This window comes from Typopeltis vanoorti, chromosome 21 (genome assembly GCF_054136105.1).
Source record: "Typopeltis vanoorti isolate ZY-2024b chromosome 21, IOZ_Tvanoo_1.0, whole genome shotgun sequence".
NCBI classification, from domain to species: Eukaryota; Metazoa; Arthropoda; class Arachnida; order Uropygi; family Thelyphonidae; genus Typopeltis; species Typopeltis vanoorti.
In genome coordinates this window covers 57,796,638-58,079,205 of record NC_143569.1, presented here as the reverse complement: position 1 = coordinate 58,079,205, position 282,568 = coordinate 57,796,638, and the positions used below count along the sequence as shown (strand labels likewise).

Genomic DNA, 282,568 nt, shown 5'->3' with positions numbered 1-282,568 from the left:
AGCCTCTTACCACATCAAAACAATTCCCCAGAATAATGCTGTGTTGCACTTATTGAGGTTTATGTAATATCCCAAGTACTGCAAGAAAAATTTGTTTTGAAGCTGCTCCAGTATTGTTGTAAAACAAAGTTGCCTTGTCTTGTATGTTGCATACAGACATTGAAAAATTAATGCCTGAAACTTAACCTTACGTGAAACTAAGTTTCAAAGGCATCATTTTTAATACTTAAGTGAAAATTTTAAAGTTAATAAATTTATTTCATGTGAGTTTAAGTTTCTGTCTTCAGCTTTTCAAAGTATGACACTTTATGTACCTATATTGAAGCGTCATATATAGGCAAATGTCGTACATTGGACATACAAGGAAATAAGGCAATCTCTTCAGAGAGAACTCAACTTATCTCAAAAACCCTACACAGTTTTAGATTGAAAATTAATTGTTTGTCAATAGGTTCAAGTAATTGAACCTATTGACAAACAAAGCACTCACAACTGACTCTGGCAACCAGTTCTGCTCATTCACCACTCTCCAAGACTAGATTATAAAGAGGAGATCGGATTATATTCTGTAAGTAATTTTGAGAGCTGACTAGTGCAGTGAGTTCTGACTAAGTGTCCAATTATTACCATCTTGTAGAATTAGTCATCAACCTAGATACTGAACAAACAAGAACGGGATGGCAGTTTGGACCTTAGTCAGCCAAACTGTATTTTGTTTTAGCTTAACCCAGAAACAAATATAATGGCACATCACATTTGAGGTTGATTGCATATTGCCCAATTAAACAATACTCTTTCCCCCTCCCACACACACACAGTTTTCATCACAGAAGTAGGATAAACAGTGGAAATTCACCCAGACTCCACAAAATTCAAGGTACCACCATCATCATAAGAAACATGAGCGCAAAAAAAAGTCAGAACAGAGCAATCATAAATAACATATTGACATAATTGGTGTTACTAGAGACAAAAAAAAATAATAAAACAAGTGGGATACTTCTAAAAAATAACTCATCATCATCAAAATCATCATCAAAAATTCCTGCCATGTACCCTCAAGGGGTGTACAGGATATGACAGTACTACAGGAAAAAATTACATCATTACTAAATTCCTATCTACAATTTTCCTCCAAATCAGTCTGTTACTTGTCAAGACTCCAACATTATCAGATCTTATATTTCTGCCGTCTAAGGCACTTTGTACCGTATCAATCCACCTATATCTTGGTCTTCCTCTGGGTCGTTTTCCTGCCAACCTGGCAGAGAACACTTGTTTTGCTAATCTTTCCTCTCCCATTCTATTTAAGTGACCATACCATCTGAGATTAGCTCTGCTAACGCATTCCTGGATGCTGACAATGTCAAGTTCTTTCCTGATATCCTCATTTTTAATATGATATTGCCATTGATGCCATCTGTTCATGCCTCTAATCTTTCTCAGAACTCTCATATCTGCGGTCTCTAGTCTTTGGTCAAGTGTTTTACTTCTGATCCAGCTCTCAGATCCATAAGTTAAAATTGGTTTGAACACAGTCTTGTATACAGCTAATTTAGTGTTCCGACTAATTTCTTTCTTATTCCATATGAATTTATTCAATTGACTTCCCACCATACCAGCTTTGCTGATTCTGTTGTCTATTTCTATATTTAGTTTACCATCTTCAGTAAAAATTGTGCCTAAGTAGCTGAAATGTTTTACTTGTTCCACAGGTTCCCCGTTCACAACACAGTTGACATTTTCAACGATTCTACCCATTTTCATTGTCTTTCTCTTTTTATTGCTGACCTTCATACCATATCTATTACAACAGCTATTCAATTTAGTCAGAGAATCTTGCAGACTTGTAGCGGATTTATTTAGAAGTATAACATCATCCGCATGAAGCAAAGAGCTGACATTAACATCTCCAATTTTGATATTAGGTTTAATACCACATTCCTTCATAATGTGATCCATATAGATAATGAATAACAGAGGGGATAATGTACAACCTTGTCTCACACCAGATTTAACATTAAACCATCTTCCTGTACTTCCTTCAATTCTAACTGCTGACTCACAACTCAAATAAAGACTAAGTATTGCTTGATATAATGTCCCATTGACACCATATAACTGCAGCGTATTGAATAGCTTCTCTCTTTGCACCTTGTCATATGCCTTTTCCAAATCAACAAAACTTAAATACAGATCTTTGTTATATTCCCATGCTTTCTCGACTATTTGTCGTAAAGTGAAGATCTGATCCTGACAGCCTCTATTTGGCCTGAATCCAGCTTGTTCTTCACCAGGCTTTTCTTCTCAACCGTTTCTCAAGTATACTTGCATAGATCTTGCCAGGAACACTCAGTAAGGAAATACCTCTGTAATTCTCACATTCAGTTTTATTTCCCTTTTTATATATGGGTACTATGAGAGCTCTACTCCAATCATCGGGAATTCGTCCCTCTGTCCAGGCTTTCTGAACTATACAGTGCAGCCACTGTGAGACTCTTATACCACCATACTTCAGCATTTCTGGTCGAATATCTTCTACTCCTGCTGCCTTTCCACATTTCAAGCCTTTGATGGCTTTTTCTACTTCAAGTATGGATATGTATTCCTGACTGCATGCCTGGTCAGTGTTTTTTATCACTGTGCTGTCATCACTGCTTGTTTCATTTAGCAGTTTTTCAAAGTAATTACTCCATACTTCAAGGATATCTTTTTCTCCTGTTTTCATTTCACCTTTATCATCTCTAATTCCTTTTACAGCACTCTTTCCTCCATTCTTAAGCTTCTTCAACAACCTCCAGAATATTTTGCCACCTTCTTGATATTTATTTTCTATATTCTTGCCAAAGTCCTCCCATGACTTTTGTTTAGCTAGTTTTACACACTGTTTAGCTTTCTTACATTTGTCACTGTATTCTGTAAGAGTAAAAGCTGACTTATTTGCCAGGAACTTTTGATATGCTTTCTTCTTTTCCTTCACTGCCTCTTTAACTTCCTGTGTCCACCAGGGAGTTCTGATTTTTTTATCCTTGCACACAACCTCACCACATGCCTCTCTGGCAGAATCAATCAATGTTTCCTTCAGAGTTTGCCACTGAATCTCCAATGTTTGATTCCTGTTCTCAAACTCTTTCATTTTCTTTTCAATAATATTTCTGTATTTTAGTCTACAGTACACATCTGAGAGCTGCTCAACTTTTATTCGCTTTAAAACTTTCTTACATGTTATTCTTTTCAATATGAAATTCAATTTTATCTTGCTCAAGACTAAATAGTGATCACTTCCAATTTCAAATCCTCTGTACACTCTGGTGTCCTGCACCAGGGAGAAAACATCACTATCAACAATAACATAGTCAATGAGACTTTTCTTATTCCTAGCCTCTTCTCTCCATGTGAATTTGTGCACATTTTTATGTTGGAACATGGTGTTAGTAATAACCAGTCCATGTCCTGAGCAGAAATCCAACAGATATTTGCCATTATTATTAGCTTTGCTCTTTTCTCCAAATTTTCCCAAAATATTTTTGTGTGTCTCACAATCATTTCCTCCTCTACTATTTAGATCCCCACCAAGGACCAACTTTTCCTTTTTCATTGTGTCAGTTGCTTTTTCTAAAGCCTCAAAAAATTCCTCCACTTCTACCTTAGTAGAACCTTCTGTGGGACCATAGGCACAAATAAGTCTCATTGTCCAGTTCCCCATTCTCATATTTGCCCACATTACTCTACTTGAGACTGACTGCCATTCAAGAAGATTAGCCTCGTATTTAGTGTTGAATACTATGGCTACTCCTTCTTATCCTTGATTGTCATTGTGTGAATATAACATTTTGTATTTATTGTTCAGAAAGATCTCACCAGTTTTTGTCTTTTTTGTTTCAGTCACCCCTATTATGTTGATCTGGTACTTATCTAATTCTTCAGCTAGCTCAATTTCTTTGCCATTCAGGCTTCTTATGTTGATAGTACCGATCTTTAACTCTGGTGATGTTGAGTTGGGGTTTGTTTTCAGATTTGTTCCAGTAGCTGACTTTTCGCTGTTCGCCCTGGTTCCCTGGTGAAAACAACGGGGGTCTTGTTTAACTGGGCGACGCCCCAGCCGGCATGAAATTTTGTCATGTTGTACCATCATTTTTTATTTTGGTTTAACCAATAAGAATAAAATTTGGTCGGCTAAATCCCAAATTGCCAGCCCATCCTCGTTCGTTCAGTATCAAAGTAGATACCCAACAGGGTGCACCATGAGAAGATGAGGATTGGACATTAGGTCAGAAGCCCTGGTCGGTTCTCCGCATTCCTTTAAAGGCTATGTGGAGGTCTCCTCTCAGTTTGTTATACGAATGTTTGCAAGAATATTTTTATTGAATGGAAACCTCTGTGGAGTTCAAAGACTCATTGCAGACCGAAACTATCCATACAATATCTCACATATCCCCCCTTGAACCTATTGACAAACAAAGCACTCGCAACCAGTTCTGCTCATTCACCACTCCTCCAAGCAAAAAAAAATTCAGTCCTCACAGGCCTTACTAACTACACTCTTACTCAATTTGAAGGGATGACCTCTTATTCTGTCCCCTCCACCCAAACATTTGTGCAGTTTTTCATTATAAAAATTAAACAACTGCAGAAATTTTCATACATTGTTTTATTCATTAAAATAAGCACCTTCCCAATCTACAACTCTTTCCCAACAAGATATAAGTTTGTAAATTCCGCTTTTATAAAACGTTTTTTCTTTAGAAGTAATAAACCTAGCATTCTTTTGCTTCAATCTCTGTTTTATTACAGAATTGTCTATTTCACATGTGAATTGTCTAGCGCCAGAAAATTGTGATAATTGCTTGGAGAAATGATAGGAGAATATTGGAGGATGAGGGAGTATCTCCCATCCTAAAGCACAAATCTTCTCACAGGTAAGTTTTGCATTGTCCTGTAAGAATAGCACTTTTTTTCGATTAACTAATCCTGGCTGTTTATAAAGTAACATATCCTGCACATACTTGAGTTGCATCAAGTAGATCTCAGCTATAATTGTTTTGCCTGCAGTGAAAAACTCGCAGTGGACAGTACTGGCTCCAATCCACCACACACAAAGCATAGTCTTTTAGGGATGAAGCAGTGCCTTTGAAGTGTGCAGTACTGGATCATTTGGTGATAACGAATGATAAGTTTGCTTCCTTTTAGGAGACAAGACTTGTTTTTCATCACAAGTGAGCAAGTAATCCAAAAACGGTTCGTTTTTTATGACGTGAAAGAAGTGAAGAACAAATAAATAGTCTTTGAAGTTTATTGTCTTCTGATAGTACATGTGGGACCCATTTGCATAGCTTCCATGATTTTCCAGTGCTGCAAGTGTAAATGAATTGTTTTACCACTCACATTAAACATTTATAAAAGTTCTTGACATGTCTTGAATTATTTTCAACAGCAGTATGTAATTTTTCATTATCAATAATGGAGGGTCTTCCTGAGTATGGTGCATCTTCAAGTGATTTGTCACCAGAAACGAACTTTTTAAACCATTTGTGCACAGTACATTCTGCTACTGCATCTATTCCAAATGCTACACATATCTAATAGGCTGCTTCTGAAGCCTTCAAACTGATTTTAATTCGTAAAGCAAACAAGCCTGAATTACACCAGGTTCAACTGACATATTAAAAGAGTTCAAAGTCACAGAATGAGAGTATACACACCAAGTTAGAGTATACTCACTGATTGACTGCCGTACATCTGTAACTTATGATACACAAAAAATTGCTCTCTGCAAACCACTACAAAATAAAACAAGGTCATTGCAGCGAACTTTTTTGGTTACCTGCTATTTTCTCTGCATCAGTCCTATAAAATAGTAACTTAAATGTTTCTATTGTATCCACTATTTTCCAAACATCAACCAACTTAGGGAGCAGACCACTCACCATCTTGGTTACTTGCTTTTGGATCCTCTCCACCAAATATTTCATCATCCCCAAGCAACCCAGGTAACCAGACCTAGCAAAGTAATCTAGGTGTGGATGTATGAAGGCCATATAATTCGCAAGGAATGATAACTTCCTTAACTCTGCTGCTAGCGTGTTACTCAATAACCAAGTAATCCTGTATGATACCCCTGGTCTCTTTAGCAGTATGCCAGCTGAACTTCAACTCTATCATCATCCGAAATCCCTAGCTTCATCACTCCTAGAGTTCAGTTTTATTCCATCAGTGTGGCACACAGCCTGTAAACTTTTTATTTCAAAATGCATAACTTTACACTTTTCCTCATTAAACTGTTACTTTGCCCATGCTTTCAGCCTATTTGAATCCCTGCAAGCTTTCTAAATTGTTTTGATTAACTGCTATGCTATCCAGTTTTGCATAATCAGCAAACATTGGAATATTTCCCTTCAAATCATCTCCTATATCATTTACTTACAAATTAAATAATAATAGTCCAAGCACTGTCCTAGCAGCACAGTGCTTTTGCAAACTCCAGCAATATCATCATGTAACCATTCCGTTTGTCCAATTCAAAATGTTGCACTGTTATAAAACATTAGTAAATTACTAAAGCAAGGCTTAATCCCTTCACAAAACCATGCTTCCCTCTCCCATAGAACATCATATTCTTATCTACCCATTCCTGAATTCTGTCCTTGATCAACTTTTCCAATACATTTACTGACAATCCTATTGTATCAGTTGGTCTACTATTGGCTACTTGCTGTATTTGTATTGAGATTTCTCAATATCCTTCCAGTTCATCAATCTCTGTTCTCACATCAGCGCCTATCATTACAGCATTATCCTTACTCATATGAAAAACCTGTTTCTGTCATATCACTATCCTCAGTATTTATTAAAAAGTTATTCTTCCATAATCATACTTCCTTTTATTTGCCGCATGTTGAATGAACTCTGGAATTTCCTTGGCCTTCTTGGCTAATTTCTTGGAAAGGAGGGCTACATAATCTAATGTAGCCCTCCTTTCCCTGCTTTTCACCTTTCTTGCCTATACCCTGTACTGCTTGTGAGTTTGCTGATCACTTTTCTCCTTATATATCCTCCATAACATTTCCTTTTTTTTTTTTTTTTTCTCCCAGCTCTGGTTAACAATGCTAGTATACAGTCTAGTATTGTTTCTTTCAGATATTCCATGCAGTTAACATTCTTCCCTTGCAGATTCTTATTCCATGGTACTGCTTTGAGCTATCTTCTGAGCTTGTCATAATCAGCTGCCTCTTAGCTCCAGATATACCCTTCTTAACTGAATTCCATGTTTTTTTCAGCCCCCACAAATCAAGACGTCATGATCACCTTCCTCAATTGGAGGCAATAAGGCCACCTTGGTTATGGATAGATCTTCTCATCCTGTGATTATCTTTTAGTAGATGCAAAAATTCCATTTCCATGCTGCCATGTGATCTTTCCTCCTACTGATTTCCTACTCTTTTTGGATGCAGTCATACTGTTTTTAGAGGGAGGACAGAGAAGATAGCACCATACATACTAAGGCAAGTGATATGAAGTCATTAGCCTCTATGCACAAGTAGTTCAGACATAAATATATTTCACCTTTTTTCCGCTTCGAGTTCAAAACTTTGTTTTGCTTACTTGGAAAAAGGATTGAAACGAGTATAAAATTTCGTGGTATCTTTAACGTATAATAAACCCAAGGAAAAAAAACTTTCTACACACACACACACACTCGGATCTCTTTTTATGTGGATTTGAAGTTATGCGGTGCATAACTTCAAAACTTATGTATAGTGCGCCCACAGATACGAGACCTTTCGACACTTCTGCACATATCAACAGAAGGAGAATCCATTCCGATAATAGGGTATCCAGCGTTTCTCAAACTTTTCCTGCAATGGAACACTTCACAAATACTGAAAGTTTCATGGAACACCTTGGTTATTTTGTAATGTATTAATTAATAATTAACTGTTAATTTAACTGATCTTTATTAATAATTGATCATTAATTAATAATTAAACATAAACATCATTAAATTAATTTGTGCTGATTTTCATTGACATATCCCATTCTGATCACCAAAAATTTAGAATATTATAAGTACTTACGAATGAATGCTGACTTTTTCACCTGTGTGCTGATAGTTTTTCCCCTCCTTTTGTACATCTTGGAGATTGCTTTGTGGGCTGGAGGTGGATGAATCACTAGCTGTTGCTTCACAAACACCTTCAATAAGAGATTTCTTAACACCAAAATTAAACAAAGTCCCTTGTCTCTTATTCATATTAAAAGTTAAATCTGTAGGCCTATTACTTTTAAAAAATCACGGCACACTACAGTTTCGAAACAAGCGCCTAAACCCTACGATACGAACTTGTGAAGAAAGTATTCAGTATTACTAGATCTGAGAACCGGATATAAACTACCTTGATCTTCAATTTCAGTGGAAAAATTTTCTTTATGCTTCCTTGCTGATTGGTCACTGACATTTGCAACACAGATGTAATTTCATTCAGTTTTGAGAACAGAGGATATGGTGCAGATTGTTGTAATTGGCTTGCAGGCAATTTTTATGACTTGTCATAAACAGTGGTATTCCCTTTCCCGAATGTTGAAAGGTTTCAATGTGTGAAAATTAATGATAATTCATGAGTACTTCAACGTTTAAAAATACACGGCTTGGTCACTAACATTTGCTACACTTTTTGTTCTGGGTCTGAGCTTTTTGACATATTCACTAATGTTATTCTCAGAATATTTCCACTATAACATATTTATTCATGAAAAATGCTTAGAAAACTAAAATGACAAATTCCAGGAGAACTCGCGGAACACAGTTTGGGAAACCCTGGAGTAATCGATCTGTATTGTGGGATGAGTTGTTTATTATTAACTGATGGTGGAAAATTAATTAACTTCTCTTTTATGATCATTGTAGTTTTTAAAGTGGTAACTGGTTTACTTGTATAACAGTTGGAAAATTTTACCTATAAAGCACATGATTTCATGTGTTGTTGATCAATTCGTTCATCGCTGTTGTACATAATGAACAGCATGTTGCAGCACATTCTGGCGTAATGTGATAACGTGTAAGCAGTGAGTGTTCTTGAAGTTTAATTTTGCATGTAAGTATTTGTCTTTTTATTATCGAAAGTCTAAATTTTGCTAATTGTTATTTTAAAGATTTAATTTGGCCCAATGGAGAAAAAAAAGCACCAAAGAAAAGCAATTTCTTTGGAAATGAAAATTGCAATTTTAGATCGCTTAGCAAAAGGATAGGGATCTACGGCGATTGGTGAACATTTTAATTTAGGCGAATCTACTATAAGAGCAATTAAAAAGAATGAAGTCGCAATAAGAAAATTGTCATTTCTGGCACAAAACTAAGTGCCAAGTTATCATCGTACTCAAGAGATGCTTTATTAGAAAACACGGAACGAGCACTCGTAATTTGGATTGATGAATTAACTCAAAGAATTCCTATAAGCGGTTATTTAATTAAACAAAAAGCTTTTCAGTTTTATGAACAGATGAAGCAATTGGAACCGTCTACTTCTGCTTCCCAGGCTAATAAAGAATTTTTGGCTTGCAAAGGATCGTTAACTGGGTTTTTAAAAAGGAATGCACTTTATAATGTGAAGATTACAGGCGAGGCTGAAGAAGCAGCCAAAAATTTTCAAGAGAAGTTAGCCAAAATTATTGAAGATGGTGGATATTGGCTTGATCAAGTGTTTAACGCAGATGAAACAGGATTGTTGTGGAAGGAAATGCCTAGTCGAACTTGCACCACAAAGTCTGAGAAAAAAAGCAAGCGGGTTTAAAATATCAGTGCAATCATTTCAAAATGAGTAGTGCCAATGAATAAGAAAAGGAAGGCTGAAGAAGTAGAAATTGTTGAATCTACTTGCGATACTGTAAAACAGAAAACTAGCACCGAAAATATACTTGGTGAAGAGGATCACGAAACCAAGACCGAAGATCCACTTGGTCAAAAGGAAGCAGATTCTGATAATGATTGGCCCGAGTGTTGGATACTTTTGCAGAAAAATGACTTCTGCGAGAAAAACGAGTGGCTGTATGTCGAGAATAAAATGTTGGTTTGTAAAGTGTGATGTCGGAAGCTTGTTGTCGATAAACACATGGGAACGAAAATTTCAGCGGAGTGGGCAAATGATAAAATTGGTCATTTTGGAGAATCTCATAAACAACAGTTAATGTCATTAAGAAAAAAGATTTACGATTATAAGGAGAGTGCAGTACACAAAGTGAGACGACGGTGTATCGGAGGATATGTTAAAAGTGTGGAAGTCACTATAATAACATCTTCGTGGTGAGTACTGGCATCTTTTTTTCCAGAAAAAAAAAAAAGCACTGTGTATGACAGAGACTGATGTAGTAACAGAGGTTGATGTGTTGGAGGTTCTTAGGATATTGTAGAATCTGAATGTAAATACATGTGGGATTAGATGGGATATTAGCTAACCTTTTGCAAGAATGTGCAAATGTACTGATAATGCGTCTGACTAGGCGGTTTAATTTAAGTTTCAGTTCTAGTAGAGTTCCAAGGGAGTGAAAAAGAGGACAAAATAATTCCCTTGTATAAGGGAGTCTAAGACTGCAGTTGCAAATTATAGCCCAATCAGTATTTGAGGTGTGCTGGTAAAAGTACTGGAAAAATTTGTCAAAAAGAACAATTGGTGGATAAGAGTATGAATCCGTATGAGAGGGCAACATTACTTTGTGAAAGGTCGGTCATGGCTTAGTAATTTACTAACTTGTTATAAGAGAATTACAGATTGAGTTGGATAAACGAAATGGCTACACAATGATTCTGCTGGATTTTGCAGAGACATTTGACAGAATATCGCACGGAATTCTGTTATGCAAATCAGAAAAAATGCAATTGGCCGAATTGCTGAGTCGAGATTTGGATACACAATTTTTTTCTTATTCTTCTTAAAATCTCTCACAATGTTCGAACGATGAGATGGTCCATTATTGTGCAAAAGTGACCAGCTGCCTGCATCATGATATTCATAAGTTAGATATGACACTGGATAAGAGGGTGACTGCTGGACAAATATCCAAAAGTGATATATGAAGGAGAAGAACCGATGAGAAAACAGGTGATTGGTGGTACAGTGCTAGGAGCATTACTATTTAATTTGTGCATAAATGATATCGGAAATAACTGGAAGGAAATATACAGTTGTCTGCTGATGCAGAATTATGTATAATAATAGTTAATCAAGGTGATGTGGAGAGCTTCCATGGCGATTTAAATAGGCGGTCCGTTTGGACAAAAAATAATATGAGCCAGTTTAATGTTGAGAAATATAAAGTTATACGTTTGGGGATAAATGCGAGGGTTGTTTGAAAAGTTTGGTGAATTTTCAATAGACGGCGACACAATTCGTTCATTCATACCAGTGTCGGCATATATCATCTTTTTCATGACTCCTGGCAAAATTTTAGTCTCGTGCGACGCGTAGTTCTCGTTTGGCAAACATTTAAAATGGCCGTTTCCGTATTTTTCATAAAAATAAAAGCGACGAGTGCAGTGATAAAACACTTTTATATGAAAAAGTGGACGGCCGAGTTAGATGCAGTAATGGGGGCCTCTGCACCAGCATTAGACTATTTATTTTTGGATAAATGAGTTTAAACGTGGTCGTAAGTCCATCGAAAATGAAGGGCGCTCCGGATACCCAACAGGTCACTATGAAGAGATACATATCTTGTATATATATAATACAGGTGTATAATATCCTGCTCAACAAATTCCACATGAAAAAAAGCTGTGTGCACGATTGTTGGCTGTCGATCAAAAACGCATGTGAAAAGGCATTTCAAGGCAGTGTTTAGCGATGTTTAATCGCAATTCGCGGGATTTTTTGCGTCGATTCATGACTAGAAACTTAGATCCACCACTACACACCTGAATCGAAGCAGCAGTCAAAAGTGAAAAATGCCGGTGAGCGAGCATCGAAAAAAGCGAAGACCGTTTTCTCACCTGGGAAGGTGATAGTCACTATTTTTTGCGATTCCCAAGGAATTATGGTAGATTGTTTGGAAAAGGAACAGGAGTCTATTATACGTCATTGTTGGACTGTTTAAAAGAAGAATTGAAGAAAAAAAAAGGGCCAAGATTGGTGTACAAAAAAGCTCTTTCATCAAGACAATGCACCATCGCAATGGAAAAGCTGCACGAATTGAGGTTCGAATTGGTTTCACATACACTGTATTCTCTCAACTTCGCCCTGTGTGACTTCATTTTGTTCCCAAACTTAAAAATTTGGCTCAGTGGGAAAAAAATTTTCTTCGAACGAGGATGTCATCAAGGCTATCAATGACTATTTTGCACAATTTGATGAATCCTACTTTTTAGATGGGATGAAAAAATTGGAAACTCGCTGAATCAAATGTGTAGCCCTCGATGGAGACTGTTGAGAAATAAAGATGATATTTTTTTCCAAACAAAAATGTGTTTAACTTAATTTTTTACCAAACTTTTCAAACAACCCGCGTAGATTACAAAATGTATATCAGATTGATGGCACTGTACTCTGGAAAATGGATGAAGCTAGAGATTTAAGGATGGCGCTAGACAGAAAGTTTAGAGAATATATTGCTAAGGTAGCTCATAAGATTACTTGCCTAGTGAAGAACACCGAACAAGTTGAGATTCTTCTTAATTGGGCCTTGATATGTCCACAATCTGGATTACTGTGCTCAGGTTTAGTCTCCTGGGTTCCTTGGGGATGAGGAAGCAGTGAAGATTCAGATGCAAGCGACCAAGATGGTGAGTGGTATGGTGGATGCTCCATATGAGGATAAATTGAGGGTATGTGGATTGCAGAAGTTGATTGATAGGAGAACTGAAGAAAAATATGATTGAATAATTTAAGTTAAGGGGTTTTATAGGATTGATAAAATATAGGAGGCATGTTTCAACACTGAGTTAGAGAGGTCAGAAGTAGAGGTCATCTTTGGAAGTTGAATAAATGTGTGAGAGGAATGAGTTGCCAGAGTCAGTTGTGAGTGCTTCTTTGTGAATGGGTTCAAAAACAGGTATAATAGAATGTGGATACTTTGGGTCTCCCTCGATGAGTCTTCAGACTCCAATAAGGCTCTTCTGCAATAATAATACACAATATCTAAGATAGTAAGGTAGCTCATAAGATTACTTGGCTAGTGAAGAACACACAAACTAGTAGAGATAAGGAAGTTGTTCTTCCTCTTTATATAAGCTTTGATATGTTCATGTCTGAATTACTGTACTCAGGTCTGGTGTCCTGGATTTCTTGAGGAGAAGTGGTTGAGGTTTGAGCAGTGGAGGACTTTGGCACTTTCAGAAACAAAAAGTTCTAATTTGAAGGATGATTTAGCATTACCTAGAGGAACTTGTGGGTAGTATTAGTAATTCCATATTAAAGACCAGATATGTGCTTTTTTTATTGAATATGGAGGCTGGTGCAGAAATGCATTTAGAGTTGCATCAGCCTGTTTGACATTAAAGCAATGCACATGCGGTTACATGGAATTGAAGAGACACCAGGTCAGCAATGGTTGTGCTTTATCATTTGGAGACAGCGATGCTGTAGTTGATAAATATTATTTGCTATTGTTATGAGAAACATCAGAAGTATTTCGATATAACAGTTGGAGATTTTGTAGGGTTATTTCTTCTGGAAACAGGAGCACAATTAGTGACGATTTTCTCAATAACAGACTGTGGTAGCCCTTTGGAAGTGTCATTTGCATCCATAGCTCTAAACCATCCCTGAAGAAACAACGTTCTAAATTTGATTCTAGTTGTCGACCAGAGAAACTTTTTCTGAAATGTTTTGACCAGTTTCCGAGTTGGGCGAATTTTTTTCTCCTGGAGACTTGGTCTTTTCATCCAGTAAACTCAAGAATTAGGATTAGAGAGCAGGGCTGTCCCTCCTCTCGTGATCCCTATTTTGTCATACTCATCTCTCCAGATACTAATTAAAATCACTAATACTTGGAGCAACTATTCTAGTGGACTAGCTGATCACTAGTCTTCAAATGTTAGGGTTTAAATGGTTATGCCTAAATAAAATACTTTTTACCTGAATAGTTTTTGGGTTGTAAACGTTGTGCGATATGATCTGATTAATGGTCGAAATTGCTTGTGAAACAATTTGGATGAAGGATAGACAACATGGCTCTTGACAAATGGCATTTAATAATACCAAATGTCTGTAATTCGTGTTTATTTATATATTTATCAATGGTCTTGGTCTGTGAGATACAGTAGGAAGTGTATCTCTAAGAGAAGAATCATCTAAGAGCTGAATTGCTTTCTTCTGGAACATAAAGAATTTTTAGGGAAGTTTTAGCAGTACTACCCCGAAACATGTATATATATATAAACATGTATGTGTATATATATATATATATATATAGCCTGTGTAGCTCAGTGGATGTGGCGTTTGCTAACCACCGCGCTTGGCCGCTCGAAGGAAGACTTGGTTTCGAGTCTAGTCGGCGACTAGAGGAAATTTTTCTAAGCCTTTTTTCGACCGGTTCCCGAGTTAGTCGATCTCTGGTACGGGCAAGCAGGTTTTTCCTCCCGGAAACTCGGGTTTTTCGTCCTGTAAACTCAAGAAAATCGACCGTAGAACCCACATTATTTCAGACATTAAATATCTTGTGTTAGGGTTAGGGACCACGAGATGGCGGCACATTTGAGCCGTCTCTCTTCACTGAGTACCGCTTAATTAGTGATAGCCTTGGGCCATCTATCTCTGACTGGTACCAGTGGAGATTGAACTGCCCACTCAGTCTCCAAAAGTTAGATAGGGCTAAATGGCCTCGCCTACTCCCCGTATACGGGGAATAAAAAGGCGTTAGCTGATTTTCTTTTTGATATATATTGCATCTCGGGTTCCTAAATTATAAAAATTATGCCTTTTTTTTTTCTTGATTCTACACGAGTAAACAACAAATTGAACAATATACTCACTATCTTTAAAGCATTATTTGTAAAGAATTAAGGGGACTGTTCGGGTAGTCAAAAATTGTTCTACTTTTCTCGTATACGTTTGATAGACACAATTCTGTGCGTAATGTAAACCGCAACAAATAAAAGCTTACTGGGGAAGGTATTGATGTGATATGTTTATACCATAGGAAACTGGAAGTAAACGTTAGTAGAAGCAGAGAGAGTCTGATTTACTCTGGTGATTTGCATATTGTTGAGGGCAATGGTAGATGAGCTGGGATCTGTTTTGCGATAGAAAATGCAGGACTGTATTTTGGCATTGAACGTGACAAGATTGTCCTCTCCTCATTGTAGGATAATATGATTAGATATACTTTACTTAATCATCCTTATGCCGTATATTATAGTCAGGTATGCCAGTGCCATGTGGTTTGTGAAATGAGTAACATGAATGATGAATAATATCGTTTGCATAGCTGTAAATAAGATTAGGGGTGATTGTCATGTACATAAGAAAAAGAGTAGGTGATGGGACAGAGCTCGACGTACTCCTGCATTGTTGGTGAAGCTCTAAAAGAGGGATCCATCTACCATGACAAAGAGGACCAGAGAGAAGGCTGGCTATCCAATTGCAGAGGGTGGCAGGGAGATTAATGGATGACAATTTGATTAGCAGGCCATAGTGGGTTGGAAGTTCTGGAAATGTGAAGAGCGACAACACAAGTTTCTACGAACTTTTCCATGACACTTTTTCCTTGTTGGGTGATGTAAGTTAAGAGATCAGCTATGAATTTTGCATGGTGGAATTCATACTTTTATTCGGTGGGCTTCTGAATAGTGGAGAAGTTGACTATGAATGATTTTATTATTTTGCAGAATACTAGCTGCTATATATAAAAATGTAGAGGCAATGCTGGATATATATTAGTTCTGGTGTACATTGTTTGAGAACATTGGGCGTTGATAGATGATGAATATATCCACTCAGAATGGCCGTTTGCGATAAACTGAAGTGGATAAGGACACCAAGAAATTATATAGATACATTTGATTCTATTTCTAAGGGAAATGTAATTCTGTAATGTTGTTTATTTATTATTCACAGTAACACATCTAATTCTTGGCGTGAGTTATTCCAGGTTACAAAAATGTCGTCCATGTAATGATACCAGAGCAAAACTTTGGTTTGAAAAGTGGAGATTTTTTCTTCGAGAGCGAAACTTTGAAGCCCATCGCATTTAATTTTATTTATCTGTTCTGTAAAACATTCCATTCCTGCTGAAATATCGGTAGTTCACGACAAACTCAGAGAGGTCCTCAATGGTTAACAAAAATTAGAAGATAAAAGTTCCACGGTGCTATGTAGGAAAAAAGTTTGTAAAACGAAAGTGAAATAAATTAGAAGAGACAAGTTTCAATTTCATAATTTTTGAGTCACATCAAGTGTATGATATTATTTATAGAAGAGAAAAATAGCCAGTAAAAGGAGTGAGGGCATTTCATATAAAGTTTCAAATTGTTGCAAACAGGACTTCCTATAGATCAATGATTGGTCATAGAGGATATACAGGCTTGTGACGTTTAGAGAAACCATAAATCCTGAGTGGTCTTACATGACAGGTTTTAAGACTTTGGACAGTATACGTATTGAGGAAAATGACATTATCTAATAAACAATTACTTAAAGCTTGCTACTGGATGGATCACTGCCAGATATTTCAGTTTCTCTCAACGGTAAAATTATATTGGTATTTCGATCTCGTAAGGAGATATCTGTTTTCTTACGATATATTCAGAGCAGTCTTTACGCTTTTGTAATGTTAAAGTTTTTTTTCTTGTTACTTAGACTACGAAGATCTCTTAATTCTAAGAAAAACAGATATTGTGAGAGAGCACTTTTAAACTATAAATAGTTTTGACGATCTCGAAGTGTCAATTATAATAATTCAACTCAATTATTATGAGGGAGTTTGCTTGAACTAGGGAACTGTTTCAATTCCATGTGCATAATTGGGTGAGATATGGATCGGAAACAGTCATTGTTAAATGCTTCGGTCAATTGCTCACACAGCAAGTTCTGTTTGGTCTTACGAGCCTTCTCAGACGAAGGCAATGTGCATAATTCGGTGAGATATGGATCGGGAACAGTAATTGTTAAATGCTTCGGTCAATTGCTGCACACAGCAAGTTCTGTTTGGTCGTACAAGCCTTCTCAGAAGAAGGCAATATCGTTCCTAGACAATTATCATTATCATCAGTTTAACGCCTAACGCGCTTTGTGCCATGGCTCACTGTCTTTGAGGAAGAAGCCATATGACAAAGGGCAAACTGCAGCAATGAATGGTGAACAGGATCAGAGACGAAATTAAGATAAGCTGTGGCATTAGGCGGTGTTAGGCGATCTAATGTGTGCCAAGAAAATATTCCCCACACCATTACACCCACCACCTGCCTTAGCTGTTGCTAATTGGTAGGAAGGGTCAATGGACTCATGTTGTTGCCACCAAATTCTGGTTTTCTGCCATTAGCATCATACAATACAAACTGGGACGCGTCAGACCAGATGATATTTTCCATTTGTGACATCGTATCCCATATTTCCCAGTGTAAGTTTCCACCAAGTAGGCATTTTCTCTTCGGTGTTTCTTATAGCCTATGCGTTTCTTCGACCGTAAATTCAGATCTCGTGAGGGGTTAAACATACAAACTAAAAGACATATTTATCTCTGCAAAAGAGCGATTAACAATGAGACTGGTTGAAAGGAGGAATACTGAAAAGTTCCTTTAGCCAGCGACTGGAAGAATCTCTCTTCAAATGGTCAACTGTGTGTTAAATGTCACCATTATCATCATCAATTACCTGGCATATAACCTGAAGAAATGTTCAGGTTACGTTGACAGAACAACGTGATTAAATTTACATTATTATTAATCTCCTATCAATAATTTTCACCCAAATCAGTCTCTTACTTCTGAGCAGTACAAAATTCTCATATCTAACATATCGTACTTCTAAGCTACTTCTGACTAAATCAATTCACTTATACCTAGGTTTTCCTCTCGGTATCTTTCCTGCCACCTTGCCATCAAACACCTGTTTTGCTAACTTTTCCTCAGCCATTCTGTTTAAGTGACCATACCACTTTAAATTAGCTCTGCTGACACATCGTCGCATGCTCATAATATCAAGGTCTTGTCTTCATTTTAATATGATTTGGCCATTGACGCCATCGGTTAAATCCTCTAATTTTTCCCAAAACACTCATATCTGTGGGCTCTAGTCTATGATCAAGTGCTTTATTTCTAACCAACTCTGAAATGCATAACTTAAAACAGGTTCGAACACGGTCTTTGGTGTTTTGGCTAATTTCTCTCTTATTCCATGTAAATTTATTCAGCTGGCTACTAAACATACCAGTTTTGCTTATTCGATTCTCTCCTTACAGATTTAACCTGCCATCTTTACTTAAAACGTTGCCTAAATATCTCATATATTTTAATTGTTCTATAGGATCTTTATTCAGAATGTATCCGAAGTTTTCCGTGCCCCTGTCTATATTCATAGTTTTGGCCTTTTTATTGCTTATTTTCATTCCAAATTTGTTACAGCTGTTATTCGATTTAGTTTGAGAATCCTGGACACTTGCAATAGATGTGTTTAGGAGTATAACATTATCTGCAAACCACAAAGAACTAAACTTGACATATCTGATTGAAATATCAGGCTTAATCCACTTTCTTTCATAATGTGATCCATATATAGATGAAGAATAACAGTGGAATTATGGGTATCCTTATCCCCTTGATTTTACATCAAACCATCATCCTGTTTTTCCGGCAATTTTAACTGCTGGCTGACATCCTAAATATAGATTAAGTAAGTATTGCCCTGTATAATAAGTAAGTATTATAGTAAAATAGTAAAATAAAAAGTAAGCATTGCCCTGCACTTTTTCGTTTATCTTTTCCAGATCTATAAAACGTAAGTAGGGATCCTTGTCATATCCCACGACTACTCAACTATTTTTCTTAAAGTGAAAGTCGCATCTTGACAACATCTATTTGACTTGAACTCGACTTGCTCCTGTCCAAGTTTCACTTCCACAATCTTTGTCAACTTATTTTTCAATATCTTGCCTAAATCTTACCTGGAACACATTCCTCTGTAACTCTAATATTCAGTTTTATTTCATTTTTCATAAGTGGCACTATAAGAGCTCTACTCCAATTATCGGGAATTCACCTTCTGACCAGGTCCTCTGAACTATGCACTGTACCCATTGCAAAACTCATACCTCCATACTTAATCAGTTCTGGTCGAAAATAATCTACTCCAACTACCTTTCCACATTTCAAGTTTGTGATATGTAATCATCTTTGCATTTCTCTAGAACTTAAAATTTTTTATTACGGCTTCTATTTCTATTACGAGTCATTGCTTGCTCGTTTAACAGTCTTTCAAAGTAATTACTCCAGACATCTGGAATATCCTTATCTTAGCTTTTATGCCATCTTTCTCATCTTTGATTCCTTTTATCGTATTCTTTCATTCGTTTCTAAGATTCTTCGAAAGCTTCCACAATATTTTGCCCCTGTTCCAGATATTTATTTTCCATACCCTTACTAGTCTTCCCATGACTTTGGTTTAGTTTCTTTCACCCATAGCTTAGCTCGCTTACATTCTTTCTGAATTCTTTTAGTGCATCTGCAGATCTATTTTCTAGGAACTTTTGGTATGCTTTCTTCTTTTCCATGAGTTCTCGTTCAGCTTCTTGTGTCCACATTGGTGTTCTTATTTTTTTTTCCTTCCCGACAACTTCACCATGCCCCCCTAGCTGATTCAATCAATGTCTTCTACAAAATTTGCCACTGAGACCCCAAGGTGTGGTTCTGGTTTTCAGTTTGTTTGCTTTTTCAGTTTTTCTTCAGTAATGTTTGTATAGTTGAGACTACAATTTACCTTAAAAACGGCTCTACTTCAATTCTCTTTAAAACTTTTTACATACTGTTCTTTTTGTGATATCCATTTTTATCCTGCTTAGTAATAAGTAATGATCACTTCCAATTTCAAACCCTCTGTATGCTCTTGTATTCTAAACCAGAATGATGATATCAATATCAACAATGACATAGGCAGATTATTTATTTCTTGTGCCTTCTCTCCGTTAGCTTGTGCACATCTTTATGATGGAACATGGTGTTTGCAATGACTAGTCCGTATCCTGAGTAGAAGTCCATTAAATACTTCCCATTATTACTGGCTGTGCCTTTTTCTCCAAATTATCCCAAAACGTTTCTATATGCCTGGTAAGATTCATTTCCTATTCTGCTGTTCAGATCTCCAATAAGGACCACATTTTCCATTTTCTTTATATCAGCTGTCAGTTCTAATGACAAAAAAGTTCCTCTACTTTTTCATTAGAAGAAATTTCTGTGGACCCATAAGCACAAATAAGTTTCGTTGTCCATTTTTCTATTTTGAAGTCTGCTCACATAACTCTATTTGAAACTGTTTTCCATTCAAGAAGTTTATCTTCGCGTTTGGTGTTGAATGCTGTCGGTACTACTTTCTTTTCTTGATCATGATTGCCTGTAAATAAAATCCTATACCTATTCTTCAGTCAGATATCATCTCTTTTTTGTTCTTTTCTCTCTCAGTAATGCTGAATATATGCATACTTTTCCAATTCTTCTGCAAGTTCGATTTTCTTTCTATTAATACTTCCAATATATTAGTGTTAAAAATATTGTGGAATACTGATTATCAAGACAGACTGAGAATTTGTAGGCTGCAGACAGGAAAAAGAGGGGGGGGGGTGATATGATTAAGACTTACAAACTTCTGAAAGAGTCATACACGATTTTAGTTGATGTAATTTTTCATTTTATGGAAAGTGGGGAAAGATTGCTCTTTCATAGGGCAGTGCGTGATTGGAATGGATTGCCATTGGGTGTTGTGTCTGCAATCAGTATGAATGAATTCAAGAGTAAATATGATAGCTGGCTTTCTTAATAATAATAATAATCATGATTGTTCCTATCTTCAGTTCTTCTTCTTCTTCCAGATGTTGGGATGGAGTTTTTTTTCCAGTAAATGACTTTTCATTGTTCGCCCGGTTCGGTTCCCTGCTGAAAACAGCAGGAGCCTTCTTTAACTGGGCGATGTCCCAGCGAACATGAAATCTCATCATGAATAAACCATAAATGCTTACCATCGTTGGAATTTGTGGTTTAAACCAACAGAGAGGACAATTTGGTGGACTAAGTCCCAACTGTCAGCCCATCCTGGTTCGTTCAGTACCAGTAGATAACTATTAATGGGGTTACAACAATAAGGTAAGGATTGGACATTAGATCAGAAGCCCCATTCGCTTCTCCTGATTTCCGAGAAGTTATGTGGAGATTTCCTCCTAGTTATTTGGCTTTGTCCCTTAAGCAATCTCTACATTAAAAGCATATAAGCAATTCAGATTATGATAATTTCAAGATTTGTTTTCAGTTTCCCAAACATCAAAACTTGCTTCGCATGTTGAAAATTTTTACATTTGTCTGAAGAATGATATTCATTTTTTTTTCGTCTGTTTGTGTCTTTGTTTCACTCTATTTGTTTTATTCTGCTTGTACAGTATTTTGGCATCGTTTCTTTCCCTAATGTCAGACCAGAAGAATAAACATAATTACAGTTCGATTCTTATTGCCGACTGCAGATAATTTTTCCCGGCTTTTTTTTTCGGATAATCCTGATTTGCTTGATCTTTAGATCAGGCAAGTAGGTTTTTCCCCATGTGTTTTTAATCACCCAATATATTTGGATTTGCAAACGAAGCAATTTAGGTACGGAGAACCCCATAAGAGTAAATCCCTTTGCATTGATTCCGACAAGAATAGCAAATCTAGGGTTTAGAATCTCAAATAGGCAACAGTCCTTTGCAGTATTATTTTCGCCGGTGTCTCTGGAAACCCATTCATAGCTATGAACACAGCTTTCGGTGATAGCTAAGGGTGAAGTCAACCATCAGTAAAGAGGTACATTAGCCATTTGGAGTCTTGTCCACTTTTAATGGATAAAATACCATTTAAAACTTGCTCTACGATTAGCTGTCGATAAAGGGACACAGATTAAAGGACACGGCCTTCGGGTGTATAGGCCTACTTGTCGAAGACTTTTTGCGGCAATTTTTCGAGATATCCGCGTACCTGTATTTGAATGGAGCAGATTTGCAAGCTGATCTGCCGTGATATGTTGATTACATATTGCTATTATATCAAAAATTTCATGCTCTGTGATATAGCAAGGGTGACCCCATAGCAAACGTCTGGAACATATTCCATTGGTTTTGAAATGCTCTCCAGAGCCTGGATACAACGCGATGTGAGATTCCAAACTCTGCTAATATCATAATTCTGCGGCTTTCTTCCACGTTTCCAATAATTTTTCTCTGCGTGAAATCATCTAGTAGATGTCTTTACTTGACACATTACAAGATATCCAAGTTTGCAACTTTATTCCTTCACGAGAAGAGCTTCCTTGAAACACAATTCGCTTAGTACAGCCTTTTGTCTTTTATCCTGTTGAGTGCTAGCCCGTGAGCCGTTTGCCCATGATTCGAAAATTTGAGTATATACCCACTTTATGAAATCGTCAGTTATACAAAATTATCACAAGCTTATTCTTCTGAATTTGCAGTTGTAATCTTGGGAAATAGTCTTCGTCCTTAGGCTTTAGACACCAGTGTATTAACACATACAATCCTTCGACATAATATTCCCATTCGAAAATGTCTCAGTACCGATGTAGTTTCCCTAGTTTTAATGAAATTTAAATATCGAATTTCTAGTCTAATAAATTTATAACCAAAGTTCCAAAAAAAAAAAAAATAAATAAATAATCTGATAACGTCCTCACTCCTTTATTGATTTATTAGTGAGTTTAGTTTAGCCATAACTGACTTTTAAGGATCCATGGCGTTAATTTCTATCTTTGGCCATAGGTGATAGCCAGCCAAAAACTATTAATGATTCAAAAGCAACCAGTATAACAGCAGTTTTCTTATCCATAACGCTATCCATACTATATATATTACTCTCTGAAATAGTGTGAATTCCATGGTTAATTTTTCACAAGTTACAGGATTAAAAAACAGACTTTTCAAAAGAGAGCGGTCCTTTCTTTTTCCACATATTTCCAAGGGTTTGGAAGTATTCTCTTTAAAGCAATAAAATATTACGGTAATAAAAAAATTATATATATATTTTTTGTTTCATTACAATTATGGCTCCTGCAAGTTCATGTTCTAATATGCTCATTTACATATCGCATACATGCTGATTACTCTAATCTCCCAGCGCATTATGTATATAATGGCATGTGTTCTTTTCCTGGAATGCTGGTTTGGAATGCCAAAAACTCAGCGATTGTGAGAAAACACCTTGTTACCAATGTTAGAGACATTGTATAACTTACTTTTACTTAAAATCATCTGACTAAGAAACTGCCATTCTGAACGGATGATTTATTTATTTTTTATAAATTAGGTTTGTTTTAGATTTGCTGGCGGGGGCAAACGGGTTTTTCCTCCCGGAAACTCGGGTTTTTCATCCTGTAAACTCAAGAAAATCGACCGTAGTACCCACATTATGTCAGACAGTAACTTATCTTGTTAGAGTTAGGTACCAAGAGATGGCAGCACTTGTTTGCCAGCCTCTTCATCGGTGGCTGCTATAATGAGTGATAGACATGGGCCAGATATCTCTGATTGGCTACCGGTGGAGATTGAACTGCCCACTCAGTCTCCAAAAGGTAGATAGGGTTAAAAGGTCTTGCCTACTCCCTATAAGGGAATAAAAGGCGTTAGCTGATTTATTTATTTTTTATTTATTTTACTTTTTCAATTTAGAACGATCTTGTGCATCTCACTCCACAACAAATATTCATAACATCTTGTTATCTTCTCCATCATATAGAAAACTAACTCATATGGCAAATACATTGATTGTAACTCACACAATCTCCTTTGTTAGAAATAAGGTGTAGTCAAATCTCTAGTCAACAGAGCTCATAAAATATGTTCAATAGATTATCTTCTAAACAAATAACTGTCTGTTATCAGAGCTTCCTTTAACTCTCATAAAACAAAACAGATCAATAAAATAATCAATAATTATAATCTTCATTTTAACCTACCTCAAAAAGAAGTTGACAGAATTTGTCTTAAATATGTTAAAGGGCTTTCAGAAAAATAACAAGACGTGTTCGCAAGAATGACCAACCAGTTTCTTTCGGTCCAGTTTTCGTAAACCGAATACCTTCCTTATGTCTACAAAAGTAACACAGCCTCCTCCCCTTTTTTATCCTGAGATTACATAATCCCCTGCTCTTGTGGAATTTGTGTTATGGAAGACTGAACAAACAGAAAGTAGTTCTGTTCAAATTCATCTTGAAGAACATCAAGAATATATATCCTGTTTAGCAAGTCTTATCTACAAAAAAACAGAATTCGATATTAGAAACAGAATAACAAAGTTCTACACAAAGCTATTTTCTTCTGGAAAAACTGTACAAAGAAATCAGTGAAGCATCCATTCACAATACAGTACCTTAACAAAAACGATTGCCTTCAACTATCTCAATTTTGGAGAGTAAACCTACCTAATAACCAGCGCTTCCATAGCGCAATTGGAAGAACAACTGTACGTTCTGCCCTTCGGTTGGAAAAGGCCTAAGTTCGATTCTCGTCGTGACGGGAGATTTTTATATGCACTTTTCAATCGAAGGTGAGTAAGCTGATCTCATACGGAGGTAGCAGGGTTTTCTCTCAGAAACTCAGGTTTTTAATCCCACATACAGACAACCCTTCAGAAGACACGCACTTTACAGACAAAAAATACTAGTTGTGGTGGTAGGCAGTAGATAGCGTTGATGTAGATGGTTGGTTATACATTGGATGATTGTAGTGATGAAGGTGGATAGTTGTACAGTGATGTCCTCCTGCAATGAGGTCTACGACTCCTTGGAGTTATCACGAATAATAATAATAAAATCAGCTAATGCCTTTTTATTCCCGTATAGGGAGTAGGCGAGGCTGTTTAGCACTATCTAACTTTTAGAGACTGAGTGAACAGTTCAGTCTCCACTCGCAGCTAATCAGAGATAGCTGGCCCAAGGCTATCACTAATTAAGAAGCATGCAGTGAAGAAAGACGGCTCAACAAGTGTCGCCATCTTGTGGTCCCTAACCCTAACACAATATATTTAATGTCTGAAATAATCGTTCTTGAATGTTCTGAAATAATCGGTGTCGTTTTCTTGAGTTTACGGGACGAAAAACCGGAGTTTTCTGGAGAAAAATCCCACTTGCCTGTGTCCAGAGATCGACTAACTCGTGAACTGGTCGAAAAAAGGCTTAGAAAAATTTCCTCTAGTCGACGACTAGATTCGAAACAAAGTCTTCCTTCGTGCGGTCAAGCGCCGTGGTGTGCAAACGCCGCATCCACTGAGCTACACAGGCTCTTATTAATAATAATAATAAAATCAGCTAACGCCTTTTTATTCCCATATACGGGGAGTAGGCGAGGCCATTTAGCCCTATCTAACTTTTGCAGATTGAGTAGGCAGTTCAATCTCCACTGGTACCAATCAGAGATAGATGGCCTAAGGCTATCACTAATTAAACAGTACACAGTGAAGAGAGACGGTTGAAATGTGTCGCCATCTCGTGGTCCCTAACCCTAACACAATATATTTAATGTCTGAAATAATGTGGGTTCTACGGTCGATTTTCTTGAGTTTACGGGACGAAAAACCCGAGTTTCCCGGAGGAAAAACCTGCTTGCCCTTGCCAGAGATCGACTAGACTCGAAACGTCTTCCGTCGTGCGACCAAGCGCAGTGGTGTGCAAACGCCACATCCACTGAGCTACACAGGCTGGAGACGACGACGACTACTACTACTACTACTACTAATAATAATAATAATAATCCTGGCTATTCACATGCTTCTTAAATTGTTATTAACTAGAGGAAATTTTTCTAAGCCTTTTTTTGATCGGTTCCCGAGTCAGTCGATCTCTGGTACGGGAAAGTGGATTTTTCGTCCCATACACGCAAGAAAATCGACCGTAGAACCCACACTATTTTCAAAAAAAATAAATAAAAATAAATAAATAAATAAGCTAACTCTTTTTTGTTCCTGTATAGAAAGTAGGCGAGACCGTTTTTAAGACGTATCTAACTTTTGGAGAGTGAGTGGGCAGTTCAATCTCCACTGGTAGGCAATCAGAGATAGCTGACCCAAGGCTATCACTAATTAATCCGCACGCAGTGACGAAGGCGGCTAGTAAGTGCTGCCATCTGGTGGTCCCTAACCCTAACACAATATATTTAATGTCTGAAAATTGTGTGGGTTCGACGGACGATTTTCTTGAGTTTACGGGACGGAAAACACGAGGTTCTGGGAGGTAAAACCCAATGGCTCCTGCCAGAGATCGAGTAACTCTGGAACCGGTCGAGAAAAGGCTTAGAAAAAGTTCCTCTAGTCGGCGACTAGATTCGAACGCCTTTCGTCGTGCGGTCAAGTGCTGTAGAATGCAAACGCCACTACTACTGAGCTACGCAGGCTCTTAAACTATTTTCAGATATTAAAAATATTGTGTTAGTATTGGGGACCACGAGCTGGCGCCACTTGTTGAGCCGCATCTTTACTGCTTGCCATATAATTAGTGATAGCCTTGGGCTAGCTATCTCTGATGACTGCCACTGAAGATTGAACTGCCCACTCAGTTTCCAAAAGTTAGACAGGGCTAAACGGCCTCGCCTACTCCCTACACGAGAACAAAAAGGCGTTACCTGATTTAAATTTTTCTTATCTTATCATTTTTTAAAGACGTAATGTCAGAGCGCTCCTGATATATTGTGATTTTTGTTGATTTAAGTGTTTTCTTAGATTTAATTGTGTATTTTTAGTATATTATTGTAATTTATTAGTGGAGTTATTCTGCTATAGCATTTTTATAACATAATTTCAGAAATATTATTAATTTTACTACTCATAAATCGCGCCAAATACTCGTCGTAACAAGTCTAAAGGTAAGATTTTTTTTAATATTGGGCACATACACAGGAGATTGATTGCTCAATCTTTAGTATATTAGTAACGTCAGGTAATAAGGTTGCTGCTATTGAGGATTCCTGCTAAACAAAAGTATTGCTGCAGTGATGATGATAATTTATCTGAGGATACGGTGACATTAGAAATAGCTCGATTAAAAGAAATTATTAGAAAATCGATCAGGAATTGAAAAAGGTGGAAAACGTTTGACTGTACTTAGACAGGATAAGGAAAAGGATCAGAACAAGAACATACAAGAAAATATTGAACTTGGTAATCAAAATATTAATAACAACAAAGTAAGTCAGTTAAGATCTAAAAAAAAGAGAGATAATATGGTATGGTGATTCAATTTTAAAAGTTGCGCTTTCCGAGAAAGTCATCACTTATAGTTTCCCGGGAGCGAAAATTAAAAATATGACAAATGTAACTGAAAAAAAAAAAAAGGGGGTTTTCTGGTTGGTACTAATAATTTAAATAGTGACAAATATAGCATGAGGGAAGATATGAAAGGTGTGTTGGAAGAAGCGAGAAAGAAATGTGAGAGAGAGTAAAAATTATAGGATTACTACCCAGGTATATACTGAGTTAAGGAGGAGGGCGATGATAGCAAATGTTTCACATGCAGTCTGTGTAGAAGATGTGGATGGAAATATTTAGATGTGTGGGGTCTGTTTGATGGCGGAAAAGACTTGGATAAGAATGATTATTATTATTATTATTATTCGTGACACCTCCAAGCAGTCCGAAGTCTCATCGCGGAAGGACACCCACTGTACAACTTTTCATCTCCACTACTACTACGCAGAACCTCTACTACCAATCAACCATCTACTGCCCAAAACTGCCACCACCACAGCTAGTATTTTTTGAATGTAACTTGTGAGTGTTCTGAACGGCCGATTTGTCTGTATGCGGGAGAAAAACCCTGCTTCCTCCTTATGAGATCGGCTAACTCACCTTCGATTAAAAAAGTCCATATAAAGATTCCTCCAGTCATGACGAGAATCGAACACAGGCCTTTTCTAATCGAAGGGCACAACACCGTCGTTCTTCCAATTGCGCTATGGAGGCACTTAAATGATGCAATTGAATTCATTTCGCATCAGAAGCCTGGAGAAAATACTTCTTGGTATTAATCCTAATGCAGAGAGTCAGGGAAACTAGATCACCAAGGGAGGAATTGGAAAAATGTGTGTGAAAGTTCAGCTAACGTGATAAGGTTATGAACGGCTTCGAATATGGTTATGTGTGTGGCAAAGGAGTGTAAAAATATGCTTTGGGTTCGGACGTTTTAAGTATCTCTGGGGAGGAAAAAGAGAAAATTCTACAATACCAAATAGATTGCACATCTTATTCTATGCATAGGCTTCGTGGTAATTTATTATGTCTATACTCAAATGCCAGGAGCATTAGAAACAAATGGGTTGAGTTCATTGCTTTATTGAATACGATGTGGCATAAAATTGTTGGCATTAGAAACCTGGGTATCAGAACGGATAATGGGTATACTATTTTTAGGAATGGCAGAAGAGGAGGAGGAGTGCTACTAATGATATCAAATGACTTAAGTCCATTTAGGGTAGAAACACAAGAAACCAATGTCCCATGTAGCGGTGAGTTTGAATCTATCTGGTGTGAAATGGACTTAACAGAATAAAATATATGGTGGGATGTTATTGCAGACCTGGGGGTTAAGTTGCAGGGGACGAAGAAATGCATCGCCAGTTGATCCTTATGAGCACCAAGCGAATGATCATTGTGGTTGACTGTAATTTTCCAATCGTTGATTGGGTACATGATATGATATGATATATGAAAGCTGTTCTAACATCCAGAGACATTAATATCGACACAAGAACAAGATTATTAAAATTCTATATCTGCAGAGGAAAAAGAAGCAGAGGAAAAAATTGGAAGCTTTCAAAATGTGGACCATCAGAAGAACGTTGAAAAGTCATGGACAGAGAAAATAAAAAACGAAGATGTTTTGAAGAAAGAAAAAAATGAAAAGAACATTAATGAAAATAATTAAAGAATGAAAACATAAATATTTTGGACACCAAACTAGAAAAGAAGGCATTCAGAAATTAATATTACAAGGGAAACTGGATTGAAAAAGAGGGAGAGGTAGACCCAGGAGAATGTGGTTGGAAGAGATATTATGGACTGGACTGGCTTAAAATATCATAAATATTCCAGAGCAGCAAAAGAAAGAAAAATGTTCCGTGGCATGGTTGCCAACCTCCTTCTAGGGGATGACACTTGAAGAAGAAGAAGAATATTGGGTAGAAGAGAAATCTTATGATAAGATAGAAGAGGAATTTATTGAATTGTTGAGAGACAACTTTCTCAAACAGCATGTGAAAGAAGGAACTCGTGGTCAAAGAGTGTTGGATTTGCTCATAGCGTCACAAGTGGTCTCTGTCAAGAACATGGGTATTTTACCACCAATTAGTGACAGTGATCATGCTATACTTTCTTTGGAAGTATCTAATTGTATTGAAGCTCCGATTAAAACAGGCTACATGCTGAACTAGAAAACTGGAAATTACGATAAACCTAGATGAATACTATCTTTGGTCCCATGGTATCAGTTACTGAATGGGAAAAATGTCAGCAATGCATAAGAATCTTTGAAAAAAGGCTTAACTGAGGTGGTGTCTGAATGCATCCCTAGTTTTCGAAGAATAAATAGACTGGGAGTTAAATGGATGTGCAACCTTGTTAAGCAAGAGAACTACAAGAAGATGATGATGTGGAAAGTATATTGTGAGAATAAAATTGAGGGGAGTTATAAAGTATATAAAGCTCAGGCCAGAAAAGTAACAAGTATTGTGAGGAAAGCTAAAACGGAGTATGAAAAGAAATTCGCGATGGCAATTTCTCTACACGTTAAAGGCAATCCATGCAAGTTAAAGGCAATCCAAAAGAATTTTATCGTTATGCCACAAGCAAAAGAAAAAATGAATGTGGAAGAATAACTTTATTTAATGCAGATGGTACTCGAGTGTTAGAAGCTAATGAGATTGTTCATTTAATGCGTGCTCACTTTGCTAAGATATATCAACCACGTATATGTAGCATGGCGCACGGTGCTACGTTGGATGGACTTAGTGGTTTGTGAAACTGAGGAGGTTGAAGAGTTGTTGCATAACCTGGATAAGAATTCGTCAATAGTGACAGATGGAATATCAACCCCGTTTGCTATAAGAATGTTCACACAAATTGGCTAGGCCTTTCATATATTTGTATAACTTGAGTCTCAGCTCAGGAATGATACCACAGGAATTGAAGGAATGTATGATAGTTCCATTTCATAAGGGTGGTGGTGGAAATACTGATGTGTCTAACTATTGAACTATCAGTATCTGGTGTGGTAGTGAATATTTTAGAGAAGTTGTTAAGAACTTGCATACAGAATGGGTAGACAAACATGCTATACTCTGCAAGGAACAGCACAGGTTTACTAAAGGAAGGTCATGTTTTAGCAATTTGGTCATATTTTATAACAATGTTATGGCCCAGTTGGATAAAGGGAATGGATTCACTATGATAATGTTGGATTTTTCTAAGGCATTTGATAGGATACCACACGAAAGGCGTTTGCATAAACTGGAGAATAAAGGATTAAAATATTATCTCTTGAGTTGGGTCAAGGGATGGTTGAGAGAGAGATATCAAAAAGTGATATACAATGGGTGTGAATCTGACAGTTTTAAGGTGACCAGTGGTGTACCTCAGGGTTCAGTCATTGGGCCATTATTGCTCAATCTATACATTAACGACAGGTAGGGCCTACCATCAGATGTACAATTATTTGCCGTAGGCAGGACAATAAGGGATGCTACTGATATTCAGCAATTACAAAATTATTTGAATAGTCTGGAAATTTGGTCAAACGAAAATGGCTACCAGTTTAATGTCAGTAAGTGTAAAGTTATTACATATACTTTGGCGTGATTAGAGTTCCAGTGGCATATTTTATTAGTGGGGTTATGCTATAAGAAACTGAAGAGAAAAGGGATCTTGATGTATTGGTGGACAAGAATTTAAAGTTCAAAGGTCACATAGCAAAAGTTGCAAATACAACTCGGAGGATAACTGCGATGTTGAAGCGAACCTTGACATGTAAGGCTAAGGAAGTAATTTTGCCTCTTTATAAGGCTTTGATAAGACCACACCCAGATTATTCTGTGCAGATTTGGTCTCCTGGATTCCAAGGGGATAAAGATGTGGAAAAGTGCAAAGATGAGTTACAAGGAATATATCTGGATTATGGGATTTAGATTATGAGGACAGATTGTAAGTATGTGGATTGCAGACTGGTTAACAGGAGAAAGAGGGGTGATATGATAAGTCAATAAACTTTTGAATGGGTGTTATAAGATTTCAATGAAATTTTTTGTTATATGGAAGGTGGGGAGAGAACAAGGAAGCATCCATGGAAGTTAACTTTGTTCACAGTCAAGAAAGGGGTAAGAGCTAAGTTTTTCTCCCAGAGAGCAGTGAGTTAGTGGATTAATTTTCCATTAGGAGTAGTGAGTGCATCTTCTTCAAGTGTCATCCCCTAGAAGGCGGTTGGCAAACATGTCACGGAACCGTTTTTCTTTCTTTTGCTGCTCTGAAACATTTATGGTAATTCAAGCTAGTCCAGTCCTTAATGTCTTCAAACCACATTCTCCTGGGTCTACCTCTCCCTCTTTTTCCATCCAATTTCCCTTCTAATATTAATTTCTGAATGCCTTCTTGTCTAGTTAGATGTCCAAAATATTTATGTTTTCATTCTTTAATTATTTTCATTGATGTTATTTTCATTTTTGCTCTCTTTCAAACATCTTCGTTTTTCATTTTCTCTGTCCATGGTATTTTCAACATTTTTCTGATGGTCCACATTTCGAAAGCTTCTAATTTTTTCTCTGCTTCTTTATTTAGAGTCCAAGTTTCACTGTTGTAGAGAAGGCTTGACCAGGTATAGCATTTTCTTAATCTTTTTCTTGTGTCTATATTAATGTCTCTGGATGTTAGAACAATTTCATATCAGTAAAGGCTTTTCTTGCTATGTCTATTCTTCTTTTTGTTTCTTTGAGGGAATTTCCTCTGTCTGTAAACATTTGTCCCAAATATATAAAAGACTGAATCTGTTCAATTTTCTTTTTGTTAACAGTTAAGTTCAGTTTCTTATTTATTGGTTCTTTTGATATAATTATGCTTTGTTTTCTTTAGGTTAATAATTAGTCCAATGTCTAAGCTCCTGTTGTAAATTTCTCTGATTAAGTTTAGAAGATCATCTTCAGATTCAGCTATAAGAACTGTGTCATCTGCATACCTGAAGTTTTTGAAGTTCCTACCTCCGACTTTTACATCTTTCAGTTCTGAAATTTTTAAAAACTTGCTCGCAATTTATATTGTACAGTTAGGGTGATAAGACACATCTGCATACCTGAAGTTGTTGAAGTTCCTACCTCCGACTTTTACATCTTTCAGTTCTGAAATTTTTAAAAACTTGCTCGCAATTTATATTGTACAGTTAGGGTGATAAGACACATCCTTGCCTTACTCCTTTTTTGATTTCAAAGTTGCCAGAATATGTATTTTTATATTATATTGAGGCCATTTGATTCCAGTGCATATTTGTAATTATACGTAGATCATTTCCTTTTAACCCATTATTCTGTAGGATATGTATTAATTTCTTGTGGTCTGTGGAATCAAATGCTTTAGTGTAATCAATAAAACAAAGACATATGCTTTTCTGGTTGTCAAGGCTCCTTTCACATAATGTTTTCAAATTGAAGATTCCTTCTCGTGTACCTTTGTCTTTTTGAAAACCTGATTGAGTGTCATCTATTTCTACTGACAAAGTGCCTTTTATTCTTTCTAGGATTATTATAAGTAGTAATTTTGTAACATGGCTTGTTAAACTTATTAGTCTATATTCTGTACATTCAAAAGTTCTTGGAATTTTGGGAATAGTGACAAAGATGGATTTCCTCAGATCATCAGGGATGGATCCTGAATCAGAGATGTTATTAAAAAAAATTTTAGGTCATTAAATGTGTTTTCATTTACTTTCTTTAATAATTCAATAGGGATCTGCTCAGGGCCTGGTGTTTTACCTGTTTTCATTTGACTTAGGGCGTATTCTATTTCTTCATATGCAATTGGTTCACAATCCATATTTTGTATGTCTGGTGTATCTGTGCGATCAGAGTCAAACAGTTCTTTTCCATATTCTTTCCATCTTTTTATGATATCTTGTGTCTCTAGTAGTATTTTTGCATTTTGATCTTTTATACAAGGATTATGGTTGAAATTTTTCTCTTTATTTATCAGGGCCTGGATTGATTTATGCATTTTTTACTATTATGTTTCTTGTCCAGTTCCTCTAATTCTTTACATGAGTGCATCTACTGTGAATAAATTTTAGGAAAGGTATGATAGCTGATTTGGATGATTTATAGCCTCCCTCGATGAGTCCTTGACTCCCTGGAGATGAAGGTATCTTCATGGAGTCGACAGCATATATAATATCACTCACTTTCATTTTAATCGTTGTCCTCTCTTTTTTGTAGTTATCATCCTGTACAGTGTTGAAAAAGACTATGAAACATAGCCAAAAATTCTACAAATAAATAATTTTACGGAAGTGATTGCCGTCATTAATTAGTATTATAATGTTTCCACCGATTTTTAAATCACTATCTTGTATAATATAATATGAATATTAATTTATAGAGAAAATGTTGCCTCCTTTCTAGTACACCATGGCAAATACACTAAACTTCTGCAATGGTGAAATACAGATAGGCCTGCTGATCGATTATATTGATGTCGTAAAGGACATGCCCTTCTGTTTTTTTTTTTAATGAATTGATCCCCTTTTTTTGACTCTCAGAACTTTATGAAACTTTTTTTTCTTAATAAGTAGGTATAAGAAAACCTTCTTACGATAGATACTTTTCAAATGCGAAAAATTTCTAAAAAAAAAATTCAAATCCAATTCTAAGAGGTACGTAAAAAAATCGTGTTGCAACTGTCTTTTCCTGATGAAACCATGGTGTGTCAAGTATCATGTGAAGCCATTTGTTTGTCTGGAAAGAAGTCAACGGACAACCTCATGGGCAAGGCGCATCGCGCTATATAACATGCATTATAATCAGTGATACTATTGTCGTTATCCAGTTATACCATTCCGAGATGAAAAGGTGGGAATCAACCCAAAGTGCTACCTGGAGTGGACCACCACCACCACACTATCATCAAACGTGACCGTTTTGTGCACCGAAGGATAATATGTAAAAACATTCTTTGGCCGATTCGTTGATTGTGGATTTCCGGATATCGATAACACAAATCCATGTAAAAATATTCACAACCAAATCGCACCACATCGGTTTCCATTGTAGGGCGCAAAATGAAACACATCATCATGAAACAATATAACATGAGACACCACATCACCCGAATCAACATGCAGCGTCGTCAGTAGTGCAAAGAGCATGTACATTAGAAGCTTTAAAAGCTATATTATGGAGCGACGAATCACGCTACACCTTCTACCCAGCATATGGACAGGTGTGGCTGTGGTGGATGCTCAGCGCTCATACAGCTCTTAGGGGAGTGTATAACCCCAAATATGAATTTCGAAGGTGGAGGTGGGATGAAATGGTGCTGTTGTTTCCTGGATTTGTCTCGGACTTCTGTTTATGCTGCCACGAACAGTAAACTCTTTGAAACAGAGATATCTGAACTTTCAGGAGAATGCGATTCTTCATAATCAATGGTCATTTCGTAGAAACGTCAATGATTTATTGACGATAGACGGTTAATTTATTCAGGAAGACAATGCTCTGTGTCATAAGGCTGCAACTGTAACTGCATGGGTTCAAGACTTCGTTACATGCCTACAGGAAGAATGGTCAGAAATTCCCATTGATTGCTATCGCACACTTGTGGATGCTATGCCCGTAGGATTGATACATTTATTTCAGCGAAAGGACGTCTTACATCTTATTAAGGTTTGCACCATGGCTGTTTGTCCCTCAAACCATGATATATCCGTTAACTTCTTTCCAATCAGTGTAGTCTTTGGATACTAACGTTGGCTGTATGGCTGCAGGCTGGTAAAGCATATGCTAATATTGGCATTATTGTCGTCTGGTAGAGGAGTAGCTTGTTCCTGGTTTTGTTTGCTGTTTCGGTTATTCATAGGGTTTAGCTTGGCTATTGCATTGGATGCATTCCTGTAAGCGAATTTGGTGTGGTCCGTGAACAATGCTAAAATATTTTGTTCTTGTGTGCCATGGGATCTTGATGTTGAATATCTGTATAAACCTCTTCTGGGGTTGGTTCCCTTTTGGTGATGAGTATGACTGTGCTGTTTGGAGGCGCTACTTTCAGCCTCCATTCTGTGAACCGGTTTTTTAGGACAGAGATGCATTTAGTAAGCCCACAGTAAGTGCTCCTTACTGTGGGCTTAAGATCCCTAAGCTCACACTAAGGGCTCCTTTCCTGGAGCCCTTACTGTGGGCGTAGGGATCTTGATGGATTTGCTGTATTCTTCATGTAGATGGCTAAGATACCCGTAGCTTTTTGTGGGAAATCAGTCATGCAGATGTATAATAAAAGTGAGACTAGCAGGGTGTTTTGGTAAACTCTGGCTCTGATAATTGTTTGTGTTGATCTTATTCCGGTGAGTTTTACTTGAAGTATTCTATCACTTAGGTATGATCCGATTAGTTTTGTCATGTTCTTTCGGATGTTTTCTTTTATGTTGTAGAGTAATCCCTGATGCGAGATTTATCAAATGCTTTTGCGATATCTACGAAAAGTGACTCCTGTGTTTTGATTCCAGTTGCATCCGGTGGTGATGTGTTCGACGAATCTTTGAATCCATTGTGTGATTTCGTCTGAATCCAAATTATGCTTTGGTATGATGATCAGTCTGTCTGTTTCTTCATCTAGTGTGGTTAAGATGTTTCTCTTTGCGATTTTTCCTATTCTGGGGAGGCCTATAGATTCATAACTTTGAGGGAACTGTGGGACTTATCTCGATGTTTGTGTACCTGGAGTGTATCTGCGATATTCCAGTATGAAAGGAAATATTTTGGTCTTCGTATACGTATAACGTTATGATACTGACTAGACGCTTTACTGATCTGATTGGAAATAGCTTGATGATTTTGTTGGTTTAACCCTGGTGCTTTCCTGATGATAAGATGCTTAATGATATTCGCTATCTCTGTTGGGCAGGTGAGGCGGTACAATCGTGGTTTGTGGGTTGGTATACCTTGCCTCTGACTTACTAGTGGAGCTTGTGGATGGAGTCGAGGCTGACGTTTCCGTATACTAGGCTACACTGTTTTTTCTAGATTGTTTGCCAAAGCTTCAGCTTTATCCACATTTGTTCCTGGAGCTCTGTGTAATCGGGGGAAGTTTTTTACGGGCGACTCGTAAGACATTGAGTAGTTTTCATTTTGGTTGATGTTCTGTTGTACGGTGAATTCGGCGATAAAGATGGGCGGCTTTCCCCATAGTAAGGTTGGAAGGGTTGTTTCTGATTTCCTATCTGTAGTAGGACAAGATAATAGACCAGACTTCAAAATAAAAAGCGATATCGTAAAGGAACCTGGAGTGATATCTGTCTTTGACTACATCGACCTTTACAGAGTGAGATGGAGACAACATACGGAAAGAATGAGTGAAGTAAGTCGTCCCAGAGAGCTGTAGATATATCGACCTCAAGAGAGGAGGAATAGAAGACGACGTTTGAAAAGATGGGAACAGACTGTAACATGCGACTAGGTCTATTAAAGGCAAACGAACTTTCCTCAGACCACTGTCCAATCCCACTTCTTACTTTCCATTAATAAATTTCCATGCAGTTACAGCGGCATTTATGCTGCTGTAGACATGAACGTCACCACACTTGACTGGCTTTTAAAGAGACTAATTTCTACCCTATAGGCAATGTCCATGACATCTGGCTTCCCGCAGGGTCTGAATTGCATGTGTTCAGTTGGGTCTATGTCTGTTGTGTTCTTTGAGCTACGATATGTATTGTGTTTCTCTTTTCCTGTTTTTTAATCTGCTGTTCCAGGCTGACTGGCGTTTTTCATTTTGGTCTCCTTCTATGATGATGGAATCTTTAGTGCCTAGTATAGCTTCTATGTCTGCTGCCAGAAGGGTTTGCTCAGTGACTTGTTGGCTGCATATATTTGAAGTTTTTCTGCATTGGTTGTTTGTAATTATAGCTGTGGTTTTCAGGTGTCTTGTTTGGGATTGGGTATTTCGTGGTGCTTCATGTAGCTTTTGATAAAGCAGGAGGTTCCGCCCGCTCATGCGTCCAGTTTGTAGTTTCTATAGTGATAGTGTATCCTGTGTGTTGTGGGTTATTTGCTGGTTAGAGGTACGTCTCGATTATTAAAATTCTTTCAGGATTGTGATGGTTGGCAAAATCCTGTAGCTCTAGGATATTATGGCTATTTCCGTTCCAAGCAGCGATTATTAATGAGTTTGGTGAAGGAGAATTTATATATCATGAAGTGCAGTTAATTAACATGAAGTAGGTTAACTTGACGAGACATTTTGTAGCGTCTAGATTCCGTTTTGTTTGTTGAACTTGGTTAGCATATGTGTTAGTGTGGCTGTTATGATGGGGATTGGGTTGTAGTCAGTGGTGAAATTTTGTCCGTGCCGCGTTGTTTTTTTTTTGGTCTATTTCTGCTTATGTTACATTTTAGTTCAGGGTTTCTTGGTTCTTTGATTGGGTTTAGTTGTCTGGATGGAGAAACCGTTGATATTATGGGTATGCATAGTGGAGAGGGTGTTGGAGTTTGTTAGTAGCATTTCGGTTTTTTGAATGGAGGCTGCATACTTTGTAGTTGGGCGAGTGGAGTGTGTTACAGTTTGTACTGTTGGTGAGTGTGTTTTTTTCTAGGTGATTTTTGGATTGTTTTCTCCGCACTTTACGCATCTATAGTCTGATATTCATAGCATTTTTTTGGTGTCTGTTGCACCGACCTTTTGAAGTCTTTTTTTAGGAGGAAGGGTTTGCGGTGACTATGTGGCCACCAATTGAAGTGATGTCATAAATTTCCCTTTGTTCTTTGCTGATTTTCACTAATACTAGTGACATTGGACGTTTGGTTCTCTCTGCCTGCTACTGAAGTGTAACTACAAGCAGGCGATCCGTTTATTAGAGTGGGTCTGATGATTGATTTGTAAATCCGTAGCTTGTTTTCAGTGATAACTTGGCTTCTCCGGTTGAGAAGAGAGTAGGACTGGACAATTGCGGAATTGGATTTATGCAGGTATATACAATGCGAGGGTTAAAACTGAGGCAGTTGTCTAGTTGTATACATAGATATTTGATTTTGGATTGCCATGGAATAGCTGCATTGAATAGTTTAATTTCTCCGCAGCGAAATGTTTTCCGTCTTGTAAAAAAGTATAGCGAATTACGATATTAAAGCTCTGATGGATATCATTCTACATAGAGAATTTATAGTCTTACAATATAGGGGGCGTTAAATCTTATATAATATAATATAATATAATATAATATAATATAATATAATATAATATAATATAATATAATATAACATAACATAACATAACATAACATAACATAACATAACATAATATAATATAATATAATATAATATAATATAATATAATATAATATAATATAATATAATATAATATAATATAATATAATATAATATTAAAAATTATATATATTATATTAATTAAAAATTATGTATATTATATTAATTAAAAACCTATATATTAAAAAAAAATAATTTTATATTCATTATGATCGTTATTATTATTAGTTTCTGATTTGAATTGGTTGTCTGTAAATTTTCGCATTAGTTTAGTTGTGCGCATGTGCGGCTCTATGAATCGGACACGCGGATCCTGTCTCGCTCTTCTGTAACAACTGTGAATGGGTTTGTTGGTTTAAGGTCTGGTTGGGTTAGGGTGCTGGAAATATATTTGAACGTTTAGTTATTGTTGTTGATTATTTGATAAATGGATTCCTCTAAGAACACTGAAGCTGCACCAGAATCATGGGAACAGTACACTGATGAGAATACAGGAAGTGATAAAAGCGACGATAATTTCTCAAAACCATTTTCTTCTTTGAATATAAATGCTCCGCCATTTGTGCCTTCTTTTGCTACCTTAGCAGCTGCTAAGGCACAAATGGAAGAACCAGGAGAAGAAGGAACAACTGAGGATGCAGATCAAGGTACTGAGTTAATTCATTTGTATAGGTCTTACCTTTACGTCTTGTAGAACGTACTTTTAAATATGCTTTAGAGTTCGAGTGTGTGTTGCTGACCCAACGTGGTATTCGAAATCGACTTCATTTTTCTTGTATTGTTGAATGTTTCTAAAATACACTTAAGTGTTTTATACTTATTCAAGTAATTCGAAGTTTCAGCTGTTATATTTATTATATCGAATTGCTCAATCTGACCAGACAGTTGGACAGCGTATGTCATGTGCATTATTTCGTCATTTTGTTTCAGAAAGTTTCCCAATCATAAGTACTTTTTATGTAATAGCCATGTATGAAGGTAAGTTAATCTGTTATAATTCCTAACGAATGGTTTCCCATTTGCATTCTTGCAAAGAATAGTTTTTTTTTTTTAATAAAGAATTTTTACTGCAAGAGATTTGTGTGGAATGGAAGATTTTATCACGTTTTGAATATGATGACCTCAAAACTATCCTGTGACTTAGTATGAGGAATACTAAGGGGGAAGAATTGAAATCGAGATCAAATAAAATCGAGGCACTGCACTGATAACCTTGCGAATAAAACTTTAATCTCGTTGCAGCATTTTAATCAAATATCATAGTATTTCTACGTTTGTTAATTTACAACATTAAAGTATTAGAATTGCCACAGAATTAACTACATTCGTGCTAAACTATATTCTCTGTGATAAAAAAAAAAAAAAAAATTGATAATTGAGAGGGATTCTTGCCCTAAATGGTATATTGTCGACCATGGGGTTGGAGCATTGAGCATAGCAGCCTAAACCATAAAACCTGTTTTTGCGAAGTTGAAGGATTGAATGTTTTCCCCAAAAATTTGCTCTTTAATTTTGTGAGATAATTTTGAGAAAATTATATTGAAGTTAATATTTTACTTATAAGATTGATATGTTTAAGAAAGAAATACTTTTGTAACATTTCATGCATTTGTTTTATAATGTTTCATTTGTGTAGTTTAGGTCAGGAATTGCACTTAATTCAGTTTTTTTCACATTGGAAGAAATTTTTGTAGTTTTATTACACTGTAAAGTGTACTATCAGCTAACCAACCCTTCCGTTATCTCATAGGAAAATTGATGTGATGACATATCACCAGGAAATTGGCAGTAGTATTGGTATGCCTGTTCAATAAGAGTCTGGCAGCAGCACAAGTTTCAAGGAAGTGGAAGGAGCGTAAAATTGTACCACAGGCATAAAGGTGGTGATAAGGCTGCAGCTTCAAATTGTATGATAATCTGTATATCTGGAGTTCTGGTGAAGATACTGGAGAGATTGGTGAGAAGTAGGATACAGAAGTGGGTTGATAATAGCAGTACTCTCTGTGGTTATCAGCATGGGTTTGTTAAAGGGAGATCATGTTTCACTAACTTACCTATGTGCCATAACAAGATGACAAATATCTTGGACAGGGGAGATGCATATACAGTGTGTACTTGGATTTTGGAAGAATTTTTGATAGACTGCCTCATGACAACCTGGTGAATAAATTGAAACAGGTGTGATTGGATAACAGACTTTTGAGTTGGATCAGTGACTGGCTGTCAGATATGTATCAGAAAGTTGTACATGGGGATGCAGTATCCTGAAACAGGAAGGTCACTAATGGTATTCCACAGGGGTCAGTTTTGGGACCTTTGTTGTTTATTTTATATGTTAATGATATTGAGATGGGTTTAACTAGTGATATGCAGCTGTTTGCAGATGATGCAAAACTGGGGAGAGCAATGCAGAGTCAATGGCTTTAAAAGGATTTGAATAGATTTCATGAATGGGCAGGTAAGTGGAACTGTCAGTTCATTGTTGCAAGTGTAAGGTTTGAGATTTGGTAAGCAACAATGGGATGTGAAGTATACACTTGGTGGGAGAAACTCTAAAGGAGGTAGAGGAGATGAGAGGTCTAGGAATGATAGGGTCATGTTGCACAAGTTGTGAAGGCTTCACATTGGATACTGGCAATGATGCGGAGGACCCTGACATGCAGAAATAGAACAGAGGGCCTTGATCAGGCCTCATGGATTATTGTGCATAGCTTTGATCACCAGGTTTTCATGGTGATGAGGATATGTTGGAAAGGGTCTAGGGAAGATTCACAAAGATAGTGGTCTTTGGAATGTGGAGTATGAGGATAGATTGAGAGAATGTAAATTGCAAAGCCTTGTGAAGGGGAGGGGGGAGATATGATTGAGACATATAAGCTAGTCAGATTATTATCAGGTTGACATGGAAGAGATTTTTCATAGAATGGGAGAGTGGGTAGAACAAGAGACCATTGCTGGAAACTGTATAAGGAGGGTGTGAGGAGTAGATTCTTTGCAAGGAGAGTGGTTAGTGAGTGGAATGTATTGCCTGAGTGTGTTGTGAATGTAGATGCATTCAATCAGTTTAAAGCACGGTTGGATAAGCATTGTGTGCAGTAGTGTGTACCTCCTATGATGAGTTTCTGACTTCATGGCAGTCAGATGTTAATAATTTCCTGTGTCAGATAATGAGGAATTTACAAAATGCTAAATTTAGAAATATTGTGCTGCTCTACTTTGTACTTTTCTGAATTTATTTTCATACTTTAACACATTAAAGTATAACCAATCTCTCTTATGGAATAAGACAGAAATTTGCCAACACACTAAATTAGCTGGATACAAGACAGTGTTTAAACCACTTTTAACTTATGGATCTGAGAGCTGGGTTAAAAGTAAAACACTTGACCAAAGACTTGCAGGCATGAGCAGATGGCATCAATGGCAATATCATATTAAAAATGAGGATATTAGGAAAGAACTTGATATTATCAGCATCCAGGAATGCATTAGCAGAGCTAATCTCAGGTGGTACGGTCACTTAAACAGAATGGGAGAAGGAAGATTAGCCAAACAAGTGTTCTCTGCCAGGTTGGTAGGAAAAAGACCCAGAGGAAGACCAAGATATAGGTGGATTGATACAGTAAAAAGTGCCATAGAAGATAGAAATATAAGACCTGATAATATTGGAGTCTTGACATTTAACAGACTGATTTGGAGGAAAATTGTAGATAGGAAGTTAGTAATGATGTAAATTTTTCATGTAGCACTATCATATCCTGTACACTCCCTGAGGGTATATATATATCAGGAATTTGATGATGAAGTATAATCACTTTCAGCTTGTATGACTTGTAATGGTGCTGAATAGGCATTTTGATTAAGTTTTTAAGATATCAGCAATGTGTATATAGCTGCTAGGAATGCAGTAACTTCATAAAACTTTCTCATTTATTTTCGGTCTTTGTTGTTGCAATCAAGATATGAATTGTCTGCAATGGGGAATGTGTATTTCATTTTTAAAAAAAAGTTGATGTCACACATGCAGCATTACTGTTATCTATTTTGATACTTGTTTCTTGGAGTATCTGAATGCATTCTGATCATAATGATTTTATGTAATGAAACATGTTCATTTCATAGTTGCCACTTATTGCATGTTTGATTCATCATTGCATAAAGATATTTATTACATCAAAGGTCCTTTTACAGTACAAAATAGTATGTTATAGTAATCATGACTGAGGATTGCAATGGTGCTGTCATTGCTGGACATAGAAAAGGACCTTCTGGGTACCCTTTTTCTGGTAGTCTATAGATACTGAATGTATGGACTCAGAGGATCTATCCATCACCTACATCATTTGAGCAAGTAGAGAAGAGTAGCTAATTTTTGATAAATCTTGATGTGGATTTGAATATGAGTTTTTTTAAGCCATGCCACATGTTTCCAGAGATGCTCTTTGCATTTGGATGTAAAAGATGGTAATAAATTTTTTGTGATATGGATTCTTGGAGGAAGGGGAGAATAATATACTGTATTGGGAGGAAAGCACAAAAAACAAACCAAAAAAAAAAATTATAGAGATGAGGTGTTACATCTTTACAACATTCCTTTAAGTAAGTACAACTACCTGATGCTACCAAAAATCTGGAAGGCCATTAGCCTAACAATCGATAGATTTTACTATTGTGCATATAAAAGTTAGGATTATAAGGTTATGCTATTTCAAATTGTCTTTTTTTTTGCCTTCCTTCCTTGTGCTTGCATTCACACACATGCATATTCTTATCTTTCTGCCCCTGAAGATGCCTTTGTTAGTAAATCAAGTGAAATATTCACTTAAATAAAATTTAGTTAATCATTATCCTTTGATTCTTCTGTTGAAACAAAAGTGAGTTATTTGTTGTTGCTGTATGCATATGTGCAACTGTTTCTATCTGTTGCAACTTGTACTGCATGGTGATGTAAATATTTCTGACACGAATAAAACTGTTGGACCCTTTCGAACAGTTTTTGATGTAAAGTTCAGCAGTGTGTGTGTGTGTGTATATATATATATATATATATATATATATAAAAATAGATAAGCCGAAATTTGAAACATTTTTATGTCACGTTTTTTGTCTTACTGGCTTACCTGCCTGGAACTCGGGGTGGAGGGACATAGGCGCCAGGGGGTGGAGCCTCCCTAGTATATATATATATATATATATATATATATATATAAGCAAAATTTAATTACAATTAAGAAAACTCGAATGGTGTGTCAATATAACCTCTCAAAATTGAGAAAGTTTCAGCCAATCACTTTTGTTTAGGTTTGGGTTGTGAATGTGTGCTTCACAGCTTTCTTTGTAGTATCTTTCCAGAAGAAAGTACCTTTTGTGTAACATTTTGGTTTTGTTCTACTGAATTCTGTGTTTTGTAGATTAAGCATGGCTTGCTAAACTGGATTTGTTGGGTTCTTTAACAATCTTAAAGAACCCAATTTGAGACAAATTAGGGTACTGTACTCCAGACTTTATCAAAATAAGCAAAATTTAATTACAATTAAGGAACACAAATGGTGTGTATTAGTTAATATAACCTCTCAAAATTGAGAAAATTTTAGACAATCACTTTTGTTTTGGTTTGGGTTGTGAATGTCAAGGAGTGAAGAGTACTGTCATTGGCAAAGCTGTGAATAAGATTTGAAATCAGAAATGGAGGTTGTAAATGTAGCGGAGCAAGAGCGTAGATGAGAGTACAGAACTCTGAAGCACTCCAACATTGATAGGAGAAATCTGATGAGAGGAAGCCATCCACCATGATACACAGTGAATGACCAGTGTAGAATCTGGCAATCCAATCACAGTGTAGAAGGGAGACCATAAGATGGCAGTTTGTTCAGGAGACCTCAGTGCCAGACAATCATATGCCTTAGAAATATTGTGGATGATAACATGATTTTCTCCGAATCTTTCCATGGCCTTGAGTGCAAAGGCAGGTGAGATTAGCTGGGAGGTCGGCTGTAGAACAAGAATGGCAGAATCCATATTGGTTGTTAATAAACTGATGATTTCCCAGAAGAAGCTCTGGTTGTGATAACTTTCTCCATCACTTCTTAAAGTACCGAGGTGAGAGCAATGGAATGATATAGATGGCTGACTTTTGTCTCCCTTTTTTGGGTATAGGCTGGATGTGAGCTTGTTTCCATGCTGTTGGGTAGATGCCAGTAGAATGAATACTGTATTAGTTTATAGCATAGGTTTCCAAAGTGGGTGGTACCGCTCCCCAGTGGGCGCTGAAGCCTTCTAGGGGGGGGGCTATAGTGGGATCAGAAGCATTTGGGTGCGGTCTATGGGTCGGTGGCTCTTTATAGAAGAGATTAATAATATATATTTAAAAAGTAATTATTTTCGTGATTTTGCGATTAGATAATCATTTAAAATTAAAATTGCATTTTAATTCATCTTATGCCCGTCTTACACGATCAATTTTTTTTATCAATTTTCTATTTCAATTATTTAATCATTTGAAAATTTACCATGTCAGGTAGAAATAGATGTCAATTTTCTATGTCAATGAGAAAATAGAGCATGTATATATGTGTGTATAATAGGTTATGTTTACAGTAGCAAATATATTCGTTATATTTAATTTCAAAATATATATAAAATATATAAAACCACTTTTCTAATTGATTTGTACAAAAATAAATTTAATTTAATAAATTAAATTTTATATAATTTAATATTACGAGTAAAAATAATAATGGCAAGAAAGAAATAAAATCATAAATTTTAGTTAGCCTAGTTAGTACTAACTTATATTGCTAACTAGAGGGAAAAAACAAAGCAAATATTATTCGAAACTTATACTGTTTTCTGTGGTTATGTTTTGTAGGTTTGTTGTTTATACCTTGTGTAATTATTTTATTTATTAATTATTATTTATAATTATTCAGACAATGTCGTGGTCGGATGAACAAAATGCACTTGCGTGCAAAATAAAAAATTGAACTTGTCATACAGGATATTTTAACTTCTATTTTTTATATACTTAAAAAATGTATTCATTTTTTGCTATTGTAAAAATTGATCGTGCCATACAGGCTTTAGTCTATCCACGCAGCAGACGAGTCTTAACTAGTAGTATGTCGGTCAACTATTGCGTAGGTAATTCACTCAATTCAGCATGTTTTGACAAGAATATGGGTGCTTGCAGTGACTTGTTCAAAGCAGGAGTACGATGGTATCGCAAACAAGTCAATGTATGCAAGTCGAAAGTGTGATGGATAAGTGGAGTCATACAAAGTGTAAATTAAATCTTTTATTTTCTGAATATTTTTGCAAATTTTATTACTTCATTATGTCTGAAATAAGAAGAAATGTCGACAGTACAATATTGAGTATTTGAAATATCGTTTTATTCAATCTCAAATATTTGAAATATGATTTTATTTAAACTGTTATAATAAGGGGGGGGGGCATTACAAAATTTATGTCTTTCAAAGTGGGTGGTGGCCTGAAAACATTTGGCAACCTTTGGTTTATAGAGATGATGCACGATGGGCATCAATTTTGGAGCATGACCAGAGGAATACCATCAGGATCAGGAGCTTACACTTGGATAAAAGATTAAATAAGAACATCATTTCTTGGCAACTTTAATTTACTTTGACCATATACTACCTCATTCCTGAAAACCTGTGGACCAGAGTGCTATTGCTGCCTTCATTACATTTCTTTAAGAAGTAATTTTGCTTAGATTATTTTTTTTTTTACTGAGGGTGAGAAAATCGAAAATCCTCAGAATTCTGGAAGAAATATCTTCTATGGTACAAATAGTGATGCAGTATGGAGTGAGGTGAGAGAAAGTGTATAGATGTTGTTTGGAATAAGTTGCCGAAAATGCACATTCATATATTCACTGGATCCAACAAACAAAAGCTTTACAAGAGATTGGTGACAAGATAGTGTTGTGAGGTAAACAGTTGTAGCTTGACATTGAAGAAGTAGAGCAGCTAGTAGAAGAGCTCTGAAATGAAGATGTGTAGAGCTAGAAGCACAAAAGGTTGCAGATGACAAAACAGGAGAGAAAAAAAAAAGCAGAAGAAATCTCCCCCCAAAAAAACTTTATGGCCGTGAAAAAATTGGCAGAGACACCTCTATTAATAAGGCAATTCATGATGCAAGCTGCAATTGCTTGCTACAGAGAAATTTGAGAGAAAAGAAAAGACGAACTGTGCACTTTAAGTTGGATGTAATGTACATATTTTTAAAGAAGCTCATCCTTGCTACCACCTTACCAACTGAAGTCTCATGGCCCTGATCATATTCCTTCAATTGTACTAACAGCTTGTGCCTCAGAACTCGCAACCATCATGTATCATTTCTTCAAGCTATCATTTAACTTACTGCTAAGAACAAACTTTTATCCATCCTGTTCCCAAAAAGAGGGATAAAAGTCAACCATCAAACTATTGCATTATTACTTTGACCTCAGTATTTTCTAAAATAATGGAAAAGATCATCAACAGCCAATTTCTCTACTACTACTACTACTACTTAGAGATGCACCAATTACTTAGTAATCGCCAATATGGATTCTGCCATTCTCATTTTACAGTTGATCTCCTAGTCAATCATGGAAAAGTTCAGAAAATTTAGAAGTGGGCTTCATATTTTCAAGGCATTTGAGTCTTGCATCATGATCTTTCTGCCAAGGAATCCTTTTAGGTCAGGGGTCTTCAATGCATGGCCTGCAGGCCACTTGTGGTTTTCAGAACTCTTTGCCCTGTCCTGCTGGCCATTTTGAAAAAATAACTACTTAACATTAAAACGCGATTAAATAAAAAATAATTTCAATGAAGCCTGCGAGCCACTAAGCTATGCTGCGGTATTTAGAATTGCAAGATGCTTTACAGATTCAAACGAACGCTGCGCATTTGATACTTTACATAAAATTCTTTAAAATAAATATTAAATAGACATGCTTCTTCCATCTACCAGTGTCAAGCGGTACTAGTACTAACGTCACAGGTAGATGGCTGAAGCAGTAGTTCGTTCAAGTGTGCTGTCTAGTGCCTTCCAGATACATCTCGAAGGTTCTTGATACTTCATTATTTTCGTATAAATACAAGAGGATCTCATCCACAGTCAGTCATGAACAGTGTGATATTCATGTATAAGCTCACGCAGGTTTGTCGTATTGGCCATAGCCTATTATGGTTTTACATTGCCAGATTTTTTTTCATTAGTGTGAGATTTATTCAGTGGATAATAACCATTACACTGCCATTTTGGATCATTTTTTGGGTTCACCTTCCATCACTATGGCATCTACGAGTAAAAAGCGTAAATCAAGTGATTCTTTTTGGGATTTTAATGAAAAGTGGACCAATTTGTACTTTTTTGTGCTGAATAATGATAAGCTAGTGTGTTTAATTTGTCATGAGTCAGTGTCAGTATTAAAAGAATACAATATAAAACAACACTATGAGACAAATCATGCATCCAATTTCCATCACTGTGTGAACAAAGTGAACAGTCTCCAAATTGATTTAAAATGCCAGCAGGGTACGTTTAAAAGGTAGAGGGAAGAGAGCAAAGTGTGCATCAAAGTAAGTTATGTAATAGGTGAAAAAATTGCTAAAAATCAAAAGCCTTCTTGGACAGTGGGTTTGTGAAAGAGTGTCTCATCACTTCTGGGGATGTTCTGTGCCCAAGTTTAAAAAACTGAGTTTGTCTGGGGTAACTGTAGCACAACGTGTCGAAGAACTTGCCAATGACATTGAAGGAACTTTTAAAAAACAGTTGTCCAAATTTACGTGATATTCACTTGCTTTAGATGAGAGCACACATGTGAAGGATATAGCACAACTAGCTATATTTGTCTATGGTGTTGATCAACAATTCAATGTGACAGAAGAACTGCTACTGCTCCTACCTATGAAGGGAATGACGAAAGGCACTGATATTCTTGAAGCCGCCAAGAAAACGCTCCAGCATTTCGACCTCAGCTTAACCAACCTCGAGAGTGTGGTAATTGATGGTGCCTCTGCTATGGTGGGAAAGAATGAAGGGTTTGTTGTGCTGCTACGGAAAGAACCGAAACTAGAAGGAAAAGATTTCGTTCATTACCATTGTTTAATCCACCAAGAGAATTTGTGCATGAAAACTATTGGATTTGAGAATGTCAAAGTTATTGTGACTGTCATCAACATTATTAGGGCAAGAGGATTGAATCATTGTCAATTCCAAGAGTTTTTGACCCAAGAGTGCGAAGCGGATCATAGCGATGTGATTTATTATAGTGATGTGTGTTGGTTGAGCAGAGGGAAGGTTCTTAAAAGAGTCTTTGATTTAAGGAGCGAAATACAGCAGTTCATGCAAACCAAGTGGGAATCTGATTGTGGAATTTAATGATCCGAAGTGGATGACAGACTTTGCCTTTGTGACCTACATCTCTTTGCATATTAATGATCTCAATATGCGGCTACAATCCAAAGATCAACTGGTGCACACTCTGTTTGATCACATCAAAGGTTTTGTGGCCAAGCTTAAGGCATAAGGCATCCGGTAATGTGCCGACATGTTTCATTAAGAACCTTATCAATAATTTTCACGTGATGATCTTTCCCAAACAGGACTAGCATATGCGGCTGTCAAAAAGCAGAGTGCCAGTGCAGAGGTGTGCAGCACTTGTGGATTTGCAACCCACTGAGATGATGTTAATTGGCGCAGAATATTTACATGTTTGAGTTTTAGCTGCTGTCTTCTCTATGTGTCACTTATAATTTCGGTTCCTATCTAGTGTAACACCTAGGTAAGTTGAATTTGGATAATTGACCAGTTTAACACCATTCTATTCTATATTCAACTCTCTCCTCACCTCCCTATTATCGAGATGGAAAAGACACATTTGGGTTTTACTGGGATTTGGTTTTAGTTGATTTTCCTTATTGTAAACTGTAAGGGTTTCTAGCTCTTGTGTGAGCTGCTTCTCAATGTCATCAAAGGATTTTGCTTGATAAGCTATTGCCCGGTCATCTGCATATAAGAAGGTTCTTGACTGTGGGTTTATAGGTTGGTCATTAATATATATATATATATATATATATTGAAGAGAAGGGGAGATAGCACACTTCCCTGAGGTAGACCATTTTTCTGGATATGCCATCTGCTCTTTTTTCCTTGAAAATCAACAAAAAATCTCCTGCTGAACAGCAGCAACCTAAATATCTCCATTAATCAATAGCTGTTTGTCGGGCTGTAAATTTCGACTATAAGTTTCTAAGATTTAGTGTGTCGTATGCTGCTGTTCTTTGTATCCTCAGCAGGTTTACCCGGTTTTGGGTAAACCTGCTGAGGATACAAAGAAGAGCAGCATACGGGATAGGTATTACTTTCATTTACCTCCATATGCTGGGTATTTTAGCAAATTTCCAACAAAAGTTGAAAAATTCTAACAACCACTCTGTTGCCTTTTCTCCCAGATTCCTTAGTATCTCATTTCTGATATCATCTATACTGGCAGCTTTTCCTGATTTTAAGGCTTAGGGTATTTTCTAGTTCCTTTTTAGTAAATGGTGCTTCGAAGAGATTGTTTTCTGAATCCTTAACTTTTTTAATATAATCTTTAGGTATTTTTCCTTCGGTACTTGGTTTGCCATTCAGAGATAGCTGAGCTGCAATTTGGTTTGCATTTATATTAACTTTTGTTGCTCCTATTGTGGGGTCACCAGATAATTTTTTGAGTAAAAGCCAGGCTTTCCTGCTACTGTGTTTCATATCTAAGCTTTTAATTTTTTCTGCCCATTGTTGACTTCTTTTTTCAGACAGTGCTACTATAAGTTCCTCTCCTGCATCAATTGTTTCTGATGAAATGGATCTTTATCATATAGGTCATAATATCTTTCATATATTTCCATGTTGTGCTCTAAAACCTGAAATGTAACTTGTTCTACAACCTCTTGGGATGTGCCTTGTAGCAGATTGTCTAATAGCTTTGATGACCTTTCCATAATTTTCTGGTCTGGGTGAAATGTTGTTCAGGTTTATGTCTAATTCTCTTGAGAACTGTTCTCAGTTAGCTTTTTTAAAATTAAAGCATCTTCTAAGTGGAATCTCTTTAAGTTGGACTGGTGGGAAAACTTGCAGCATTATTGGTCTATGTTGTGAACTTGGGATTGGTGCAAGTACCTGTTTAGTGCACAGATTAGCTATTCTATTACTAACAAATCCAAGGTCTGGGTTATAACCTCTTTTCCATTTTCCACTGTTAAATGATGATGGCTGTTTAGGATTGTGTATAAGATTCATTTGATTACTTTCAGCCCACTGTTCAACTAACTCTCCATTCTCATTTGTTTCACTATAACCCTACTGTGAGCTACGACTGTTAAAGTCGCCTGTAATAATAGTAGATTTCCTTTGTATCACATACTGGGACATTTCAAAAGCAAAGGTTATACTAGGTGGTTTATATACTGAGAAAACACTGATGTTATCTAGATCTATTCCAAGTATTTCTATGTTATTTTGGTTTGTGATTAGGCATCCTGTAATCTGGAGCTCCTGCCGAGTGAAGATAGCACTTCCATACTTTTCATGTGGTATTTCTTTTATGAGCTTCAATTCCAGCAATTTTAGGTCTGACTTGTTGAGGTACTTTGTGTGTCTCCTGTAGACATAAAATATACATTTTTGTTCTTTACACATTTTTGCAATAAGATCTTTTACAGAGGAGAGGCCCTCTGTATTGTGTGAGATGATTGTCAGGGTTGGTTCCCATAAGGGCCATTGAGTTTTAGTCATTGTAGTCATTTTAGTCTCCAGAATGAAGCATGCAAAGTCCAAGACAAGAACTCAGATTATGGACCAACATCTCCAGAATACTCTGCGCATTGCGACTTTCAACATTGATGTCAACATCGACAAGCTGGTCAAGGAAAAACATTGCCAAGTTGCCCATTGACATTGTTAAAAATGAATGTTTTCTTCATTAAATTATCTTTTTTCAAGTATTGATTGTATTTACTTAACATGAACCTGACTCCTACCTACACTTTTAAAGCTGAGTTTATTTTTATTGGATTTTGTGTAAAGTATCAAATGCACAGCATTCCTTGTGAATCTGGAAAGCATTTTACAATTCTAAATACTGCAGTATAGCTTAGTGACCCGTGGGCCTCATTGAAATTTTTAATGCGGCCCGCACTGTCTGAAAGGTTGAAAACCCCTGTTTTAGGTATTCCTCCTTCCCTTTGTGAATGGATTGCCAGCTTCCTCTCTGTTCATTCATTGTAGATCATGGTGAATGGCTCTTTCATCAGATTTCTTAATTAATGCTGGGGTCAGCACCTTTCCAAAAATTTTTTTTTTTGAATAAAGTGTGAATAAAACGAACAGGAAATGAAAAACAAATGAAAACTGCTTTCCAGTATAATGTTACCTATGGATTAGTCCTACTTATATAAAGTTTCAAAATAATATAAAGTTAAGAGATTTATTCAAATATTCTTTACATTAATTTTGCATTAATAAATAAATTAATTTTGAAGATTCATTGAAAATAGATAAGAGAATTTTACAAGAATGTTTCGCATTGGACTCGAGAGCTCGCCGATTATTTTGTGTCACTGATGCTGCCCTAACAGCCAGCTAATATAACAGGCTCGAATGTCGAGAAGAATGTGTTATCAGTAGTAAGCCGACTTTTAGGACCGGACCACATGCATCCGATCCAATTAAAATTAGGATACGGCCCTTACACAGAACTCAACAATTAATCATAAGTTGATTTATGATACATCAAAAAATAAAGAACTATTTTAGGTATATTTTCGTAAATTTTAATCAAAATGATATAATCAGGTCCAGGATACAATTTCAGAATTTATTTGTTCGTTTCCGGGAAGAACTGAAGGAGCCCAACGGAAGATAATGTACATTCATAATTATATGTACCATTCATTGTTCTTTTAAACTCTTATCTCATATTTTTTGACATCTTTTAGGCGTCTTTTCTTCTGCGGTGCCTGTGTATATTGCATACTTCGCACACACCACCAGCCGGGCCTGGCTGGTATATCCCTCAGCTCAGTACTGTCACCTACACTCTTCTTCCTGCATACCAGTGATCCCCCCCCTCTCTCTCTCTCTCTCTCTCTCTCTCTCTCTCTCATCCTGTCCTATTCTTCACTCTTCTCTTCGTTTTCAAAACCTTGTATTGTTTGGGTAATTCATGCTTCAAGATTTTTCTTAAACCAAACCCTAAACACTAATCTTGCCATTCTCAATTGGGTAAGGACAACCTTGTGAATTTTAATGTTACCAAAATGCAATTCTGTCTCATTTCCAGAAAGAAAGATATAAATACTATGTCTCTGTTTCTCTTACTTTTGATAATAGTTTTCTTACCAACCAAGACCAGCTTTCTTGTCTTGGGTTAACTCACATACAGGGCTGAATTTATGTATAATCTAGACAAACTACAGCTTAGGCCTCACATTGCAAGGGACCTCTACCTCAGTGTGTGTGTATAATTAAACATTTACTGAGTGGAAGACCTTTTAAAAACTGTAGCATAGGGGCCACAACAACCGTAAATCTAACTCTGCTGACATCGAATCTATTCTGGTATATCTAATCAGGTTCATAGCCTCCTCACTCTCCAAAACAAAGCTTGGTATTCTTTTTCATTCCAAAGTATCTTTCCTCAACTCCTGACACTTCATAATGCTCAAATTCACCTGACTCTTCTTGCATTTGGAGGTACACCCGAGGTCTCCCCTAGGATACTTGATTGTATTCAGAAGTGAGCAATTCACTTTAATTTATAACCCCCCCCCCCTTCACTAACTCCCTCCAATCACTTTCTCATACAAGATCTGTAGCTGCATTGTCTCTTCTGTAGGTATTTCTATGAGTACTGAACTGGCTGCTACCATTCTGCCACTTTCCTCTAATCATATATGAATACTAGCAGCTGCTCAACACCATCCATATGCAGTTCAGCTCCAAACTCATTGATTCAACTTCTCATCATCTGCTTTCGTACCCTGCACATCTCTGTGGTACAGTTTTCCACATATTGTTTTTCCCAATGATTACAACCTTCAGGTAGTCAAAAAAACACATCAACAAAGCTCTTTTCTTTCTTCTGACCTCTGCCTGCACACGGCAGTGTCATTTCATGTCAGGTCTTGGGACCTCTCTTGTGTGAGGCTGATATACAAAGAACACTTTGTTGAAGTTCCTGAATTTGAAGAATTTGTTGTTAATGATGTAATCTCTCCTCCGATGAATCATCCAATTAATAAAGCTTCAGCTTTGAAGAATTACCTGTTCTAATAATTTCTAGCCGATTATTTTACTGATAAGTGCAGAGAAGCATTGTACGCTTATTTCATTATTTATTACAGTACAGTACTGTATATAATAATTTAGTTATAATTTGTAAATTGTATTTCACTATAAATGAGTAAAATTAGTTAAAAAATATAACAAAAACAGACATATTTTAACATTCAGTCATGTTGATTGCGAGCACGCAATCAACATGACTGAATCAGCATTTCTGATTTAGAACCTTTTCATCTTATCACTGGATCTTTGGAATGGAACTCCATAAGTCGAGGACTATTTTCTATATACAAATACATGATGTATCACCATATTATTAAATATTCTGGATCAGAGATACTTGTTGAAAGTTTTACTTCTGGATTCTAATATAATTCTCAGTAAATTATCTTGTTTTAATCCTTTACTTGAAGTATATACAAAGTTTGTACATGAAATATCTTGATGACTAGCCTACTTGATTATGAAAGCGTTTTGAACTTCACATCATAAAATATATTTTATGATGTGAAATTTATTCAGTATACTAGTATACTGAATAAATACTAGTACACATAGTATACTGAGCAAGTATAACATAACATATTTACTTGAATATAACTTGCTCTCACGTATATCTCACATGAGAGATATACGTGAGAGCGTGTATCTCTCATGTGATACACTTGATTTTACTTTACAAAATATGAAATTAAAATTTGCCTTGCATGAAAAAAGTTTAAACAGCGATGCACAATCGTGCTCGCAATTACTGCAGATGGAAGAAAGTTGTTTCCTTACGTAATACTCAAAAGGAAAACAATGCCGAAAGAGAAATTTCCCTCCGGAATTCATGTAAGAGTTCAAGTAAAAGGGTGGATGAATACTACAATGGTTCAAGATTTATTAGAACAGTTTGAAACCACTCTTGAGACCCGAAGTAGTGATAGTGAATAGTAGATTCTTGGTAAGTCATACCCATTTTCAGTTATTTTTAAATCATAGTGATCTTATAATTCCGAAATGATAAAAGGACAAGCAATAATGAAACTGTTCGTTTTAATTTAATTACAGAAGCATTGTTGCTAAAGATTCAAAAATATTGCATGATGGTGAGCTGCTGTTCGTGTAAATTACGTTGATAATTAAAATTTAAATGCATTCATTTTATAAATAATGCGAGCAATTATAAATTATAATGAATAGTGAGGATTAATTATAAATGTCAATTTAGTTTTATCCTGAAAAACTTTAGTTTCTGAAAATCCCTGCATATATTTAGCACCACAATTTTGGGGATAAAAGTGCGAGTTACATTCGTGTTAATACAGTACATTGCATGCGTGTGCGCGCACACAGAGAGAGAGAGAGACAGAAAAGGTTCAACTGTTTCTGATCCAAAGTATTTTAATAATATGGTAAGAAATTGCATGTAAAAAATGACTGTTGCATTGATTTAAGGTCTGGGTAGTGACCCTTTCCATAATACATAGTAATATACACGTTCAAAAGGAAGAGTATTTGCATTATGGAACACTGAGGCAATTGATGCGAAGATACTAGTATATAAGTAGACTAGTGATGAAGATACTTCACATGGAACCTTCATTTGCTTACTCTTGGAAAAGGATTAAAACAAAATATAATGTCTTATAAATTATGATATAGTTCTCAGTATCTCTATTGGCCTAACTGTAATTGGCATTCCCTTTGCATTTCTGAAGATAATGCTGATTAGCTGTAACTATTTGCAAAATCTAGACATTGGATTTTGACAGTATATTGATCTTTATACTTTGTCTAAACTTTCACTTTATCGGATGGACTTTTTCTCACTGATCTCAAATCTTAGGTATGCTTATAGCATGCCATGTGCCATCCTTTATATGACAAATTGTGGTGCTTTTCAAACATTGCTCTTGAAGTTCATCTTAGCCTCATTACTATTCACTCTACTGAACTCTTTCATGCAGACAGGTTTTTCTTCCTGTTTCTAGAGATATTTCTGTGGTCACTGTTAATCAGAATTAGCACCAGTAATTCCCTTTATTTCCTTTAAGTTTGTTTAATATTTAAATTTAAATTGCTTCAACATTTTCTTCAAGTTCATAATGATCTGTTACTTATCATTTTGCTATATCCTCTTTCATACATTTTAAAAGTTTTATTTTTCATTATTTCTCCAACCTGAATGAGTGATCTTTCTCATGTACTTCATACAGTGTTGACAGAGACATTTTTTCTTAAATTTCTGGTATTAGTGTATTATGGATGGGCATGATAAAAAAAAAAAAAAACTTTGAACATTCAAAAGATTGTTGAACATGCATAAAATAGGGTACATTAAGTTGAACAATCTTTCATGTATTGGGTTGTAAAAAAAAAAAAAAAACTTGCTATAAATTCTGATTTCCCATTTGATGGGAGATGAGGACATTCTAAGCACTGTGCAACCAAAATGCAATACTGTATTGTTGCTCAAAAAAAAAAAAAAAAAAAAAAAAGCTCCCTCTAATCTACAGAGATTACATTTCTGTGTGCTGGCTGACATTTTTATTATTATTATTACATGACATCTCCAGGGAGTTCAAAGACTCATCGAGGGAGGGCACCAACTATCCACCGAATGCCATCTACTGCCGACCACCACCACTAAAACATCCATGCCCTTTCCTAGAACAAAACATTGTCTGTCTTTCCCATTCTGTCTTCACTATGGTTATTAAAGTTATAATTACAATACAGAATGTACTAGTGCATCATTTCTCAACATGGGACTCCAGTATTCAGTATACCTAATTGATGCAAACTTTTGTATGCCTACAGTATTTTTTTATTTGTCATAAATGTACTGCTAATTTCATTTCTTGGTAACTTGCAAAATGATAATGACAGCCTTTCAGATACTTCTGAATGACATATACAAGTTTAGTTTTTAAGAGCTGAACTGTATAAAATTCATTGTCTTGAACACATTCAATGTTAATCACATTAATTGGAATGGATGTATATTTTGGTGTGCAGATATGGAGTTGAGGATTGTCATGCAATAAAACTACTTCTGGCTGCTATCTATTCAATAGTACAACCAACTGTTGTGTAGTCCCCACTGTTTGTTGAATTTTGGTTTAAATTCATTCATACAGCATCTCACTATAACTTTCATTGTTTACCACCATCATACCTCTTTTCTGATAATGTTCAAGGAGTAGTAGTCTGAAAAAAGTGTCAGTATAATTTTTCCTACTGAAGGTAGTAATTTGAACTTTTCTTTCTTTTATAGTGGCAGATTTCTTTTCTTGATAAAAATACACACACTCACAACCATGGGAAGATGTCATCTTCCTCATAGTATTGATTTGAAAAAACATTGGTCGTCATGTGGACTGCGACAAGATAAGTTAATTTTATATTTATTGTGCGATGGTATTGTCTAATTTTTAGATTGAGTGTTACTGTGATGGTTGAGTGTGGAACATAGTGCTTGGTTAAATTCTTAGGCTGTATTACTTTGAATTCGTTGTTTCTTGTTAGTGATGTGGTACAAAATGGTGGTGAAAGTAAATCGTTGCGTAGGTTGGCATAAAAGACAGTGAATTGCGTGGATTTTTCAAGAATGGTATGGTGCTGTGAATATAATATGTATGCACGAGAAGATGTTGCAAATGTTTGTGGAGACGATGAATAAGAGAAAGGAGTGACTGTGGGTATGCTGGAAGTATGATATTCTGATGGACCACAAGGCTTGTTTAAATTAGAGTAGGGAACATGGCATTGCAACTGAAATGGTTGTTTTGGAGGAAGATTGTGCAAATGCTAAGAAAGCATGTGAAACTGATAGTGAAGAAAAAGTGCGACTGACGATAAAGTGTGCAAAAAGTACATTAAAAAACAGAGTGCAGTAGAGTTAATGGTAAGATGGGGGGGGAGGTTGATGGCAAACAAATTTGCGTGACTAACAATAAGATAGCAAGAACTGATGAAAGCTGAGTTGGTGAAGATGAGGTAAGAGATGAAACAGATGCAGAGTGAAATGAAGAGAATTGTAGATATGTATGTAAGAGTGAAGAAGACTGAAATGAAAAAGGTAACAAAAGACTCGCTAGTGGGATTGTATGGGAATTCGATTATTAGAGCTGTGGTGAATGAGAAGATGCACAAGGTTTGTTTTCTGAGAAGTAAAATGAATAGAGTGATTGAAGCATTTGATATGAAGAGTAAGTAATTGCAGGAAGCAGTAAAAGTTGTGATAGTAGGAACGAATGACTTGACTGGAGAATGCAAGACTGGATATCAGGAGGTTATTGAGAGGAATAAAAAGACAATAGTATGATAGGAAAGGTAGTATGTTGCCCATGTATGACAGTGTATGAGATGCAAGGATTATGAATGATAAGCAGAAATGTGTGAAGAGAAAGAAGTGTAGTTTGTTAATCTGTGGAATGAGTTTGAAGGACAAATTGAACTGTATACGGATGGACTGTATTTGAATGGTTTTGGTATGAGTCATTTGGAGAGAGTAATGAGGGCAGAGAATGGATCCAAGAAAGTAAGAAGTTATGTGGAAGAGCAGAAGATTAAGGAAGGAAGGTGGGATTAAAGTGGTGCATATGTGAATGGAGAACTGGATAACACGAGTATACAGAATGAGCAAAACAAACGGGGGGGGGGGGACTCGGGTGGATAGAGGAAACAGCATGAGAAAAGTCAGTGCTCAAAGTGGAAGTGTTAGTAGACAAGACAGGAATGGCATGGCTGGGATGTAAGGGAAGCAGTTTGGTTTGAAGAGCATACTGGAATGGGTAATGAGAAAGTGGAATGGCTTGAAGAAGGCATGGAGAACTTGCATCTAATAACTGAAACTTCTTATATCAGAAATGAGCAATTATGTTTGTATACGAATACTATGAAGTATCAGAAACAAGAGAAATGAAATCATTGCATTGATTGAGTTCATTCACCCCAAAATTGCTGGAATAAGTAAGACATGGTTGAATGAGGATGACATCCTGACAAGAATAGAGATGGAAGAATATGATGGTTTTTTTTTGTGAAGATAGAGTAAAAAGAGAGATGGAGTGCTATTGATGATAGAAAAGTAGTTATGTCCATACAAATTAGAGATGCAAGTGAGAAATAGTGATGGTTTTGAGGCAGAGGGTGAGATAGATTTGAATGGAATGAAATACTTAGTTTGGATGTTATTATAGACCTAGTAATGTGGAGTGTAGTGACCAGGAAATGTATAAGGAAATTAGCCAAATAGGAAAATGATCATTATGGGTGACTTTAATTAATTATGGATGATGAGATAAGAACCAGAAGTAAAGAAAATGAATTTCTCGAGTTTTTGAGGAACTACTACCTCAGACAGTATGTAGCAGAGGGCATGCAAAGTCTTGGATTTGATCATCTCATGAGAGTATGTCATTATAAATGAGATGTCAAATCTCCTTCCAGTTGGTCAGAAGCCATGAAGTGAATACCTAGGTGGTGGTCAGCCATGTGAGGACTTCTGTGAGAGGAAAGGGTATATGTGGAACTACAAGGTTGGTGATTTTGAGAAGCTCAGGAGACAGATTGCAGCTGTAACATGGAATGAGAAGTTCAGTGAAAAGGAAGTCAATGTTGCTTGGGTTCTAAAAATGTCTAAATGTATTCCCAAGGTCAAGAGGTTAAATAAGGTAGGTGTGAAATGGATGAATGCAGAGATTAAGCATGAAGTAAATTAAAGATGCCAAGAAATTATATCCTTGGTTTCATCCTTTTTTCCAAGTGTAAGCAAACAAAGTTTGCGTGTGAAGCATCTTCACGACTGGGCTACTTGTATATAGATGACTTCACATCAGTTGCCTTAGTATCCCATAATGTAAGGCACATAGCCTTACAGACATGTATAATGCTATGCATCATGGGAAAATCTCTAATCCACAGTATTTTAGTAATAAGGTGTGACACCTTTTGACTACTTGTCACATATGACTTCTGCATTACTTCAATCTTGGTATTTCTTCTGAGCCTAGCTCTAACTGATGAGACTTCAATTAAGGTTGAAACTAGTCTGGGTAGTGGCCCTCCCTATAATGTAAGGCATATATCCTTATGGACATGTATAATGCTATGCATTATGGGAAGGGCCACTACCTAGACTGGTTTCAACCTTTATTGATGTCTCATCAGTGAGACTTCAGTGTGTGAGGCGCCACATATCAATGATGGCATGCACAAATCCAATGGAAACACTGCCAGTACTTGTTCCAAATTCATCTCAGGCTGGCAATGCTTGCAGGTTACTCTCTCAAGGTCCATCCACAATTTTGAAGTCTGATTCAGAATGGGACTTCCAGACTGCCAATCAGATGGTGATATGTGGTCGGGCACATTTTCCTCCAACCAATGTTGTGTTATCTTCGCCTTCTGTGTAGGGCTGAGTCCTGTTGGAAGCTCCACTGCCTACTGTGAAACAAGGTATTGTTCGGGGATCACCAGATGTTCCAGCATGCTGCCTTGATACTCTTTGGTGAAAGTTTTGACCCCCCCCTTCCTTGCAGAAATGCAACTTGGATACACCCCCCCCCACACACACACACCAAACTACCATTGACACAGGGTGATGACTTCTCTGAATCTTGGGTGCTATTGCACATGCTGTGCGACCATCCAGGGCATATATCCAATTGTTTTCGCAGTTAAACGACCTTCAATGGTGAAAATCTTCTCATCTGTGATGAGGATATCTATGCCTGTTGTTTGCGTACCACAAAGTGTCTATGACGAAGAAGTGCCTTTGATTTCATCACCCTCTGCTGCATAATTTGTGGTTTTAGGAAACTTTTCAGTAGAATGATGATAGGCTGTCACTCCCAGTTCATTGGTTAGTGCACATGGCATCAGTCTCTGTGAAATGTTCATCTCTCTCTCTCTTTCTTTCTTTATGCATGAGAATGCAAGGTGATGTCAAACATTGAATTATATGCCAATATGTATGCCATTTGTTGTGGTTAAAATGCTAGAGAGTTTAGTGAGAACCAGGTATTATATGGTGCAGTTATTACAAACAAAACTAGGAATTACATTCAAGGGAACAGTTAGTGCACATGCTTACATTGGAATCCGTCTATGTGTACAGTAGCTTGCATGCTTGAGGACTTTAAAAAAAAATTGCTGTAATTAAAATTAAATTAAAATATGTCTGATAAATTTATTTATGCAATTGAGGATAATTTCCCAGAGTTTTGGGATATCGAGCAATCATTACTGTTCAGATTGGGTCTGTGACGTAAGTAGTGTTGCCAAATGAAAATTACTAAAAACAGCTAAATCTTAAAAAAAAAAGAAAAAAGAAAGAGCTAAAAATGAGTTAAAAATAAAAATTTGAAGCTAAAATTTTAAAAGTTGTAACTGATACTTTTAAGTTACTTATTTTATTCAAGTTGAAGTGATGCTTGCATATAAGTGGCTAAATTCATCTTCCATGTTGGTCTTCATGCTTAATTCACGTACTTTTTCACTTAGATTTTCAGCTTTATTATATGTGGCCATCATTCCAATATTACTCAGCGTAGATGCTGGTAAATGATAGTCTGTACAGCACTTGTTGTTATGCCTAAGGCTATACCTGACTGACAAAATAGCTGTCAGCATTGACAATTCCATTTTGTTTCTTAATTTAGTTTTAACTACATTCATTGAACTAAAAATTCGTTCAAATTCCACATTAGAATTTGGCAGTATTAATAAATTTATTGCACACTGAGCAATTTTTTTAATTGGATTCATTACAGATGCATCTTTATATTCTCTTACTTCAGTCCAGAATAGCTCAGTGTTTTCTATATTTGTCAATTTATTTAAGTGGATAGTATTGTACTTGTATTCAGCAGCAGCAACATCTTTTTCTGTTTTCAGCATTATTTCTAAGATGGGGGAACAGGTTCTTTTATATGTTTTAGGGTATTGTCAACAGAAAAAGAAGATATCATTCTTAAAATATTCAAGTTTTCAGGCAATCTTTGCTTAAGCTGTTTGCAGAGACTAAGAAGAAAATGTCTTGCTCTACTTCTAAGATTTTGCTCATCATTTTTCATTATTTTCTTTTGTATCATCAAATGTGAAATTTTTCTTTCAAATCTGTAACCAAGATTTGGATTGGGATTCAAATAGTCATCAATCTCTGACTCTAGAGGGTCGACTGTGGATGATGGCAGCACTAACATATTAGCAATAGTGCAAATCAAACGAGAACAGTCTTCAAATAATCTCATCTTATCTGCACTGTTAGATTTGAAAATTTTGTTAATTTACTGAACTTCAACTAGAACAGGATACAAAAATAAAAGATACAACAGATTCCTTTCATCTTTGTACATCTTCCACAAAATTTGAGCTTTGTAACATTTCTCAGTCACCCTCACGACTTTGGGGTGAGTTTTTAATTCCAACCACTGGCTGAGAATTCTGTCTACTGCAGGCTCAACGGAGAGCCACCTTGTTGCACAATTGCTTACAATTTTCAGAGGAGCATCATTTTCGTTGATAGTTTGATACAGCTCTTCATATGCTGCTTGTCTTGAAGAAGAATGTGAAACCACTTATACGTCTCGGGCAACTAAAAATACTAATTTTCTTGGGAGAGATTCTGCACAAGTGTGAGACATTGCCAGTTTAATGACTGGTATACACATCTAATTAAAATTAAGGAGTGAATATATGCCTTCAGTTGTTCATAAACGCCATTATTGACACCAACCATAACACTGGCGTTGTCTGTACTGATTGTAACGAGATTTTAATATCTAGTTTCTTGGTCAAGAGCTCTTTTTTTTTCAGTGCAGCCACAATACCACTAGTGTCACACTTTTCTAGAACCACTGTGCTCAGAAATGTATGCATAATTTTGATGAATTTCTTGCCATAATAAATGATGGCCATTCCTAAACTGTTATTCACAGTGATATCATTCGATTCGTCTATTAGCAAGCTGAAATTTTCATCTCCAATGTCCACAATTAGATCTTCAAAATGCTCACTTAGAATATTCTGTACAATTACAGAGCACTTAGTTCGGTGCATTTTTATCTTTGGCATAATTTGACTGTCTGGGATGATATTTTTGCAAAGATCTACTAGACAATCGCAACTGTTGAATGATGAGTGACAACAAAGAAATAATGCTAACCTACTTTCAAAGTTTGCAGTCTCATCAGATTTTTTCACAAGCATATTTATAATAGGAAAAGCCTTATATGGAACTGCAACAAGATGTTTCTTAGTTTCACTATGCTTTACAAGCTGACAACATTTAGCAGCTATATCACATCTGCAAAACTTACAGTGGCCTTTTGTAGCATCACCTGGAACTTCACACAACCATTTATTAAACATTCCCATTTGCAGCCACTCCCTCAATTTTTGCTTGTAAGCCTTATTTTTCTCTTTGCTCATTTTTGAAGAAGGGTATACAACTCTTTACTGCAACGAATTACGATTAGTCTTTGAAACTACCCACTTGCTATCATTAACTACCAACCAGAACACTGTGCAAAGACTAACTTGTAGCGGTGCTATCAACTTTAAGGCAACATAATGATAACGGAGGAATGATGACCGCTGCGGAGGATGAGATATTTAGTGAGCAGTTTCTAAAGTTATTTCATCCTTGTGAATGTGGCATCATGCAGAACTTGAAAGCAGTGGGAAAGGAGGAGGAGGAACTGTTAGTAAGTGAACAGGAGGTATATGAGGAATTGAATAGACTTAATGTAAATAAGGCTGTGGGACTTGATGCTATTTCACCACGTGTCTTGAGGGAATGTGCCAGAGTTAACAACAGCTTTTGTATATCTTTTCAACATGAGTCTCTCACTGGGTCAAGTTCCAAAAGAGTGGAAAGAGGGTAAAATTGTTCCAATTCATAAGGGAAGTGATAAGAGTAAGGCTTTGAATTATAGATCAGTCTGTGTCTGGAGTTGTGGTCAAGGTATTAGAGAAGTTGGTTAGGTATAAGATTCAGAATTGGGTTGACAACAGAAAAATACTCTTTGGTGGCCAGCATGGATTTACTAAAGGAAGATCATGCTTTAGCAACCTGCTTACTTTTTATAATAAAGTGGCAAATGCGTTGGATAAGGGTGTTGCATATACAGTGGTATATTTAGATTTTGCAAAGGCATTTGATAAATTGCCACATGACAAGCTGGTAATTAAATTGGAACGGATGGGGCTGAACAGTAGATTGGTTCGCTGGATTGGTGATTGGCTGTCTGATAGGTATCAGCGAGTTGTCTATGGAGGAGCGATATCCCAGAAGAGGAAAGTTACTAGTGGTGTACCTCAAGGGTCTGTTTTGGGTCCATTGCTGTTTAATTTGTATGTAAATGATATCTGGAGAGGTCTGAATGGTGATGTGCAGTTGTTTGCAGATGATGCAAAGTTGGGGAGGGCTATCAGGAGTAGTGTGGATGCTGTAACTTTGCAAGAGGACTTGAATACACAGGCTGAATGGGTAAATAAGTGGGGATGTCATTTCAATGTTTCAAAGTGTAAGGTTTTGAAATTTGGGAAGCAGAGATGGGATATAAAGTACACAATCGGTGCAAATATCTTGGAAGAGGTAGAGGAAGTGAGAGATCTGGGAGTGATCGTAGACAATGACCTAAAATTTTGGGGACATGTTACTAAAATAGTGAAGACAGCACAGTGGATAATGGGAATGATGCAGAGGACATTGACTTGTAGAAGTAAGGATGTTATGGTTCCTTTGTATAAGGCTTTGATCAGACCACATATGGATTACTGTGCACAGATCTGGTCACCTGGTTTATAAAAAGATGAAATTGCATTGGAAAAAGTTCAGAGGCGATTGACTAAGGTGGTTTCTGGTCTCTGGAATGTAGAGTATGAAGACAGATTGACAAAATGCAATTTGCAGAAATTGGTGGATAGAAGGAGGAGGGGGGGGATATGATTGAGACATAAGCTGTTAAGAGGTTATTACCAGATTAATGTCGGGGAGGTTTTGTACAGAATGGGTGAGGATAGCAGGACACCAAAAGGTCATTCCTGGAAGCTGTATATAAGGAGGGAGTGAGGACCAGGTTTTTTGCATGGAGAGTGGTGAGTGATTGGAATGCTTTGCCCGAGAGTATGGTGTATGCAGAGACAGTGAATATATTTAAGGCACAGTATGATAAACTGTGTGTATAACAGTGGACCTCCAATGATGAGTCTTTGACTCTGTGGAGGTTTTTATAATAATAATAATGGCAGACTGTTAGACCACATGACTTAATGACGTCATCATGCATTTGAAACGTGTATGATGCTCACACCAAATGTACAATACAATCTTTATCAAATGGGAACATCTGAAAAACTTTCAAAACAATTTCTTTAACAGTCAGTTATAAAAACAACTAAAAAGAGCTGAAACTAGTTCTGAAGGAGCTAGGTGCTAGATTAAAATTTTTGGACCTAGGGAAGAAAAAATAAGAGCTAGATCTAGCTCCAAAAGAGCTAAATTGGCAACACTGGATGTAAGGCTTCAGCACTTTCTTTATATAAATGCACATATAAGCATTGTACGAGAAGCGGCTAAAGAATTGTCAGTGCCTTTGACCATTTTGCTTAATTTGAGTCTCGGGTCTGGGTTAGCCCCAAGGCGGTGGAAAGAGGGGAAAATAGTTCCACTGCATAAAGCAGGTTCCAAGACTGCTGTTGAAAATTACTGGCTGATCAGCATATCAGGAATTGTTGTCAAGGTCTTGGAGAAAATAGGCAAGAAGAAAATACAAGATTGTATAGATGAAAATGGGATACTGTATGGGGGGGACAGCATGGTTTTGTGAAGGGTAGACCATGCCACAGTAACTTGCTCATGTTTTATAACACGGTGACGGCTGAACTGGATAAGGGTAATGGGTTTACAGTGGTTCTACTGGACCTTGCCAAGGCCTTTGACAGTATACCACATGTTACTCTAATCAGTAAACTGAAGCAGATGGGGATGGATATAGGGTTGGTGAGATGGATAGGAGGGTGGTTAATGGAGAGATATCAGAGAGTGGTTTATTCAGGAGTAGAGTCCAAAAGACGGCCTGTGACTAGTGGTGTGCCACAGGGTTCTGTTCTTGGGCCACTACTGTTTAATTTGTTCATTAACGATATAGGAAAGGATATGAGAGGAACTGTGCATCTGTTTGCGGATGATGCAAAGTTTGGTAGAGCAATAGTGAATGCTCAGGATGTCAAAATTTTGCAGGATGATTTGGATAGTTTGGAGGACTGGGCTAAGGAGAATGGATGTCAACTTAATGTGGAAAAATGTAAGGTTATGCATTTTGGGGTGAAAAGATTAGCAACAATATATCACATTGGTGGAACCATACTCCAGGAGATTGATGAGGCCAGGGATTTGGGAGTGTTGGTGGATAGGGAGTTGAAGTTTAGGGGACACATAGTAAAAGTGGCAAAATCAGCTCATCAAATCACTTGGTTGCTGAAAAACACTTTAGCAAGTAGAGACAAACAGGTTATTGTTCCTCTTTATCGATCCTTGATAAGACCCCTGTGGGGTCTTATCAAGGATCGATAAATGAGATCGATAAATGAAAGGATCGATAAATGAAAAGAAGAAACCCTGGCATCCATATCTCAGCACAGTAGCTTTGATAAGGCTACTGTGCTGAGATATGGACGCCAGGGTTTCTTCTTGATGGGGGAGGAGGTGGAGAGGATCCAGAGACGAGTGACCAAGATAATAGCAGGACTGTGGAATGAACCTTATGAGAACAGGTTGAAGATTTGTGGGCTGCAGAAATTGGTTGATAGGCAGAAAAGGGGTGATATGATTGAGACATTCAAATTACTGAAGGGTTTCTATAAGATTAATTTAGAAGATATTTTTGAGAATAGGACTGGTAGTGGGAGGACTAGGGGCCATCCATGGAAGCTTGGTAAGAGTGTGGTTAGCAAGGGTGTTAGAGCTAGGTTTTTTACTTGTGGAGTGGTAAATGAGCTGAATAAGCTGTCAGAGTCTGTTGTGGGTGCCATGACTGTAAATGAATTCAAGGCGAGGTATGATAGATACTGTGTGAAAGTTGAATAGTTGTTCTTGACATGATGTTGGGTCTCCCTCAATGAATCTAAGGACTTCTTGGAGCTGCCCATAATAATAATAATCTATGTAGCAGCTTGGTGATTTTCTATTGGATCCTATGGTTAGGGTTTTTCAACTCCATGTTGTGTAAGACCAGATTTGTTCAGTTTGATGAGACAGGTGTGGTCTTGATGTTCAGAGATGCATTTACTTATAGATCAGATATTTTCTATGACATAAGGCTTCAGCACTTTCTTTATATATAAATGCTCATGTTTATATAAGGATCTATGTAACAGCTTGTTGATTTTCCATTGGATTCTATGATTAGGGTTTTCAACTCATGTTGTGTGAGGCCAGATTTGTGCGGTTTCATGAGACAGATGTAGTCTTGATGTTCAGAGATGCATTTACTTATAGATCTTTTTGTTTGTCTGTAGTAAGACATCTTAGAAGAAAATGGAACTTCGTATACACCAGGTAGCATCATAGGTGAGAGTTTGTTTATGTAGCAGTTAGTTTGTATTTCTTCATAATTTTTGATAGACGTTCCGAGATGCCTTTGATATATGGTATAGGAGTCCTGCAGGCTTCTTCTTGTCTGGGGTTGATGCGTAGGGAAGTGGCTGATGTTTTTTTGATTTGTTTTTTGATTGTATCCATTTAATAAGGCTGTATCTTGAATAATTTCCAATTCTTGTTTTAAAGATTCTTCAGAGGAACAAAATTTGTGCGCTCTGGATACCAAAGATTTTATGATGCTATGTTTTTGAGAAGAATGGTGAGCCAATGAATTGTTGATGTAGTGACCTGAAAAAGTTGGTTTACAATAGAAGTGGGAAATGGAACCATCTTGTTTTCATTGGATGTGTATATCAAGAAAGGAGATTTCTTGTGTGAAGTTTATGCGAGGATGAAGGTTGTTGATCTTATCTAGAAATGAGTATAGTTCTTGTTCAGAGTGACTCCAGTCTCTTACTCTCCTTACTGGTCATACCACTTTCTATATAAAAAAACTATCCGTTTTAATGCTTCTATTGAGAATTTAACATTTTCCCGATTTCTTTACTATTCATTCTGGATATCTCTCTTGGAAGCAGAACATTTTTAAACAGATGAGGGTAGTATCTCTGTGGGCCCCCCACCCCCCCTCCGCTGTCAAACCTTTTATCTGGTTAAGATATGTGATGGATAGATGCCATGGAAAAATAAACTAATAATAGTTTTGCTTTTCTAGACACCTTGGTAACATGCCTACCCATTCAGGCAGGTGTATTCATAAACCTTATAATCCCCCCCCCCCCACCTCTCAACAATATAGTATCATTAAAATACTAACCAGTAGAGCCTATAACTTTTGTTCCAACAAGTCCTCTCTTCCAGCAGAATGTAATCATATACACCACATCTTCTTATCTAATGGCTACATTTCCCACAGTATCAAAAAAATAATCAATCCTTTCCCCAATCTTCAACCTTCTCTTCAGAAAGATTTTCGTAATGATATCATCATCCCTTACTTCACGAAAAATAGCCAGAGTTTTAAATTTACAATCTATGCACAGCTATCAAACCCTACTGGAAGCATGCTATTCTTATATGTTCTACTAAAGATCAGCTCCCTCCTCTCTGTGCTTGGACAGACAGGAAAATCAGTCAACATCCACATGGGAGAGCATAAAAAAAAATACATCTGTAGTCATGACTGTGGGCAATCAGGTCTTGCAGACCATGCTTTAGATACAGCTCATAGAATCAGTTGGAAAAAGACCACCATTGTTCCATTGCAATAAATTTTGAAGAGAAAGACTATTTTTGCAACTGCTCTCAGAAATCAGCTTAATTTAAATATGGTTGCATTAAACATCCCAAAATATGGGAAAACGTTAATAATTCGAGATCCCAGTTTACACCTTGTGCCTACAGAGGATGCCCCACCTAGTTGGGATGCTTGTAGTTTGTTTTGCATTTGTATATGTTACAAGTCTCATATCTCTGCCAATGTCTCAGTGACTAAGACGAAATATTGGAAGCATTATATTTTTAATCCTTTCTGAGTGCTGTTTAACTTCATTAAGCCTCTAACACGAGATCTAAAATTTAGAGGATGTTGCCAAAATTGTGAGAACAACACAATGAATTTTGGGAATGATGCAGATGACACTGACAGATGCCTTGATTAGGCCACATATGGACTGCTGTGCACAGAATTAGTCACCTAGTTTTGGAAAGGGTCCAGAGGTGATTGACTGAGGTAGTTTCTGGTTTTTGGAAATCATTTCCTTCATGCTTACACAGTGATCAGAATACATCATGTAAATTATGGAAACAATTAAATTATTTATTATTAAATTGCAATTTACAGAGTCTAGTGGATAGGAGGAAGAGGGGTAATATGATAAAGATATACAAGTTGGTAAGCGGTTGTTATAGGATTAACTCTGAAGACGTTTTTCAGAAAATGAGGAGAAAAAAAGGTCATCTCTTGTAACTGTAGAAGGAGGGGTGTAAGCAAGGGAGTGAGAAAGCAGTTTTTTTTTTTTTTTTTTTTTTTTTTTTTTTGTATGGAGAGTTGTGAATGATTGGAATGCATTACCATGCATTTAATTTGAATGTATTTAAGGCATGGCATGATGAGGTGTGTGAGTGAGTGAGTGAGTGCAATAAGTCTTTGACTCCATGGAGGTTCAAATTATTGGTTCAAACATGAACAAATGATTTTACATATGTTTATCTAACAACGGACAAACATCATAAAATTCTTTATTCCAGGGAGCAAACCTTGTACAAGTTTTATAGAACTAAAGTTCTATTGTACAGGACTGCATAAGCAGAACTGTTAACCATTCTGCAGTTGATTTGCCACTGATTGCTTCCTTCCATTGAGTATAAGTGTGTGGGTTCATTCTTCTGGGTGTTTACTCTTGATTGGTCTTCTTCATTAATTTTTATTTGACTGTTTTCGAACATGTGAATTCAACTGTCTTCTCTTTACTGTTTTAAAATTCTCTCACCTGCTGTAAAATTTCTTGGGATTTCTGCATCTCATACACTCGTAGTGCACAAAAATCAACTCACTGTTGATTTTTGTGCACTAAACTGGGTCTTTTTTCTTTTCTTCTTTAATGCATATAGTTAACAGTTGTGCATGTGCCTAATTTAGCAAGATAGCTTATTTGTCAAGTTAGTTACTTTGGGAACAATCATAAAAAATTTATTAATATGAAAGACATTACTTAATCCATCAATGCTATAGCCAGATAGAATAGGAACTAAACAGAAGTTCTTAAAGTTAGCAAGACTACTCCAAAGTTGGCTTTGGAGTAGTCTTGGTTTGCACTGTTTAAAATATATGGCTGTCTCGGTGCCCATATATATTCACCTTTTATTAGTACTAGTCTAACAGCTGTTTTGAATTGTTGGCTCTCATCAGAGACCTTAAGAGAACAAAAATTAACTATTAACAAAGAAATATGAGGGTGGTCTGAAAAGTTCTCGGCCTGACAATGAAAAAACAAATTTATAATTTCAAAATAATTTTTACTTTTTCGACATAATCTCTCTTAAGACTAATACATTTATTCCAGCAATGCTTCAGCACCATTATCCCGACCTTGTAGTGGTTCTCAGTAAGATCTGCAAAATAACTCTCTACAGCTGCAATCACCTCTTGATTCGAAGAAAAATGCTGACCAGTGAGGAAGAGTTTTAGTTTTGGGATGAGATTAGAAGTCAAAGGTAGCCAAATCTGGGAATAGGGTGGATGTTCCAACAATTCATAGCACAGATCCCTTAATTTTCCCATTGCCAAAACACCTTTGTGAACAGGTGCATTGTCCTGATGAAAGATGATTTTTTCTTCTGCAAACCGGGTCTTTTCTCACGAATTTTTTTATATTTGGTCTGGTTAAAACATCGGAATAATATTCCCGAGTTATTGTTTTACCCTTTTCAAGATGATTAATAAACAAACTGCCTTTAGCATCCCAAAACCGATGCCATGACCATTCCTGCTGATGGAACCTACTTTGTCTTTTTTGGCGCTGAACAACCAGCATCTGTCCACTATTTTGACTGCTGTTTGGATTCTGGTGTGTAATGGTTAATCCGAGTCTCATCCATAGTAATAAATCAACACACAAAATCAGTTTTTTTATTGTTAAAATGCTCCAAGATAAAATGTTCAGAGATTTTCATGAGTGTGCTTTTGATCTGCTGTGAGCAAGCGTGGCACCCACTTGCACAAAGTTGCAATTCTTCATGCAAAATATATCCTGTATGTTCTTTTGAAATGCATATAGTCGCAGCAATTTCATGCACTTTGACTCGCCGGCCATCCAATACCATATCTTGCACTTGATCAATGATTTCTGGTGTTGTTACACTTTTTGGGCATCCTTCACATGGATCATCTTCAAGGCTGGTACGGACACGTTTAAACTCGGCAGCCCATTTCTTAATTGTTGAAAACGAAGGAGAAGAGTGCATAAACTTTTATGAACTTCGAAGTTATAAAACAAAGAATTTTATAACTGCAATATACTCAATTTTATCCATTTCAAGGGATACAGATAACACTTTTGCTTCAGACAGCTGTATAAAACAAACTACTTCATAGAATGACTTGCAATTTCACATGGATGCTTTTGACAGGTTGGTGTACCAACTTAGGAAAAAAAAAATCTTGCTGACAGTGTTGCCATCTATGGTCGAGGCTGAAAACTTTTCAGACCACCCTCATATATGTTTACACATGATATGTGCATTCACAGCTATCGATGGAATTTTGGTCGAATAAAACATTAATGGCAATACATTATGTGCTTGAAATTAGCACCTTGTAGAACGAGAGTTGGGACATCTGGACATATCGTGTGTTTTTATCTCTTTAGTTCAGGGTTTCCCAAATTGGGCTTCACGGTGCCCTGAGTCTCCATGAAGGCTCCACAACTGAAATTCAAGGGCTCCATATCAAAAATCGAATTTTTGATATGGAAGATTCTAATCTTCCATAAAATCTTCTAATTTAAGGAGCACTTAATTGTAAAATGGTGAACGTGTATTGATTTCTTCCCTTTTTTTTCTTCGATGTTTATTTTAAAGATTGAGTTGTGAAGGTTCTGCAAAAAAATTTGTTTGCTTTAGTACTCCACTTTATCAAGTAGTTTGGAAATTCCTGCCTTAGTTCATCAAGGTTTGAAGGCTTAGTCATGATCAAACTGCTCACAAATATGTCATAGGCTTGGACCATTTGCTTTACCAACTTCATGTGAATAAAAATAATACTCAACAATAAAAGTCTTTTCTTCCCACGTCAATACCATTACTTCAGCTAAATGTAATGGTGAAGACTACATGTGCTCTTCTATAAATATGCATGCAGTCGAACAGCATATCTCATAGCATGTGTTTGCTTTTAATAAAAGTAAATATATTGACTCCTGGGCAGAGTTCGTGTCTTAATTGCAAACCAAGGCCACTCGTGCTGAAGGTTATATTCTCATAAACTCTGCTAAATTTAGAAACGTTTTAGTTTCTGTTCTATGTGACTACAGTAATGATGAATACATTCATGCCAGAATGTGTTTCTTGCTGGCATACTGCAAAATAAGGGATGACTCTCAGTCTGGCATTAATCTATTAATTACCTTCATTCTAATTGTTCTTGCCAAAATGAAGTATTTAGGTTCTATATACTAATACTAGAAAATTGGGATTATTTTAAACTTATTGTTGCCTAAGTAGGACTTCCTCAAAATACTCTGAAATCCCCAATGTTAACAAATGTAGTGAATTAATTAGTTTATTTTGTCTTATTATACTGTTTAATTTAATACATTAAAAATATCGTGAACAAAATTATCATTTCTTATATCAGGGAATCTCAAAAGATATAATTTACATGATACTTTAAGATCCGTTTATTAATTAAAAATAAATAAATTGAGCTCTATTAAAAACAGATTAGCCTTGCCTTTTTAATCAGCTTAGTATCTACCATGTTCCACAATTTTGTAAATCCTGTACTTTGAACAGACATGCAGATCAGCATAAGCTTAATTACAAGAACACATGAATTTGTTTTCTGTAAATGACCTATTAGATATCCTAACCTATTAGAAACATTCAATAAAGTATTGGGATGAACTAACCAATTTTCCTCATCATCATGCTGCTTTCCCTCCATGCCATTACTGAACCTTTTCCAAAAGATAGATACTGAGACTACATTATGATGGAAATAAAGAGTTTAATAAAAAATAAGCAATTAAAACTTTACGAGTTTTGTAAGTTGTAAGGCTTACATCATTGGGATACTGGTACAGAAAAGTTTTACACAACAAAAGCCTATTAATAATTAATTACATATATTAAATGTTTTGATAACTTCACAACTGTTACATATAATTGATAATCCAGAATACAAACGATAAATTCGTTGCTGTATGCGTGTTGGAACATTGTTAGTTGTTGCTATCATGTCTTGTGGTGTCACACGTATTGTATCCTAATTCCATGGCAGTTAAATTTTTGATGAAGGCAGACCATACTTGATGTAAAAGTAAGCCTTGATTTTTATTCCATTGTATAGAGATTGTAATCATTTGCAAGGCTTCTTTAAATTTTCTTGTAAAATAGTTACAATTAATATATGTCATTTTTGTTTGTTGCCAAAGCACTTGATAGCCTGTAGTATTTGTGTGGAATGCCATGTCTGATTTATGTTCTCTTCTTTTTTTGACATCTTTTGTGTCTTCTGATCTTCCAGTCTGGCCTACGTAACAAATGCCACAAGAGCAATGAATCTTATAAATACCTAGCTTTTTTCATGGGGTGATGTGGAGGTTTTGGTGGATGTAGAAATCTTGAGATTTTTTCTAAAGGTAAAAAGCCACTTTTACATTGTACTCGTGATGCAACACAGCCACTTTGTCTGTGACATTATTGATGTAAGGTAGCATGATTGCATTCTTGAAATCTTTAAGTAAGGGAGTTGCAGGAAATTTATTAAAAATTTTTCTGATGATCTTTGGTTCATAATCATTGAGTGCAAGGTTCTGTTTCAGGTAGTGCAGCTCTTTATTCCTTTTAACATGCTTGATATATTGTATGCCATCTCTTAAAGTTTTAATTATGCCTATCTTTTGTAATGGATGTTGGGGTGAAGCAGCATTTAAAAATCTTCCTGTTGTGGTAGGTTTTCTGTATACAGAAAAAGATACACCCCCCCCCCCTCATTTACTTTGACAAGGATATCAAGGAACAGTAATTTTTTGTACTGTTCTAGTTCAAAATCATGATCATTATCATGATTTTGAACATCCCAATATAAAATTCACTTTTGAATTTTATATTGGGATGTAAGTTGTTCAGATAATCTTGAACAGTGGATGAGTTAATTATTTTCAAAAATTATACTTAAACAAGATTTCAAGAATGCAATCATGCTGCCTTACATCAAGAATGTCACAGACAAAGAGGCTGTGTTGCTCCATGAGTACAATGTAAAAGTGGCTTTTTTTTTTTTTTTTTTTACCTTTAGAAAAAATTTCAACCTAATCTCTCCATGATATAAGGTCCATTTCTTCAAACAACCAAATTGACTTATTAACAGAGGCAAATGCCTCTTCCATCCCCCCCCCCCATAAAACTTTGAGGGATTGACTTCTTCAGATCATGTTCTGTTGTTTTTTATTCTCTCCTGCAACTTTCTAGGTTTATAAGGTTTTAATTTGCAAAATCTTCTCCCACAGCTTTCAACTGCTGTATATCTCCATTGTAAATCAACTCCAACTCTTTAGCAGCTAGCAGCACTTTTGTAAGGCTTTGTATTTGTTGAATCTTGTGAATGTATGAACATATATTTTTAATTGTTTCTTCCAGATACCATTCATACACTGCTGTCATATCACTTTATGCTGCCTCTGCAAGATATGTTCTTTCCGGAGGTCTGAAGGTTGTTCTTACTCACTAGCAGCAGCAGTAACCTAATAAAATGTTTCTTAACTTTTTGAAAGCAGTAATAACACCTTGGTCTCTAGGTTGCATGATAAGGCAGTATTTCAGTAAACATCTTAATGGGACAGTCTTCATAAGTGCAAGTGGTTGTAAGTTGCATATGTAGTAACTTGAGGGCTGACTGTGTGTGCATGTATGGCGATTGTCAATTATCTGACATTCAGATAACTGAATCTTCAGTTATTCTGCCAGTAAATTGATTTCCCTACAGTAATTGGATAATCGGGGCATTATTGGATATACACTGCTTGGAAAGAAGTCAGTATCACCCCCCCCCCCACACAGGGAAGGTGCATCATGCCATGTAATGAGATGAAGCACGTGTTTCAAGCCTGCATAAATTTGAGGACTAGGATGCTTCCAAGTCAGTGTGACTGTGTCCAGGTAAAATGGTTGCGAGAAGGGACTGATGGAGTTTGAAAGAGGTGTTGTGATAGAATGGCATATTGCAGGCCTATCTGTTCAGCAAATTGTTGATCATCCTAGGTCAATAATCAGTGATTCCATACTGAGATGGAAGTGCAGGGAGACAAGTGCTACCTATAGTCGACGACCCACCTCACTCACCAAATGTGATCATAGGGTGCTACAAAAAATAACATGTAAAAACTGCCATTCGTCGGCTAACACATTGAATGCAGAGTTCCAGGCATCAACTGGAACTGACCATTGTCTCTTTCAGCAAGGCTGTGTCATAATGCTCCTGCTGTTACTGTGCAGTTTGTGGATATGAACGTCACCACACTTGAATGGCCTCATAGATCTCAACTCTGTTGATCATCTTTGGGATGAACTGGAGCATCAGGTGAGGTCAAGGGACATCTGTCCCACAACAGTCCAGACCTTGTTACATGCTTACAGGAATAATGGTCCAAAATTTCCATTGATCACTATCGTATGCTTGTGGAAAGTATGCCCTGTAGGATTGGTCATCACAGTGAAAAGAGGACTTACATCTTATTAAGTTGGGTGACATTGCTGTTTGTTCCTCACACTATGGTGTCTATTGACTTTTTCCAAGTAGCATATATCTCATCCTGATCACCACCATTTCCTGTCTCTCTTATATTTCCATCTTGAGCAGGCATAATTTGTTTACCATCATCAACAGGACTCCTTATTCTTGTCCTTAAAAATTTGTCCATTCCTATACCTTTAGTATATTGTCCTTGTCGATATGGAATACCAGCGAAATATTAGCAATTAAGTCAATAAATAGTTATTTTCTTATCAATCTGTGTTTGCATCTATACCATTAAAATCCAATCAACATGTTATATCAGACATTTTTAGGCTGGTTTAACTCAGTTAGTGGCATAAATTCTTTCTCATTATTCTTAACACATGGCATTTGTAAACAGTGGGATATTGTTCCCAGTTATGATGTGGATGTATTATTATTATAAGCATCCAGAGATAAGGTTGATTTCCTGTCATTACTCTTCCTGTGTCGATGACTAAGGCAAATCATATCCTATACTAAGAATAGCTCAATGCATGTTCTGTTGCCATACTCAGAAAGACAAGGAATACTTATGGTCTTTCTGAGAGTTAGTCATCAAATTATTTTCCCATTGCTCTCACTTCCTTTCTCTTTAATAATGGAGATCATCAACAGTTAACTGGAAGGCCACCAGTATACATTCTGCCATTCTCCATCCTTGGGCACATCATGGAAGGGTTTAGACACTCATTTGGCCACTCTGGACATTTTCAGGATAGTCTGCCTCCTATCCTTTTTAATATGGTTGCTAATTTTCTTTCAGATAGGTTGCTTTGTGTCTCTAGGGCTCTGTAGTTTTGTCCATACTCTTCCTTCTATACATACATGATTACTTTCTGTTCCTGAATTCACATTTTACTCTTTTCTGACCATTCTTCATCATTTGAAAAATGCCATGCTCAAATGCTCCACACATGGAGATTGTGCATAACTTGTGTCTTAACCATATATCTCTTTGTCATTTTTCATTGGCTTGAGGATAATCTTATAAACTTCAATACTACTGAAACATGATCATATATTTTTTTTTCTGCAAGAAATATTTAATTTAACCTTCCTTTATTTTAATACCTATATTTCCAACAAGATCAAATTTCTATTCTTAGGCTGACTTACTCCTGTAATCTTTCCAGGAATCCACACAACATATCCTACTTGTCCTCCTCAATCAGAAATGTTTCTCTTTTGCTTACTCTACTGCCACTAACTTCATATAAACATGAAATCTTTCTATTCTTAGAATATTGTTCTCATATAGCTATGTACTTACCGTCTCCCTCCCCTTTAAGACTGTTTAATTGGTGACTTCTCTTACAGTCTTTCTCAACTCACCTTGTCTTAGATGTTCGTTTTATGTTTCATGCTTTTCCTGTAGTATTATCATTGTTGCTATTTTGCTAAACTGGCCATTAATCCTTCTCTAAACTAAAACACAAGCATGTTGTTTATTATTTTAACGGTATAATAGAACACAGAAACTAAGTAAATAATTAATTTATTAACTTGATGCTGATATTTCGCTGGTATTATAACACCAGCATCTTCAGAGCACAAAAACACTGTTTGTCACAATACGCGAGACTAAAAACCACCATGTTGTTTTAGTCTCGCGTATTGTAACAAACAGTGTTTTTGTGCTCTGAAGATGCTGGTTATAATACCAGCGAAATATCAGCATCAAGTTAATAAATTAATTATTTACTTAGTTTCTGTGTTCTATTATACCGTTAAAATAATAAACAACATGTTCGACGAACACATAAGTCTGTCCACACGTAAAACACAAGCAGCTGCTAGACAGCATACACGTGGAGTTGCAGCTTCAAATTTATCAAACTAACTTCCACATTTCATTCCATTGGTTTCTATTCTCTGGACCAGCTTTTATCATATTGTATTTAGAAAGGATTACCTTTCTCCCTCCCCAAGCAAAACATCAGTAGTTTCATTCTTTTTTAACCATTAGTTGGCAAAAAACAATTTCATATGTTTTTTTTTCATAATCCTCCTCTACATGCACACACACAGTATGTTTGGCAATGTACTGTGTGTGTGTGTCTCTATTCATACACAGCAGGGGAGGATTATGAAAAAATATATGATATTGTTTTTGCTAGCTGATTAACTTATTTTATTATATCTCAATTTCAAGTGAATCACTATTATTTTTTAAAAAAATAGATGATAGCCAACTTTTAAGAAACTGATTTTCACTGTGTAATATGAGACTACTCTCCTGCTTTTTTTTCAAAAATCTGAAGTGGCTTTAAAAACTATCTGTTTGGACTTTAAGGAACTGGATTCTCCAATTATCTAATGCTTCCACCAGTACAAGAAATGTCTGCTATCAATTTCCAACCTTTTTTTTTTTTTGAGGTGGGGGGGGGGATTATAATTAAAAAAGAATTACATGCTGAAAATTTTCTGATGCTTCCACCAGTGAAAGTAATGTCTGCTATCAATTTCCAACCTTTTTTTTTAGGGGTGTGTGTGGGGGGGGGGGGTAATAATTAACCAAGAATTACATGCTGAATTAAAATTCAGCATATAATACCTATGAAGGCAAGGATTTTTCAAATTAAGCATGTATTGTTCTCATAAAAGTGCTACCAATATTTGAATAGGAACCTATTTCAGTGTTTCCTAACATAATTTTCAGGGAACAGTTCTAATTTTCAAAGAAATTGGATACTGTTCTAATTTCTTATATATAGCTTAAATTTTAATATTGTCTGTGTTAAAATCAGACAGTAAAATCAATAACTTTATACAAAGAGTAAAATATATTGTAAATTCACAGTATAACAAAAGTAAAAATTATTCATTCAACTAGTTTCCTATGAACTGCAGCATATTTATCAGGAATAAGTTTAATTTTCAATTTGAAAACATTATAGCAGAATGATTTTTACTATATAAACTGACAATGAAATCTTTGTCAAACTGAAAGTGCATATGAGTGAGGATATGAAGGAATTGCTTGAGGTAGCAAAAGAAAAGAGTGAGAGAGTTCAGATGGTGAGTCTGTTTCCACGGCATGACAGTGAAGAGTATAGAAAGAGGGCCATAATTGCTAATGACTTTATGCGTGAATTATGTTTGAGTGGTGTGGAATGAGTTCGATGGGCAAAAGGATTTATATAAAATGGATGGATTACATCTGAATGGATTTGGTGTGCAGAGACTTGAAAAGGTGTTGTCGAATGTGGTGGAAGTGAAGTTACAGAACCAGGGAAACTAGAGTTATTAAGGGGGGGGGGTAGATTTGCAGATTTTAGGGAGACGATTGAGTGTGTGAATGTGTGTAATATGCCCAAGCGAGTAGGAAGGACCACAAATCAGAATGGGATGGTTAGTATAAGGCATCATAATAGGGATGGGACAAATCGGCTTCTTCAATTCATGTATACAAATGCCAGAAGTATTAGGAATAAGAGGGAAGAATTTTTGGCCTTGGTTGGCACTTCCAGACCACAGGTTATTGGCATTAGTGAAACATGCTGACAGAAGATGACATAGCTAGTGGGATTGAATGTGAGGGGTATGGTGTGTTCAGGAGTGACAGGGAGAATAAAATGGGGGAGGGGGAGTGTTATTGATGATAGCTGATGAGCTGCAGCCAAGGAGAATAGAAGTGGAACTGCAGGATAGAGAAAAGAGCACATTTGAGGCTATTTGGTGTGAGATTGAAATTAACAGAACTAAATATACAGTTGGGTGCTGCTATAGACCAGGTGATGGAATTGATGGTGGAGATATATGCATAAGCAAATAGAAGAAATGAGTGGAAGGAGGGTAATTATTATGGGAGATTTCAACTATGGTAACATTGATTGGAAGGAGGAGAGGACATATGGCAGGAAGGAATTGGATATTGTGTGGTTATTAAGGGATAACTATCTGGGACAGCATGTAATGGATAATACTAGGGGTCAGAGAGTGCTTGACCTGGTAATTGCATCTGAGAATTTGACTGTAACGAATATGACCACGTTGCCACCAATTGGTGAGAGTGATCATAGGGTCTTGACTTGGGAGGTGGCTAAAGGTGTGGATTTTACAATTAAGACGGGGTACATGTGGAATTATCGGGCTGGTAAGTATGACAAGCTTAGGAGATTGATTGGTTCAGTGCCATGGCATGTACAACTGCAAGGGCTAGAAGTTGATAGTGCATGGGAGGCAGTAAAGAAGTGTTTGCATGAAGCAATGGCTGACTGTATATCTAGAGTCCGAATAATAAATCAAGTAGGGGTTAAATGGATGAATAACACCATTAAGCTTGAGCTGCAAAAAAAGAAACAACTATGGAGGGAATTTAAGGAGAAAGGTGATCTGCAGGCATATGAATGGTATAAAGCACTGGCCAGAAGGGTAACGAGTGTGGTAAGAAAAGCAAAAAAGGATTATGAAAGAACATTGGCCATGCAGGCTAAATAGAATCCTAAACAGTTTTTTCGATATGTTGCTAGTAAAAGAAAAAATGTACTTGGCAGAATGATTTTAAAGAATGCGATGGTAGGGAGGTAACCGAATCAGCTGATATAGTTGAATTACTGAGCGAGCACTTTGCAAGAATATATCTTCCAGGTGGTGACATTACAGAAATGAATGAACCAATAGATTATACAGGAATTGTGGTGAATGAAGTGGAGATGAGTAGTCTATTGCAAAATCTCAATGTCAATACATCTGTGGGATTGGATGGTATACCAGCTCGTGTCGTACGTGAAGCGGCTAAAGAATTGTCTGTACCTTTGACCATTTTGGTTAATTTGAGTCTCGGGTCTGGGTTAGTCCTGAAGGGGTGGAAAGAGGGGGAAAATAGTTCCACTGCATAAAGGAGGTTCCAAGATTGCTGTTGTAAATTACCGACCGATTAGCATAGCAGGAATCGTTGTCAAGGTCTTGAAGAAATTAGTCAAGAGAAGAATACAGGACTGGATAGATGAAAATGGGATACTGTATGGGGGACAACATGGTTTTGTGAAGGGTAGATCATGCCTCAGTAACTTGCTCACGTTTTATAACACAGCGACGGCTGAACTGGATAAGGGTAATGGGTTTACAGTGATTCTACTGCACCTTGCCAAGGCCATTGACAGTATACCACATGTTACTCTAATCAGTAAACTGAAGCAGATGGGGATGGATATATGGTTGGTGAGATGGATAGGAGGATGGTTGATGGAGAGATACCAGAGAGTGGTTTATTCAGGAGTTGAGTCCAAAAGACGGCTTGTGACTAGTGGTGTGCCGCAGGGTTCTGTTCTTGGACCACTACTTTTCAATTTGTTCATTAACGATATAGGAAAGGATCTGAGAGGAAGTGTTCACTTGTTTGCTGATGATGCAAAGTTGGGTAGAGCAATTGTGAGTGCACAGGATGTCAAAATTTTGCAGGATGATTTGGATAGTTTGGAGGACTGGGCTAAGGAGAATGGATGTCAACTTAATGTGGCAAAGTGTAACATTATGCATTTTGGAGTGAAAAGATTAGCAGCAGTATATCACATTGGTGGAACCATACTCCAGGAGATTGATGAGGCCAGGGATTTGGGAGTGTTGGTGGATAGGGATTTAAAGTTTAGGGGGCACATTGCAAAAGTGACCAAAACAGCTTATCAAATCACTTGGTTGCTGAAAAATACTTTAACATGTAGAAACAAACAAGTTATTGTTCCTCTATATCGAGCCTTGATAAGACCCTATCTAGATTACTGTGCCCAGATATGGAACGCCAGGGTTTCTTCTTGATGGGGAGGAGGTGGAGAGGATCCAGAGACGAGTGACCAAGATGATAACAGGTCTGTGGAATGAACCTTATGAGAACAGGTTGAAGATTTGTGGGTTGCAAAAATTGGTTGATAGGCAGAAAAGGGATGATATGATTGAGACATTCAAATTACTGAAAGGTTTCTATAGGATTAATCCAGAAGATATTTTTGAGAATAGGATTGGTGGTGGGAGGACCAGGGGCCATACATGGAAGCTGGGCAGGAGTGTTAGAACTAGGTTTTTTACTTGGAGAGTGTTGAATGAGTGGAATAAGCTTCCAGAGTCTGTTGTGGGTGCTATGACCGTGAATGAGTTCAAGGCGAATGATAGATACTGTGTGAATGTCGAATAGTCTCGTGACATGATGTTAGGGCCTCCCTTGATGAGTCTAAGGACTCCTTGGAGCTGCCCGAGATGATGATGATAATAATAATAATAATATTGGGTTTGTCACATACGTGCTTTATTATCTGTACCATGTACTATCAGTCATGTATTCAACTGTGACCATAGTTGGTTTAGGATAAGACCATTTTTTGTTGCTCTGTTGAACATGGTATCGTTTGAGAGGCTTCTTTAAACTTGTGAATTTATCAATTCAATATATGGCACTCTTGTTAGTTTCCAAATTACATGATGTTTTTTCTTTGTAATATTGATAATCCAGACTTAATTTGGGCACTATTTTTTCTTCCACGGTGTCCTTAATATATCCGTCTATGTAGCTTTCTCATAAATGTCCCATTTATTCACTGTATCACATATTGCATGTACAGAATATTTTATAAATACTTGGCTTCTTGAGAGGCAAATGTGGTTGTTTGGGTGACCCTAAGCATTATGGAGACATTTTTTTCCATGGATGTAAAAGCATCTTTGAAGTTACTGTTTTAATGCACTGGCTATTTTGTGTGATAAAAGTGACTGAACCTTTTATAGTTTGTTTTCTTGTATGTTTGCAGAAACATTTGATGGTTTGTAGAATGTTATTAATAGTTTTCAGATTGTAGCCATTCTTTACAAGCACTTCTTTTAGATAATTCATTTCTTTTTTTTTAGTTGTCACCCAATATGGGGTGTTAGTGCTGAATTTTTTCCTGTGTGCTGAGGAAGCTAATCTGTTTTAGTGATTTTAATGATACAAATAGGAAAGGAAGTTCTGTTTTCTTCTGTGAATTGGATTTTAGGGTTTAAGTTATTCAGGAAATTGTTGTAATTTTGGTATTTTTTTGAACTCTGGCCACATGAGGAAAATATCATCAACATAACAGTCATATTTTTGGCTTAGTGCAATATTTTTCAAATAGCTATCTTTTCAGAAGACTCGATATACATACTTGCTTGGTGTGGGGTGAAATCAATGTGCCCATGGCTAGATTTTTCTGCTCATAGTATCTTTGAATTGAAAGATTGTTATATAGATTAAATGTCTGAAAATGTTTGATTTCTGGTTGAAATGGTTCTTTTAGTGGCAGTATCTTTGACTTGTTATTGTATGCTTGCTAATGTTACTAATAATATTAGACAATGTCTAAAAAGGTTGATTGTTTCTGGTCAAAATAGTTTTTAGTAACAGAATCTTTTAGTGAAAAGACTTATGTCTAAGCTTGCTAATATATATATATATATATAGGATCCAGCATGTGTTCTTTGTTGTGCTAATGAGATCTAAGAAGTTTTTTCAAACATGAGGGTTAGAACTTTTGGTAGGTAAGCAAAGTTATGTGTTGAAGAATGTCTCATATCCACAATTAGTCTTAATGGAATACTGTCTTTATGGAATTTGAGTTAAATAAATCGGGACAATGGGGGGGGGGGGCATTCATTTTCTTATTTCAAGAAGCCAGATATTTATAAAATATTCTATGCATGTGCTATGTTGGACAAAACAGATTGTTTGGGAGAAATTTGTCCAAAAAAATCAAGGAAATTGTTTCCTTGATTCTTCTTTGGCCGAGTGGTTAGCATAGCTCCAGTCAAAAAGCTGAAGGTTCGAATCCTTCCGTGGGCATGGATGTTTGTTATTGTCTGTGAAAAACTAGTGGTGGTGGTGGACAGTAGATGGCGTTGGTGTAGGTGATGTGGATGATGGGTTGATGAGGTTGAGTGATGGAGACTGAGAGTTGTAGAGGAGGTGCCCTCCCCCGATGAGTTGGACTCCCTGGAGGTGCCAAATAATAATAATTGATAGAGAAAAAAAAGAGCATACATATATCAGACCTAGCTTTATCATCCTACAAAGGAAAAACAAATTGAACTAATAGGAATGCTCAGTGGCCAACACAGTGCATTAAAAATCAAGGCTTTATCCTGAACTTTGTTTAGCCTACATAAAGGACCTAAAATTCATGAAATTTAGTAATGAACAGTTGGGCAGCACAGATCAGCAATGAAGAGAGTGTGTGTGTGTGATACCTCAGTATGATATTCAATTCACTGTCAGTTTAACAATTCCTTTAATGTCAGTTTATGTATTGAAAATTATTCTGCTACTGCATGTTTTCAACTGATGAAGTATGCTATAGCATGTAGGAAACTAGTTGAATGGATGAATGAATGATTTTTTTTACTTTCATAGTTATATTGTGGTTATTCTGGAATCATTATGGAAACTGTTGAGGTTTGATGTTAGTAAAATAAATTTTACTGCTGTCATCAGCGCATGCCGTGGCATTACCTTTGCATGCTGCTGATAATTTTAAAAAGTTATATTAATTGCACCCACTGAATCTTCTCCTTTTTTTTTTTAATCTTTTTGCTTTTTGTTTCATCATTCATATCAAGGATTTTGCCCTAGCATGGCCTGTTCTGGCCTTAAAAGTCATCATTGAATCATTTAAGAGGACGTCCTGGTTTTCTTTTCCCTAATGGCTTGTACTTTAAGGATTGTTTTGGTAATCTTTCTATTTTCATTCTTTGAACGTGTTCCATCCATTTATGTTTATTCTTGGTTTAATTCTTTCATAATTTTTTTGTTTCTTTTGTGATCAAATAGAGTATACTTTGCAGTTTTTCTCATAAACTTCACTTCTGCTGTTATTAATCTTTTATCTTTTTGTTTTATTGTCCAGATTTCACTTCCATGCAATAAGATTGGTAGGGCTAATGTATTGTATACTTTTAGTCTGGTTTGTTTTTGAACTAGGTTTGGTTCAAATATAGAGTTAATTACACCTGTTATTTTTAAATCTTTTGTAATTTTTATGTTTATATCTTTTTCATTTTCATATGTGATCATACATCCTAGGTAGTTAAACGAATTCACCTGTTCTAAGATCTTGTTATCTATTACTATTTAGTTCTTGCTGGATCTTGTCCTTTAAAGGTCATAGTTTTTGATTTTTCTGTTGATATTATTATACTATAATCTTTGGCTACCTCATTTAGGGATAGCCAAAGATTGTCTTTTTGTTTAAAGTAAGATATTAATATCTTAATCACATCTCCAGTATTGTTATAAATACATTACTGAATTGTTGTATTTTCCAGAATTTTTCTTACAGTAAATCATGAGACTGCACTGTTTCTCAGAATCATGTAATTAATTTTGTAAATTTATCAGTCTTTGAGGAGTTTTTAGTAAATGATTTATGCAAATTTTTGTAATTAGAACATTTAAATTATATATCTTAATTATAATTCTTCAGATTTAATTTTTCCATAAGATATCATAAGAATAAGGTTGGTCGATTGGTAGAGCCTCTGCTACTAATGGCTCAGTTAAGTAAGTTTGAGCACGGTTAGTAGTTGGAAGGGGGGCCAATCGTTCGATGCTGTCGGCACACTCTCCCTCGATGAGTCTTTGGACTTCCTGGAGGTGTCAAAATAATAATAATAAAGTAAAGTGTCCCAGTAGGAGAAGAGGCAGTTCTTCCACAGACACTTATAATGGTTTTGTTCAACTTTTTACCAAATTAGGAATAGTGCTATTTTCTTATGTTGCTTAAGAGTTCTGAGAATTTCAGCCTGATTGGATCAATGGATTATAGAGGTGGTTAACTGTTGACACAAACTTAGTAATATATTTGATTTATACATTAAGATGTCCTCTCTCTCTCTAAGAATTTCAAGCTAGTTTTTTTTTTGCTAAATTACTTCTAAAGACATCTGCAGGTCGCTGCTTTCAACTAATTTCAAAGCATTTCAGCATATTGTCAACACTGTTTCTTCAGGCCCACATGAGGACTTCAGCACAGAAAGAGGGTGAATAAAGTAAAATGTCCCAGACACTGATACAGGTCTGGGACATTTTACTTTATTCACCCTCATTTAGTTATTTATTTATTACATCATTTAGTTATTTATTGGCTGTTTTTGTCTCATTTAAGTCATCTTTTATATTAAAAAAAAGTATATATATATATATATATATACCAAGCAATTTTATAGAAATTTATAGGAAGGCTGCTGCTGCTTATCTTCCTTTGTAATTATTGGAATTTTGAATTCTCCTCTAAATTCATGCAGTACCTCTAATAAAGATGCCAGTAAAATAGCTACCTCTAAATTACAACGAACTTCTTGCCTTTTCGATACTTGTTTTGCATTTTTTACATACGAAATTTTTTTTTATGAAATGTAGTACTAGGAATGGATGACCAAGATCAGATGGACAGAAAGCACCTAATAATGAGAGTATTAAACTCACTACACAAAAAGAAAAAAGATATGCTGACCTTGTGATGATTAGTTCCGAAGGTATTTGAACTTTACTGCAAAAGGAATAAGAAAAAAAGTCATGCAGAGGATGATCATGGGTGGAGTGAAATGCAGAATTTAAGTACTAAAAGTGGTTGTCCAGGAGGGAATCAGATAGTGTTCTCTGGATCAGAGAGGGTACCTGATTGTTTCATAAAATAATTTGGCAAAGTAGAGGGGATGGGAAACTCCGTTGCATCTTCTATTAGTGTGAATTGTGTCATGGGGAGTAGCCTCAGTGTATGATAAAATTGAAGCAGTCAGCAACTTATTGAAAAATCTTGATGGAAGAGGTTAAAATCAAGATTTGTGGAATATTAATAAAGGAAGAAAAATTATCAGAAGCTATAGAGTGTTCTGCAGTAATTTTATTTTTAACATTAGCTATATGCTTGATTTAAGAAGTTGACACCAAGAAAGTTATTCAGGATTTTTGAAATATTTAGCTAGACTCTTCAGGAAATTGATACTGCCTGCAGCTGTGTATATGAGGATATTCTTTTTCTTCCTTTTTTTTTTTTTTTTTTTTTCATCCAGTAAACTCTTCAGTGATCAAGTATGGCATACTATTGTTGAATAACTTAACTCCTTATGAGATCTATTGATTAATCCCTAATGTGAAGGTGAATTATTTTGAAGTCTTCTAAGCAAGACTAATTGGTTTTCTGTTTCAGAAAACCATCAGTCTTGATTCAGGATGAAAGGATCATTCTCTTTTACAACTTTTGTAAAGTTTTTATAGATACTGAAATGAAGAGCATCCTCACCCCATATGTTTTGGGTAGGTTACCAGCTTTCAGGATGAAAGTTCTTTTCCTGGGGGGTGGGAACTCTACTAAATTCACTTTCATTTGAAAAGTGCTGCGTAATTCTCATATCATCGGTATGTTTGAACCTGGGCTAATTACCTTATTTTACTCATTGCAACGTTCTTATAGCTGCATTTTGTATTCTATATTACTGTTTAGGCAATTTAATGTAACATATAACTACCGATTCTACTTTAAATGCTTGGTAGTACATAATCAGTATATTGCTTAACAGTTTGAAATGTCAGTTTAATCAGTTCATAAAATTTTTTATCTCTTCATGTGTATTAAACTGTTTCAGATAGAATGATTAAAATGTTTAATATATATACTCTAAAACTAGGATTTTGATTAATTTAGGAATCCAAAAATTTTTATCATTTTTATTTTCAGTTTATATTTATGATAAGATAGTATCTACTAGCCTATTGCTAAATGGAAGCAGGTGAGCCCATTTAGCTCTAACTTTTGAAGATGGGAGGCAGCCATTTTATCCTTGATTGGTAATAGGCATCTTGGAAGGAGAATATAGCAGAGTCATCTGTCCCTGACATTATTGTCTAATAGTGAGAGTTCTACAGTTGATTTTTCTTGTTGTGTGATTAAAAACCTTGCTTGCATCTGTCAGATTGACTAACTCAGGAACCACTGGAAGAAAAGCTTAGAAATGGTTTCTCTACACAGTGAATGGAATCAAACTTATAACGACCTTTATTCAGGCTTAGTGCTATGGATGTAAAAGCCACTTACACAGGGCTATGCAGGCCTCTTTTTTTGTGATATGATAAATTATAAAATTACATTTAAACAAAATTGCATATATTTTATGATTTCATTACTTAAGCTTATATATTTTAGAGAATAATAAATGTAATATGAAATTGTAATTTCTTGTTAATTATATTTATTTATTTATTTAAAAATTTTTTTAGACCTTCCTTCTGATTCTGCAGCTGCAGAAGGAGAACCACCACCTGATAAGACATCTGCAGATGTATCTCCTGGAAGTGATGATTCACCAGCTGGTTTGTATAAAATATTCCAAATGTTGATTACAAAAGAATGTGTGCTCAGTGTGGTAAAGTCATGGTTATTAAACAACAACAAAAAATGTTCAAACATTATTGGAAGCGACGGGAATATTGATAGTTGGAAATCTGATGTTTTTACTCTAGAGACCAAACATAGAACTTTCTCAAGCCACAGACCTCCAATAAGCAGGGTGGTGGTCTCACACCAGGCAGTGAAATTCATCTCCCACCTAAAGACGATTACAAACATCCATCCTACAGCAGGATTTGAACTCACGACCTGGTGGTGTTGGAGAGCTGATACACTAATGTAGGGTATACACTATATATATGAAGGAAATACAAGAAGATAATTTATAAAATCAGTTGTAAGACAAGAATGCACATCATCTCCATTCTTATTGGTTGTTTGCTTTATGCAGATGATGTATTTCCTAAACATCCAGTGCAAATCTTCAGAATTTAATTAAACTGAATAGCAACTATAACAAATTTAGCATGAAATTTGGCAATAAAAAGACAAACTATGATAATAGATAGGAACACACAAAATTTCAACTGCATTCTGAATGAAGAGTCTATAGAACAAGTAAAATATTTCAGCTAGTTAGGCACAGTTTTTAGTGAAGATGGCAGATTAAATCAGGAAATATGCAACAGAATAAGCAAAGCTGGGGAGCTAGTTCAATAATTTATATGGAATAAGAGAGAGATTTGCCAGAACACTAAACTAGTAGTACACAAGACAGTGTTCAAGTTTTTGATGGCTTTTTCTTCCTCAGGTATTGATGTATACTATGTTTGCATTCCTCTTGAAAATTTTTCCCTACAGTTCTGTCACTACTAGTTTCATTTAAGTAATTGTTCCAGACACCTAGGATATCCTTATCTTCAGTTTTCATGTTACCTTTATCATTTTTGATTCCTTTTAGAGTACTCTTTCTAGCTTAAACAAATGAATATGTAGAGTATGGGACAAGAAAAAATGGGATGAGTGCATAAAAAAAAAGATTGATATATGTATATAGTAAAAAGCTTTGGTTCAGAAGAATAGAATAAAATGATTAGAGCCTGATTGTATAACAGCTTAACAGTGTGATTTATAAAGATATCTAATTAATTATGGCCCTTTCCAACAATCTGCCTGAGTTCCAAGTTATTATATCTTGAGGAGCATGATTTTCTATGTAGCAAGACTCCTGACATCAGGAATCCAGTAACTATAATTGTCCTATTGAAATGTGTTCAATACGACAATTATATTATTTTCAGTATGAAATATTTGTACTTTCATTTCATTAAAGTTAATTACTGTGGATAACGTGTAATTTGTTGTTTTTAGTCATGCTACACGTACCTTTAAATATTTATTACTTTCTGTCTTAATCAATAGAATCAACCACTCCAGATCATCTGCTATGAGTTTGTATCATCTACATATCGTAAATTAATTTTCTGCCACCAATCTTAATTCCAGCTGGGTCTTTGTCGAAATCAGCCATTCTCATAATATATTCACTATAAATGTTAAAAAGGTAGGGAAGCAGTATACAACCCTGCTGCACTCCTTTTTCCACTCGAACACCGTGTTTCTTCAAAGCCTGTTTTTACTGAAGTTTCTTGATTGTCATAAGCACTCTTATCAAGAGAATTAGGTATTCCTATTGATCTTATTACAATCCATAGTCTTTTGTGATCCATGCAATCAAAAGCTTCCTTATAATCAATAAAACAGATGAATACTTCTTTCTGAAATTCTCTTGTTCTTTCTGTAATCCATCTCATGTTTGCTATTTGGAGTTCCTCTCTCTCTTTCTCTCTCTCTCTCTCCCCTAAAGCCTGCCTGTTCTTATGGCATTTCTCTCTTCACATTTGGCTTCAACCTTTGTTTGATCACTTTCAGCATTACTTGCATGTGGAATTAAAGCAATGGTTCTGTAATTCTAACAATCTCTGGGTTTTTTTTTTTTAATAATTGGGATGAATACTGATGTTTTCCAATCTTTATGCCAGTATATTTTCTTTCAAACCCTATGTTCTCCCCAGAACCTTTTGATTGGGCAAACCACCTGGCTGGTTTTACTGACTGCCCGGCTAATTAATGTTGTGAATTGACATGGCTAAATAATGAGCAAGAATTGTAAAAATTGAGCGAATTCAAATCGATGTTAAAAATCTACATTTATTTTTCTTAATAATGAGTCAAATATTTAATATTTTATTTTGTAAAAGAAAATAGGCCTGTGCATCAAATACAGTCGTGATCTCGCGGAATTCTTGAAACTCTCAAGGGCTATGATGTCAGTCTCGAGTGATACCAATTCCCATTCCTAGTAATTAATACTTATAAATAGTAAAATGCGACATGATGTGCATTGTGTCTCGGGTATTATTTGTCAGTGCACAATTCAGTGATTTGTTCTGATTAATTTAATAACAATGATATTTTGTATTTATTAAATTATATAATCCCATAATGAGTAAAAAGTCAAGTCAGAAAACCACAGTCTTAAGTTATTTTAGGAAAGATGAAACCAATAAGCATAGTAGTGAAGACACAAAACCAACAACAGAATTGTCGATTTCTGCAGTCTTTCAAATGTGAAACGTGCATCTAAACACCACTTATCGGGTATTAACAGTGAGTGTTTAAAAAATTCCATTGAATTTTTATTAGAAGAAACTGGAATAGGCCAAATTGAAAAATCAATTTCAATTTTGAATAACTTGCAGAGAGATGCTTTTCTGGGAGCTTTAAGATCTATATATTGGTTAGCGAAAGATAAGTTACCACATACTACATTATTTGAAAAATTGCTTGAGCATTGCAAAGCTATGGGCTGTTATCCCATAATGCAAAGCATATCTCCTTGCAAATAAGTATAATGCTATGCATTAAGGGAAGGGGTTGCTGTCCAGAATGGTTTCAACCTTTATTGAGGTCTCATCAGTGGGAGCCAGACCCAGAGCTGATACCAAGGTTGAAGTAATGCAGAAGTCATATTTTTCTATATGAGTTGCCAAAAGGTGTCACACATTATTATAATACTCTGGATTAGAGATAGTTGTTGAAAGTTTTTCCTCTTGGTTATACTATAAATTAAAGATACCAAGAAATTATATACTTGGTTTAATCCTTTATCCAAGTATAAGCAAATAAAATTTGCTCCTGAAGTATTTTCAGGACTGGGGCAACTCATCGTAAAGGTGGTATGACTTCCACAAGGAGATGTGCTTTCCATTATGGGATACTAAGGCAAGTGATGTGAAGTCATATACCACCTTTACCATGAGTTGCCCCAGTTCTGAAAATACTTCAGGCTTAAACTTTATTTGCTTACACTTGGATAAAGGATTAAACCAAGTATATAATTTCTTGGTATTTTTAATTTATCTCCAGGAGCTTTATTGTTTGGCAGTTGTTCCATTGCTGATATTACTTCACTTTTCATTATCAGACATTTTCCTGAATTACTTTTTACAACTTACTTCAACTAGAAGTCTCTAAAATCGAACAAAAAGTTTTTGAATGGCTATAAATTACTCTTATTATTATTTTGATAAATAATCTGGATAAAATATCTTGCACATCTGGATAAAGTGCTGACAAAATAACTGAGTGCTGGCTTAGATGGTATGGACATGTCATGAGACATCCTATAGGTGTAAGGTCAAGGAAATGTGTGCAGAGCTGAGGGGAGGTGGTAGAGCCCATTTAACATAGATGGCTCTTATTTAAAAAATAATAATAATAATAAGCCCAGTTAGAGACATCAACAACCCAGGACAGAATATCCTGGTGATTATATACTAGGAGCACAGACCCCAAGTGAAATGGGATAGTGGCAAAGACAAAAAAGAAGATTTTCTTGACCTCCATGGAGTCACAAGACACACACACAAAATCTATTGTACCACTCCTTAAACTCATCAACCATTTGCACTTTCACTACTCTCTCAGGCAATGCATTTCATACTTACTAGCATTCCCCATGCAAAAAAAAAAAAAAAAATTACTACTTGTACTTTTACTCCCTACATCCCTTTGTAACTTCCAGGGATGGTCCCTTGTTCTGCTATATAAAAATCTCCTCAGTGTTAATCCGATAATAACCCTTCAACAGCATAAATATCTCAGTCATATTCCCCCCCCCCTCATCTTCTATCCACCAAACTCTCCAGTCTTGCATGCCCTCAGTCTCCTCATAATCAACATTGTACAGATCTGATATCATTTTTGTTATCCACCTCTGCACCCTCTCCGAGGTTACTTCATCCCTTCAAATTCTAGTGACTAGATCTGAGCACAGAAATCTAGATGTAGTCTGATCAAAACTTTAGATGATGGACCATCACTCTTTTATCTCTTGTCATTGTCCTCCTCAGTATGGCAGCAGTTCTCTGAGATGTCTTCACAACTTTTGCAGTATGTCCTCTGAACTTCAAATTTCTATCTACAATCACTCCAAAATCCTTCGCTTCCTCCACTTCTTTCAGTATAACTCCACCCATGTGAGTATGAAGCATCCCATCTGTGGATCCCAAATTTCAATACAGAAAACATAAATTTCCAACATATGGAAAAAAGAAAATCCTAGATTAGTTCACATGCTGCTTAGATGTATGCAGTTTCAGTTCTGTATATCAGAGGTGTTTCTGAATGTGTTGCTCATGTTCTAAAAAATATTCATTCGTAAAATTAGTGAAGTATTACCTTTTCCTAAATTACACCACTTTATTTACTTGGAATCTGCCTAGCTTCATGTAGGTGTCATTGTCCTACTCTGGTCACACTGTCCATCAAAGAAGCTTATAGAACACCAGAGTTATAATATAATATTAGGTTTGTTGAACTACCAATCTCTTAATGCTTGTACAATATGGAGTGGATACTAATTTTAGGGTCCTTTGGTCCAGTCAATTCACTATAGCATTAGATACCACAGGAACAGTTTATGCTGTAGTGAATCTTTTAGCATACCATTGTAATTTGTTATAGTAATGTTGACTGTATTAAACTACTATATAGAAGCACACATTCCAGTATGAGTTTATTTTAAAAAAAATTCAGAATCTTTATTACATAGTCCAGATATGAACTGTAATGATACTCTTCTCAAAATCTGGTAAACGTTTATAATAAATGGTATAATACATGTACTATATTGAATAATTTATACAACTTTAAAACCATATAAACTTAATCTATACTTTTTTTTTATCATTAATTGAGAATTTGCCATAAGCAGTCATTTAAGCTTTGAGGGTTTGTACTGGACAATGAATTAAAGCCCTACATTGATGAGTTAATTAGATTTTCACATTGCATAACTGCACTGTTAAAGAGAACACTAACTTGTATGAAAAAAACGAATTCCTCCTCACTAAATTTAAAAGACTTTGATATGATCATATCTGGATTACTGTGTGTGTATATACAGTCACCTGTGCTTGGAGGAGATGGAGAGATATTTGAAAAGATTAAGAGGCAGTTGATCAAAGTGGTGGCCTGTGGAATTGTACGTAAGAGGACAGATGGAGGGAATGTGGATTTCAGGAATATACATGTAAATCTCACTATTTCCTAGAACGGTACGTGCGTACCGTTCTAGGAAATGATAATTATAATGGAAAGACCCTTTTTAACAGAACTGAATTCAAACAGAAATTTTAAAAACAAGTACCATTTGAACGATGTTGAATCAAAATATACTGCTTAAAAATAGAATTGCTTTTGTTTTCTAAACAATGTTCTTTCGAAATTGTGTAAAAAAAAAAAAAAAGCCATGTAAAAAGAAAATTAGCTGTATTTTATATGGATACTATTTATTACAACTGATTCCATACATTATAAAGCTGTAGTCATGTTCAATTATAGCCTAGGAAAAATCTAGTTAGTCAACTTTGCTCTGACCATGGATTTCGCTGTTAAACCCGAGTACTTTTTAGAATTAATCCCTTAACTTTTGATTTACCAGTTAATATGAATGCTAAAAAATATTCCTTCAGCAGTCTTGTAACTTCTTAAGTATTCTGCAATTGAACAGGTTCTTCTTTTAGTAGAAAACTTTCCTTCCACATTCTTCTTTTCTGAGCCTTCTCTTTCCAGGTTGTGTATCTGTCTCCATTCAGCATGCCATCTATCATTGTTTTTCTCACTCTTCCTCTAAGTCTTTTTCCTTCTATTTTACCTTCAATGGCATCTCTGATTATTCCATTTCCTCTCAGGTTATGTCCATTCCAATTTCCCTTTCTTCTTTTTATCCTTTTTAATAGATTCCATTCTTCCTCTACTCTTTTTAAGACCTCTTCATTATTTATTTTATCTGTCCTTTTATTTTTTCCGTCCTTCTCCAAATCCACATCCTGAAGCTTTCCAAAATTTTAATTTCTTTTTTCCTCAATGTCCAGGTTTCAGCTGCACATAAGACAACCCACACATAACATTTTATTAGTCTTTTCTTTAAATTTCTATCCATTTTACTTCTGAATAAATTCCATTTTCTATTAAAGGCATCTCTTGCCATCGCTATTCTTGCTTTTATGTCACTTATACATCTTCCATCACTGCTAATCACACTTCCTAGATATTTAAATGTCCTTACTTGATTCAATTTTTCTCCATTTATTCTTACATCCACAGTTTTCTCTTTCCTTGTTATTTTCATTACTTTTGTTTTGCTTATGTTGATTTTCATTCCATAGTTGATACAGGATTCCAGTAATCTGTTCAGCAGATGTTGTAATTCTTCCTCAGTGTTTGATAATAATGCTTTGTCATCTGCATATCGTATTGCAAATATCTGTCTACCTCCTATCTTTATTCCTTCCTCTGCATTCCCCAATGCTTCTTCTAACATTGCTTCAGAATACACATTGAACAAAATTGGTGACGAAGAACAGCCTTGTCTTTCTCCTCATCCCATGGTACCTGGTTCTGTTGCACCATATATATATCTCTTACCACAGCAATTTGTCCCATATATAGTGAAATAATTAATCTTCTATTTTTCCAATCTATGCCAATCTTTTCCATTATTTCCATCATCTTATCTCATTTTACAAATTCAAAAGCTTTTTCAAAATCTATATAACAGATCTTGTAACTTAAACTAGCTTTAAATAACTTTTCCACCTAGCAAATCACCTCAGGTTTTACCACTTTCCTTAATAATAGCTTTATTTAGATCACTTGTTGTAGTTTCTTGGGCAAACAAATTTGAATTATTCTTATTTATTAACATCCATAAAATATTTTCAAAATCATTTACTATGGCATTTCAAGTAGATTTTAATGCTAGCATTAGAAACAGAACTTGTGTTGAGTGAAACATCTTACTTATTCTCCTCCTCATTTGGATTCATGTATTAAAAACAGTTAACTTAGTCTTTAGAGGGTTTTTGTGGAACAAATGAATAGTTTCTCACATGTTAGCTGTAGTGAATTTTCTTTATTTAGTACTGATGCTGTTAGGCTTTGCTTGGTCCTTCAGAATAGTTAGTGTTCATAGTAGTGTTTGCTATATTGTGAGTAGTTGCCTTGTATTTTCTTCTTCTTTAGCCACTTTCCATCCACTGCTGGATATAGGTCTCACCCTTAACTTTCCAGTTCTTTCTGTTTTTAGCCACTATCCATCATCCCATGTCAAACCTTTGTAGATCATTCCTCCATCTTGTTCTTTGACAATCTTTTCTTCTCTTGGTATCCACTCACTGCTTAATTTTGTCAGTTTGCATCTGGCAATCTAATAATTAGGGCCAACCCATCTCCATTTTCATGCTCTACAACACTTTATAATATCTTCTACTCCAGTCATCTCTCTAATCCTAGTATTTCATATTCTATCCCTAATTCTTCTTGTTTTTTAGTTGTTGCCCATGTCTCACTTCCATAGGTACACTGGAATAACGCATATGTTAAAGAGCTTTCTGTTTAGGCCTATAGCTAAATCTCTTTAACATCTTTGTACAGCCACAATGCTTTTTTTTTTCCTTATGTGATTATTCTACTTATTTCTTTATCTTGTTTTTCCTTAAAATCAACTAATTGACCAAGAATAAATATAGTCTGCCACAATTTAAATACAATTATCTGTTAATTTTAGCTTGATTTCATCTGAATTTGTCATCAGTTTAGTTTTAATTTGCTGATCATTTCTCTAGATTAACTCAGGAAATGTACCTGCTATCCCCAAATATTTATTTTTAGTTAAAATATTTTCACATTTACATTATTGGCCATGAACTAATTTGATACCCAGATTACCTTCAGTGACTTCCTGTCAAAGTTTACATATATTGTATTGCTTTTTTCCAAGCATATTTGTTACCATTTGCAGCTTAATGCTTGACTTTAATTTGTTTTATTTTTAAGAAGTACTTCCAGATAAACCTAATAATAAATTCCTGATATCTATCTGCAGGGGAGCATACAGGATATCATGATAATATTACATAATGAAGTTTATGTTATTAAGAGAGGTCTCCAGGGAAGTCAGGGACTCATCGAGGGAGGCCACATACTACACGCAGCAGCCATCATACTTGTTCTTGAATTCATTCGCACTGCTTAAGACACAACATCCAATGGCAGTCCATTTCAGTCATGCACCACTATGAGGGAAAAATCTAGATCTCTCTCTCTTCTTAGTGGTATTCATTCTTAGCTTCCAAAGATGTCCTCTTGTCTTTTCTTGCCAGCCTGGTTGGCTGAGTGGTTAGAGTATCTATCTGCTCTCCAGCCAAGGGCTGTGGGATGCTTGTGATTGTCTTAAAAAATATGAGTAGTGGTGGTCAGTGGTAGATGGTGTTGGTGTAGATCAATGGTCGATATCGACCCCTGGGGGTCGATAGAAAAATATAAGACATCATCGTATGGGTAATATTTAATTCCCCGTACAATGATGACCTCCGTAACTTGGATTACTTCCATCCTGAATGACAATGCAGTTAAGAGTGAATTGTGGGAACGGTGACATGAATAGGACCTGTAAGATGGAGCAAGGTCATGAAAATAGTTACGGAGGCCAATCATGTAGGCCAAAATGATGTATTTACCAATAAATGGATGTCGGTGGTTTCGGCACGGCAGGAGAGGGATTGCAACACGTGCGTGGTTGCTTATTTACTTATATGTATTCGATCCCATTTCTCATTTTTGCGCATCGCCATACAAGTGAGCGTTAATGTTCGAAAATTCATCAACAAACATATTATAATTCAGTCATTATTCATTCATGAACTAAACTTCTCTATGTTGAAGAGTTGAGCAGGGCTGGTAGTTTTGTACATCCTATATATACCTATAGGAAGATTGTATTATTGTTATTTTGTTATCTAAATTAAATTTTATATTTTATATATATTATTTATCTCTCCTATGAAATATGTAATGTTAAGAATGACTTCAAAAAAAAAAACGTATCCGTTTGACGTTAAGCCATTATAATAATATATACTATATTACACATACAAGAAACACTGTAACTATAAAATAAACAATCTAAAAACTCACATAAGCGTCTTTTCTGCTTGTCCTATTATAATTACATAATAGTAAAATAGAGGGGGTCGATAAAAAGTAAGAAACTCTTGAAGGGGGTGACGGTCAAAGAAGTTTGGCGACCCCTGGTATAGATGATGGAAGTAGTTACAGTTCGTTGTAGTTGGTGGATTGAATGGTGGAGACAGAAAATTGTGGAGTAGGTGCCCTCCGATGAGTCTTTGGACTCCCTGGATGTCGTAATAATAATAATGAAAAATTCCATCAACTGAAATCTTTTATGACCCTTTCAGAAGTCTGTAAGTCTCAATCATGTCACTCCCCCTCTTTCTCCTGTTTATTAGTGTCTGCCATCTACAAATTCTGAATGTGTCTTCATAATCAATATCCACAATCCTGATATAATTTTTAATACTCTCTTCACTGTATCAGAATCACAACAGAAAACCAGGGGACTAGACCCACGCACAATAGTCCAAGTGAGGTCTTATCAAGCCTATGTAAAGAGGCAAAGTGACATCCTTATCTTAAATGTCAAAGTTCGTTTCAGCATTGCTATTATCTTTTCAGTTATATTTGCAATCTTTGCTACATGGCTCCTGACCTTAAACTTTAAGATCCCTAGCCTGATCATTTTCTTCTAGTATAATCCCACCAATATAATACCACATTGTATATCTATATCATTCTCAGACTTAGCTTTCTGTACAACATTTTGAGTCTGTTGTACAGAAAGCCGCTGTTTATAATTTGCATAATGGACATCATTCTTATGCACATGGTATTCCTTCCACATTTTCTTATGCTCTTGCTTCATAAGATTACATATCCATTTAACTCCCACCCTATTTATTCTTCAAACTTCCAGGACACATTTTGATATTGCATCATTTAAGTGTTTTTTAAATGTTTCCCCATGCACTATCGATATTCTTCCCATCCATCAACCAATGCCATTGCACTGACCCCAGCATACTTCTCAGAGATCATCATCAGCTTCTTATCAATAGTAATGGTATCATTTTGTTCTGATAATAGGTCATGCATATCATTTTGTTCTTCTAAGTCACTTCTTACTGCATCAGCTACCTAGATCTTGCTCATTCCTCTTGGTCTTTTTACTGCCCTCCTGTCAAACACATTTTGCCAGCCTCTTTCTTCCTGTTTAAATGCCCACACTGCTTCAGATTTACTATGCTCACACATTTTTAAATAACAATATCAAGTTCCTTCCTAGTCTTAACTTTTCATATTTTGCTATTGGGATACTATCTGCTCACCCTGAACATTTTTCTCACAGCTGTAATGTCTAGTCTTTGATCAACTGTTATTTCTAACTCAACTCTCAGATCCACAAGTTAAAAACGGTGTCACTGTCTTGAATACTACCAGTTTAGTGTTTTGGCTAATTTCTCTTATTGTATTCCTCTGTTATGGAAGCCATATTTGGACACATGCATCTGTTGGGTTCCAAGACTGTTTTGTTCATCCCCTCCACACACACACACACACACTTAATTATTGGCAGATCATCAGACAAATTTTTATCTTAGTAGCAGTCATCATAGAATAGAGAGAGGGAGCACCTAGTAACAAGCTGTACCATATCAAATCTGAAATCAAATTGATCTACACAGGGACCATAAAGAGGAAGTTGTTCTTGTTCAGTTCAATGTAGGTTATTGTAATCTTACACACTCCTTCCAAGTTTGAGGGATTATGACATGCCTATGCATGAGTTGTGTGGTGCTGAACTAACCATCGTTCATGTTTATTCAGCTGCCCTTGTTTCTTCAATGAATGTGACTATTTTAATCATATTCATAATCTCTCTGAGCCCTATATACACTCAGGCAGGTTTTATCAGATTCATCAAATGTTATTCAATTTTTAAATTTTACAAACATTAATAATTATTACCTTAGATCAGGCTTTCTCATCTCAGATTCCCTGGAACACTCTGGTTCCGCAAGAAATCGGGATTGAAAAAAATAATAAATATTATATAAATAACGTATTTATATAAATATATATATACATGGTGATCAAAATTAAAGTATCCCCAAAATGCTGTTAAAGTGTGCATCATCTGAGAAGAAGAAAAAAAGTTAGTTCCAAAATTCACCACCAGGGGATGATGTAAACACCAAATGCATGGAATTTAGATATCACGTAACATGGCAGATGTCAGGAGGGTTTAAAAAGATGGACATAGGATTTTTCCCATTTATTCTGGTTGTTATTTCTGTCCACAGTGATGGCACTAACCTTGCCCCAACATGCTTTCTTGTGAAGCTGTACTACCTGAACAATTGCAATGATGTTGATGAGGTCCATTATCTTCATGTACTCTGCACTGAATGAGTAGTCATTTTGAAGAAATGGAATTATTTGGAGTAGACTTGGCAGAGGTTGCAAAGCAATCACTTCACAACAAGTGAATGAGGTTCCTACTGCTGTTATGAAGCAGGTCATGAATAACAGCATTGGCTCCTGCAGTACACATGCTATACAAAGATACCTGTGCCTTACAAGAATGGCTGGAAAATTTTATGGAAGATTCCGCATTAACATTTGCTTGAGTGGAGTTGGATGCTGTGTGGTTGTGGATGAGTGTTTTGTGGATATGAGGTTCGCTTTCACCTGAATGAAGCTGTGAATACCTGCAGTTGCCTGGTACGAGCTACGCATAAATCCACATGAAATCCAACAAAATCCTTTGCATTCATCCAAAGTTATTGTCTGGTATGGGTTTACAGCTTCATTTATAATTGGACCATTCTCCTTTGAAGACATTGGCCAGTTGGGTCCTATGACATGTTCAGTTACTGCTGATAGGTATTACTAAGTTTTGCAGCTGTGGCACAACAAAACTGTGTGCCATATGTACAGCAACACCTGTGCATGGATTTAGTCATTTTCATGCAGGGTGGGACCCCTCAACATGTCAGTTGATCCATACTGGAGGTTCTTTGAGAAAATCTCACGGAAACCAGAGTGATCAGCTGGCCGCCTGTTTGACCTTCTCTGGCGCTGGTGATTTATCAAAGACAGGGTTTATTGGGATCATCCTGATAACTCGCCAGCACCGAAAGACAGCGTAACACAGCATGTGCACAACATCATTCTTGACCAGCTGTGCTCTGCCATTGAACACAATATGCAAAGGATGCAATTTGTGGCATACTGGGAAAGGCAGCACATTGAATAGTACAGCCCATGAATGTATAATGGAAGTGAATAAAAATGTACTATTTATGCCTGATGCTTGTGCCTCTTTTCTCCTCCTTATACACAGAAAAAATACTACATCTACACTCAGTATATCATACAGCCCATGGTGGTGAATTTTGGAACTACTTTTTTTTTCTCCCCAAATATCACTCCCATATGACATATAATGTATTCTTGCTAAGTTCTGCAGCATTTTGGATCACTGGGTGGTGCTCCACAAGGCCTTAAACAGGGGTACCTTAATTTTGATCACTCTGTGTGTGTGTAAGTATAAAAATAATATATACATATACATTGTATAATATATAAATAAATATATAATCTTTATGCAGGAGTTCCCTTAGACCTCTGAACCCTTGAAAATTATTTCAACTATCCTCCAGAATAAAAGTTTGAGAAAGGCTGCCTTAGAGAAATTGTGTACATTTGTATATATTGCTTTCATTAGTTCAACTTAGTGTATATAAGCTTTTAACACCTGGTTTTTTATGCATGTTTTCATGATTTTTTTAATACACTAATTTTTATATCTGTTTATGCTCTTTTATGCATTTATTACCTTGTGACTGCTGAGACATGTATTAGTGTAGTATGACCTTATGTGTCTTAGCCTCACTAAACAACAAACCAAATCTATAATTCTATATAAATTTATCCAACTGGCACCTACCACACTGCTTAGTTTATTCTGATATCTGTTTCTAAATTTAATTTGCCATCTTCACTAAAAATTGCACCTGAAATAGCTGAAGTATTTTACTTCCATGTTTCACCATGTTTCTATTTGTTTTCATAGTTTTTTTTATTTTGTTTCTCACTTTTGTACCAAATTTGTTAAAAGAAAGTAGCCAGTTAGTTCTGTAGATCATTCAGTCAAGACAATGACCTTTGATTGGAAACAATTCCCATCTGCCCAAGGTGGGTTGAGGCCCTAGTTTGGGATTTCTAGGCAAATTAAGCAGCCAGTCTGCTCATCTGCTGCATAAGGTCAGGTATTTATGCCTGTAGATCTCTGTGTTCATGGGACAGCTTTACCTGTTATGAGAGACAAAAAAACCCTCCACCTCCAGCTAATTCACTGTCTGATTGAAAATACTTAGTAAAGGTTTCTGATGTCATAGATAAGATTTGAACCCAGGTGTTTTCAACCAGAGGATTCTTCTATACCAGGGGTGTTCAGCCCGTCGATCGCGGAACGATTTTTGGTCGATCTCTTGTGTATTCCTCCTTACTTACAAATTTAATTAAAACTGAAAACATAATATTTTATTTATCATTATTTTGTATTATTTTTAATTCACTTTAAGTGTATTGCTATTGTTTATTTATTTTTCGTTAAAATTGTCAAATCAGTAATTTTCTTATAAGTCTGTGTAAATGAATTAATTTGGATCAGTGGGCCGAGTGAATATGATTATAAGCAAAGTGTAAAAACTCGATTAAGCTTAAATATTAAATATTCCAAAGCATATTACATCAATTTTTTACTTAGGTAAAGTCCCATGTGAATATTGTAATAAACTTTGTTTGTCTCGGTATAGTTTGTATTAGATGTTTTTGTAAATAACTCTTTTTGAAGCTAACTGTATATGCTGCTTTAATAAGAATATGTTAGAGTGTTAAAAACAAAGGCAATGTTTTTGTCACCGAAACTGTACATGGTGACATTAGAAAGATTGTTATTGAAACTTTTATGTATGAGAAAGGCTTGCAGGCTCTAAATGTGAACATCTTTGAAGTCAGTCAGAAAGAGTTCAAACAACTTTCCGATGGCCGGCAACTTACAATCAAAAGAAAGCAGAGGAGAACAAAAGGCGTGCCGAACTGAACTTGAAACTTACGATGAAAGATTCATATCGATTCTTTGGGGGTTGCCAAACTTCATGCGAGGTCTCAGAGGAGGCCTAATAAAAAGGGACTGAAGCAAGCAGAAGAGGTCCCAGTTCCAGAATTGCTGTCAGAGAGGAGGCCGAAAGGTCCAGAGTCGCCATCAGAGAGACTGCCCGGATCCACGTTGCTCGAGAGAGGAGTTCCCCGCTTCCAGAAAGGAGCTTCTTGGTTCGAGACGTCGCTAGAGAGAGACTACTTCTAGGCAGCAGACAAGGTTTCAAATTGCCGGAGAAAAGTTTCCAGGCCAGATTAATGTCAGACATTCACCAGTGTGTTGCGTTTTCATTACAATTTGATGAATCAAACGACTTCACTGATATTGCTCAGTTAATGGTATTTCAAGTAAAGAAGAACTTTTGAAAATTGAGATGCATAATTTTACCAAAAATTGGCATTGACAGTAACAGATGGTTTGGCCATTAATCTCTTTAACATGGGACATTATATATAAAAAAAAAAAAAAAAAAAAAAAAAAAAAAAATGAACACAGGTGGTGTTCATTTTTTTTTTTTATTTTTTTTTTAATTTGGATTTCTCCTTTACCTCGGTGTTTGTCATAACAAAACCATGATATTTATTAGTCTCAGTAGGAAGGTTTTGTACAAGTTCATAGCCTGAAAAAGAAAAAAAAAAAAAAAATATATATATATATATATATATATATATATATATATATATATATATATATTCACAAAAATATCCCCTCCCCCTCCAGGTCCATTCGGTCCATATTTTCTTGTCTTTTTTGGCTGAGGAACTTTGTCACTTTCACTGTTGGAAGACAGTGAAGCACCATCTCTGAATTGCCAAGAGCTGCATCATTACCAGCAGTGTTGTCATCAGTAGCATTATTGTCAAAATTTTTAGCATCGAACACATTGCTATTCAAAATCACCATCTTAAACGTGTTTTACTTTCTTCTGAATCTGAATAGTCACAATTTGACTTGAGCCCAATCAAAATACAATCAATTTTCTAAGCAGCTGTATGCTTTCAACAGGTGGCCATCCTGATTTAGATTATTGTTTATAGTGAATGTTCTCTGCCATTAGGGGTACATGAAAAAAATTTGGAAGATTGCTAAGCTTTCTTCCAAAACTTAAAAGCCAGCACAGCTTTATGGCTTTACTACAATACATGAAAGCTGATGAACTTATATATACTTCGATACTGTTTTGGGGATAGAAGCATGGTGTTGCACGTATGTGATATTACTGCTCAAATGGTCAAATGAATTATCAACCTAAACTTTATCTGTATGAATTCTTTCACACACACACACACACACACACAATTATAGGTATTAAAATTAGAACAGGAATCCTGTTCTTTAGAGCAGGATTTCTGTATTAGATAGCTTTTGGTTCACCCTTGTTACTAATGTGCTATAGGTTGTTAACCTTTTCTTTGGGTGGAATTGTCAGAAAAAAAAATTGATATGCAGTTTTTTGTTGTAACAACGTGAAACCGGATTTATGAATACTTATAATCTAATAATTATTTTTTGATACAATTTCAGATTGGGAAAGTGTTGATATAGAAGCAAATCATACAGGAGATGGAGAAGGAAAAGAGGAAGAAGAAATAGAAACTGAATCAGTTCCAAAAAATAAGAAAAAAATAGTTAAGAAAGAAGAAGAAGGACCAAGGAAGGAACATGTAAATGTTGTATTTATAGGTCATGTTGGTGAGTTAATTATTTTTATGAATCTAGAATTTCTCAGTTAATTAAATAGATGGATATAAATTTTTTTGTTCATTTCCTGCACACACACAAAAGATTGTAGAACCTATCAAATATGCATTGATAATAAATACTGTGGGTAGATTTAAAAAAAAAAAAAAATTAAATATGGTTCTAGTTTTTGAAGTACTGATTGTGAAGAAAGATGGTTCCAGTAGAAGTAGAATAGATGAAAAAAGAGGAAGGAAATTTGTCAGTGGTAAAAGAATTGAATTGAATAGCAAGTTGTTGCTTCCGTTTTATTATGTCATTTGATATGTTGATATGTTGATCAAATAATGCTTATTGAGGTAACTGAAAAAACAAACAAACTTGAATTGGAAACTGAATATCTTGTCCTGTACTTCAGTGATTAGGATTAAACTAATTGTTAAGAAACATTTTTGGTTTTTTGCATTGTTCATGAGAGAGTAGGGAGATTATTTTTTAACTTCATCAGTTTCCTCATATGTACCCTGAAGGGGTGTTCAGGCTACTATGACAGCACTACATAATTAAGTGTACAATCCTATTACTTGTCAGCCCTCCAATGTTGTCATATCTAGCATTTTGTTCTAAGGCACTTCTGACTGAATCAACCCACCTAGACCTTGGTCTTACTCTGGGTCTTTTTCTTGCCATCTTATCATCAAACACCTGTTTTGCTAACCTTTCTTCCCCTGTTCTATTTAAGTAACCATACCATCTTAGATTAGTCCTGCTCTCACATTCTTGAATGCAAACATTGTCAAGTTCCTAATGTCTTCATTTTTAATATGATTCTGCCACTGATGCTATCTGTTCAGGCACCTAATTTTTCTAAGAACTCATGTCTAATCTGATCAAGTAGTTTATTTCTAACCCAACTCTCACATCCATGACTTAATTGGTTTGAACACTATTGTATACTACTAGTTTAGTATTTTGGATAATTTCTCTCTTATTCTATATACATTTATTCAACTGGCTCATCACCGCACCAGCTTTGCTTATTCTGTTATCTATTTTCCAATTTAGTTTGCCATCCTCAGTATAAGTATACTTGAAATATTTTAAGTTTTCTATAGGTTCTCCATTGAAAATGTAAAGTTTTCTATCTTCTTGTCTATTTTCATAGTTTTGGTCTTTTTATTGCTGATTTTCATGCCAAATTTGTTATAGCTATTATTTAATTTAGTTAGAGAATCCAATGCAAATCTTCAAGATTGTGCTTAGGAGTACGATGTAATCTGCATAAAGCATATTTCCTTCAATTCTAACGGCTGACTGACAACTTACATATGGGCTATGTATTGTTTTGTGTAATGTTCTGTTTACCCCATATAATTGCAGTGCTTTGAAAAGCTTTTCTCTAGGCACCTTGTCATATACCTTTCTGATATTTCTAAACCTTAAGTACAGATTGTTGTTTATATTCCCAAGATTTCTCAATTATATGTCTTAAAAGTGAAAATCTGATCTTGACAACCTCTATTTGTTCTGAAACTAGTCTGTTCTCAAAGTTTCTCTTCCACAACTTTTTTTTACCTCTTTAAGTATACTTGTATAAATCTTACTTATGGAACACTTAGTAGAGAAATTTCTCTGTAATTCTGACATTCAGCTTTATTCCCTTTTTTATAGATGGGAACTATGAGAGATCCACTCTAATCATCTCGAAATTGACCTTCTTACCAAGTACTCTGAATTATGCAGTATATCCACTGTAAAACATTTATGCTTCCCTATTTGAGCATTTCTGCTCAGATCTCATCTCCTCCAGCTGCATTATTACATTCCAGTTTTTTAATGGTGTTTTCTACCATCATCATCATCAAATTCCTGCCATATACCCTCAAGTGGTGTACAGGATATGATAGTACAACATGAAAAAAATTACATCATTACTAACTTCCTATCTACAATTTTCCTCCAAATCAGTCTGTTACTTGTCAAGACTACAACATTATCAGATCTTATATTTCTATCGTCTAAAGCACTTTGTACCGTATCAATCCACCTATATCTTGGTCTTCCTCTGGGTCGTTTTGCAGAGAACTTGTTTTGCTAATCTTTCTTTGCCCATTCTATTTAAGTGACCATACCACCTGAGATTAGCTCTGCTAACGCATTGCTGGATGTTGACAATGTCAAGTTCTTTCCTAATATATTCGTTTTTAATATGATATTGCCATTGATGCCATCTGTTCACGCCTCTAATCTTTCTCAGGACTCTCATATCTGCAGTCTCTAGTCTTTGGTCAAGTGTTTTACTTCTGACTCAGATCCATAAGTTAAAACTGGTTTGAACACTGTCGTCTATACAGCTAATTTAGTGTTCTGACTAATTTCTCTCTTATTCCATATGAATTTATTCATTTGACTTCCTACCAAACCAGCTTTGTTGATTCTGTTGTCTATTTCTATATTTAATTTACCATCTTCAGTAAAAATCGTGCCTAAGTAGCTGAAATGTTTTACTTGTTCCACAGGTTCTCCATTCACAACACAGTTGACATTTTCAATGATTCTGCCTATATCATTTTCTTCATTGTCTTTGTCTTTTTATTGCTGACCTTCATACCATATCTATTACAACAGCTATTCAATTTAGTCAGAGAATCTTGCAAGACTCCAACATTATCAGATCTTATATTTCTATCGTCTAAAGCACTTTGTACCGTATCAATCCACCTATAACTTGGTCTTCCTCTGGGTCGTTTTAGTGCCAACCTGGCAGAGAACACTTGTTTTGTTACTATTCTTTCCTCACCTATTCTGTTTAAGTGACCATACCACTTGAGATTAGCTCTGCTAACGCATTCCTGGATGCTGACAATGTCAAGTTTTTTCCTAATATCCTCGTTTTTAATATGACACTGCCATTCATGCCATCTGTTCATGCCTATAATCTTTCTCAGGACTCTCATATTTGTGGTCTCTAGTCTTTGGTCAAATGTTTTACTTCTGACCCAGCTCTCAGATCCATAAGTTAAAACTGGTTTGAACACTGTCTTGTATACAGCTAATTTAGTGTTCCGACTAATTTCTCTCTTATTCCATATGAATTTATTCAGTTGACTTCCCACCATACCAGCTTTGCTGATTCTGTTGTCTATTTCCATATTTAATTTACCATCTTCAGTAAAAATCGTGCCTAAATAACTGAAATGTTTTACTTGTTCCACAGGTTCTCCATTCACAACACAGTTGACATTTTCAGTGATTCTGCCTATTTTCATTGTCTTTGTCTTTTTATTGCTGTTCATACCATATCTATTACAACAGCTATTCAATTTAGTCAGAGAATCTTGCAGACTTGTAGCGGATTTATTTAGAAGTATAACATCATCCGCATAAAGCAAAGAGCTGACATTAACATCTCCAATTTTGATATCATGTTTAATACCACTTTCCTTCATAATGTGATCCATATAGATAATGAATAACAGAGGGGATAATGTACATCCTTGATTTAACCAGATTTAACATTAAACCATCTTCCTGTACTTCCTTCAATTCTAACTGCTGACTTACAACTCAAATAAAGACTAAGTATTGCTTGATATAATGCCCCATTGACACCATATAACTGCAGCGTACTGAATAGCTTCTCTCTTGGCACCTTGTCATATGCCTTTTCCAGATCGACAAAACTTAAATACAGATCTTTGTTATATTCCCATGCTTTCTCGACTGTTTATCGTAAAGTGAAGATCTGATCCTGACAGCCTCTATTTGTCATGAATCCAGCTTGTTCTTCACCAAGCTTTTCTTCCACAATTCTTCTCAACTGTTTCTCAAGTATACTTGCGTAGATCTTGCCAGGAACACTCAGTAGGGAAATACCTCTGTAATTCTCACATGCAGTTTTATTTCCCTTTTTATATATGGGTACTATGAGAGCTCTACTCCAATCATCGGGAATTTTTCCCTTGTCCAGGCTTTCTGAACTATGCAGTGCAGCCACTGTAAGACTCTTATACCACCATACTTCAGCATTTCTGGTCGAATATCATCTACTCCTGCTGCATTTCCACATTTCAAGCCTTTGATGGCTTTTTCTACTTCAAGTATGGATATGTATTCCTGACGGCATGCCTGGTCAGTGTTTTTTACCACTGTGCTGTCATCACTGCTTGTTTCATTTAGCAGTTTTTCAAAGTAATTACTCCATACTTCAAGGATATCTTTTTCTCCCGTTTTCATGTCACCTTTATCATCTCTAATTCCTTTACGGCACTCTTTCCTCCATTCTTAATCTTCTTCAACAACCTCCAGAATATTTTGCCACCTTCTTGATATTTATTTTCTATATTCTTGCCAAAGTCTTCCCATGACTTTTGTTTAGCTAGGTTTACACAGTGTTTTGCATTCTTGCATTTGTCTCTATATTCTCTAAGAGCACAAGCTGACTTATTTGACAGGAACTTTTGGTATGCTTTCTTCTTTTCTTTCACTGCCTCTTTAACTTCCTGTGTCCACCAGGGAGTTCTGATTTTTTTATCCTTACAGACAACCTCACCACATGCCTCTCTGGAAGAATCAATCAATGTTTTCTTCAGAGTTTGCCACTGAATCTCCAAGGTTTGATTCCTGTTCTCAAACTCTTTCATTTTTTCTTCAATAATCTTTGTGTATTTTAGTCTACAGCTCACATCTGAGAGCTGCTCAACTTTTATTCGCTTTAAAACTTTCTTACATGTTATTCTTTTCAATATGAAATTCAATTTTATCCTGCTCAAGACTGAATAGTGATCACTTCCAATTTCAAATCCTCTGTACACTCTGGTGTCCTGCACCAGGGAGAAAACATCACTATCAACAATAACATAGTCAATGAGACTTTTCTTATTCCTAGCCTCTTCTCTCCATGTGAATTTGTGCACATTTTTATGTTGGAAAATGGTGTTAGTAATAACCAGTCCATGTCCTGAGCAGAAATCCAACAGCTATTTGCCATTATTATTAGCTTTGCTCTTTTCTCCAAATATTCTCAAAATATTTTTGTATGTCTCACAATCATTTCCTACTCTGCTATTTAGATCCCCAACAAGGACCACTTTTCATTTTTCATTGTGTCAGTTGCTTTTTCTAACGCCTCAAAAAATTCCTCCAATTGTACCTTAATAGAACCTTCTGTCGAACCATAGGCACAAATAAGTCTCATTGTCCAGTTTCCCATTCTCATATTTGCCCACATTACTCTTCTTGAGACTGACTGCCATTCAAGAAGATAAAAGTTATATTATACATAAATGATTTCTCCCTAACTACAGAGTTTATCATTTGAAAAAAATGTGTAGTGTGCAATCCATCCCATCTTCTATAAACCATTTTCTATGTTGTGGGAAACTAAAGTTTACTCATGAAGTAACTTCACAATTGGGCAACTCGCATAGCTAACAAATTCACATTTTCCTTGGTATATTGTTTTAGTAATAAGGCGTGACACCTTTTGACTACTTGTATAAGAAAATATGGCTTCTGCATTACTTCAACCTTGTGGCTCTCACATATGGCCTCAATAAAGGTTAAAACTAGTGTGGGTAGTGACCCTTCCCACAATGCATTACATTATACATGTCCGTAAGGATATGTGTGTATGTTGCATTATGGGATACTAAGGCAAGTATGTGAAGTCATTAGCCTCTATATACAAGTTGCCCAGTCATGAAGTTACTTCATGCACAAACTTTGTTTGCTTACACTTGGATAAAGGATTAAACTAGAGAATGTTTCTCTAGTAGGGCTTACATGAATCAGAGTGGGAGAAGTTATGAAATTTGGGAAGGACCACTGCCGATGTCATCCACAAATGAAGAGTTAAGTCAGGTGTTACATCTCGTCTTCACATAAGCTGCAAAATAGATTGATCTTTGGTATGCCTTGTTTCATCTCTTGAAGCAGTCTTGTGAAGTTGCTTTGCTTGCATGCCATTCTGAATAGGAAATACTGCATGTGTTAGATACACATCTCTAAATTAAATGTTTTAAACAATGACTGTTTTTAGCAAATCTTAGTTTTTATGCTTGTGTTTTCTAGTTATTATATATATTCATCCTAATAAGAATATTCCTAAGTATCTTATTTTAATAATAAGTTGCACTGTAAATATTTTTTGAATTACCTGTATGTGTATATTCAGATCAGTGTTTTATATTTTTAGATGCTGGTAAATCTACTATCGGTGGTCAGTTGTTGTGAGTACTGTTCTTTAATATTAAATGCTTTTATATATTATAATATAGTAATCCAATGGATGCTGTTTTTACTTAATTTATCTGAACTGATGGAAAGAAAACTTCTCATTTTGTATCTGCAAAATTCTGTTATGTAGTATCTTTTGTTACACTTAATGTTTTCAGGCTGTTATGTTTGCAATATAATTCATTTTCCTTTGAGATGATTATTTATCTCATCTCATCTTCCTTTTCCCTCTTTTACCTTGCGGTGTCGAGGGTTTATTAATCATCGGACCTCAAACCATTCACAGGATAAGGTGGTCAGCCCTATGTCCATAGTGTTGAGTTCTCAAGGCCGGTTTGCATCTTTGCAGGATGAAAAACCACAGGATAAACTGGGGGGGGGAAAACCTACTGTCCATGCCCAAGACAAGCTAATTTGGCTATGGCTGAGGAAGATCCTTCAGCTCCTCATGTCACCAACGGGAATAAAATCTAGGACATTCCTTCCCCAGGCATATGATTGCAAAGCGCACAGCCACTAGGCTAACCACACCGATGATGATTATTTAAAAATTGTTAATTATTTAACTGTCCCAAATCTGTAGTTGGTAGTGTGATGATGGGCATAATAAAATGACCAAATTATTCCATTTATTTTTAATCATTATTTCCTGATGTCTTCAGTAATTACTATCTTCAGTAAATAGTTGTTTCTAACTATTTGATTATTCATTTGTTTTTCTAGCCATTAATTACATTTTTATTAAACATCATATCTTGGCCACATCATGAGAAACAGCAAATACCAACTTCTACAAACTATTTTGATAGGAAGAATTGGTGGCAAAGGAACTAGAGGAAGAAAAAGAATATTATGGTTTGACAACATCAAGACGTGGACAGGAAAGAGCAGTGCACAACTGCTCAGATTAGCACAAGAGCTCAGTTTGTTCGCCAAGATGGTCGCTGACCTTCGATAGAAGATAGCACAATAAGAAGAAGAAGAATTACATTTTTCATCCTTTTTTTTTGATATCTAGGCATTTGATTATATTTGCTCATCTGAATTCTTCAGAAATAATTATCCTGTTATATACCTTTAATGGAACATACACTCAACATTATAAGGTAACTTTATGGCTTACACATGTAGCAAAAAATTGTATAGAATTTTATTTAGTAACTGATATGTTTCATCCAACATTACGGACTGTCAGGGAGACAGACCATTAACTACATTCAAAAGATGAATCACAATAACGAGTCATATTTCATGTTCATATTAGTGGCTATTTTAAGTGGAAATATAAGTTGTTCAAGCAAATAGGAATTTTCAGTTATTGAGAATTTGTTTTTATTTTTAAACAAACAGAATGATTAGTCAGCCTGGTTACAATGTGGTTAGCATATCTGCTCTCCAGCTAACAACTAACAGACTAACATCAGTGCTCATGGCAGTTTGAATCCTGCCATGAGCATTGATGTTAGTGATTGTTTCTAGGTATGAGGTAGACTTAAAAAAAAATAAACAAATAACTAAAAATACCAAGAAGTATATAAAAATCAATAAAAAAAATTTTCCTTCTTAGCCCGTCCACAGTATGAATGTATTATAGAGTTACATGAAAACATTTTGGGGATTGGTGCCACATAAAGCCATATTAAAATTCATAAGACTTCTGGATTCAAATAATAGTCTTAGAAAACAGAAATCTAAGATCTGATAACATTGAAGTCTTGACAGATAACATCTGATTATTGATTTGGAGGAAAATTGTTGATAGGAAGTTACTAATGATGTAAATTCTTCATTAGTACTATCATAATATCTTATACATCCCTTGAGGATGCATCTCAGGAATTTGATGATGATGAGAATAAAAAATTATTAACAATAACGAACTGACTCAGTATTTCAGTTTTTGTTGTCTTCGTGAATACACAAACACACAAAGTTATTCAAAACGCTACAGTTGTATGCATCAATGGCACATTATATCAAGCAATACTTAGTCTTTATTTGAGTTGTAAGTCAACACGTAGAATTGAAGGAAGTACTTCAGATATAAACTATCTTCCTTCAGATACAGGAAGATAGTTTAATGTTAAATCTGGTGTCAGATGAGGGTGTACATTATCCCATCTGTTATTCATTATCTATATGGATCACATTATGAAGGAAAGTGGTATTAAACATGATATCAAAATTGGAGATTTTAATGTCAGCTCTTTACTTTATGCAGATGATGTTATACTTCTAAATAAATATGCTGCAAGTGTCTGCAAGATTCTTTGACTAAAGTGAATAACTGTAGTAATAGATATGGTCAGCATTCAAAAGACAACGAAAATAGGCAGAAACATTGTGAATGGTGTGAACCTATTGAACAAGTAAAACATTTCAGCTACTTAGCATGATTTTTAGTGAAGATGATAAATTAAATATGGAAATAGACAACAGAATCAACAAAGTTGGTATTGTAGGAAGTCATCATCATCAAATTCCTGACATGTACCCTCAAGGGGGGGTGTGCAGGATATGATAGTACTACATGAAAAATTTGCATCATTACTAACTTCCTATCTACAATTTTCCTCCAAATCAGTCTGTTACTTGCCAAGACTTCAATATTATCATTATTAGATCTTATATTTCTATCGTCGAAGGCACATTGTACTGTATCAATCCACCTATATCATGGTCTTCCTCTGCATCGTTTTCCTGCCAACCTGGCAGAGAACACTTGTTTTGCTAATTTTTCCTCGCCCATTCTGTTTAAGTGACCATACCACCTGAGATTAGCTCTGCTAATGCACTCCTGAATGCCGACAATGTCAAGTTCTTTCCTAATATCCTCGTTTTTAATAGGATATTGCCATTGATGCCATCTGTTCACGCCTGTAATCTTTCTCAGGACTCTCATATCTGCAGTCTCTAGTCTTTGGTCAAGTGTTTTATTTCTGACCCAGCTCTCAGATCCATAAGTTAAAACTGGTTTGAACACTGTCTTGTATACAGCTAATTTAGTGTTCCGACTAATTTCTCTCTTATTCCATATGAATTTATTCAATTGACTTCCTACCATACCAGCTTTGTTGATTCTGTTGTCTATTTCCATATTTAATTTGCCATCTTCAGTAAAAATCGTGCCTAAGTAGTTGAAATGTTTTACTTGTTCCACAGGTTCATTGTTCACGACATGATTGACATTTTCAACAATTCTACCGATTTTCATTGTCTTTGTCTTTTTAATGCTGACCTTCATACCATATCTATAACAACACTTATTCAATTTACTCAGGGAATCTTGCAAACTTGTAGCAGATTTATTTAAAAGTATAACATCATCCGCATAAAACAAAGAGCTGACATTAACATCTCCAATTCTGATAAACACTTTCCTTCATAATGTGATCCATATAGATAATGTACATGCTTGTCTCACACCAGATTTAACATTAAACCATATTCCTGTACTTCCTTCAATTCTAACTGCTGACTTACAACTCAAATAAAGACTAAGTATTGCTTGATATAATGGCCCATTGACACCATGTAACTGTTGCGTATTGAATAGCTTCTCTCTTTGCACCTTGTCATACGCCTTTTCCAAATCGACAAAACTTAAATACAGATCTTTGTTATATTCCCATGCTTTCTCGACTATTTGTCGTAAAGTGAAGATCTGATTCTGACAGCCTCTATTTGGCCTGAACACAGCTTATTCGTCACCAATCTTTTTTTCAACAATTCTTCCGATCCGTTTCTCAAGTATGCTTGCATAGATCTTGCCAGGAACACTCAGTAGGAAAATACCTCTGTAATTCTCACATTCAGTTTTATTTCCCTTTTTATATATGGGTACTATTAGAGCTCTACTCCAATCATTGGGAATTCGTCCCTCTGTCCAGGCTTTCTGAACTATGCAGTGCAGCCACTGTAAGACTTTTATACCACCATATTTCAGCATTTCTGGTCGAATATCATCTACTCCTGCTGCCTTTCCACAATTCAAGCCTTTGGCTTTTTCTACTTCAAGTATGGTTATGTATGCCTGACTGTATGTCTATTAAGTGTTTTTTACCACTGTGCTCTCACTGCTTGTTTCATTTAGCAATTTTTTGATGTAATTACTCCATACTTCAATGATATCTTTTTCTCTTGTTTTCATGTACTTTTATCATCTCTAACTCCTTTCGCAGCACTCTTTCCTCCATTTCTAAGCTTCTTCAACAACCTCCAGAATATCGTACCACCTTCTTGATATTTATTTTCTATGTTCTTGCCAAAGTCCTCCCATGACTTTTGTTTAGCTAGTTTTACACAGTGTTTAGCTTTCTTACATTATTCTCTAAGAGCACAAGCTGACTTATTTTCCAGGAGCTTTTGATATGCTTTCTTCTTTTCCTTCACTGCCTCTTTAACATGTCCACCATGGAGTTCTGATTTTTCTATCCTTGCAAACAACCTCACCACATGCCTCTCTGGCTGAATCAATCCGGGTTTTCTTCAAGCCCTGCCACTGAATCTCCAAAGTTTGGTTCCTGTTCTCAAACTCTTTCATTTTTTCTTCAATAATCTTTGTGTATTTTAGTCTGCAGTTCATTTCTGAGAGCTGCTCATCTTTTATTCGCTTTAAAACTTTCTTACATGTTTTTCTTTTCAATATGAAATTCAAATTTATCCTGCTCAAGACTAAATAGTGATCACTTCCAATTTCAAATCCTCTGTACACTCTGGTGTCCTGCACAAGGAGGAAAACATCACTATCAAAAATAATACAGTCAATGAGACTTTTCTTATTCCTTGCCTCTTCTCTCCATGTGAATTTGTGCACATTTTTATGTTGGAACATGGTGTTAGTAATAACCAGTCCATGTCCTGAGCAGAAATCCAACAGGTGTTTGCCATTATTATTAGCTTTGCTCTTTTCTCCAAATTTTCCCAAAATATTTTTATATGTCTGCCAATAATTTCCTACTCTGCTATTTAGATCCCCACCAAGGACAAACTTTTCCTTTTTCATTGTGTCAGTTGCTTTTTCTAAAAGCATTAAAAAATTCCTCCACTTCTACCTTAGTAGAACCTTCTGTGGGACCATAGTCACAAATAAGTCTCATTGTCTAATTCCCCATTCTGATATTTGTGCACATCACTACTTGAGACTGTCTGCCATTCAAGAAGATTGTCTCATATTTGTGTTGAATACTATGGCTACTGCTTCTTTTCCATGATTGTTATTTCCTGAATATATCACTATCCTTAATATTTTCTCATAATGTAAAACACAGCTCCTAGGAGATGTAATACTGTTTTACATTATGAGGAGAGAGGTCACTACCCAGACCGGTTACGGCCTTTATTGAGGTCTCATCAGTGAGTAGGTAGACCTGGAATACCAAGGTTTAAGTGAACCGAACTTACATATACCCAGAGCTGGCGCTAGGGTCTTTGACGCCCGCATGTAATTTGTATCTAAGCGCACCTGTAACGTTACGGGAGTGTGTGGTTCTTTTACAATAATAAAAATTTAAATTATTTGAAATTTCTTAAATAAATTTTGACAGAACAGCCATATGTTGGTTCGCTAAATGTAACGAACCGGGAGTGTTTACCATGCAGGATAATCGTTAAAATCCCGTATATTCAAAAAATTCTCAAAAGTTAAAGCAAATTTTGATAAAGCCACTTCACTTTAATTGTTGAATATAATGATACAGGGATTATAGCCTTCTCACCGACCCGAATCGCTAACAAAATTAAAATGAATTTTAATTAAAGTTAAAATTTATTTGAACTAAAGTTTACAAATTCTTGCATTTTACAAGTTACTAAATTCTTAGTAACTTGTAATAATTTTTATAAGTGGAACTATCTTTTAGGAAATTAAAAGAAACTCAAGATAGATGAGAAAATAATAAAAGAATTCAGAAATGATTAGAACATTTAATAAGTATTCAAAAAATAATATCTTTACAGACTAACAGAAAATAAATTAACCTACATAAATATACATGAAATTTTTTTTATTAAAATTTTAAGATTTTTGATTTCATATTCACAAAATTAGAAATAATGGTCTTAACGTCTAATTCCATACATATATCATTTTCAATAGCTATTAATGCCAAACTAACAAGCATTTTTTGTGACATACTTGTTCTTAAGTAGGTTTTAATCAATTTCAACTTGGGAAAGGAACGTTCACCGCCCGCTACACTAATAGTTAAGGTTAACAGTATTAAGGAAAGATAAATTATTGGACACAATAAAATTAAGAATATTGAAAGGGCTTTTGAATATTTTAATTATCCTTCCGAAAAATATCCTGGAAAGCACATAACTCGTTATATGGTTCTATTGCATTTACGTTTTTATTTTCACAGTCCTTCAAGAGAATCTCTAAATCGTCACAAATTTTTCGTAAATCTTCATTATTAATTTGTAGTAATCTATACAAGAAATTGAAATTATCATAACTTTTAGTTGTTCAAAACGTTCTATTAATGAACACATTGCAACGTCTAGAAGTGTATAAAACACATTCACTCTAAATTTATTTTCTGGCGATTGTGGCATTTCGTCATGATGCTTAGTCAAATTGTTGTTTCTTCTTTCGTACCAGTTTTAAATTCTTGTTCTCCATCCACCTCTTCACTCAGTTATTTTGCCGTTTTTTGAACTTTAAAATTTGTATCTGATTGATACTCTTGTAAGAATATTTTTAAGTTTTTGATAGATTCTAAAGCATGCGTAATGTTCATATTTTTGTCTTGAAGCATTTTACTCACAGTGTTTATTCTGTTAAGTAAATCATACCAAGTTATAAGAGAGCAAATAAATTTGTAGTCCTTTATTTTAGCACATAATGTTTGTGCTTCATGCTGAGTTTCTTTATTCAAATTTTCATTATTTAAAATTTCAAAACGTTAATAAATTTCTCCTAACTGATATCGTAGAGGACGGATTGCATTAATTTTACTTTCCCATCGCGTTTCTGATGGCTGTTTCAATGTTAATTTTTTTTACGAACTTTAAAAGGATTGCCCAATGTTTGTAAGAGAATGAAAAGAATTGTATATTTCTTGAATAATTGCAAAGAAACTAATTATATCTGCATTCACTTTGGCTGCATCGTGAATGATTAAATTTAGAGTATGAGCAGCACATGGCACATAAAAAGCTAGAAGATTTTTGTTCAAAAGCAAATTTTGGAGCCCGTATTTTCCCCATTGTCATACCCTTGATCTCGCATGTCTTCAATGGGAATATTCCATTTTTCCAGTTGTTCCATTATTGTTGCACATAAACCACGTCCTGTGGAATCTGATATATCTGCAAAACCTAAAACGTTTTCCCTGATCTTGACAATTCCATTGTCACAGGAAACAAAGCGAATAATAATGGTCATTTGTTCTGTTTTACTTGCATCAGGTGTGCAGTCTAAAATTATGGAATAATATTTGGATTTTAAAATTGATAATAAAATTGTATCCCTGATTGCATTACTTAAAGTTTCCAATATTTCATTTTGACTGTCTTTACTCAAACAGTGTACTCTGTTGTTTCGTTGTAGGGCCCGTTCAACATGATTTTCCATAACGAGATCGAACTTCCCAAACAGTTCGACTAATTTTAAAAAATTGCCGTTATTCATATAATTTATCAGATGATCTGCAAAAATCTAAATTTCGGCTACCAACAAATTTTATAATTTCAGTCAAGCATACTAAAACACTCGTCCAATGTTTCTTTTCCATTTCATACATGCTTTGAGTCGAAATCAATAGTAGTTTTGTTTTTTAAATTTTTATCAAGTTCCTGCCATTTTAAGAAATTTTTCATGTGAGTTAAACTAGTTTCATGTCTATGTAAAGTTGTCATACATTTCTCCAATCATTATAACCTTCTACAAGACTCAGTGGGTGATTCAGTAGGTGGGACAAGTTTGCAACAAAAGCAAAAAAAAAAAGAATTTAAAGTTTCGGAATAAATGAGCCATGTTCTTGACACGAGCTCCTGTTTTCCATTTTTCTATTATAATACGTGCCGCCAAATTTACGACCATATGTATCTCTGGGATATATTATATTTTTATTTTGAACAGGCCCCATTTCAATTAAAACAACTCATAATTTGTCATCAATATTTCCCTGTTCACCTGGATCTTCTAAATTCACAGAGACTAACAATGTGTTAGTTTCGTGATCAACTACAACTAAATCTTGTTGTAGTTGACTAAATCCTAACTATTTTGCACTTAAATCATGTTCAATTATCTTGTTCAATAGTTGCAATAGTATCTTCATGCAAACTGGATGATGTGCACGGTTCTTCAACTCTGATTTCTGATGTATCGAGTTGGTTAAGAGCCCCACTTTTTTTCTTAATATCTGCTTCTTTCGCAGCATGACACTTATGATTTTGTGCACCGGATAACTTTTTTTAAAATTTTTGATTCCATTTCTATTTTATACCCACAAGAAATTATTACACAACACGACACGGATGAAATAATAGTCCGCACTGCGCTACTGTCAGTAGCCTACTGAGATGCGTGCCATATGACTGGTTAACTAGCAACAAATGTTTTGTACGAAAATTCATTTCTGTGCATAAAAACTGTTCACCGTTTCACTTTAGATAGCCTGCAGTAGACGCAACATTCTGCAGGCAAGCATTTAGCCTGCTCTAGCTGCAAAATTGTAAACAGCCGGCTGATCAAAGAGGCGGCAGTATACATTTTTTTAAAATTTTTATACAGTGTATATGGCCTCATTTAATTTAATATTGATCTTTCTAAGAATTATTTTGTTTTTATGATTAAAATTTTGTTTCTTAAAAATTAACTCGTGAACCATTCCCTGGCGGCGGTGCCTGCATGCCCGCTTCCGCCAGCCCTGCATATACCCCTACTAACGAATTATGAGAAAATATTAAGGATAGTGATGGAGCTCGCTCCACCTTTGCAACGAGTTGCCCTAGTGTTGTACTACCAAGGTGATGACTTACGTTTAGACTCACCGATAGTTCTTCGGCATGAAGCTCTTAGATTTTGATCTCCGAGTTTCGTATCCAGCTTTAAAATAATGAGGGATTTATTATCCCCTTAACTTAATTTAAGCCGCCAAAAAAAATAGTCTCTTGGCTCTTTATCGTAGTAATAATAATATATGGGTACACCGGTCTGGCAATTCGTTAGTCGGAGTATATGCAAGTTTCGTTCACTCAAACCTTGGTATTCCAGGACTACCTACTCACTGATCAGTCCTTAATAAAGGTCGAAACTGGTCTGGGTAGTGACCTCTCCTCATAATGTAAAACAATAATACATCTCCTAGGAGCTGCATTTTATATTGAGAAAATATTAAGGATAGTGACGGAGCTTGGTCCACCTTTGCAACGAGTTGCCCTAGTGTTGTACTACCCAGGTGATGACTTACGTTTGGACTTGCCAATAGTTCTTCAGCATGAAGCTCTTAGATTTTGGTCTCCAAGTTTTGTATCTGGCTTTAAAATAATGAGGGATTTATTATCCCCTTAACTTAATTTACGCTGCCGGAAAAATAGCCTCTTGGCTCTTTATACCTTATTATAAAAATTAGATGATCTAAAGTCTTGAATTGATTTGAAGAATTCCCAACTAATTGGAAATTTATGCTATAGTTTGTTGAGTGGTGGTAAGTTGAGTAGCTGGTAGACATTTTTAAACAGTCTTGTTTGGAAGAAAGTTATTACTAATCTGTTCATTGGTGGAGTATACAGTTGCAGAAGACATTTGCTGACCTTGTATTCCTTGGATGTATTGTTGTGTTGATTGACTGGAAATTTATGGAGGAGGTGGTCTGAGAATAGCCAGTGACATTCTTGAAATCATCAACTGCATGGTCAGACATTGTGGAAAATTGCGACAACCTGATTTTCCATAATGGAATCTCATCTAAAGTGTGAAGGGAAAAGAAAGGAACCTTGCTTTTCAAGTGATTAAGGAAAGTATGAATAGTTTGAACACTGTGAGATGATAATTATATTATCAATGCATCTTAATCATATTTCAAGTTTTTTTAAAGAGGAAAATTCAAAAGCTATTTGTTCAAAAGATTTAATGCAAAAATATTTCAAGGTGGGAAGAAGTGAAGAGCCCACAGCTGTACGTTCTTTCTATAGGAAAACTTTACTTTGCCAGAGAAAGTATCCTGATTATTAGACATGAGAAGAGGACAGTATTATTAGTATTTGGCAGTAATTTGTTTTGTAACAGAATCTTGTCTTTGATAGTGACTTTAGTGAATGAGAAAGTCATCAAAACTGAACAAAATTATGCAATTTGGTGAATAATACTGAATGGTGTATCTATTTCCATCATTGAGTACCTGCATTTTTTCCAGCAGATTTCTGGTTTTCTGAATTACCCAAACTGTTAGATTGGTTGAGATCTTTATTCTTGACAAGCTAGATTGCCTGCCCTTAATGTCAGGGTGCATGCAACAATTTACTTGTAGAGATTTAATATCTATTACATAATTTTGGATGCTGTATATTACATTGTTGGTCTAAAGTTGTCAGCTGCCATGTTTGGTCTCAAGAGCAAGGACTCTGGTCCCCCCCCCCTCCAAAAAAAAATTCTCAAATGTAGTGTGAATGATCCATCAAAGACACGTCAGATATAGTGTAGTGACCCAGATCTACCTTATAATGGTACAACAGTAAAATCGTTTTAGTTGCTGGCCCCTATCTGATTAGGAACCAGCAAGTTGGAAGAGTGGCAACATCTAAAGATAAGACCCAACCTCTTAGCATTAGTCTTCTTTAATCTTTTTAACCTGTCCTAGTAATTTGTCATCTATCTAACAGCAATCTTTTATCCAGTCTATTCCTAAAAAAAAATAAGATGTCAGTCATCTAACTATCATGCGATTGCCTTCACCTCAGTACTTTTAAGTGATAGAAATGGTCTTCAACAACCAGTATTTTCTCTACCTAGAGACCCATTGTTTAATTAGTGATCATCAGATTGGATTCTACCAGTCTTGTTTTGCAGCAGATCTCCTCACTAACCTTACCCATTTGGATACAGGCCATGGGAAGATATGGAGAATCTCATGTGGTCACTCTTGATATTTCCAAAGGTGACCACATTGAGTCTAGCATTGTGGCCTTCTTTCCAGGCTGCCATCTTTTGGTTTCCCTCCTACCTTTTGTAAATGGATTGTCAAATGAAAGTGCTGGAGTTAACCTTACACTTTCACCTACACTTTCTCTAGAGAAGAACAGTGATCTTCTCTAACATCAAATCCTATTAATAGCTTTGTTTGTAACAGTGCACTCCATTCCTCTTTTCATTCACAAAACCTTATAATACTTGGATCATTCAAGCTTGAAAATCTATGACCTTGATTTTCTGGCGATATTTTCAAGAAGGGTGAAGATAAATTAGTAAATTTTAACACTACCAAAACACAATCCAACCTTATTTCCTGAAAGTAAGACCACGATTTGCTCTCTCACTTTTGATAACATTCTGGTCACCAACCAAGATTAGTTTTCTTTTCTTGGGCTTAATTTTCATCTCTTCAGCCTTCAAAAATCTTATTACTGTAAGCTTTCATTCTAAATGTTGCTTTTCTTTGCTCATTCCTAACACTTTATACATCCCAAATCTACCCATCCTTAGAATATTGTTTTCACATCTTGGTAGAATACCAAAAAGTCCCTCAAAATGCTGGTTCATATCCAGGTGATCCCTTTTCTCATGATGTCTTCCAGTTGCCCATCTTCTGTAGGTATTACCATGGATGCTGCCCCATCAAACTACTATCACTATTCCTTTACTTCCCTGTAATCATGTTCAGAGGTGTCAGGATTTTTCCTCTGTGTTTAAAAAAAAAAAAAAAAAAAAGAAGTTTTTTATCCTATAAAACAGCAAGCTGGTTAGAAGAACAATTCAGTTTATAGATGTAATACACAGGCCTCATAGCCTTAGTTGCTTTGACCATAAATCCAAACAGTTAGTCAATCAAATAAAAAATTCTAATCATGTACAGATATGGACAACTGCTGGTCAACGTTCATATACCATTCAGCTCCAGCTTCACCAAACTTCTCATTCTCTTCCTTCATTCCATTTATCTGTCCTTTGGAACAACTTATCCATGCCATTTTCCCCAACACATACTAGCTTTACTACTTCATGAAACACATTAGCAGATTCCTTTTTTTCTCTCTTATTTCTTCTTTTGTTATAGGGCTTGAGACCTCTGTGGGGTGATATTAAAACAATGTGCATCCAAAGAGAAAGGTGCTCTTCCAGTTTCAGAAGTCAGAAGAAACACCATAAACTTTCTTAATAAGCCTTTGTGCTAAACTTGATCCTTTAAATGCCTCAGAGATCTTCATATCTCTTTCTGGCAAAAAAATCAAAGGGGAACATTAAATTTGTCCCTTTTGATTGGGGACAACAGGAGAGTGTTTCTTAAGATTGTCTATGCAAGAATTGAAGAAAATTAAGCCAGGTAGTGGAACTGTCCAAGTGTAAAAGAGGAGGAAGCATGGTTAGACCAAAGTTGTGGCCAAGAGCTTTGATAAGAGAGGAGAAAGTATGATTCCTGTTTAGACAAGATGCAAGCTTCTTGCTTTTAGCCTTTTCAGAATTACATTTGGATGCATTGATAGTATGCTTGTACTGTTTTGGGCTTTTGTTTAAATGGGAAAAGGAAGATGGAGATTTTGAAGGATAATTACGATATGTCTGGTTATTCTCTTGTACAGCACTCTTCATGTAAGTCAGTTGATTGTTTGAATTAGCAGGCTGAAAATAATAAATCCAACCAAGGAGATGAGGCATAGACATCATGAAGATTATCCCACTTAGCATTCTTATAATGCCAAACAAGACATGGATGATAGTGCCTGTGTGAGTGTTGTTTCGTGGGAGATGAAACAACACTCACACTGTGGGCTAGAAACACGGAACTCAGCTTGTTCCATGTTTCTAGCCCACAAATTTTCTTAGCCATTTCTCAAGGATACCTGTATGAATCTTGCCCCAGGAACACTCATTAGAGAAATTCCTCAGTAAATTCTCATATTCAGTTTTATTTCTCTTTTTATAGGATGGGTTCACAGAAAGGAAATCAAAGTTCACAATGGTTGTTGTCACTAGGAAAGCAATGGAAACAGGAATGAATTTGATAGAATAAGGCCAAGAAATTGTTATCTGAAGATCATTAAAGAGGAAATTCTAAGTTGAAAATTCTTTTCTTGCATGGTATTTCAGTGAACATGTGTGCAAACGTCACCTTAGGGATAGAGGAAGTAGAATGCAATTGGGAAATTTGAGACGAGTAGCATTAGAAGAAGTGTTTAAAATTTGACTTCTGGTTAGGAAAAATGTGTGGTTTTGTTTTAAGTTTAAATGAAATTAGAAAGGACAGAATATCCAGTAGTGGATTCCTTACTAAGCTGTGTGCACAGCCTTGGTAATGCCCATTTATCATTACTTGGATTCCCTCCAGGCACTTCTAGCAGCAAGATTATTTGCTAGTTGACCTTGAAGCCTCCTGAATACCATTGCAATCAGGTTTGGTCCATATTATTATCATCTAACATCTGGTCTGTAAAATAACCATTTTAAAGTTACATCCTAGAAAAGAAGAAATGCTGGGCTTTCATGATCATGTTGCATGCAGAGGAAGTGAGAATAAACAAGCTTTAATTGATTTCAAAAAGCAGAATTTCTCAGTAACAACAGGGGTCTTATGTTAGAAGCATACTTGAAAATATGCACAAGAAATTTGAAAATTTTAAGTAATATGAGCCTGAAAGTTCATATTTTATCTTTTGCTTTTGTTTAGTGTATAGCATTATACACTAAACATTGTTTTAGTGAATCACTTCTTGCTTTCCTCCCCCCCTCACTTATAGATGCATGTTGTGGTTTATTAATGTATTTAAGCAGTCATATATATGCATGAATGGTTTAAATAAAACATTTATTTACACCACACACACACACACACACACACACACACACACACACACACACACACACACACACACACACACACACACACACACACACACACACAAAGTAGAATTGATGGCAAAAACGTTATTCTTAATAACTTGGCTTAAGGGAACACACTAACCAGTTTGTTCATTGATCATCTACACTGTTGAAAGTTTTTGTATTTCAGCAATGAGACTGGCATGTTTATTTACAAATAACTGTAGTCTTAACTCATATAGCACTTTTCACTTTATCTCTTTGTTTTTAACAGCTGTAACAGGAGTAGTGTACGACATGTTTAGCTTGTGGCCTCTCTCAGTGTTTATATCATCATCACTGAATTTAATAACTTTAACTGTTGTATCTAATGTGATGGGCTTGTGCATCTTCTTTTCACTGGAAGCAACGACAGCATTCTTATTTTGAATTTTATCTCCTATTAACAACAATGAAATAATAGTTATAAAAAGTTTGTAATTCACAATGAAACACCAAAATCACAGAGATGCAGTGAGCAACAATGTTGTGAACAAATAATTCACAAAAACTGCACATCAGTTAATTCACTGGAATGTCATGTTACTAAAACTGTTGTATGAACAAATGCAGCATTGTAATAAATGGGCATTGGTCATAATTGAAAAGCATTGTATGAGTGGATCATAAAGCAAAGCATCACAAAGTGGGGTATTACTATATTTTCCTGAGAGCATTGGTGTAATGAGCAAAGAGTGGCAAAATATTTCACTAAGATATAAAACGGAGGTTACCTACTGGAGATGCTGACTGTTTAAAATGGGGGAAACTAATGATGCATCACACAACCAAAAAATTGTTATTTACATCCCAGTAAACACATCTTTTTTTTTTTTTTAAATATTAAAGAGTGTTAGTTTATAATACAGGCAAGCCTTATTGATACAACACATTAGGTTCCAGACTACCATGAATCACTGCTTCACTTGTAGATGTGTGTAATGGTTTAATAACAATTTTAAGCAGTCCTACATGTGTGTGTGCAAATGATGTAAATAAAGCAATTATTTATGTCATTCATTGCAAATGATAAAGTTATTCTGAATAGCTTGGCTTAATGGGACATGCCAGGCAGTTTGATCATCAGTCCACACCCTTAAAAGTTTTTCCATTTTGGCATTAAGATTATTGCAGTTAGATTCAACATTGAAGGAATCAGCTTTGATTAAAGTCAATATCTTTCAATCATAGCTGTATGATTTAAGAGACATATGCAGATAATGAACAATAATTGATATCTAGAGGAAGAATTGAAGGTACAATATACTAGGAGCTACACATCACCAAGCTCATGACTGTGCAACTTACATACACTAATATAGAGAATGCTCACTTACAGTGCATATTAATCGGGATGTACACACTATCATGTGAAAATTGAAGATCTCACAGTGGTTAACATCTATAAGCCTTCCCTGGTAGAATTGCCACCTGAAGTGATTCCCATATTTGCACATCCTACTATTTACATAGGGGATTTTAACAGCCATCACACCCTGTGGAATTATAATAATAATGATGGAAATGGTTAAGCATTAATAAACTCAGCTGAGCAAAAAAATCTGAGTTCATATTTGATGCAAAGGACAAAGGAACCTTTAAGGCTGCAGCATGGAAGAGGGAATACAACCCAAACTTCTGCTTTGTTACCCCAAATTTGCAAATTCAGCTGCTAAACACAACAAGAAGAATCCTTGAAGAATTTCCACACAGTTAATATCGCCCAGTATTGGTAGAATTAGGAATACATAAAATAATACAAATAAAATTCCATCTTGGTCGTGGGATGGATCCACGACCAAGATGGAATTTTAGGAAAGCGAACTGGCAGGAATTTTCACAAGAACTGGATAAAATAGTAAGATGAATACCACCTGTGAGTGAAAACTACAACAGATTCATTGGAGCAGTCATATCAACAGCAAAGAAGTATAGTCCAAGGTATTTCCGAAAGGAATATATACCTGCAGTGGCGACTGGTGAAAATTTTAAGTGGTGCTGCATATACAAAATAAAAAAAAATTAAAAAAAAAATTTTTTTCCCTAATCAGTAACCAATTTATTAATAAATAAATTTGCACATTAAAAATATTTCACCCTCTCCACGAACACACACCAATAATAAAAGTTTCATATCTCACAGAAATAACACACGCAAACATACAATTTATTGTAGCAACATTGCTCAGAGAGCAGTGTCGGATTCACTTGTTACGTGCAGTGACAAGTGCAAACGAATATCGGTGAGTCTGACTGCAATTGGCCAAATGTGATAATTCCGACACTGCATTAGATCGCAGCACATTTGTTTCGTAATCTAAAGTGTTAATCGAACAAATCCAATTATTAACTATTCAATCAATGTCGAAACATAAGCTGTAACCTTTAACATGTTGTATTGCATTTATGTAATGTTGTAAGTATTGTTATTATTTATAAACACGAACAAAATTTAATTTTTTCATTTTTTCCTTGGTGGTGCTGCAGTATCGCAGTGCTTATGTACAAGCTGCCACTGCATACTTGGCTGGAATAATGATGTGAAGAGCTATACCAAGTCTATTTAAAATCTGGTGACTGCGACATTGCTGACGAATTACTCCAGAAGCTTGATAACGAGCACAGAGAAAAATGGATAAAAACTAATGGAGCCTATTAAAGAAGTTAGGTGGAAGTAACCCAATTACCCGCAAAAGATCCTTTGGTGACTCCAGATCAAATTTCCTGTTGAATAACCTTGCTGTCTTAGAGCCCCTTGAGATCATCAACACATACACACAGGAGGTAAAAGATGATCAGAAACTTACGATAAAGTACAGCTGATAGTTCCCAATTTTCAAGAGAATTTTCCACAGATGAAATAACTGAGGCCTTAAAGGAGGTTAATATCAGCAGAGCACCAGGCTTTGATGGTATTCATTCTTAATTCTTGATTAACTATGGAAGAAATGCTCGTCAATGGCTAACATGATTCTTTTCTCGTATTTTAAGGACAGGAAACCTTCTAACAGCCTTGAAGAGAACCAGAATAATAGCCATATTAAAACTGAACAAGCTTGAAGATCGAGCAGAGAGCTATTGCACTTATCAGTTGCTGTTATAAGCTCCTCGAAAGACTCCTCCTTAACAGAATTGGCCGAAAATATCTGAAGTTATTCCTGTTTAGACCTAGTTAGGGTTCAACGTAGTTTCAATGTAGTCTGGCTGCTCCACGTTGGGCCTAGTCTACTCTGCAGCAGAATATTGTTCACCAGTATTGCTAAACAGTATCAAGAAAATTGACGTGCAAATAAATGCAGCAATGAGGACAATAACAAGTTGTATCAAATCCACTCCCCACTATTGGCTTCAACCTTTGAGCAACATTGTATCACCAAGCTTACACAGACAAAATGTTCTCATAAAAGAGTACAAAAAATAAATAGCAATCCCCTATTACCAATACATGGAGACCTCCTGTTATATTTATTAATTTGTAATTTTATTTTAATATATATTTTATGATATTTTATTACCTTACTTTTTAACTCAATGTGTTTCCCCTCTTACTTTGTTATTTTCATTGTTGCTTGATCTTGTACAAATTGCCTATGTGCTCTAATCTCTAACTCATGTATAATACTATTATTTAACTTTTGTCCTTTCATAATCTACTTAGTCCTCCCCCCTTTCAAGGCCGTAAAGTATAGTCTCACATGTACTAGTCCCATAGACTTAGGAAAAGCCTCTGGCTGGGACCAAATCTTTAATCTACGTTGCTATTATTCAAATGTATTAATCCTTAAAAATTTATTTTGGTAAACGACTGCACCATTAAGAATCGTGTAAAAGAATTTTCTATCTTTCCTTTACATACAAAAGAATATTTTGGCTACGCACGTGGAATAACTCTTTTCATAAATCAATTCTATCTCAGTCAACTCTGAATTACTCAGTCGTAGCTGTTACTTTATTTAGGTCACACAGGTTCGATTCGTTTTATCAGACAGTGCATTGGCTAACAAAGATCAGGCAAGCTATTAACAAAACCAAACATGTTTATTTTAACCTAGACAGTTCACATACAAAAGTAAATAGGACATATCACGTGCCTCATTCTCCACACATTCATTAGAACAATTCACTTAAATAATTAGACAAAGAAATTATTTACACTCAATTTTTGTATATAGTGTATAGTTTATGTATTTATGTATGAACGTGTATAGTGTAAAATTACACTATACACGTTCATACATAACTATACGCATTCTAAACATTAAGTAACACAAGCATCAAGGGGTGCTTAAGGGTCAAAGATGTATAACTGAGAGGAGACCTCCACATAGCCTTTAAAGGAATGTGGAGAACTTACCAGGGCTTCTGACCTAACATCCAATCCTCACCTTCTCATGGTGCAACCTGTTGGGTATCTACCCGAATACTGAACAAACGAGGATGGGCTGACATTTGGGGATTTAGCCGACCAAATTGTATTCTTATTGGCTTAAACCAATATACAAAATGATGGTACAACATGACAAAATTTCATGCCGGCTTTGGTAATCTTTCTATTTTCATTCTTTCAACGTGTTCCAACCATTTATGTTTATGTTTTTTAATTTTTTCTATTACTGGTTCTTGGTTTGATTCTTTCATAATTTCTTCGTTTCTTTTGTGATCAAATAAGGTATACCCTGCAGTTTTTCTAATTCAGGCAATAACAATCAAGGAAAAGAAGGAGTAGCCATAGTATTCAACATAAAATAAGAGTCTAATCTTCTTGAATGGCAGGCAGTCTTAAGTGGAGTGATGTGAGCAAATATCAGAATGGGGAATTGGACAATGAGACGTGTGTCTATGGTCCTACAGAAGGTTCTACTAAGGTAGAAGTGGAGGAATTTTTTGATGCTTTAGAAAAAGCAATTGACACAATAAAAAAAGGAAAAGTTGGTCCTCATTGGGGATCTAAATAGCACAGTAGGAAATGATTGTCAGACATACAAAAATATTTTGGGAAAATTCGGAGAAAAGAGCAAAGCTAATAATAATGGCAAATACCTGTTGAATTTCTGCTCAGGACATGAACTGATTATTACTAACACCAAGTCCAACATAAAAATGTGCACAAATTCACATGGAGAGAAGAGGCAAGGAATAAGAGAAATCTCATTGACTATGTTATTGTTGATAGTGATGTTTTCTCCCTGGTGCAGGACACCAGAGTGTACAGAGGATTTGAAATTGGAAGCGATCACTATTTAGTCTTGAGCAGGATAAAATTGAATTTCATAATTAAAGAATAACATGTAACAAAGTTTAAAAGCGAATAAAAGTTGTGCAGCTCTCAGATGTGAACTGTAGACTAAAATACACAAAGATTATTGAAGAAAAAAGGAAAGAGTTTGAGAACAGGAACCAAACCTTGAAAATTCAGTGGCAAGCCTTGAAGAAAACCCTGATTGATTCAGCAAGAGAGGCATGTGGTGAGGTTGTCTGCAAGGATAGAAAAATCAGAACTCCATGGTGGACACAGGAAGTTAAAGAGGCAGTGAAGGAAAAGAAGAAAGCATATCAAAAGTTCCTGGCAAATAAGTCAGTTTGTGCTCGTAGAGAATACACAGACAAATGTAAGAATGCTAAACACTGCAAAACTAGATAAACAAAAGTCATTGGAGGACTTTGGTAAGAACATAGAAAATAAATATCAAGAAGGTGGCAAAATATTCTGGAGGTTGTTGAAGAAGCTTAGAAATGGAGGAAAGAGTGCTGTAAAAGGAGTTAGAGATGATAAAGGTGACATTAAAACTGGAGAAAAATATATCCTTGAAGTATGGAATAATTACTTTGAAAAACTGCTAAATGAAACACTGACCAGCCATGCAATCAAGAATAAATAACCATACTTGAAGTAGAAAAAGCCATCAAAGGCTTGAAATGTGAAAAGGCAGCAGGAGTAGATGATATTCGACCCAGAAATGCTGAAATATGGAGGTATAGAAGTCTTACAGTGGCTGCACTGCATAATTCAGAAAGCATGGACAGAGGGATGAATTCCCGATGATTGGAGTAGAGCTCTCATAGTACCCATATATAAAATGGGAAATAAAACCGAATGTGAGAATTACAGAGGTACTTCCCTACTGAATGTTCCTGGCAAGATTTATGCAAATATCCTTGAGAAACGGTTGAGAAGAATTGTGGAAGAAAAGCTTGGTGAAGAACAAGCTGGTTTCAGGCCAAATAGAGGCTGTCAGGATCAGATCTTCACTTTACGACAAATAGTGAAGAAAGCATGGGAATATAACAAACATCTGTATTTAAGTTTTGTCGGAGAGAGAGAGAAGCTATTCAATACGCTACAGTTATATGGCGTCAATGGGGCATTATATCAAGCAATACTTAGTCTTTATTTGAGTTGTAAGTCAGCAGTTAGAATTGAAGGAAGTATAGGAAGATGGTTTTATATTAAATCTGGTGTGAGACAAGGATGTACATTATCCTCTTTGTTATTCATTATCTCTATGGATCACATGAAGGAAAGTGGAACATGATATCAGAATTGGAGATATTAATGTCAGCTCTTTGCTTTATGCTGACGATGTTATACTTTTAAATAAATTCGCTACAAGTTTGCAAGATTCCCTGAGTAAATTGAATAAGTGTTGTTATAGATATGGTATGAAGGTCAGCAATAAAAAGACAAAGACAATGAAAATAGGTAGAATCGTTGAAAATGTCAACTACGTTGTGGACGGAGAACCTGTGGAACAAGTAAAACATTTCAACTACTTAGGCATGATTTTTAGTGAAGATGGTAAATTAAATATGGAAATAGACAACAGAGTCAACCAAGCTGGTTTGGTAGCAAGTCATCTTAATAAATTCATATGGAATAAGAGAGAAATTAGTCGCAACACTAAATTAGCTGTATACAAGACAGTGTTCAATCCAGTTTTAACTTATGGATCTCAGAGCTTAGAAGTAAAATGCTTGACCAAAGACTAGAAACCGCAGATATGAGTCTTGAGAAAGATTAGAGGCATGAACAAATGGCATCAATGACAATATCATATTAAAAACGAGGATATTAGGAAAGAACTTAAACAGAATGGGCGAAGAAAGATTAGCCAAAAAAGTGTTCTCTGCCAGGTTAGCAGGAAAACGACTCAGAGGAAGACCAAGATATAGGTGGATTGATACGTTACCAATTGCCTTAGACAATAGAAATATAAGATCTGATAATGTTGGAGTCTTGACAAGTAACAGATTGATTTGGAGGAAAATTGTAGATAGGAAGTTAGTAATGATGTAAATTTTTCACGTAGTACTATGATATACTGTACACCCCCCTTGAGGGCACATGTCAGGAGTTTGATGTTGATGATGAGCATTATCAAGTCTACAGTATTCTATTATACACATTTAAACTGACGTTCAGCTTTCTGACCTCTTCAAACATATACTATTAATTAGATAGAATCAACATCTATCTCTTCTATACACACAATATAGGCTACTAACATAAAGCAATCTACTTACAAGGTCTCTATATCATGTACAGTCCTGAATACAAAAAAAGGTTAAGGGTGAATTCCGCTGGCTGCTTCTTTTTTCTTGCGCAATGGTTGTGATCGGGCACTATCTGGCAGTTGTCGTCTTTCAAATTCCTTCCTTGTAACTTTAATGCATTTTTCATCGATGTTAGAAACTTCGTCAGCTGCCACGTGGATCTGTACATTCTTCGAAGAATTTCACGGAAGGATATCTTGAAATGCTGCCAGTGAACTCTACATTATCTCCAGAAACTGCTGGTCATGGGATCACGAATCTTCCCATCCTTGAGCCTCTATCTCCACCTTTTATTTCATATCCAAAAAATTCCAGGATTTACTGGTAGTGCCCTTATCACCCACGCATACAGTAGGTTTTGGGACAAAACTCGTAGTCTGGTGACTTTTGAGGCTGTTCTTGACCTTCAGGTCACTAGCCTAATCCTGTCTGGGCTTTTTTTTAGTTACAATTGCTTGTGGTTCTACATTTAGTTATTTTAACCATATATTACAAAATTATTATATTACATTAAGGAATATACACTCTTAATTATAAACAGTTTATGGCCCATGCAAAATCGATATAGGTGAAAAAATATTTCTATCTTTCACCATGAGAGATTTTACACTCCCACATATAAGTATAAATCACCTTAAATCCTGATGGCTTCCACTGATACTGGCTGAAGAACTAGTAAAAAGCAATTTCAACGTTAATTCAAAATGGCTAGAAACTTGGGAAGAAAAATCACCACCAGACTTAAACAAGTATGTCATTCCCAACCAAAATCCTGAGGGGATTGAGCTTCCACATCATCTGTGGAAAAGCTTGAATAAGATACACACAGGATATGGTATCTGTACAGGCAGCTTACACAAGTGTGGGAAGATAACCTAAACCCCAACGTGACTGTGGGGTCGTGAACCAACCAGCACATTGTGGAGGACTGCAGCATAAGAGCCTACCCTGGTAACCTGAGAGACTTCTTTGAGGACAATCCTTGATGTCTAGGAATTAATTCAGCTCTTGAATGGCTAGCAAAACTAGACTTAAAATTTTAGTGACTTTTTTACTTGTTATTTATATATGTACACTACTTGTCTCATTTATAGTCTGCACAAATATGTATTTATATATTTTGATATTGTGTCTTTTTTTTTTATTATCCCATATGCTAAATAAATACATAAAATAAATACAGTTAGATAACTGTACTGTTAACTAGTATAGCACTTTTCACTTCACTTAGAGCCTGTGCCAGTGTTCGATACACCATCATCACTAAATTTAATATTTTTAATTTTAGTATGCAATAAGGTTGTCTTTTTTTCAAAAGCAACAGCACCTACTTTGGATTGTATCTGTAATTGTATCAACACTAAAATAAAATAAGTTATAAACAGCTTATAATTCGCAGAGAAACACCTAAACACAGATGCAACAAGCAAACAACCATGTCATAAATACATTTGAGTTCATGAATACTGCACATCAGTTCACTCGCAGCAGCATCATGGCAAACTGTTGCATGAGCGAATGCTGTGTAGTATAAATGGGCTATAATCATAATGGAAAAGCATCATAAAGCAGGGTAAGACTATCGATACAAAATTAATAACAGAAAACACTTACACACAAAGATTATTTAATAGTATAATTTTCGCCTGTGTGTCACAGGCATCTTCAGTACATTAAGCTCAAATTAAACAATAACTGACAATTCCAAAAAGCACCACCTAAGTAGCTGGTATAAGATAACTAAAAAGGTCAATAACCTTTCTAAAAAAAAAAAAAATCAATACAATAAAAAGTTAGGAAAGATTAGCTGATTTGTAAAATACTATCTCCCATAAAGGGGATAGACTTAAGCCTTCAGATCTGTTTAAGTTAGGAGAATGAAGTAGAGTTTCACATGTTTCTTTATAAAGGTGTTCCACGAGGAACTGACTTTTGTGAAGAACTCTGTCTAGTGAAGATGGCATGTTCTGCAAGTCCAGACTTTTCAGGTTTAAAGTATTCAATATAAGATTGGTGTTCTTCTAGCCGAATAGAGGCAGATCTTCCCGTTTGTCTGAAATAAGATGATCCACAAGAGCACGGAATCTGGTAGACACCTGGATGATTAAGATGTGGAAGCTTGTCCTTAGGAGAAGTGAGAAAGGGGGAGATTTTTCTAAACTGTCGAAAGGCAACAAAAATATTCAGTGGTTTTAAAACTTTTGCTATATGTTCACTGATGCCTTGTACATAAGGGATAGTAATGCGCGTTATTTCTTCTGTGTTTGAAGAGGAAGACATTAAAACTACTCAAAGTTCTTTTAATGAAGCAATTCTTATAACTATTAGATAGAAAGGAAGAAGTTATATATTGTAGTTCTTTCTGTAAAAGATCGTCTGAAGAAGAAAAGGAGTGGGCCCATAATTGGCACAAAATCATGTCCTTTTGATAAAACAAAACGTTTTATCAAAAGTTACGCCGAATAAGGTGCCAATTATGGATTTTTTTCATAACATAGACAGGGGTATTTGATCCTTATCCCAAAAAACAGCCAACAGATTATGTTTTGATTGTGCACAAATTCTTTTTCATGCCAAGCCTCCTCGTCCTAATCTTTCTTACTCTGAGTTTATAGCATTGAAATCACTGAAGAATAACAATAATTTAATTATTACGAAAGCTGATAAGGGTAAGGCTGTAGTGATTCAAGATAGGAAGGAATATGAGAGAAAAATGTCTCTTTTACTTCGCGACTATTCAACTTATAGGCCTCTTACATCGGATCCTACCCAGAGTCAATTGAAGAGACTTAATTCTCTTATAGATAATGTATATACATGGAATGAAGATCAAAAGAAAAAACTTAAACCTTCTTCGGTCGTCCACCTATATTGTATGGTCTTCCAAAAGTTCATAAACCAGGCATTCCGTTAAGACCAGTCGTAGATTGTATAGGTTGCCCCACTTACAAAATCTCAAAATTTTTATCAAATTTACTCTCCTCTTCAACTAGAAGAACTGATACTTATATAAAAAATACTTTGGATTTCAAAAATAAAATTTCAGATCTTCATTTGGACGTTTCTGATATCATGATCAGTTTAGATGTTGTTTCTTTATTTACAAATGTGCCTCTTTCGGAGAGTATTGAATTACTACAACAGGAATTTCCTTCAGACATTGTAAACTTTGATTTTGTAATAAATTCTGGTTATTTTTCCTTTAAAAATAAGTTGTATCAACAAATTGAAGGAACAGCAATGAGTAATCCTCTTTCTCCTGCTATCTCCAATTTCTTTATGGAACATTTTGAACAACATATGTTTGACAACATTTCTCCCAGACCTGCTCATTGGTTCAGATATGTTGATGACATTTTTGCTGTATGGAATGGCTCTTCGGATGAACTTCAGCAATTTCTCACTAAGTTAAACGCATTTCATCCTAGGATCAAGTTTACCCTAGAAGTAGAATCAAATAAGAAGTTAGCCTTTTTAGATCTTCTAATTGTTCGCCAACCAGATGGTAACCTACATTTCTCAATTTATAGAAAGAAGACTCACTCATACAGGCCATTATATCCATGCAGAATCTCATCACCATCCCAGTCAAAAGACAGGAACTATTAAAACACACTGGTTCATCGGGCCCACTCCTTTTGTTCTTCAGACGATCTTTTACAGAAAGAACTACAATATATAACTTCTTCCTTTCTATCTAATGGTTATAAGAATTGCTTCATTAAAAGAACTTTGAGTAGTTTTAATATGTCTTCCTCTTCAAACACAGAAGAAATAACGCGCATTACTATCCCTTATGTACAAGGCATCAGTGAACGTATAGCAAAAGTTTTAAAACCACTGAATATTTTTGTTGCCTTTTGACCGTTTAGAAAAATCTCCCCTTTCTCACTTCTCCTAAGGACAAGCTTCCACATCTTAATCATCCAGGTGTCTACCAGATTCCGTGTTCTTGTGGATTATCTTATTTCAGACAAACGGGAAGATCTGCCTCTATTCGGCTTGAAGAACACCAATCTTATATTGAATACTTTAAACCTGAAAAGTCTGGACTTGCAGAACATGCCATCTTTACTAGACACTGAGTTCGTTGGAGAATGACAAGAGTTCTTCACAAAAGTCAGTTCCTCATGGAAAGCCTTTATAAAGAAACATGTGAAACTCTACTTCATTCTCCTAACTTAGAACAGATCCGACAGCTTATGTCTATCCACTTTATGGGAGATAGTACTTTACAAATCAGCTAATCTTTCCTAACTTTTTATTGTATTGATTTTTAAGGAAAGTTATTGACCTTTTTAGTTATCTTATACTAAAAAGGTAACTTCATTTTATTCATAGTCTTATTATAAATAATGTTTCTTTTGTTATTATATTTAAATAAAAAAATTTGAGAAATGGTGTTTTATCATTGTGTGAAAAATCCTTGCACCACCCTTAAAAAAAAACAATATCTTGCAAGTTCCACTATAATGGAATGTGTAATTATTGTAAAATGCATTATGGTAGATTTATTGTAATTGCTTCAGAAAGGCATTTATATTGATCACATTTGAGTGTATGTGAAAACTATGTGCAACATATTACCCCTTTATATATCATTATGAATGAGAAAAGGAAATGTAAAAGAGATGAATTTTAGAAAATGTTATTCGATGCTACAGAGAAAAGGAAGAAAAAAAATATGTGCAAACTGTATTGTATTTTTCTACACAGTAAAAACTTTATATATGTATACCTATTGTAATTTAACCATCAATGATAAAAATCTTTAAATTTGTTCTGTTTCTAATCCTTTTTAATTGTGATTTATTTGAACTGGAAGGTTTTATATCAGTCTGTTTAGTCATGTTAAATTATTTCATTACATCAAGTAATGTCTGATGAGAATCTGTCTAACATGTTCTTTTTTGCACTAATACAGTAATTGTTTGGAATGCATTACATTGAAATCAATTATAATAATGCTTCACTCAGTTTCAGTTAGTACTTAATATTTTTGATTTTATACCGTTTACTGCCTTACAGACTGTTATTTTTTTTTACTGCTGTACCAGCTAAGTTTGATGCAACTACTGGTGAAATAACATGCAGTTGAACATTGAACTTACACATGCCACTTCATTTACTGAAAATTACAACAAATGTGTTGGCATTGATGGTGCTTATGCAGATGTGTTGAATTTTTTTATGCAGTGTGTGTGTATGCATGTGGACATATCTGTCCAGTGCATGCGAAAATGCAGTAATATACTTTAGTTTCTTTAGAATTTGACAGATCACTTAATATAACTGACATCTAGTTTATATGTAATTTGCTTTTAATGTTGCAATTTTGCAGATATCTGACTGGAATGGTAGATAAAAGAACGTTAGAAAAATATGAACGGGAAGCAAAAGAAAAGAACAGAGAATCTTGGTATCTCTCCTGGGCACTTGATACCAACCAAGTAATATATTAATGAAATATTCTTACTATAACTCTAAAAATTACTTGAATTATTGAAAGTTATAAAGTTTTTATAATGCTAGTGGAATTTTTTTAGAAAAATTATGGAGTGAATTGTTTTCATAGTTAATTTGTTATATTCAGTAACGTTGGTATAATCTAAAGATAGAAAAAGTAAAACATTGAAGGTTAATCACAGTATCAAATTACTGAATATTTTATACTTAAATTTCATTGTTCTCAAAAGTTAACTTTTACAGATTAACTTGGGAAGTAGAATCATATTTGAAAACTTTTGCTTTTACCACAGGCATTTCAATTTATCAGTAGCTGTCCGTTCTCAGATTATATATATTCCTGATGACTTTTCTCCATGGATTTTACAATGGTCTTCCTTCATGTAGCCCTTGGTCTTCCTCTTTCCTCCTTCAAGGAGGTAACCAATTCATAATTCTCAATGGTCTTCATTCTCTGGACGTGTCCATGCCATTTCAAAGGTACATACCTCCATCCTCTCCACAACAGTCTCTTCAACTTCCATCTTTGTTTGAATACATGCATTCCTCAAACAATTCATATAGATACCTCTCGTACTTTAAAGTAATCCATCTCCATGATGTCTATTTCCTTTGGATAACGTAAATTTCTCAGGCTTGTACTGGATTTATTTATATAACATGATCTGCATAAAGTAAAGAACTGAGATTAACATCTCCAATTTTGATATCAGGTTTAATACTGCCTTTCCTTCATAATGTGATCCATATAGATAATGAATAACAGAGGAGATAAGGTACATCCTTGTCTGACACAATCAGGAGTTAAATTTCCATATTTGAGGTAAAAACAACTCTGAAATGTGGAATGGTACCTTTAGTAGAAGGTATTCCACCAGAAATGTTCAAATATGGAGGTATAAAATATAATGAATTGAAATAGAAAGTTATTTGGTATAAGAAGCTGTCATTTAAGTATAAAGTATTATACTGAAAATAAACTTTTTATTATAAGTAAAGGTTTCTGTGGTTTAGAAGTTCATAAGGCATATTCCGGTAATTGGACCATTTTTTTTTTTTTTTTTTAATAATTAAGCTAAAAGCAATAAAGAAATAAAACCCGAAAAGTTTCATAAGTCGTTTGACTTAAGAAACTTTTCGGGTTTTATTTCTTTATTGTGCTTTTAGCTTAATAATAAAAAAAAAAAAATGTGGTACAATTATCAGAATATACCTTATAAAGTTTTTATCTTCAGTATAAAACTTTTAACTGTAACAGACGATGTGATCAGGCTCTGAATTATGCAGAGAGCATAATTCAGAGAGCCTGGTTCTTCTTTGGCACTACAGCCCCATGCAGGGCTTTGATCTCCCATTTTTGAGATTTTAATACCTCACTACGAGGTGGGGTTCGTTGCTCCATTTCTCAACCGTGTGTAATTGTCTGTGAAGCATTGTGTTCTTAAGACCAGTTTGCCTGCTTTGTGGGAGGAAAAACCCCAGATGAACTGGGGAGGAAAACTCTGCACTCCATCCACGTCCAAGACCTGCTAACTTGGCTATGTCTGTGAAAGATCCTTAGCTCCTCACATCAGCGATGAGAATCAAACGCAGGACACTCCTTTCCCAGGCATATCATTGTGGAGCATGTAACCACTCAGCTAACCATGTGAACTAGAGAGCCTTGTTACAGGGTTGAATTCCAGATGATTGGTACATCTGTAAAATGGGTGATAAAAATTCCTCTGTTAGGATGAAAATAGAAATTCATCTAATTCTTACTGAATGGAATAATTAAAGAACAATTCTTCACAGAGTATTCTAGATAAAATTTCTGCAAGCATACTCGAGGAGAGGCTAAGAAAATTATGGAGAGGAAATTGGAGAACAATCAGCTAGCTTTAAGGTGGAAAATAGTTGTTAGGATGAGATTTTCGCTTTAAGACAAATAGTTGAAATCATGAAAATATAACAAGGATCTGTATTTTTTTAAAGTTTTGTTGATATGGAAAAGGCATGCAAGGTTCCAAGAGAAAATCTTCTCATAATGCTACAATTATATGATGTAAATTTTACATTATATTGAGCCATACATAGTCTTTTTTTGAGTTGTAAATCAGCAGTTAGAATTGAAGAAATACAAATCTGCAGGAATTCCTAACTAAATTAAATATCTGCTGTAAATATAGAATAAGTAAAATGTTTCATCTGTTTAGGTACAATTTTTAGTGAAAATAGCAAATATGGAAACAACAGAATAAGCAAAGTTGGTTTGATAGAGAACCAGTTGAATAAATTTATGTGGAAATAGAAGAGGAAAATTATTCAAAACTATATAGTTGGTCGAGTGGTTAGAGTATCTGCTCTTCACCCAAAAGGCTATGGGTTCGAATCACGCCATGGGCATGGATGTGATTGCCTGTGTAAATACTAGTGGTAGATGGCATTGGTGTAGATGTGGTTCATTGTAGTTGGTGAATCGAATAGTGGAGACAGAGTTTGTAGAGTAGGTGCCCTCCCTCGGAATGTGTTCACAAGGCCAGTTTGCCTATTTTGATGGACAAAATTTTGAATTTCGATCAGGAAAAAACCTTCATATGAGGACCTTCTAACTCACCATTTCATTGAGAACACCTGATGAAGATTCCTCATGTCATAGATGGGATTCGAACTCCGGTTTTTCCAACTTAAGGGCTTGTCTATACCAAATAAGCTATGGAATCTCTGTTTACATTACGAATACAAATATTTACTCTAAAGATAGAAGTATTAGAAAATTTTCTAAATTTTTAAAAAATGAGTCTTTTGCTTTATGTGGGATTTTAACCTACAACATATTGGAAAGTGAAGTTCTATCCAAGCAAACCAGACTAGTAATAGTGGATAGTTCAAAATATAATTATGTTGTGTATGTATATAACTGGGGTGCTTAAGGGTCACAGCTGTATAACTGAGAGGAGACCTCCTAGCCTTAAAAGGAATGCAGAGAACCAACCAAGGCTTCTGACCTAATGTCCAATCCTCACCTTCTCGTGGTGCACCCTGTTGGGTATCTACTTGGATACTGAACAAACAAGGATGGGCTGGCAATTTGGGATTTAGCCGACCAAATTGTATTCTTATTGGTTAAACCAAAATAATAAAAAAAAACGATGGTAAAACATGACAAAATTTCATGCCGGCTGGGGTTTCACCCGGTTAAACAAGGCCTCTGTTGTTTTTGCCAGGCAACCAGGGCTAACAGCAAAAAGTCAGCTACTGGAACAAATCTGAAAACAAACCCCAACTCAACATCACCAGAGTTAAAGATCGGTACTATCAACGTAAGAAGCCTGAATAGCAAAGAAATGGAGCTAGCTGAGGAATTAGATAAGTACCAGATCGACATAATAGGGGTGACTGAAACAAAAAAGACAAAAACTGGTGAGATCTTTCTGAGCAATAAATACAAAATGTTATATTCAGGCAATGACAATCAAGGAAAAGGAGGAGTAGCCATAGTATTCAACACTAAATATGAGGCTAATCTTCTTGAATGGCAGGCAGTCTCAAGTGAGTGATGTGGGCAAATATCAGAATGGGGAATTGGACAATGAGACTTATTTGTGCCTATCGTCCCACAGAAGGTTCTACTAAGGTAGAAGTGGAGGAATTTTTTGAAGATTTAGAGAAAGCATCTGACACAATGAAAAAGGAAAAGTTGGTCCTTGTTGGGGATCTAAATAGCAGAGTAGGAAATGATTGTCAGAGATACAAAAATATTTTGAGAAAATTTGGAGAAAAGAGCAAAGCTAATAATAATGGCAAATATCTGTTGGATTTCTGCTCAGGACATGGACTGGTTATTACTAACACCATGTTCCAACATGAAAATGTGCACAAATTCACATGGAGAGAAGAGGCAAGGAATAAGAAAAGTCTCATTGACTATGTTATTGTTGATAGTGATGTTATCTCCCTTGTGCAGGACACCAGAGTGTACAGAGGATTTTAAATTGGAAGTGATCACTGTTTAGTCTTGAGCAGGATAAATTTAAATTTCATATTGAAAAGAATAACATGTAAGAAAGTTTTAAAGCGAATAAAAGATGAGCAGCTCTCAGATGTAAATTGTAGACTAAAATACACAGATTATTGAAGAAAAAATGAAAGAGTTTGAGAACAGGAATCAAACCTTGGAGATTCAGTGGCAAGCCTTGAAGAAAACCCTGATTGATTCAGCTAGAGAGGCATGTGGTGAGGTTGTGTGCAAGGATAAAAAAATCAGAACTCCCTGGTGGACACAGTAAGTTAAAGAGGCAGTGAAGGAAAAGAAGAATGCATATCAAAAGTTCCTGTCAAATAAGTCAGCTTGTGCTCTTAGAGAATACAGGGACAAATGCAAGAATGCTAAACACTGTTTAAAACTAGCTAAATAAAAGTCGTGGGAGGACTTTGTCAAGAACATACAAAATAAATATCAAGGAGGTGTTAAGATTTCTGGAGGTTGAAGAAGCTTAGGAATGGAGGAAAGAGTGCTGTAAAAGCAGTTAATTATGATAAAGGTGACATGAAAATGGGAGAAAAAGATATCCTTGAAGTATGGAGTAATTACTTTGAAAAAGTGCTAAATGAAACAAGCGGTGATGACAGCATAGTGGTAAAAAACATTGACCAAGCATGCAGTCAGGAATACATATCCATACTTGAAGTAGAAAAAGCCATCAAAGGCTTGAAATGTGAAAAGGCAGCAAGAGTAGATGATATTCGACCAGAAATGCTGAAGTATGATGGTATAAGAGTCTTACAGTGGCTGCACTGCATAGTTCAGAAAGCCTGGACAGAGGGACGAATTCCTGATGATTGGAGTAGAGCTATCATAGTACCCATATATAAAAAGGGAAATAAAACTGCATGTGAGAATTACAGAGGTATTTCCCTACTGAGTGTTCCTGGCAAGATCTATGCAAGTATACTTGAGAAACGGTTGAGAAGAATTGTGGAAGAAAAGCTTGGTGAAGAACAAGCTGATTTCAGACTAAATAGAGGCTGTCAGGATCAGATCTTCACTTTACGACAAATAGTGGAGAAAGCATGGGAATATATCAAAGATCTGTATTTAAGTTTTGTCGATTTGGAAAAGGCATATGACAAGTTGCCAAGAGAGAAGCTATTCAATTTGCTACAGTTATATGGTGTCAATGGGGCATTATATCAAGCAATACTTAGTCTTTATTTGAGTTGTAAGTCAGCAGTTAGAATTGAAGGAAGTACAGGAAGTTGGTTTAATATTAAATATGGTGTGAGACAAGGATGTACATTATCCCCTCTGTTATTCATTATCTATATGGATCACATTATGAAGGAAAGTGGTATTAAACATGATATGATATCAGAAGTGGAGATGTTAATGTCAGCTCTTTGCTTTATATAGACGATGTTATACTTCTAAATAAATCCGCTACAAGTCTGCAAGATTCTCTGACTAAATTGAATAATTGTTGTAATAGATATGGTATGAAGGTCAGCATTAAAAAGACAATGAAAATAGGCAGAAACATTGAAAATACCAACTGCATTGTGAATGGAGAACCTGTAGAACAAGTGAAACATTTCAGCTACTTAGGCATGATTTTTAGTGAAGATGGTAAATTGAATATGGAAATAGACAACAGAATCAACAAAGCTGGTATGGTAGGCAGTCAATTGAATAAATTTATATGGAATAAGAGAAAAATTAGTCAAAACACTAAATTAGCTGTATACAAGACACTGTTCAAACTAATTTTAACTTATGGATCTGAGAGCTGGGTCAGAAGTCTTTTGGTCAAGTGTTTGACCAAAAACTAGAGACTGCAGATATGAGAGTCCTGAGAAAGATTAGAGGCATGAAGAGATGGCATCAATGGCAATATCATATTAAAAACGAGGATATTAGGAAAGAACTTGATATTGTTAGCATCCAGGAATGCTTTAGCAGAGCTAATCTCAGGTGGAATGTTCACTTAAACCGAATGTGCAAAGAGAGATTAGCAAAACAAGTGTTCTCTGCCAGGTTGGCAGCAAAACGACCCAGAGGATGACCAAGATATAGGTGGATTGATATGGTACAAAGTGCCTTAGACGATAGAAATATAAGACCTGATAATGTTGGAGTCTTGACAAGTAACAGACTGATTTGGAAGAAAATTGTAGGTAGGAAGTTAGTAATGATGTAATTTTTTTCATGTAGTACTATCCTATCTTGTACACCCCTTGTGGTACATGGCAAGAATTTTATCAGGACTTTTCAAGTTAAGTGAGTAAACTGGTCTCATACGGAGGTGTATGATTTTTGCTTCCAGGTTTTTCATCTGCAAAACAGGCAGATCAGCCAGAAGAACATGTGTAATATACAGACATGCAAAAGGAAGATGAGGCAGGATGTATGTAATTGTTATGATATTTATTTATTTTTATTAAATATTATATTCCATTCGAAAAATGAGTACATGAGTAACTTTTGGTATAATTTTGTATCATTTGAAATTGCTATATAATTATGCCATTAAAATCTGTGCAGCTAGAATGAAGTTGCATGGATGGATGAGCACACATTGTCAGATAGTCACAATTTGGCAGTATGTGTCGATAATTTAAAAAAAAAAAAAAAAGATTTGTGATGCTATCTGATCAGCTATCAGCTGACAGATAATAATCCCCTCCTTATATGTGAATGCAAAGTTAATTTTAATCTAGGAATCAGTTGCTGAATCATGGTTTCCTATTCATGTAAACGAGGGTAGATTGGTTTAAAAAAAAAAAAACTTTTATTTCTTATTATAATAACCAAGGATTGAAACAGCAAGCAAAAGAGATGTGCCTCTAGTAACATATAATTATGAATTTCTTTATAACATTAAATATTACAGGTTTGAATTATCAAAGCAGTATCCTTTCTAGAAGAAGGTTTTAAATGATTCAGTAAATGGCTAATCAGTATTTCTTTGCAACAAATATTTTATGATAGTTTATCTTGTATATTTTTTTGCTTCAATTAATGCATTCAGAATGAACATATAGTTTAAGGCATAGCTTTGCTATATTATGAAATAATCGATAAATTTATATTACTGTATCTCCAACAATAATCTGATAAAAATGGTAATTTTTGAAACATTGCTTCTTTGAAATTTGTATCATCTGTCCATTGTAAATTATTAAGAGAGATTGTGAAATATCTAATATTTTACTTAATAATATCATGCTTTATTCAGCAGTACTATATTCCAATTTTTGTAATCTTTATTTTCTAGGAGGAACGAGATAAAGGTAAAACAGTAGAAGTTGGAAGGGCTTATTTTGAAACAGAAAATAAACACTTCACTCTGCTGGATGCTCCTGGACATCGCAGTTTTGTACCAAACATGATTGGAGGAGCTTGTCAGGCTGATTTGGCAGTTTTGGTATGTGTTTTATACTTTATTCTTTTTAAGCACCTCCATAGTAGAAGAGTTATGATGAGGTATAACTTTTTGATTGAAAAACACTCGAGCTGTTCTCATTATAATGAGAGGAATCTATATGGACATTTTCAATTGAAGGCAGGTTAGCCTATCTCATATGGCAATAGTAAGGCTCCCCCTGGAAACTCAGGTGTTTTTCATCTTGCATAACAGGGGATGCAAGGTGAAAGATCAGCTAGAGAACATATGCAATTAACAGACAAAAGCACACTAATTGTACAGTGTAGACAGTAGATCATGTGGTGAATTGCATAGTGTGGAGCAGCCTTCTACGATGAATTCTGGAACCCTTGAGAGATATATCATGTAATGAAACATTCCTTATGTCCCCCACGAGTATTTCAGTACGGTATTGCTTTTGATACATAACGACACAAATACATGCTTAACCTGTTCCTAAAGTATTGCAAATTTTTAGGAACATGCAGATTATGTAAATCTGATACTTTCTGTTTGCAGAGTAAATGTGAATGTGTATATTTACTACTGAAACCAAAGCTTATAGAAAAAACAGTACAGGCTATATAACTACCAATTATTAAGAAAATTTCTAAAAGCATTTGTCTTTGAAAACATAAAGGTTCATCTTCTGAAAAAAAGTCATCTGAAAATTTCAGATGACTGAACTGAAACTGTATAGTGAATATCATCAACCTCCCACTCCCAATATTACACAGATGTCAACAGAACAAAGTAGAAATTTTATCATAGCAGTAATGATAAAATTGTCACAAAATTGTTAAAAATTTGTGACAATCCTATCCATTCCCTTCTGTTCATTTAAAGCTTTGCTAATACTTTGCCCTTTATTTGGAAATTGTCTGGTATAAAAAGATGGAATAAAATATACAAAGCCTTACACAAAATCTACATAAATGGCAGATTAAATTTAACAACTGTGGTAAATTTAGCCTTTCTGATCATGTCCTGAATACTCTACATAGAATTAACTGGAAAGGCACCTGTTGTTTATATCACACCAAAATGGTATGAGCATAAATTTAAGGAGGCCCGTGAAATTCTTATCAACTACTCGATTCTTAACAATAATGGTGGTCTAAAAATCCCAAGAATACAGATGGCATATATTCTACCCACATAATCTTTTGGTCAGTGTTAATTATAATTAGGATTGTAGGTAATCTAGGATCTTAACTCTAATATAACAATACTAATGTTAAATTATGATTATGCCATCACTTTTGCTGTATTAAAACAATCAATATGAATTTGTTCTCTGATGGATGTAGTTTTTATTTTCCACTAAAGGTCAGGCTAGTAGAATAACAGTTGATCAAATCTTTATCACTTTGGCATACTGTTTGAAATGTACTACATGTCTGTGTGTGTGTGTGTGCTCCAGATGATAACCTTAATATGAAGGTCAAAACGTCTGGAAATTAATTAATCTTAACACGGTTGTCTCCATAATTTTACTGAAATGAATATAAGTATTTCATTCAAAAAATAAAGTACTTACTGTTATTATTTGTCTCGCTATTCTCTCCAGATTTTTCTGAAACGTGTCTGGATTGATTTCATACTGATATTTAGTCTCCAACAAAACATCAGTTATTAATAACATTGACTTAGTAAATGACAAATGAATCATGTTTTACTTTAAATCAATATAGAAGTATTATGTTACTATTGATGAGCTTTTTTGTATGCCTTATCCAGTAATGGAATTTTATTACGATAAAAATTGGTTGCTTATCAAAATTATCACTACATGTGTGCTATTAGGTTATTTCTGCTCGCAAGGGTGAATTTGAAACAGGATTTGAAAGAGGAGGTCAGACAAGGGAACATGCTATGCTGGCTAAAACTGCAGGTGTTAAGCACTTGGTAGTGTTGATAAATAAAATGGATGATCCAACAGTTGAATGGTCAGAAGAAAGGTAAATAGTTAAAATTTTATACTATGACTTTTAATTGCAATTATTATAAACATGACTTTGTGAAAGAGCTTTGCAGGAAAGCCATTGTTTCCTGTATAAATAAATTTGAGAACTGTTTATGCTGTGTTATTTAATATAATTATATCTATTTTGACTCTGGGCATTATCTGAAACATGTAACAAAACAGTTACATGTTTTACTTTTTTCTGACAGCATCATCAGAATGCATACAGAATGTAAAAAACATCAGAATTCATTGAAAATAAGTTTTTTGAACCAAGTAATAATTCTGAACTAATATCAGTTTATATGCATCTCTTTCATATGCAGTATATTGTTTATAATAACTCATGTTATTCTTATCAGAGTAAAAGTCCCATTTGATACAAGACAGGATAAGTAATTTCCCAGTGAACAACTACTTCACTAGATTCCTTGAAGTGCAAATATAAACAGTTCTGACTTAGTTTTTTGTGAACTAGGGTTGTTTCAATGCTTACCCTCCAAAATTTTGTTACTACTTCTGTTCTGATTATAAGCCTTGCTACAAGAATTATAAATGTTACAGACAACCAGGATGTTTGTGGAAAGAAATACTGTCCTCGCAAAATCTTAAAGGGCTCTTTTCAGAAAAAGTTATAAATCACTTATTTGGTTTTGCAGCACATTGGACTTGATTACATCAACTGTTGCTTACGAGGTGTTCAAAACAGTGAACTGCCTATTTGATAGATCTGATTAACTAAAATATCCCTTTTTTGATGAAATGTGTGACTATACAGTAATACAGACTAATTAATAAAAAAAAAAAATATTTCATTCACATTATAGCTAAAGTATTATGCAGTCTCTCTTTCTCTCTCTCTCTCTCTCATATCACTTGTGAATATGTCTATTGGTACTTACCGTGTAGTAGGCTACATATAGCCCTGGAGCATTTTCACTTGCAACTTGTTGAGTCATTGAAAGTATATTCCAATTGATCTTCAAATTCAAAGTGATAGCTAGTTAGAATAAGCAGAATGTGGGGGGGTGTAAACAGGCTCTGATCTTGGAGGGCTTTCACCTGTAACTGGAGTAAAGTGGCATAAAGTTAACTCACTTAAATTTCTTCATCATCATGATTGTGCACTATGATTGTGCTGGATGATTTTATGTGGAGCTGTTTTAGGAGCAGTGACAAAATTCAAAACTGGTTGTTCACTGCTGAATCCCGATTTATAATTCTGTCTATTTCCTGTGCTTTGAATATTCGCTGTTATCGATCATTTGTACCTGGCTCTTGAGACTCAGCACGGCACACTCAAAGCCAAGAACTTGGTTTAGTTGCAATATCAGAAAACCCAGATAGTGAAAATTTGGGGATATGTTTAGGGTAATTTTAGGTTCTTGGTTATTTTGTCTGTCATTTCATTGTACATTAAATTAGTTATGTGGTGGTATAATTACTTTTTTTTTTCTATTGCTCCCACCCACAAAAGATTGTAAACCTATAGTATGTTAGTACCATATATGAACTAAGAATTTTTTTTAATTGATTTTTTTATGTAATCTGGAATCCCTGTTCTAGAGACCAAACATGGAATTTTTTCAAGCCAATTCAGGCCTCCAGTAAGTGGGGGTGGTGTTTTCATACTTGATGAAATTCATCTCCCACCTAAAGAAAATCACAGCCATCCATGCCCATGGCAGAGTTTGAATATGAAGTCTGTTAGTTGGAGAGCATGTAGATTAACCATTTAGCCAACCAGGCTGGCTAAAAAAATCTTCAACGTAAAAGTAATCTTTATTGTTTTGCAGTATGTAATTATAACCAAGAACAACATGCATTTTTGTCTGCTTGGTTGGTTGTGTAATTAGCAATGAACTGGCTATGGATTGAAATCCTTCTGTGGCCATGGATATCGTAATTGTCTTGAGGTGGGAGATCAATTTTTATTGCCCATTGTGAGACCACTATCAACATTTTAATAGGCATTAGAAAGAAAAGTTCATTTTTAGCCTCTACAGCAAGGTTTTGAGATTATTGTAATAAAATAAATAAAAACAAAGATGATACAAAATTCATGAAGGAAAAAAGTATCATAAAAAAAAAGTTTTAAGGGATTTACTTATTGAATTTACCATGAATAATTACTTGGGTATCATCATATGTATTTCTCGTTTAAGCAAATAGAGAATACAATTTGGTCTGCTAAGTCCCAAATTGCCAGCCCATTGTTGTTCGTAGTAGGTATCCAGTAGATACCTACTGACACCTGAAGGTGAGGATTGGACATCAGGTCAATCCCAGTTGGTTCTCTGTGGTCTCCTCCCAGTTTGGCTTTGACCCTTAAGTGACGCATGTAATAATAAACTTAATCAGGTAGTACTGTCATATAGTAGCTTTGAACACCGTTTGAGGATACATATCAGGAAATTGATAATGATAATTTTTTATGTTGAGTTCATTTTTATTTTATGTCTTGATTTTTTTTTTTTTTTTTTTTTCACGAATGGCAAGTTATACCAAGAGTTACAGAAATTAGAAAATTTTTAAGATCATGTTGGTGTGTAATGGATTTGAAGTTTTAGTCAGTACTCTCTTGTTGCTTACTGGTAACATCCTGTTTATGCACTCCTTATTTAAATGAATGAAGACAGCATTAAGGAATAAGTTAATGGCTTGATGATTCTAATATTTCATCTTTATTGCAGAAAAATTGTAAAAACACAACCCATACAAAAAAATGATTGGGAATCCCATGAGGATTCCTTCTACTGTTGCTTGTAGACAGTTTTGGCTGTTGTATGGGAATTCTAAGAATTACTATTTTCCACATCTTGGGAAGTTTCACATAGCAATCGTTATCGAAGATTGATTGGTTTTTCAAACCTGCTCATTCAAAAAAAAAAAAAAAGTCATGTTTGTATTTGTTGCAGTAAAGCATAGTAGATTTTTTTTATTTGATTCTGTGCAGGGTGTCCAAGGTATTCATGGGCAGCTAGACCTGGCTGACCATAATTCTGGTGACAAATATATTTCTTAGGTTCTTCGAGATGGACATTTACAGATCTTCCAGTTTGTTTGTAATACAAGTTGCATTATGAACAAACATATACAGGGGACTTTGTATGTACCCATAACTTCAAGTGAGCATAGAAGAGAACCAACTTTATATAGGGTTTATATTCTGGCCTGGTTGGCCAAGTGGTTAGTGTATACATTCTCCAGCCAACAGGCTGCTGGTTTGAATTCTGCTGTGGGCATAGATGTATGTGATCATCTTTAGGTAGGTGGTAGATCAATTTCACTACTTCCCCTTATTACAGGCCTGAAATGTGTTAAAAAGTTCCATGTTTGGTCTAGAGCAGGATTTCCAGACCAGGTAAAAATTGAATTTTTTTAAAAAAATATAAATATATATTATTAAAAATAGAAAAAAATCTTTAGACCATTCATGTTCTATTGGGTTATGACCTTTCATTAGTGAAAGTTACATAAAACTCTGTATATGTTAAGAGTGATGTGAGATGGGAGAAACAAGTATTTTAAGTTTTGAAATTCAATTCCTGTTCTTCCAACCAGGCTTTTCTCACAGATAAAGTTTCCTTTAATTGTTTCTTATAAAAGTTGGCTAGGTGAGGAGAGAGGGAAGAACCTATTGTTCTATCTTCTGTCTATTTATATATGTATTCTTCCAAGTATGGCAAAATTGAAGAGATCTGTTGTAGGGGTGACATCACTTCTTTATTCTTAGGTTTAGCATAACTGTCTGCTAATGTAAAAGTTGGTGGAGGAAGAGGGGGAAATCAGTGACATCCACTATAGGATGGAGAGGGTTATTGGACTTATGAAGTAATCTATATATCTGAGGGATCATAATCTAAAGGTTTATGAATAGTGAGATCTGAGCAATGCATTTTGTGATTGTATTTTGTATTTGCTATTATTGAGGACCATAGTGGCATTACTCTTCTTAGCTGCTAGATTTCTTTTTGGTAGCAAAGCTTGCCTAGGATTGTAGATATGTTGAGCCTGGCATTGGCAACATCTGGAGATACATTGCAGATGCTGCATTTTATATACAACATGAAGCCTAATGTCAGAAGTTGATATACTGCAAAGTTATGTGTACAGTTGATGTTGGAGGTATGTTACCATGAAGGAAGAATTAGGCATAATGCTATAGACAAGTTACTTAAAGAAATAAATATATAGTAACATTAATAGGTGATTTTAATATAGGAGATGATGACTGAGAGAATGAAAAACCTCATACAGTGGATAGTAAATTTTGGTGACAGTTTATCTAAACAACTTGTACGAGAACCTACTAGCAGAGATAGGATTTTGGATTAATAATAACATAAGAGAAATTGTAGACCATCATTTCTGAAAATTTTGAAATTTAATCTGTATGTGATGATGACTGCCATCATCAGATATCACGAGAGAAAAAATAAATAAATAAAAAGCATCAGTTAATTTCTATTTGGAATGATAATTATTCCCATTCAGTTCATTATGCCTATACATTATTGCAAGATGACATAATTTTTTCCCCATAGATCCACATAACTGATGAAACCTCCACATTCTCTGCATTGGAATAGGATCTTGGATCGATAACATCAGACATTAGTGATGGACCATGGGATATTTAAAATCATCAGAACACTTGTTTTGCTAATCTTTCTTCGCCGATTCTATTTAAGTGACCCTACCACCTGAGATTAGCTCTACTAATGCATTCCTGGATACTGACAATGTTCAGTTCTATCATAATATCCTCATTTTTAATATGATATTGCATTGATGCCATCTGTTCATGCCCCTAATCTTTCTCAGGACTCTCATATCCACAGTCTCTAGTCTTTGGTCAAGTGTTTTACTTCTGGCCCAACTCTCAGATCCATAAGTTAAAATTAGTTTAAACACTGTCTTGTATACAGCTAATTTAGTGTTTTGACTAATTATTCCATATAAATTTATTCAATTGACTTGTTGGATTTCTGCTCAGGACATGGAATGGTTATTACTAACACCATGTTCCAACATAAAAATGTGCACAAATTCACATGGAGAGAAGAGGCAAGGAATAAGAAAAGTCTCATTGACTATGTTATTGTTGATAGTGATGTTTTCTCCCTGGTGTAGGACACCACAGTGTACAGATGATTTGAAATTGGAAGTGATCACTATTTAGTCTTGAACAGGATAAAATTGAATTTCATATTGAAAAGAATAACATTTAAGAAAGTTTTAAAGCAAATAAAAGTTGAGCAGCTCTCAGATGTGAACTGTAGACTAAAATACACAAAGATTATTGAAGAAAAAATGAAAGAGTTTGAAAACAGGAACCAAATCGGAGATTCAATGGCAAGCCGTGAAAAAAGCCCTGATTGATTCAGCCAGAGAGGCACATGGTGAGGTTGTCTGCAAGGATAGAAAAATCAGAATTCCATGGTAGATACAGGAAGTTAAAGAGGAAAAGAAGAAAGTATATCAAAAGTTCCTGGCAAATAAGTCAGCTTTTGCTCTTAGAAAATACAGAGACAAATGTAAGAAAGCGAAATACTTGTAAAACTAGCTAAACAGTCATGGGAGAACTTAGTCAAGAACATAGAAAATAAATATCAAGGAGGTGTTAAGATATTCTGGAGGTTGAAGATGCTTAGGAATGGAGGAAAGAGTGCTGTAAAAACAGTTAATTATGATAAAGGTGACATGAAAATGGGAGAAAAAGATATCCTTGAAGTATGGAGTAATTACTTTGAAAAAGTGCTAAATGAAACAAGCAGTGATGATAGCTCAGTGGTAAAAAACATTGACCATGCATGCAGTGAGGAATACTTATCCATACTTGAAGTAGAAAAAGCCATCAAAGGCTTGAAATGTGGAAAGGCAGCAGGAGTAGATGTTATTCGACCAGAAATGCTGAACTATGGTGGTATAAAAAGTCTTACAGTGGCTGCACTGCATAGTTCAGAAAGCCTGGACAGAGGGACGAATTCCCGATGTTTGGAGTAGAGCTCTAATAGTATCCATATATAAAAAGGGAAATAAAACTGAATGTGAAAATTACAGAGGTATTTCCATAATGAGTGTTCCTGGCAAGATCTATGGAAGTATACTTGAGAAACGGTTGAGAAGAATTGTGGAAGAACATGCTGGATTCAGGCCAAATAGAGGCTGTCAGGATCAGATCCTCACTTTACAACAAATAGTCGAGAGAGCATGGAAATATAACAAACATCTGTATTTAAGTTTTGTCAATGGAAAAGGCATATGACAAGGTGCCAAGAGAGAAGCTATTCAATACACTATAGTTATATGGTGTCAGTGGGGCATTATATCAAGCAATACTTAGTCTTTATTTGAGTTATAAGTCAGCAGTTAGAATTGAAGGAAGTACAGGAAGATGGTTTAATGTTGAATCTGGTGTGAGACAAGGATGTGCATTATCCCCTCTGTTATTCATTATCTATATGGATCACATTATGAAAGAAAGAAAGTGGTATTAAACATGATATCAGAATTGGTGATGTTATTGTCAGCTCTTTGCTTTATGTGGACGATGTTATACTTCTAAATATATCTGCTACAAGTTTGCAAGATTCTCTGACTAAATTGAATAATTGATGTAATAGATATGGTATGAAGGTCAGCATTCAAAAGACAATGAAAATAGGCAGAAATATTGAAAATACCAACTGCGTTGTGAATGGAGAACCTATAGAACAAGTGAAACATTTCAGCTACTTAGGCATGATTTTTAGTGAAGATGGTAAATTAAATATGGAAATAGATAACAGAATCAATAAAGCTGGCAGTCAATTCAATAAATTCATATGGAATAAGAGAGAAATTAGTCAGAACAGTAAATTAGCTGTATACAAGAGTTTTCAAGCCAGTTTTAGCTTATGGATCTCTGAGAGCTGGATCAGAAATAAAACACTTGACCAAAGACTGCAGATATGACAGTCCTGAGAAAGATTATAGGCGTGAACAGATGGCATCAATGGCAATATCATATTAAAAATGAGGATATTAGGAAAGAACTTGACATTGTCAGCATCCAGGAATGCATTAGCAGAGCTAATCTCAAGTGGTATGGTCACTTAAACAGAATAGGTGAGGAAAGAATAGTAGCAAAACAACTGTTTTCTGCCAGGTTGGCAGGAAAATGACTCAGAGGAAGATTAAGATATAGGTGGATTGATACAGTACAAAGTGCCTTAGATGATAGAAATATAAGATCTGATAATGTTGGAGTCCTGACAAGTAACAGACTGATTTGGAGGAAAATTGTAGATAGGAAGTTAGTAATGATGTAAATTTTTCATGTAGTACTATCATATCCTGTACACCCCTTGAGGGTACATGTCAGAAATTTGATGATGACTTCCTACCATGATAGCTTTGTTAATTCTTTTTGTCTATTTCCATATTTAATTTAAAATCTTCACTATAAATTGTGCCTAAGTAGCTGAAATGTTTCACTTGTTCTGTAGGTTCTCCATTCACAATGCAATTGATATTTTCAATGCTTGTCTGTTTTCATTGTCTTTGTCTTATTATTGCTGACCTTCATACCACATCTCTTACAACCGTTATTCAATTTAGATTAACATCGTCTGCATAAAGCAAAGAGCTGACCTTGACATCTCCAATTTTGATATCAGATTTAATACCACTTTCCTTCATCATTTGATCCATATAGATAATGAATAACAGAGGGAATAATGTACATCCTTGTCAGATTTAACATTACTCCCCAACCAGCTAGGATATATATATATACGTCCAGATAAATCTGGATACTATTCTGTAACTACTATTGAATGACATCGATAAGAAGTGGAAGTTGGTCTCACTATTTCATCCACCTCGGCCGGTAGTGACGTTAAACCATCATCCTGTACATCCTTCAATTCTAACTGCTGACTTTCAACTCAAATAAAGACTAAGTATTGCTTGATATAATGCCCCATTGACCCCATATAACTAACATTTTCAGTAGCTTTTCTCTTGGCACCTTGTCATATTCCTTTTGCAGGTCTACAAAACTTGTATACAGATCTTTGTTATATTTCCAGTATACTTGCGTAAATCTTACCAGGAACACTCACTGAAGAAATACCTCTGTAATTCTCATATTCAGTTTTATTTCCCTTTTTATATATGGGTACTATGAGAGAGCTACTCCAATCATTCCGGAATTTGTCCCTCTGTCCAGGCCTTCTGAACTGTGCAGTGCAGATGCTGCAAGACATTTATACTTCCATACTTGAGCATTTCTGGTCAAATATCATCAACTTCTGCCTTTTCCACATTTTTGGCTTTTGGTGGCTTTTTCTACTTCAAGTATGGATATATATTCTTGATTGCATGCCTGTTGAGCAGTTTTTTACCACTGTGCTGTCACTGCTTGTTTCATTTAGCAATTTTTCGAAGTAATTACTCCATACATCAAGGATATAATTTTCTCCAGTTTTCATGTCCTTTATCATCTCTAATTCCTTTTACAGCACTCTTTCCTCCATTTCTGAACTTTTTCAACAGCCTCCAGAATATTTTGCCACCTTCCTGATATTTATTTTGTATGTTCTTGGCAACATCTTCTCATGACTTTTGTTTAGCTAGTTTTACGAGCATTCTTGCATTTGTCTCTGTATTCACAAGCTGACTTATTTGCCAGGAACTTTTGATATGCTTTCTTCTTTTACTTCACTGTGTCTTTAACTTCCTGTGTCCACCATGGAGTTCTGATTTTTCTACCCTTACAGATAGCTTCACCACATGCCTGTCTGGTTGAATCAATCAGTGTTTACTTCGGGGCTTGCCACTGAATATTCAAGGTTTGGTTCTTGTTCTCAAACTCTTTCATCAATTGGTCTTCTGTTATGTTTGTTTAATTATGTATTTTAGTCTACAGTTCACATCTGAGAGTTGCTCAACTTTTATTCACTTTAAAACTTTCTTACATATTATTCTTTTCAATATGAAATTCAATTTTATCCTGCTCAAGACTAAACAGTGATACAGTGATCACTTCCAATTTCAAATCCTTTTCACTCTGGTGTCCTGGACCAGGGAGAAAACATAACTATCAACAATAACATAGTCTAGGGCTGTCCAACCTTAGGTAATCCGAGGACTGCATCAAATGCATATCTAGTAATTTAGTGAGCAGCAGCGACACAACCTCGATAACTGAACAAACGAACAACACTAATTGTACACTAATCGCGTGCTCACGTAACCTGTGAGCAGCGGAGCATATGCGTTAGAACAAAACAGTGTAAGAACGCTTCTTTGACACCTGTAATTTTGATAAACACGTGGGTATATAGTGATTTAAAACACCAAATAAAATAACCAACATTGAGATTATCAATTAGTGATAGAATTAAAATATCTAATATGCATTCGGTTCAAATTATTATTTTATTTTTTCGCTTGTGAAAATCAAAACCCATAAGCGGGCCACACGAAATCTGCATGCTGCCCGTGGACCGTGTTTTGGACAGCCCTGACATAGTCAATGCGACTTTTCTTATTCCTCGTCTCTCCTCTCCATGTGAATTTGTGCACATTTTTATGTTGAAACATTGTGTTGGTAATAACCAGTATATGTCCTGAGCAGAAATCCAACAGGTATTTGCCATTATTACTAACTTTGCTCTTTACCCCAAATTTTCCCAAAATATTTTTTATGTCTGACAATCGTTTCTTACTCTGCTATTTAGGTTCCCAACGAGGACCAACCTTTCCTTTTTCATTGTGTCAGTTGCTTTCTCTAAAGCATCAAAAAATTCCTCCACTTCTACCTTAGTAGAACTTCTGTGAGACCATAGGCACAAATTATAGTCTCATTGTCCAGTTCCCCATTCTGGTATTGCTCTCATCACTACTTGAGACTGTCTGCCATTCAAGAAGATTAGCCTTGCATTTAGTGTTGAATACTATGGCTACTCCTTCTTTTCCCCAATTGTTAATGCCTGAATATAACATTTTGTATTTATTGCTCAGAAAGATCTCGCCAGTTTTTTGTCATATTTGTTTCATTCACCTCTATTATGTCGAGCTGGTACTTATCCAATTCCTCAGCTAGCTCCATTTCTTTGCCATTCGGGCTTCTTATGTTGATAGTACCAATCTTGAACCCTGGTGATATTGAGTTGGGGTAGGTTTTAGGATTTGTTCCAGGAGCTGACTTTTTGCTATTTTTCCTGATTCCCTGGCAAAAACAACACAGGCCTTGTTTAGCTTGGTGAAGCCCCAGCCCGCATGAAATTCTGTCATGTTGTACCATCATTTGACATTTTGGTTTAAGCCAATAAGAATACAGTTTGGTCGGCTAAATCCCAAATTGCCAGCCCATCCTCGTTCGTTCAGTATCCAGGTAAATATCTAACAGGGTGCATCATGAGAAGGTGAGGATTGCACATTAGGTCAGAAGCCCTGATCAGTTCTCTGCATTTGTTTAAAGGCTATGTGGAGGTCTCCTCTCGGTTATATAGCTTTGACCCTTAAGCACCTCCTCCCTCCCTTTTTCTTCATTAGACTAATTTGACTGTACATATCCTTACTGTCCTCCAAGTCTATAGCAACACCCAATTAAATATTTCATCTTATCCACCTCTACCTCCTGCCATACTGCCTCAAAACTGCTGCCACTTTTTACTCCTTGCATTTCCACTTTAGATTGGCATAACTTCTCTATAACCTTCAACAGCACCCCTCCCTTTCTGCCCTCTGTCTTCATGAAAAATATCATATCCCTTTTATCTCCATTTCTGTCAGGATGTCGTTTTCATCCAACCATGTCTCACTTCCAACAATTTTTTACAGTTAGGAACTTGATCAACATAGCAATTTTGTTCCCCTTATTCTGGATACTTCTGATACTCTTAAAGAAGCATAATAGTTCCTCTTCTTATTCTATAACAAGTCCCACACACCACTCCTTCAACTCCTTCCCCCTCCCAGCATTCCTCTCTGTCATCAATCCTATCCCTCCCGCAGACTTAAATGTTGTCCTCCTCATCCTTGGCTATCTGGGTCTGTTCTAATCGCTCACACATCCACTTCTGTATGCAGCATCTATACTTCTCACAGAGTATCTCCCTGTCCATCCTGAACTTTCTTCCCACCTCTTCCTCATTTGTCTTGTGTTCCTTCTCTCTCATTCTCTTCACTTATGCTGCTCACCTTTCCATTCACTAGCTCTCATACCCTACCTTTCCTGCTCTTCCATGTCACCTCTTGCTTCCTCGGATCTCTATTCACTGCAGTCATTACTCTGTTCTCACAGCAGTCTGTTCGGCTGACTCACACCATATCATTTAAATGTAGTACGTCTCTTATACAGCTCCATTCATCCAATATGTTCACAAAATGTACTCTTTTCTCCTCACACTGCTCTGCTAACTTACCATTCATAACCTTTGCTCGTCATCTGAACTCATCATACTTGATCCTACTACCCTTGTTACTAACTGAATTATTTGTTTCTTTACTGCTACCAACTCTTTTGCCCACTTACTCATGTCTACTGCTTCAATCACTCTGTTCATTCTACCTACATGAAAACAAACCTTATGCACTTTTTTCATTTACAACATATTCTCTTAGGACATTTGCTGACTTACTTGTGGTAAATTTTGATGCACTTTGTTATTTTCAATGTTAATTCTTTTTAAAAACTTTTTTATATATTTTTCTTTTCATTATTCATTTTTATCCTGCTTAAAACTAACTGATGATACCTTCAAATTCTCTGTATACTCCTGTATTCTGAACTATTCGAAAATGGTATTAGTGCTGGCATTGAGTTTGTTCAATTAGTTGACTGTTCAGTGTTCACCCTGATACCTTGACAAAAACAGCAAGGATCCTGATTTAACCAGGCAGTACTCCAGCTGGTGTGAAATTGTGTACTATCATTTTTTTTTTTTTTTTTTTTTTTTTGCCAGTATAGACTACAATTTGGTTGGCTAAGTCACAAATTGCCAGCCCATTCTTGTTCATTAAGTATCCAGTGGGCAACTGCTCATACGGTGCACTGCTTTGAAGATGAGAATTAGTCATTAGGTCAGAAGGCCTAATCTATTCTCTGCATTTTTTTAAGAGTTATGTGGAGGTCTTGGCTCGGTTATCTAGCTTTGACCCTTAAGCAATCCTGATTTCTGTCTAGAAATAAATGGGGAAGAAATTATTCCCCTTCGAGACATATTTAAGGAAGTTTTAACATGATTCTTGATTACTGTTATTGAAGTCTGGTTAATAAGATTCAAGCTGTATATCCTGCATCAGTTTTTTTTTTTTTTTTTTTTTTTTTTTTTTTTTTGGGATGGGGGGGGGGATGCATTTGAAAGGTCAGTGTTAAAAACAGTATTAAGATTTGGGGATTCTATGAGCTGTAGTGAAATTTTTGCAGAAGATGAAAGAAAAAAGCCATGCATAGTTTTGGTTGCCCTTACTCCTTTGTCTGAAAGCTTTTAAGGAATAGATGAATGAACAGGAATCTCCTATTAATGAAAGCTGCTTTTCTCCCTATTAAAAAAAAGGATTGCGGAGCAGCTGTTATTAACAATTGATGTTAGCACTTCCTTTTTTTAACTTGTTATTCATACCTTACATTTTGGGTGTACCATCATGTGGTCGTTTGTTTTAAATGATACTTCATTTGTTATGTAAATAAGATCTTAATATAAATTTATATATAGTAATATGTTTTATATATTTTTAGGTATATTGAATGTAGAGACAAGCTGATACCTTATCTTAAAAAATGTGGCTTTAATCCAAAAACTGATTTAATGTTTATGCCATGCTCAGGACTCACTGGGGCTTTCTTAAGAGATTTAGCAGATGAAAAAACATGTCCATGGTACAGGTAAGTGATTTTTCAGTTCTTTGAATTGAATATTTCCAATTATATAAACTTATTCCGAGCAAGAAGGAAAAAAGGAAAAAAAGAAAGGGAGAGACCACTCTACAGATAATATAACAAATGTATACATCTGTTATATTATCTTTAGATTGCCCTCCCCTTTTTTTTTTTCTTTTTTTCCTTCTTTCTTTTCTTCTTGTGCCTTCTCCCCAATACCATTAAAGTACTCCAGGACTAGGGATGAATCCTTCCTATTTTGCTATTTCATTTCATCTTATGCAGTCCCCCCCAATGTTATGCATTTTATGCAGGCTCTTCGACAAGCCAGTCGGGGTCTCCCAAAGTCACATCATCATCATGCATTAAACCCAACTGTCATGGACAAGACGGTCACAGTGCAGTTAGGGAGTATCCTGCAAGCAACAAGCCCCAACCTCACCCAATAAGGGTGGCACGTGGACAAGGTTTCCTGCTCAAGGCTGGCAGAGGCCAAAGAAGCTGAAGCTGTGAATTGGCTGATATACTCAAGCACAAGAAAAATGGAGTAATCATAGCAGTCTGTGAGTGCCTACTGGACTGCATTACTGAAGTTGACTGTATCTCTGACCATCTGATGAGCATCTAGATTGCCACAGAGACCTCACCTGTGTGCATTATCTCCTGCTATGCACCTCAGCCAGGATTCCTGCTGATGAGCATAGAAATTTTGCACAATTGTAAACATTCATCCATGCCATCACTGCCAAATCTGATGAACTAATTATTGGTGGAGACTTAAATTGAATGACTGTTGTAATGAATTTGATATGAAAATCAGCAATAACAAGATAGGCAGAACATTGAAAATACCAACTGCATTGTGAATGGAGAACCTATAGAACAAGTGAAACATTTCAGCTACATAGGCATGATTTTTAGCAAAGATGGTAAATTAAATATGGAAATAGACAACAGAATCAACATAGCTGGTATGGTAGGAAGTCAACTGAATAAATTTATATGGAATAAGAGAAAAATTAGTCAAAACACTAAATTAGCTGTATACAAGACAGTGTTCAAACCAATTTTAACTTATGGATCTGAGAGCTGGGTCAGAAGTCTTTGGTCAAGTGTTTGACCAAAGACTAGAGACTGCAGATATGAGAGTCCTAAGAAAGATTAGAGGCATGAACACATGTCATCAATATCATATTAAAGATGAGAATATTAGGGAAGAATTTGACATTGTTAGCATTCAGGATTGCGTTAGCAGAGCTAATCTCAGGTGGTATGGTCACTTGAACAGAATGGGTGAAGAAAGATTAGCAAAACAAGTGTTCTCTGCCAGGTTGGCAGGAAAAAAGACCCAGAGGAAGACCAAGATATAGGTGGATTGATACAGTAAAAAGTGCTTTAGAAGATAGAATTATAAGATCTGATAATGTTGGAGTCTTGACAGGTAACAGATTGATTTGGAGGAAAATTATAGATAGGATAGATAGGAAGTTAGTAATGATGTAAGTTTTTCATCTAATATTATCATATCCTGTACACCTCTTGAGGGTATATGTCAGGAATTTGATATGTGTAAACCATTCATTGTTTACGTGCCTTCTTAATCATTAATTGGAGGTATTGATAAGTTTCATAGTTGTATAAGAGACTTCCATATATCATATAACACAAGTCTTGATTCTTATTGAAGGTTCTAAGTGATAGAAATGCCTCAGAGAATTACTTAAATATCCTTGCAGCAGATTTGTCTTCTAGGCAAAACATCAAGGTGGATGATCACCTTTTCATGATATTCTGGAGAAAATATGTGAAGTGAGGCTACATAATTTTCCTATTATATTACACATCACTAAGAAGTCCTTTTTCAAATGAAGTTTTCCTGAATGCACACAAAAAATTTTGTAAGATATGGAATTGTTTGAAAGTAGTTCTAATGTTGATTAGTTTTTAAAAAAATGCATTATATGTCTCAAACTTATCTGTATACAGTAAGGAATATAAATGAAATGTAACTTTTATAATCTGTTTTTGTTATCATATAAATTGGGTTCTCAGAGAATGGTATTTTGTAATTTTTTTTTCAGGTAGCTATTTTGAAGAAAGTTCATTTTTCCGTTTTGTTTAATCTGTAATGATTGTAGAAGCTAGATTTTTTTTTAAGGTTGTGATGTTTCCTAGCTTTTATGAGTGCTGGAAGAATTTAGCATGGCTATCGATATTTCCCTTCGATTGGTAAAAGCCTAAGTTAGATTCTCGTCATGATGAGAGGAATCTTTATATGGAAACTCAGGTTTTTCATCCCGTATCAGCTTTGAAAACATATGCAATTTACAGACAAAAAGTACAAGTGGTGGTCGGCAGTAGATGGTGTAGGTGATGATGGTAGTGCCAGATCATCATCACGAACCATGGACTCACTGCCTGTTGATGTCTGATGCCTGTTTCACTATCTTCTTCCACCTTTCTTTGTCCAGTGCACAGTGTCGTGGTTTTTGTACACCCATTCCACACCAGTCTTTTATATCATCTATCCATTCTCTGTATGGTCTACCTCTTCTGTTTAAACCATCCAAAATACCAAACACAAATGTCTTTATCTTCTGGTCCTCACTCATTCTAGATATGTGTCCAAATAATTGCAGCTTCTGTTTTATAATCTTTGCATTAGATTCTGTTTTGGTTGTATCTTCTGATAGAGCTCTTCATTGGTGATTTTCTGTACCCATCCTATTCTTGAATCTTCCTGTAACAAGTTCTTTCAAATGCTAAAATTCTTTTTCTTGATTCTTTATTTATTACCCACGTTTCAGATCCATACAGTACACTGCTGAAGATGCATGTTTCCAGTACCCTTAGTTTTGTTTTCAGACTGATCACTTTACTTTTCCAGATGTTATCCATGCCTTCAGATTTGTTCTTCCAGTTCCAGTTCGCTGTAGATTAAATGGTGGAGACGAAAATTTGTAGAGTAGATGCCCTCCCTCGATGAGTCTTTGAACTCCTTGGAGGTGTCACGTATTAATAATAATAATAATAATTATCTTCCTGTATGGGTTTTCATCCTATAGACATCTAACAACACTTTCCTCTCTCTTTTCAATTAGAATGTCTAAAAACAGAAGTTTTCTCTTTTTCAGCTTTCAGCAAAACTTGAGGTGACAGTTGTTACGAAAAAATGAAATCCTCTAGGTCTTGAGTATGTTTCTATACAGTAAAAAATATCCATGTAATGCCACCATACAAGTGGTATTTGAGGTAACTTGTGACAAAACTTCAATTTTTTTCAGGTATAAATTGCCACTAGACGGTATTAGTGGAGAGCTCATTACTCAGCTGTATTTTTGGTAATGAAACTTTCTTTTCTAAGTAATGAAAGATGATTGAAACTGTGTAAGTAGAGATTTGTAGTGTCAGATGGTAATAGATATTTGAGGATAATATTGTCTAAACTGGCTAAAAATCATGCTGGAAATTGAAAATGAAAACAAACTTCCATTTTTGGATATTGCAACATCACACAACAGCAGCAGCTAGGAATCATTAAAGATGATAAATATGATTTTTTTTTTTAAATGTACATCTCTTCCACTAACTTCTTCAAAATGGGCTACTTAAAAAAAATAAATAAAATAAAAATAGTAAATAATTTGGAGAAACCATTTCAGTACAATAAAATGTCACAGATTTGCAGTGAGATTCATTGTGGGATAAGTCCAGCTTATCCCACCAGGTGAGAGAAGAGGATAACATTAGTGTTATGCAAAGAAGCTCTGTTTTGTATCTGAAGTGAACAGGATATTGATAATCAACACAGTGAGATTTATTAACAGGTGTTCAAATATTTTCTCAAATAATTGCTAATTTCCTCAGCTGGTCTATTGTTTAAAAGAAATTCTATCAATCCTGCATATATATCTGTCTTCCTTGGTTGGTGTCTTTATCTTATTATTTTAGCTTTGAATTATTTAATTAATCTTTCATTTTTCCCTTTTAGTTCAAACATCTTCTTAGATTAGTTCTTATCTTTGAATATCAATGTCAAGTTGTCCTTCTTTTTGATAAGTGGTGATTAAGACTTGGTTGTTGTTCGAGGAGGATATATAGATAAAGGAGGAATGTTGTATTTTCAGGGAGGAATAGTAGAGAACATGATGGAGATTATTGTTGACAGTACTAGAACTACAACAAGAATAGATATTCAGAAGTACAGTCATCCCTCGACTTACATCCGGGTTCCATTCCATCTGGCAGGACATAAGTCGATACGTTAAATCAACAGCTTTATAGGGGTTAGGGACTTAACTGTAATAAGTATACTGTCATTTTAATTTTTAAACCTTATTATAAAACTGTACTGTGTATTACCGCTACTTTAAAACAGGAGAATAATCACCCAAATCTTCCTCCACAATCACATCTTTATTACCTTCCCTGTGTGAATGATCAGGTTGTGGCTCTTCTGTGTAACCTTTGTTTTTTTTTTGATGAAAATGTCCAATGTGCTTTGCTTATTCCTCTTCTTCTTTTCATCATAAATTTGTTCATAGCAAGCAAACGCATCATGTACTTTCATTTCTATTATTAAGTAGCGTTCAACATTGGGGTCCATGTCTTCAGCCATTTTGAGAACATCACTAACTGCAAAGAACATTTCTGCAAAGTCCTTCACTGTAAATTGTTTAATTACCTCTCCTGTTTCTCTTTTCCCTCTTCTTTTTCTTGGTTTTCCTCTTCTGCAACACTTGTTCCTCCAGTTTGACTAATTCTTCGTTGGTCAACTCTTCAGGGGAACTTTCTATGAGTTCAATTATGTCGTCATCATTCACTTCGAGATTCAGATTGTTTGCTAGGCCCACTATTACAAACTTCCAAAATCATGTACAAACCTTTTTAATGTCTTTTTCCATATGTCATTGAGAGGTCACATTGTCCCAAGCCACAACAATATTTTTAATAGCATGATAAATATTGAATGTTTTCCAGAGTAGCAGAAATAGCTTGTGAAAAAGTTCTCCTTAGATAATAAGCCTTAAACAATTTTTGAGTCATCCACGACTTCTTATTGCTCCGATAATGAACTGGGAGTATGCTTCCTAATGTTTTTGAAGATTCGTGGATTCTCACTGTGCCATATCACAAATGGTTTCAGTTTATATCCAGCCACATTACCCATAACAGAATCGTAACATGGGCATTAAGAGCTTTGAAACTGGGTAAAGATTTTAGCTTTTTTGTGGATGAATGTCTGCTTGGACATTTTTTTCTGAAACGATGACGTCTCATCCATATTACGTATTTGCAGTGGCAGATAATTTTCCTCCATAATAATTTTATCCAATTTTTCCACAAACTTCTTGGCAGCCTTCTCAGCACTTGCAGATTCCCATACATTTTTACATTATGCACTGCAAAATGCTGCTTGAATCTCATGAATCATCTGGAAGAAGCACTGAATCCGTAGTCATAATCGGGTTTTGCTTTCTCCTTCATCATGTTGAAGAGACTTAGTGTCTTAGCAGTTATGGTCACAGTGCTAAGGGATATGTGCTTTTGGTTGTAGGGGCCAGTTGCACAAAACATCACAAAATATTTAACGATAAATACACAACTAACCTATTTCTCAAACACAAAATCAACAGAGGAACTGTTGATTTTGTGTTTAACATGCTGACTGCAGAGGGAGGTTGCTGCTGAAAGCGCTGTTGCCACTGTACATGCTTTACCTTATACTAGCTTGCATCTTGTTCAAAAGTATAGCTGAAAATGTTATTTATTCCCTTATGGGATCACGGACGTAAGTCGAGGGATGACTGTATATGATATGCACTAAACAGGATAAAATTAGTTGATTGCTGAATGGAAATAAAGGAGAGATGCAGATGACATGCATTGGCAAGTTAGCGCAATGATCAAAGGAAGTAATTATTTGGAAAAATTCAACTATGGGAACCCAAATTGGAAGAAGGAAAGAACACATAAGCTAAGAAATGGAATTTATGCACTAAGGTGTAATTAATCTTGCAACATCAGAGATTTTTGTCTGTAAACAATGTAGCTATTTTGTCTCCAGTAGGCAAGGCTGAACTTAGTCTCAACCTGGGAGATGGCTAAGCATGTAGAGTTTTCAGTTAAAAAGCAGTATGTTTGGAAGTGCACACCCTGTGTTTATGGCAAACTCAGGAGCCATCCTAGAATAGTGCTATGAAATAAGAAACTTAGAGATGTTGGCAGTGCATGGGGAAATGATTAAGGGATATATGAGAGAAGATTGTATAGCCAGGAGGATAAATCTGGTGATTTTAAAGTTAAATTGATGAGTAGTAGTATTAGGCAAAAACTGCAACATAATAATAATTAAATAAAAAAGTGAAGGGAATATAAAGAAATGTGAACAACAGGCTCACAAGCAATACAAATCATAGGCAGGGGTAATAACCAATGACGAAGGCAAAATCATAATTAGAAATAAGCCAAGCAAGGAAAAGGAAATTCCCAAGAATGCTTTCACTGTGTGATGAATACATATTGTTAGGAAGAGATAGATGAAATAATTACCTAGTGATCATTTTTCAAGAATGTATCATCCGGTTGGAGATGAGATAGATAGATAGATAGATTGATAGTATAGGATATTAAAAAACCTGATTATGAATACAAGCATGAGTTAGGATGGATTATTTGCCATGTGTTATGACAAAGTGTGGTTGAAATGGCAGTATCCCTAACTAGGCTGTTATAAGTTTTAGCGCTGGCAGCATTCCCAAGGAGGGGAAAGAAGGTAAATTCCATTACTGAAGTTTTCAAGACAGGTAGCAAATTATAGTGCTATCAGTATCTCAGGAGTAGTGATTGAGGTATTGAAGAAGTTGGGTAACAGAAGAATTTAATAATAGGTGGGTAGAAATATAATACTCTAGGGAAGGGAAGCAGGACAGATTTGTGTAAGATAATTTACTTGCTTTCTACAATAAAGATTGTCCAGTTGGTTAAGGGAAGTTGCTACACTGATACTGCGCAGAACTGTTGTGTAAATTTAACAAATGAGAAACATTCAGCTTTGGATAAGAGAGTAATTGATGAGTAAATAAACATCAACTAGTATATGGTGTATGAGAATCAGAAGGTAGGTGATCCACACCTTGGCTGCTGCTGTTTAATTTGTTCACTAATAATATTAGAAATTATATGATGGGAAATGTCCAGTTGTTTGCTGATAATGCTAAACTCTAGAGGACATTATTTAAAGGCAATGTTGATATTCTGCAGGATAATTTAAATAAACTGACAGATTTTGGAAAGGATAATGGTTTCAAGTTTAATGTGGCAGAGTGTAATATTATACACTTCTTATTATGTTGAGGTAGCTGAGATACAGAAAAATGATCAGGTTATGGATTTGTGGATGATGGTTTATAGTGATTTGAAGCTGAGAGGGCACATTGCATAGGGGGGACAAATAGATTTTCTTGGGAATGAAGTGGTAGATGATCTAGGGGCAAGTGACCAAAATGATGAATAGTTTGTGGAGTACTATCTACAAGACTAGTTTTGAGTTAATGTTTTGTTGATAGGTAGAAAAGGTGGATGGTGAAAGTAACATGTTACTAAAGGAATATTATAGGATAGAAAAAATTTTACCAGATGATAAGAAGAGATAGGATCTCACCTGGATAATGAAGGCTAACAAGAGCATTAGGACAATGTGTTTTGCCCTGAGAGTGGTGAATGAGTGGAGTGGATTGTCAGAGGCAGTTGTTAGTGATTAATGAATTCAATAAAAGGTATGCTAGTATGAATAATGGTTAGTGTTGCTTCTCACGGTATTTTCTGACTCAGGGAGATGTTCATGTAATGATAATAGGGATTTATTCATAGAATACTTACCTATTGTATCAGAAGGGTTAACAATGCAGATGTGGTAACACAATCAATTGAGCAAAACTTTTTAATTATAAGTTCAAGAAGATTTAGTAAAAGGTATATGAAAGGGATCCAGAATGCTAAGTAACATTATCAAAAAGTTTTTTTTTTTTTTCCAGCGATGTTTACATCGCCAAAATGAAGCCTATTGACTCTTTATTTTAAATAAAAAAGTTTTTTTTTAAAACTAAAAAGTATTTAACATTTTTTGCTTTTCTTGGATTTGAGTTATCATTGGACTCTGCTACTCTTCTGTAGCTTGTAATACCATATTTATATTGTTGATCCTTCTGCTATTTATGCTTTTGCTATTTTTATAACTTTTTTAAGCTGTACTGATGATATTCTTGATACATTGAGCAAAAATTTTATGTAAGTAATCCACATTTGATTTTTATTATAATCATTAACTTAATTATCTGTTCATCTAACTTAATTTTAACAAAAGTTTTACTTTTAATTTTCCATTAAGTTATTTACAGCAAATCCCTGAATCATATGAAGTGTAACAGATTTCCTTTTTGAAAGAAATGTCTAAAATATATAGTCCCTGTCCTTTGTCTGACAATTGTTCTTTCCTCTCAGAACATATGAATGTTGTTTTTAAAATTAACAGTTTTTGTTAGTACAGTAACCAGCTGGATTTCTTCTATAAACATAACTGATAATGGGAATGTTCTTAATTAGTAACTATTATACACACTCCTTGAGTGCTGCAAATTAACAAGAATTTGCTATATTTTAGAAAAGTAGTTTTTACCTATTAGCAATAATAGCCCACAGCTACTGAAAATTATACAATAACTTAGAAAGGATAGTGGTTTAAAAATGCATATGTTTAAAACACTCAAACTTTTAATCACCTTTTCCCAATGGCAGTGGATTGCCGTTGCCATTTTGAAATACAGGTATCCGTCGATTAATGCTGTTAATTAATTCCTTGATTTTACTGCATATATCAAAATCACATTAATCAATGGTAAAAATTACAATCCGTCCATGATCGATTACTGTATTAATAATTCGTTTTATATGGTACTCTTTTAGGAAAGATAAAAAATGAATGCAAAGTAAATGTTTAATAAATACTTGTACCTACATTATTTACTGCACTTTTTTAATCAAAAGAAGTTATCAAGAGTTGTTTGAACAGTTTTAATTTTTTTTTTCTTATTGGCATAAATGCTACGATAACAAGCAAAATGACTCTCCAGACCTCGGCAAACAAGCAATAAACAAAGAAAAAGCACTGCAAATATAATACATGATGGTACAAATTAAGTGGATATTGAATCCAACATTATTTCATAGCCGAATATAGAAACTACAAGAGTTTCGTGCCGAATATATAGAAACCAAATGCTTTGGAGGATGCAAGCATAGCAACCTTATGGGCAACTTGTAGTAAAGGTGGAGTAAGCTCCAGATCACTTTCCTTAGTATTTTCCATAATGTAAAGCATATCTCCTTGAGGACATGTATGATAAATAAGCCTTTGGCTCTCTATTTCATTAATACATGATAGTTTATTTATTTTTAGTTACAATCTAAAAATTATTGAACAAAGAATAAAAAAAAAACTAAACTGTACTATACTGACATCAGAGGTCACGGTATCTCTCAGATACAATTTACTGTCAAATATCACAAACCTTTACATAACATGTGTTAATCCAAACTGACAGCAAAAAAACACTGCGGAATATCACTCATAACACATGAATGCACAGCTACTCATTAACTCCAAGCTATACACTGAATTGTGTAAGAATATTTATATTAAACATTTTGCATGTATCTGTCAGATCAGCTGCGAGCTCTGCAGAATTAAAGGCGCATTAATCAAAACTCTTGCCATGTATATCAAGGGATTGTGCAATTAATTTCGGCGCGTTAAGCAAGGGATACCTGTATTTGTAATCTTGTTGTTTAGAAAGTTGCAGGCTAAGTGACGGTGCTGTTGATTATGTTGGCTTTTATTGTCTTTGTTGGATAAAGAATTCTTTTTTGTTTTTCTGTATTCATTTATATTAGATATATATGTGGGTTCAAATCCTGCCATGGACATGGGTGTTTGTGATTGTCTGTGAAAATACTAGTGATGGTTGTCGGCAGTTGATGGAGTTGGCATAGATGATGAAGGTAGTTGTGGTTGGTGGAGTGGTGGAGGCGGAGAGTTGCAGAGTAGGTGCCCTCCCTGGAGGTATTACATAATAATAATAGTATATTATTTATATAAGTTATATATATATATATTGTATATTTCCATTTTATATTATTATACATAGGTTTGTATTAATTTTTCCTTTGTTTTCTACTTTTCTTTAATAGGGGTCCCAGTTTTCTCCATTATATTGACAGCCTTCCACCATTAAATAGGCCAGTTGAAGGGCCTTTTAGGATGCCAGTTGTGGACAAATATAAGGTAATTTATCTGCTAAACAGGCTTTATCTATAATAAATGATTTTTGAATCTAATCCTTTGAACACTATTTTTTTCTACCATTTTAATTATTAGTAACATTGTAGTTGTAGTTTATTGAAAATCTAGTTGAAAGTTGTGCCAAAGAACAGAAGTGGATACACTGAATGAAGTAAATATTATTTCCCAGAATGAAATCAAATTTCATGGATATTTATGAAATGTAGGATTTCTGAATTCTGATGAAGCAGTAGCTATAATATTTATGAAGAAAGGCTGAAGGTTATTGATACTTCTAAAGAGAAATTGGTTTTTGTATATTAATCTGGGTATTATCGAAAGCATGAATAAATAAAGAAATTTTCAAGTAAATTATAATTAAAAAGCCATCAGAAAAATTTCATGCTTGTTTGTTTGCAAGGTTTGTCAGATAAAAGTATACCATTAGAGACAAAATGGTGATACACAGTTAGTTGAAAAGATAATCAGTAAATGCAAAGAGATTTGTTAAAAGTAAAGTGCTGCAGCATTAATCAAGCATTGAGATCAAAGAGCAGCATTCATCTGGTACAGCATACACAACAGAGGAAACTGACACAAGTATGACAAATATATTAATATTGACTTTTTAACTTAATTGTTTAATTGGCATCAAAATAATTATACATTTAAGCAAGGTAGAAAGATCATATGGTGGGAGCATTCCTTTAAAATGGTATCTACTTTTTTTTTCTTTTTTTTTTCAAATTCTATCATTGCATTTAACATGAGGCCTGTGAAAATGGTGTTTACATCCATAGTTCTATGCCACAAATGAAAAGATTTAATATCACTGATAGTTGTGGATCAGCTATTTTGTGATTGGGTGCCTCACTAGCGTTCTAAAAGTTAGGCTAAATTGTCTCACCTGCTCCTTTGGGGAATAAAAGGCATTAGTGTATTTATTTATTTTACTCTCACACACTAAAAGTTTTATGAATTGATAAAAACCATCATAGCACTTGGTACCAGTGACTTGTTTGTAATTAAATACTTGATGTAGCAAAATGGGTACAACCCCCCCCCCCCCCCACACACACACACATCACTGTGGGGATTATAAATAGCACCCCCACCACCACACATGAAGAAGGTTTTAGATCACCCATATTAAAACCTTTCAAGGCACACATCCTCTTTCTTTACTACTCAGTAGGCTTCATGTAGGTATAATCTCTTATTTTGGTTAAATTGGCTGCTCCATAGAAAAGAGTTAGCAAACACCAAAGCTATCCTGTTTTAGCAAATTGCACAAACCTCTGGACAAGTAGAATATAAGCAATTTAAGGCATAAGCACCTATTAAAGAGGTGATCACCCCAATTTGAATTAGATTTTCTATGCCCAAGTGCTGGACCTTCTGATGTCAAAAAATTAGTTATTTTTCACAAAGTGTTACATGTTTACACAAAAGTTTTTTAATAGGTTTAAAAGGATTTTTTTTATAGTGAGCACATTTCATCTCTAATATGCAGCATCTCCACTCCCCCCTCCAAAAGATTATTATATATATATATCAGCATGATAAAATAAATTAACAAAAATCAGACCACACAGATAACTCTATTTGATCAACCTATAAATATAGATATAAAGACAGGAGTCTGCCAGGGCAGTGATCTCTCTAAATCTATTTACCAGCACTTCAGAATATATTCTGGAAAAAAAAAAAAAGAAGACCTAAACAGGAATAAGCATAGATGGTGAAAAAGTACAAATCCTTATGTTTGCTGATGATTTAGTACTAATATCTCAAAACTCAAAAGTTCTAGAAGAAAAACGGTGAAAAAATATACACAAACAACAGTGAGACAGGCTTAGAAATGAATCTAGAAAAAACAAAATGGATTAAAAATATCTACACAAGTGACAGTCACCTATGTATTAATAACATCCCTATAGAACAAGTTGACTCTTACAATTATTTAGGACAAACAAAAATTCCTTTCCATTAAACTCGACCATCTACAATTCAGCTATTCAAAAAATTGGTCATCTTCCTGGGCAACCTCAATGTCCATAATTCCAGCTGGCTCCCTTATTCCATCACTGACCAAGTGACGAGAAGCAGAAGTCTTTGCTGTAAGTAATGACCTAACACAAATCATACATCTACCTACTTGAATTCCTAATAACTCACTTCACTTTCCAAATATGCCAAATCTCTTTTTGATCTGTTCTTCCAGATAAACCGTAGAGGTCACTTCTCCTCTCGGCAACTCAGACCACATTCTTTTAGAAGTCTGCTCGCTCACAGAATTCCCCTCCTTCAACCATTCCTTGCCTCGTGTCCTCTAGCGCTAGAAAGGAGCCAATTGGGATGGCCTCCAGGATTTCTACTCCTCCTTTTCTTGGTCTGACTATCGTTTTCTCTATCTTGAGCCAAACACTTACTGCGAAGAAGTCACAGAAATTATTTTCACTGGCATGTGAAGGGGAAAAAAAAAAATTTAGCTTGCCAAATGTTGCTTTTCATCAAGAACTCCAGCTTCATAGTTTGTGTATATCAAAGCACTCAACATATGTAAATCAGTCAACAGCAGATCCAAATTTAATTTCATAGGCCAACAGTAAAAAAAATCTTGCCTTCTGGTCCCTTGTTAAGGCCATTTGATGCAATTTCTGCTCTGTTACTGTTACTTCACCCAAAGATAAAGCTAACCTCTTTGCATTCACTCCTTTGTGACCAAGGGAAATCACCTCCACCCATGACAGAATCCAAGCACCGTATGCATCCTCCAATTTTTCAACAAAAAACATCAGAAAACTACTAAATAATTTGGATACTAAAAAGTCTTCTGTTTCAGATAGCATCTCTTCAGTTCTCAAATATTGTGCTCCAGAGCTAACACCCATCCTGCATTGTCTCTACAATCTGATTATGCATATCTGATACTATACTTATCCCAATGCATGGAAGCAATCTCACATCCTCCCTATTACAAAAAAAGGATGGTAGAAGTTTACCGTCAAACTGCGGACCAATTACTATCACCGCAGTTCTTTCCAGAATAAATGAGAAAGCCATGAATAGCCAACTCCTCCACTAGAGGCCCACCAATACAGATTCTGCCAGTCAAGATCCACAACTGACCTTATAGCGTGCTCCACCCACTGTAGACACTGTTGAACTGCTGCTGTTGAAAGGTTTGGAGAAGCTTGACATTTCCAAAGCTTTTGGCTCTGTGTGGTATCATGGTCTGCTTGACAGATTGCCATTCTTTAGTCTCCCTGCCATCCTCTAATTAATTTGCCCATTGTCTGCGAGTCATGGTAGATGGCTCCTTCTCTTTAAGCTTGACTTTCAATGCTGGCATGCCTCATGGATGTCATGTCACCTATTCTCTTTCTTCTGTTCATAAATGACCTATTCACAATCGCCACTAATCCTATCCATATCTTTGCAGAAAATAGCACTTTCTGCTCATCCTATTCATTTAACAAATCATGCAGTACTCTGACATCCCAGGTTACAAGATCATCTACAACCTTATGTTCAATTGCCACCAAAACACACTCTTGCTTTTTCTCTTGCAAAAGAGATCTAATTTCTTCTACACTTACCCTCAGCAATACACAATTCACAAGACAAGATCAGATCTTTCTGCTTGGACTAATGTTTTCCTCCAGTCTCTCCTGCCATAAACACATTTATATCAATAGCATCTCAGCATCCAAAAAATTAGACATTCTGTTTCGTTCAGGAGGCTATTTTACACCTAACCAACTCTTAACTATACACAAGTCCCAAATCTTAGAATGCTGCTCACATGTTTGGGGGCGATCTCTGTCATGGGGATTCACTTCATTCTCTATCTTGCAGGTCCATTATTTCAGCACTCTGTCCATTCTACAGGTACTTCCATGGTCACTGCTCCAGTGAATTGGCAACCATCATTCCTCCACTTTGTTATACCTGTTAATACAAGAACAGCAAGCATCCCAGCATCCCTTTACAATGTAATTGCAAACATGCTGAAACTGCTTCTTCTTTTATTCTGTCCACCTGTGTTCTCTGGAACAGCCTTCCTCATGTAATATTCCCAAACGAATGACTACTTCCTGCAGCTTTTCAAAAAAAAAAAAAAAAAATCAGTATCAATAAACCTTTATTGGTTTATAGATCTCTCGACTTCTTGTGTATAGAATCTATCTATATATAACTATCACCATCACCACAGAAACCAGACACCAGGGCTTGTCCACAATAGGCCTTGTAAAGAGGCAGAATAACTTTCTTACCTTACATGGAAAAATTTGTTCCAGCATTGCAATTATCCTCTGAGCTGTATTTGCAATCTTTGCTATATGGCCCTTGAACCTCACCTTACAATCTACTAAAACTCCAAGACCCTTTGCCTAATCAGTTTTTTGGTAGAATCTCATCAATATGCCATTGGATATCTCATTACACGAGTGCATAATTTACTGACATTGAATTAATAACCATTATCACGTCTACAATTCCTGCTGATTTGAATCATTCTGCATTTTGGATTATCAGCAAATAGCTGTATGTCGTCTGTCAAGTCATTGAAAAAACGGATCAAGAAGTAATCTTTCTGACACACCTGGTCACCTTAAAGCTTAACCAACTCAGATCTTCTATGTCTCACGTATTTGTTATCTGTCAGTCAGCCATCCTCTTATCCACCCTAATATTTTATTAATCCAATCCCATATTTTCCAATTTATGCAACGATCTTCCATGCTATATCCTGTTAAAAGCCTTAACAAAGTCCCAAAGTATTGTGTGTCCATTCCTTTTTCTAATTCTGTGGTAACATTATTATAAAATGTGAGCAAGTTGCTGAAACTTGATCATCCCTTAGTAAATCCATGCTGTTTATTAGAGTATAAATGCTATGTGAACACATTTCTGTATATGAGCTCTTACCAAAATTTTCACCATCACTCCAGAAATATTGATAAGTTACTAGTTAGACACTTTGCACTTTCCTTGTGCAGTATGATTACCGTACATTCTTATTGCTCTTATAGAATCTTCCCTGTTCTAATACTCAAATTTATATAGCCTGGTCAAAGGAATGGCCAGTTCAGCTGAACACTTTTAATATCCATGCTGATATCCTATCAGCTCTCTTGCCAAATTTTTCAGTTTTTGCAACAGCTCCCTCTTGATACACCTGAGTTTCTTCATCCAGTGAAGAGGTAGCAGTAAGCTCAATGTTGCATACACTAGAATTACAAGTTTTAGCCAAATTAGCGCTCATTAATTGAACACTTCTGCATCTGTCACTCACATATTATTTGCATTCAATAGTTATTCTTTCATACTTTCTTTTACTTGCAAAATGTTAGGAAGGAACTTAAAATTGTTTTTCAGGAATGTGTGAGCAGAGGTAATTACTTAACATGTTCATGCCAGACACCATATAAATTGTATCATTTGATATTCACCTATATGGCAGGAAGTGAGAAATTGTCTGCTATTTCCAGTTTGTCATCTTTCGAGCACTTGACAGATCATAACTTGTGCTTTCTAAAGAAACATGGAGAAAATTCTACTGTGAAAAACCGTGCAATTGACAAATGTATAAAAATTATTTTATGGATATCTCCATGGAGTTGACTCACAGGATAGTGTTCTGCTAAGGAAAGGAAACGATATTTCCCCACATCTCGTTTCCTTCCCTTAGTAGAGCACTCTTCGTACTTCTGAAGACATCATGTAGAAACAGCTGGTACACTCTAATTATGGAACATTTTTATTTATTCATCCATATATGAGGTTTTAAAATTTCTAATGTATTTAATCATTGGCTGTGTATTTTTTATCTTTATACTTTAATCCTTTACAGTTATCATGTTTAATTCCTTTATGGTCCTAAAGTTTTAAACAGTTCTTCCATAATTGTACTGTTTCATTTAAGTTCCAAGTTTATAAATTTAAAGTTTATGAAGATAGAAACTCGATGTACTCCACTTTCATCCCAAGTACATGTCAAAGCCAGCATGTACAAACACTAGGGTGTTCCATAGCAAAATAAGTATGCTATGTTATATTGATTATATTAAAAACATTCCGATTGAGGAATCTTATTCTGAAATATCAATTTATGAAGAAGGCAGTATTATTCCTTTGTCTAAAAGCCATCATCAAACTCCTGACATGTACCCTCAAGGGGTTTACAGGATATGATAGTACTACATGAAAAATTTACATCATTACTAATTACCTTCTTATTTACAATTTTCCTCGAAATCAGACTGTTACTTGTCAACACTCCAACATTATCAGATCTTATATTTCTATCGTCTAAGGCACTTTGTACTGTATCAATCCACCTATATCTTGGTCTTCCTCTGGGTCATTTTCTTGACAACCTGGCAGAGAACACTTGTTTTGATAATCTTTCCTTGCTGATTATGTTTAAGTGACCATACCACCTGAGATTAGCTCTGCTAACGCATTCCTGGATACTGACAATGTCAAGTTCTTTCCTAATATCCTCATTTTTAATATGATATTGCCATTGATGCCATCTGTTCACGCCTCTAATCTTTCTCAGGACTCTCATATCTGCGGTCTCTAATCTTTGGTCAAGTGTTTTATTTCTGACCCAGCTCTCAGATCCATAGGTTAAAACTGGTTTGAACACCGTCTTGTATACAGCTAATTTAGTGTTCCGACTAATTTCTCTCTTATTCCATATGAATTTATTCAATTGACTGCATACCATAACAGCTATGTTGATTCAGTAAAAATCGTGCCTAAGTAGCTGAAATGTTTTACTTGTTCCACAGGTTCCCCATTCACAACACAGTTGACGGTTTCAACAATTCTACCTATTTTCATTGTCTTTGTCTTTTTAATGCTGACCTTCATACCATATCTATTAAACAGTTATTCAATTTAGTCAGGGAATCTTGCAGACTTTTAGCAGATTTATTTAGAAGTATAACATCGTCCGCATAAAGCAAAGAGCTGACATTAACATCTCCAATTCTGATATCATGTTTAATACCACTTTCCTTCATAACTGTGATCTATATAGATAATGAATAACAGAGGGGATGATGTACATCCTTGTCTCACACCAGATTTAGCATTAAACCATCTTCCTGTACTTCCTTCAATTCTAACTGCTGACTTATAACTCAAATAAAGACTAAGTATTGCTTGATATAATGCCCCATTGATATCATATAACTGTAGCATATTGAATAGCTTCTCTCTCTTGGCACCATGCCATATGCCTTTTCCAGATCGACTAAACTTAAATACAGATCTTTGTTATATTCCCATGATATCTCAACTATTTGTCGTAAAGTGAAGATCTGATCCTGACAGCCTCTATTTGGCTTGAACACAGCTTATTCTTCACCAAGCTTTTCTTCAACAATTCTTCTGAACCGTTTCTCAGGTATGCTTGCATAGACCTTGCCAGGAACACTCAGTAGGGAAATACCTCTGTAATTCTCACATTCAGTTTTATTTCCCTTTTTATATATGGGTACTATTAGAGCTCTATTCCAATCATCAGGAATTCGTCCCTCTGTCCAGGCTTTCTGAACTATACAGTGCAGCCGCTGTAAGACTTATACCACCATACTTCAGCATTTCTAGTCGAATATCATCTATTCCTGCTGCCTTTCCATATTTCAAGCCTTTAATTGCTTTTTCTACTTCAAGTATGAATATGTATTCCTGACTTTATGCCTGTTGAGTGTTTTTTTACCACTGTGATATCACTGCTTGTTTCATTTAGCAATTTTTCGAAGTAACTACTCCATACTTCAAGGAAGTCTTTTTCTACCATTTTCATGTCACATTTATCATCTCTAAGTCCTTTTACAGCACTCTTTCCTCCATTTCTAAGATTCTTCAACAACCTCCAGAATATCTTACCACCTTCTTGATATTTATTTTCTATGTTCTTGCCCATGACTTTTGTTTAGCTAGTTTTACACACAGTGTTTCGCTTTCTTACATTTGTCTGTGTATTCTCTAAGAGCAAAAGCTGACTTATTTGCCAGGAACATTTGATATGCTTTCTTCTTTTCCTTCACTGCCTCTTTAATTTCCTGTGTCAACCATGGAGTTCTGATTTTTCCATCCTTGGACACAACCCCACCACATGACTCTCTGGCTAAATCAATCAGGGATTTTCTTCAAGGCTTGTCACTGAATCTCCAAGGTTTGGTTCCTGTTCTCAAACTCTTTCATTTTTTCTTCAATAATTTTTGTGAATTTAATCTACAGTTCACATCGGAGAGCTGCTCATCTTTTATTTGCATTAAAACTTTCTTACATGTTATTCTTTTCAATATGAAATTCAAATTTATCCTGCTCAATTCTAGATAGTGATCACTTCCAATTTCAAATCCTCTGTACACTCTGGTGTCCTGCACAAGGGAGAAAACATCACTATCAAGAATAACATAGTCAATGAGACTTTTCTTATTCCTTGCCTCTTCTCTCCATGTGAATTTGTGCACATTTTTATGTTGGAACATGGTGTTAGTAAAAACCAGTCCATGTCCTGAGCAGAAATCCAAGAGGTGTTTGCCATTATTATTAGCACTGCTCTTTTCTCCAAATTTTTTCAAAATATTTTTGTATGTTGCACAATCATTTCCTACTCTGCTATTTAGATTCTTAACAAGGACCAACTTTTCCCTTTTCATTGTGTCAGTTGCTTTTTCTAAAGCATCAAAAAATTCCTCTACTTCTACCTTAGTAGAACCTTCTGTGGGACCATAGGCACAAATAAGTCTCATTGTCCAATTCCCTATTCTCATATTTGCCCACATTACTCTACTGACTGCCTGCCATTCAAGAAGATTAGCCTCATATTTTGTGTTGAATACTATGTCTACTCCTTCTTTTCCTTGATTGTTATTGCGTGAATATAACATTTTGTATTTATTGTTCAGAAAGGTCTCACCAGTTTTTGTCTTTTTTTTTTTGTTTCAGTCACCTCTATTATGTCGATCTGGTACTTATCTAATTCTTCAGCTAGCTCCATTTCTTTGACATCAGGCTTCTTATGTTGATAGGTCTGATCTTTAACTCTGGTGATGTTGAGTTGGGGTGTGCTTTCAGATTTCTTCCAGTAGCTGACTTTTCGCTGTTCGCCCTGGTTCCCTGGCAAATACAACGGGGGCCTTGTTTAACCGGGCAACGCCCCAGCCGGCATGAAATTTTGTCATGTTGTACCATCATTTTCTATATTGGTTTTAGCCAATAAGAATATAATTTGGTTGGCTAAATCCCAATTGCCAGCCCATCCTTGTTTGTTTAGTATCCAGGTAGATACCCATCAGGGTGCACCACGAGAAGGTGAGGATTGGACATTAGGTCAGAAGCACTGGTCGGTTCTCCACATTCCTTTAAAGGTTATGTAGAGGTCTCCTCTCAGTTATACTGCTTTGACCCTTAAGCACCCCTTCTAAAAGCCTGATTGTTGGAAAATCATGATAAAAAGAAAAATAGGAGTAAATTATGGCAGCATTTTGACAGTATCATTTTTCCTCTACTTCTGTATTGCCATTCTGTTGAAAGCAAAATCAGTGGAAGAAATCATTAATTATAAGATTGTTTTCTATTTAAGGAAAAAAAGAGCAGGGTTCCTTCTCTTCATATTTATCATTTCATGAATGTTCCTTGTAAAATTAAATGGCTGAAAAATTAAATTTCTTTGAAAGCAAAATTTTATTTTTGCATGTTCATGTGGTTATATTGTTGAGTAAAGTTTTATCACACATACATTTTAAAATCTTTTTACAGTATTTTGTTAATAATTTGATATGCTTTGGCCATGTCATGCTTCACCGCATCCTAGGATCTTTTTTTCAGTAAAAAATATAGAGAATATCCAATGTGAGAATCTATTTCCAGCATATGGGGACTAAGAATTTGAATAAGTATCCTGATAAGTTGTGTGTCAGGTAGTATCTGGTACCCAAGACTGGGAATAAGATGCTTTTGGTCTTCTATGCTTGGCTTATAACCATTTGCTTAAAATTATTATCTTTTAGCAGTAATAACATTGCATATCTTTTAATACTCTTGCTTCCACTTTAATAATATTACTAGTAAGCTGTTTAGAATGAAAAAGGAATGTAGTCTGCATCCATACTGAATCTTCTGTATACTTGCAAAAATCTTTCTATATGTGGGCTATAATGTCCAATTTGGGGATATTCCTACGAGCTAATGCAAAAGTAAAACTTTCAGAGAGAAACATTTCAGTTTTATTAAAGTGAGAAGAGAGATTAATAACTAAATATATTTGTAAAGCAAGCTTCTGTGCCATCAAATTTCCTCCCCAAATGAGTTTTCTTTCACTTTGCTACTGTTATGCTTTGATGGTGACCTTGAATCTTTCAATCATGTCTCAGGCATATGGGAATTATATATAAGGGATTTGATTTTCAATTGAGAGCCCACAATTTGTTTGCTGAAGTGCATTCTGACTTGTGCTTCTGAAATACTTTTGTAAATTCTATATTATTCATTTCATGGAGAAGCAATTTTTTTTAGTCTCTCAGTATAGGAGTAATTTCATTTTTCTGCAGTGTATTAGAAATATTAATCCACTAAGGGAATAACTTTTCATTTGACATGTAAGTTCCCTATAATAAATTTAGTTTAATCCTTTATCCAAGTGTGAGCAAACAAAGTTTGCACCTGAAAATATCTTCAGGACTGGGGTAAGGTAGTACAACATTTGGCAACTCGTAGCAAAGGTGGATCAAGCTAACATCACTCCTATCTCAGTATCTCCCATAATGCAAAACACATCTCCTTGCGGATATGTATAATGTTATGCATTAAGGGAAGTGCCACTACCCAGACTTGTTCCGACCTTTATTGAGGTCTCTTCAGTGGGAGCCAGGCTCAGAAGTCGAGATACCAGGCAGAAGCATTAGCGAGGTCATCTTTACCTATAGGAGTTGCCAAAAGGTGTGCCACCTTTTTATTAAATTACTATGGATTTAGAGAAAGATGTTGAAATTTTATTTTTCACTTGGTTAGACTATAATAAATTTAGTTTAATCCTTTATCCAAGTGTGAGCAAACAAAGTTTGTGCCTGAAAATATCTTCAGGACTGGGGTAAGGTAGTACAACACTGGGAAACTCGTAGCAAAGGTGGACCAAGCTAACATCACTCCTATCTAAGTATCTCCCATAATGCAAAACCCATCTCATTGCAGATATGTATAATGCTATGCATTAAGGGAAGGGCCACTACCCAGACTAGTTTCGACCTTTATTGAGGTCTCTTCAGTGGGAGCCAGTGCTGTAATGTTATGCATTCTCTTAATGCATAACATTATACATATCCACAAGGATATGTGTTTTGCATTATGGGAGATACTTAGATGGGAGTGATGTTAGTTTGGTCCACCTTTGCTACGAGTTGTCCGGTGTTGTACTACCTTACCCCAGTCCTGAAGATATTTTCAGGCGCAAACTTTGTTTTCTCACACTTGGATAAAGAATTAAACTAAATTTATTATAATCTAACCAAGTGACAAATAAACTTTCAACATGTAAGTTCCCTGTTTTCACACCTGAAGAACATTAAAGATATACAAAAAAAAGCATAAACTAAGTTGAGTTTTCTCAAACTGAATAAGAAACATAATGTTATTTGGCAGCAAACAAAAAAGTGCCTTATATCTCATATAATTACATGTGGAAAGTACAAAGAAAAATTAAGAATCAAGAACCAGATATATGGCCACATGTAGTCCATTCTGATATAGCAACTTAAGATGGGATACAAAAGAATTTAAGCTTATTTTTTGTAAACTTAATCAACAGGCAGACTGAAGAAGTCACAAATTTAGTAGATTTAATAAATTTGTGGATATACAGTATTTAGTATTTTTGAAATAATAACACTCTATACTTACCGGAAGTGTGTGTGTGTGTGTGTGTGAGAGAGAGAGAGAGAAATAGTTTGTAAAATGAAAAATTCATGGAACAAATGCTTATCAACATTTACATTTGATTTACAGGAAGAAACTTTTTTTTTTACTATAATTAATCATTCATTAGCAAAATCCTGAGAAATATTTTCCTAAACAACTTGTAAAATTTCTCTAAATTTTCTTGACAGCCAACATGTATTACAGTCCTAAGATGTGGGAGGAGTGTATTCCACCCTCATGTGCAAAAAGTTAATTCTTTATATAGTTAACTTACTATAGCAAGCATAATTATAGGGACCATAGGAATAATTTGTGGCAATTAGCATTGTACCTATGAAGGTTTGTAGCAGTGTTTGCTATAGTGAATCAGCTATATCAGAAACATTCTTTAAAATTTTCTGTCTTTTCAGGATATGGGAACTGTTGTCTTAGGTAAAGTTGAGTCCGGGATGGTCAAAAGAAATCAGCAGCTACTTTTGATGCCAAATAGGGTAAGACTGTTAGCATATATTATAAGTCCCAAGTTGCAATTCCATTTTTGTTTATCTAATATTCCAGCATTTCTTGTCTAATAATGGAGCAGACTTAGGAAGAGATGAACATTGGATATTAGATCAGATCATTCCCCTCTCCCTACACACACATGTACTTGTCTATCTTCAATTTTAAGTATAACATTTCAAATCCTCTTTGTGCTTTGTAGTATACATTGCTACACACAACATATTGTTGTAAAATCACTTCTGCATTTGAATTCAGTAAAAAAAAAAATAAAATAAAATAACTAAGCCAAACCAGTGTTATTTTGTTCACCTTTGTAAAAATCTTGACCAAGGCACATGTGTGTGTGAGTGTGAGAGAGAGACTCTTAATTTTGCACAATAATATTTATTTGTTTTAGTCGATATTTGCATACTCTTTGCAACAGACTTCTTGCAGTATTATGAAATGTAGAAAAGTAAGAGGAGAACTATTCTGTGCAAATAAATTACAAAAGTCACAAGGGAATTAAATATTTATTAAATGCAGAATTTTCATCTGCTTTCAAGATCATCCTCAATATATATCGTTAGACAAAAGATCTTGGGACTAGATCTTGGCTAGGGATTTAAGACAGTGGTCATCTGAAGATTAATAAAGAACATGTCCCTTTAATAGTATTATTGTAGAGTTTATTGGCACTCTGATTTAAAAACTTTCAGAATATCTGTGAAATTTTCATTCTGGAAATTCTCCAATATTTGTTACCTTCAGAAATAGAAATTTGAAAGGCTCTTAACTGCACGAGATCCATTTCAATACTGGATTGCTTTACATTCAGTGTCTCAATTTACTGTAGTGACACTTTGGATATATGACCTCAGAGATTAATATACAGAACTTCAGTCTCAGAATATTTCTTGTTAAGTATCCCAAGCAAGATTTGTGTTAGCATATGTGTAAATAGGCTAAGAAAAATTGTCGAAGGCAAACTTGAGCTACCTTGCTGGATTTAGATGAAATAAAGGTCATCACCAGAGTGATTGATACCTTATTGGAACAGTTAAAGAATCATGTGAATATATCAAGGACCTATATTTTAATTTTGTAGAGCTGGAAAAGGCATACAGAAAAGTGCTAAGATAAAAATGGAATCATATCAGCAGTTAGAACTGTTGGATATCAGCAATAAATCTAGTGTAAGGTGTACTCATATACTGTTTTCAGTATTGTTTATAATCCATATGGATCACATTGTTAAGGAGGATATTAAAATTGGAAATAATCCCAAGTCCTTTAGTTTTCTACAGATGATATTCTCTTAATGAAATCTTCTATAAGCATTTCAAGACTAATCAAGTAAAATAACTGCTGTAATAAATTTGATATGAAAATCAGCAATTAGAAATACAAAAGCTGTGAAAATAGGCAGGAACTATATTCTCAATACACTTTACTTATTGCTCAGATATATAAGAATCAGGACAATGACTCACAGTGTATGTGTACATGTGAAAAAAATGTTGCAGACATTTTCTGTAGACAAAGAAATGTAACTTATCAAATTGAATTAAGAGATCCAAAAAACGAATGAGGGGGATGTTCATAAGTATCAAAAAAAAAACAGTATAATAATAAATACCATACTAAAAAAGATAGTCGTACTCTGACCATTTTTTCAAGATCTGCAGTCTGTTTGAATAAGAAAAGATGTAAGAGTAGAACTGTCATAGTATCTATATATAAAAAGGAAAATAAAACTGAATGTGAGAATTACAGAGGTATTTCCCTACTTGTGTTCCTGTTCCTGGTAAGATTTATGCGAGTATACATGAGAAACAATTCTGATGGATAGTGGAAGAGAAGGTTGGTGAAGAACAAGCTGTTATGTCTGTTATTCATTATCTATATGGATCACATTATGAAGGAAAGCGATATTAAACCTGATATCAAACTTGGAGATATTAATCTAAGCTCTTTACTTTATGCAGATGATGTTATACTTTTAAAGAAATCCAGTACAAAGTCTGCAAGATTCCCTGACTAAAATGAATAATTATTGTAATAAACTTGGTATGAAAATTAGCAAGCCAAAGACAAGGAAAATAAGCTGAAACATTGAAAATACCAATCGCATTGTGAATGGAGAACCTATGCTGAAAAGTAAAACATATCGGCTACCCAGGCACAATTTTTTAGTGAAGATGGTAAATTAAATTAAATATAAAAAAAAAACGAGGATATTAGGAAAGAGACATTCTTAGCATATACAAATATGTTAGCAGATCTAATCTCAGCTGGTATGGTCACTTAAACAGAATGGGAGAGGAAAGAATAGCAAAATAAGTGTTCTCAGCCAGGTTGCCAGGAAAAAGACCCAGTGGAAGAACAGGATGTAGGTGGATTCATTCATTAAAAAGTGCCCTAGCTGACAGAAATATAAAATCTGATAATGTTGAAATCTTGACAAATAACCGATTGATTTGAAGGAAAATTGTTATAGAAAGTTGGTGACGATGTAAGTTTTTCATGTAGTACTATTTTAACATCCTGTACACCCTTTGAGGGTACATGTAAGGAATTTTTTACAGCAGTTGTTCAAATTAGTCATGGAATCTTGCAGACTTACACTCATCATCATCAAATTCCTGCCATGTACCATCAAGGAGTGTCCAGGATATGATAGTATTACATGAAAAATTTACATTATTACTAACTTCCTATCTACAGTTTTCCTCCAAATCAGTCTGTTACTTGTCAAGACTCCAACATTATAAGATCTTATATTTCTATCATCTAAGGCACTTTGTACCGTATCAATCCACCTATATCTTGGTCTTCCTCTGGGTCGTTTTCCTGCCAACCTGGCAGAGAACACTTGTTTTGCTAATCGTTTATCTCCATTCCGTTTAAGTGACATTACCACCTTAGATTAGTTCTGCTAACGCATTCCTGGATGCTGACAACGTCAAGTTCTTTCCTAATATCCTCGTTTTTAATATGATATTGCCATTGATGCCATCTGTTCACGCCTCTAATCTTTCTCAGTACTCTCATATCTGCAGTCTTTGGTCAAGTATTTTATTTCTGATCCAGCTCTCAGATCCATAAGCTAAAACTGGTTTGAAAAATCTTGTATACAGCTAATTTACTGTTGCAACTAATTTCTCTCTTACTTTATATGAATTTATTCAATTGACTTCCTACCATACCAGCTTTATTGATTCTGTTGTCTAGTTCCATATTTATTTTACCATCTTCACCAAAAATCCTGCCTAAGTAGCTGAAATGTTTAACTTGTTCCACATGTTCTCCGTTCACAACACAGTTGACATTTTCAATGATTCTGCCTATTTTCGTTGTTTTATTGCTGACCTTCATACCATATCTGTTACAACACTTATTCAATTTAGTCAGGGAATCTTGCAGACTTGTAGCAGATTTATTTAGAAGTATAACATCGTCTACATAAAGCAAAGAGCTGACATTAACATCTCCAATTTTGATATTATATTTAATACCACTTTCCTTCATAATGTGATCCATATAGATAATGAATAACAGATGGGATAATGCACATCCTTGTCTCACACCAGATTTAACATTAAACCATCCTCCTGTACCTCCTTCAATTCTAACTGCTGACAATTAATACTAAACGTCTCTCTGTATAATAAATAAACATTAAAAAATGAAAAGGACATTTTCTAATTATATGAAGAGCCAAAGGCTTCAATTCGGCGAGTATTGCTTGCTATAATGAACAATTAGCACCATATAACTGTAGCATATTGAATAGCTTCTCTCTCTCTCTCTCTCTCTCTCTCTCTCTCTTTCTTTCTTGACACCTTGTCATATGCCTTTTCCAGATCGACAAAACTTAAATACAGATCTTTGTTATATTCCCATGATTTCTCAACTATTTGTTGTATAGTGAATCCAACAGATATTTGCCATTATTATTAGCTTTGCTCTTTTCTCCAAATTTTCCCAAAATATTTTTGTATGTCTCACAATCATTTCCTACTCTGCTATTTAGATCCCCAACAAGGACCAACTTTTCCTTTTTCATTGTGTCAGTTGCTTTTTCTAAAGCCTCAAAAAATTCCTCCACTTCTACCTTAGTAGAACCTTCTGTGGGACCATAGGCACAAATAAGTCTCATTGTCCAGTTCCCCATTCTCATATTTGCCCACATTACTCTACTTGAGACTGACTGCCATTCAAGATTAGCCTCGTATTTTGTGTTGAATACTATGGTTAGTCCTTCTTTTCCTTGATTGTCATTGCCTGAATATAACATTTTGTATTTATTGCTCAGAAAGATCTCACCAGTTTTGGTCTTTTTTGTTTCAGTCACCCCTATTATGTCAATCTGGTACTTATCTAATTCCTCAGCTAGCTCCATTTCTTTGCCATTCAGGCTTCTTACGTTGATAGTACCGATCTTTAACTCTGGTGATGTTGAGTTGGGGTTTGTTTTCAGATTTGTTCCAGTAGCTGACTTTTCGCTGTTTGCCCTGGTTCCCTGGCGAAAACAACGGGGGCCTTGTTTAATCGGGCAAAGCCCCAGCCTGCATGAAATTTTGTCATGTTGTACCCTCATTTTTTATTTTGGTTTAACCAATAAGAATGCAATTTGGTCGGCTAAATCCCAAATTGCCAGCCCATCCTTGTTCGTTCAGTATGAAAGTAGATACCCAACAGGGTGCACCACGAGAAGGTGAGGATTGGACATTAGGTCAGAAGCCCTGGTCAGTTCTCCGCATTCCTTTAAAGGCTATGTGGAGGTCTCCTCTCAGTTATACAGCTTTGACCCTTAAGCACCCATCAACTATAATATATCACACATTCAATGGACTCAAGGTCATGCAAAAAATTAAAATTAATAAATACTAAGTTAATTCTAAAGTTATACTAAACAGTACTAGACAAAGGACATAAGCGCAGTACTATATAAGCAATAATTCTCTTCCATAAGTTACACATTAATATACTCAGATTTAACGTCAAAGAAATTCCAATCAGATTCTATCTGCTACACTTGTCTCATATATTGAATTCTATCTCACTCATATATATTCGTTCCAAGACAATTTGTCTGATGGACACCAGCTATTACAAATCAGAATAATCACTCAGAGTTCTCTAGTAAACTGTCCAAATTCGATCAATATACAATTACTTTCTTTCCTCTAACGTAACTGAATAACATTAAACAAAATTTTTGTACTTTACCAACTGTATGCTGGAAATCAGGTCTGCCAGATCTGTAAGCACAACTCGAAATTTGCATCTGATCGTGTCCACGTGTAGGGTCTGACTAGGCTATACTTCGCACCTGATGGTGTTTCTGCATTGTCCTTGATTGGCTGCCAGACATACTCGTATCTACTGAGCTTCTAAGGAAACGTTTGCCGTTCCTCTCAGTGGGACATTTTGCGAAGGTTCGTAACTGCTGATGCCGATATCGCTACGGTCAGCTCTGTCAGAAATCTATCAAACATCTTTAGGAGTAGGCTCGCTGTCCAACATCGTTGCCCTGTCTCACATCCATCTCGACCAGAAAAGAACAAAATCCCTGGAAACTGGCACACATTGCCTTTTATTCCTACTTCCTGCGCCCTCTTTTACCTTCTCCTTTTTCACACAGCACCTCTTGATATTACCTCCTGGTTGATCCCGTACTCACCTTCCGCTCTAGGAGTACTATTTTCCCAGAAAGCGAACTAAAGTTACCTTCCACATATGCAACTGCCTTGGGCCCTACGTTCAACCAGCACTCTCGCACCGACCTTTGGACTACTGTTTACAACTTACCCAGTGACTTACTGTATACAAAATTGTCTTAATGAAAGTAATATTTACACACAAATTCTCTACTTAACAATTTTGAACAGACAACATTAAATCATAATAATTTACATGAAGGGAACATATATTCTTACACACACTTAGTAATTTCTTTTATTTTCTGCTGGAGTGCAAGTTTCTCCTACAGCTTTTATATTAAACATGTTAAATCTTGAATGAATCATTTCCTTTTCCAAGTTCTTCATTCAGGATCTAACAGCCTATTACATAAAGAGGATGCTTCAAGATAGGCAAATTATAGATTGGTTGTTAACTTAGGAGTGCGAGTGAAGTATTGGAAAAATTGGTTAAGGACAAAATTCAGGAATGCTTGATACAAATATGAAACTCTATGTGAACCATATGGCTTTGCGAAGCAGTCACTTCATAGCAATTTGCTACTTTCTGCAATAAACTGTTAGTTGATTTAGATAAAAGAAATGGCTATACCATTCTACTGTTAGACTTTGCAAAGGCATTTGAATCTTTAGAGCTCAGAATCTTGTTACATCAGTTGAAGTAAGTGGAGATGGACATACATTGATAAAAGAGTGGTTTGTGGACAAACATCAAGAAGTTCTATATAATGGAAATGGTAAAGGCAATTAATAAAGATGTAGAAGTGTGGACAAATGATGTTTCCAGTTTAATATGCAAAGTGTAAGGTTGTATACTTGCTACCGAAGAGATTGTAGGCTGTGCATTATATGAATGGAACTACATTGTAGGAAATTGATACTAGGTATTTGGAGATGTATTTGCATCAGGCTCGTTAAACTTCATTCTTGCAGTATGTAGAAATCAGTTTCCTTTTCATGTGTTATTGCTATAGACTTCAGAAGTAAGTTCTCACACTTGAACACAAATGGTAACCATGTGTGTGAGAGAGTGAATCAGTTTGTTGATCACTATGCATTCAACAAACTGCAGGAGGGGGGGGGGGCAGAATTTTGTGCTCATCAGCACTTGTTTTGCACATTCAGTTCTGAGACATATACTTGCTATATAGTAATATACACTATTTTAGAACACTTCTTAATTGCTCAGTTATTTGTTTTTAAATATGCTGTCTGATCAAAAATATCCTGATGCCTGCTCATCCCAACTCTCTAATACTAAAGACATTAACGTGGAGTTGTCCCATCATTGCTATTATAACAACCTTTAGTCTTCTGGGAAGGTTTCTTTCCACAGATTGATATGTTGCTGTGATGTAATTGCCTTCCATTTTTCTAGAAGCATTAGAGAGTCAGGCAGTCACTGATGTCAGCAATTTGGCTTGGTTTGCAAGTCTTGTTCAACCCTGCTTTTACACCAATCAAGTTCAACAACCATCTCATCAAGCCATTCCTGCACAGACCTCACTTTGTGGACAGGGACATTGCTGTGTTGATACACGAAAGGGCTTTCACTTGAACTGTTGCCATAAAGGTTGAATCACAGAATTGTCTAGAAAATCTTTATATGCTGCAGCATTAAAATTCCCCATCACTGGAATTGAGAGATCCAGCCTGAACGCTGAAAAATAGCAGACTATGAATCCTTCTCCTTCGGTAAACTTCACAGTTGGCATAATATCTTCAGACAAGTAGTGTTCTGGTAGCCACCAAACTCAGACTCGTCTATCTGACCACAAGATGAAACATGCTTTATTACTCCAGAAAATGAATTTTCACTGTTCTGGAGTCCAATGGCTGTGAGCTTTACACTGCTCCACTCATCACTTGGTATTGCAATATTGCCCTTGCTGATGCTAGTCGCATATGTATGTGTGTGCATGGCAATGGAAACCCTATGTTTTTTCAGATCCTGGCAAACAAGAAATTTTTTTTCATAATAGATACTTAGGAGTCCTGCTGTGTGATTTTATGGTTATGATTCTGCTGTTGTTTTAGGCATTTCCACTTCATAATAACATACTTACAGTTGATCGGGACAAGCTGCAGAAGAGCAGAAATTTCCCAAACTGAGTTGTTGCAAAGGTTGCATCCTATAATAATGTCATGTTGAGTCACTATAGCCTATTTTACTGTTAATGTTTGTCTAGAAAATTTTCAGCAGGAATGTAAAGAGAAGTAAATATCAATACAATATGTAGAAAAAGCCATCAAAAACTTGAAATGTGGAAAGGCAGCTGGAGTACATATGTGACCAGAAATGTTTAAGTATGGAGGTATAAAAGTTTTGCAGTGGCTACACTGCATAATTCAGAGGGCCTGATCAGAAGGGTAAATTCCAGATGATTGGAGTAGAGCTCATAGTTACCATCTGTAAAAAGGGAATAAAGCTGAATATGAGAATTGCAGAGGAATTTCTTTATTAATTATTCCAGGTAAGATTATGGAACTTGGAGAAGAACAAGCTGGACCAAATAGAAGTTGTCGAGATCAGATTTTAATTTTAAAACATAGTTGAAATCATGGGGATATAAGGATCTGTATTTGTTTTGTCATCATCAAATCATCATCATCAAATTCCTGCCATGTACCCTCAAGGGGTGTACAGGATATGACAGTACTACATGAAAAAATTACATCATTACTAACTTCCTATCTACAATTTTCCTCCAAATCAGTCTGTTACTTGTCAAGACTCCAACATTATCAGATCTTATATTTCTATCGTCTAAGGCACTTTGTACCGTATCAATCCACCTATACCTTGGTCTTCCTCTGGGTCGTTTTCTTGCCAACTTGGCAGAGAACACTTGTTTTGCTAATCTTTCCTCTCCCATTCTATTTACGTGACCATACCATCTGAGATTAGCTCTGCTAACGCATTCCTGGATGCTGACAATGTCAAGTTCTTTCCTAATATCCTCATTTTTAATATGATATTGCCATTGATGCCATCTGTTCACGCCTCTAATCTTTCTCAGGACTCTCATATCTGCGGTCTCTAGTCTTTGGTCAAGTGTTTTACTTCTGACCCAGCTCTCAGATCTATAAGTTAAAATTGGTTTGAACACAGTCTTGTATACAGCTAATTTAGTGTTCCGACTAATTTCTTTCTTATTCCATATGAATTTATTCAATTGACTTCCCACGATACCAGCTTTGCTGATTCTATTGTCTATTTCTATATTTAGTTTACCATCTTCAGTAAAAATTGTGCCTAAGTAGCTGAAATGTTTTACTTGTTCCACAGGTTCTCCATTCACAACACAGTTGACATTTTCAATGATTCTGCCTATTTTCATTGTCTTTGTCTTTTTATTGCTGACCTTCATACCATATCTATTACAACAGCTATTCAATTTAGTCAGAGAATCTTGCAGACTTGTAGCGGATTTATTTAGAAGTATAACATCATCCACATAAAGCAAAGAGCTGACATTAACATCTCCAATTTTGATATCAGGTTTAATACCACATTCCTTCATAATGTGATCCATATAGATAATGAATAACAGAGGGGATAATGTACATCCTTGTCTCACACCAGATTTAACATTAAACCATCTTCCTGTACTTCCTTCAATTCTAACTGCTGACTCACAACTCAAATAAAGACTAAGTATTGCTTGATATAATGCCCCATTGACACCATATAACTGCAGCGTATTGAATAGCTTCTCTCTTGGCACCTTGTCATATGCCTTTTCCAAATCGACAAAACTTAAATACAGATCTTTGTTATATTCCCATGCTTTCTCGACTATTTGTCGTAAAGTGAAGATCTGATCCTGACAGCCTCTATTTGGCCTGAATCCAGCTTGTTCTTCACCAAGCTTTTCTTCCACAATTCTTCTCAACCGTTTCTCAAGTATACTTGCATAGATCTTGCCAGGAACATTCAGTAAGGAAATACCTCTGTAATTCTCACATTCAGTTTTATTTCCCTTTTTATATATGGGTACTATGAGAGCTCTACTCCAATCATCGGGAATTCGTCCCTCTGTCCAGGCTTTCTGAACTATGCAGTGCAGCCACTGTAAGACTCTTATACCACCATACTTCAGCATTTCTGGCCGAATATCATCTACTCCTGCTGCCTTTCCACATTTCAAGCCTTTGACGGCTTTTTCTACTTCAAGTATGGATATGTATTCCTGACTGCATGCCTGGTCAGTGTTTTTTATCACTGTGCTGTCATCACTGCTTGTTTCATTTAGCAGTTTTTCAAAGTAATTACTCCATACTTCAAGGATATCTTTTTCTCCTGTTTTCATTTCACCTTTATCATCTCTAATTCCTTTTACAGCACTCTTTCCTCCATTCCTAAGCTTCTTCAACAACCTCCAGAATATTTTGCCACCTTCTTGATATTTATTTTCTATATTCTTGCCAAAGTCCTCCCATGACTTTTGTTTAGCTAGTTTTACACACTGTTTAGCTTTCTTACATTTGTCTCTGTATTCTGTAAGAGTAAAAGCTGACTTATTTGCCAGGAACTTTTGATATGCTTTCTTCTTTTCCTTCACTGCCTCTTTAACTTCCTGTGTCCACCAGGGAGTTCTGATTTTTTTATCCTTGCACACAACCTCACCACATGCCTCTCTGGCAGAATCAATCAATGTTTCCTTCAGAGTTTGCCACTGAATCTCCAAGGTTTGATTCCTGTTCTCAAACTCTTTCATTTTCTTTTCAATAATATTTCTGTATTTTAGTCTACAGTTCACATCTGAGAGCTGCTCAACTTTTATTCGCTTTAAAACTTTCTTACATGTTATTCTTTTCAATATGAAATTCAATTTTATCCTGCTCAAGACTAAATAGTGATCACTTCCAATTTCAAATCCTCTGTACACTCTGGTGTCCTGCACCAGGGAGAAAACATCACTATCAACAATAACATAGTCAATGAGACTTTTCTTATTCCTAGCCTCTTCTCTCCATGTGAATTTGTGCACATTTTTATGTTGGAACATGGTGTTAGTAATAACCAGTCCATGTCCTGAGCAGAAATCCAACAGATATTTGCCATTATTATTAGCTTTGCTCTTTTCTCCAAATTTTCCCAAAATATTTTTGTATGTCTCACAATCATTTCCTACTCTACTATTTAGATCCCCAACAAGGACCAACTTTTCATTTTTCATTGTGTCAGTTGCTTTTTCTAAAGCCTCAAAAAATTCCTCCACTTCTACCTTAGTAGAACCTTCTGTGGGACCATAGGCACAAATAAGTCTCATTGTCCAGTTCCCCATTCTCATATTTGCCCACATTACTCTACTTGAGACTGGCTGCCATTCAAGAAGATTAGCCTCATATTTTGTGTTGAATACTATGGCTACTCCTTCTTTTCCTTGATTGTCATTGCCTGAATATAACATTTTGTATTTATTGCTCAGAAAGATCTCACCAGTTTTGGTCTTTTTTGTTTCAGTCACCCCTTTTATGTCGATCTGGTACTTATCTAATTCCTCAGCTAGCTCCATTTCTTTGCCATTCAGGCTTCTTACGTTGATAGTACCGATCTTTAACTCTGGTGATGTTGAGTTGGGGTTTGTTTTCAGATTTGTTCCAGTAGCTGACTTTTCGCTGTTTGCCCTGGTTCCCTGGCGAAAACAACGGGGGCCTTGTTTAACCGGGCGACGCCCCAGCCGGCATGAAATTTTGTCATGTTGTACCATCATTTTTTATTTTGGTTTAACCAATAAGAATACAATTTGGTCGGCTAAATCCCAAATTGCCAGCCCATCCTCGTTCGTTTAGTATCAAAGTAGATACCCAACAGGGTGCACCACGAGAAGGTGAGGATTGGACATTAGGTCAGAAGCCCTGGTCGGTTCTCCGCATTCCTTGAAAGGCTATGTGGAGGTCTCCTCTCAGTTATACAGCTTTGACCCAGATCTGGAAAAGACATACAACAAGGTACCCAGATAAAAGCTTTTTAAAAACACTACAATTATACGGGGTGAATGGAATATTATACAGGCATTATCTGCATGCATAGCCTATATTTAAGTTATCAGTCAGCAGTTAGAATTGAAGAAAATGTAGGAAGATGGTTTGATGCAAAATCAGGTGCACATTATTTCTGCTCTTATTCATCATCTATGTGGATCACATTATGAAAGAAAATGGCATTAGGCCTGATATTACAATTGGATATGTCAAACTTAGTTTGTTTTTTTGTTTTTTTTTGCAGATAATGTACTCCTAAACACATCTAGTGCAAGTCTCCAGGATTCTAAGTAAATTGAGCCGTAACAAATTTGGCATGAAAATCAGCAGTAAAAAGACCAAAATTATGAAAATAGGCAGAAACGTAGAATTCTTCAGCAAAAACTTCACCTACATTCTGAATGGCTATACTATAGAACAAGTAAAATATTTCAGCTGGCTAGGTACAATTTTTGGTGAAGATGGCAAGTTAAATGTGGAAAATAAACAACAGAATAAGCAAAGCTGATATGATGGGTAGCCAGCTGAATAAATTTATATGAAATAAGAGAGAAATTAGTCAAAACACCAAACTAGCAGTATACAAGGTGGTGTACAAGCCAATTTTAAGTTATGGATCTTCAAGTTGGGTTAAGAAATAAAGCACTTGATCAGACTAGAGACCACAAGATATGGGGGTTATGAGAAAAATTAGGGCAATAAACTGATGACATCAAAGGTTAGCAAAACAGGTGTTTGATACCAAAGTGGCAGGAAAGAGACCCAGGGGAAGACCAATGTCTGGGTGGATTGATTCAGTCTGAAGTGCCCGATATGACAGTATTGGATAATAGACTAATTTGGAGGAATATTGTTGATATGCGATTAATAATATAAACTTAACCATGTAGTGCTGTCATAGTAACCTGAACATCCCTTGAATGTACATATCAGGAAATTGACGATGTTTGTCTGTGAAACGTGCAACACCATCTTCTTTCTTTTATGCCTTAAGAGCCGTGGTTGTGATATATATAGCCATGTCTTACTGAATTGCTGTCCAGATATTTTTTATTACATAAGTGTGTGTTGCTTCTGGTACTCAATTTTATTCTTGCTAGAGAGTATTCATGTTAAAAATTTATGTAATTTACAACCGTGTTAAAAAAACTTTTTTATTATCCCGACGTTTCGATCTTCATATCACATACTAGAGAGTATTTTTTGCTCCATCAATTCTCCAGCCTTTTTTCTGAATGAATTATTTTATATAATGGTTTTTAGAATGTTTTTTAACTGGATTGAGATTGGTGATGGATGAGAGGAACACAGTTTAATATTTTAATGCTTCCTGCTTTGTGTTTAATAAGTTACCTCCTTAAATCTGTTGCTTTGAATGTTAGAAGCAGTAAAGTTTATTGCTGTTGCTCGGTTCATATCTATATTTATTTAGAAATTGCAAGTACTTCTTAACTAATAATTTTACACAATTTCAGTTCTTTTCATTTTTTTTTCTTAATTAATGGTTCATTATGCAGTTAATTTGTTTCTGGTCAGTATATTATATATTATGCTTGTCACTCCATTTATCAATTGATTGTCATTTTGGTTGTTACAGAAACCAGTTGAGGTTTTACAGCTGTGGTCTGATGAAGATGAGGTTTCTTCAGTCACATCTGGAGAAAATGTCAAAATAAAATTAAAAGGAGTAGAAGAAGAGGTATAATATGTTGTCAGTAGCTTTTAATTTTTAACATTTTTTACTACACTACTGATGTCAGCCAATCTCAACCTTTAGGAAGAATCTACTTTCCCTATAATAAGATAATTACTACCAAAACGTATTTCAGGGTGATGAGAAACTTACAAAGAAAGGCAAAATTGTAGATTTACAATTACGTTAACCCTGTATGTAATTCAAGTCTGCCCAATACCAGTGACTGGATAAGGTTTGTAGCATACGAGAGTAAAAGCAGTCATTTTAGATGGGTCCTGGAAATATACCTGACTTAAGAACAGTATAAACAGATACATTTGCAGATACATGCAAATCTTTGGGGTTACAAACATCACATACCATCATGACTTCCTTTCATCTTACTGCTTTGGAAGTCATGGTGGTATGTGATGTTTGTAACCCCAACTACAGTTTAGAAAAGGCACATGTATTTGCAAATGTATCTGTTTATGCTGTTCTTAAGTCAAGTATATTTCCAGAACCCATCTAAAATGACTGCTTTTACTCTCGTATGCTACAAACCTTATCCAGTCACTGGTATTGGGCAGGCTTGAATTACATACAGGGCTAACGTAATTCTATATCTACAACTTTGCCTTTCTTTGTAAGTTTCTCGTCACCCTGAAATATGTTTTGGTAATAATTATCTTATTATAGGGAGAGTAGATTCTTCCTAAAGGTTGAGATTGGCTGACATCAGTAGTGTAGTGAAAAGAAAAGCTTATAGAAATTAGATACAATTAACTTCTGCATATAATTCTAAACAATCTTAGAGAGTTAAGAATTCTAAAGAATGCTTAGAAAAAATAAATATTACTGTTAACTATTTTGTTAGCCAGAATAATATTAAACTAGATTATCTTCTACCCTGTAGACGATGGGGATAGCATAATTTATGTAGGTTCTTGTGTTAATAAATTAAAGTATATTAATTTTACCTCAGTAATACTAAGGTCGTTTTCTCTAAAGTCTCAAAAAATTCCTCCACTTCTACCTTAGTAGAACCTTCTGTGGGATCATGGGCACAAATAAGTCTCATTGTCCAGTTCCCCATTCTGATATTTGTCCATATCACTCTACTTGAGACTGCCTGCCATTCAAGAAGAAACCTTGTATTAGTGTTGAATACAGTAAAATCTCATTATAATGGACTAATTTGGACGATGGGGATCCCCGTTAAATCCAAAACTCCATTATATAATAAAGTAGATTTTCCGAATGAGTATGTTAAAAAAAAATTGACAAATTAGCTAATTTACATGTTTTTTACTTATGTAATTAAAATTAAGTACTGTATCTATGAAAAGTTTAATTTTACAGAAACGTTTTCTATATGTATTATTGCTTATAACCTCACCATGATTTTGAGACTCTAAAAAACAAGTCTGCGATATATATTGAAGTGAATAAAACATTTTTCCAAAAATAAGCTTTCGTTATATTTAAATAAACAATGTTTCGCATGAGACATACAGACCGGAAATTTTTTCCGTTAAATTGAGGGTTTACTGTACTGTGGCTACTCCTTCTTTTCCTTGATTGCCATTGCCTGAATATAACATTTTGTTCAAATTAAGGGGATATTAAATCCCACATTGTTTTAAAACCGAATAAGAAACTCAAAGATTGGAATCGGAGAGTTTCATGCCGAATATAGTAAACTATAAAAGTATCGGTGGCCACTAGCGTGAGCTAATGCAAGTAGTCCTAGTACGTAGTACAATCTCGGGCAACTCATTGCAAAGGTGGGGAAAGTTCTGATTGCTAATCTTGGTATTTTCCATAATGTAAAAACACATTTCCTAGGAAATGTATGCTGTTATTACATTATGGTGGGAGGTCACTACCAGACTGGTTTCAGCCTTTTTTGAGGCTTCATCGGTGAGTAGCTAGAGCAAATAGATACCAAAGGGTATAGCAAAAAGAACTTATATACTCTGCTATACGAGTTGTCAAACAGGTGCAGCCATTAAGTTACTTAAATATAAAGAGCCAATAGGCTTCATTTTGGCGATATAAACATTATTCAAATTAAGGGGATATTAAATCCCACATTGGTTTAAAACCGAATAAGAAACTTAAAGATTGGAATCAGAGAGTTTCATGCCGAATATAGTAAAATATAAAAGTATCGGCGGCCATTAGCGTGAGCTAATGCAAGTAGTTCTAGTACGTAGTACAATCTCAAATTCAATTTCCTAGGAAATGTGTTTTTACATTATGGAAAATACCAAGATTAGCGATCAGAACTTTCCCCACCTTTGCAACAAGCTGCCTGAGATTGTACTACGTAGTAGGACTACTTGCATTAGCTCACGCTAGTGGCCACCGATACTTTTATAGTTTACTATATTCGGCATGAAACTCTCTGATTCCAATCTTTGAGTTTCTTATTCGGTTTTAAAACAATGTGGGATTTAATATCCCCTTAATTTGAATAATGTTTATATCACTGAAATGAAGCCTATTGGCTCTTTATATTTAAACAACATTTTGTATTTTGAGGCTTTAGAGAAAGCAACTCACACAATGAAAAAAGGAAAAGTTGGTCCTTGTTGGGGATCTAAATAGCAGAGTAGGAAATGATTGTCAGGCATACAAAAGTATTTTGGGAAAATTTGGTGAAAAGAGCAAAGCTAATCTTCTCTCTTCTTCTTCTTCTGCAGCTTCTCCCACTTAAGTGGGGTCACTGTTTGTAATGAGTCTCCTCCACACCTTCCTGTCTTGGGCTGTCACCACATCCACGTTCTTCATCTTCAAGTCCTCTTCAGCCAGCTCCCTCCATCTCTTCTTTGGCTTCCCACGCTTCCGCCTTCCTTGCACATCCATCTGCATGACCCTTCTTTCCACATATTCGTCCTCCCTCCTCATCACATGACCAAACCATCTCAACCTTGCCTCCTGTATTTTCGCTCCTAAGTTCATAACTTTCACTGTTCCCCTGACATAGTCATTTCTCAGATGATCCTTTCTGGTCACACTGCACATCCACCTAAGCATTCTCATCTCTGCTACTTCCATCCTGCTGATGTTATTTTTCCTCAGGGCCACAGTTTCTATAGCATATGTTATAGCTGGCCTCACTACTGTCCTATAAATTTTGCCTTTCAGATTGATTGGCACCCTCTTATTGCATAACATTCCAGCCATCTCCCTCCAGTTCCTCCAACCCACTTGTATCCTGCATCCCACTTCCTTCTCAGCTCCTCCATCTTCTTCCACTGTTGAACCTAAGTATCTAAAGTCTCTCGCCTTCCTGATAACATTTCCTTCCAGCTCCAGATCTCTCTCTCTCTCCTGGCCGCCGTCCACTGTGCAACACATATACTCTCCTTACTTCTGCTTAGTCTCATACCTCTCTCTTCCAGTACTTTTCTCCATCTTTCCAGTTTAGTTCCCACTTCTTCTCTTGAATCTGCACACAGCAAGATGTCATCTGCATACAACATTGTCCAAGGCGCATCTTCTCTCACCTCCATCACAATATTAAACAGAAATGGACTTAATGCTGACCCTTGATGCGAGCCAACTGTCACTTGAAAACTTTGTCTATCCCAGACAGGTCCAAACACTTGTCTTCACATTTCTGTACATTTCCCGCAACAACCTGACATATTTCTCCGGCACCTTCTTCTCCCTCAGTCACCTCCAGACTTCTTGCCTTGGCACTCTATCGTATGCTTTCTCTAGATCAATAAATGCCATATGTAGCTCCCTTTGTTTCTCTTGATACTTTTCCATCATCTGCCGTAACCCAAAGATAGCATCTGTTGTTGATCTGCCCGGCATGAAGTCAAATTGTTCCTTTGCAATCTCCACCTCCTTCCTCAATCTACCATCAAGAACCCTTTCTAGGATTTTCATTGTGTGGGACATCAACTCTGTTCCTCTGTAATTTTTACAGTCTTGTGCATCCCCTTTACCCTTGTAGATGGGAACAAGAGTACTCTCCCTCCATTCCTCGGGTATATTTTCCTGTTGGCAAACCTTCATGAACAGGTCCCACAACAGGTCAATTCCCTCTTCCCCCAGTGCCTTCCATGAATTCTGGAATCCCTTCACTGGAATTCTGTTGGGGCCCACCGATTTTTCCATTCCTCATCCTCTTCATTGCCTCCGTCACTTCCACTCTACTGATGTTCTGCACCATCCCCTCAGAAGGTTGCCCATCTCCTCTGTGAGTCCTTGCATTTTCCTCATTCAAAAGTCCCTCAAAGTATATTTTCCATCTGGTTTCTTATGTCCACATCCCTCCATAATACTCTTCCTTCAGCATCTTTGATCTGCCTCACATGTAAGATGTCTTTTGCTGCTTTATTTCTATATTTCGCTAGTTGGTAAATTTTTCTCTGTCCTTCCTTTGTTTCTAATTGATCATACAGATCTTGATATGCCATGGCCTTCGCCTGTGCCACAGCTCTCTTGGCTTCTTGCTTTCTCTCTCTGTACACCTCTCTGTCCTCTTCCACTCCTGACTCATCCCACTTCTGCTTTGCCTTCCTCTTAGCTGTCACTGCCACTTGTACATTATTATTCCACCACCAACCCTCCTTCTGCTCTCTAATCTTTCCAGATGTCTCACCAAGCACCTCGATTGCGCAGCTCAGGATTACTTTTGAATTATTTGTCCACCAATCTTGTACACTTTCCAATCCATCCGAAATCCTCTCTAACACCCTCTCCCTAAAACGATTCCTCACACTCTCCTCTTTTAAGCGAAACCACTTAATATCTTCATCCCATGGCATCCAGAGGTTCTTATCTTCGATCTTATTTTAAAGTCTGCACACAGCAGTCGGTGTTGCTGTGCTACTTGATCTGTTGGAATTACTTTACAATTTGTGACAACCTTAAGATGTTTTCTTCTAGTCAAAATGTAGTCAATTTGTGAACTGTTGTTACCACTCCTAAATGTTATCGAATGTTCTTCCCTCTTGTAGAAAAACGAGTTCACAATTGCCAGATCAAATGCTACTGCAAAGTCCACAACCCTCTCTCCTTCCTGGTTCATCATTTCCACTCCGTGGCCACCATGCACCCTTTCACAATCACTATTCAACAGGTATTTGCCATTATTATTAGCAAAGCTAATAATAATGGCAAATACCTGTTGGATTTCTGCTCAGGACACGGCCTGATTATTCCAACATAAAAATGTGCACAAATTCACATGGAGAGAAGAGGCAAGGAATAAGAAAAGTCTCATTAACTATGTTATTGTTGATAGTTATGTTTTCTCCCTGGTACAGGACACCAGGAGGACACCAATTTCAAATCCTCTGTACACTCTGGTGTACAGAGGATTTGAAATTGGAAGTGATCACTATTTAGTATTGAGCAGGATAAAATTGAATTTCATATTGAAAATAAATATAAGAAAGTTTTAAAGTGAATAAAAGTTGTGCAGCCCTCAGATATGAACTGTAGACTAAAGTACATAAATATTATTGATGAAAAAATGAAATAGTTTGAGAACAGGAACCAAATTTGGTGATTTAGCCAGAGAAGCATGTGGTGAGGTTGTCTGCATGGATAGAAAAACCAGAACTCCATGGTGGATGCAGGAAGTTAAAGAAGCAGTGAAACAAAAGAAGAAAGCATATCAAAAGTTACTGGCAAATAAGTCAGCTTGTGCTCTTAGAGAATAGAGAGACAAATGTAAGAAAGCTAAACACTGTGTAAAACTAGCTAAACAAAAGTCATGGGAAGACTTTGGTAAGAACGTAGAAAATAAATGTCAAGAAGGTGGCAAGATATTCTGGAGGTTGCTGAAGAAGCTCAGAAATTGAGGAAAGAGTGTTGTAAAAGTCATTAGAATTGATAACGGTGATATGAAAACTGGAGAAAAAGATATCCTTGAAGTATGGAGTAATTACTTCGAATAATTGCTAAATGAATAATTTTCAAAGAAAAGCCTGATGAAGAACAAGCTGGATTCAGTCCAAATAGAGGCTGTCAGGATCATATTTTCACTTTATGATAAATAGTTGAGAAATCTTTGAATATGACAAAGATCTGTATTTAAGTTTTGCAGACCTGCATATGACAAGTTGCCAAGAGAAAAGCATATTCAATATGCTACAGTTATATGTTGTCAATGGGGCATTATATCAAGCAGTACTTAGTCTTTATTTGAGTTGCAAGTCAGCAGTTAGAATTGAAGGAAGTACAGGAAGATGGTTTAATGTTAAATCTGGTTTCAGGCAAGGATGTACATTCTTCCCTTTGTTATTTGTTATATATATATATGGATCAGATTATGAAGGAAAGTGGTATTAAACCTGATATTAAAATTGGAAATGTTAATGTCAGCTCTTTCTTTATGTGGATGATGTTATACTTCTGAATAAATTTTCTACAAGTCTGCAAGATTCCCTGACTAAATTGAATAACTGTTGTAATATATATATATATATATATATATATGGTATGAAGGTCAACAATAACAAGACAAAGGCAATGAAAATAGGCAAGAGTATTAAAAATATCAACTGCATTGTCAGTGGAGAACCCATAGAACAAGTGAAATAATAATTCTGCTACTTAGCTACGATTTTTAGTGAAGATGGTAAATTATATATGTAAATAGACAACAGAATCAGCAATGCTGGTATGGTAGGAAGTCCACTGAATAAATTTATATGGATATGAGAGAAAATAGTCAAAACACTAAATTAGCTTTATGCATGACATTGTTCAAACCAAATTTAACTCATGGATCTGAGAGCTGGGTCAGAAGTAAAACACTTGATCAAATACTGCAGATATGAGAGTGCTGAGAAAGAATAGGGGCATGAATGTTTGGCATGAATGTCAATATTGTTAAAAATGTGGATATTAGGAAAGAACTTGACATTGTCAGCATTCGGGAATGCATTAGCAGTGCTAATCTCAGGTGGTATGGTCACTTAAACAGAATGGGTGAGGAAAGATTAGCAAAACAAGTGTTCTCTACCAGGTTGGCAGGAAAACGACTCAGAGGAAGACCAAGATATAGGTGGATTGATATGGTACAAAGTGCCTTAGACGATGGAAATATATAAATTCTGAAAATGTTGTAGTCTTGACAAGTAACAGACTGATTTATTGGAAAATTCTACATAGGAAGTTACTGGTGATGTAAGTTTTTCATGTAGTACTATCATATCCTGTACACCGATTGAGGGTACATGTCAGGAATTTGATGATGATGCTGATAATACTAAGGTAAAATTATAATCCCTAATGTCAGTGTGGAATAATGCCAGCATGGTTAAATAATCCATGTTAAGCTTCCTGTCAGTAATGGCCAATGAACCTACAGTTCTAGACTGAAGTTCAAAAATAAGAATAATATAAAAAAAAAAAATCAGCTAACGCCTTTTTATTCCCGTATATACGGGAGTAGGTGAGGCCATTTAGCCCTATCTAACTTTTGGAGACTGAGTGGGCAATTCAATCTCCACTGGTACCCAATCAGAGACAGATGGCCCAAGGCTATCACTAATTAAGCGGTCCGCAGTGAAGAGAGACGGCTCAAATGTGCCGCCATCTCGTGGTCTCTAACCCTAACACAATATATTTAATGTCTGAAATAATGTGGGTTCTACGGTCGATTTTCTTGAGTTTACAGGACGAAAAACCTGAGTTTCCGGGAGGAAAAACCTGCTTTCCCGTGCCAGAGATCGACTAACTCGGGAACCGGTCGAAAAAAGGCTTAGAAAAATTTCTTCTAGTCGCCGACTAGACTCGAAACCAAGACTTCCTTCGTGCGGCCTAGCGCGGTGGTGTGCAAACGCCACATCCACTGAGCTACACAGGCTCTAAGAATAATATTGATATAATAATTCCATTTGGTCTGTATAAATTAAAATTAGGTAGCGACTTATTAATAGCCTAGGAAACAGTTAAAATGTCACTGGTCTTTGTTGCTTTACATAGTATTTCCTCAACAAGAGGAAGTGAGTAGCTCCTAGATTTCCATTTTGACCAAAGTCTATCCAGTGTAGTATATACATTTATGAAGTGGTTTTTCTTTCACTTTATTATAATGTTTTAGCTCTTTGTCTGTAGGAATTCTTGTAAATGCTGATGATTTAACAATGAAATTGGAACTGCAGTGTTTAAAAAACACATTTTCACCAGATATTTGATCTCCATCCCCAAGAGTCAAAACTATAATTATCTACACCAATGCCAAGAATTTATATTTCTTTCTTTTAAATGTATGAATTCTTAATATTGGTGTAGATAAATATAGATCAGATGTGGGAAGGGGGAAATTGGACATCTGGTGAAAATGTGTTTCTTAAATGTAGTTCCAATCTCATTGCAAATTCGTTAGCATTAGCAAAAAGTTTTTTCCAATTTGGGCAAAATTGCAAACTTGTGTACATCTTCAGTTAGAAGATGGCCAGATAAGTTAACAACCCATTTCTCTGTAAGTGATTTAGTTGTATTTTTTCATGATCGTTCTTATAAAGTTGAGTATTTCTTATCAAGATTTACAATACTTTTTTTTTTTCCTCAAAGCCTTGCATTTTACTGCATTATGAAATAATATAAACTCATTGCTACTTAGTATATACCAAGTGACGTTTTTATGCAATTTGTCTTACTATGGACAAACAGGAAGATCTGTCAATAAATCTATCTCTGAACATCAAGACTACATCCAGCTTATCAAACCTCAGAAATCTGGCCTGGCACAATACGGAATTGAAAACACTAGCCACAGGATTCAATGGGAAAACACCAAGTTGCTGCATAGATCCATATTTAAACATGAACACTTATACAAAGAAATGCTGAAGTCCTACTTCATTGACCTAACCTGAATTGTAATCATTACTTCACTATTCCAAACGTGTGGGGACAAATAGTTGAGAAATCATGGGACTATGACAAGGATCTGTGCTTGTTTTGTAGATCTGGAAAAGGTATACAACAAGGTACCCAGAGAAAAGCCTTTCAAAAAACTGCAAATATAGGGGTAAATGGAAATACAGAGCAATACATAGCCTGTATTTAAGTTGTCAGTCAGCAGTTAGAATTGAAGAAAATGTAGAAAAGTAGTTTGATGTAAAGTCAGGAATTAGAAAAGGGTGCACATTATTTCCACTCTTATTCATCATCTATATGGATTATATTATGAAAGAAAGTAGCATTCAACTTGATATTAGAATTGGTGTTATCAAACTTAACTCTTTGCTTTATGCATATGATGTACTCCTAAACACATCCTGTGCAAATCAGGATTCTCTAACTGTCGTGACGTTCTATTTTCATGTTATGTTCTAAATCCGCCATCTTGCTAAAAGTCACTTTCATAAAATAAAGGAAAACTAATTGCAAATCAATCACTGATCTAAGGGTAGAGAAATTTCTATTATACTGCGCCACTCTATCCTTAGATAAGTCTATATGAATTAGTAAGATTAATTCAAAATTAGTTAGCAGTCTTTTCACTCATTCAGGCCGATGGTATTTATTTTCTTTCCTTCTGGGATTCCCGCTAGATCCGAATTTTTGTGAACGGTGCAGTAAAAAGAAATTCAGGCAAACACAATATTTAAATTAACAAACAAAACATTTAATATATGGTTATATAACAAATACATGTATTCCACTTTTAAATATGACAACTCAGTCAAGCTAGTACATCAGGTCAAGTCATTCACAATAAATCAATCTTCCAAACTTTCACATACAAATACAGTTTCAGAATCACAAAGTTTCTTTACTCAATTTACTACAATAGAAATTCTTAATTAATCAGTTTCCTTGTATCTCTCAACTATACTCTACGATTAACTCGTAACAGGCACTAACCACGGTAGATATCACTACAATGTCTATATTTTCAACTCTCAGCCTCGATGGTAAGCTACAGTTAAATTTTAGAAACAGCGCAACGGAACTAATACTTAAATCTGCATACACTGAAATAAACTAATAGGACTGTCCTTACCAGAAATAATCTTCAGTACTTCCAATTTTTGTGAGCACACTTTCAAATTGTATTTATCACACTTGCGAAACACTAAATAACTAAAACATTACTAATCGCGCTTCAAAAATCCAGATAACAACTATAAGGTACATTAATTATTCTTATTTATCTTTCATCAACTAGTTTAACTTCGTACAATTCCCTTTCTTGGTAGTATAGAAATAAGTCGTAATTGTAGACTGACTGGATTTATTCAGTATTCTTCTTTGAATGTCCAGTTCTCTAATTATCCGATTACGGCAATAATTTCCTTTTATTACTATGGCTGATTTTGCTTTCAGCCAACTATAAGATTCACTTATAAAAAAAAATATCTACTCAATTCTTCCCTAAGAACCTTTTAATTACATCTACTTCTTTAGTTTACTTCCTTGCTACCTTATAGTTCCAAAGTTCCGTTCCGACCCTCACTTACAACTACGTATCTATTTTCTCTCTTCTCCACAAACGCTCCCTTCACACGCGCCCGTTTATTTTCACGCGTCTCCATGACAACCGATAGACGTAAACATTCTCGCGAATGTTACATTACGCTATACAACTACATTGAGTTATTACATAACATTAAGCTTTCACAAAAGGAATAAATAGAATGATCGCATTTCAATAAATGCGCAGTTAAACTACAAATATAAGTTCTTACAATATTGACATAACAATAAATAAAACAGCTTAATAACATTTAATACAGAATCTATTTACCATTAAAACATTTCTTTGATTAAGCAATTAAATATTTGACATAATTAAGGTAGTTATATAATATCAATTATAATTTATGTTATTTACATTAAATAATATCTACAAATATAGTTCTTATGACGGAAAATCATGTTGGATTCTGAATCAAACAACATTTATTCTATTTTCTACATAATTAGAATCCAACAACATCCTGTGCAAATCAGGATTCTCTAACTAAATTGATTAACAATGGGATGCTTAAGGATCAAAGCTGTATAACAGAGGAGACCTCAACATAGCCTTTAAAGGAATGCGAAGAACCGACCAGGGCTTCTGACCTAATGTCCAATTCTTACCTTCTCGTGATGCACCCTGTTGGGTATCTACTTGGATACTGAACGAACAAGGATGGGCTGGCAATTTGGAATTTAGCCGACCAAATTGTATTCTTATTGGTTAAACCAAAATAAAAAATGATTGTACAACATGACAAAATTTCATGCCGGCTGGGGCGTCGCCCAGTTAAACAAGGCTCCCGTTGTTTTCGCCAGGGAACCATGGCGAACAGTGAAAAGTCAGCTACTGAAACAAATCTGAAAACAAACCTCAACTCAACATCACCAGAGTTAAAGATCGGTACTATCAACATAAGAAACCTGAATGGCAAAGAAATGGAGCTAGCTGAAGAATTAGATAAGTACCAGATCGACATTATAGGGGTGACTGAAACAAAAAAGACAAAAACTGGTGAGATATTCCTGAGCCATAAATACAAAATGTTATATTCAGGAAATGACAATCGAGGAAAAGGAGTAGCCATAGTATTCAACACAAAATACTAAGCTAACCTTCTTGAATGGCAGTCAGTCTCAAGTAGAGTAATGGGGGCAAATATCAGAATGGGGAACTGGACAATGAGACTTATTTGTGCCTATGGTCCCTTTGGTCCCACAGAAGGTTCTACTAAGGTAGAAGTGGAGGAATTTTTTGTGTCAGTTGCTTTTTCTAAAGCAACTGACACAATGAAAAAGAAAAAGTTGGTGCTTGTTGGGGATCTAAATAACTGAGTAGGAAATGATTGTGAGACATACAAAAATATTTTGGGAAAATTTGGAGAAAAGAGCAAAGCTAATAATAATAATGGCAATTACCTGTTGGATTTCTGCTCAGGACATGTACTGGTTATTACTAACACTATGTTCCAACATAAAAATGTGCACAAATTCACATGGAGAGAAGAGGCAAGGAATAAGAAAAGTCTCCTTGACTATGTTATTGTTGATAGTGATGTTTTCTTCCTTGTGCAGGACACTAGAGTGTACAGAGGATTTGAAATTGGAAGCGATCACCTTTGCAACGAGTTGCCCTGGTGTGTACCACCTTACCTCAGTCCTGAAGATACTTTCAGGCGCAAACTTTGTTTGCTCACACTTGGATAAAGGATTAAACTAAATTTATTATATTATATTCTAACCAAGTGAAAAATAAACTTTCAACATCTTTCTCTAAATCCAGAGTAATTTATTAAAAATGGGTGGCACACCATTTGGCAACTCCTATAGGTAGAGTTGACCTGCGAATGCTTCTGCCTGGTATCTCAGCTTGGGCCTGGCTCCCACTGAAGAGACCTCAATAAAGGTCGAAACTAGTCTGGGTAGTGGCCCTTCCCTTAATGCATAACATTAGACATATCCGCAAGGAGATGTGTTTTGCATTATAGGAGATACTGAGACAGGAGTATTGGTAGCTTGCTCCACCTTTGCAACGAGTTGCCCTGGTGTGTACCACCTTACCTCAGTCCTGAAGATACTTTCAGGCGCAAACTTTGTTTGCTCACACTTGGATAAAGGATTAAACTAAATTTATTATATTATATTCTAACCAAGTGAAAAATAAACTTTCAACATCTTTCTCTAAATCCAGAGTAATTTATTAAAAATGGGTGGCACACCATTTGGCAACTCCTATAGGTAGAGATGACCTGCGAATGCTTCTGCCTGGTATCTCAGCTTGGGCCTGGCTCCCACTGAAGAGACCTCAATAAAGGTCGAAACTAGTCTGGGTAGAGGCCCTTCCCTTAATGCATAACATTAGACATATCCACAAGGAGATGTGTTTTGCATTATAGGAGATACTGAGACAGGAGTATTGGTAGCTTGCTCCACCTTTGCAACGAGTTGCCCTGGTGTGTACCACCTTACCTCAGTCCTGAAGATACTTTCAGGCGCAAACTTTGTTTGCTCACACTTGGATAAAGGATTAAACTAAATTTATTATATTAGATCACTATTTAGTCTTGAGCGGAATAAATTTAAATTTCATATTGAAAAGAATAACATGTAAGAAAGTTTTAAAGCGAATAAAAGGTGAGCAGCTCTCACATGTGAACTGTAGACTAAAATACAGAAAGATTATTGAAAAAAAAAATGAAAGAATTTGAGAACAGGAACCAAACCTTGGAGAAAGCCCTGATTGATTCAGCTAGAGAGGCATGTGGTGAAGTTGTCTGCAAGGATAGAAAAATTAGAACTGCACGGTGGACACAGGAAGTTAAAGAGGCAGTGAAGGAAAAGAAAAAAGCATATCAAAAGTTCCTGGCAAATAAGTCAGTTTGTGCTCTTAGAGAATACAGAGACAAATGTAAGAAAGGTAAACAGTGTTTAAAATTGGCTAAACAAAAGTCATGGGAGGTCTTTGACAAGAATATAGAAAATAAATATCAAGAAGTGGCAAAATATTCTGGAGGTTGTTGAAGAAGCTTAGTAATGGAGGAAAGAGTGCTGTAAAAGGAATTAGTGATGATAAAGGTGACATGAAAACGCAAGGAAAAGATATCTTTGAAGTATGGAGTAATTTCTTTGAAAAACTACTAAATGAAACAAGCAGTGGTGACAGCACAGTGGTAAAAAACACTGACCAGGCATGCAGTCAGGAATACATATCCATACTTGAAGTAGAAAAAGCCATTAAATTCTTGAAATGTGGAAAGGCAGTAGGAGTAGATGATATTCAACCAGAAATACTGAAATATGGTGGTATAAGAGTCTTACAGTGGCTGCACTGCATAGTTTAGAAAGCCTGGACAGAGGGACAAATTCCTGATGATTGGAGGAGAGCTCTAATAATGCCCATATATAAAAATGGGAAAAAAAACTGAATGTGAATATTACAGAGGTATTTCCCTACTGAGTATTCCTGGCAAGATCTATGCAAGTATACTTGAGAAACGGTTGAGAAGAATTGTGGAAGAAAAGCTTGGTGAAGAACAAGCTGGATTCAGGCCATATAGAGGCTGTCGGGATCAGATCTTCACTTTACGACATATAGTCGAGAAAGCATGGGAATATAACAAAGATCTGTATTTAAGTTTTGTCGATTTGGAAAAGGCATATGACAAAGTGCCAAGAGAGAAGCTATTCAATACGCTGCAGTTATATGGTGTCAATGGAGCATTATATCAAGCTATACTTAGTCTTTATTTGAATTGTAAGTCAGCAGTTAGAATTGAAGGAAGTACAGGAATATGGTTTACTGTTAAATCTGGTGTGAGACAAGGATGTACATTATCCCCTCTGTTATTCATTAACTATATGGATCACATTATGTAGGAAAGTGGTATTAAACATGATATCAAACCTGGAGATGTTAATGTCAGTTCTTTGCTTTATGCAGATTATGTTATTCTTCTAAATAAATCCACTACAAGCCTGCAAAATTCTCTGATTAAAATGAATAGCTATTGTAATAGATATGGTATTGAAGGTCAGCAATAAAAAGACAATGAAAATAGGCAGAATCATTGAAAATGTCAACTGTGTTGTGAATGGAGAACCTGTGGAAGAAGTAAAACATTTCAGCTATTTAGGCACTATTTTTAGTGAAGATGGTAAATTAAATATAGAAATAGACAACAGAATCGGCAAAGCTGTATGGTGGGAAGTCAATTGAATAAATTCATATGGAATAAGAGAGAAATTAGTCGGAACACTAAATTAGCTGTATACAAGACAGTGTTCAAACCAGTTTTAACTTATGGATCTGAGAGCTGAGTAAGAAGTAAAACTCTTGACCAAAGACTAGAGACCGCAGATATGAGAGTCCTGAGGAAGATTATAGGCGTGAACAGATGGCATCAATGGCAATATCATATTAAAAACGAGAATATTAGGAAAGAACTTGACATTGTCAGCATCCAGGAATGCGTTACCAGAGCTAATCTCAAGTGGTATGGTCACTTTAACAGAATGGGCAAAGAAAGATTAGCAAAACAAGTGTTCTCTGCCAGGTTGGCAGCAAAACGACCTAGAGGAAGACCAAGATATAGGTGGATTGATACGGTACAAAGTGCCTTAGACGATAGAAATATAATATCTGATAATGTTGACAAGTAACAGACTGATTTGGAGGAAAATTGTAGATAGGAAGTTTGTAATGATGTAATTTTTTCCATGTAGTACTATCTCATATCCTGTACACCCCTTGAGGGTACATGGCAGGAATTTGATGATGATGACAAATTTGGTGTGAAAATTGGCACTAAAAAGACCAAAACTATGACAATAGCCAGGAACATATCTTCATTGGAATTCTGAATGGAAAGCCTATAGAACAAGTAAAATATGTCAAGTATTTTGGCACAGTTTTTAATGAATATGGCAAGTTATATCTGGAAATAGACAAGAGAATAAGCAAAGTTGGTATGGTGGGTTAGCCAGTTGAATAAATATATATGGAATAAGAGAGAAATTTGCTAAACCACATAATAGCGATACACAAGGCAGTGTTGTTTAAACAAGCTTTAAATTATGAATTTGAGATCAAAGATTAGAGACAAGTCCCTAGCTAGTTCTTGGAAAAATTTGGAGCCTGAACAGATGGCATCAATAGCAGAAACGTATTAAAAATGAAAACATTTGGGAGGAACTTGACATTGTTTGCATTCAAGAATGTGTGAGGAGGGCTAATCTAAGGTGGTATGGTTGCTTGAAACAGAATAAATAAAATAAGGTTAGTGAAACAGGTATCAATGGTATTTGATGCTAAGATGACAAGGAAAAGTCATAGTGAAAGACCATAGTAGATTGATTCAGTCAGAAGTGCATTAAAGGTGGGGGGGATTCAAAAACTAACAATGGCTAATACAGTGTGCTCAATTTTCACCTTCTTGTGATGCACTATATTATTAGGTATCCATGAATAATGAATGAATGAAATTGTATTCTGTATTGGCTTAAACTACAAATAAAAATAATGGTTCAGAGTGATGAAATGTCATCCTGGCTGGGATATTGCCTGGTTAAATAAAGTCTTGCCATTTTAATTAGGAAACTAGGGTGAATAGTGAAAAGCCAACTATTGAAACAGATATTATCAGAATTGAAGATAGATACCATCTGTATGAGATATTGTTTGAAAGAAGTAGAACTTATCATGAGAATTATTAGGTGAATCTCTAATGTTACTGAAACGTAAAACAGATGAGATGGCTAAATAATAATGTGATGTGTTTCAACAGTGACATGAAGGTAAACTTCTTGATTAGCAGACAATCTCAGTGGGATGTGTACAAATTTCAAAATGGGAAATTGAATAGGGAAATTATTTGTGCCTACAAATAATTTCACTATTCAATAGGATCTACTAAGGAAGAAGAGTTTATTGGGGTCAGACAGAGGGCAGCTGACATGGAGAAAACAGAAAAAGTTCTTGTTGAAGATCTAAACAGCTGAGAGGAAATGAATACCAGACATAGAAATGTTTTGGGAAAATTTGGAGAAAAAAGTGAAGTTAATAATAATGGTAAATACTATGGATTCTGTTCAGTAGATAGACTAGTCATTACTAACCATGTTCCAACAAAATACTGTATACATATATTCATATGAAGAACACAAATAAGAAAAGGTTTATTCATTATGTTATTGTCAGTAGTGATATGTTTGCATTGATTTCATATACAAGGATTTACAGGGGATTTGAAATAGGATGAACATTTAGTTTGGAGCATGATAAAAATTAATGATACACTTTAAAAAATCTTATTCAAAAAGAAAAAGGCCAAAAGTTAAAAAGAATTGAGTTGAGCAGCTTCACACCTGTAGACTCAAATGTATAAAAATTATTGGACAAAAACAGTTTGTCTGATTTGGTGTGAGTCTCCTGCCATGAGAGCAAGGTTCCTGGATCATCTGACCTGTAGCTTACCCATGGCACTGGTGTACTGTATTGAAAAGTTTACCAATTTTCATGGAGGTAATTTACACTTAAAAAAAAATTGCAACATTTTACCCAACTCCCAATCAAAGCATGTCTTCAGCATTGTATACCACAAATTGCTACTCATTTTCTTTGCAGGCATACCCTAGTAGAATAGAACAAGATTCTTTTCTAGCTGGCCTGGAAGCTTCCTGAATCATTAATGTTAGTGTTAGATTTCGAATGAGGAATTTTCATTTAAAAAATTATTTCATTCAGGATCTAACAAGAATAAAATAATAACTAAGAGATACTGTACTGTGTAGGAAACAAATTGCAAGAGGGAGCATAAATGAATAACTATAATGTAAGGCATGGAGCTCTTATCCCCTTCAATATTGTGGTGAGTGTGACATAAGTGAAATTTCCACCTGAGCTGTCTTCTCTGTTGTTATTGACATCTCCAGTATCTTTTTGTCTGATTTTCAAACTTCTAGTTGTTTGTCCTATATAAGCAAGGTTACACGAACGTGGAATATTGTTAACTCCAGGATGTTTGTTGAAAGGGTTGTGGTCCTCAGGTGTATAGTCACAATGGGGTTGAAAGCTACTTTTATGTCATGAGATTTCAGATTGGCAATTTTGAGAGAAAATCAAAAATCTTTTGTAGATAACAGTATTCTACAAAAGCATTGTGTTGGAAAGAATCAAGAAAACATTTTAAAAACATAAGAGAAAATAAATTTGAGGTGCATATGTTGAATGAGGTCTCAGCTCAGAGACCCCATTCAATGTGGTCTCAGAGAAATCACCAAGATTTAAATGTTGTTTTTAACTTGAAAATCAAATACTTTTGATATAAAAATGAACCATTTTGTTGTTATGTTGACTTCAAATTTCTCACACTTCAAGAATATAACTAAGAAAATTACATATCTTTTAAGTTTCATATCCTCAAATTTTAAGTGTATATATGTAGGTATTAATTTTTGTTTTATAGGAAGTATCATCGGGTTTTGTACTTTGTGATGCCAACAACCCTTGTAGAACAGGAAAAGTGTTTGATGCTCAAGTAAGTAAATTATTTAGAACTAAGGATTAAGAATGTTAGTTATATTTTAAAACTTATTGCTAGTGATGGACAAGCTCTTGGTAGTGGAAATAGTATTTGATGTCCTTAGTTTTGTTTTCAATACTTTTTTTTGAGCATGAGAGAGCTTCACTCACAGAACAAAGAATGCATTCTTTCAGACCTCAGATTGAATTTTTTTTTTTTTCGCCCATCTCTGCACGAGTTGCCAAAAGGTGTCGCACCCTTGTGACACCTTTTGGCAACTCGTATACGGAAATGTGACTTCTGCATTGTTTCAGCCTTGATATCACCTCTGGGTCTGGCTCCCAGTGAAGAGACCTCAATAAAGGTTGAAATCGGTCTGGGTAGTGACCCTTTCCACAATGCATAACATTATACCTGTCCACAAGATGTGCTTTGCATTATGGGATACTAAGGCAAGTGATGCGAAGTCGGTCCACCTTTGCCATGAGTTGTCCCAGTCCTGAAGATACTTCAGGCACAACTTTGTTTGCTTACACTTGGATAAAGGATTAAACCAAATATATAATTTAAGCTTGTACTATTCTTTCCATTGAAAATGTGCATATTTCTTAATTTCAGCTGGCACATCGTATTTCAATTGCACCTATAGTTCATTCCTCTTAAAAAGTGAAAAATACATTTCATGTTTTTGTTGTGCACGATTGTGCATGTCCATCAGGTGGATGCTTGCTTGACTATATGACATGTTATGTGGTTGTTCTACAGAAATTTGTTGGTTTCCACAGTTAATGAAGTATATATGTATTCGTAATGAAATTTGGATTTTATGATTATAGAAGACTTCATCTACAGAATCAACAATAGAGAAAACAAAGGCAATCACTGCAGTGGTTTTTGTTTTTTAATTTTGTTGAGTGTAGCTACATCAAAGTTTCAAAACGTATACTAGTTGTACGAACTGCTGTGAGCGTATATAATTAAAAAAATACAGCAATCCCTCGATTAGTGCGTCTTTTTTTTTCGATACACAAATTCGATTAGTGCACCTATATACATCTTAGAAACAAATGTTACAGATTTTAAAAAAAAAAAAAAAAAAAATTTCGATCTATACATTTTTTATGGCTAACTATTTTAAAAAATCACTCACCAGAATTAAATAATTTAGTTACCGATTTGAAACATTTTACAGAGTTATTTCTTAATGGCATGCTACACTATTTCTAAGTACGGTATGTTCCAAATTTACTGCCAAAATTTATGTCGTCTGCTTTACATAGCATTTTGCTGATCATATCTCGTGCAATTGTTTTCCGTACCTTTTTTTATTTTAAATTATTTCCCTAACCTTTAATCATGAGTAAAAGAATTAGTGAACAAAAAAGTGGAAGTGTGAAAATGATTTGAAAAGTAATCTAATTGGAAGAATAACTTGAAATAATAAAGACAAATGAACAAGCCGAGGGTCCGCCTGGTTAGCCTAGTGGTTATGCGCTTCGCAACCATATACCTGGGGAAGGAGTGTCCTAGGTTCGATTCCTGTCGGTGACGTGAGGAGCTGAAGGATCTTCCTCAGCCATAGCCAAGTTAGCCAGTCTTGGTTGTGGACAGCAGGGTTTTTTCCTCAGTTTATTCTGAAGTTTTTCATCCCGCAAATCAGGCAAACTGGCCTTGAGAACTTAACGCAACAGGCCATAGGATATACCGGGGCATAGGGCTGACCACCTTATCCTCTAAACTGATTGAGGTCCGATGATCAATGGACCCTCGACACCGCAAGGTAAAAGAGGGTATAAAGAAGATGAGATGATGAGGTGAACAAGCTGAGTCCAGAGCAATGATAGGAAAAGAACACAAAAATGAATTAACTATAAGAGCCGTTTTAAGCAAAGCTGCTGAATACAAAAGAAAGGTAAGGCTGCTTCAAGTTCATCATGCTTGCATGCATTCAAAATCAAAGTGTTATAACGATTGAATTAGAGAGACTTCTTTCTACATGGATGGATCGAACATTGTAACCCAAAATGGATCCCACTAAGCACTGACCCTATTAAATCAAAAGCATTAAGTCTCGTTGCAACCCTGAAAGAAAGGGCTATCAATGATGGAAAGGAAGAAGAAGCATTCCACGCTAGTGCTAGGTGGTTTGAGCATTCCAAAAAAAAAAAAAAAAAGAAATAGCCTACATAAAGTTCTTTATTAGAACTATATATATGATGTCGATGAAATGGCATTTTTTGGAAGCCAATGCCTTCCAAGACTTTTCTGCCAAATCAGAGAAATCTTGGCCTAGTTATAAAGTCACAAAGTTGAATGAAATTACTGCTACCAATGTGCAAGCTGTTTGCAAGCACATTCTTCCACATTGCACAAATGATTTTAGAGGCTCTTCCAATGAATTAAGTTAATTAGATCTTTTAATTTCAGTTAATTAGATTTTTTTTCATGTAGTACTATCATATCCTGTACACCCCCTTAAGAGTACATGGCAGGAATTTGATGATGAGATCTCATTCTGAGAAATTGAGTGATTCTGACTTGCTAAATTAAGATCCTGAAGAATATGAATACTATGAAGAAAATTTAATCACTGACAAGCCCAAAGAGATTTCACAGAAGCAATTTGAAAATATTTTTCGTACAATCGAAGTTTCTAAGTAGCAATGCTTAGAAGCTGACCCTGATGAAGAGATTAGCAGTAAAATTTGCAGAAGTAGTAGAAGAGGCAATGGGGCATACTGTCAGTTGTATGAAAAAAAAAGAAACAGAATGCCCGCAAAACTACGTTTGCCCAATTCTTTGTTAAGAAGTAGAATAATAAATTTATATTCTGAATATGTTTTATTATCTTTCAACTTCATGGGTTTCCTTTAACTAGGCCCTGAGACATACCCTAATTCTTTTATAAAAAAGATAAAGAATCAAAACAGAAATTTGAGGAATGATTTATACTTTTTCCCATAGGTTATTATATTCTATTAGTGTGCTTTTGATTAATGCATCTGCTTTCAAGAACGCATTAGGCGCATTAATCGAGGGATTGTTGTACATCTAAATAATGGATGGAAATGCAACCATAATCAGTCTTTCTTAGCAACTAATCCCTCGGTCTCCCTCTCTGGACACAAAGATAGACTAACCATATTTACCCTATATACAGAGTGGTTGAAAATTCCATGTACAAACTTTGAGGGAAGGTAGAGAACATCAAAATCAACCATATTCACATAGGAAAGCATGAACGGAAATGCTACCTGAAAGTGATATAGGTAGCACTGTTCAGCAGTGGGGCTTCCTCAATCAAGTGCTTTCGATGCCGTACGAAGAACATGTATTGTTTTACGAATGCTGAGATGGCAGACGTGCATCTCATTTACCATATTATGTATCCAACTACTATTGAACCGTTCAGTTACGCCTAATAAAGTTTTTTACACTACTTACTGCCTTGTGCTATTTCTGTATCTTTGTATCCCTGTTAGTACCTTCTGGTGGCATTTCCGGTCATGCTTTTCTATTTGAATATGGTTGATTTTGATGTTCTCTACCTCCCCTCAAAATTTGTACGTGTAATTTTGAATCACCCTGTATATATATAAACCATATATATGTATATTAATGGCACTGCATGCCCATTTCAGTTGGGTATACAAAAGTAAGATTGCATTTTGATTGATGTATGCAAGTTTTAAGTGTATACAGCTAATTCTCTTTCTGCCTGGCTTTTTTTTTTTTACATGATTTTGAAATAATACAGTTTAGAAAACAAAAGCAATTCTAATTTTACATGGAATATTTTGATTTAACATGGTTAAAATTGTGCTTATTTTAAAAATTTATGTTTGAATTCAGTTCTGTTTAAAAGGATATTTCCATTATAATTATCATTTCCTAGTCCGGTACATATGTACTTAAACTTGAATTTTGGGAATTCCCCCCCCCCCTTGATGTTGTAAATATTGGGGATTACTCTTTACGCTACAGAATGTAGACAAATGCCAAGTAGAACTTTCATCACACTATCACAAAAAAGTGTTGGTGGCTTAAAGCTGCTAAGGATCGTGGGATTATTATTTTGCAGTAATGTTGAGGAGATCGTATATTAAAACCATTATTCATTAATCGATCCCTAAGACTGAAGGCAATGAAAGGTTTGGATTTTAACACGTTGCCATGTTAAAATATTTTTAAAATGGCAATGTGTTTCTTTTTATTTGCCTTCCAATGCACTGGAAGGCAAATAAAAAAAAAAAAAAAGATTGGGTTAGAAAAGAAATTTTTAATGGATGGTTCCATCAATGTTTTGTTTCAGAAGTTAAATGCTATTTGATGGAAAAAAATATGGACTTTAAAGTTTTATTGATTATAGACAATGTGCATGTCCATCCTGATTTAGAACACCTGAATGTGGAATGGTGTTTTATTCAACCTAGTTCAACATCCTTAATACAGCTACTAGACCAGGGTGGTGTGATCGCTACCTTCAAAACTTACTACATAAGAAGAACATTCCAATACATTTTGGATAAACTAGATAAGGATAATTTACTGAACAGTTATTGTTGTGAGGAAAAAATTTTCTATTTTGGATTGCATCAAACTTACTAAGTTGGCATTATCAGAATCGAAACCATTAACTTTAAATGCATGCTGGAAAACTACTTGGTCAGAATGTGTGAAAAAGAAAAACCCTGTACCTTTGCATAAAAAACTGAATATCCCAATATCATCAGATTAGCACATGCAGTTGGCAGAGAAGGATTTGATGATTTTTCGTATGCAGATATTGATAGTTGACAAGGCTGTTAGTGATGACGAAATAATAAAAACTGTCATTGGGAATCTCGATGAAAAAGAAAAAAAGTGATGATGATAAAGATATTCTACCCACTCACAGGATTAATTAAAGAAAGTCTCCAAATGGCTAGTAAAATTGCTAGGTCATTTTCTCACACATGATCCAAATACTGGATGAGCTGAACAGTTTAAACATGAACTGAAGTCATGCATGGTGTGATATGAAGAATTATCAAAGATCTAGTCAAAACAGGATTTCAACAATTAATGGTTCCAGAGTTCGTGGTAAAAAAATAAAAAAAAAATCAACCTTCAGAATTATTGGAAATTAGTGCTAATTTAGTTCCTTTTACTGAAGAAAACGTTTCGCCATTGCAGTATGAACAGGATGGCCAGAGTGTTTCAAATGATTTAATTGCAGCCTCACACAAAGGAATGCGACTACTCTCAGAAAGTGACTGTGAATAAAATTTAACTAATAATCATATGCACAGGTGTATTTGGACCTTTTCGAATTTCTGTTTTATTAGCTACACGCTATTTTCTTTAAGAGATGCATATGTGTGTGTGTGCGCGCGTGCATACACGTGTGTTTTGTTTGAAAATAACTTATTGTTCGTATCGGGTTTTCACATCTGGAACCATTCTTCTATTTTTTCATGTGCACTATTCTTTTTTTACATGACTTTTTCTGGAACCAGTCTACCGTGTAAATGGACAATTGGGTGTATATCACATCAGTGCTCATCTTAATTAGTCACTTACTCAGTGTGCGTAATTTTAGAGAGTAAGTTTCTAAAAATTTATTGTTATATTACAAATCTGATGTATATATAAGTGGGCATTTGCATGAGAGTGTCAAAGTTGTAACAAGGACACCAGTGAATGAGTATCATGTGAATTGTTGTCAGTGCTATGTGTGAGTTGTTGAAGCATTGTCTCAATGTGTGATGTACTCTTACATCAAGAAAAACAACCTGGAAAGCACCTTCCTAAACTTACAGGTTGCTTTAAGAATTTATCTAATGCTGCATATAACAAACTGAGGCTGAAAGGAGTTGCTCAGTTCTAAATTGAGTGAAAAATGCAAAGAGATTGTTCTTAGAGAGAGAGAATAAAGTAAATTTGCTGGTGGTTCTCTGAAAAAAAAAATACATGACTTTAAAAATGAATTTCTCAGAATTGATTGATATCTTTGCATGTGCTTAATTGAGAAAGAAACCTTTTTTTATGTTGGAAAAGGGGGGGGGTGTACATTAAACCTAAGATTTTGTAAAATAAATGCTTTTTTTCGGAAATAAATTGGGATTTTATTTTTGAGGGAGGTGTGTAAATTAGCCAACCCATCTAAAATCCATTTTGTTAGTATATCAGTGTTTGTAAGAAGTTTCAGAAGATCTGATTTGATATTTCTGCATTCTTTCATATAAGTTTTATTTGAGTAACAATTCTCAGCCTAATTCACATTAGGTTGCCCTCAACTTTGTTAACGTGTTAATTGACAATGCTGATTGCTTCGACAGTCGATTTAATCAGCTTTAGCAAATTATTCAAGTTATAGAGCATTTGAATACTGAAGTAGTTGATTAAATTTTCATTACAGTTATCATTAAGAAACTCTTAAATAAACTTACTCTTAAAAATCAACATTGAAACCATGGCAAGCAGTGAGTATCAACATCCAGAACTAATCCCACCTCATGTCCCAGTTAACTTTTTATTTCTATTGCAAAAGACTGTTGCACACAGTTGAAACCTTAAAATACTTAACTACACCATGAACATTTTGAATATTTTCATTTAAATCATAAGCCTTTGCTAATTCATATTTGTTAATGACTAATTCTTCTTCACCACTGTCTTAGAAATCATCTACGTCACCAAAGTTATTCTCCGAACAGTCTTCATGAAAAGTGGTCTTTTGATAGAGAACATTACAAACAGCTAAATGTTTGTTGATGCATAAATGATACAGAACTTCATGGTTCACAATCATAATTTTTACTATGATGGTAGCACTGCGGCCAGCCGATTAACGATATTCATTTCAGAATGGATATTGAAAGTGCTGAAATGATTTCTGACCATTTCTACCAGATGATATGCTGAACACAAATTATAAATTTAAATTCAAGCCAAGATTGTAAATTTTGCTATTATATCTATGCAGGTTAATTTGGAAATATCTTATTTTTGTGCTAGTCCATTCATCAAGGTTGAGACTGAATCTCTGATTTTCCTGTAATTTTCTTTGGAATGACACCATCTCTGTTTTCTTTTCTCATAAATAAATATCATGAATTAATCTCTCTCTTTCAGGATCTTAGGAAGCTTATAAATCTGACCTTGTTATGCTTTCTTGAATAAAACTTGATTTTGTGATTACTCTTATTGATATATTATCAATTGCAGCCAGTTCAGAAACAATTGCTCTAAAGTCTTTTTTTACCCATACTTTGTTCATCATTTAGTGCATTCAGCTTCTGAATGTACTACTCTTGAAAAATTAAAAAAATTCTTAGTTTTTTTTTTTTTGTTATTTTTAATTTTTTATCTGCTTCCCCTTTCTAAACAATTTGGTAAATTAAAAAAATTTTCAAAGATACTCAAAGATTAACATGTTCACGACTGCATGCCACACATATGCTATGCTTAATTTCTTCAATGCTGGCTGGGAGAATAAACATTGTAGTCACATATATGTGAATACTGTCACATATATGTGAATTACACACTCATATTACCTTAATTTTTTTTTTTTTTAATTTTTATTTTGAATGTGAAGAAAATTAATTAGGGGGGTCACTTATGGGTCAAAGTCAAATAACTGGGAGGAGACCTCTTCATCGCCTTTAAGAAATGCAGAGAACTGACTGGGGCTTCTGACCTAATGTCCAATCCTCACTTTCGTGTGGTGCACCCTGTTAGTAGGTAACTACTAGGTACTGAATGAACAAGGATTCATTAGCAATTTGAGACTATTATTATTATTAAGTTAGTAATAAGAAAAGCCTCATTGACTATGTCATTGTTGATAGTGATATTTTTTTGCTGGTTCAGGATACAAGAGTGTACAGATGATTTGAAATTAGAAGTGACCATTACTTAATGCTAAGTAGGATGAAATTGAATATCACATTAAAAAGAACAGTATATAAGAAAGTTTTAAAAAGAATTAAAGTTAAGCATCTTTTACAGGTCAAGTGTAGACTCAACTATACAAATATTATTGGGGGGGGGGAATTACACAATTTGAAAACAAGAACCAAGCTTTGTACTGTTAGTGGCAAACTCTGAAGAAAACATCGATTGATTCAGTTTGGGAGGTATGTGACAGAGTTGTCTGCAAAGATAGAAAAATAAGAACACCATGGTGGACACATGTCAATAAGAAGTCCTGGACAAAAAGAAAGCATGCAGAAAGTGTCCATAGCCAATAAGTCGTCAAATGCCCTTAGAGAATACAGAGGAAAATGTAAGAGAGCAAAACTTATGTGTACAAGTAGCTCAACAAAAGTCATGGGAAGACTTCAGTAAGAATATAGAAAATAAATATCAGGAAAGTGGCAAAATGTTTTGGAGATTATTGAAAAAAGGATTCAAAGATGATAAAAGTGACATGGAAACTGAACATAATCATATTCTAGACATCTGAAGTAATTATTTTGAAAGACTGTTAAATGAAACTAGCAGTGAGAGAACTGTAGTAGAAAATTTTCAAGAGAAATGCAAACAAGAATAAATATCAATACTAAGGTAGAAAGCCAACAAAAACTTGAAATGTGGAAAGGCTGCTGAAGTAAATGAGATTTGACCTTAAATATCAAATATGGAGGCATAAAAGTTTTGCAGTGGTTATGCTGTGTAATTCAGAGTACCTGATCAGGTCAAATTCCAGATGATTGAAGTGTTGCTCTCATAGTTTCCATATATAAAAGGAATAAAGCTGGATGCCAGAATTTGAGGAATTTATCTATTAAGTGTTCAAGTAAGATTTATGCAAGCATACTTGAAAAGAGGTTGAGAAAAGTTGTGGAAGAGAAACTTGGAGAACAGGCTGGTTTCAAGCCCAAATAGAAATGTCAGATTAAGGCAGATAGTTGAGAAATCTTGGAAATATAACAGGGATCTAGATTAAGTTTTGTAAATATAAAAAAAGGCATATGACAAGGTGCCCAGAGAAAAGCTTTTCAAAGCACTTCAATTATATGGGGTAAATGGAAATTTATACAAAGCAATACATAGTCTATATGTAAGTTGTCAGTCAGCAGTTAGAATTGAAGGAAATATGGGAAGATGATTTTATATAAAATCACTTGTAAGACAAGGATACACATTATTTCCACTCTTATTCATCATATATGGATTGCATTATAAAAGAAAGTGGCATTAAACCTGATATCAAAATTGGAGATATCACACTCAGCTCTTTGCTTTGTGCAGATGATAATGTACTCCTAAACATATCTGCAGGATTCTCTAACTAAATTACATAACAGCATAACAAATTTTTGCATGAAAATCAGCAGTAAAAAGACCAAAACTGTGAAAATAGCCAGGAAAATAGAAAACTTCATTGGGATTCTGAATGGGCTGTGCTTAAATAGCTGAACAAGCTATTTAAGCACAGGGTTTTAGTGAAGGTAGCAAATTAAATTTGAAAATAGACAACAGAATAACCAAAGCTGGTGGGGAGCCAGTTGAATAAATTTATATATTTTATATGGAATAAGAGAGAAATTAGCCAAAACACAAAACTAGCAGTATACAAGACAGTGTTCAAACCAGTTTTAAGGTATGAATCTGAGAATTGGGTTAGAAATGAAGCACTTGATCAAATGAATAGAGAGAGTTGTGAGAAAAATTAAAAACATGAACAGGTGGCATCAGTGGTAAAATAATTTGAAAATGATGATATTAGAAAGAACTTGACATTGTTAGCATTCAAGAATGTGTGAGCAGGACTAAATCTGAGGTGGTATAGCCACTTAAATAGAATGGCTGAGGAAAGGTTAGCAAAACGGATGTTTGATACCAAGATGGTATATCAGACACCTGTTTTTGATGGTAGGAAAAAGAACCAGAGGAAGACCAAGGTCCAGATGGATTGATTCAGTCAGAAGTGGCTTAGAAGAATTAATAGAACAATATTGGAATGCTGTAATAGACTAATTTGGTGGAAAATTGATAGGAGTTTAATAGTAAAGTAAATTTAATCCATGTAGTGCTGTCATAGAAGCTTGAATGCCCCTTGGTGGTACATATCAGGAAATGAATGTTAGTCTTGTGAAATGAAATTTTTGAATTATTGAATCATGAATGTATTAAAATATAAAGAAGCAAGATAAGATTGGATATTTTCTAAATGAAATTCAATATTATATGTAGCATTAAAATTTAGATATGACAATAAACAGATCATTGTTAGTAACTGGTAAACAAGAAGTGCAAGTATCTGCAAAATTAAGTTTTTTTTTGTGATTGTTGATATGTGCTAGCCTTGTAAGCAAAGTGGTTAACATATCCACTCTCATCCATGTTCACGATAGGATTCAAACCTGTAGCCTGAATCCTATCGTGAGCATGGATGCTTGTGATTGTACTTGGTGGGAGATAATTTTCATCTCCTGGTATGAGATCACAATGCCACTTATTGGAGACCTGAAATGGCTTGGAAATTTTTATGTTTGATCTCTAGGGCATAGTTTCTGGATTATGTAAAAATAAAATATAAGGGAAAAATATAAAAAAATAATGGGGGAAAAAAAATCCTTACCACCCATGGTATTAATAGGAGTGTGTAAAAGTATGTTGACTTTGTCATTTCTTATAAGGCAGAACACCAGAATAAGATAACATTTATTTTAATTGACAACACAACATTTCATTCTAATTGCATGGGATTTCTTCAAGCATAAACATATAAACTAGTAAACTATTGGGCAAAAAAGTAAGGACTGTTTTGTAGTTATATAAGAGACTAGTGTTATTGTAAAATATTTCTAATTGTTCAGAAAGTTGTGTATATTTACACATTCACATGAATGTGTTTAGCTAATGAAGGCTAAGATGTATTTAGATGTTTAGGATCTAATGCCATTTCCAAAGACGCCCAGATTTTTCTCTCCATTGTATCATATTTATGGTGTAATAGTTTGTATTTATTCCACAAAACCTTGATGTCTCATTTGCAAAGCGCCTTGTGGGTCAGCTGAAGAGAGCACATGTGATGACAAAGCTGAGGCTTTACTCCTATGGTATATCTCGATTGTGGTCTTCAATACACTATTCAGTTGATTTTTCTGTCTGTCCATGGTATGATGACCGGCAATTGCACCATAGCCGATAAATACCCAGATATTGGACTGAGTTATGTCAAGGTTTTGTGGATCAGAGTAGGGATCTCATCTTGATAAAGGGGGTAAATACTATTTGGATTTTATGTTCTTTTAAGTATTTTTGTTAGTTTTATGGAAATAGAGTTAATATATGGAAGCGTGATGAATCCTCTTTTCTTCATTAGAAATGTCTCTGGTCTTATGTCCATTGAGTAGTCTGGATGTGATATGGTCATTATAGCCATTTTGAAGGAAAGTATTTCTTAAATATTGAAGTTCTTTGGCTTGTTCATCCTTGTCAGTGATGAGTTGACAGGCTCTAACTCCTAGTGTGGAAATAATACCCAATTTTGAGGTCTATAATGAAGGGAAGAGGCATATGGTTAAGTCAGTAAGTGTAGGCATTCGAAATATACTTTTAATTTACCTGATTCTTTAGTTAGTAGAAGTTCCAGAAATGGGATTGAATCATTAGATTCTGATTCATAGGTGAATTTTATGTTAGGGTGTTGACGATTTAGGTACTTATGAAAAGCAGAAGTGAAGATAGTCTGTGGTTGCAGAATAAGAATATATCATCAATGTACCTTTTCCATAATTTTGGTTTTTGATGGTATTCTTCAATGATCTTGTTTTCAGATGTTTCCAGATAAAGATTTGCTAAGACTGGCAAAAGAGCACTGCCCATGGCTTGACCAGAGTTCTGTTTGTATATTGTATTTTTATATTTGAAGTATCCAGATGAAATACATTGTTTGAAGGGTGCCGTAACCTTCTTAGAGAATTTATCTTGTAGCAGTGTAAGTAGATCATCAGGAGGAACATTGGTGAACAGATTAACTACATCCAAGCTTGCTAAAGTGTCATGTCCATCAAGGATAATATTGCTGATGCTTTGAAACAAAATGCTTAGTTTTTAGCAAAGGATGGTGATTGTCCTCTCAAACCCTTTAGTAGTTTGGCAAGACGGTATGTTGGAGAAACTATCCCTTCTACTATTGGACATAGAGATGTATCTACTTCATGAATTTTAGTTGTCCCTTGTAGTTGTGGAGGAAGAGAGTGAAAAGATCAGAGAGCTAGTCTGGTTTCTCTGTTAAACTCATAGGTTGTTTTCAAAAGATTATTGGTATTGATTTTGAAGCTCTTTAGTAGAGTCATGATCCATAACGGAGTAAGTGTCAGTATTAAGAAGCTGCCTAACTTTATAGTCATAATCATCTGAGTCAAGGATAACTGTAGTGTTTCCTTTGTCTACAGGCAGGATCACTATGTCAGAATTGTTTGCAGGGTATCGAGAGCATCTTGTTCTAAAGGTGGAAGATTATCAATAGGAAGTTTTGCTTATTTATGACAAGTACTGATTTGATATATATATAAAATCATTTTGGACTTGAGTATTATATGAAGTTAGAGTAAAAATTACTCTAACTTCGTTAACTCTAAAAATTAACTCTCCAACTCGAGGTACTTGGATTCAAACTCTAATTATAGCCAATGGGATAACGATAAAAATCATCTGAAACATGTATTGAAAAGCACATCAGAGACACTAAGACCCAGAAACTTGAGGCCACACTTATCTCAATATATGTGCCTATACCCCAGAGGAGTATATAGGTTACAATAATAAGTATTACATTAAAAAAAAATTTTTTTTTAAAAGTGACTATTTTACTTTAAATTAGTCTTATCAATCAGCATTGCAATTCTGTGAGATCTTATTTTTCAGTCTTCCAAGCCTCACATGCTCAGATCTTGCAAAAGACTGTTCATAGCATACTGTCATCAAAAACCTGTTCTGCTAACCTTTCCCATTTTGCAACATTAAGTGCTACATTCCAGACTTTAATCTTTCACACTTCTACAGAGTAACTATACTTTGAACACAAGAGAGCATACACATGGGTTCAACAATATGCATATCTATAGGTCTGTTTTAAGTGACCAGAATAATGTCTGGTACAATATTTTAATACTAGTGCTCTACTGTATCATATTCTCCAGTGAACTTCTTTAATTTTGTACATTAATCCTTTGTAATAAGGACAAAACTAGTCACATCAGCTATTCTTCCTCTCTCTCTCTGTGTGTGTGGTGTGGTGTGTGTGTGTGTGTGTGAGACATTGGTACATGTAGATGTTTACTGAGATGGAATAATTTATGACTAAATTAAGTATTCCATCTTGTATACAGATCACGTTTCTAAGAGGGTTAAGTCAGAGCTGTAATCTTAAGACTGGAGTGGACAGGATATTAGGAATTTAAATTTGATGTATACAAATGTGTGTGCAGTTGATGGATGAAGAGATAATTTAATGTAAAGAGTTAGGAATTTTGGTTCATAGTTCACTTGGCAGAAGAAAGAGATTTCACTGCCTTTTGTATATAGAATCAGATCATTACTGGATTATGGTTTACAGGTTAAGTCACTTCAGTTTTTTCACAAATGTGAAGAGAATTGAGGTTATTTGGGGGGGGGCTCAAAAGTGCATGGAGAAATTGTATCATGATTGAGCGAACTGGTAATTTTAATTTGTTAATTTTGTCTGATGGAAGAGAACTTAATTTATAAGTTAGTCAGGATAAATACAGAATTAATAATAGAAAGATCTATTGCATTTATGTTGTTGAAATTTTATGTTTAGTCTGGAGTAGAACTAAATTACCTAGTCCTCCCCCCCCCCCCAAAATCCAAAATACTACTAATGTGCTATTGGCTTAGCCTTTGGGTAGGCGGGATTCTCACACACACATACTTCTTATGAATCTATATATATAGAGAGAGATTCATAAGAAAAGGATGATGTGGAACAAATACTGTGTGCATAACAATGATGTCAGTTATGAAAATTATACAGAGCAAAGTAAGAGTAACAACTGTTGTATGAAAAGCTTAGTCTGTGTATGAAAAGAAACTGGCTCTGCTAGTTAAAGACAACTCCAAAGAATTCTATCACTCTTCTGCATCTGTCAACCTTGAACCATCTGCAATCCTTCTTTTACTTGCAGCATAATGATGGGCGTCTGTTCAATTAATGGGCACCCATTAATTGAACAGGTGCCCATTTTTCTGTAAGCTCTCAATCTGGTATATGCAACATTACACTTACTGTGATCTCTTCACTGGATGAAGAAACTCAGGTGTATGAGAAAGAGATATTAGAACTGTTGCACTAACTGAATAAGAATTTGGCAGTATGTAGTAAGATATCAGCACAGATGCTAAAGAGTATTCAGCTGAACTGGCTATTCCTTTCACCAGGCTGTGTAATATAATTTGAGTCTCAGAACAGAGCAGATTCTGCTGGAGTGGAAAGAATGTATGGTAATCCCATTACAAGAGGATGGTGCAAAGACTGATGTATCCAACTATTGACCTATCAGTATCTCTGGAGTTGTGATGAAGATTTTGGAAAAGCTGATAACTGCTCACATTCAGAAATGTATTGACAGAGAACTCTATTTTGCACAAACAGCATTAAGGAAGGTTATGTTTGAGCAACTTGCTCACATTTTATAATAATATTACCATTGAGTTAAACAATGAGAATGGATACACCATGATACTTTATGATTTTGCTAAGGCTTTTGACAGAATACAACATGGCTGTTGCATAAATTGGAGAATATGGGATTGGATTATAAAATATTAGCAAGGATAACAGAGAATGGCTGACTGGCAGATATTAAAAAGTGGTATTTGGCTGATATGAGCCTGCAAGATTTAAGATAACCAGTGTACATTAATGACATTGGGAAGGATTGACTGGCAACATACAGCTATTTTCTGATGATGCAAAGATAGACAGGGTAACCAGGAATGCAGCTGATATGCAGTATTTGCAGAATGATTTGGCATTCTGCAGTTCAACATTAGTAAATGTAAAGTCATGCTCTTTAGTGTGATTAGATATCCACTATCATATTATATTGGTGGTGTTAATAATTAGTTTTTATTTAAAGCTTTTTATATAGAGGATATTATCATAATATTATTCCTACCAGCTGCACCATTATTTAAATATAGGATTTTTTTTTAATTATTTTAATCCTGTATATAGAAATGATCTCTGTTCAACAATTCTTTTTTTTATTTATTTCCGAGTGTACCTATATATTATATTGCACAAGGGTTCACTCTGATTGGTGCAATGACCTCTTTTTTACTATTTCTTTCAGAATCCAAATAAATCATTGACTCAAAACCAAAATGCAAAATAAACACATTTAATAAAACAAAAACAATATATATACTCTTCAAACAACTTTACATAACTATAACTAACTACAGAATTAATTGAATCCAAGGCCTTTTTAAAAATAAACTTACACTTAAGACTAGACTAAACACAATGACAGTTTGCACAATGACAAAATGTTCATAGTCAGTTTCTTTCTCTGTTAAGGCCCTTTTCCGAAGATAAAAGACTTTATTCTTCATTTTCCCAGGATCCTTTTTCATCTCATGTAGCACACATTAATTCTTCCTAATTCTTTCTCTTTTTAGTAGAAATAATAGATCTGATGTCCTTAATACAGATGAAATTTCCTAATCAGAGTTTTCTGGAACATTCTTTTAGAACATAAACGGCAACTTCTTCTTTTATTCACTGATGTTTATTGGCAGTCTTAACTCTTCCATTTAAAAGAATTTACAGTTCTACAATTCCCTTTTCGGAACCTACTATAAATCTTTCAATTAGCGTTTCCTCCAATATTCCTTTTAAAACACCTATAGCAATATTTCCCTTTTATTTATCAATACTTATTCCACTTTAAACTTAATAGTTCCACGATTCCTTTTTAGGAATATGCTATTAATTTTCCTCTGACTGTCACATAAAAAAACTCAATTTTCTTCGAATCTAAATGTCTGTGTTCTAACTTTCTCTCCGAACACTGTCTTGTTTACTCTCTTGTTGCTTCGATACCGAACTTGTCAGCTGTCAATCACACATCAAACTTCTTGGCGAACATGTGCATTGCATGAAAATGCAAGTGAGAAACAAAGTATAATGGCTGACACGGTGTCTCCATTAGCGACAAGAGAATGCCTTCATAACACCCAAAACTTAATATTTTAAACTACAACAAATTTGTTTAAAGTAACACAACTATTCAAATCCAGTAAGTACATAAATTTTTAACTGCTTTACATATCATTTTTGCCAAAACAATTTCAATAACGGGCACATCACAAGTGCCGACAATGCATGTTATGAAACTAAAACTAATAAACATACTAGCATAACCAATACGTAAAAATATTCAGAATTTTAAATTATGATTATTTTTACAGTGGGATTATGCTAGAAGAAACTGATCAGTATAGAGTTTTAGCAGATAGAAATTTGAGGTTCAAGGGCCCATATTGCAAATAAGATTGCAGATACAACTCAGAGTATAATTACAATGCTGAAATGACATGTAAAGATAAGGAAGTCATTTTCAATATCCTTCATAATCATAATCAATATCCCACAATCCTGATATCATTTTTATCAGGATTGTGGGATATTGATTATGAAGACAAGATTGAGAATCTTGTCTTCATAATAGACAAGAGATAGACTAGCAAACAGGAGAAAGAGGGGTTATGTGATTGTGTCTTATAAACTTCTGAAAAGGTCATACAGGATTTCAATAGATGGAATTTTTCATTTTATGGAAGGTGGGGAAAGGACAAGAGGGCATCCTTGGAAGTTGAGAATGAATAAGAAGGGACTGAGAACTAGATTTTTCTCTCATAGAGTGGTTTCTGCTTGGAATGGATTGACATTGGATGTTGTATATATGCAAGCAGTGTGAATGAATTTAAGAACAAGTATGACAGCTGGTGCAGGTAATGAGTCCTTCACTCCCTGGAGGTCTCATAAATTAGCATGTTTTTGTGCATTGTAATTATAACAGCAATCAGCTGATTAGTTTGTGAGTTGCATTGGTTTTATTATTTTGTTTAAAACTTGTTATATTTATTAATTAGTCAAAGAAATGCTTTTCATTCATTCATTCATTCAGGTTATGTTTATAAGTTATTCGTTTATAATTTTTTTCATTTTATGTAGGACAGAAAAATTGTAGAAATTTATTATTTATCCTTTTTATTTTAGGTGGTAATCCTAGAACACAAGTCCATCATCTGTCCGGGGTACAGTGCTGTGCTTCATATCCATGCCTCAATAGAGGAAGTAGCAGTTAAGGTAAACATTTATCATTTATTGTGATGGTTTTGGGCTGGGAGTTCTCCATATGGAAATTAAGGCTACCTTGCTTCCAAGATTAACTGCGCATGAGGCTGCAACATTTCAGTTTTTGTCTGTTAGGTACATAAGGTCTTTGACTGGTTTGTCTAGGGGTTTTGAGAAAAACCAAAATTTTTGAGAGAAATATATAAATGTAAGTAATAGAGTAGTTTCTAAGTTCAGGGGATAGTTCCAAGTATTAAGACAGCTTTTTTGTCTGTAGGCTTCTGTTGTTGCATTCTGTATATTAATAATGACTAATGTATGATTGCAGTGAAGGTCAATTTTTATTTTGATCTACAAGTTTCTTAAACTGGTGCAGTCTGCTTGGCATCATAGAAACTATTTAAGGGAACTTTTCTTTTTTCTTTCTTTTTTTTTTTTTTTTTTTTTTTTTCATCTTAGAATTGAAATCATTCGTTCTTAAAAAGAATTTCCTGTATTAATTCATAATGAATTTTTTTAAAAATACTGTAAACACTTAATATAGCTTTATAATCTTTTCCTTCTTCAGCAATCAATTTGGTTATATCTGGAACACAATATCTTAAATGTTCATCTGTTAACACTTGAGCACAGTGACATGCTGCCAAGTTACTTATATGTTAAGCCAAATGGTTTGTTACAGCAAAGTAACTTGGCAGTATTACAATGCTATATGCAAATGATCAGATTATATTAAAAGCCGATGGAGATGATCTACAAAAATCAATGCTCTGATGAGTCATCTTCATTGGCTTTTATATAATTTGATCTGGTTAGTTTGCCTAATTCTCATCAAGAATTAGGCATTTATTTGTCTATTCTGGCTTCACTGGTCTTTTAATCTTGAAAGTGGTCCCTCCTCCTCTCTCTCCATTCAGTCTTATTTATTCACATATCTTTTGCTAGCTGATATCTTTTCATGCTACATTAATGCTCTTTCCATTTCTTTCTATATTTCTTTCTATATTCCTTGATCTTTTCATTTAATCTATAAATACCTAACTCTCTTCTGATGTCATTTTTTTATATGATCTAATTTTGTGCATCCATTAATGTTTTTAAAAATCTCATTTTTGCTGCCTGTATTCTACTTTGATCCTTCTTTTTAACAATTCATATTTCTGAACCTTATAATAGTGGCCATTACTTTAGAGCATTTAAGTTGTTTCTCATCTTTGTTTTTTTTTTATTCATTATCCTTTTACTTGTTTTACAGATTCTCTGAAATTTATTTATTTTTTCATCTATATCTTACTTTTAGATGTTAATTATCATTAGATATTTTGTTGTATTGTGTCAGACTTTTTTATGCTATAAATAGACTGCAAGAACTAGTTTTCGCATTTTCGTGCTGAGATTGCTGTGGCTAATTATGTGCAGTTCTTTTAGCTATTCCTCTTGTGAAATAGCTAAAAGGGTGTCCTGTAGTCGATCTACTGTGGCAGTATGGCCACTGTTGAAAGTGAAAGAAGCCAGATCTGATGAAAGGAAGAAAGAACACCATACCAAGATCTAGTTCAAAATCCCATTTCAGTTCTCCAGGAGAGCCGAAACGAGACTGGGAAGAACAAATGGGAGGTGTGGCAAGCTCTGTAACTGTCAGGAGGACTTATTCAACAGAAACTGATAGCCAGGTTCTCTAAAAAGAAGTGCTTGTTAACCAAAAAAATTAGATTGAAAAAAAAAAAAAAAAGAGCATGGCAAATGAACCCCTGATCAGTGGAAAAGAATAATTTTTCTAACAAGAAAAAGTTTAACCCGCAGGATACTGGCGGCGACATACAATTCGAAGATGATCAGGGGAAAAATTCAACACTGACTGTCTAATGTCAATGGTCAAATTCTCCACCAATCAGATGATCTGGACTGCATGTCGTCTTATGGTTTTGGTCGCTTGCATTTCACAAAAGATTCAGTGAATGCACAAGTGTGTACCAGAAAATATTAGGGTTGTTGCCTACTATCAGAGACTACTTTACTGTAATGACAAACTGCATCTTTCATGATGACTCTGTCCCTTTTCATACGGCAAAAAGTGTAAGTAATACTATTATAACCCTAAAATGTACCATACAAATTGAGTTTCATACTTTAAAAAAAAAGTTTGTTTTCTTGCAGGTTAATAAGTGGCTCAGTGAATACTCGATTGAGTGACTACCATGGCAAGAAAACAGCCCAGATCTCAACCCTCTTGAAAATTTGTGGTACCCAAATGGAGACTGAAATACACAAGAAGAAGCCAAAAACACTTCGGGAGCTCCAAGAAGCCATTATAAGGATATGGAACCATGAATTGACAGTTGCATCCATAAGGAAATTGATTTTGTCAACTCCATGCTGATGCCAATCTAATAAAAGCAAAAGGAGGACATTTGAAGCACTAAACAGCCAAAAATGAATTTTAGCTTTGAATGTTAGTAAAACTGTGCAGTTGAACTAAACTTTGATACTGGCATTTGTTTTTCTAGTGAAAATATCACTGTCCACTCCATTTTGAAATGTTTGCAAATTTTTCAAGTTTGTTGTTTCCTAATTATATCACACCTTGTACTAAAAAGAGCCAAATATAATCAAAAATATTATATTACCTTCATTATTTGTGACAATTATTGTATTATTATCTCTTTTCAACTAGAGATTCAAATTTAATTAACAAAAAAAAAAAAAAAACATTACAGCAGGTGATGCAATTTCTATGAATGTGAGTGTATATCCCTGTCTTACACCCTGATTAATTTCAGTCTCCTGTTAATTTATTATCTAATTGTAACTTTTTGTGTCTATATATAAACTTTGTGTAGCTTGCACTAAATGTAATGGATATCTTTGTGTTTTCATTATACTCTAAAAATTTTTTATGTATTTTATCAAAAGCTTTCTCATAATCTAATGGTTAAATGCATCTCCAAATTAAATTAACTTTTTTTTTTTTTTTGCAGAATAATTTGTTTTAAGACAAATTTTTGGAGAAATATTTGATCTTATGTCTGAAACTGCTTTGTTCTTCTGAGAGTAGATTTGCAAATATTTCTAAGTCTTTTTTCAAAATTTTACTATATATTTTGTGATCTGTGTTTAATAAGCTTATTCCTCTTTAATGTTAATTATTTTTCACCTTATTTCAAAAGTCTATATTTATACCATCTAATCCAGTTGATTTTCTATTTTTTGAAAGCTGTATTGTTTCTTTTAGTTCTTCCAGTCTAATTGGGTCTATATTGATTTCGTCATTGGTATTTTCTGTTAATAAATTTGAATTATACTGTAACTTTTAATCATTGTTTTTCTTGTATTATATTGATTTCTGCTGCATCTCTCTCTTTCTTCATTATTTAATTTACTTAATACAGGTATCCCTTGCTTAACGTGGATTTGATTAATGCAGCAAAATAAATTGCGACAATCACTTTATATATGTGGCAAGAGTTTTAATTAGTGCGCCTTTAAATTTAGCACGCAAAAACATGCAAACCCCTCAAGGAGTGTTTCCTGGCCGAGAGAAAGAAAGTCATGAGCATGATGACATCATTCCTCACATGCAGCCACACTCCCAGTCTATTTTCTTAAAAAGATATTCTCAGAGGCAGTAGAAACAACAACAACGGGAGAAAATGCGATTAAGCCCCAAGAATTTTGGAAAAAGTTTTACATTAAACATGCAATTGAAAACATTCCTGACTCATGGGAGCAAGTGCCTTCTAGCTGCATGACAGCTTTTTGGATAAAACCTTTTGCCAGAATGCGTTAATGACTTAGGTGGTTTTCAAAATCATGTGAACAACGTGGTTGAAGAAGTTGTTGCAATTGGTGAAGACCTTGGTTTTGATGGTGTTGATGGAAGATGTTAAAGAATTCAAATTCAAAAGATTTCAGTGACAAAGAACTGGATAGAATATTTCACAGTTTAGAATCGCTTAAGCAGCAAGTAATGGATATGGATCCAGATATTGATCGAAGAATGCTTGCTTGCCGAGGTCTAGAAAGTCGTTTTGCTTGTTATCGTAGAATTTACGCTGATAAGAAAAAACTAAAACTGTTCAAACAACTCTTAATAACTTTTTTTATATAAAAAATTGCAGTAACTAATGTAGGTACAAGCATTTATTAAACATTTACTTTGCATTCGTGTTTTATTTTTCCTAAAAGAGTACCATATAAAACGAATTAGTATTACAGTAATCGATCAGGAACGAATGGTAATTTTTACCATTGCTGATTATATTTGATATATGCGGTAACATCGAGGGAGTAATTAATCACATTAATCAAAGGATCCCTGTATTTTGTAGGATATTTCTTGTCTTCCGTCTGTGTGTGTGTGTGTGTATTCTTCTATTTTATTAATGAATATCTCAAGAATTTGTGTGCTTTCTTTACTATGGAGATTTAGTTATATTTCCTTTGTTTTTGAAGGAATGGTCTGTATGTTAATTATTTTTCTTTAATTGCATTTTCTATATTTTTGTTCAAAATGTTTTTATTTTTTTTTTTCTTTCCACTACCTTCAGAGGCCGCCTTGTGCATTTTCTTAGTTTTTCATTCTTCTATATCTTCATTAATTTTGACTTCTTTTAGATAAACTAGATAATTTTAGATAAACTATTAATAGCAATTGATATAATATTCTAATACTTTCTTCTTGTAATAAGATGTACTTTGTATACTTGTTTTTTCTTGTTCTTTTTTATCCATTTTGTTATTATTTCTCTTTCAGATACTACTAAATAAATGATCTGAAAAGATTTCATTTCCTCTGTAAATGTGAAAATTCTTACACGTGGAGCTAGGTTTGTCTATCTAATAGGATGAAAAATCCAAATTTTTGAGAGAGAAAATTTATCTTCATATCACTCTAATTCACCTTCAGTTGAAAATTCCTTATGAAGGTTCTTCTATCCTAGACAGTATTTAAACCCAATCTTTAGGCATCTGCAAAACTCGTAAATTCATCACTTTCTTGATATGTATCTCAAGCAGTGTACAGGATAGTATGACAATACTACATGATTAAGTTCATATCCACTAATCTTCTGTCAATTGCAGTTTCTTCAGCAGCTTCTTTCAAATTAGTCTGTCACTTAACACTCCACTGTTTGTTACATCTTATATTTCTGTCTTCTAGGACACTTCTTATTCCATCAGTCCACTTAGATATTAGGATCTTTTCCCTGCCATTAGTATCAAACAACTGTTTTGCTAGCCTTTCTGCTTCAGTTCTGTTTAAGTGACCATACCACTTCATATTAACACATTCTTGAATGCTAACAATGTCAAGTTCCTTTCTAATATCTTTACTTTTAATATGTCTGCCATCGACATCATTTTTTTCATTTCCTAGATTTTCTCAGAACTATGTGGTCTTTTGTTTTTAATCAAGAGTTTCATATCTAACCCACTTCTCAGATCCATAAGTTAAAATTGGTTTAATCACTGTCTTGTATGTTGCTAGTTTACTGTTTTGGCTAATTTGCCTATTATTCCATTTAAATCTCTTCATACCAACTTTGTTTACTCTGTTTTCTATTTCCATATTTAATTTACTATATTCAATAAAAAATTGTGTATAAATAGCCAAAATATTTCGCATGTTCTATGTCATTGAGGATGCAGTTGAAGTTTTATGTTTCTACTTATTTTCATAGTTTTTGTATATTTATTTTTAATTTTCATGATAGCTGTTATTTAGTTTTGTTTTAAAAAAATCTTGGGGAGTCATACTCTTAAACAAATCCAGTGCACAGCTCCAGGATTCTTTAACAAATTGATATGTTTGATATTTCCAATTCTGATATTGGGTTTAATGCCACTTTATTTCATAATGTATTGCCACCTCCTCCTCCCAGCCTATAGCAAAAACCAACTACAGTAAAACCCCTTTTTTACACTGATGGGAAAAAGTGCAAATAGCAGGAAATGTAAAAAAAACATTTAAAAAAGGCTAAAAGATGACTTACTGCTAGTATGTGAGTCTACATACTAGATTACAATATTTAATAACCGAAAATAAATGAATTTACAATGTACTTGCATTTATCCATTTAAAAAAATCTTTAATTGCTGATTGTTTTTGCTTTTCGGGTTTTTTTTTTTTTTTTTTTTTTTTTTTTTTTTTTTTTTTTTTTTTTTGACAGCGCCAGATTACTTTGCATTGAGTTCAATGCTTGAACCTGTTTTTTACTATCGTGTTCAAAGTGGACATGGAGAGCCCAAGATCTTATGCTAAATGCACACGTGTTCCGGCATGCCAATTTACATGTTGCAGAATTGCCATCTTTTCTTCTACCGAAATACATTTTCTGTCTTTTTTCTCCATAATCCACCACCGCAAAGCAACTTTCACACGCTAAATTATGTTTAATTCTGCTATATCAATTTGTACTGTGATTGAAAAATCACGGTATTGCTCATCACTACAGTACTGCTGCATGTGTGCAAGTCACCATGATGGTGGAAACGAAACTACAGCCGAAAACAATGCCTCCCGAGAACAGAGATGCACAGATTTCTGCTGAAATCGATTCAAAAATCGGTATTGCCACCGAGAAAAAAAATGCAAATCACGGGAAATAATGTCCACGTCAAGTTGTTAATGGCGGGAAAACAATACATCGTGAGAATAGGTCTTAAGACGGAACCAACAGAAAATGACGTAATTGGTAGGAAAACGTAAATTGTGGGAACGTAAAAATGGGGGTTTTACTGTATATATTTTGTTTTGTTGGCTCTTAACTCACACCATATAGCTTCAAATACACTACTTCCTTCATCAACCAAATTTTACTAATGCCTATAATTTTTAACCAAATAGCTTATCCTGCCCAAACTCCTCATTCTTTGTTCTTGCTGTTTCTGGCTTAAATATACATGCATATATGGTATAATATATTTGCAAAACAAGGTAACATCATAAGAAGTAATTATTATTGTGCAACTCCAGTAAAAGTGTGTAAGGAATTAAAGAGAACTGGATTTTTGTCATTAACATAATAGAGTGATTCAGTTATCTTCTGCTTCATAAGAGATTGTATTGTTTTCATCCATAGTTTACCTTATTATAAACAAATATTTAAAGTCTCATCAATAGAAAGCTGGACCTATGAGCTAACTCAATGGCAGAATTCATTTCTTTGATTTAAAAAAAAAAAAAAGGAGGTATCATCTTCTCTTTCATATTAAGCTCATTGGCCTGTCTTCGCCTAAGAAACTTGGTTTCTTAGAAACCTGACAGAGCAATTAATCCTATCTGCTGTGGCACTAAATTGCATATGTTCTTCTGGCAGGTTTAGCAGCTAACTCACCTTCTGTTGAAAAGTCCTGATAAAAGTTCTTCACTTCTTTTGATTTGAATCTAGGTCTTTCCAAACAAAGGGTTTCATCTATACTGACTGAGCTACAGAAACAAAATGGTGTGGCACCATATTTTTGCTACTCTATTTTTGCTGATATATGGAAAACTTGCTAAAACAGTTTTTTCCACTTGGTTGGCAGTATATTATACCTGACCAGAAATTATATGCTTGGTTTTGTGTTTTAATAGTATATCTATATTATGTGATGTCCAGATTTGGTTTAATTTATTGTTAAATGACTGTTAATGATGAATAAACTTTGCTTTCAATAAGAGCTTTGTGTATATTTCGATATGTATTTTATAATATCTAAATTTTTGTTTAATGAAATGAACAGTTGAGCATGCAGTTATAATTTATTTGAAGCTCTAAAAAAATTAATTTCAAATATTTTAAATTACTAACACTTATCTGCTCTTTTCCCAAAGGCTTTGATCTGTCTGATAGATAAGAAATCTGGAGAAAAGAGTAAAAACCGCCCACGATTTGTGAAACAAGATCAAATTGCAATAATGAGAATGGAATGTGCAGGCGTTATATGCTTAGAATCCTTCAAAGAGTTTCCTCAAATGGGAAGATTTACTTTACGAGATGAAGGTAGGAGAACATTTTTAACAGTTTCACCTCATGTGCATGTATGAATGAACTTGGTTGTTGATGCATTTATATCAGTCTATAGATAGCCAACAGATGGACACTAGTTACCATATATCATCTACCAAAAATTTAAGATCTCAATGACATTATACAGTAATTATATGTAATGAGGTTCCTGCAAGAAACATGATTGGCTTATATTCAGTACAATGAGAAATGTTAATACAACATCATGACTGTGTCGAAACATTTCGACACATGTCGAAACAATTTAAACGAATTCAGGGAAGACATAAATTGCATAAGAAAATAAATTGGTCAGACTAACTAAGATAAATAAAAACTATTTTGATTGTCCATGATTCGGATATCAAGTTTTATGTTCACTAACCAACATGCAATATTTTTGTAAATTTACAAATGCCTTGCATGGCATTGAACAAAGTATCAAGTGAAAATTACATCAATTTATCACAAAATAACTATTTTGCAATGAATGCTCTATAAATTAACATGGAATAGATTTTATTTATTTTTAATGTGAATTGCACATAAATGATTGTAAAGTTCTTGTACATGTTGTCCCATCTAGTATCACAGGTGGGTTAAGGATTAGATAATCCAGGAACCCAGCTCTTGAGGACAAACATAGTACTGTTAATTTTCAAGCCAATTCAGGCCCCAATAAGCCATGTGGGTAGTTTCAGATGGATCAATAGAAATTATCTACTACCTGAAGACTTTCAAAATATCATCATCATCGTCAAATTTCTGATATATATCCTCAAGGGGTGTACAGGATATGATAGTACTACATGAAAAATTATATCATTATCAGATCTTATATTTCTATCTTCTAAGGCACTTTTTACTGTATCAATCCACCTATATCTTGGTCTTCCTGCCAACCTGGCAGAGAACACTTGTTTTGCTAATCTTTCCTCTCCCATTCTGTTTAAGTGACCATACCACCTAAGATTAGCTCTGCTAACGCATTCCTGGATGCTGACAATGCCAAGTTCTTTCCTAATATCCTCATTTTCAATATGATATTACTATTGATGCCATACATTCATGCCACTAATTTTTCTCATATCTGCGATCTCTAGTCTTTGGTCAAGTGTTTTACTTGATGTACCGTATAAATTTATTCAGTCGACTTCATTCTGTACACTTTTGTTGATTCTGTTGTCTCTTTCCATATTTAATTTACCATCTGCACTAAAAATCGTGCCTAAGTAGCTGAAATGTTTTACTAGTTCTGTAAGTTCTCCATTCACAATGCAGTTGATATTTTCAGTGTTTCTGCCTATCTTCATTGTCTTTGTCCTTTGAATGTTGATCCTCATAACATATCTATTACAACAGTTATTCACTTTAGTCAGGGAATCTTGCAGACTTGTAGCAGATTTATTTAGAAGTATAACATCATCTGCATAAAGCGAAGAGCTAAGATTCATGTCTTCAATTTTGCTATCAGGTTTAATACCACTTTCCTTCATAATGTAATCCATATAGATAATGAATAACAGAATCGATAATGTACATCCTTGTCTGACACGAGGTTTAACATTAAACCACCTTCCTGTACTTCCTGCAATTCTAACTGCTGACTTACAACTCAAGTAAAGACTAAGTATTGCTCGATATAATGCCCCATTGACACCATATAACTGTAGCATTTTGAATAGCTTCTCTCATTGCACCTTGTCATATGCCTTTTCCAGATCTACAAAACTTAAATACAAATCTTTGTTATATTCCTATGATTTCTCAACTATCTGTCGTAAAGTTTAAATCTGATCCTGACAGCCTCTATTTGGCCTGAATCTAGCTTGTTCTTCACCAAGCTTCTCTTTCACAATCCTTCTCAACCATTTCTCAAGTATACTTGCATATATCCTACCATGAACACTTCGTAGAGAAATACCTCTGTAATTCTCACATTCAGTTTTATTTCCCTTTTTATATATGGGTACTATGAGAGCTTTACTCGAATCATTCGGAATTCGTCCCTCTTTCCAAGCCTTCTGAACTATGAAGGGCAGCCACTGTAAGACGACTTTTATATACCTTCCTACTTTAGCATTTCTGGTCAAATATCATCTATTGCTGCTGCCTTTCCATTTCAGGATTTTGATGGCTTTTTCTACTTAAAGTATGGATATGTATTCCTGACTGCAAGCATGGTCAGTGGTTTTTACCACTGTGCTGTCATCACTGCTTGTTTCATTTAGCAATTTTTCGATGTATAATAATTACTCCATACCTCAAGGAATTCTTTTCTGCCTGTTTTCATGTCACCTTTATCATTCCTAATTCCTTTTACAGCACTCTTTCCTCCATTTCTGAGCTTCTTCAACAACCTCCAGAATATCTTGCCTCCTTCTTGATATTTATTTTCTGTGTTCTTACCAAAGTCTTCCCATGACTTTTGTTTAGCTAGTTTTACACAGTGTTTAGCTTTCTTACATTTGTCTCTGTATTCTCGAAGAGCACAAGCTGACTTATTTGCCGGGAACTTTTGATATGCTTTCTTCTCCTTTTCTTTCACTGCCTCTTTAACTTGCTGTGTCCACCATGGAGTTCTGATTTTTCTATCATTACAGACAACCTCACCACATGCAACTCTGGCTGAATCAATGAGTGTTTTCTTTGGGGCTTGCCACTGAATCTCCGAGGTTTGGTTCTTGTTCTCAAACTCTTTCATTTTTTTTTTTTTTTTTTTTTTTTTGAATAATATTTGTGTATTTTAGTCTACAGTTCACATCTGACAGCTGCTCAACTTTTATTGCATTAAAACATTCTTACATGGTCTTCTTTTCAATATAAAATTCAATTTTATCCTGCTCAAGACTAAATGGTGATCACTTCCAATTTCAAATCCTCTGTACACTGTGGTGTCCTGCACAAGGGAGAAAACATCACTATCAACAATAACATAGTCAGTAATATTCCTTGCCTCTTCTCTCCTTGTGAATTGGTGCACATTTTTATGTTGGAACATGGTGTTAGTAATAACCAGTCCATGTTCTGAACAGAAATCCAACAGTTATTTGTCCTTATTATTAGCTTTGCTCTTTTCTTCAAATTTTCCCAATATATTTTTGTATGTCTGACAATCATTTCCTACTCTGCTATTTAGATCCCCAAACAAGGAGCAACTTTTCCTTTTTCATTGTGTCAGTTACTTTCTCTAAAGCCTCAAAAAATAAATTCCTCCACTTCTACCTTAGTAGAACTTTCTGTAGGACCATTGGTACAAATAAGTCTCACTGTTCAGTTCCCCACTGATATTTGCCCACATCACTCTACTTGAGACTGCCTGCCACTCAAGAAGATTAGTCTCGTATTTAGTGTTGAATACTATGGCTACTCCTTCTTTTCCTTGATTGTCATTGCCTGTATATAACATTTTGTATTTATTGTTGAGAATGATCTCAACAGTTTTTGCATTTTTTTTGTTTGTCACCCCTATTATGTCAATCTGGTACTTATCCAATTCCTCAGCTAGCTCCATTTCTTTGCCATTCGAGCGTCTTATGTTAGTACCAATCTTGAATGCTGGTGATGTTGATTTGGGGTGGGTTTTAGGATTTGTTCCAATAGCTGACTTTTTGCTGTTTGCCCTGGTGAAAACAATACAGGCCTTGTTTAACTGAGCGACGCCCCAGTCAGAATGAAATTCTGTCATGTTGTGCCATCATTTTTTTAGTTTCAGATTGATCAACAGAAATTATCTACTACCTGAAGACTTTCAAAATATATATATATATATTATATATTGACCTTAAAAGGTAAAATTCTTGTCTAAGTGTCAAATGCATCTTCAGCACAGGAATGGAACAGCACATAATACACAGATAAATGAAAGATTCCAAAAACTACCATCATGGCTACTATAAGATAGCAAAACAACAAATTCTTAATTTTCTATATTGGGTATGTGACATAAATAAAAAAAAATTAGATTAGCAGATAAAAAAGTACTATGCTCCATAAAGAAGATGGCATGAAAAGTAAGTGGAAGAAGCTTGTCCTTTGGACAAGCTTCCTCCACTATAAGATAATAGATAAGATAAAGAATGAGGTTTTTCTAACAGGACAAAATAATCCATAAATGTTCAGTAGGTAGGTTTAAATATTTTTTGAAATATATTTTTCTGATTTCTTAATGAAGAGTTCACCGAAACTGTTTCACAAATAAATTTAAATGCTACGTGTCCATAAAAGAAATTCTCTCTCATGTTAGGGATGTGGAATTTTGTCCTCTCAGAAAAATCTCAATTGTTCTCTCATCAGCAAAGGATAAGTTTCTTCCACAGGTGTCTGGAATCTGGTAACCAGATTCCTTACTCTTGTGACTTGTCTTATTATGGACAATTGGAGGATCTGCCTTTATCTGTCATGTAGAACATAAGTCTTATATCAAGTATCATGAGCCTTATTTCTTATGTAATGTCTTTATAAGGAAACTTATGAAATGTTACTTAATTGTCCATTCTTAAATAGATCTGATTGTCTACATTTATCTCCTTTATTTGGAGATAGTACTTTTTCATTATATTAACCTTTCCTAATTTATTTGTGTATTTGTATTATATATGTATATATATATATATATATACATAATTTGGAATTTGTTAACTGTTTGTTTGTTATCTTACTGTAAATATGGTGGTGCATCTTAGTATCTTCATTATTTATATATTATGCTGTCCTATTTCTGTGCTGAACATAACTTCTCATAGTGCACCCAGTTAAATAATTTGGGATTTAGCCAACCAAAAATTGTATTATTGGTTGAACTATAATGCAAAATGATGGTACAACACAACAGAATTTCATTCTGTGGCATCACCCAGTTAAATAAGACCCTGTCCCTCCCTTTGTTTTCTTTTGGGAAACAGGGTGAAACAGTGAAGAATCAGCTACTGCAACCCAGAACACGTCCCAGTTCGGTGTCATCGTTCAAGATTGGTACTATCAGCATAAGAAGCATTAGTGGAAAAGAAATTGAACTTTGATGTTGAGTTGTGGGAAAATTTGGAGAAAAATGCAATACTAATAATAATGATTCTCGTAGATAGGCTTATACATTGGTTATGCATTTCTAAATAACTTAGGGAATTAAAACAACGTAGATCCGAATATAAATTAAATAATACTTTAATAGATATTTCCGATATTTCGGCAATGTCTCATTGCCATTTTCTAAAGGAACTTAACAAAAGGCAGGAGCACAACAAGCTCTAACAATATAGTAACTGGAAATGAAGATATGAAGCTATCTTTCTCCTAGAAGTCCTGATGGTGCCCTCTGGCGGGCTAAGTAGGCATTCTTGGCCGTTGGGCTGAAGGGCTGCTGATGTATGCCTCCCAAATTTGGGGCAGTCGCATACAACCAAATTTGTTGAGGTTTGGAGAGTTTCTTAGAGCAGAGGCTGATTCCATAAATAATCTTTCGAATTTATATTTGCTCCGGTGTATTATTTTTGCTTTCTTCCACCGTATTCTGTGGCGAGTATCCAGAGCATGGTCTGCAAGACCAGAATGGCTATATTTGTAAAACCGGATGTAGTCCTTGTGTTCAGAAATTCTGATATTCGCTGTCCTGCCTGTTTGCCCAAAGTACGACAGTTTACAACTGCAAGGGACCTGGTATACACCAGGTAGGTCTAGGGGAAGTGGTTGGTCTTTGGTAGAGCGGATAAGGGATGCCAATTTTCTGTAAGGCCTGTAACAGGAGGTGAGGTCATGTTTTTTTAGAATTTTGGTCATTTTTTCTGAGGTGCCTCGGATGTAGGGAATGATGATGGATTTAGAGTAATCTTTTTTGTGGAGGGGGGAGGAGGGGGGGTTGTGGTTTGTAGGTTTTAATATTTTTTGGATTTTTTTTTGGGGGGGGGGGGGTAGCCATTGGCTGAGAAAGTGTTTAGGATGTGATTTAGTTCAGTGTTAAGGGCTATGTCGTTAGAACAGATTAGTTTAGCCCTGTTGTATAGTGTTTTTACCACTCCATATTGTTGTGAGGGGGGGGGGGGGTGAGATTGTTGGTGGATGTATCTGCCTGTATGGGTGGGTTTTCTGTAAACTGAGAAAACCAAAGTTCCATCATCCCTCCTCCCCCCCTCCACAAAAAAGATTACTCTAAATCCATCATCATTCCCTACATCCAAGGCACCTCAGAAAAAATTACCAAAATTCTAAAAAAACATGACCTCACCTCCTGTTACAGGCCTTACAGAAAATTGGCATCCCTTATCCACTCTACCAAAGACCAACCACTTCCCCTAGACCTACCTGGTGTATACCAGGTCCCTTGCAGTTGTAAACTGTCGTACTTTGGCCAAACAGGCAGGACAGCGAATATCAGAATTTCTGAACACAAGGACTACATCTGGTTTTACAAATATAGCCATTCTGGTCTTGCAGACCATGCTCTGGATACTCGCCATAGAATACGGTGGAAGAAAGCAAAAATAATACACCGGAGCAAATATAAATTCGAAAGATTATTTATGGAATCAGCCTCTGCCCTAAGGAACTCTCCAAACCTCAACAAATTTGGTTGTATGCGACTGCCCCAAATTTGGGAGGCATACATCAGCAGACCTTCAGCCCAATGGCCAAGAATGCCTACTTAGCCCACCAGAGGGCACCATCAGGACTTCTAGGAGAAAGATAGCTTCATATCTTCATTTCCAGTTACTATATTGTTAGAGCATGTGAACTATAGACTAAAATATGCAAACACTAGTCAAGAAAAAATGAGAGTTGGAAAATAAGAAATAAACTTTAGGGATTCAGTGGCAAACCCTGAAGAAAACATTGATCCAGCTAGAGAGGCATGTGGTGAGATTGTGTGTAAGGATAGAAAAATCAGGACTCCAAGGTAGACTCGGGAAAAGTTCCTCGAAGTCAGCTTGTGTTCTTTATTCTGTAAGAGAAAAATGTAAGAAAGCAAAGCACTGCATAATAAAACTAGCTAAACACAAAAGTTCATGGGAGGACTTGGGTAAAAACACAGAAAATAAATATCAGGAAGGTGGCAAAATATTCTGGAGGCTATTTTAAAAAAAAAAAAAAATTTTTTTTTTTGTGAAACAGTTTCAGTGAACTCTTCATTAACACGTTCATTGCCAATCACGCGATGCGAGTTCTCACTAAACGGCCGATCACGCGTTATAGCGTGGACGTCGCTAACTAAATAAAAAATAAATAAAAACAATTTGGCCACCACACGAAATTCCAATTTTCAGCTTGGCAATGAAAGTGTTAAGAAATCAAGAAAATATATTTCAAAAAATGTTTAAAACTACCTACTGAACATTTCTGGGTTATTTTGTCCTGTTAGAAAAACCTCATTCTTTCTCTAATCTGGAGTAATTGCTTTGAAACATTTGTTAATGAAACAAGCAGTGACATGGAAAGAAAACACTCAACAAGCATTTATTCAGTAATACATATCAGTAGAAAAAGCCATCAAAAACCTGAAATATGGAAAGGGCAGGTGGAGTAGATGAAATTTGATGAGAAATGCTGAAATATGGAGGCTTAAAAGTTGTACAATGGCTGCACTGCATAAATCAGAATGCCTGGTAAAATGGTCAAATCCTGGATGATTGGAGTAGAGTTCTCATAGTATCCATCTATAAAAAGGGAAATAATAAAACAATGTGCGAATTATAGAGGTATTTCCCTATTGAGTGTTTCTAAAGATTTTTATGCAAGTATACTTCAGAAATGGCTAAAAAAATTGTGGATTTTTCATTTTAAGACAAATAGTTGAGAAATCATGAGAATATAACAAGAACCTGCATTTAAATTTTGGAGGTCTAGAGAAGGCATATGGCACAGTTCCAATAAAAAAGCTGTTCAAAATACTAAAGTTATGTAGTGTAAATGGAACGTTATATCGAGCAATACTTTGTCCATATTTAAGCTGTAAGTCAGCAGTTAGAATTGGAGGTATAGGTAGATGGTTTGATGTTGAATTAGGTGTGACATGAGGATGTACATTATCTCTACACTGTTTTTCATCATCTATGTGGATCATATTATGAAAGAAAGTGTTAAATCTGATATTAAAATTGCAATGTTAATCTTAGTTGTTCACTTTATGCAGATATGCTATACATTCTAAATAAATGTTGTGCAAGGGTTGCAAAATTCCCTGACTAAATTGAATAACTGTTGTAAAAAGTTTGCTAAAAAGCCGATGACAATGAAAATATGCCGAAAAATCGAAAATGTTAACTGCATCCTCAATGGAGAACCTGTAAAACAAGTAAAACAGAGTCCTTCATGCTTACATGGTGATCAGAATACATCATGAAAATTATGGAAACAACTGCTGTTTAAGAGTAAAACTTCAGTTTAATGTAAACCAAAATAAACACTCCACATTTCGACCTTCATATTAAGGTCATCATCTGAAGTATACACATATATAGAAAGAAACAAGCTGCACTACAATCTATATGGCATGCTAAAGTTACTGAACAATGACCAACCGTTACAGCTATTGGTCGGACCTCTCGTGAAAAAAGAAAAAAAAAAACTTACTACATCAATGCTAGTTCTATTATTATTATCTATTAGGTTACAAAATTAAATTAAGCTGGAGAGCAACATGTGTACAAAAAGGAAAAAATTAATAAATAAAAATAAAAGATTACTTATATAGGTATATATATAAATTACAACCAACTGGTATGGATAGTGGCCAATAAAAGCTAAAAAAGCATAGAGTCCTAAAGTCAGGGTTTGCTGGAAATTAAGTGGACTGAATGTGTGCCATCCAAATTTTTGGGATTTTTATGCCACCATTATTGTTAAGATTAGGGTGGCTAATCAAAATTCACAGGCTTCTTTAAATTTCTGTTCATAAATCTGAACTTGCTTCCTTTCCTGGATACACCAGTCACACTTCTTCCCTCAGGCTGTCTATCCTTCACTGTTTACCGGAAACCTACACAACCGGCCAATATATATATGCTAACTCATGTCACCATCCTTTGCAAAAATTTGGAGTCATTAACACCCTCAAAAACAGAGCTATAACAATTTGCTGTAATGAAGAAGCTCTTAAACAAGAATTAAAAATTATTATCAATACATTTATAAATAATGGCTATAGCAAATTCTTCATAAAACTTCATAAAAAAATAATATATATTACAGTAAAACCATAGCTATTCCATACATTAAAGGGTTATCAGAAAAAATTAATAGAATCTTATGCCATTATAATCTTCTTAATGCCACTTTTAAACCACCTTTAAAATTAAAAAACATGTTCAACTCCTCTAAGGATCCTCTCCTCCCCATTGGCATATCCTGGAGTTTATTGCATCTATTGCACCTGTAACTTACCTTATATTGGGAAAACTGGGCGCAGGTCACGCTCTTAACACCCTACATCAAATTGATTGGAAAAGTACTTGCTCGTTACATCATACAAAACCTGGTATCAACAGAGATTTAAAGAAGCCTGTGAAATTTTGATTACCCTAATCTTAACAATAATGGTGGCATAAAAATCCCAAAAATTTGGATAGCACACATTCAGCCCACTTAGTTTCCAACAAACCCTGACTTTGACTAAGCAATTTTTCAGCTTTTATTGGTCACTATCCATACCAGTTGGTTGTAATTTATATACATAGCTATGTAAGTAATCTTTTATTTATTAATTTTTTTCCTTTTTGTAAACATGTTGCTCTCCAGCTTAATTTAATTTTTTGTAACCTAATAGATAACAATAATAATAATAGGACTCTAGCTTTGATGTAGCAAGTTTTTTTTTTCCCCACCAATAGTTGTAATGGTTAGTCAGTAACTTTAACATGCTATATAGATTGTAGTGCAGCTTGTTTATTTTGGTTCATACTAAACTAAAATTTTACTCTTAAGTGGTAGTTGTTTCCATAATTTTCATGATGTAAAATATTTCAGCTATTTAGACACAGTATTTAGTAAAGATGCAAATTAATATAGAAATAGACAACATAATTAGCAAAGCTGGTATGGTAGGAATTCAACTGAATAAATTTATTTGGAATAAGAGAGAAATTAGTCAAAACACCAAACTAGCTGCCAATTTTAACTTATGGATCTGAGAGTTGTGTTAGAAATAAAACTTGAGAAAAGCTTGTGTGTTAAGGTTTAAGTGCTGTAGGACATCATGTTTAATGGAATTTACTAGGATTGAAGACTAATTTTAACACTTCCCAATATTTTGTCTGTCACTGAGGCATCTTTAGGGATTACAAATAGCTCTTGTAACACACAAAGACAACACAATACTAAATGAAACATGTGAGTGACTCTAAAGTCCTTTCTAGGTGGTGCACCCTCTATGGGCATTTGTAGATGGCCTAGGGTGTAAAGTGGGACCTCTGACAATTATGGTTTCCCAAATTTTGCGAAGTTTTATGCATCCATATTTATTTAAATTCTGTTGATTTCTGAATCCCACTGCAGATTCTAAAAACAGTCTTTCCTTTTTGAATTTACTGTAGTGGAGCATGGTTTTCTTCCAGAAGATCCTGTGAGTTATATCCCACACATAGTCTGCAAGGACAAATTGACCATAGTCGTGATTGCAGATGCATGAATGATGTTCTTCGAAATGGATGGTTACTGATCTACCTGTCTGTCTGAAGTAAGCCAGCTTGTAGGAACATGGTACTTTATATACTCCAGGCACTGAGAGAGAAGGGAGCTGATCTTTAGTAGAACAGATAAGGGTAGCAAGTTTCCGGTGAGTCTTAAAAGCTGTGTAGAGGTACTTTTTTTAAAGACCTGGCTATTTTTTCTGATGTGCCACAGATGTGGGGGATGATTATGGCATTTCTGAAATCCTTCTGAAGTGATAGCCGAGGAATGGGGAAGGAACAAATTATTTCTTTAATTCTGTAATCACTGTAGCCATTGGAATGGGAGGTGTTGTGTATTGTGGCTGAGTTCGGTTGAAAGAGGGGTTCTACTAGAACAAAGGTTATAGACTCTATTGGTTAGAGTTTTAGTAATACTATATTGCTGAGGGGAGTGGTAGTGGGAAAGTTTTTGAATGTATCTACCTTTGCGAGTGCGTTTTCTATATACAGTGAAGGAAGGCATGTTATTAAGATGTCTAGGAAAGGTAAACTATTATTTTTCTTGTCCATCGTAAACTGGATTATTGGATGTAGACTCTTGAGGTGACTGAGGAAGGAGTCTAATGTGTCTGGGCCATGAGGCTGAATAGAAAACACGTATTTACATATCTTAGCTAGATAGAAGGTTTGAGAGGAACTGTCTATAGCTCATTTTTCAAAATTTTCCATGTAAAAATTGGCAAGGGGGGGGGGATCCACAGCGGTTTCCCCCTGTTTGTAAATTTTGTTCTTCCAAGAAAAATAACCAGAATTTGGCAAAGGAAAAGAGATCTAAGATATCAGAAGCAAAAACTTTTTTTTAAGAGTGTTAAAGGTGTCATTTAAGGGAATATTAGTAAACACTGAGGTGATGTCAAAGCTTACCGATATATCTGTATTATTTAAAATTAAATTTTCAGTCAAGGTTTTAAAATGGGTAGTTTTTTATATCGGTGTGGTAAGTACAGTGAGGGGGGGGGCAGGTAAGAGAGTTAGCCAGCTGTTTTGACAGTTTGTAGCTTGGAGCATCAGTTTCATCTACTGTAGGTCTTGGGGTCAGTTAGGTTTGTGGATTTTAGGTAAACCATATAATTGGAAGGGGTGAGATCATTACACCTTCATCCATATCGTGCACTCAGTCCATGAGCTGAAGGACCCAGATAAAGACAAACGAATAATCTTCTGCAGATGGTTATACTCATTCGTTGAAGAGCATGGTATAGAGATGCTTGATACAGTTTTCTTCAGTGATGAGGCCTGGTTTCACCTCAACAAAAGAAAAGTTTTGCATTCTCAAAAAATTGGAGTTTGCTGTGCGATATCATGCCATCATATAGTGGAACCCATTTTCTTTGAAACAATGGTGAATAGTTCTGTCTACCAAGACATTGTTGCATTTCATGGCACTCCTTGATGTCTGCAAATGCCATTGCTGGTTCCAGCACACAGTTCCATGTGCCGCACGTCAAATAGTACCATGCATATTTTGGAAGAATTTTTCAGTCGCCATCTCATCTCGAAAGAATTGTGGCTTCCAAGATCACCAGATTTTTTTCCTTTGGGGGTATCTCAAAGGTGTTTATCGGAATAATCCTCACACACTGGATGAACTAAAAATGAACATTTCAACAGCAATTGAAAACATTGGTGTGCAAGTGCTTCATAAGGTGACGTGAAACCTGGTAAAAAGAATGCAAGTTTGTATTCACAAAGGAGGTGGCCAATTTCAACATACGTTATAATGAGGTTCCTATTCTTCTTTTGTTCCGATTATAACCTGTATTTGTGTCTGTTTCTTTTTTCGCATACTTGTAACCTCGAAATGGAGACGTGTTATTTGAGTTGTGCATTTTTATAATCACCCTGTCTATATACAGAGTCCATCAAAAAATGTATACACACTTCAGCAAAAGAAAAACCTGTATAAAAATTGGTGCACCATCTTGTTGGAAGAGAAATTGATCATTCCTAAAGTGCATGAATGGCAGGTAAAATGGATGTGCATAGCATGTCTAGGTACACTTTACCAGTAACAGTACTTTCAAAGAAGAATGGTCCTATTAAATCCCTAGATGACAATCCACACCGGACATTGAGTCTCTTTAAATTAAACTGCCTTGTCCACATGAATGCCCGGATTTCTTGGAGCCCAGTAAACACAATTCTGCCAATTTACTGTTCCATTAAACTTAAATTGTGCTTCACCAGACCAAATCATCTTCCTCACAAACTCCTCATCCTCATCTACCATGTGTTGAAATACAGTACTGCATTCTTCGATCAGGATTGTCTTGATTCATTTTCATGTAATAATCTTGGGATGTAAACTTTCCGTTTAGCTGCTTTAAGAATGCACTGTCAATTCATAACACAAGGCCAAATGAGATGGTTTGGACATGTTAATCGAATGGAAGAATAGCAAAAACTGTATACAAAAGCCAGAAAATAGGAAAAAGAAGCATGAGCAGACCCAGGAAAGGTTGGCAGAAGGGAATTAACTGGAAAGAAGCAAAACAACAAACCTTGGACAGGGCGGCATGGAAATCTCTTTGGTAAAATCTCGATGCTTAAAAGCATAAGAGATCATAGACGAAGAAGAATGTACCATATGCTTGCACTGCTAACTCCTATCTCACTTGCACATTGTGTGTGTGTGGCGAGCGTATAAACTGTTTCAACACCATAGCCGAGAAAACAGGACTTGTTGCTGTGCGAGGTCTCTCGGATCTTCCCTTCTGCACATCACACATGGTACCATGGGTCTCAAACTTATCACAAATACGTGCAATTGTCAGGCATGTTGGAGGTTGTGTTGCAAACTCATGCCTCCATTGTCATTGAATTTCAACAACATTCTCAAATTTGAAATACCCGCTTTAAAATGGTCTTGCATTCCTCAAACGACAATCATGCCTTGACCATTTTGTTTGACTGTCCTACCGGTCATGTGTTGATGCTAGTATTCATGTGAGTAATGACATCCTTTGAGAGAACATCATACTGCCGTAATTCGATCCAACTTCGAAAAAAGTCCATAGATCTGTTAAAGTGTGTATACATTTTTTTGATGGACTCTGTATATAAAACTAAGAAATAAACTAAAATAAATTGCATAGTTCATTTTAAAAGTAATTTTTTAAAATAAAAATTAGATTAATATTACTGTCAGAAATTGGATTCCATCATTTGACGTGTATAGATAGCTATGTGTACTTAATTAACCTTTTCATATCCTAATATTTATTTATGGTATTGAAATTCTTTTTGAATGAAAGATTAGTGATGCAGATTCCTGTGAGATCCAAATAAAGAAGAATGGAGGCTTTCTTGTTTATGTAGATCCCATCCATTCTTCCTTTCATGTTAAGCTCACTGACTTGTCATGTCACAACCACAAACCTTGGCATCTTAGAAACTCGGTTAATGTTTATATAGATACATAGCTTTAAATTAGAATTTCTTATATACTGAACCTGAATTACAGTTGTTATTCTGCATATGTTTGATAAGAGATATAGTAGACTCTCACTATTTGCAAGCTCATAGGAACCATAGGAATGATTTGCTGTGATGATTATCTTTTAGCATAACATGGCATCATACCTATGTGTTTGGATCAGGACTTGGCAGTTGCTTTTTATAGTGGTATTGCTATAGTGAGAATTTTTACATGGTTATTCAAAAGTTGCACACATCATGAAATGAATTTTTCAATATTAGGGGCAAACTTTATAGAACTAAATGCTACAAACAGAACTTATAACCATATCTCTACAAAGGCAAAAATAAATAACATTACTAAAGCAAATGTTCAAAATGGCTGCCTCATTCTTTAATGCAGGATCTTTTTTACGAAATTGGAATTAACTCTTCGAAGCATAGAATTAACTGACTATTCTGATTGCTTTAGTGATGTTTGTCGTCAGTTCATCAGTTGTGTGAGGATTATTTTTATTCACTTCATCTTTCTGGTAACCCCATAAGATTTTTGGAGACCTTGGGGACCAAAGTCTTTTAGAAATCAGTCTGTCCCCAAAATATTTGCTAATATTGCACTATTTCATTTAATGTAGGGCAAGTGGCATGGTCCTGCTGAAAACAGCAATCACGTTCTTTGCTCTCAAGGAGAGTCACTAACTGAGTGATGATGTCTTGATACAGTACACTGTTCAGTGTCATCTCAAACAAAATGGATCCACAAATGTGATGCTGTGATACTGCACACCACACTCCGGTTTTCAGAGAATGTAAGGGTGGTTCGTGGAAAACATGATTTTTCAGTGACCAAATTCTGTTACTTTTGTCAATTGTCGTATCCAATCAGGTGGAACCACACTTTGTCACTTAAGAAAACATTGTCCATCTCGTGAAATCTATTTTCTTCAACAAATGATCAAAACCACCTAAAGTAACATGTTTGTTTCTTATTCAGTGGCTTTAATTTTTGAACCGAGTGAACACTGTATGGATTTGGTGGTTCCAAGTACTGCCATATGACTTGCCTGTCTGTTCAGAGTTTTCTAAGATGCTGAAAGTGAATGTTGCAACACATGTACCACAGTCATTTTATCCTCAGCCAAAGTGGAAGAGCTTCCATGCTGCTGTTGTCTGCAACTGATCCAGTTTCTCAAAAGCATTTGATTAATCTCTTAATTGGCAAATTTTGAGGAACAACCGAGTTGGGATACTTCTAATGAAACTCCTCTAAAACATTTGTGTAAGAACAATAGGCAGAATAACTTGGTATCTCCTGGGAAGATACCATTTTACTTTCCTTATAAATAAAACTATGCAATGGATGCTGTCTATAGGTGAAACAAATAATTAGAATTGAAACACTTGGTTGCAGCTTAGCTTCAACTTTAATATGCCCAACTTTTGGATCACCCTGTATATTTGTAACTCATTGATAGCAGCAGCTGGATAAAACCTAGTATTGACTTGTGGAAATTTTCTTCCACCAGTTTTCATCAAGTTATACAAGCATACCAGACCAGAAGAATATTTGCAATTAATTGGTATAATGCACTGGCCTCTGTTGCTTTGGTCATAATTCAAACCAAACCAGAAAGTTTCACAAAACCAAAGTAGACTTGGTTTAATGAGGTATGTCAGCACTAAAACTGCAGCAATCTTCCACAAGCAGCACATTGATAACCATAGGTGCATTCAACAATAAAAATATAGTTAAAGCATGAAACTTGTAACTTTTTTAAAAAAATCTATTTTTATACTATTTATGTAATAGGACTGTTAGTATTAGATGCTTTTATATTTGTAATTTCATTTCAGAATGTTTTGCTTCTGCTGATGGCAATTTGTATATGATTAACAAAATGTGGAAAGTCTCCTATGTTTTAATGAATTACCAGTAAATAATAATACTCAAAAGTTTCATGGAATTATTTTTAAATAATTCATTGTATTTTTGTAGCTATAACTATAATCAGTTATATTAGTTTCTTTGAATGTAATCATGCTTGTTTATGTTCAGCATCAATTGTGTGACATGGTGTAAACATTGAGATGTTTTTTGTAATAAATTCTGATTTTTTTATTTTTTTATTTCAGGAAAAACTATTGCTATTGGTAAAGTACTACGAGTTGTAGAATAGATAGCATTTATGATACAGGAAACTCCTAACTATTGAAATGTGAATGAACTGCTAACTGTTCACCATGACTGGATCTGTACCTCCTGCAGCTATCCAAAAATCTGTATAAACTTATGCAATGAAGCAAAGAAATTTTTCTCATTTTATTTTTTACTTGATAGCAAAGCAAGCGTAACTCAGTTGAGCCTGTAAATTTTAAAGAAGTGATGAAACTTCTGTAAAAACAAAATTTAAACACTTTTAAGCCAAGTATGTGAAATCTTTAAAGGAATTATGCCAACTGAGAGTTGCTACTTTAGGGATGGAGATATTGCATCAAAGTTATCCTTGTTGGATCTTGCATAAAATATATCATGACATTTACAGAAATTTCTCATCATAATGTGGTGGATTATGGCTATTTATTTAAAGGTAATGAAAGTTTCCCTTATTTTAAAGGGAATTATATAAAAGTTTGAGTGCTTAACTGATTTCTTTATATTGTTTTTAAAAGATGATACTATCCTCATATATCATTAAAAAAAACAACTAAAACTTGCGCCTGTCATATGTTGGAACCAGATCATTGCTTAATGCGTTTGCAAGTTTATTTGCAGCAGGATTTCATGTATTCACAGATTTAATAAATGCACTTGGCATTGCTTGTTTTTATTGTTAATATGGTCTCAGTTATTTTATAATGACATATAATTCATACCTTATTTTTACATGTATTTAATATGCAGTATTTCTACTGAGTAAAGAAGTTTACTCATGAATAAAATGCAATATTTGAAAAAATTTTGAACATATAAAATCTTTGTTCTTCTCTAAAAATATCAAAAATTATAATGACTGAAATTCTGTGGTTCTGTTAAATCCATATTTTTATCATCCTCCTACCATTGTATATGATTTGTGAGATAAATATTTTAATGCAGTTTTAAACTCTCTTCATGAGGCGTGACATTATAACCTATTTATTAATTACCCTTTTGATTAGCTTTCTGTCTTTGGGATATTTATACCTGAACAGGCTCTTATTAAATTAATGAATCAAGTTTTTCATAGCCTTCACATATTACTTAAAATCAGATTGTTGCCAATGCAATATAATACTGATAAACTAGTAACATTTGCTAATAAATGTGCACACAAGATGGTTATATTATTTATTTTTCGTATTATGTTTTCTAATAAGAAATAGAAGGCATATTATCTGAGGATAGTGATCTTTTTCTTATATTTATTTATGACCATTGGTATTTGCTCACATTCAAAGTAAGATAAGGGATTTTTTTGTTCTGGTGTATGTATTCATTTTTTAAGCACCTTACAATGAGAGAAGCAAGTGAGGAAATCCAAAAGAGACCATGCTTATTGTAGGTTATGTTAATTTGCACATTTGCCTATTAACTGAAAATTCTTTAATAAGTTTGCATCAAAAGTGAAACATCTGTCCATTATTAAAGCTGTGACTCAAAGTTGAATTAGTTCCTCCAGTTGTAATTGTTATTTTCCATGTACGCAAGAACATAGTCATGATTCATGAGTTAATTCCAATATTATATCTCCTATATGGATAAATGTATCCTTGTATATACCTTAATGATTTGAGTGCACACTGCTTTCAGTTTCAGGGTATGACATTGAAATTTGTCTCTCGAATAGCATTCTGTTAAAGTGAAAGAGACCATGCTTATTGCATCTTAGAGCATTTTTCTGTATACTTGTACATAAGCTTAGGTGCCACGGAATTTTATTGCAGCTGGCTTTTTTTTTCCCCCAGTTATTAAGTGAACTACTTCCTTATTATACAGCATAGTTTGTACATATCTTTTTAACAAAAGTCTAAAAGTAGTATTGTTAATTCAAGTATGCATTGTAACAAAGTTGCAGATATGAAAGGAAATAAACATACACTATCTGGAAAACCAATTTAATTTTAGCACTTAACATAGTTGGGGATGTAATAATGTCATTCCAAATCAAATTTAAAAAAAAAAAAAAAAAAAAAAAAGCAACATATGGTAATTCATTTCTGCATGAAAACATCCCTATTTCATGAAGAAATATATATTAAATACTGCAGCATAGTTTTCTAATTTAATCTTTTGCTTCTTTAAGAAAATTTTTCTTGTCTGAGATTGCCAAATTAGTTTTTACAAGATATATTTCTTAGTTCATTATATTCATCTGTGATTTGTACACCATTGGATTTCATCTTTTGTACCTTCATGATATAGCTATTTTGTACTTGCATTATGTGCACAAGAGTTATTTTGGCGTGAAAGATGAATGAATCGCCATCTTAAATTCTTAGTGTTTTATGGATAAATTGTGATAATTTCTTGGTTTGTCTGATGTTTAAGATCATTGAACTTTTCAGCATTCCATCTCTGATTTGCTTTTTTTTTCCTTCTCTCTCTTTATCAGAAAAAATAATCTAAAATGTAATATTTCAGATGTTTTGTTTAAGCAAGTATCTTTTTATAATGCAGTGCAGTGTTAACTTGGGCGGTTGCATGGTTTTTATATCTTTGGATCTTTTATAAAATTGAATGAATTTATTTATATACGAAATGTACAGATATTCAAATGATGAAGTGACTTATCCCTTATCTTGCTTGTTACTATTATATTTTTATTTGGATTAGTGTGAACTTTGGTAACACTTGCGAATTTTCATTCATTCCACATTTTCAAATAAGCTGTAAGAAAGAAAAAAAAAATCCCCATCCTATTCCCAATCTGGTCTGGATATAAGATGCATATTTCTTGGGTGTATGTTATATTTGTACTTCTTAAGATATGTATTTTTTTTTAAGTTTTGGTAGCACCAGTTGCAGTTGTACAGTACTACGTGCTTTGTATTTGATACTTGCTCTTCCTTCCACAAGGAGAATTAAAATGATTTGTAGAAAAAAGTTTGTATGTTTGTATTATTAAGGTGTTTTATAAGATATACAAACATTCATTTGAAGGGTAATTAGTCAGTTTTTAGCAGCATATTTCTATTTGAATGTTAATTGCACACAGTGTTGTTACTATGAAATGCTGAAGGGTAATGTTTAAGTTTGGCTTTGTCAGTTTTTAATTTAGGCACATAAATACACACTGAATCACATCTATAGCACAAACTAGCCAGGTAATACATAGCATTAATTAGGTTTCTGTGAAACCAAGTTGTGTGACCATGACATGTCAATAAACATAACATGTTAAAAAGATAAGATGGTGTGATCATATTGGCTGATTAAAGAAACACGTGCTGACTAATTGGATAATGAATTACATTATTAATTATATTTTTGATGTTTGGAAATGCTATTGGGGTCATTTGTTATGGTAGAATGTGGACATTTGAGTATTCAACAAGGACTGGTTTGTGTGTGAGAGAGAGAGAGCCTGATGATTTAATACCTAAAAGAGTATTAGTGCAACTTGGGAGGATCGGGAAATTAACTGTTTAACTATGCATGAATAAACCTTCTGGGAACTGTAGCAGAGTTAAAAGATTATAACTGTGGAAATTGCATTATCCTCTCTACTGCCAGTGTATTTTGGAGTTGCTCATGTTATCAAACTGGTTTCACCTCTAAACTACAAGAAAATAAAAACATGGATATGCTTATGTTGAAAATAATATACACTACATAATAATATAAAATTAAACTGGCCATGAATATTAAAATTTCATTGTTACCATTAACGAAGATCTTATAAAATAATTCTTTAATGTTAGAATTTATTAAGATTGTGTGAATTAAAATGATTTACAAGTTTAAAAATTAAAACAATGTTTTAATTTTTAAAACATTGTTTTCATATATTCTAAAAATGTTATGTTATTTTAGCTTGATAGTAACTAATATTTTTAGCCTTTAAAAATGCATCTGTACTTCTAATTTATAATAATGGATTATGAATAGTAGACTATCACTAGTAATTAATAAACTATAATCACCATGAATTTATATTGCACAGGGTATACAAAAGTCACTTACTAGTGCAGAAAATAATAAAGAATTTACTTAAATATACAAAATTCACAATTACTAATAATAACTAACATTTGAATTGCATTGTTTGTGCACTGGTATGTGCATTCTCTACCCAACTCTTACATTCTCATTTTCTTATGGGAGTTAAGAAGGCAGATTATGTTGCAAGAGAAAGCACTTGCAATGTGTTACATTATATAGTTCAACTTGATTATAACGAGCACCAAGGGGCCAACAAGATTTCCTGGTTATAACCATTATTCACTATATCAGTGAGCTAAACCTACCTCTGATTTTATTTTTATTTTGTATAATTTTCATTATAAAATGTTGATACTTGCTCTTCCTTCCACAAGGATAATTAAAATGATTTGTAGAAAAAGTTTGTATATTTGTATTATTAAGGTACTTTATAAGGCATAGAAACATTCATTTGAAGGATAACATTCCAACTTGCAAATAATTTGGACTGTTTTTTTTTTTTTTTTTTTTTTTTTTGTAACTGAGAGACATATTCTTTTGGTTGAGGTGTTTCCAATGGAAGAGTTAGTTTTTAACAAATTTTACAGTCATGGCAGTGTTTGGATAAAATGAGGGAGGAAGGCTGGAGAGGTAGGTAGCGAGAGGATGCTCCCCAAGGACAAGATTGGGTTATAAACTGGCCCATAATCTGATGCACCTGGTCATAAAAGTTGAGTCACTCTCTTCATTTTTATCTCTTTCAAGAATTGGGTATTCCAAGAATTACCTGAGCAATTAAGACAGTAATGATAATTATATGCAATTATTGCATACTCATCAAATTTTTATGGTATATCCATGTAGTATGCGCATAAAAGTGAGCAACTGTATGGCGTTAATTAAAATCATGGGCATGATCTTGTTATTTCCATGCTCATTACAACAACATTCAACTGTATTATATACTGTTTCATTTCATATTTTTGTACTGTATTTTAACAAGTAAGAAAAAATTGACTTACATGTGAATAACTTGAGAGTAGCATATAACTCTAGATTAAAAGTATCAGAGTTTGTATTATTTAGTACATGCAGATTTATTGCTAGCATTAGTTCAGGTTCATAAATTACTTTTCTAAACTAATGCTTTGCTGCTTTGACACATATAAAAACAAGCTGAAAGTTATTCTATTAACTGAATGAGGTTTTAGTTCTGTCTTTGAACTTGAGCACCAGTGCTGTAATAATACCAAGAGTATTTATCATTACTGTCATTTGTTCTAATGTTTAAAAAAAAAAAAATCCATATATTATTGCATCACTTCCTGAAGTATATCCTCAAGCAGTGTATAGAATACTTGGATTGTCCTAGTCCAACACAATTAGGTTTTTATTCATTTAAAAACAAACAAACAAACAAACTACCTTTTAGTTTATTTTTGAGAAAACTCATCCGTTTAGTTATGCTGCAGTAAGTTTTACCTTCTAGCAATCAAACCAATCCATATGCTACCACTTTCATCACAACAATTTGACTCCTACATCTGAACGTCTGCAAACCTATAGTACATTAACTGTGAGGAAGATAAGAGTTAGATTGCAAACAGTTAAACTCATTTTCAGTCTATGGAGATATTTCGTAACAAACATTTTAGCTATTTCAGAACTATCATAATTATAACCATAAATATCAAATTTTGTCACTGGAAATACTTTGGAGAATTATGCAGAATTGTTCATGATCTTTTAATGTGAGTTATTTTGAAGGATTTTTCATCAGTTGTGTACAGGCTACCATGATAGTATTATATGATTAAGTTTACATTATTACTAAGCTATCCAAATTAGTCTATTACATTTCAGCAACTCCAATATTGTATTTAACATTTTGGTCTTCTAGGACAGTTCTGACTGAATAAATCCATTTTGATCTTTCTCTGAGTTTTTTTCTTGGCATCAAACACCTGTTTTGCTAACCTTTATTCTCCCATTCTGTTTAAGTGACCATACCACTTTACGTTTGACCTGCTCACACAATACTGAATGCTGTCAATATCAAGTTCTTTCCTAATATCTTCATTTTTAATATGATTCTGCTATTGCTTTCCTAATTTTCTCAGAACAGTCGTATTTGTGATCTCTAATCTTAAATCGAGTGCTTTATTTCTGACTCGGCTCTCAGATCCATAACACTGATTTGAACATTATCGTGTATATTGCTAGTTTGGTGTTTTTGCTAATTTCCCTCTTCCATATAACCATCTTCACTAAATAGCTGATATTTTATTCAAATATTTTCCTTTTTTCATTAAATAAATGAAAAAAGGAATCAATCAAAATTCAATAAAGTTTTCTGTGTTCCTGTCTATTTTCATAGTTTTTTATTATTATTTTTTTTTTATGGCTAATTTTCATATCAAATTTGTTATAGCTGTTTGGTTAAAGAATTCTTGAGATGTTGCGGTGGATGTGCTTAAGACATCATCTGCATAAAGCAGAGTTAAGTTTCGTATCTCAGTTTTAATATCAGTTTAATGCTACTTTCTTTCATAATATGACCCATACAGATGATGAATGAGATACTACATGACTAACTTAACATTATTATTAGCTTCTTACCAGCAGTGTGCTTTAATGTTTATCAGTTATTTTTCAGAAATATTGTCAAATATTTGGCAAATTTCACTTCCTTCAGTTTGGTATATTAATGCACTGTTAACTACAATTCAAATAAATCCTTAACTTCCTTTGGGTATTTTTCTTTCCATGTTAAGTGATCACCTTAGATTAGTTTTGTTTAAACATTCCTGAATACTAACAATGTCATATCCCTTTCTAACTTCTTCATTTTAATGTTATTCTACCATTTATATATCTGTTTATCAAGTTAATTCTTGCAACACTTCATATCTATTGTCTCTAGCCTTTGATCTTTTTTTTTTCTAATCCTCTCAGTTCTGTAAGTTCAAATTGATATCAATTAAACAATATCAGCCTCTTTGATTTTAATTATGTTTAATGCCAAGTTCCTCCATAATGCAGTCCACATGCATAATGATTAACAGTGGAGACAATATGCACACTTCTTACACTTGATTTTGCATTGAACCATCTGAACCACTAATTTCTAATTGCTTAGAAATTACTCCTATAGGTACATATTGCCCTGTGTAATGTATCATTTATGCCAGAGCTTCCCAAACTGGGCCACGGCCCCCTTGGGGGCCTTTAGTTTTGTTGAGGGACCGTGAAATAATGAAAACAAATTTAAAATGTGACATGTCAAATGTGTATGTAAGATGCTAAAAATGTAATATTTGCATTTGATTTTTGCAATATTTGCTGTGTATTGAATATAAATACAATAAATATTATAATTTTGTCATGTTGTACCATCATACTTGAGAAACGGTTGAGAAGAATTGTGGAAGAAAAGCTTGGTGAAGAACAAGCTGGATTCAGGCCAAATAGAGGCTGTCAGGATCAGATCTTCACTTTACGACAAATAGTCGAGAAAGCATGGGAATATAACAAAGATCTGTATATAAGTTTTGTCGATTTGGAAAGGGCATATGACAAGGTTCCAAGAGAGAAGCTATTCAATACGCTGCAGTTATATGGTGTCAATGGGGCATTATATCAAGCAATACTTAGTCTTTATTTGAATTGTAAGTCAGCAGTTAGAACTGAAGGAAGTACAGGAATATGGTTTAATGTTAAACCTGGTGTGAGACAAGGATGTACATTATCCCCTCTGTTATTCATTATCTATATGGATCACATTATGAAGGAAAGTGGTATTAAACCTGATATCAAAATTGGAGATGTTAATGTCAGCTCTTTGCTTTATGCGGATGATGTTATACTTCTAAATAAATCCGCTACAAGTCTGCAAGATTCTCTGACTAAATTGAATAGCTGTTGTAATACATATGGTATGAAGGTCAGCAATGAAAATAGGCAGAATCATTGAAAATGTCAACTGTGTTGTGAATGGAGAACCTGTGGAACAAGTAAAACATTTCAGTTACTTAGGCACGGTTTTTACTGAAGATGGTAAATTAAATATAGAAATAGACAAAGAATCAGCAAAGCTGGTATGGTGGGAAGTCAATTGAATAAATTCATATGGAATAAGAGAGAAATTAGTCGGAACACTAAATTAGCTGTATACAAGACTGTGTTCAAACCAGTTTTAAATTATGGATCTGAGAGCTGGGTCAGAAGTAAAACACTTGACCAAAGACTAGAGACCGTAGATATGAGAGTCCTGAGAAAGATTAGAGGCGTGAACAGATGGCATCAATGGCAATATCATATTAAAAATGAGGATATTAAGAAAGAACTTGACATTGTCAGCATCCAGGAATGCATTAGCAGAGCTAATCTCAGGTGGTATGGTCACTTAAATAGAATGGGAGAGGAAAGATTAGCAAAACAAGTGTTCTCTGCCAGGTTGGCAGGAAAACGACCCAGAGGAAGACCAAGATATAGGTGGATTGATACGGTACAAAGTGCCTTAGACGATAGAAATATAAGATCTGATAATGTTGGAGTCTTGACGAGTAACAGACTGATTTGGAGGAAAATTGTAGATAGGAAGTTAGTAATGATGTAATTTTTTCATGTAGTACTGTCATATCCTGTACACCCCTTGAGGGTACATGGCAGGAATTTGATGATGATGGTGATAAATATTATAATAATATGTCTGTATTATGAATTTTTTTTCGATGTGAGCAGGTGAAATATTTTAATTTTTCTGAGGAGGCCTTTACATCCATAAGTTTGGGAAGCACTGATTTATGCCATATAATGTTTTGAACTTTTCTCTTGATGCCTTATGCTATGCCTTTTACTGATATGTAAAACTAATTCACATCCTTGTTATAAGTCTCATAATTTCTTAACTTTTTGTCTTAAAGTAAAATTCTGGTCTGTAGACTAGTGCTTCCAGAATATTTTGAAACCTTCATAATATTTATATTTGTATCTATTTGTCAGTGGTCCTAACAGGCACTTAAGTGCCCATGACCTTTCCAAGTATTCTTGGCCTTCGCAAGCACAACCATAACTTGAGGATGAGGTGATTAGCCATATGTCTGTAAATGCATGTGTTCACGGGGCCGGTGCCTGTTCTGGGGGATGAAAAACCCAAGTTTCCAGGTGGAAAAAAACAACTCCTACTTGCATATGAGACTAGCTAACTCACCTTTCATCGAAAGAGACCAAATAAAGGTTCCTCACGTCACCGACTGGAATCGAACCCTAGCTCTTTCTGACCAAAGGGCTTCGTCTATACCAACTGAACTGCAGAGGCTCAGATCAGATATTTATATTTGCATTCCTACCACACTTGCTCTGTGTTCATGATTTTGCTACATTTGATTTATCTTTCTTACAGATTCATTTCTTTCTGGACTTTCTTTTATTTCTATGCAACAACTTATTGACTTTATCATGGAGTTCTGATTTATCTAGAATCTAAAATCTGATCCATGTAGTGTTGCAAAATCAAAATTCAGGGCTTCCAGATCTATTGATTGCAATTTATGAATGCTGTTCATATTTTTAATTGCTCCACAGCCACCTCCGAGGTCTAAGAACACAAGTTCTCAGACTTTGGAGGCCTAACCTGAATTAGAACAACTTTATCTCTCCTTATCAAAAATTTGGGAAAGCCTCAAACATTAATAGTTTTTTTAATATACATTTAGTACTACAGCTCACATATTGCACTGTCTTATTATTTTTTTTTTTTTCACCATCTTACAGCTTATACTATTTATAAATAATTCGTTATTACTGTTCTGCCTTATACCACTAGCCTTCTTGCCACTGATGATTATTTGTAAGCTTCACGTTGAAATATTTCACAAATAAAGTTGAGTAATTTATTTCCTTGTGTGTGCATGCAATCTAGCTTAAAATAATGTCACAGGTATCTTCAAGCGACACATTTACAGTTATCCTGTTGATGTCCTTTGTGATATGCTCTTCATGATATTAGAGCAGGTCTTATATCTGGTCTTGAATATATGAAATTGATAAAGAATTTAAACTAGTTTTCCTCTCTAGAATCAAGTTAATGAATCTTGTGGATCGTACCCATCACATTACATTTCAAATATTGGATTAAGGGCTGGATAATCTAGGAACCATGCTCTGGAGAAACATTATTGTTTGTAGTCACTGTAATAATGAGAGAGGCAGCTTATAAAAAGAAAACACAAGAAGCCCAGGTTTTGTGCCAATATTAAGAAGTCCTTTAAGAAATTAATTTAGACAAATTTTGGCCAGACTTTTTGTTGTAGGTAGAATTAATTTTTATTCAGTTCAAAATTGGTGTTTTACACAAAGTACAGACTTATATTGTGAATATTTATTATATTATATATATACATATATATACAAATTGAAACTGTTCTAGAAATAATGATTGAGCAAATTTCTGGCTACATAAAACATCGGTTAACTTTCAGGGCACAGTAACTAAACTGGTTCCTAGGATTTTGTTTCCAAACCCACAAAGGCTAAGCTTATACTACATTAGTACTGTGGGTGAGCTAAATATTTTTAATATAAGCATTTATTACTGTAATACACAAAAATTGGAACACTTCTATGAACTGACTTTTTTAGACATTTTGTCATAATTCAATGACCCTCATCTTGCAATCCTGGCCGGTCTAGTTAGATCTAGGAGGTTAACGTTCTAATCTCTTCCATCTCGCAGTTAGTATCCTGTATCCTATAGATGTGTGTGTGTCCACAAATTAATTTGTAAATTACACTAGATCTGCACGTTACTAAGTTACTACACGTTACTATTTGAGAATGCATGAAGATTGTTTCCCGATTTCAAATGCACACATAAAGTTACACTTTATCTAGGACATCTTGAAATTAAGAGTAGACCAGATAAGTTTGATTTCCAGGTGTTTTATACTCTGGAAGGGCACCCTTGCATAATAGGCAACTGTTTATGGTTTAAATTTCAGAAGTCAGCATCGATACAAATACTGTGACATATTAAAAGATTTATAACATTTCTATTCGTGTCTATAAAAGATCATTTCCAATTATTGTCAGATACAAGCAGTTTCATAATAAAATACCTCCATAATTCAATAGTATAGACGAAGCCCTTTCGTCGGAAAGACCTAGGGTTCGATTCTCGTCTATGACGTGAACCTTTATCTGGTCTCTTTTGACTAAAGGTGAGTTAGTCTCATATGGAAGTGGAGGGTTTTTCTCCTGGAATCTCAGGTTTTTCGTCCCTCAGAACAAACTGGATGCATGAACACACTATGAACATACCTTCCCCCTTCCTCAATGTAAGGCTCTGCAAGAAGTCGGTTGGGATTATGCACGTAGTCGCATCATGTAAAAATGGCTGAACCCAAATAAATGGGATAAGGCACAAGTAGAATATGACGAGCAGTTTCATAATTACTGTAAGACTTGTATTTAAATGACATTGATCTTGGCCTAACCCATGTGCTGCAACTTAAGTATCAGCTTATCATGTGGTACCCTATCAAATGCCTTTGCAAAATCCAAAAAAAATGGCAGTATATGCCTTTCCCTCATTAACTGCTCTTGTCACTTTATTATAAAAGGCAGTCATATCACTAAAGCCCCTGAAACAAGACTCTCTGGACAGAAACCTAAGGCCTGAGATGAAAGAAAAACCATAGTGACTTTGATGCAGGACGTTTGGAAGGTGTCGTGACAAAGACCCTCTGTAAGTGTCCCATATTTTTATGTACATGCTTTTGTAATCTAAGAGAAAGTTGAAGCTATTGTAAAACTTATTTTCTTAAAACTACTAAATATGATTTATTTGTGCTCTTTAAATTTAACTATAAACCATCTCATATAGTAGTGATGACAATCCTATTGCATATGAGATATTTGGTGGCATGCCATAAAAAATATTTTAAATAAATTATTCCAGTTCATTGGTTTCTGAGGATATCCAATTAATAAAAATAAAAAAAATTGCTAACACATTTTATTCCTGTATAGGGAGGAGAGTCTTTTAACCCTATGGAGAAAAGAATGGTCCCACAGATCCAGAAAGGCAAAGAACTCATCTTCCAACTTAATATATTTAACTGGATATGTTATTGTCTGAAATAATGGGGATTCTACAGTTGATTTTCTTGAATTTATGGGACAAAAAAGAATGAATATGAATATTATCTACACTACAACAATTTATAATGCAACACACCATGGACACATATCGCTGATTGATGGAAGAAAATCTTATTCTGAACCAGATGTGAGAGGGAATATGAAACAGCACTACAACACTGTTTAATTTACATAAATATGACTCCATCACTTTATCACAACTTTTGGAGACTATCATAAATGCAACATTCAGTGGAGTGAGCATGAGCCCATCACCAGACTGAGGATGGCAATCAGCACTTTAGAACCAACCTTTTTTTACATTCAATTTGTTTGCCATTCCTTCGGTGTGCCTGTGTTCACGGATATGGTTTATAAATTTGTGCCCATGAATGTCTTACTGACCAAGGTGAAATATTGGTCTAATATTTGATAACAGATTTTTGAAATCCCTTTTGCTTCCACATTGATAGCTGCAGAAATTAGTTATGGGTTATGTTCTAACAAACTGAATAAACTTTTCGAAGTCTTTCTTTGACTGATTCCTGATTAAAAAGATTGTTAGTACAGGCAGTAGTGTTCCCACCCCCTCTCAAAAATTCAGGATTTTAAATCCACATCTCAAAAAATTACAACACATCCTATTTCAGACAACGTATACCTGCTGGAGTTTCGCAGCATGAGGTGGCAGAACTGTGCTATAATCTCTCCCATAAATCCCAATGCATAAACAGCTTTTGTTCACTATAGTGATACCAGAATGGTGTAATTGGCAACCCATCAATCTTCAGATTAGTTTGTAAAAAAAAAAAAAAAAAAAAAAAAAAGAGAGATCTTCTTTCTTACTTTAAGAATGACTGGCATTAGAGGATTTATTTATTTTATATCAATTAGTACAAGCTATGTTGTGAATTTCACTACAATATGATGTGACAGTTGGATGGACCATCTTGTTTCTGATGAGAGCTCTGGAAATTTAGAGTTCAGGCAACATTTAACCTCGGCATAAACAGGAATAATGTGAATACCACTATGGCAAAGTGAAGATAACCGCACATCACAAAGTTCATGAAAGTATCCGTGTTTTGTATGAACTCTGATATGGTGCATAACCCTTTCTTTTCTGGAAAATAACAAATTTTAAAAAATTACACAAGATGTGCATGTGTTGCTTGAAGGAAAAGCAAATCAACTACTAGCTTTTTATTTTCTTATATGGAGTGAGTGAGGTCATTTTACCCCTATCTAGCTTTTGGGGAGGACAGTTCAAAATCCACCGGTAGCTGATCCAAGACTATCACTAATTATAAGTGACAAAAGATGAAGAAACTGGCAAACAAGTGCTGCCATCTCTTGGTACCCAACCCTAACATGATGTGTTCTTGTCTGAAATAATGTGTGTTCTACAGTCAAGTTTCTTGAGTTTACAGGATGAAAAACCTGAAGTGGGAGGAAAAAACCTGCCTGCCCATGCCAGAGTTCAATTAACTCAGGAACTGGCTGAAGAAATGTTGGCAACTAGACTTGAATTTAAGTATGTTTGGGCCTAGTGCAGAGGATGCCCAAACATTCTTAAATTCAAGTCTAGTTGCCAACCAGTATCACTTCCACTGAGTCACATAGACCTTTGCAACAATAACAACATTAATCAGAATTTTATGTATTATTTGTCATGTTACCATAACTGTTTGATTGACAAAGATGTATAGTTTTGCATTGTTCAGCAAAATTTAACTGTTCTCCAACTTAAATTTGTAGTATGATGATCAAGAAAATACTGAGCTAATTTACCTTTTTGTACTTACACATGACACTGCAAGCATACAATAACGTACAATATAACAACAATTAAATTTTAACAGAAGAGTTATAAAACACTATGTAAAATTTATAACAAAACTCAAAAGTTTTCTTCTAACAAAACACACCCACGTGTTGCACACACACACAAACAGTAAAGTAAGTTTTCTTAAAAGTATGCTTCATAGTCATAGAAGCTATAGAATGCCTGCCCATGAAAATATTGCTGGCATTGGTGATATAGTAATTAGCAAAATCTTGATAACACAGAGCTATTATTAATCTATTGACATTGTTAATATATGTTATGGTTAAAGTGATAAATCCAGTTATTAATTACCAGTTAAAGTGAATAATTAGAATTAATCGCTTTAATCAGTTAAAGTGAATAATTCCTAGAGGAGTCTGGTAGATGTAATAAAAACATGTTTATAGGGTTTCATTCTCAATAGAAATTATATTAGGTTAGGTTATAATGAAAAAAGTAAGGAAAGTACTTCTTTTGCACTCAATGAAATCATTATAAACTAACCTGGATGTCGCATGCCAAATGTAGTCGTAGTTTGTCATGGGCATGAAAGATAAATGTTTTGTGGGCCGAGCTTAATGATTGCATGCAGATAAATGGGGATAACAAATAAAAGTTGTTGTGGGCAGATGAATGAGGATTATAGATAAATCAGAGAGGAATTGATCAGTGTTTTTCTCCATTGCTGAGGAAAGATACAGCAACGACATTTATCTATTATCCCCATTCATCTGCCCACGACTACACTATGATTCGACATACGACATCCAGGTTAGTTTATAATGATTTCTGATTTCACTGAGTGTAAAAGAAGTACTTTCTTTACTTTTTTCATTATAAACTAACCTAACCAATAAAGGTTAGGTTAATTTATAATGATTTCTGATTTCATTGAGTGCAAAAGAAGTACTTTCCTTACTTTTTTCATTATAAACTAAACTAACTTAAGTGGTTATAATTTCTATTGAGAATGAAAACCTATATATAAAATCTATAAATATGTTTTTATTACATTTACCAGACTCCTCTAGGAATTATTCACTTTAACCGGTTAAAGTGATTAATTCTCATAAATTATTCACTTTAACCGGTAGTTATTAATAATAACCGGATTTATCACTTTAACCGTAACATATATATATATAAGTAGCAACTAGATCGTCATGCTTTCTGATAATTTTCAATACTATACCATAAATCATGTAGCTTGTATCTTATGTATTTTTCCTGATGATGACCTGAATACAGAGATCAAAACATCGAATGTTACTTTCCTAATGTTAAGTAAAGTAATTATTCTAACACGTGTGTTGTGTCTCCATAAATTCTTCACAATGAAAGGAATAATGCTGAGAATGGTAAGTCAAAACAGAAATGGAGATTTGTATCCATACCATCTGGATAGGGTAGCTGTTAATAATTTGTTCATCTGCCATCAGGAAGATTATTTTATGCTAATATATAAGGTATAAGAAGAACTGCACCTTATCTCCAGTTATTTATAACCTATATGGACCTTTTCATATAGGTTGAGGAGAGTGATATGTCTAATGTTCAAATAGTAAGTAGTTGAAAGTTTATTTTTCACTAGGTTAGACTAATAAATTTAGTTTAATCCTTTATCCCAGTGAGAGCAAACAAAGTTTGCACCTGAAAATATCTTCAGGACTGAATATAGTGTTGTACTGAATATAGAATATAGTCACCTGACATGGAGAACATAACCATACTTGTAAGCTGACAGAAAAAGATAATCGGATTGAATCTATGGAAAACGACCCTGGAATGGTAAAGGGAAAACGAAAATGGAAACGACAAAATATAATACACATAGCAAACTGGAATGTAAGAGGAATAGCATATAAAGAAATAGAATTAGACCAGTTATTAAATGAAAGAAATTTTAAAATAGCAGTAATCACTGAAACAAAAAAGAAATTAAAAGGAACTATGAGAACTGAAAATTTTAATGTGATATACAGTGGAGTCGACAGAGACCAAAGAGCACAAGCAGGAGTCATGATTTGGATTCATAACTCCCTTTCTAAACAGTTAAAACATTATAAATTATGGAATAAAAGAATAATAGAAGCTAGAATAAAAATAGATAGAGGCTATTTAACAATAATTGGTTTATATGCCCCAGAAGAAGGAAGAGAACAGGATAATATTGATTTTTATAATCAGCTACAAAACATATATAGTAAAATAAATAAAAATGTAAATGATTACATAATTTTAGCAGGAGGCTTAAATGCAAGAATTGGAAACGAAAATTAATAATAATATAGGAATACATGGAGAACACACTCTAAATAGAAATGGTAAAAAATTGATTGACTTTGTAGCTTATAATAACCTAAAAATAATGAATTCCTTCTATAAACATAAAGACATACATAAATATACTTGGGCAGCAAGAGGATGGAAATCAATATTAGATTACTTCATATTAAATGAAAAGACATCAAAATTTTCACTAGATATTAGAGTTCACAGAGGATATGAAATAAGCAGTGACCACTTCCTTGTTAAAATAAAATTAAAGATTACCACCTAAATGGCTACAAGTAACAAGAACAGAAAGAAAAATTGAAACATTTGTTTATAAAACTAGACTTTTGAATGACACAAATGTACAATGGCTATATGAACAAAGAATTAACCAGTATCTAGATAAAATGAAGAAATAGAAATAGAATGGCATAATATAAAAACGATACTAAATGCAGCAGCAAATGAAAGCTTAGGAAAGACCAAAAGATTCAATAAAAGAAAAAAACTGAAGATCTGGGATGATACAATCAAAGAAATAATCAAAAAGAAAAAAGAAGCCTATCACAAATGGTTAAGCAGTATAAGATTAGAAGACGAAATAGAATATAAAAGAATAAGAGCCATAGCTAAAAGAGAAGTCAGAAAAAGACATAGAGAATCATGGAATAAATTTGTTTCTAATTTAGAACATGATTTATATAAAATAAGACCCAATGTATATAAGATTTTGAAACATCTAAATGCAGATACCAAAGAAAACATAAAATTAAACACTGAATTGAAATTAGAAGAATTTCTAAATTACTACACAGAACTGTGGACAGACAAATATTTTAAAAAAGACAACTGGCAAAAAATTAACGAAAATGAAAAGGAAATAACTGAAGAAGAATTAGAAATCAGCCTGAAAGAAACAAGAAACGGAAAATCACCTGGAGAAGATAAGCTAGGTTCAGAACTATATAAATACGCAGGAACAAGATTCAAAGGAAGACTCTTATTATTTTTAAATAAAATTTACTCAACTGGTATCCCCCTAATAGAATGGAAAAAAGCAATTGTGATTCCTATCTTTAAGAAAGGTAATAGAGATGACCCTAAAAACTATAGAGGTATCAGTATACTAAATTCATGTTACAAAATATACAGCAGAATCTTAAATAACAAACTAATGAAATATTCTGAAAACTTTATTCTAGAGGTACAAAATGGATTTAGAAAAGGACGATCATGTATAGACCCAGCCTTCTGCCTAAAATTAATAATAGAGAAAAGAAGAGAATATAATTTAGAAACACATATTGCATTTATTGACTTTGAAAAAGCATTTGACAAAGTTAAAAGAAACATATTATTTAACATATTAAAAGAAAGACAAATACCAAATAATATCCTAAAAGCTGTCACAAGTATATATGAAAATAATCAAATACAAATAAGATTAAATCATGAGCTATCATATACAAGAGAGATAAACCAAGGGGTCCGACAGGGATGTCCCCTCTCAGCAACTCTTTTTAATATCTACTTAAATGAAATAATGATAAAATGGAGTAAAAATTTACATCAAGGAATTAAACTTTCACCTACAGTTAACTTAAACACTCTCCTCTTTGCAGATGACCAAATAATAATTACAAATTCTGAAGATAACTTACAGAAAACTATTTTAAATCTAAATGAGATATCCAAAGATTATGGTATGATAATATCAACGGAAAAATCAAAAACTATGGCCTTTAAAGGACAAGATCCAGCAAGAACTAAAATAGTATTAGATAACAAGATCTTAGAACAGGTGAATTCATTTAACTACCTAGGATGTATGATCACTTATGAAAATGAAAAAGATATAAAAATTGCAAAATATTTAAAAATAACAGGAGTAATTAACTCTATATTTAAGCAAAACCTAGTTCAAAAACAAACCAGGCTAAAAGTATACAATACATTAGCCCTACCGGTCTTAATGTATGGAAGCGAAATCTGGACAATAAAACAAAAAGACAAAGATTAACAACAGCAGAAATGAAGTTTATGAGAAAAACTGCAAAGTATACCCTATTTGATCACGAAAGAAACGAAGATATTATGAAAGAATTAAACCAAGAACCAGTAATTGAAAAAATTAAAAAATATAAACATAGATGGATGGAACACGTTCAAAGAATGAAAACAGAAAGATTACCAAAACAAGCCTTAAAGTACAAGCCGTTAGGAAAAAGAAAACCAGGACGTCCTCTTAAACGATAACTTCTAAGGCCTGAACAGGCCATACTAGGCCTAAATCCTTGATACGTATGATGATGACTATCTTACCTGGGTAAGTAGTACAACACCAGGCAACTCGTAGGAAAGGTGGAGCAAGCTACCAATACTCCTAACCCAGTATCTCCCATAATGCAAAACACATCTCCTTGTGGATATGTATACTGTTATGCATTACGAGATTGGCCACTACCCAGACTAGTTTCGACCTTTATTGAGGTCTCTTCAGTGGGAGCCAGGCCCAGAGTTGGAGATACCAGGCAGAAGCAGTAGCAAGGTCATCTTTACCTATAGGAGTTGCTAAAAGGTTTGTCATTTTTTTTTTTTATTAAATTACTCCGGATTTAGAGAAAGATGTTGAAAGTTTATTTTTTGCTAGGTTAGACTATGATAAATTTAGTTTAATCCTTTATCCCAGTGAGAGCAAACAAAGTTTGCACCTGAAAATATCTTCAGGACTGAATAAATATAGTGTTGTGCTATCTTACCTGGGTAAGTAGTACAACACCAGAAGATATTTTCAGGCACAAACTTTGTTTGCTCTCACTGGGATAGAGGATTAAACTAAATTTATCATAGTCTAACCTAGCGAAAAATAACTTTCAACATCTTTCTCTAAATCCGGAGTAATTTAATAAAAAAAAGGTGGCAAATCCTATAGGTAAAGATGACCTTGCTACTGCTTCTGCCTGGTATCTCCAACTCTGGGCCTGGCTCCCATTGAAGAGACCTCAATAAAGGTCGAAACTAGTCTGGGTATTGGCCAGTCCCTTAATGCATAACAGTATACATATCCACAAGGAGATGTGTTTTGCAATATGGGAGATACTGGGTTAGGAGTGTTGGTAGCTTGCTCTACCTTTGCTACGAGTTGCCTGGTGTTGTACTACTTACCCAAGTAAGATAGTACTACACTATAATCAGTCCTGAAGATATTTTCAGGCGCAAACTTTGTTTGCTCTCACTGGGATAAAGGATTAAACTAAATTTAAAATAGTAAGTAGTGCCTCCGTAGCGCAATTGGAAGAACGATGGTACATTGCGCCCTTCGATTGGAATAGGTCTAAGTTCAATTCTCATTGCGACGGGAGGAATCTTTATGTGGACTTTTTCAATCGAAGGTGATTTAGCTGATGTCATATGGAGGTAGGAAGATTTTTTCTTCTAGAAAGTCGGGTTTTTCACCCCGCATACAGACAAATTGTCCCTTCAGAACACATGCAATTTACAGACAAAAAAAATACTAGTTGTGGTGGTGGGCGGTAGATGGAGATGATTGCTAGAGACAGTTATATAGTAGGTGCCCTCCCGCGATGAGTCTTCGGACTTGTTGGAAGTGTCACGAATAATAATAAGTATTATGCTTAATTCTTTAAAGCAGGTCACAACACTATCTTAAATAAGTATATGCTGTGAAGTTTAAAAACAGGCTTTAAATATTTGCTACAGCCAATATGTATAAAAATGGCAAATATGAAAAATATGTAAGGAAACAAAGCATTAACTGCATTCATGACTGAAAATGCAGTTACATAAAACAATATCTGCATTTAATTAAACATATTAGATGCCTCTGAAAACTTCAAAACTGTTAAATATAATTGATAAACCAGAATATAAATTCCTTACTATATGCGTGTTATAACATTGCTAGTTGTTGCTATCAATGTTCTGTGGAATCACACGTGATACCACAGAACATTTTAATTGCTTGTTTTTAATAAACTACTTATATTATAATGTGGTCTCAATACCAAAAACTTCCCACAGAACTGCTTAACCACTAAAACCCTGCATGTAATAACATCACTGTTAGTGAACCTGTAGAAAGGCACACATTTTAATTAAGATAAAAATAGATAATACTAAGTAAGGGCTATCACACAAGAATACTGGTTGAAGAAATGCCAAAAGACAAAGCCATAAAATAGTCTTCAAAGTTATTTTCACATATCAGTATTTAAAGACAAGAAACAACAGAAATTAGAATTCTGAGGAAAATTAGGTGGAATGCATACTTGCCATCAGTAGTAAAACCATACTACAAATACAGAAATTAGAAACGAACCTGACATTAATATTTGAGGATGTGTAAAAGAGCTAATTCACAATGGCTTATCACTTAAACAAAACAGGAAGTAAAAATTCCAAACAAGTTCTTTTCACCCAGAGGAATTTTATGGATCTGATTAGTAATGAAAACTAAACTGCTCTAAACTAATAATCTCCTCTCCTCCCCCCATGCAACAACGCTTACACAGTCGCTCCACACACAAGAGTAGTTTGGCATTATAACAGTGCCAAATTAACAGGTGCTTAAGGGTCAAAGCTGTATAACTGAGAGGAAACCTCCACATAGCCTTTATTTAAAGGAATGTGGAGAATTGACCAGGGCTTCTGACGTAATGTCCAATCCTCACCTTCTCGTGGTGCACCCTGCTGGGTATCTACCTGGATATTGAACGAATGAGGATGGGCTGGCAATTTGGGATTTAGCCAACCAAATTGTATTCCTATTGGTTAAACCAAAATACAAAATGATGGTACAAAATTTCATGCTGGCTGGGGCGTTGCCTGGTTAAACAAAGCCCCCGTTGTTTTTGCCAGGGAACCAGGTGAACAGCGAAAAGTCAGCTACTGGAACAAACCTGAAAACACCCCAACTCAACATCACACCAGAGTTAAAGATCGGTACTATCAACATAAGAAGCCTGAATGGCAAAGAAATGGAGCTAGCTGAGAAATTAGATAAGTACCAGATCGACATTATAGGGGTGACTGAAACAAAAAAGATAAAAACTGGTGAGATCTTCCTGAGCAATAAATACAAAATGTTATATTCAGGCAATGACAATCAAGGAAAAGAAGGAGTAGCCATAGTATTCAACACAAAATACGAGGCTAATCTTCTTGAATGGCAGGCAGTCTCAAGTAGAGTAATGTAGGCAAATATGAGAATGGGGAACTGGACAATGAGACTTATTTGTGCCTATGGTCCCACAGAAGGTTCTACTAAGGTAGAAGTGAGGAATTTTTTGAGGCTTTAGAAAAAGCAACTGACACAATGAAAAAGGAAAAGTTGGTCCTTGTTGGGGATCTAAATAGCAGAGTAGGAAGTGATTGTCAGACATACAAAAATGTTTTGGGAAAATTTGGAGAAAAGAGCAAAGCTAATAATAATGGCAAATATCTGTTGGATTTCTGCTCAGAATATGGACTGGTTATTACTAACACCATGTTCCAACATAAAAATGTGTACAAATTCACATGGAGAGAAGAGGCAACGAATAAGAAAAGTCTCATTGATTATGTTATTGTTGATAGTGATGTTTTCTCCCTGGTGCAGGACACAAGAGTGTACAGAGGATTTTAAATTGGAAGTGATCGCTATTTAGTCTTGAGCAAGATAAAACTGAATTTCATATTGAAAAGAATAACATGTAAGAAAGTTTTAAAGCAAATAAAAGTTGAGCAGCTCTCAGATGTGAACTGTAGACTAAAATACACAAAGATTATTGAAGGAAAAATGAAAGAGTTTGACAACGGGAACCAAACCTTGGAGATTCAGTGGCAAGCCTTGAAGAAAATCCTGACTGATTCAGCTAGAGAGGCATTTGGTGAAGTTGTCTGCAATGATAGAAAAATTAGAACTCCATGGTGGACACAGGAAGTTAAAGAGGCAGTGAAGAAAAAGAAGAAAGCATATCAAAAGTTCCTGGCGAATAAGTCAGCTTGTGCTCTTAGAAAATACAGAGACAAATGTAAGAAAGCTAAACAGTGTGTAAAACTAGCTAAACAAAAGTCATGGGAGGAATTTGGCAAGAACATAGAAAATAAATATCAAGGTGGCAAAATATTCTGGAGGTTGTTGAAGAAGCTTAGGAATGGAGGAAAGAGTGCTATAAAAGGAATTAGAGATGATAAAGGTGAAATGAAAAAGGAAGAAAAAGATATCCTTGAAGCATGGAGTAATTACTTTGAAAATTTGCTAAATGAAACAAGCAGTGATGACAGCACAGTGATAAAAAACACTGACCAGGCATGCAGTCAGGAATACATATCCATACTTGAAGTAGAAAAAGCCATCAAAGGCTTGAAATGTGGAAGGCAGCATGAGTAGATGATATTCGACCAGAAATGTTTCTTTTCGTGGAGGGTGGCTGAACCGTGGAATGCATTGCCTGATGGAGTGGTGGGAGCAAGAACGGTCAATGAGCTTAAAGAGTGGTATGATAAACTTTGTGTTTCTTAGGGGGGGGGGGACCTCCCTTCGATGAGTTTTGACAGACTTTATGTTCTTAGAAAGGACCTCCCACGATGAATCTTTTGACTCCATGGAGGCCTGAGTAATAATAATAATAATAAATGCTGAAGTATGGTGGTATAAAAGTCTTACAGTGGCTGCACTGCATAGTTCAGAATGCCTGGACAGGGACGAATTCCCAATGATTGCAGTAGAGCTCTCATAGTACCTATATATAAAAAGGGAAATAAAACAATGTGAGAATTACAGAGGTATATCCCTATTGAGTGTTCCTGGTAAGATATATGCAAGTATACTTGAGAAACAGTTGAGAAGAATTGTGGAAGAAAAGCTTGGTGAAGAACAAGCTGGATTCAAGTCAAATAGAGGCTGTCAGGATCAGATCTTCACTTTACGACAAATAGTGGAGAAATCATGGGAATATAACAAAGATCTGTATTAAGTTTTGTCGATTTGTAAAAGGCATATGACAAAGTGCCAAGAGAGAAGCTTTTCACAATGATACAGTTATATGGTGTCAATGGGACATTATATCAAGCAATACTTGGTCTTTATTTGAGTTGTAAGTCAGCAGTTAGAATTGAAGGAAGTACAGGAAGATGGTTTAATGTTAAATCTGATGTGAGACAAGGATGTCCATTATCCCCTCTGTTATTCATTATCTATATGGATCACATTATGAAGGAAAGCGGTATTAAACATGATATCAAAATTGGAGATGTTAATGTCAACTCTTTGCTTTATGCAGACGATGTTATACTTCTAAATAAATCTGCTACAAGTCTGCAAGATTCTCTGAATAAATTGAATAACTGTTGTAATAGATATGGTATGAAGGTCAGCAATAAAAAGACAAAGACAATGAAAATAGGCAGAATCAGTGAAAATGTCGACTGTGTTGTGAATGGAGAACCTGTGGAACAAGTAAAACATTTCAGCTACTTAGGCACGATTTTTAGTGAAGATGGTAAATTAAATATGGAAATAGACAACAGAATCAACAAAAGTGTACGGTAGGAAGTTAATTATATAAATTCATATGGAATAAGAGAGAAATTAGTCGGAACACTAAATTAGCTGTATATACAAGACAGTGTTGAAACCAGTTTTAACTTATGGATCTGAGAGCTGGGTAAGAAGTAAAACACCTGACAAAGACTAGAGACAGCAGATATGAGAGTCCTGAGAAAGATTAGATGTGTGAACAGATGGCATCAATGGGAATATCATATTAAAAAGGAGAGTATTAGGAAAGAACTTGACATTGTTAGCATCCAGGAATGCATTAGCAGAGCTAATCTCAGGTGGTATGGTCACTTAAACAAAATGGGCGAGGAAAGATTAGCAAAACAATTGTTCTCTGCCAAGTTGGCAGGAAAATGACCCAGAGGAAGACGAAGATATAGGTGGATTGATGTTGGATAATGTTGGAGTCTTGACAAGTAACAGACTGATTGGGGGGAAAATTGTAGATAGGATGTTAGTAATAATGTAAATTTTTCATGTCATTGCAGGAATTTGAAGAAATGGACAGTCTCCGAGACTACTATGCTTCATTCCCATGGTTAGACTGTTGTTTCCGGTCTTCCAGTCCAAACATATGCCCTGAATGCATCACCAAAGTGATCCTCACTGGCATGAAAACCTATATTCCCCACACTATTCAGACCTGCCATCCCCTAACTAAACCCTGGTGTTTCAAAAAATGCCAAGGCTGTACAAATGAAAAATCAGGTATACCACAACTGGCTCAAATCAAGAACCCCATCCTCATTCAATGCCTATACTGAAGCCCGTAACAAATGCAAGAAAATTATCAATACTTCCAAAACAGAATTTGAACGGGCCAAAAGCAGAAAGCTTGCAGCCTGTCCAAATGGCAGCCTTGCCTTTTGGTCTCTTGCCAAAGCGATTGGTCGTACCTTTTCCCTACACTATTCCCACCTCTATCATACCCAGATGGCTCAATTGCAACATCACCCATAGAAAAGCTAATCTCCTGGCATCACACTTTGCCTCCAATGCACACAACTGACAATGGCAAATGCCCTCCAGTCAATCCAACTGCCCAACATACAATGACCTCTGTATCCTTTTGCCAAAAAGACATCACAAACCTTTTGTCTAAATTAGACATGAAAAATGTCTCCTGGCCCTGGCGGCATTCCTCTACTTATCCTGAAGGTCTGTGCAGCGTAACTAACTCCTACTCTATGTCACCTGTACACATGCTATTACTCCACTGGTATATTATCCCAACACCTGGAAACTGGCCTAATTCAATCCCAAAAAGGGTGACAAATCACTGCCATCTAACTACCGCCCTATCTCACTCACTTCAGTCCTATCTAAAGTAATGGTGAAAATCATCAACTCTCAACTCCTAATCTACCTTGAAGGTACCTGGCTATTAAGCGACCACCTGTACGGATTCTGTCAAAGCTGTTCAATAGGAGATCTACTCTCATACATCACCCATCACTGGACAAACGCCAAGGAGAAATTCTGTGATTCCCAAGTAGTTGCACTTGACATCTCCAAAGCCTTCGATTGAGTCTGGCACAAAGGCTTACTAAGCAAACTCCAATAATTTGGACTGCCTCAGGACTTCTGCAGATGGATTACCAGCTTCCTGTCTGGACGCACACTATGTGTGATCTGGCACAAAGGCTTACTAAGCAAACTCCAATAATTTGGACTGCCTCAGGACTTCTGCAGATGGATTACCAGCTTCCTGTCTGGACGCACACTATGTGTGATGGTAGACGGCTCCCTATCCTCTCACCATCCAACTAATGCTGGGATCCCACAAGTTCAGTTCTCTCACCGACCCTCTTCCTTCTATATATCAATGACCTACTTCAGTTGACCTCTAACCCAATACACAGTCTTGCAGATGACAGCACATTACATTCCTCCCTTTCATTTGACAAACCCTACTCTACACAACTCACCTCAACCCACAGAACATCAACCACCACTGCCCTTAATTCTGACCTGCAAGCCATCTGCCAATGGGGCTCAGATAACCTTGTCAACTTCAACGCTGGTAAAACCCAGTTCTGTCTTATTTCTCACAAAAAAGAACCATTTTCCACCAGTATTGTTTTCGATAACACTCAAATTCTCAGACAAGATGAAATTTCTCTTCTCGGAATTACTTTAACATCAAGCCTCTCCTGGCATAAACACATCACAACCATTGCATCCTCAGCTTCCAAAAAAACTAGGTTTTCTCTTTTGCTCAAGATGCTACTTCACCTCTAAGCAACTGTTAAAACTATACAAGTCACAAATCCACCCAGCTCTCAAATACTGGTCTCGCATCTGGAGTTGGGCTCCAAAAAGCTCCCTCAAAATGCTTGACTCAATACAGAGGAGAGCAATTACGATAATAAATGACCCATCCCTCACCAACTCTCCCCCTCCCACTTTCACCTACATGCTTGGTCTCTGCAAGCTGTATATTCTATAAATATTTCCATGGAAAATGCTCATCTGAAACAGCATCAATAATTCCCCCACCCTGTACTAAGCCCATTGGAACACGTACAGCTGCCGCCCAACATCCTTTCACAGTACACCTCAAAACCCATAGAACAAGTTTCTTTTCCTCCTCATTCATCCCTGCTACTGCAGTACTGTGGAACAGTCTTCCCCCAGACGTATTTCCCAAGGAATACAACATCAGTCATTCAAATCAAATGTAAACAAGTTTCTCTTTTTGCAACGCACCACCCATATACGGTACTAACGTACTATAGGTTGACCAACCAACCTCCTGTATATGGACCCAACATAAAAAACCATATGAAACAAATACAGTGAAATACATGTCAGTTAGCAGAGAAGGAACACTAATCCAGAAAAATTTTTAGTTAAGAAATTTTCCTTACAGGGTGATGAATCAACAGATGTTAGCATCTGTTGTCAGCTAATT

At 35.1% G+C, this 282,568-nt stretch overlaps 1 protein-coding gene across 1 annotated transcript; it reads left to right on the top strand.

The window, feature by feature from the left end:
* The first annotated feature begins 38,975 nt into the window (after positions 1–38,975).
* eRF3 (eukaryotic translation release factor 3) lies at positions 38,976–256,563 on the top strand. Its single transcript, XM_090411395.1, has 15 exons — positions 38,976–39,302; positions 88,303–88,395; positions 104,547–104,714; positions 110,899–110,932; positions 137,855–137,963; positions 145,233–145,382; positions 147,189–147,343; positions 160,085–160,231; positions 170,474–170,567; positions 182,921–183,001; positions 196,290–196,391; positions 214,280–214,351; positions 231,585–231,674; positions 239,479–239,647; positions 255,862–256,563. The coding sequence occupies exons 1-15, from the start codon at positions 39,083–39,085 to the stop codon at positions 255,903–255,905; spliced, it is 1,728 nt and encodes a 575-aa protein (XP_090267521.1). The 5' UTR covers positions 38,976–39,082; the 3' UTR covers positions 255,906–256,563.
* Positions 256,564–282,568: the final 26,005 nt, after the last annotated feature.

What these genes read in the sequence shown, in the direction of transcription:
- eRF3 (XM_090411395.1), top strand. Translation starts at nt 39,083, where the DNA reads ATGGATTCCTCTAAGAACACTGAAGCTGCACCAGAATCATGGGAACAG. An exon ending in ACTATCGGTGGTCAGTTGTT is followed by an intron (nt 110,933 to 137,854) that starts GTGAGTACTGTT and finishes GCAATTTTGCAG; the next exon opens with ATATCTGACTGGAATGGTAG. An exon ending in GGGCACTTGATACCAACCAA is followed by an intron (nt 137,964 to 145,232) that starts GTAATATATTAA and finishes TTTATTTTCTAG; the next exon opens with GAGGAACGAGATAAAGGTAA.